At 41.6% G+C, this 278,111-nt stretch overlaps 2 protein-coding genes and 1 long non-coding RNA gene across 4 annotated transcripts; 2 read left to right on the top strand and 1 right to left on the bottom strand.

Annotated features, from left to right (window-relative positions):
• The first annotated feature begins 42,809 nt into the window (after positions 1-42,809).
• Positions 42,810-56,039, top strand: LOC149524680 (uncharacterized). Its single transcript, XR_016349172.1, has 3 exons — positions 42,810-43,280; positions 43,931-44,072; positions 55,479-56,039. It is a non-coding gene; the product is annotated as an uncharacterized LOC149524680 (long non-coding RNA).
• Positions 56,040-134,317: 78,278 nt separating this feature from the next.
• On the bottom strand, positions 134,318-253,168 carry AKAP7 (A-kinase anchoring protein 7). Of its 2 annotated transcripts, none has more exons than XM_075924177.2 (8): positions 252,786-253,167; positions 244,434-244,580; positions 243,912-244,051; positions 240,650-240,786; positions 235,642-235,802; positions 209,245-209,357; positions 198,065-198,209; positions 134,318-135,569 (listed from the first exon to the last, which is right to left on the bottom strand). In XM_075924177.2, the coding sequence occupies exons 1-8, from the start codon at positions 253,021-253,023 to the stop codon at positions 135,409-135,411; spliced, it is 1,242 nt and encodes a 413-aa protein (XP_075780292.2). In that variant the 5' UTR covers positions 253,024-253,167; the 3' UTR covers positions 134,318-135,408. The 2 variants fall into 2 exon arrangements, with proteins under 2 accessions (XP_075780292.2, XP_075780291.2); XM_075924176.2 differs by lacking the exon at positions 134,318-135,569 and adding an exon at positions 135,599-136,552 and having other exon boundaries at positions 252,786-253,168.
• MSH5 (mutS homolog 5) lies at positions 199,709-203,704 on the top strand. The gene is made up of 2 exons (XM_025182385.3): positions 199,709-199,840; positions 201,059-203,704. The coding sequence occupies exon 2, from the start codon at positions 201,082-201,084 to the stop codon at positions 203,518-203,520; it is 2,439 nt and encodes an 812-aa protein (XP_025038170.3). The 5' UTR covers positions 199,709-199,840; positions 201,059-201,081; the 3' UTR covers positions 203,521-203,704.
• Positions 253,169-278,111: the final 24,943 nt, after the last annotated feature.

Below are 278,111 nucleotides of genomic sequence, written 5' to 3'. Positions count from 1 at the left end.
ATTATTATTTATTTATTTATTTATTTTTATCATTAATTTATTTATATTACTGTTACACCTAATAGCCACAATCATGAACTAAAACACCTTTGTGCTAAGTACTGTACAAATACTGAATAAATAGACAGATAATATCTGCCTCCCTAGATAATTTACAATCCAAGAATAAAAGAAACAAAAGATGGATGTAAACAGATAGGAGGAGAGTAAAAAGAAACAATGAGACAGTATTGTCGGCAAGATAGGCACTGGTCTTGGCACAGCTGCATTCTAACTGTTGTCAGGATTTTCGTAGGCATCACACCAGAGTTGTAAGGAGAATTTGAAGGTGGATAAATTCAGGAGCTTTGAGGGTGATTACTGGCACCTCCTTCCACACACAATGAGGCAAAGGTATCTCATAATATAACGAACTATCCTATTACTAAGGGAAACCGATTCCCCTATTTTACTATGAGCATCTCTTTAAGATGGTGGTCCTTGCCTGTAAACAGGGAAAAGAAATCACCATAATCGAGAAAATCACAAGCCACTTCATTAGCAGGGTCCATTTTATTATAAAGTATTTTCTGAGAAGATGCTGAAAAGGCCATTTATGGTATAACAATTCCAGTAAAACATATATTAACTGGACAGGTTTGATAACATGCACTTTTTTTGTTGTATTTCTTTAGTTTTTTCTACTTTTCAATAAATTCTCATTCAGCATTTGTTTCCCAAGCTCCTGACCAAACAAATGTGTAGCATATACAGGCAGTCCCCGACTTACGCGGATCCGACTTATGTCGGATCCGCACTTACGAACAGGGCTTTCTCGCTCTGGAGCTCACAGGCAGCGGTCAGCCACCTCGAGCTCCGGGGCGAGAAAAGCTGCTCCCGGTGCCCCTGGTCTGCTGGGGACCGTCTCCAGCAAACCAGGGACACCGCGAGTGAACCCGCAGCAGCGGGGGGTCCCGCGCTTCTGAGGCTTTGCTCTGGCAAAGCCTCAGAAGCGCGGAGACCCCGCCACGGCTGCGGGTTTGCTCCAGGTGCCCCTGGTCTGCTGGGGACCGTCTCTAGCAAACCAGGGGCACCGGGAGCAAAGCGGTCCGGTGCCAGAGCAAAGCCTCAGAGGCCAGCTCCCCCCCCCCCCCCCCCGCTGCCGCTTTGCTCCCTGTGTCCCTGATCTGCTGGGGGGGGCGCAGCTAGTGTGCCCCCCCCAGCAGACCAGGCTTTTGTTGTGGACCCTGGGGCAGAGCAGCTGGGGCGCTGCCGGTTGGTCCCGCAGCGCCGCTCTGGGCACTACTGGACCAACCCGGCAGCACCCCAACTGCTCTGCCCCAGGCGTCCTGATTCAGCCGCTGCTGGTCAGTTTCAGCAGCGGCTGAATCAGGACTCCTGGGGCAGAGCAGCTGGGGTGCTGCTGGGTTGGTCCAGTAGCGCTGAGGAGCGGTGCTACTGGAGCAACCCAGCATCACCCCAGCTGCTCTGCCCCAAACGTCCCCAAGTCCACCGTTGCTGAAACTGACCAGCGCTGACTACAGGAAGCCCGAGGCACAGTTGCTCTTCCCCAAGCTTCCTGGAATCAGCTGCTGATCAGTTTCAGCAGCAGCTGACTTGGGGTTCTTAAGTTGAATCTGTATGTAAGTCAGAACTGGCGGTCAGTTTCAGCAGCGGCTGAATCTGGACGCCAGTTCCGACTTACATACAGATTCAACTTAAGAACAAACCTACAGTCCCTATCTTGTACGTAACCCGGGGACTGCCTGTATTCAACCTACAGGGAACTGCCTCTATTTAATTTTCATTTCCATAACTTCCTGTGAGATGCACTGTCTTGTGAACCTTGGCAATAGTGCATCCTCAATGATCAGTCAGTCCTTTCAATGGCTCATTCAAATTGTTCTGTTTCTTCTACAGATTGTGTCATTGCTTTTGTCTTCAAAATGTGCACTATGACTTTCCTTTTTAATTTTTTTTCTTTCGGTGTGTGAAATCATTGCCAACAAAAGATCAATAATGCTGGAAAGTGCACATAGAGCTGGAATAGTAGTAGGGCAAGCCTCTCCACAGGATCCTATCGATACATCCTCATCTAGGTGCTATCTACACTAGGAAATTTTAACTGTATTTAATATGTCCAAGCTCTTTTTAGTTACTGTACCTGGTAACCTTTTCTTCTTTACATGTTAAAATGCTACTACTGTACTTCAAAGTAGTCTAGCATAGATGGGGGCCTAGAATTTATAGAGCTATTCAAACTCCATGCTCATTCAAGGTGTGTTCCAAATCTCATTGAAGCCAATGCATGTCTTTCCACTGATTTCAGTGGGCTTTGGTTAGGGCCTCAATCTTTAGTAAGTTTGAGACTCCCAAAACATGCACCATTTGTGAGAATTTCTGTGTAGCTACCTGTCCACCAAACAGCCAGAATCTGAAGCAGAGACCACAACATAGACACCCTGTCTAAAATTTTGTAGTTGTCTTGTAAATAAATCAGCACATGTATGTATATTTTTAAGGTTAGGGAAATGAGTATGGGGTGTTTAGTTAACTTGACAGCTTGTCACAGGAGAGGAAAGAAAAAGAATGTAGGACAGTTGCTTGTATGAATTAAAAATTGAGGCTACATTTTGATTTATAGGCATCAAGTTTACAACTGCTTAAAATGTCAAGGAAGCTATTATGTTGGGAAAAGACAGGTCTTGTGAAATGGATGCAACTCTGTAATAACCCAATTTCTGTGCTGTATTGCCAAGAGGCAATGGTTCTTCCCTTAAGGGATTCGGAGGCAATAAGCACAACAATTGGGTGAAGGCTTAAAGATTTTACTAAGCAAATATTAGGGTAAAATACAATGCTTAATATTAGAGTAAAATATAATGAAGAAAATCTTAGAATAAAATACAATACTTATTAAGCCTAAGCAAACCTCAAAATAAAATGCAATGCTTACTAAAACCATACAATGCTTATTAAGCCTAAGCAAACCTGAGAATAAAATGCAATGCTTATTAAGAAAGTACTTATTAACAGGGCTTGATGAACGGCGGCGAAAACCGCTCGCCAGCCCCAGACTGCGCATGAGCACTCCGCAAATGAATGGGGCGAGTGGCTGACATCTCGCCCCGGGCAAGTATATTGTATTATTGGTCGAGCCCTCCTTATTAAGCCTAAGCAGATCTCAGAATAAAATGCAATGCCTACATCCCTTCTGCTGCCGGGAACCCCCTGAAGAAGGACAGTGGACGGACCCCAGTGGCGAATGTGTAGCACCTTCTGAAGCTTTGGTCTACGCCGAGGTTCCGATGTTAGGAATATCCCCAGCACTTATATCCTGTTGGATCTCCATTAATCACCCCTAACAGGATCGTTGATACTTTGCATATTTTCCCAGGATAAATAATTAGCATCATCAGGTGGGAAACATTCAGCAAAGATACTTATGTGATCTTCCCAAGCCCTCCTGCACTCCCATATTAGGTGTATGGCCTTGGGACCTATCCCAGAACTTGTTGAAAGTCAACAATGCATTCCTACACTGCACCATCTTGAGCAAACAGCTAACTCTTTGGCTACGTCTAGACTACATCCCTTTTTCGTAAAAGGGATGTAAATTAGACGTTTCGCAATTGCTAATGAAGATCCCTTATCCCTTATTTCATAGAGGGATAAGGGATCTTTCAGAAAAGGCTTTATTTTTCACAAGATCAGCGTCTAGACTGGCGCTTTTTTCCGACAAAGCTCCGTGCGTAAAAAAAGCGGCAGCCATTTTTATGCTAATGAAGCGGCGAGATTTAAATCCCCGCTTCATTAGCAATTTCGATACGTCTAATCTACATCCCTTTTACGAAAAAGGGATGTAGTCTAGCCGTAGCCTTTGAGAATAACAAAAGAATAAGAAGAAGCACAAATGGCTGCCTGGAGCATCCAGGCCTGTAAGAAAATGTAGGCACAAAAGGAACGATTGTGGTACACCACCTAATTTGCTCGACCTCACAATTGTCTTCCACATTTCCACTACATATGCTTCGTTGGCAAACTATTTCACTTGAGCAAGTGACAAGTTGACAGGCTTGTTTTTAAAAAACATTTTCAATTCACCTAATAAATTATAAACGGGATCTAGCAAGTGCATATTTCCTCTGATGTGACACAAATCCCAAAGAGATTTTCACTGGTGCTGTTAGTTTACATAAAAGGGATCACTGGCATTGGCTGTCTCTCTGTCTGCATTTATACAATCTGAAGGACAGCAATGTGGCAGCATAACAAAATATAGTGATTACATATCATAGGTTTGTAGAGGGGGATATTTATTAAAATAGAAACAAATAGAGGAAGGATGGTCCTGTGGTTAAGACTCCACTCCAGGACTTGGGAAACCAGGTTCAGTGCATGTGGGTAACCTTGGACAAGCCACTTAGTATCGATTTGTGCCTTAGTTAATCATCTGCAAATGTGGAATTGACAGCTCTGCTCTATATCATAGAGCTGCTGTGAGGTGCTGAGGTATGACAGGAATAGAAGCCATCCCAATGCTTTAGAAGGAAAAATCCTAAACCAATCTGTTAATGGGGATGGAGGGAATTGTTCTCCTTGGCCTCTGAGAATAGGACAAGAATCAATGGCCTTAACCTGCAGCAAGGGAGGCTGGACATTAGGAAGAACTGAAATACATTGCATAGGGAGGTTGTGGAATCTCCATCACTGGAGATATGCAAGAACAGGTTGGACAGACATCTGTCAAGGATGATCAGATGGTGCTTGGTCCTGCCGTGAGGGCAGGGGACTGGATTTGATCCCTCGAGGTCCCTTCCAGTTCTAGTATTCTGTGAGTCTATAATCCTTTCTGATTAATGCAGTATGGTTCATTACTGTCCCAGTTTTGCAATGTTATTCCCTTTCACACATCATGGATGCAGGCTATGTGCTACAATGAAAAAGAGGACATTAAGTTGGCAACTACTGTTTCACTGCAGTGTTCTTCCTCCTGGGCACTAAGATTATCATCTCTCCTTATCAGCATTTGTACCCTTCTACATTGCTGCCCTGACGTCTTCACTTCTGGTGCCTTCAACCCTGTCAGGAGATAGGGACTCTTCTTCAGAATAAGGAGCAGCAGGAACTCCATTCAGACAACCTGTGCCCTTTGCTCTTTGGCTGGCATCATTTTGTGAGAGAACATATTGTGCAACAGCATGCCATATTATAGACGGTACTAATAGGGTGTGTAGGCTTTCTAAGGCCCAGCACTAGAGCCCAAATTCCTGGAATAATTCCATTATTTGACCAGCCCTTCAGTGTGATACAACCAGCAGGTAGTTGTTTTACCCTTGTGAACCTAAGCTCAACTAAGCCCTTATCTATTTTATACTGGTACCAGGATAACTGAATCCATAGTGGAGTTTTGTTCTGGTATAACTATTTCTGTTTTAAAAAATTAAAATTGTGGGCAATCCAAGCTGACTGATATCTGCTTTTGGACAAGATACAGCTGAAGAATATAGCCAGCCAGTTTTTCTTCAGCAGTATGTCAAATAGTAACAGTAGCTCTTGCTACCTCATCTTCTATTTAATTTTTATAATAAAGAAGCAACTGTGATGGGGTGGCAGATGCACTTCCCACAAGAGGTAAGGGTGCTCAGTCTTTAGCTCCTGCTCCATCTAACGTGGTAAAGTTGGGCATAGGAAACACCTATGATTATTTTTCCTATCCTTTTTTATTCTGTGCCATTTCCAGATTCGATATTTTTTAGGATTAGATTTGTCTGTCTCTGGCAGCTCTTAGGTTGGTTAAGGCTAGCAGGTGACATACATGTGGCTACATCTACACTGGCAGCTTCTTGCACTAGAACTCTTTTGTGGAAGAGTTCTTGTGCAAAAACTCTTCCAGAAGAGAGCTTCTACACTGGCATGTGCTTTTGCGCAAGAGATATGCTTTTGTGCAAGAGCATCCATGCCAGTGTAGATGCTCTCTTGCACAAGAAAGCTCTGATGGCCATTTTAACCATAGGGCTTTCTTGCGCAAGAAATTCATTTTGCCTGTCTATACTGGCCTCTTGCGCAAGAACAGTTGCACAAAAGGGCTTATTCCTGAGCGGAGCATCAGAGTTCTGGCACAAGAAGCCTTGATTTCATACATTAGAACATCAGTTTACTTGCGCAAGAACACGTGGCAGGTGTAGACAGGCAGCAAGTTTTTGCGCAAGATCGCGCCAGTGTAGGCACAGCCACAGAGTAATCTAAATGTGTAATAGCGATGAAGTCACTTGCCTGGGTACTCTTGCTCTTCAAGTTGTCTCTGTAGTGAGTCTGAATACTGCTGACAAAATAAACAGGATCCTGCTGGTTACAAGCAGAATTTCTCTTTTGCGCAAGCAGTTTGGGTCTGTGACAAGGATTTTTTTTAAGCATCTAGTTTTCTCATGCCCTTCGTATTTAACCCAAAATACCCAAAGCTAGAGAATAGCAGTGCAGATTCTCAGGGCTTCTTTGTGCCTTAAAGACACAGCTGTGTGTTTAGGGGTTGAATTGCCCCCCAGAATTTTCTGGGCAGCATGGTGCACTGTTTGTTCCTTTGCCCACCTACCAGCCAGGGAATAAAAGCCTCAGGGAGATCATGCTTAGAGTTGGGGTGTGAATCCCCCACCCCCAAACAGCTGCCCAGGACATCTAAGAAAGCAGGGAAAGGAGTAACTGAGACTCAACAAGTAGTTACTGCTCCCTAGTGCTCTGGCACAGCTCTTACCCAGATTAGCATTGTAATGGCGTGCTATACTGCATTATACTCTTCAGCCACCACATAGGGATGTGTGAAACATATTTTATTTAAACTAACTTCAGCCATGCTGGGAGAATATGAAAAGAAAGTGAATACACCTGGTATGTGTGTGTCACTAAGGAATCTCTTTGATTAATCCCTATCTGGTACCAAAACATGACTTGCTAATGGCAGCCCTATAATCTACCATGTATGAGGTGTATCTGACAGTGGAACTCCAAAGGCACCTCTAACTTATGCCAGCTAGCTGTTTCCCAACTGACCAAACACCAGTTGATCTTATCTGGAGTGTTTGTTTCTCTGTCTTCCCCATGCTAGCTCCATGTCAGGCCAAATGGGTAGTTTTCTCCCTTTTTCACTTTTTTGCCACCTGAGCTGCCCAAAGGGAATGGAAAAGAGGAAAGTGTGTGCTGTTTATTGTCGCTTCTTGACCTGTTTGAAATATTCTCGGCCCTCAGGTTGAATACTATTGCCATAGAGGCTCCAAATAAGATCAAGCTGATTAGGGTTTTGTGGGGCTTGGGCCAGAGCAAGTGGGAACCCCTCCCCACTCCTTCTGCCTGCCTTTCCCTCTTTCCCCTGGCTCTCCAGTCATGGAGCAAGGATCAGGGCATGGGAGCTTTTCCTGCGCCTCGGCATGAGCACCAGAGGACTGGCATAGTGGGTGGGGGTTATAGCATGCCCAACCCTCCCTCCCCCCCAAAAAAAAAATGTGGTCAGGGCACCTGGACTTGGGCCCCATTGGCCCAGTAGCTAATCTGCAGCTGCACAGTGATGGGTGCTGTACATCAAGGAGCAAGAGTCAGCTCCTGCTCCTAAAACCCTCTAGTCTAAATAGACAGGATAAAGAATGGAAGAATGTTTTCAGGTTGAAGCCTAACAAAAATATGAAACTCTGACTCATTGGACTAAGTCTGATACTGAACCAAGGAAGCCATCCAGCCAAATATCTGACAGCAAGAATAATAACCTATTGTGTCTTTGGAGGTAACAAAGGTGGTATGTAGAATAGAAAAGGCAAACTAGAATCATAGATTCAACTGAACAGCAAAGTATTTTTATTCTTTTGAAAACTAACAGATGGCCTAGTTCTCTTGGTTCCTGAGCTTACTGCCTGACTGCATATGCATGCAAACTTCTTCAGGGAAGTATAAGATCTGAGGTTTTAAATTACACCATGCATTATTTGAAAGTGTGTGCATGTGTAATCTAATTACTGTAGTCTTGTAAATATAGGGCTTATTGCTGCAGCTATGTACTTTGAATAAATAGTCTCATTGACTTCATTGAGGAATTGAGCATTGATGTGTGAAGTTAAGCATGTGTGTGCAACTCAGCAAAATTGAAGCCATGGTACTTAACTAGTCAGTTAAAGTAAGTTTTAATCTACAGATATTAGGCAAATAGAGTTTTCCTTTTATCTCATTTCTCTCATACAAATGGGTAAAAGGGCAGTGACTGCAAAACTTTTCCTCTCATCATACAAGACAGCTGCACTCTTACTACAGATTTCTCCACTGTTTGCAAATTGTGGTCTCATGTCACTTGTCAGCAAAATAGGTGTTCATTAACAAAGATTGATCTGTGTTTTTCAGTCAGCAATTATTGAAGGATGATCCCCTCCTCCCTACTGACTGTCCCTAGAAAATATGAGTTCCGTTCTCTGGTTCTAATGCAGAAAAAAAAGTGAGGTTCATACAATTGTGATTGCCAAGCTATCACTTCCAACTGAGTAGCTGATTTTGGTGACACCCAGTGAAGAAAGCCAAGTTTGGGAGAAGGGCCTAGCGACTGAAGTGAAAGAGAATTATATGTTCTGGCTTTGGAGTGCTGAGAAAGCTCAGTTGTGAGAATGAAAATTTACACCTAGCTTTGCCTTTTCCCTCAAGCTCTCAAATTAAACAAACTACCGTTCAGCTGTGACTGCTTCCAACTCTGCCAAACATGATCATTAAACATGATTTATTTTGACCTTGTCCCTGCTAATTTCCCCCATTTATTTGTTGCACCTACCTGTTGTCTCTCTAGCTCAGGGGTGGGCAATAATTTTCATACGGGGGTCCATTAATGAATTTTTCTATATGGTCATGGGCTGGCTCTCCTCCCCCCAAGAAGGGGGAGGGCCTGGGATGAAGAGGTGGGGCTGAGGACTAACCTGCTCCCAGAGTTGCCTGGAACTGGAGGCTTTGAATTAAAAAACATAGCAAAGGGCTCCCAGCTCCACCACTACCACATTGCCTGGCAGCCACCCAGAGTTGCTGCAGCAATTTAAAAGGCTCGCTGCTCCAGCCCCTGCCAGGGTAGCACCGTGACGAGGAGCCATGAGCCATTTAAATAGGATTCTGCTACCTGGGCCACGGCCTGGAAATTCAGTAGCATGGGCAACAGGATATAAATAGAAAACAGCCAGATGCAATCTGTAGGCTGCATCCAGCCACCGGGCGGTATCTTGCCCAGCCCTGCTTGAGTATATATTAAGATTGTAAGATCATTGGCGTGGGGACTATTTTTTCTATTGTATGTACATACAGCACCTGACACATTGGGGCCTTGATCTCAATCTTTGGGGCATCTGGGTTGTACCACAATATAGATAACTGAATAATTCCAGTCCAATAAGCTCATCCATTTCTGAGTAACTATAACTTCATCAACAATATGCTTAGAAAACAGAGGTCCATCTCACCCAGTGGCCATGATCATCCTATACAGCTTCACTCCAAATGTCTAAGAGTACCACAGGATTATTACTGATATGATGCCACCAGGTTAATTGCAGGTGCCAGCATTATCACCACCACCGGTCCATGACCAAGCAGTAATCCCTCCTGACTTCAAGTCTGAAATTCAGAATATGATGTGCAGGGACTTTCTCACACTGTCTCAAAATAACACCCTCTAACTGCCACATTCACCACTCTCATGTAATTGTGATATTTCATACAAAGCATGCCATGTAAGATATCCTATGAAAAGTCACGATCTGCTGAAACCTATTGTTATGTCCAAATAGATGTAGGATTAAAATGGAGCAAGTTATGAGATTTTGTTTTATATTTGTTACTGAAAGATGTGGTAAGTTTGTTAGTGACATACAGAGGACCTAGGATGGTACTCTGCAACCATTAATCAACAGCAGAGTTGTAATCCATGGGTTTGCAATTTAGTGACAGTTGTCCAAGACTGCGCAATGAGAGTTTACTCCATCATTGTGGCTTAGCAAAATTCACTAGGATATATCAAGGGCAAGTGTCTCCCAGGCAATGTTTCAGCTAAACTGAGCGTTTGGGCAATCACCAAGGAGAGACTGAAATGCCACCCAACTGATTAGCAGAGCAACTACAGCCAGCCACATGTGTCTCTGTTGGTGATGCACATCCACACATGCCCTTGGTATACCGTATATTCCGGCGTACAAGACGACCTCTGATGTTAAAAAACATCCCCCAAAAATCGGGGGTCGTCTTGTACGCCGGATGCCCCGCCGCCGGAGCCCCTCCGCGGCTTTGAAAGCCTCGGGGGAAGCCGGCGGCGGGGCATCCCAGGCGCGCATGGGCTGCCCCCCCGCCGGAGCCCCTCCGCGGCTTTGAAAGCCTCGGGGGAAGCCGGCGGCGGGGCATCCCAGGCGCCTGGGATGCCCCCCCGCCGGAGCCCCTCCGCGGCTTTCAAAGCCGCGGAGGGGCTCCGGCGGGGGGGCAGCCCATGCGCGCCTGGGATGCCCCGCCGCCGGCTTCCCCCGAGGCTTTCAAAGCCGCGGAGGGGCTCCGGCGGGGGCGCAGCCCATGCGCGCCTGGGATGCCCCCCCGCCGGCTTCCCCCGAGGCTTTCAAAGCCGCGGAGGGGCTCCGGCGGGGGGGGGGGCAGCCCAGGCGCTCCTGGCGGCTTTGCTCCCGGTGCCTCTGGTCTGCTGGGGACCATCTCCAGCAGACCAGGGACACCGGGAGCAAAGGAGGCGGAGGGGCGCTGGGGTATAAGATGAAACCCTATCTTTTAATTAAAAAGATAGGGGGTCGTCTTATACACCCAGTCGCCCTATACGCCGGAAAATACGGTATATGTAATATATTTTAATCCACACCTGGATGGAAAAAAAATAGAAGGAACATTGGTTCCAGGTATAAAATAAGGAACAGTTGCAGCATGTCTTGGCCTTTCTCCTCTCCCATGGTGCAGGAAGCAACTGGAATGCTGAGCAGATGAAGGTCATTTGAGGAGATTGTTCCAGGCATAAAGGGAAACCTACGTGTTAAGAACTGTATCATCCAGTGAGGTGAGAATTGCTAATCTAAATACTGTCTAATGTAATAAGGTTTACGATTTAGATTATTCTTTTTCCCTTTTATTTTCTTTGGTAACTTTCTCTGATTTTTGTAATGCCACCATTTAATCTATTTTATATATATCCCTGCTTCTGTAACCTCCAGTCCAGCTTATCTGATGAAGTGGGTTTTACCCACAAAAGTTTATATCCTAATAAATCCATTAGTCTCTCAAGTACCACAGTACTCCTTGGGGTTCTTTTTTTCTCACACAGCTATCACTGAGACAATCCTCCAAAAGATGGCTAGCTGGCTGTGCTATTTGATGGCAATCAGATGCCTAGATAAAGTCATCCACTACTTCTATGGTTTGTACAAGTAGCACCGACATCTTGCATCAACTTCTTCAACAACACTTTGGATTTTTGTTCTTTTTCCCAAGGAACCATTAGCGCATGGGCAGCTGTCTCATGCTGGAAGCTCTTTATTGCATCTTTGAGATTGCTTGCATCCTGTTGTCCACATAGCCAATATTGTCCACATAGCTCAGGTTAGTAAATTAAGATGAACTAACAGTTATGCCAACATTTGAGGAGATAGATTCCAGTTGCCAGTCTGTTGTGTAATAGAACAGCATTGGGGCCCATGTTAAACCTATGGGTCCTCTAATGGACTTATGCCCCTGGGACATTATGTAGGTCTTGAATTAGCTTGGGAAGATTAGCTAATTCCTAAGTGTTCCAAAATTGCTTGTCAGTAAGCACTCTGCGGTAGTAGCTGTTCTCAAACCCCAGCCTGTTGGGGGAAGGGAGCCGATGTTTTTTCTATGTCCTCCATTTTTATTTTCTCTTTAAGATGGCTGACACTTTCCTGGTCTCTATCTCCTGTCAGAAAAGAGCAGGAAAACGAGGAGGTGGGAGAGAAAAAAGGGAGGAAAAATGGGTCACATGACTCTAATCTACCCAGTAACTAGAGTGTTCATAAGGGGTGTTCATCCTCCCCCAAAGGCTCTCTACATGTATGTCATTGGCACAACCCAGCAGTGCTGGAGTGACAGCCTATCTGTAGGCCCCTTCAGGCAGCTGGGGCAGGCTGTTTGACTTAACAGACCAACTGAGGCAGGAGCCTGGTTGCTGCTACCACGGAGACTGGTAGTCTCTCACCAGAGAAAGTGCACTGGAATATAATAGAACAAGTAGTGTGGTGCCTCAGAATTTGCAATAACCCAGAGATCTTGCACAATGTATCTTCAGACGCTGTTGCGTTTAGAGTTTTGCTCACTTTTATGCTGTGATGACTGTACAGCGACCAGGCTTGGCCCTATCATTCCTCTTTATGCTAAGAAACTCGAGAAATATATTTCAAAAGAGGGTTTCTTTCTGTCTCCGGGAAGTTATGACAACTGGGACACATAATCAAAGTACACACCCAACCATAATTATAATGCTTCTGTGAGACATTATTATGAATTAAGTTCCAAGTGAACTGGATTTTGTCTCATTCATAATTGTTGGACTGATGTAGGTCAGGGCATTTATAGTAAATAAATCTAGGTGTTTCCTCTATTTCAGAATACATGACTCAAGTAGCATGTGTTACAGCTGCAAAACCACCTACCTAATCTTATATAAATTCTCTTAAGAAATTATGAGGATTCATTATTTGAATGTGAGTGGAGAACATTACCCAAAGTCATCTCCTAGGTGGCTCTGAGATATTGAGCTTTTTAAAGCTTCACCTGCCCAGAGTTTTAGTTATGACAGTCCTTGATATGAAAGTACTGCACACGTCTTTTGCTTTGGTTTTAGCACAGCAACATAACAAAAAGTGCTGTGGTGCTGCTGGAGTAAGGGAAAGGGCTTTCATTTAAGGTATTAAGAACTCCTGCATGGTCAGCAGACCACAACCACAAGCATAGCAGGTGTGAGGCTTGTCTAGCCACTATTAACTCCCAAATAAATCTGAATGAGGAAATTTGGACAAATTGTATTTTACTAAGGTTAAGCTTGTGGTATGACTATATAACGCAAATACATTTTACCCTAACATTTTGCTTTTTTCCCAAAGGCTTCTGATAATCAGACCTTAATTTATTTCAGCTGGTTTGTTGTTTAAGCAATAAGGATTGATTATGCAGACCCATTATTCACAGCCCCATTATTTTTCAGATAAAAACAAACTTGCGTAAGAAGCTCTTTGGTTTTTTTCTGGACTACTCCACTCTGGCACTGCAGTAAGGTCTAGGATTTCTAGTACTTTACTATGGCATAAAAAAGTTAAAAAATGGTAAAAGAACAACAGAAGAAAGATCTTTGCAAGGGAAAATGGGCAGCCCATCATAAAGAAAAGTCAGATCCATGTAGGTGTTTTATCACTTTCTTTCTATAACTGGAGGCTAAAAAGAGGCAAAATATATTGAGTGTTGATAGTAGGGTTGCCAATCTCCACGATTGTCCTAGAATTAAAGGTTAATCTGTAATTAAAGATTATGCTATGTGATGAAACATCCAGGAACATGTCCAACCCAAAATAGCAACCATAGCTACTACTAGTGAAGTCCAGTCAGGGATGGCTATGTTGGAATCTCCTGGGAATGGCTCCAAAAGAGCCATTCAAGCAGTGAGGACCACTTCTAGAGGCATGCAGGACCCAGGACAATCCATTGTTTCAGGCCCTGCCCCTGCTTCTGTTCTACCCCTATTCCACCCCTTCCCTCAAGCCCTGCTCCTGCTTTGCCTTACCCCTTCCTGTCCACATTGCACCCCTTGCCCAAAGCCCCCTCAATCAAGTGATGTTAGCTGGGGGATTCCCAGGAGACCTGGTGTGGGGAAGCAGCAGCAGCAGCCTTCCCGCACTCATCACAGCAGCGGGAGCCAGAGTGACCCAGGAGCCTGCTCTGCTCTGCTGCCCATCTCCCAGCCCACTGTACTCCACTTCATCACAGCAACGGTAAGCGTAGTACCCTAGGGATGGATGGCAGAGTAGAGCAAGCTGCCAGGTCACTCTGTTTCCCACCAACATGATGAGTGTGGTGGGGCCCTTGTCAGGCCCCATGGGACGGTTGAGGTAGCCACCACAGGGGCCCCCAAAGTGTGAGGTCTGGGGCAGCCACCCTAAACCTACCTATGGACTGGACTGCTTTGCAAGCAGTGTTAAATTAACCCCAGAACTCCCTGATTTTAGAACTGGTTTACATGAACACTTCGGTCTTGGTAAACTGGGGTGTGAGACTACCCCAAACTAGCCTGCCTGCTGAACTGTTAAAGTACATCAGCTGGGTCCAGGCTGACAGTCTGTGGCAGGTTAGTGTGGAGTAGGTTCACACCCTAATTTGCTGCCCAGTGTTTATGTAGACAAGTCTTGAATCCTGGCTGGTAGAGGTCTAGGTCGTCCCCCACCTCCCAGAACTTGAATTCATAGATCCATCTGAGGGGGGCTGATTTTTGGAGATGAACAGGAAGGCTCAAAAGGTGAAGTTTCAGGTAAGAGTCTGAGCGTGGCTGTCAAGGCTGTTTCCCACTCCGATGCTCCAAGTGCAGAAGATGGGGGCCCACAAAGCTCAAAAAGAAAAAGAAAACCCTTTGCCTCTACAGACACTGGTTATAAAAAACTTCCCCCCAGAATCACAATACACAGATTTTGGGGAATCACTTCCACCACCAGGGGTGTGTCTAGACTACATGCCTCCTTCGACGGAGGCATGTAGATTAGCCAGATCGGAAGAGGGAAATGAAGCCGCGATTAAAATAATCGCGGCTTCATTTAAATTTAAATGGCTGCCCCGATCTGCCGATCAGCTGTTTGTCGGCAGATCGGGGGAGTCTGGACGCGATGCGCCGACAAAGAAGCCTTTCTTCATCGGCACAGGTAAACCTGGTTTCACGAGGCTTACCTGTGCCGATGAAGAAAGGCTTCTTTGTCGGCGCATCGCGTCCAGACTCCCCCGATCTGCCGACAAACAGCTGATCGGCAGATCGGGGCAGCCATTTAAATTTAAATGAAGCCGCGATTATTTTAATCGCGGCTTCATTTCCCTCTTCCGATCTGGCTAATCTACATGCCTCCGTCGAAGGAGGCATGTAGTCTAGACACACCCCAAGTGATTATCCCTAAATGAACAGGTGTGATACTTGAACCCACCTCCAGGGGTACCCCAGGCTCTTTTGCCCCAAAAAAGCTTGAAAAAAAGAGAAAAACAAGCTGCAGTCTCTAGTAGCTGACCTCTCAGTCTGAGGCATGGAGATATGCACACACAGACAGACCTTCCAGGACACAAGAATCAAATCATCACCTTAATTTATTACAAAACAAAAGATAAACTTGATAAAACGTATTTGGTTGCTAGATGTTACAGAGCAACTAAAGGTAAACAAATTAAAACACAGAGAAAAGACTCTGGGCACAATGCTAGTTGGTAAATGGGATGGGGAGGCATAGATTCACACAGAACAGTTCAAACCAAACCACAAAATGAAGAGAAAATACCCTGAAGCAACTAGATTCACTTTTTTCCTTTACTTACTTCCAATCTTTTCTTGGTTCAGTCATCTTCCATGCCCCAAATTCCTTGGAGGCATTGTAGTCCTGCCTGGGTTTAAATCATTCTGTCTCTCTCAACTCCTGTTTTTTCTCTCCCACACAAAGGAAGCAGGCAGGTAATCTATATCCAATTCAAATGTCAACATGCTATCTCAATTGATTTCTCTGGCATCCTGACCAATACCTTTGCTAGTCACCTGAGTTTAGCCGCTTACTCACTCCCCATGTTCATTACTGTGGCCTAAGTTGCACTCTATTGTATTTCAATTAAACACACCAGGGCTGTGTCTAGACTGGCAAGTTTTTCCGGAAAATCAGCCTCTTTTCCGGAAATACTTGCCAGCTGTCTACACTGGCCGCTTGAATTTACGGAAAAGCACTGGCGATCTCATGTAAGATCGTCAGTGCTTTTCCAGAAATACTATGCTGCTCCCATTCGGGCAAAAGTCTTTTTCCTAACGATTTTTGCCCAAAAGGGCCAGTGTAAACAGCACAGAAGTGTTTTCTGCAAAAAAGCCCTGATCGTGAAAATGACGATCGGGACTTTTTTGCGGAAACCCGCGTCTAGATTGGCCACCGACGCTTTTCCGCAAAAAGTGCTTTTGCGGAAAAGCATCCTGCCAATCTAGACGTGCTTTTCTGAAAATGCTTTTAATGGAAAACTTTTCCGTTAAAAGCATTTTCGGAAATTCATGCCAGTCTAGACATAGCCCAGTAGTCTAAAATACTCCATTATGAACAATGGAAGCATGTGCTAAATTCCAACACAAGTGGCAGCAAATGCCAAGCTGTCTACTCATCATACCCTTCTCTGAGTCATAGCCCTCACCAGACAATTTCTGGTAGAATACTTCCCAGTTCCTGCTGAAAATCAGGGCTGGAAAATGTAATAATATCAACAGCTTGAAAATTGAAGCTAGATCAATGCAGATTAGAAATAAGGTACAATTTTTAATAGTGAAAGTAATTAACCAATGGAATAATTTACCAAGGAGTATGGGGGAGGATTCTCCACCAAAGGCAATTTTTAAAATCAGGATTGAATGTTTTTGTACAATATCTGCTCTACAAATTATTTTTAGACAGTCCTGTGGTCTGTGTTTTAGAGGCAGTCAGGCTAGAAATTATTGCAGTAGTCCCTTCTAGCCTTGGGTTAGAGTTAGTCATTTTTCTATTATTTCATAACACACAATGTTACATCACTAAGCAAGGAGTTGGTAATGTATTTGTTTGGCAAATTCAAATCCCCATAGCAGTATTCTATACATAATGCATCTGCCATGTACATTTATCAGAGCAGAAAATATTAGAACTATTTTTAACTTTTCACATCTGTTAATTTGCTAGAAACACTTTTGTACACAATGTCATTGTTACATTTCCACTATTCAGCGAACTCCAATTTCCTTTCATTAAACTGTAACTTACTTTACACACACTAAAGCTGGGAGGGTGAGTTTAAAAGAGAAAAAAATTGGTGGGAAAAATACAAGAAATTGCAGTACTTGTCATTCTTGTGATAATGTAACAGGCCACAAGAAGGCGCCAAAATAGCAAAAATAGATTTTTTTTCACCCAAGGATGGAATAAATACAAAGCTTCTACTGTGATTCCAGCAGGGAAACATGAATTAAACTGGACCCAAATCCTGTTTAAAATGACCACATAAAATAGAATTATGCATTATTGCATGCTTGAATGATTTAGGCGATTAGCTGTTTGATTTTATTTATCCATAGCTCTCATTATATGTGAGCCCATCAGAAACACTGATCTGAGCTCACCCACAAGGAGGAGAAGTATTATCAGCTTCCATTTTATATGTGATGGTCCCTTCTGACCTAAAAGTCTGAGGAACCCAAAGCACAGAATGCTCCCATGGTCATAGACCAATTTTGTTGTATTATTGGGGATAGAACCTTGGTCTCGAGCTGCTTAGGCCTGTTCCTAAACCACAGGACTTTTCTACCCCAATACAGCTATAGCTTAACCAGTTCAAATTCCTCCTAAACTGGGTGTTGCTGAAAGGCCAGAGGGAATGAGTGTAGTCCAGAGTCCTGAGTGCAGAACTATCCTCACAACTGGCCCCTTCAGTGTCAGTCTCAGTAAAGAAGCCAAGCTATGGATGGATGTGACAAATGAGCTGTACTGTCTCCTATAAGTGGTTACACCAGAGCTAGATGATGCCTGTGGGCACTGAGAGGAAGCTTTGCAATCTTCTTGTTCCTAACTGCTGATAAAGGATATTCAGTGAAATTCTTCACAGTGGATGTGACTTTCACTCTGTAGATTTAAAGCTTCAGCCACAAAGGGACATATTATTACTAATGATCTGTACTACTCACAGGTATCACCTTTTTCTACCCTGACTCCAAAAGACGTCGGAGTCTTGTTTATGCTATTGTTACACGTTATTGTTTATGCTAATGCTTTTTGTCTCTTAAACATTTCTGAAGAGCCTTAACTGCAAGAAATGGTACACGACAAACATCCTTACCCGATAATTTAGTCTATGTAAATCTGTATCCTAGATTTGTATTCATTCCAGAATAAAGATCACGTTAAGCATTGCTTGTTTGCTTGGGGACTTTTTTGTTTTTGACTTTAAGTACCATTCTGAAACTCCATTGGCACGGACTTTTCTCTCACACTGGTTGTTACTCCACTGAAATCAGTAAGATGAAAATCAGGCTCTCACAGAACCATCAGGATGTGTATATGTGTTTGAAATCCTTATGTGAATAACAGAAGCTATAAAACCAACTCCCATCTTTATCCCCAAGCCCTACTCCTCTCCCAAATATGATCTCTGACTTTCTAGTTTTCCCATGATCCGCTGCCTTGACCAGTGAAAGATTCCAGTCTTCCTCTGGTAACAATCTTACAGCATTGTGGACATGCACAGAAGCGCTCTTTCCTTTATGCTAGATCCATTATAGTGTTTACTTGACTTCCCTACATGTTATCTCCTCTCTGCTTACTTCTAATTGAAGGCAGAAGCTGTGAACTGGCAGTTTGGGGAATGAGTTACAGCAGGAAGAGAAGCAAAGGGGAGAAAAGGATTCTCCATCTGAGGCTCTGAGGGCAGACTAGAGTCTGAATAGAGGGCAGACTCTGAGTCTGAATAGAGATGAGTTCAGACTAAAACCCCAGATACAAACACCTCTGAACCTCCAAATCCACACTTCACAGATGGATCAGCACATTCGGAATGGGCCAAAACAAAACCCAACTTGCCATCCCTCAATATTTGATGAGCCAAATCTTCCCCACTTCTTAGCAAGCTGCTTCCTATTAGATTCCTCATAGCTCTTAGGAAGTGGCTAATTTCAAAGATGATAAATACCTCTGATTCAGCCTGAGCCTTAAGAGTTAATATATGCAGCGATACCCATCTCTGACCACAGACTAAATATTTTCTTTAAAGAAGTTTGTTTTCAGAATATCAGCTTATTCTTTGCATGGGGTTTCTGTGCTTTCCCTTGAACAGAGCAAGGTCAACTTGTTTTTAAACTTTGATGGACAGGTTACTTTGCAGCATATTGTTCTCTGTGATGCAACTCCTTTCAATGAGAACTCTGTTTAGCTTTTGGCAAAGAGAGGCATGAAATCAGAATAATTGTCACCAATGGAGCTTAAAAGAATCTGGGTGTGAAACTGGTTTGGCTTCATCCCAGAACAAAGCTTGCACTGTATAAATAATGTCATTAAGCAGCTACCTCAATGAATTGATTAGTCTGGTTTACATTCAGCAGCAGTCAAGACACCAACAGCCAACTATGTGGCATTGTTTTTTATTGTAATAATATCCACACTGTATGTTTTGTCTTCAAGAAATGTGTAGATTTTACATAAACCATTATCACAACCTTGTTTTACAAAAGGGGAAATAATTACAGAGAGGCTAAGTCTACATTGCCACTTCCCTGTGCAGCAAATTTCTGGCTCATGGGTGTGAAAAAACATCCCTAAGCACAAGAAGTTACAGCACAGTAAAGTGCCAGTGTAAATGGGCTCCCAGCACTGTTAGCTACTCCCTTCATGGAAGTAGTTTATATAGAGTGCTGGGAGAATGCTCTCCCCGGGTATGTCCACACTGCCACCCTAGTTCGAACTAGGGTGGCTAATGTAGGCATTCGAAGTTGCAAATGAAGCCCGGGATTTAAATATCCCGGGCTTGCATCTTGCCGGGCGCCGCCATTTTTAAATCCCCTTTAATGCGGACTCCGTGCCCGCGGCTACATGCGGCACGGAGTAGGTAGTTTGAATTAGGCTCTCTAATGTAAGTGATGTCGCGGCTGTGCTTTAATTTTAGAAGTGTAGGCAACACCTAATGACATAAACAAGAATACAAAGGTAGATCATGTCTGAGGTAGGTTTGGGGCACAGGTTAAGAACTCAGGCAGCTTGGGGACTGGATGGTTCAGGGCACATACGGAGACTTTCAGTGGAAGGTTGCTCTTTTGTAGCCATCTCAATGTGGTAGTTGCCATTGTCCTCTGATTGACAGGCGATATTCAGTTAATTGGATGGACTCTTTCTTGTTTCACACAGATAAGCAATAACTTCACACACACACAAATCGCAATTAATTAATTGAACTATTTGATAGCAGTTTCAGCAAAGGCAGGTCATAGACTAAATGGAGGGTTTCTAACATGCTACTTAGATAAATATTTGGGGTCTAAATATTCTCTTTAAATATTGTATTAATTGTCTGAATAAGGAAGTAAGAAATATCTCTTCCAGTCCCTATAAACCGGGGCACTGGAAGAGTTTTTATAGGGGGGATGCCAAGAGCCATTGAGCCAAACTAGAAGCCCTGTGTATAATGGAAACTACTTCAGGCCAGGAGATTCTGCAGCACACCTCCCACCCCCCAGCCCACATCCTCTCCCCTTTCTCCCTGCATCCCAGTTCCAGCACTTATGCATATGAAAGTTTGGAAGAGAACTGCTTTTGGGTTCTTGTAAGTTTGTTTGTTTTGAAAGTTCTGGAGCAATCCAGAGATATAAGATTTACTCTCTTAAAGAGAGAATATTGTGTTATGTATAAAGGACATTTTAAAAGCATTGTGCTTCCAGGAGAACTCTTGTACTTCAAATAAGTGACTTTTTTTGTGTGTGGCAAGAATAAATAAACAAAGTCAACTATTTAAGCTAATCTTATATTCTATAATATATAGCTCCCTAACTCTGGCACCTGTCTTTTGTTTAAATCAGTAGCTCATTACAAATCTCCACTTTTCCAACATAAGGCTTTTCCTTTCATTTTTGCCCAGACCTTGCTTTGTGTCCTTTTCAGCTTTTAAACTTTTTTCTCTGCAGAGGTGTTTGTGATTCACAGGAAAAAAAAACAATTAAAATAACACAGGACTCTGGCAGACTGCAATGGAATGGAAAGAGCTACTTCATTAAATTACTTTTGTTCCAAAGGTTTTCACTACTGTTTTAAGAAAAAATAGCAAGGAGTCTTGTGGCACCTTAAAGACAAACAGATTTATTCAGGCAGAAGCGCTCACGGACAAAAACCCACTTTGTCAAACATGGGGTTTTGCCCACAAAAGCCTATGCCCAAATAAATCTGTTTGAATGCCTTTACACTGCACCATTATTTCGAGAGAGCGAGCATCTACACAGCAATTCCATTACTTCAAAATAATTTTGAAATATCGGACAGCTTATTCCGAAATCTGTAAACCTCATTTTACGAGGAAAAACGCCAATTCCGAAATAGCTATTTCGAAATAAGGCATGTGTAGTTGTTCCACTCCTGCTATTTTGAAATAGCCCCCCACCAGGGACATTCTAAGTTCCAGTATCTACTGGGGTTCTAAATCAAGATAACATGTCTACATTAGGGTTGCCTGCCTCGGACTAATTTTGAGGCTTCCCTGCACCATAGACGTGCTATTTCTAAATAAGCTATTTCGGAATACCTATTCCAGAATAGCTTATTTTGAAATAAGCATGCAGTGTAGGTGTATCCTTAGTCTTTAAGGTGCCACATGACTCCTCGTTATTTTTGTGGTTAGCGGAGTAACCCAGCTACCTCTCTGAAACTGTGTTAAGAGTCACTATGTGGCTCGGAGTTTTCATTTTGCCCTGGCACCAGCCATGACTGCAATGGGGCTGATTAACTAAACGTGAGAGCATCATTAGCAAGTGAGGTCATTAGCAACTACTGAAAAGTGCATTTATGAGAAGAAAAGAAGACACATTTTTTAAAAATCCACAAAAGCAAATGCTGTGAAGTTTGTTTGTCCAAAAATAGTTGTAGGGGTTTAGTTATTTACAATGAGAGCATATAAGAGCATGAAGCTTTATATGTTCAGGTTAGTTCAATGGAGAATGATGAGATTCACCCTGGAGAAAAAGCATCAACGAAAGTTTCAGCTAGAGAGGCAATTTCACTGTACGAATAGAAAAGATAACAACCAGGATGTGTAGTCTGCTAAATTAATCTTGTTAGATGTAATGTATATTTACACAGGATCCTGCAAACAAACTATCAATAAGAGGTAGATTAGGGCATTGGTTCTCAGCCAGGGGTACGTTCATCCTTGGAGGTACACTGGAGTCTTCCAGGGAGTACCTCAACTCATCTAGTTACTTGCCTAGTTTTACAGCAAGCACTAAAATTTCATACATACAGTAACTTGCTTATACTGCTCTATGTACTATTCACTGAAATGTATGTGCAAAATTTATATTCCACTTGATTTATTTTATAATTATATGGGTAACGTGAAAGAGTTAACAACTTTTCAGTAATACTGTGCTGTGACACTTGTATTTTTCATGTCTAATTTTGTAAACAAGTAGTTTAAGTAAGGTATAACCAGGGAGCAAGGGCGATGAGTGGGGAAGCATGCCCCCTCCAAATGCTGTGGACAGAAGGGGCAAGAGATGAACCAGCAGCTGGTGGGACTAGAGTCTGGGGAACTAGGACTGCTTGTGGCACATTGCTCAGGGGAGGGGGCAGGATTGCCCCCACTCTCACCAATGGGAAGTGGACCAACATGGCTGGGAGAATGGAGTGAGCTGGAGCTGCCTTGCTCCACTTCCCTATGCCTCATACCTGGCCATACCATGGAACCTATAGTCCCAGCCCAGAGTTTGTACTCCCCTCCTACACCTCAGCCCCTTGCCTTAGCCCAGTGCCCTCTCCTGCACCCTGAACTCCTCATTTCTTGCCCCACAACAGAGCCTGCACCCCAACCCTCTGAACCAGCACAGTGAAAATGATCAAGTGAGTAAAGGTGGGGAGAGCAAGCAACAGAGGAAGTGGGATAGAGCGAGCAGAGATGGATACCCAGAGGAGGGGTGGGGCAAAGGTGTACAGTTTTGTGCAAATAGAAAATTGGCAACCCTAATCCAAAATCCACTAAATTCAGTGGAAAGAGGTTCATTGACTTCAGTGGGATCTGGGTCACGTCCTTGGAAATACAGGGTACTTGCTGCAAGGGCCTGCTACTTCTGGCATTGTTCCTTTCTTATAGTGCCATGTATTTTAGCATTATAAATATTGTAATAAGTGCTAATCGGGGTGCTGGAATTTGGGATGTATTCTTCTGTTTCCACTGGGCTTTTTTTAGTAGAGGCATCCAAGTGAAATCAAACACATCTAATTTACAATAAACAAACCCAAACCCCTTAGATTTAAAAGTGGTTACACTTTACAAAAGTTAAACTAATTACAATGGCTGGCAATGAACAGCTGGGGAATCCAGCTAATTCTTCACTGGCATATAAGATAGCCCTTTACTATTCACTGTTTCAATCTTACACTGCTCATATTAAAGGTCCTCTACAGAGGAGAATGGTAGAAGTCAACCAGAGCTCTTCTTAGATTATTCTTCCAGCTCTCCTACAATGCTGATGATTTAAGGATCAAAACCACTCGTGAACAACCTGCACCCTATTAGGGTTCTGTGTGTGGCCCATGAGACGTTTTGTTTACCATTGCCCCAGCACAGGGTTGCCAGATTCCACTGGATTCCATCTGCATATTTTTTCCTACCAGTATTACTACAACAAGGGCACATGAAGTGAGGTGTCTTCTGATTGCACACAACACTGACTGTGAGAGCCACTTGCTCCCTCTGCATCTAATCAAAGCACTGCTAAGGATCAATCCATACACTCTGCAAATTCTAGGTATGCAAGTGCTGCTAGCAAAACTACCCTATCCTGGGAGACTGTTTTGGTTATGGCAATCTTGAAGCCCACTAAGGAGAAGGAGGGCCTCTCAAGATAAGAAAGAAAGAATGTTCACTAAGTTATACTATATCAAGAAACCTCAAAACTTCATAATATTTAATTGAGCAGAGAAGGCAATAATCTGTCTCGTAGTCTTTGAAATGTGTATAATTTGGGGTTAAACATATTTTAAATCATCCTTTAATAATTTAATTGTATATTTCTCCTTTATAGTAATTGATGTTTTCTAACACATTGTCATTAGGATTTTTTTTCTCTCCAGAAACAATAGTGATTGAAAAAGGAGGAAGAGAGAGAGAGATTGAACACAGAAACAGAGAACTGGCTTAAGCCTCTAAATAAGAAAACAATTCAAACTGATTATAGTGAAAATGTTGCAGGCTGCCTGACCAACATGAGCCTGGCAGCACAATGTCTCTGCATTTCAGTTCTGAGAACAGAAATCTTGTTGTTCCCTTTGCTCAGAAAAGATTAAATCAGAATTAAAATAATGATAAATTATGTTACCATGATTTTTATCAGCATCGATGATCAGTCATAGGATTATATTGCCCTGGTGACTGAACATGTGTGTCAGATCAAGGTAAAATGCATTATATACAACAGCTTAATTTGGTAAAGATTTTATTAAAACAATTTCTCATTCAGGAGCTCAGACATTCTTCACTGTGATAAACTACTTAGATTACAGCAACTATAAGAGTCATCCAAAGTCCCCTGAAATCTACACAAGTCTTTCCATTAACTTCGGCAGGTTTTGGATCCAGCTCATAGAGAAGATCTCAGAGGGAAGGGAATGCATTAGTTCTTCCACTGAGTAATTAGGACTGAAGGTGCGTAGATGCTTGAAGTATGCGTAAGAGTAATATAGATTTTAGCTTAAAAATCCAATTACCGTGTATTTCATGTGTGATACTGAGGATACATGCTCTCAGTCATTTAAATGTGGTTTGTTTAACATGGCTTCCTAATATGAACAGATTGATTTTCACTAACTGTTTTCCTGTGCTGTAAGAATGCAGAACCTCCCAATAATCTATCTACTCTCCGCTGACCTGAATGGAGGGGAACAAATCCCAGAAGAAAGAGTGAAGGGGAGGGGTAAGAGGCGCCTTTCTTTGGGCACGTCTACACAGCAACATTATTTCGAAATAACTAGTGTTGTTTTGAAATAACGTAGTCTGTGTCTACACGGCAGGCAGTTATTTTGAAAGAATGTCGAAATACTGTCAAGCTGGAGGACTTCTTACTCCGACTCCTGTAACCCTCATTGTACAAAGAGTAAGGGAAGTCGGAGGAAGAGTGCTCTAAGTCGAAATAAGTGCTGTGCTCCCTATTTCGAAATAAGTTATTTTGAAATAAGCTACGCAATTGACGTAGCTCAATTTGCATAGCTTATTTCGAGTTAAGCCCTGCTGTGTAGATACACCCTTTGGGGGCAGAGGTTGTTGTTAGAATCCCTATTGTTTTCATTGGGTATGACACTGTCCTGTCCTCACTTTAGCTACTAGGGTTGTAGGGAAAACTGTAGGTAGCAGCAGCTCTCATAGCCACCTCTCTCATCAGTGCAGTTCTGGAAAATGCTTCCCTCTAAGAGTTTGTTCCAGAAAGCCAATTCATACACTACAGAAAAATTCAGCTTTATGAGGCAAGTTACTGCTCAGCAGGCTGGAGTGTTGATTGTGCGGTACACTAGCGTGCCACACTCTAACTTGCCATGTCCACCTTGCTCCTGAGAACCTATGTCCATGTACACTGTGCAAGCGAGTGTGCCATCATAGCATCAGCATGATCACTTGGTATGCAGCAGGCCAGCATGGGGGTAGAAATACATCCTGGCTTTACAGGGTAAATACTAATTTCTGATTGCTGAGAGAGCTACTTTATCTTATTCCCATTTACTCTCCTCCCTGAGCAATTTCTGGCCAGGGAGAGATGCTCACCAGCATACAACCTAGTTCCAAAATGCACAGACAATTTGGTAACAAATATTTAGTTGTAAGATCTGAGAATTATGTTTGACATCTTTTAGTTAATGTTACATCTTATGCAGCATATTTTCATTACTCCAATTACATTCAACCAGGGAATAACTCTGACAATTGTTTATTTGGACAGCAACCATTCAGTGAAAGCAGTGCCATGAAGGGAAGCCTGGTAATTGGGCATGGGACTCTAGTCTGGACTGGGGACCTGGTTTCTGGTTTCCTTTTACAAGTGGCAGGCGCTGCTGCCCTCACACAAATCCAGTGAGTCTTTTGTGCTGAGGTAACTGGTTCAGACACTCACAGTTTACTGCAGTGGCAAACAGCCAGTGAGGTGGAAGTACTTAGATTCCATGGTGATCGATGCTAAATAAAAATCTAAGAGAGACAGTCCTGGAGTGTCCCACTTTTCAGCTTGTCAGGAGCTCTAAAATTCAAGCTGTCAGGCTTTGCATTGTTTTATGAGGCATCTGAGAAGAGTCTCTCAAAAGGAAGAGGAAGAAATAGTGCCCACTCTGGTCCATTTGTTCCTTTTCTTTACCTTTTTTCTTATTGTCTCATTCTTTCCATCTCCAGTCACTTTCTATTTAAGTGTCATAGAATCATCAATTTCAATAGAAAATAAAGGAAAATACTCCTCCCTTCTCCCCCATCCCCTCAAACCCTTGAAGTTGTACTTAAATCTTGTGTCCCTTTAACAACATTCCCTGGTCTCAAGTCTTCTCTCTACCCCCCACCCGCCGGTCCACAAATTCCTTCCTCCTAATTTTAGTGCTGTACTCTTATATCCCCCATTTTCTTCTTGCCCCTTGACAGTCAGATCAAGCTCCAACCTAAACAGTTTGCCTTGGATATTTTCCCATTATTTAGGAATAATTCTATAAGTACTAGATAAGCAATGTCACTCAGTTTCTCATGTGAGGGAAATCAGGTATTTTCATCTCCAGCATTTATAAGTTGATGTTTGGTAGTACTGAAAGGAGATTGTAACAGATTGTCAGGCCTATGGGTCTCATCCAACAAGCAGCAGAATACCTCCCCATAAGGTACTAAGGCACAGATTCCAGTGCTGACTCTGATGACAGACTATCACCTACTTAGTTACCAGGGTTAGGGTACGTCTACACTGCATGCTTATTTCAAAATAAGCTATTCCAGAATAGTTATTCCAAAATAGCTTATTTAAAAATAGCACGTCTATACTGCAGGAAAACCTCAAAATTAGTCCAGGGCAGGCTTCCCTAATGTAAACGTTGTATCTCAATATAGAGCACCAGGAGGCACTGGGGGGGGGGGATAACTTAGAATGACTTTGGTGAGGGGCTATTTCAAAATAGCAGCAATGGAGTGTCTACACACGCCTTATTTCAAAATAGAATATTTTGGAATAGGCATTATTCCCCATAGAACGAGGTTTACAGATTTTGGAATAAGCTGCCAGTTATTTCGAAATTATTTTGAAATAAAGGAATGGCTGTGTAGACACTCACATTGATATCTCGAAATAACGGTGCAGTGTAGATACACCTTAGATATTGCAATGATTAGCAAAGCTCTCACATTATTCTTGCATACTGCTTATATTTTCATAGATTCTAAGGCCAGAAGGGATTGTTGGGATTGAGTAGTCTAACCTCCTGTATAACAAAGGCCATAGAACTTCCCCCAAATAATTCCTAGAGCAAATCTTAAAAAAGAAAATTAAAAAGAAAAATGATCTTGATTTTAAAATTGCCAGTGATGGAGAAAACACCCTGACTCCTGGTAAATTATTACAATGGTTACATTCTCTGTTAAAAATGTATACCTAGTTTCCCATCTGAATTTGTCCAGATTCAAATTTCAACCATTGGATTATGTGATGCCCAATCCTGGTCTAGCAAATAAAGGTAATAACTCAGCAGCAGTTCACCAGGGTTAGCTCCTGGCAGGCCACCACCACTATATTTACCTCCATGGCTGCAAGTACCGGGGATCGCAGCTCCCATTGGCAGCAGATTGCCATTCCTGGACAATGGGAGCAACGGGAAGTGATGCAGTCTGGGACACTGCTTCCCACCACTCACAGTGGCTGGGAATGGCAATCCACAGCCAATGGGAGCTGTGATTGCCAATACCTGCAGCTGTGCAGGTAAATTTAGCAGTGGGGGTCCACCAGGAGCTAACGCAGGTGGTACAGATCAGGCCTGCAAGCTGGTACTTGCCCACCCCTGTGCTAGACTGCAGAGCCCAGTGTTACATATTTGTTCCCTTTCTTAGTACTTAGACTGTAACCAAGGCTTTGTCTACCCTTGCAGCATTAAAGTGCAATCCAGATCGCCCTGTATCAATAGCGTATTCTCTTTATTATTTCCCATTTCTTCAATGTTTATGTCACTTGGAACTTTATCAGTGATAATTTTGTTTTCTTCCAGGTCCTTGTCAGAAATCTTAAATAGCAGAGAGTCAAAGCCCAAAACCCTGAGGGACCGAAGTAGAAATTCAGGTGCTCAATGATGATTCCTCTGTCACCGTTACATTTTGAGACCTATCAGTTAGCCAGCTTTTAATCCATTTAATGTGTGCCCTGTTAGGTTTGTATCATTCTAGTTTTTTAATAAAATACAGTATGGCAACAAGACAAATGCCTCAGAGAAGTCTAAGTATATTATGTGTTGCCTTTATCAATGCAACTTGTAATCTCATAAAATAAAAATACATCAAGTTATTTTGTTGAGATCTATCTTCCATTAAGTTATGTGGATTTGTGTTTGTTATATTACACTCCTTTCATTCATTATTAATCAAATTCCATATCAGCTGCTCCATTATCTTGCTTGGGATCGATGGTAGACTAACAGATTGAGTGTCTGACTGTTCCTCCTACTGGTTTTTAATTGTTGCTCCAATATTAGCTCTCAGCTGTATTCTTCCACACTCTAATTTCTCCCCAAGTAATTGTAAAGATATTTCTACCCCATGCAAAGGATTTTTAGGCCCTGTGTTTCTTGAGTTAGTGTATCTGACTAGACATATCCATGATGGCATGGCTGCAGACATTAATCACACGTGTTTCTTTTTACCAACAGTAGTAATTTCTTGTCTGTCACTGATGATATTATAAACCACTGCTGGGTGGACTGGAGATCTGCGAGATGGCCTCATTTCCAAGAGGCGCAGGTGTTAACTCTGGGGCAGAAAAGGAAAACCAGCCCATGCTTCTCTGCAGGAAGCTTGTGGTCTCAGTATTACATAAGCAAACAGTAGAAATCAGATACATACACTATGCTGCTGTAAGAAAAAAAAATGACTGCAGTGTTCTTAGAAACCCATGGAGAGCCCTGCGGGGTTGACATTTGTACTAAAACTAATCAGAATGGACACACTCACCAAAAAGAACTGTAAAGAGCTCAAAAGGAGAGAGTCAATAGGTGGAAATGTCATACATTATTTCAAGTGTGCTAGCCCGTGCCATGTTATTTTCAGATTAAATAGATAGTTGAGCCACTTACAAGATATAAAACCACTCAACAGATGGAAAAGCAAAGAGAGTTTTCAAGGAACAGGTTGACTCAAGTGCTGAAGGATATATTAAAACCCTATTTAGCTGTGTCACATGTCCAGGTGAGCACCCCCTGTTAGCCTCATCCCAGATTGCCATGAGTGATCCTAGTTGTAAAATCCCATGTATGTTATGCCTGCAGATTCTGAACAAAATCCAAGTGCTGTTTATGACTTCTGGCCTTTGAGAACATTCTTGGGTTACAGATCTCCAATCTACACCCCCTCCTGAGAACTTAATCCACTGCCAGGTCCCAAAAACCAGGGCTGGCTTCCATCAGACTTCCATATATCCCTCAGACTTCCCCATAGCTTAAAAGATATCCTTCCCAGAATGCCACCCAACAGGTATGAGCTTTCTGGTTTAGCTATGATCCCCAGTCATGGACCAGGGCCCCATTGTGCTAGGGACTATACAAAAACAGAACAAAGGGTACGTCTAGACTACATGCCTCTGGCGACAGAGGTATGTAGATTAGGCTACCAAGCATAGGAAAATGAAGCGGCGATTTAAATAATCGCCGCTTCATTTAAATTTACATGGCTGCCGCGCTGAGCCGATCATTTGTCGACCTCCCAGGTATGCCTCATACCTCATACCTTAAATCGCCGCTTCATTTTCCTATGCCTGGTAGCCTAATCTACATGCCTTTGTCGCCAGAGGCATATAGTCTAGACGTACCCAAAAAGAGAGTCTCTACCCAAAATAGCTTATAATCTAAGTATAAGACAAGAGACAACAAATGGATACAGGCAGACAGAGGAGTACAAGAAAACAGAGAAACAATACTGGTCAGCATGATGGATTGTGATCAGCACACCAGCAGCTAAACTATTGTTAATTTTGTTGTAGGCCTCTCAGGAAAGAAATGTTTGAAAGAGGGTCCCGAAGGAGAACGTGACCAGGGGAGTCAAGTGAGCTTAGGGCCAAACTTCAAAGACTGGGGAGGAGCTACTCCTCAAAGTTGGTGGCTATTCCAATACTTAGATTTATCAAGCCAGCACAAAACAGCTTCTAGGACACCTTACTGGTTACCCAGAAGTAAACCATACAATTCCCTTAAAGCAACCCAGCATTAGGCCTCCACCCACACACCCAAATCAAATAAAATGCTATCCATCCCAAAGGATCAGATGCTTTACCTCCCAGGTAATTGACTGTTTCAGATCTTACCCCAAATACACGCTTATTGCCAATTCTTATTAACTAAACTAAAATGTATTTTTAAAAGGAAGAGAGAGTATTGATTAAAAGATCAGTGTGGCTACGTCTACACTGGCATGATTTTCCGGAAATGCTTTTAACGAAAAAGTTTTCCGTTAAAAGCATTTTCGGAAAAGCGTGTCTAGATTGGCAGGACGCTTTTCCGCAAAAGCACTTGTGGAAAAGCGTCCGCGGCCAATCTAGACGCGCTTTTCCTCAAAAAAGCCCCGATCGCCATTTTCGTGATCGGGGCTTTTTTGCGGAAAACAACTCTCTGCTGTCTACACTGGCCCTTTTGCGCAAAAGTTTTTCGGAAAAAGACTTTTGCCAGAACGGGAGCAGCATAGTATTTCCACAAAAGCACTGACAATCTTACATGAGATCGTCAGTGCTTTTGCGGAAATTCAAGCAGCCAGTGTAGACAGCTGGCAAGTTTTTCTGCAAAAGCAGATGATTTTCCAGAAAAACTTGCCAGTCTAGACACAGCCTGTATGTATAGACATAAGTACAGTTCTGAGATCAGAGTCATAGTGGAGATGGTGAGCTTTGTGGTTGTAAAGAGTTCTTACAGAACTAGTGCATAGATTATATAGTCCAATGTTCATATTTCAGGGTGGATTCAAGCAGTCTTGGAGATCTCAAATCTTATGACTTAAAACTTTCCCTAATGGAAAAAAATCAAGTAGAACTGAGATAAAAAATATCAGGTCCCAAGGGTCTTTATACAGTTTTCAAGCACCCTCTGGTCCATGGGTCCTGGGTGAAGGTAGGGTTCAGGGAGGCAATCTCCCAACCAGAATTCCCTCTAAGATTTTCCATCCAGGAACCTTAATTTTTTGCACAAGAAAGCCCGATGGCTAAAATGGCCATCGGAGCTTTTTTGTGCAAAAGTGCGTCTAGATCGGCACGGATGCTTTTGCGCAAAAGCATCTTTTGCGCAAAAGCATCCTTGCCAATTTAGACGCTCTTTTGCAGAAATACTTTTAATGGAAAAATGTATCCTGAGGCTACGTCTACACTGGCCCCTTTTCCGGAAGGGGCATGTTAATTTCAGCTATCGTAATAGGGAAATCCGCGGGGGATTTAAATATCCCCCGCGGCATTTAAATAAAAATTCAAAGTAGGAATAAGATCCTCCGGAAAAGGGCGCTTTTTCCGGAGGATCGGGGCCAGTGTAGACGCTCTTTTCCGGCTTTTCTAAAAGCTGGAAAAAAGCGGCAGACATTTTTATTTAAATGCCGCGGGGGATATTTAAATTCCCCGTGGATTTCCCTATTACGATAGCTGAAATTAACATGCCCCTTCCGGAAAAGGGGCCAGTGTAGACGTAGCCTGAGAGTTTGGTGTGTTATAGTAGGATTCCCTGTTGAGCTAGCAGTGGATCGTGCCACTGCTAACAGGCCCCCGGGCTGGGACCTGGTGGAGAGGGAGGGCCTTGGTACCTCTATCCCTCCTCAGATACACCCCCATATGAGGGAGCTTTGCCTATGATACATGGACATGGTGGCTGCTGGGTCCCCCATAGGGACTGTGTATTAACTCTGTGATTGCTGGGCCATGCTACCCTGAACATGGGGATTGCATACTGACTGAGACTGCTGGGCTGTGGTGTGTATAGAGTCTGTAGCTACTGGGCTGTGCTATCCTGAACACTGGGGGATTGCATATTAAATGCTCTGTGGCTACTAGGCTGTACCACCCTGCATGCAGATTGAAGTACATAAGGTGGCCTATCAGCCACAAATGCTAACTTGACTGGGACTCTGAGAACCTACAGTGGACTTTTGCTGACCTTTTTATCAGATGGACAAGTTGCCCCTCAACAATGCCCCCCTCACCATGGGGAAATGGGGTAGTCTGTGGTCCCAATCTTCCCAGCCCTGGTACATGGAGAGGATGGGCACTTGGAGGCAGCAACACTCCACCCCAACATGCATATAGTAGGTGTTCTGGTGCAGAGTCAGTGTGAGGCCAGGCTGGCAATTTGAGAAGGCAATGCCTTCCCCTGCCTATTATACCCACTGCCCCTGCTCTGGCCCATTCACTCCTGGGTGAAGAACAGGCAGTCATGGAGACTTCCAAATAGACCTATCTCCCAAGCATGAACAGTAACTCGCTGTACAGCTTAGCATAAGACAATTGTCATTCACAGGCGATTTGTGATTTACTTCAAAGAGATGACTACAGTACGGATAGGCACCATTTGATCACATTGTTAACCCCTAACAAAATACATGCCAACACACACAACCTCAATAGTTCTCTACCAGTACGTACACAAAGTTTGAATTAGGTTAACTTATTTTGTGGGAAACAGAGAATGAGTTCATTTTTGGAATGTGAAAGGCCTTGAAAATGAACACAAAAAGCTTATGTTTGATACAGTATGGAAGAGGGAGCCAATGGAGGAATGCACAGAAGAAAGACATGGTCAAAGGGCTAGAAAAGGAAATGATCTTTGCAACTGTGTTCTGACTGGATAGGCGTGGGGGCAAGACTGCATTTTTCGAGGCTAGTGGAAAGGGTATTGCAGTAATTGAGATGCAAGATGATGTTAATAAGAGTTTAAGCTGTGCAAATAGATGAGAGGCTATGTCTAAGCTGTGCAGATTCTCTCTCTGTAAATATCTAATAAATGGGTTGAGGACCTAGAGGCTGTGTCTAGACTACATGCCTCTGTCGTCAGAGGCATGTAGATTAGACACATAGGCAAAGTCAAATGAAGCCGCGATTTAAATGATCGCGGCTTCATTTAAATTTACATGGCTGCCGCGCTGAGCCGACAAACAGCTGATCAGCTGTTTGTCCGCTCAGCGCGCTAGTCTGGACGCTCCCCTGCCGACATCAAAGCCCTTTGTCGGCAGCTCCATTATTCCTCGTGGGATGAGGTTTACCGGGGCTGCCGACAAAGGGCTTTGATGTCGGCAGGGGAGCGTCCAGACTAGCGCGCTGAGCGGACAAACAGCTGATCAGCTGTTTGTCAGCTCAGCGCGGCAGCCATGTAAATTTAAATGAAGCCGCGATCATTTAAATCGCGGCTTCATTTGACTTTGCCTATGTGTCTAATCTACATGCCTCTGACGACAGAGGCATGTAGTCTACACACAGCCAAAGAGAGGGAAAATTCAAACTGCACACACAGGTGATGGTCCTGAGTGACCAGTAAGATGGTGGCTTGTACAGAGAGAGAGGAGGTAGCAGGAAATGTTTTGGAGATGAAATCATGAGCTCTGTTTTAGCTCTATTGAGCTTGAGCTGATTATTAGACATCCATTAGGAGATGTCAGAAAGACTAACAAAGCCTGTCTTTAGGAACTTGGCTCATTGCCTAGTCCCTTCAACTGGCATTTGATCAAAAGCCTACAGGAAACAGTGATAAATGATTTAAATTGAATTTCCCAGTTGTCCATGCACCAGATGGTAGCAAAGATTATAATTAGTAGCCCGATATTGGTTCATGCTCAGCATCTGAAATTAAGTTAAATTTTAGATTGGGAGAATAGAGACTAGAATGAAATAGTGACTCAGTTTTAGTAACTGTCACATTAACTACTGGGTGTACTGCTGTTTGTGTAATTTCCCAATACATAAGTGGAATTACCAAAATGGGATGAGTAGGGGAGAGTGTTTGGATCAGATATGGGGCCTTATCTATAAGTCACTATTTCAAATGGAGCTTTGTCACTTTCATTGGTGAGTGAAATTGATTCCTGTCTTTCAGATACCTATTAACAGCTTAGTGCATCAGCTGGTGTTCAGTCTAGTCCCAAATGGACATTTCCACAATCCTCAGAAGTTTAGGGTAGGAAGAGACTTCAGGAGATCATCTAGTCCAACCCCCTGCTCCAAGGGTATGTCTAGACTGCACCCCTCTGCCGGCAGAGGGATGCAGATTAGGCAAGTCGAAATTGCTAATGAAGCGGGAATTTAAATAGAGAGAATTTAAAACGAGGTATACAAGATCTATCAGAAAAGGCTTTCTTTAGCGAAAGATCTCCCTCTAGACTGCTGCCTTTCTCTGAAAAAGCTCCATGCCGGAAAAAAGCGGCGGTAATTTTTATGCTAATGAAGCATGGGATATTTAAATCCCCGCTTCATTAGGCAGGTTGAAATTGCTAATCTGCATCCCTCTGCTGGCAGAGGGGTGCAGTCTAGACATACCCCAAGGGGCATTTAAGTCCACAAAATAGATCAGGTATCACAAATTACTTTTACAAAACATCCCTGAAAGATAAAAGTTGAAGTAAAATCACTGCTATGGGACTTGCCTCTCCCTTTTCCAATGTATTATGGTTTTGTGGTGGTGTAGGGTTTTCTTTCCTTCTAAAGTATCAGGGATGTCCACGGCTGGGGATGAAACCCTGGAAGGCAATAGCCAAGCATCTGACAGAATGATTAGTGCCAACCCCTGGCCTATCTGATTCTTGCTCACAAATTCAAGGTCACGACACGGGGGTCAAGAAAGAATTCCCCTCCCTCGTCCCCAGATTAGATTGGTAATGACTTTGGGATTTGTTTTCTCACTTAACCAGTCCCTGGCAATTGCAGGGGTCTCGGGCACTGGCTCACCTTTGTATTCTCTGCTTGTGGCAAAGAAAAGAGCTTGGTCTTCTGAGAGCTATAATACTTTGGTTTAATTTTAGGTATTGGATTTGGTGGGCAGGTGCTGGGTAGCATTGGTGACCTGTGATATGCAGGTCAGATTAGATCTGGTGGTACATTCTAGCCTTAAGTTTCATGACTCTATGATCCAACCATTTCAGCAGAAATATGTCTTCATTTGACAACTACCCCCCGCTTCATTCTGGGACCTCTCTAAGACCTACTTCTTCCACAAAGGGCACAAACGATAGCCAATGGCGCCTTACTTCACTCTAATAGAAATTCCCACTTCTTACTCCTCCACCGTCTGCACTAGCTGTAGGCTTATTATGCTTTTTATTGGTGTTACTACTCTTTGTACCCGCACCATGCTGTCTTGTTATATCAAGATCTTATCTTAGTGGCAAACTCTTTCAAACAGTGCTTACGGGTGAAATTCTTGCCCTACTAATAACTATGGCAAAGCTCTCACTGACTTCATGAGCCCTGGACACCACTACTTGTCTCTTTACATGTATGATTAGGTCTACAATCATGAATTCATAAACTATTGTGATCATTAAATCAGACCTCCTGCATAACACAAACCATAGGACTTCCCTGAGTTCCTTGAACTAAAGTGAAAGGAGGTAGAATTACCTCTTTTTTGTATAGATTTGGGGGTGGGTGGGAGGGGAACCACTCAGACTTGCCTGACGTCACCCAGGAAGTCCATGGCAGATTCAGAAACTGAAGCAACTTCTAAGTTCCAGCCCTACGCATAAGCCACATGGTCATCCTGCCTCTCTAGAAGAATGACTGAGTGATCTTACTGAGCTAAAATATTGTGACCAAAGTATCCAAGTATCAGATATCTGCCATAATCTTAGGTGGTGCATGCAATTAATAAGGGAGGGAGGGCAGAGAAGGAAGGAGAAAATGAGTGGGAGGGGAAGATACGTTAAGAGCACATGGGTAAAGGAGGGAGAGAACACAGAGGAAAGTGATGACAGAAGTTATAGAGAAAGATCACAGGAGTGAGAGCTCTGACAAAATATACAGGAAATGAAGACAAGAAGGGACATAGTGGCAAAATAAACATCAATCGCTTGGCATGGTCTGTTAGAGAAAAAAGGTTGATTTCCCCCCTGCCAACCAAGAGTGAGGCATGGTGGACAGGGAAGAGAAGAGCAAACATGGTGGGGAGAAGGGGGCTTATTTGCTCATTTCAGGCAGAGTTAATTTTGCTTGCTCACTGGATGCTGCGAAGCCATTCCTGTTCAAGAGATGCTTTGTGCCTGGCTTGCAAAGATGCTTCAGAAGAGAAAACTTCTTGCCTTTTGAATGCAACAGACCACACTGGAGGCCAGTATTTTTAAAACATTTCCTAGCTAATGATGCCCTATATCCTTCTGCAAATGACTCCCCTTGAACACTGAAGCACAGCACAAAGAAGATTAAACGAGGAGGGGGATGACACAACTGTAGCTCTTCCTGGGTTGCCCGGTAGGAATTTGGCCCATGCCAAAAGTTGTCAATAATCACTGACCTGTGGCCTGGCAAGCACAACACCTAAGACTGCAGGTTTTGCTCTTGTTTTGTCCCTTTCAAAAAGGCTTTTTACTCTATGTCTCAACGTTTTTATTGTGGCTTGCACATGGTTCTTATAGACCCCTTTAATAGCAGATACTCTTCCCTCTTGGTCTTTAGAATGGTATCCGCTGTATAAGAATTGTTCTTACTAGGAGCCCAGCACAGTTTTAAAAAGTTGATGTGTAAAAACAGATATTTCTTCTCTGGGATGTTGGGGAAGGGACTGGTTTTATATTGTTTTCTATGTGGTAGTGGTTGGAAGTGGCAGAAAGGATTGCATCTTTTCCTTTATCACTCAGTGGTGAGACTGAGATGCTGAACAAGTGGCAAATCAAGCAGTTTCTCTAGCAACTGTAACCATGTAAAAACTCTGATATTCCTTCTCAGATGACTTTTTCCTCACTTGGACTAAGCTAAGTCAATTTTGTATAGCCAGAGGGAAAGAATGAGCCTTTTGTGTTGTGACAGAGTGAAAACATGAAATAACCTGAAGTACCATAAGGAGCTCCCTTTGCCTAACCCCCTCCCCCAATGCCAATTCATTGACTGATGGACAGCTCTGTTCATTGCTTAACAAACAGCATCACTTTGGCCAAAACTTGAGTTCCTCAAATTAGACCTCTAAATCAAAGTCTGGTTTCCACAGAGGTGCTGCATATAAAATCAAGGGGTTGTGGGTAATCAGGCCACTGAGATTTAAGTGCCTATTGCAAATGCTGGCCTTTATTGCCAACCCATTTTGTTTAACATAACTAGATCCAAACAAACTTCATTCACAGTAATAGGTTTCAATTAAACACTTCAGATTGCAACACCTTCAAATTCACCGGTAGATTCCAATTTACATTTTGCAGTCAGCCCCGTCTTTACAAAAATCCTGTCTGAATATTGGTGTTCATAATCTGGATGCATACACTGTGACTTTGAGCCCTCTAATTCTTCGATGGATAGACTTTTTCTCCATGCTCAGCACAATAATACCTGCAATTAGCAGTTTCTTTACCATCAACAAAGAACCCTAAGTTTAGCTTAAATAACAAGGTTATTTTTGGCAGTTGGTGCAAAATAGCTTGTGACTTGGAACACAAAATGAGCTATTAAATAGCATTTTATATAGGACTCACCCTAAGCCCCAACAGCGTTTATCAGTGTTGTATGAGATGTGTGTTTTAAATCCCACTATGACTTCCATGTGCTGTTACCTAGGTTTCTAAACATTACTTTATCCTGATGAAAATTACTCATCAGTACCACAGGGTGGTGGTTTTAGTAGTCAAAGAAATTAATCCCAAAAGAGGTCACACCTGTTGCTCTTCCTGCTTTTGCTGTTAAACTTTGGGGGAGGGGGTTGGTTTGTTTTTTTGTTTAAACTTTCTGAGAACTGGAGCACAGATCCATTCCTCCTTCCAAGCATCTGTGACCCACCAGGTGTATGGGATTAGTGTGGGATTTACTCACTCAGGACTATCCTCTCACTCAAGCTGGAGACTGCATCAAACTCTCAGTTGTTGAATGTCAGTTTTTGACTAAATATCGATGTCAACTTCACTCCTGAGATAATGAGGGAATTGAACAGGGGGCCTGCAGCTCTTGTTGCTCATTTGCATCTTAGATGAGCTCTCAAAGAAGGGGCTGCTGTGAAGGAGGTTATTAGAATATACTCCCACCCTCTGGCATACCCTTAGAGCGTGTATTGGTACTGCAACCTTTTGTGTCATCAGGTTTCTGAAAAAAGCTCATCATGAGTTCCTTACCACAATAGAGGTTTCCCAACATGCCTTTGTAAAGAGAGAAAAGAAGCTACAATTTGCTCACAAAGAACAGCTGCAGCTAAGCCGAGGTTTAAAAGCAAAACAGATGATGACACAATGGGGAAAGGTTCTAAAGCCAATGTATATGGTGTACCTATCAATTAGAGCTGAATATACAGAGGGGCTGTAATGTGTGGCTGCACATCTGGCCTAAATTGCCTTTTTCAAAAGGGCTGTAATGCTGCAGATCTTGCTCCCCTTCTTAAGATTTGGAATTTGAAGCTGATTTTCTTTATGCAGCAGGCAAATTGCTCACTTTACTAAGCTGTTGTTTGTAATCCGTTTTTAGAATACTGGCAGGTCAGTGCTGCCAAAGACGTGTCTGCCTCTCTTGTGCATACGCAGGTACGTTTGAAAATTTAAATCCGCACCATGGCAGCTCTTAGCAGGGGCAACCTCTCTCCTCTGCAGTCATGATTTAAAATGCTCTCCTAGCAAACAAGAAAAGGCACTCAGTCCTCCCATCCAGAGTTTGGTTATTTTAGCCAGTTGTCAGCACTTGTGACATCCACAACAGCACAGAAGTAAGTACTAATATTAATGCTGAAAAAGGACCTGAAAGAACAAAGTATGTAATTTATTTTAATTTCTTATCTTACCTCAGCGCCAATGGAGCAATAGGCTGGGACTAATCACTCTGCAGAGTCAATACAAAAGATTCCAAACAAGTGCATTGCAAAGATTTCACAAAAAGGCTTTTTACCTGGGAAGACCTAAAATCGGTTTTCAGGTTTTTCACATGTCTCCTATATAACTGAAATAAGGCAGAGAAGGGAGTCTTATTCCTCATGCTTATTCCAATGAGTGAAGCAGGAAAGACAGATTCCAAAATTTGGGCCTTTGCAAGTAACCTCTGTGGTCATTAAGGATCTGTCTACACAGCAACCTTTATTTTAAAATAGCATAGTACACCCCTACACTACAAGCCTTTATGCTGAAATGTGAAGCTGGAGGACTTCTTACTCCGACTCATGTAACCCTCATTTCTAAGGAGTAAGGGAAGTTCAATGAAGAATGGTCTTCCTGCTGTGTAGACCGTGCCAAAAGCCGAAATAAGCTCTTTTGACTTAAACTAAGCAATTGATGTAGCTGAAGTTGTGAGGCTTAATATGACTTTTGCCCTGCTGCATAGACGTACCCTAAGTCACCCACCTAGGGCTGATCCACTGAAGTTAATGGAAATAAGGACCTGAATGTTGGAGCTACTGATCACCTGTGATTCATCTGACTTCAATGGGTGCTTAAATTAAAGATTAGGCATTAATACCCAATATAAATATGGCTAGTGACTTGCCTGATACTACAGGCTGGGTTTGAGAAGGGTAGACAAATAGCATATCAAAGCTAGCATAATGTGAAAAATGAATTGTACAGGGCTTGGAGTAGGAAAATAATTGAATAGCTTGACATCCTTTTAGAGCAAGAGTTTTGGCTTTCAAAATAGTGGGAAGTTAATAATTTACATTGTAGGGCTCCATAGACCTTTCCCATCTGAGAGTTTAAGAGCTCAAATGTACATGTCAGACAGTGATCACCCACTGCATTTTTTCCTCCATTTTTTAAAAATTCATATATATAAAAAAAATGTCAGGGGAAAGGATGTTGGCAGTACTGCTTTAGTGACCTCATAAGATACAGTAGCAGATTTTTGTCAAGAGAAATGACAATGTGAATGTGCCATGTGCCCTAGTAATATAACTCAATTCATATAAAGAGGTCTAGTACATTTTCTCTTGTCTCTCTCACTTGAGACTATTTTTAGGAGCTAAGACAAGTGTTGCAAAGGAGGCGTTATGTGGTGTGATTTATAACAGACTTCAGTGTAGGTGGAAACTTAACTAATGCAGCTTCATATCAGAGGTAAATTGAACAAGTACATTTAAAAAAAAAAACCTTACAATTAACACAAAGGTAATGACCTAAACTAACCATGTAAAACTGTACAGCTGAGGCTGTTTCATTCCAAGACCATCCCTTTATGAACAAAGCAGACTTCTGCAACTACAGGAAAGGAGGTCAGACTGAATGGTTGCTTTCCTGGCTTGTTCACAATATACCTGGCTGAATATAAGCTTTGTAAGTTAATACCATCTTCTGGTTTTGGTTTGACATATTAACCTTTTTAGAACAGGTTATTAGTAGAGCTGTCAAATGATTACAAAATGGAATCTTGCGATTAATCGTGTGTGCGTCCCCCCCCCCCGAAATGCCGGGGCAGTGCTGCATGGAGCCCAGGATCAGCTGGAGTTTCTAGCTGACCCCGGGCTCCATGCAGCACTGCCCCTTGAAAGCACTGCAGCAGTGTTTCCAAAGGGCAGTGCATTAAGAGCTGGGGACACCAGCCCAGGAGGGGCACTTCAAAGGGGCTTTGCAATGTGGAGCCAGGAATCAGCTGGAGTCCTAGCTGATCACAGGCTCTTAATGTGCTGCCCCTTTTAAAGTGCCAAAATGGCAATTAACATATTAACACATTAATTGGAGGTATTAATGCAGGTCTAGTTATTAGTTATACATTCAAATTGACAGCCCTAGTTATTAGTATACATTCAAAGCTGCTCTATTTTAACCGGTGATTAGTAGCCATTACTGGTGATTAGTAGCCATTACAACTCAAAGAAAAAGGATTGGACATTTACATGGGTTATGAGCATCTGCAGTTACAAGGACTAAAATAGATCACTAGAATATTGTGGAGAGGAGATGAGCCCTCATGATTCAGGGTACAAGCTAACTTTTCACTACTGGGGGTGAGGAAACTGCTTTCTCAGTGACCAGATTATTCCACAACTGCTTGCTACAGGGCTTTTGTGTACCTTTCACTAGGATGTAGCTGACAGTGGCTACTGTTAAGGACATGGCACTGCCTAGACTAGATAGACCATTGTTCTGATTCAGTATGGCAATTCTTATATCTGATAAGCATATACCAGTACCATAGGTGTTGTTAGTAGACCATTTATTACATCTCTGCTAGTTATGAGATGGTCCCTAAATTAAATTTTCCACTGTGTTGCCTACTATTCCATAAATGGGGATTCCAATGCTTTGTACGGGAGACTTATTTCACAGGACAGGTAGATACCTATGAGCCAGACAGGTCCCACTCCAATTCTTGTTATAAATCCCCCTTTGCATGTAGCCATTTCACTTGTCACACAAGGGATTGATACCATGAATATCACCTTTTTCTGCACCAATCCCCACCATCACTTAGCTCATCTGAGAGCTTCTCTGAAGGATCTCTCTAACATGGCTAGTGTGCCATTGACTTCAGGGAACACCGAAGGACAGAGGCAGTAAGGCACTTTCCTCTGCCTGTCTCAGAATTTCCTGCAGAAATTTGGTTGGGAAGATGTGTTTAAGACTTGTATTATCTACTTTGCAGTCAAGGGGAAAGGAGGCCAGCTACCATCCTGGCTGTACTGCTCCTGTACTCATATGGAGAACAGGGGAATATGTTCCCTCTAAGATTTCGCTGCCAGACACAGTTTTTTCTTTAGAAAGGGATTTGGACTATTGCTAAGAAATGTCCCCCCTTTCACACTAGTTCATCTCTCATTGTCCCCTCTCACACTAAATTTAATCCCACTGCTCCAAGTCCTTTCCATTTGGCCTGTCCTAAACAATTCCTCCCTCTACTTGATATGAAGTCTGAGATTTATTCATATCTTTCACCCATTAACTACACTATACGTGTGAAATTTTGGCCCCACTGAAATCAGCAGCAAAATTTCCATTGATTTCAGTGTGGTAAGGATTTCACTTCACACAGTTAATTCTTTTAACATTTTCTCCTATGTCAGTCTCATCAGCCCCTTAGTCATCGTCAATTTTCAGACAGAACTACAGTAATGCTTGGTTTCTGCAACATGGCCCAGAACATATTGTTGTGGTCGACTCTATATGTGCCCTCCAAAATATGGGATAAAACTGAATGGCTCAATGTTGTAGCATTTTAGACTAAGCATTTCAGGGCAGGATTGGCTCTTTTCTACTGTTCCTGTGACTCACAAAACAAGGGCAGTCAATTACAATTGGGGGTTTTGGGTACTACCATAGCATAAATATTTGATGATAAGCATGACCTCATCTGTGCAATGACAGAACGGGCCTGATTCTGATCTTATTTATATTAGTCTTATGCTGTGAGATCAGAATCAAGCTCAGTAACTTAGAACAAGATTGCTTGAGAGAGAAAATATTCTGCTCACTATTTTTAACAGTGTTTATCCTTAATGATTTGCTTTTAAAAAGAGAAGCTGAAGACTTCCTAGTAAAACAAATACAAAAGCTAGCTCCTAAAACTGTCTTGTGTGAAACCATGGAAGATTTTTAAGGCAAAGAATGCTAAAAAGGGATAAAGAACTTTACAGAGACCTCCATTTTTACTTGTGGTTGTATCTCCTAGTTCTGTGCTTTTCTTACCTAATCGGATCCACTAGGCATGCTTGGGTCAGGTCTTTATCTGAATGAGCGGCCTTTGTAGAGAGACTGTGGGTGGAATAAGTTATGTTGGCAATACAGTGGATAGCACTTTGCCCTTAAAAGGAAGTTTGGGTACACTGCTGCTGTCAGTGCTTTTATTTCAGATAAGATTTACTTCTTCTTTTTTTAATTTGGACTATTAACCCTGATGTCCAGGACAAATTCCAACCTAGTCAATTACCTTCTGTGTAGTTCTCAGTGTGTTCAGTTATAAACGGGTTGATTTACACCGCACTAGACTTTGATTCAGACTCAAACCCACCAAACTTCGCTCCTCTTACGAAACAAAAATAATTCACGTAACTCCAAAGCTTGATACCTTTTTTCTTAATAGGGTCATGTCATGATATGACCTGTGGGTTGAATGTACTGGTCTCATACCCAAGAGGTGTCTCCCCTGATCTGTGTCCTTGTGACTGGATATACTATCTATCTGGATCCCTGAGGAGGGGGGGGGGGAGTTTGGAGTGAGGGAAAACTGGATTTACAGGTCACACATCCCCAAAGTAGGATCGATCTGCAGGGTCAGGAAGCATCAGGAGCTCCTTCCAGGAGTATAAAAGCGGAAGTCCAATCCAACAGCAAGGGGCTGCTGTATGTAGTAGAGTTTTGGGAGGCTGTTCTAGAGAAAGGTTTACTCCTAATTGTAACCAAATCTGTACTAGCCTAAGGGTAGTAAGGATTACTGTTCAGTTAATGCCTGTTCTGTGGCATGACCTTTTAAATCTGGAGATTTTTAAAGCATAATCAAATCTAGGAAGGCAGAGGTAGGTGTTGGGAGAGAGGCAATGAGTCAAAGAGGATAGTTAAGGCTTGGGGAAAATCCAGGGTGCTGTCAAAAGGCCTACGTTCAGGAGCCTGATAGTCTGGATGAGGCACGGATCCCCCTCTCTCCCACTTGACACAAGCTCTGGAAAGAAGTCTGTAAATACTGTCTCTCTTCCCTCAGAACATCACAGGAAGGGCTATTTCCTTTGAACTGCTCTCAGGCTGGAAGGAAAGGGAGAGAATTATGTAGCGCTGCTGAAAGGGTTGCTGAAAGAAGCAGCTGGGGAAGTTGAGAGCCTGGAAACCCAGCCCCAAGAAAAAAGGTCTGTGGAACCCCTAAACCTGAGAGGAGATAAACCCGAGCCCAATATAAAGCATCTCTGACCTCTAGCCTAAGAACTTTTCAGTTTTATTTGGACTTAATAAAGTAGAACCCCAATATGGAATTTTATCTTGTGCCTTTGGACTTTGTGGAGTTCTTAAGGGGCTGAGAGCATAGGGGAAACTGAGGTACAATCCAGCACACTCAGGCTTTCCCAACTGTGTGTGTTCTAAAGGACAGGCACACCCTTTGAAAATAGCAGAGGGGAGTGTATATTTTATTGTCGTTACTGCTAAACTACAAGCTATAGTTGAGGAATCAAGAAACCCAAGAAGTTTGTACCTATTCGTTGTTGACCTATAGGTGAGATTTTGACTTTCTCTGCTTTGAAGCAGCATTTCCCAGGGGATTGTGATTATATGCACCTGAACTATTCCTTGTTGTTTGCTTTACTTTCAAGGAGCAAGAAGATCAGAACAATCTGTTTTTATCCTGGCTTCAGGCCAACTTTACTTTGCTCTTCTCTAGAAAAGAAGAAGCCATTGTTTATAGCTTGGCCTGAGCTCTGTTATTGATATTTACCCTGAAGAGAGAGACAGAATTGACTTCTGAAAGGGGAGAGGAAGAGGTCTTGGGCAAGGCAGGATTTGAAAAATAACCAAGTCAAACTGTTGGTTTTTGTTCAGGGCCAATGAATAGGAACTCGATTGCAACCATGGACATAGTCTACCCCAGCCCTGCACCAGCAGCTAATAAAAAGCTGGCAGTAGAGCGAGTCAAAAGTGGAAAAACAATGTTGTGGAAAGTGCAGATGCTGTTCTGTTTTGCAGGGGCTGACATTTTTTTCATTTTTCTCAAGTTATTTTGGAATAAAAACTTGAATTTCTTTCCCCCGTTTTTGTACCCTCCTCCATCCCATCCCTTTTTTCTGGGGGAAAAGGGACACAGAGTACAATAAAATGAATAATGGCTAAGGAGTGTTATTCACTTTTGGGGTTGTAGGGTTTTTTACACTTTTCTCTTTGCTACGCTAACTTCACAACTTCCCCAACTTCAGAGACGTTAGATTGGCTTTTATAAAAAAAACAAACTAATCCTGTCACACTGTGGCTTTTTCCAAAGTGCTGAAAGGGGTAGTGAGGGTTTGATCAAATATGTGACCTCATTCACACCCTGTGCATTATTGCAAATTAATAACAACTCACTGGTCAATAGCATCATGGTGAAACGTACATAGCAACATTCTATGTAAAGTAATGAATTCCCCATGTATGATATTATCTCTACTGGGTTTGAACATGTGGTGAGTAGGCAGAAGTTGTTAAACAGCTGAATCCTAAGCAAAGGAAGGTGCATTTACCTCAAAATTTACACAAGTAGTAAACGTGGTTCTTGGGACAGGAAGGGTATATCTAGACAATGTTCTTTTTTCGAAAGGAGATATGCAAATTTGGTGCTAATTTGCATATCCTCTTCCAATCATTTTTTCGGAAGTGAAAACAGTTTAGACAGGGTGGTGTGTGTGGTGTGGTGTGTTTTGTTTTTTGGTTTTTTTTTAAAGATCCCTTCTTCCTTAAAAATGAGGTATACGGGGTTCTTTTGAAAAAAAACTCATCTAAGCTGCTTTCGCTTTCAAAAAACTGCTTTCAAAAAGTGATCAGAAGAAGATATTCAAATTAGCACTGAATTTGCGTATCTCCTTCCGAAAAAGGAACGTACCCAATGAGAAGGTACACTGTTTCATCAAAGAAAAGACAGATACCTCTAGCCAAGTGTCAACTGATGATTGCCAATCTACTTAAGTGGCCATGCTTTATCAGTAAATGGGGCTAGGACAGATCAATCTGCATTTTAATGGAACATGATACCACTTTCACCACAACTCCAAAGAGTAACTGGACTACAAAAGTGAGAGGGCAACAACGCCCCTGGTTATCTATCTTGCTCTCTCCTTCACCGAAGATGACAAAAGAACCTACTTTTTGACTTTGGTACGGATCCTGATAGGAAAAGGTGGTTAGCAATATTGCTGGGAACATGTAGTAAGGGTTTTCACTTAGACTTTGTTCAAGTTGTTAATTGTAGGTACTAAAAAGTGTTTATCTTTATATTCACTTCAAAATCTTAAAAGTAAAAAATGGTTACAAGAGAAATAAAGGTATATCTCAAAGTAGTTAAACTTGTGTTATCCTTTAATCAGCACTGAGCCATTACTACATTTAAAATGAACTGATTGGTAACTCCAGTTAAAGTAGTGAGCCCTTGACTTTTGACACTTCACAGGAGTAATGGACCCTTACTATCAGAACTGTCCAGGAAAGGACAGCTTTGGGGAAAATGTCAGGACTGGTAGTGTGGTAGTCAACCTGCAAGTAGTAATCAAGGTGGAACCAGAGTGGGACTAGTGTGGTGCTGACTGGCAACTGGGCTCAGAGTTACTGGACCAGGGCTGCAGCTATACACAGACACGCAGGCTGTGACCTGCGAGTTGCTAGTGAGCATCCTAGCTTGGGAGCTACAGCAGCCAAGCTCTGAGAGGCTTCCGGTAGCAGGACAGGAGTGTTACCACCCCTTACAGGTCTGAATCTCATTTTTTGTGACATTTTCTGTTTGTTAAAAGAAGTCACTTGTCAAAGTTTTGAATGCAGAAATTGTGACCTGCTCTAGATGGGTGCAATTAACATATAGCAAACTGTTACTGGCCTGGATGAAAAGGATTATTTAAATTCTTCCCTGGTTGTATAATGGAGCGCACACTTTCATTTCTGTGAATGAGGGCTGCTTAATGGATGTGTCTTGCGTAAGAGGTGGCTGCACTTTTGTAGTAAGGAAAGCAATGCTCAATTAGCAAAAAATTTTGGGATCCAGTTAGATGAAAGGCTACATGCATGTCAGATTATTTAGGAACATAATCTGAACACTGCATTCATAAAATTACAGGACAGAATATAATCAAGGAATAACAGGTTTCACTATTGCAAAGATAAGGGTGTAATAAATCCTGTATTCTGTAGCACAAAGTACACAATTAGTTGTACTGATGCCCATAGCTGCAATAGAATGCGCATAAAATATTAGGGTGGGCATGTTTCCCAGTCATTGACCTGGGACAAAGAACGCACCCCTTACCTCCCAATTCCTCAGCAACACCTTGAACTCTGGCACAACTCTTCTGTGACCTACACAATGTCAGCCAAAACCCGTAGAACACTTTGATTCTTACACATGTGATATTTGATCTTCTGTCACAAATCACACTGAAAGCCTAGCCTACATAGTATAGTTCCCTCCAGCCTGCTTTGCAAGTGACAAGCTATAAACGCTTATAAATATGCAAGTGATTACATGGCTCTAGAAATAAGGGTGATTGCACACCTTCCTTCCATGCTAGTGTTCCAGTAGTAGGTGAGGGAAAAGCAGGCTAAAAGATGCCATTTAATAATAATTCACTCTGTCATCTGAGGCCTTTAAACAGGTTTAAAATCAAAGCTGACGCTGTCATACCCCAGGGCTACGTCTAGACTAGCATGATTTTACGCAAATGCTTTTAACGGAAAAGTTTTTCCGTTAAAAGCATTTGCGGAAAAGAGCATCTAGATTGGCTCGGACGCTTTTCCGCAAAAGCACTTTTTGCGGAAAAGCGTCCTTGCCAATCTAGACGTGGTTTTGCGCAAGAAAGCCCGAATCGCCATTTTCGCCATCGGGGCTTTTTTGTGCATAACAGTTTTTAGCTGTCTACATTGGCCCTCTTGCGCAAAAACATTTCCAGAAAAGGGCTTTTGCCCGAACGGGAACGTTAAAGCATTTGCACAAGAAGCACTGATTTCGGACAATAGAACGTCAGTGCTTTTGTGCAAAATCAAGCTGCCAGTGTAAACAGCTGGCAAGTTTTTGCACAAAAGCGGCTGCTTTTGCAGAAAATCTTGCCAGTCTAGACGCAGCCCTGCAGTCTGATTGCATACATTTCAGAGCAATAGCAGCTTAGGGAGGGCAACTTCTAAATCTCTTTCAAAATCATGATACATGGTTTCCACTGCTACAGCATCAAAATCCAAGTCCCTTTATTCCTAGTGCCATTTGGAGCCAGGACTTTGGGGAGATGTAGCTACGCATGGCCATCTTTTCCCCACCCCAGACTGGCATCCACAGCATTTCCCATTTAAGCAGGCTCCAGGTTTCTTCCAGAAAGAGAAATGCAGCAGTAGCTGTCAGCAGCACAGGGGGAAGGGAAGACAAGTGGAGACTTTTCATGTCCCAGCCCTGCAAGGCAGACTCCTCCAGGGCAAATGTGGCCAGGAAAGACATCTCCACATTCCATATCACCAGGGGCAGCCTCAAGAGTCCCTGTGGTGTTGGCTATTCTAAACTCTATGCTGTTTTTTTGGGGGGTGGGGGAAGGGAGATAACTGACAGGGGAGGTAAAAAAAGGGTGACTGAGCACAGCCTAGGTGCTAGATCAGCTCATAGGGGAGGATGAGGATCAGAACTTCAATAGCGAGTCCAGAAACTTTGCCCGAAGCTATGGGAGCAGGCAGCATGGTGAGGATGGAAGTTAGGGGAGCAGACAGTATGGCAGAAAGATGAGTTAAGGCAGAAGCCAGGAGACCATATGTCTAGGGCCAGATGACTTGAGGGAAGGCGGGGCGGGGGGACAAAGGGTCACTTAGGAAGGTGGTTCCTCAAGTAAGGTCCTCTCATAGCAGAAACAACACCTGCACCTGCCAAATCCTCTCTAAAACAGCTTGGTGAGGATCAGATCCTCATTTTAAATAGAGCTAGAGCGAGGCTCATTATACATCAGGAAACCTGTCTCAGAGGGGTAACCATGTTAGTCTGTATCTGTAAAAACATCCATGCATCTGTCCAAGTGGTTTTGCCCATAAGCTCATCCTCAGATAAATCTGTTTGTCATTAAGGCTGCATCAACACTGCAGTGCTATTTCGGGATACCAGAGTGTCCTGAAATAACTATCCTGTGTCTTCACAGCAAGCCCATTATTTTGAAATATAACAGGCTCATCTGAGCAGGAAGTAGGGTAAAAAAACTGGGTTTATTTTGTTGGGGCAGGATAGTGTTTTTGCATAATGGCAGGTTAGGTATGATATTGATGGTCTTTAAAACAGTTACTAAAGCGGTTTAGGTTGCAGACAAGGGATGGATCAAAAACGAACAGTAAATGTGCAGATACGGCAGTGATGTGGCATGTAAGAGCTCAGGTATGTGGAGGTAGTTGGAGACTGCTTATCTAATAAATAAAACAAACTCACTCCACAGAACTGCCAGAGTTCAGAATCCTAGAAAGAGTTTGTCCTAGGTTTACTTCTGTACATGGATGATGGTTCAGAGGCAGGCTGGGGACAGTGGGCAATTTTTCCTGCCCAGTACAAAGATGATCATCAAGCAGAACTTATAGTCTATCATTACTATAAATATTCATCATTGTCATAATTCTTTACTGCCTTCACTTCACGTAAAATGGTTGTATCTTATCAAACAAAAATGCAGCATTTTTAAAATTTAAGTATCCCTTAAATAAATCCCTGCTTCTTTTGATGACAAGTTGGATTTAATTGAACAGGGTTTCTCAGAGCTCTGACAGATCTTTAATACGTGAAATATTATTTTCTGATCAAGGAAAAAGACACAGTATTCATTTTCTCCAGCACAAAGGACCTCACTGAGAGAAATCTAAGCATTGAAATATCTGGGCTTGTTAACGTAAGTCCTACGATGCAGACTTTAAAACATCAGTTCTTTGCTGAAAGATGTAAAATTATATTAAAATGTAACAGGCTCTTAGGTTTTTTCTTTCCATTGGTTGTAGGGTTTTTTTGTCGTGTTTTGCACAGCTTATGCTTACCCAGTGGCAATTTTTCCCCTTATAGATACAGGATTTGGATCCTTTCTATAGGAAAACTTGAACAACTCAATTTGATTTTTCTGATGCTGGGTTCAAGTCTCAGTGCAGACTTACTCTTCTAATAAAGAAAAAAAAAATTAGGCAGGGGTGGGCAATAAGGTGGTAGTGGTTCACCTGCAGATACGGGTGCTTGCAGCTCTCACTGGCTGCAGATCACCGTTCCTAGCCGATGGGAGCTGCGGAAAGCAGTGTGGATTGAGACACCACTTTCCACAGCTCCCCCTGGCTGGGAACATCAATCTGTGGCCAACAGGCACTGCGATTACCCATGTTTGTGGAGGCACAGGTGAATACACTGGCAGTGGCCTGCCAGGAGCTAACCCTGGCAAACTAGATCTGCCCACTGTGGAGTTAGAGCAATCAATGTGCAAGTCCTGGCATTAAAACCTTTCAAAAATCATCTTCCCTTTCTTTGCCTCATTGATCGCTGGATCAGTTTAGTTGATCCAAATTCAGATGCTGCAGGCCAGCTCATCAGACCAAAAGTGTAAGCAAATAAATATTTTCTCCTTACTTTTGACTTCACATTTCTGATATTTATTTATTCTATTGAAGTTTGAAACTTGTTGTAAGATTGTCTTCTACAATTATCCCTCACCAAGGGATGGCTCATAAATTTCACCATTCCAATAGTGGATTTGGAAATCCCTGTTTCATACATCTTTCTGAGTCAGTTCCTTCCTGTTTCCCCATCAGTGATGGCTGGTGTCCAAACTAAGGGGGAGGCTATAGTTAGCGAGCAGTTCTCCACCTCTGTATGTACATATGTGCACAATCTTATTTTCAAAGTGGAAAAACTGAGCCACCATAGTAGTGATCGTCATTTGGAAGCATTTTTAGTGAAGTGTAAGGGAGGGTACTGAGTAAATGGTAAGAAAAAGGGCCACTGTCTTCTACAGCCTCACTCCCTCACCCTCACTCTCACTCGTTCTTCATCTCTCCATTGCTCTATGCTTCCTCGGATCTGAAATCTCTTCCACCTGACAACCCTGAGTTGAGAATTGCTTTGCTCTCCCTTCCAGAAATGCACAGAAAATCCCCCATAGCTTACACCATTCCTCTTAGTCCAGCTCCGAAAAACTACCCCTTTCCATGCTGCAGAGCTGACAGGGAAGAATTTTGGGGGCAAGAAGCATGTGCAGGGAGTGCCAGGGCTAGTCTGTGCTATAGGGACTGTAGTGCTATAGTTAAGATGGCATAACACTGCAGTGTAGACCCAGTTTACAACCTCAAAAGGAGTTTTTTTCCATTAGGAAAACCCCCTCTCTGAGCTTTTCTCCAAGCCCTAAATTCTAATAACCCTCCAGTCCCGTATCCTCCCATCCATCCTGCTCAATTAATTATGCAGCCCCCAACACCCACATCAGCTTTGTCTAAGTTGACAGACACATTGTTCCATCAATGTGACTTTGTCTGTGCAGCGAGTTAGATAGGCATAACTATGGCACTTGGGTGTGGATTTTTCATTCCCTTGAACACCATAGCTATGTTGGCCTAAGTTTTAAGGTCAGGCTCTGGGTGTTTGCCACTTTGGGGCAGATGGGAATTGGTACCTCCCTTCAGAAGCCTGCATTCCTTCCACTCTGTCACCTTTTCAGGGCAAATTTAGCCCCCATTGAAGCTAGCCTTTCCATGAAGGCAAAATTTCCAGGCTTCACAAGTGGAGTGTGTGGTGTTTAATGCTACCCAAGGGAAAACCTGCCTTGGTTGACTGCCTTCTCTCATTCCCACCTTCTGGGGAAGAACAACCAATAAGGGCTGCTTCAGAAGATGGGCACAGCTCTCTCCCCTCTCCCTTCAGGAGTCCTAATAGTGTGTGGTGGAGGCGGGAGGGGAGGTAGAAGCAAAACAATCCAGCAGCCAGCTCTGATCCTTTCCTTCCTCCCCTTCTGTGAACAATGGAACAGTCTGCTCCATCTTCCCCTTCCTCCATTCAACCCCAGAGGGGAAAGGGGAGAAGAGAAAGCCATTGCAGCTGCCCCTCCAGGTCTGGGGAAGAGGAGGGAAGAGACCCCCAAAGCTGCAGGAGCAGCAGTGGTGCACTAGGGAGCAGGGGGCATATGTGTGGCTGGGAGTGGGCAGCCTAATTGCTGATAGGACAAGAAAGGCAAAGCTGATGTGGGTGTTGGGGGCTGCATAATTAATTGAGCAGGAGAGATGGGAAGATATGGGACTGAAGGGGTATTATTAATTAGAATTTAGGGCTTGGAGAAAAGCTGAACACTCACTATGAGGCAATATTTTATACATCGCATAGCATCTCAAAGTTAAATGCTTAAATACCTTGGAGGTCTGGGCTTACATCCCTCCCCCATCTTCTGATAAGTCGCAATAACGGACTATGAGCAATACTTGAAATATGGCTTGGTAGCTCTTTATATATTGACTTATATACTGTATGTGGCACCTATTTAAACATTCTAGGCTATCTACAGTAAATGCATACAGCATCTCCCCATGTTGCAGTTTGTTACAGCATAACTTTAAAATGGCAAGGCTGGTTAGTTTGCTTGAAAGTAATGCGGATATGTGACTTTGCAAACTTGCAATCCTCTGTTCAGCTAAAGCATGTTGGTAGGTATAAACCAAGTCCAGAATTTTGATTGACATGTTCCACTCTTAAGATTCTTATAATTTGGGATTACTTTTTATATGGCACCTCCAAAGAAGCAAAGCAGGTTGCCTTGACAACTTGTTACTGTGCATTTTTATCCTTGTTAAAGCATTTGCTTTCTGTTGCTAATTCCTCCACCTCCTGCCTCATTAGGTGAAATTTCCTAGTCTAGACAAGTCTTTTAGAGGAATGAGTTGTTTTATCCAGTTCAATTAAGTGCTGTTTAAAAACATGTTAGCAGGTAATGTAGACAGGCGTGTCACCCTAACCACATATTAGCTTATGATTGGCCATGGTACTCCATCTATTTCTAATGCACCCATTATAAAGACAATATAGAGGGTATCCTTCTCCTTCCACCTCCTGCCTCTGCCAGAACTACCTGAATCATCAGCAGAGAGGGAATTTGTTTGGGTTCTTTAGAAATGTTCTTGTACTTTACACAACTGAGAGAGTAGCTGAGCCATGCATTATATTTCTATATAAATATGGAACTTTATTCCTTCTGGAAAATAAGTCCAGAGAGGGCATTTTGCAGAGGGGTGTGATTAACAGGTGTCTTTTAGGCAATACTTAGTCCTAAATGTTTCTTTAAAATACATACAGGGATAGAAGTCTCAAAGGAATTGGAATTTCAGAAACATTCCATTGAGAGGAGGTGGGGCTGATAGAAGAGGAGCATCTGCCTTCCTGTTGAGCAATTAGTGGCATCCATTTCAAATTATGCCAGCAGAGAAATACTCATAACTGTGTCTAACGATACAGAGGCACAGGAAAACAGGGTTTTTTCAAGTTGGGTTTTTTCCAAAATGCCCTCTGGCTGACACTCAGCTTTCAGAATCTCACCTGGTGTCCTATATTAAACTGCCTGTAATTCAAAGAAGAAGAAATGCTACAAATGGCTATTATTGGGCGTTGAACAGCTAAAGCTGCTCTTTGGAGTTTCCAGAAATCCTGCCATCTGGCTAAATCCTGCAGTCCACCTACCCCCAAAAAATCCAACTGAAGTCAAAGATTTTCCTAAGGAAAGTGTAGTTCGTTTATAGTACATTAAAGCCTGTTAAACAAGCTTAACAAATGCAAAAAGTATGAAGGCACTGAAATAACTGTCATCCTCTATCTCACACAGGCAAAATTCTGATGGTCAGTGGGCATTTGAGTTGTGCAGGCCACATCTCCCCAGGAAATGAAGGTGTAACTATAGGAAGGGTAGACATACCCATGCTGGCTTGGCTTTACCAAGCATAGGTAAACAAGTGATAGCCAGGACTTCAGCACAGGCAAGCAACAAGCCTGCTGGGGACTCCTATTTGCCTGTGTTAAGCAAGTGCCACCACAGCTTCATTGTTCTCGTTACCCAGGCTAGCTAAAATAAAGCTCTTCATCTGTAGTGTGAACATAACCACCAGTCTGCAGCTGTGGACATACAGTATTAAAATGTGTCAGTGTATAATGGAGAACTTCGGGGGCAGGGCCAGTGGGGGAAGGACACACGGCAAAAACCGGAAAGGAGGCCTTTGGGCTATTGTTTGATACCATTAGTGAGCAAATAATGGTCAGCCATCTGTTAAGATACTTCATAACCCAAATGTCTAAAAAAACAAAGTCTAACATATATGTAGGAACAGATCTTCCAATGGGGAAGGGACAAAAGGGGCAGCTGCCCCAGAGCCCAGCAAGTTAAAAGGTACCAGAGTTCCTAGCTGCCACCACAGCTGCAGCACAGTTGGAGCCCTGCACCCTTTAAATCACCACAGGAGCCCCAAACATCACATCTCAGCCCCACACCTTCTGCAGACCCCTCCCACCTTGCCCAGGGCCCAGCAAAGTCTTTTCAGCTGTCCTGGGTAGGAAGGGAAAACAGAAATACAATAGACCTGAAGATGTACAGTGTGGCCAACTGTTGTCATATTTTTAAGTGCCAACTCCTGGAACTTCATCTTTGTGACAATCTCAACTTACACTTATAAATGAAAAATCTCTAGCCTTCACAGCTATGTAGAAAAAGCTTGAAAATGTGACAAGTGAATCTGAAAAGCTTTGTTTATTTTTATTTTCCCTCTGATTTTTGAGCCTATTACTTTTTAAAAATGCTAATATTTGTACGCCAATTTTGAAACACAGAATTATGAGCAACTTGACACAATGCTTTGTGGCAATAAGGAAACGTTTTAAATATTATATCAGCAACTTTTGGGTTCCTTCATACAGTGCCAGAGTTGTTAGGTAGTTTTCCAATTTTCTCTTTACATGGGTGATCCATGACACATCATGGTGCAGGAAATTTGGGCAAGTGTGCACTATGGGCCAGATCAAAGGGGCAGTGATTGGTCCAGTGGGGGGTCTATTTGTATCATAAAGATGTGGTAAATCATCTGCTGATCACTCCCCGTTAACTCGGTACAGCATCTCAACGAGAAGCACATGTTCTTCCCTCAACACACTGCTGCAAAGAGACTGTGGAAAGTAGTTCTAAGCACATTAATTTCAGCTACATTAGTTGCTTAGCTGAAGTTGCATAACTTAGCTTGATCTTCTTCTGTAGTTTAGACAAGCCCTCTGTATGCAGTACAATGAGTTTCAAAGCACTCTTCCACTGAAACAAGCCTGCACTAGACAGTATTTTTATTAAAGATGATGCATGAAATAATAGGTGAGACTTTCTCCTTCCTCTTCCTCTGGAATATTCTTTTGTAGCCATAGTGAGACATGGTGGTAGGGTGACATCTAAGCAGAGATCCCGGACGTTATTCTCTGCTGAGCCAGGGACCCTTTTGGGGGCATTAAATAGAAGGCAGGGGCAATTATCAGCTCCCTGAGTTTTCAGGGTCAGACTTTGAAAAGTTTTTTTTTTCTTTTTCTTTTCAAACAGTTGAGGGGATAGTTCAGTTTCCTGGCTGCTGTTCGTAAGATGTCTGGGGCTACATCTAGACTGCAGGCTTCTTTCAGAAGAAGCTTTTCCAGAAGAGGAGATTTGGAAGTTTTTTTCAGAAGATAGAGTCCATACTGCAAAAGCACATTGAAAAAGCAGACTGCTTTTTCAAAAGAAGTATCCACACTGAATGAATGCTCGATCTCAAATTTAAACTGATTACTATGGATGGAATGGCCACCAGGTAACCTGTACTACTTCCTCTTTCCTCTTCTGAAAATTCCCTCTTTCCCCATCCACACACACGTTTTGCAAAAGAGCTATTTTGGAAAAAGGCTTCTTCCTTGTACAAAGAGGATTACCAATACCGGAAAAACCCCTGTGTTCTTTCAATTTTCTTTTGAAAGCATGCAGTTGCAGTGTAGTTGCAATTGAAGGGTTTTTTTTGGTTTTTTTGGTTTTTTTTGAAAAAAGGCCATTTTCTGAAAAAATTCTAGTGTATACATATCCTGGGTGTCCCCAAGAGCATACCCATGCTCCGTTTCTCTCTCCCCTTCCCCCCCCCCCATACCTGCTGCATCTTCACTTTGTTTGACTGCTGCTATTATGAATAGACAGTCTCTTGGGCACACTAGGGCCTACACTTGCCATCCCTTAGAGGAGGACATGTATGATATTGTGATAGATGGGAAGTACAACTGGCCAGCAACAAAGGAATAAATGTTTTGTCAGATGCACACACTGATTACATGGAATGGGGTGGAGGACTTGAACTGCTCTCATTTCTAGGAGTTTTAGGTAATGTTTACTTAGGACAAATGTGGTTTTTGAGGACAGAAATATTTTCAAGTTGTCTGTTTCATCTGAAAAATTCCCAATCCCAAAAGGTCATGGTGCAGACTCTAATGGGACTACTCAGTACCTTTCTAAAGCTGCTGCCATTTTGTTTATCTGCATTGCAGGACACCTTTAATGAAATATTAAAGGTTGAGATTTAAACCCACAGAAGCCAGGGCATTTAGATCAAATTACTTCACTACTTTGTTCCTTTTCCTTTCATCTCTCCTTGCTTTCAATTTCTCTCCATCTCTGCTTTAGTCTGTATTCCTGTTTACCCCTTCCTCCCTCTACTTCCTGTGTCTCTACTCACTCATGAACACATTAGGACAGAATAATTCCTAACAACGGTCTGTCATTTTAGCCATGTGTAGCTGTTAAACTACAAGCAACTATATTTTTACACTTTTGTCCTGTAACTCATTCAGGACATAAGCATTTATCCAAGCAGAGAGAGGGTAAGTTTAGAAGATAGGATACACAAAGAACAAGTTAAAAGTCACTTAGGAAAGTTAGATGTCAGCAAGTCACCAGGTCCTGATGAAATGCATCCCAGGATACTCAAGGAGCTGATAGAGGAGGTATCTGAGCCTTTAGCTATGATCTTTGAAAAATCATGGCAGACAGGGGAGATTCCAGAAGACTAGAAAAGGGCAAATATTGTGCCCATCTATAAAAAGGGGAATAAGAACAACCCAGGAAACTATAGACCGGTCAGTTTAACGTCTGTCCCAGGGAAGATAATGGAGCAGGTAATTAAGGAAATCCTATGCAAACACTTGGAAGGTAATAAAGTGATAGGGAATAGCCAGCATGGGTTTATGAAGAACAAGTCATGCCAAACTAATCTGATAGCTTTCTTTGATAAGATAATGAGCCTTGTGGATAAGGGAGAAGCGGTGGATGTCATATACCTAGACTTTAGTAAGGCATTTGATACGGTCTCGCATGATATTCTTATTGATAAACTAGGCAAATATAACTTAGATAGGGCCACGATAAGGTGGGTGCATAATTGGCTGGATAACCGTAGTCAGAGAGTTGTTGTTAACGGTTCTAAATCCTGCTGGAAAGGGATAACAAGTGGAGTTCCTCAAGGGTCTGTTTTGGGACCCGTACTGTTCAATATCTTCATCAATGATGTAGATATTGGGATAGAGAGTACGCTTATTAAGTTTGCAGATGATACCAAACTGGGTGGGGTTGCGACTTCTTTGGAGGATAGGGACATAATTCAAAATTACCTTAGCAAGTTAGAGAAATGGTCAGAGGTAAACAGGATGAGGTTTAATAAAGAGAAATGCAAAGTGCTCCACTTAGGAAGGAACAATCAGTTCCATACATACAAGATGGGAAGCGACTGTCTAAAGGAGCATGGCGGAAAGGGATCTAGGGGTCATAGTGGACCACAAGTTGAATATGAGTCAACAGTGTGATGCTGTTGCAAAAAAAGCAAATATGATTCTAGGTTGTATCAACAGGTGTGTTGTAAGCAAAACTCGTGAAGTCATTCTGCCTCTCTACTCTGCACTAGTTAGGCCTCAGCTGGAGTACTGTGTCCAGTTCTGGGCGCCACATTTCAAGAAAGATGTGGAGAAATTGGAAAGGGTACAGAGAAGAGCGACAAGAATGATTAAAGGTCTAGAGAACATGACCTATGAAGCCAGGCTTCATGAACTGGGCTTGTTTAGTTTGGAAAAAAGAAGATTAAGGGGGGACATGATAGCGGTTTTCAAATATCTAAAAGGGTGTCACAAGGAGGAAGGAGAAAATTTGTTCCTCTTGGTTTCTGAGGACAGGACAAGGAGTAATGGGCTTAAAGTGCAGCAGGGGAGGTTTAGATTGGACATTAGGAAAAAATTCCTAACTGTCAGGGTGGTCAAATATTGGAATAAATTGCCAAGGGAGGTGGTGGAATCTCCCTCTCTGGAGATATTTAAGAACAGGTTAGATAGACATCTGTCAGGGATGGTGTAGGTGGAGCTTGGTCCTGCCTTGAGGGCGGGGGGCTGGACTCGATGACCTCTTGAGGTCCCTTCCAGTCCTATTATTCTATGATTCTATGATTCTATCCAACTGCATGTCCTATTACAACAGCAGGCAAAGACCCTAATGTATAAAAAACATGATCAGAAATAAGGGTGGGAGAGAGGAAGAAACTGAAGAACACATGGGGTTGAATGGGATGAACTTACAAACAAGCCAATCTTTTATATCAGAATGTCTTGACTTTGTGGGTTTCAATCACGACATCACAGATTTTCAGTTTTGAAGAATGTAGAAGTTGAATCAAACCTTGGAGCACTACGTGGAAATTTTAGAAAGTAGAACATATGCACAAGTAAGCTGATACCAGAGAATGCCTGTGGATCACCTCTCTTCTTTGGACTGATCCACTCCACCTAAAGGAGAGATTGATGAAACATCATTTCCTATCCGTTGGTCTTGCCTTCTTGCCAGAACTCTCGGTCCTCAGCTTCTCCAAGTGAATGAGAGGCATGGTGTGGAGGATGTCCATCTCTGATGCTGCTTTTTTTTTTTTTTTAACTGGATGCTTAACTTTGCAAAAAGGGAATTCCCTTTTTGCATGGAGCCTCTTCCTTTCAATGGGAGATTAAAGGGGAGGTGTCACTGCTGACAGCAGTGGAGATAGCAGCAGGAGCCAGGAGGCTTTACAGACATGGTTTTAGTTCTGTTGACTAAAATCCAAAAATAGTCACATCAATATTTCTTTTTTTTATCCACACTCTCCAAACTACAAGAGCACTATGCCTTTTTAGAACCTTCCTGTGTTACTGGTGCTATTTATGGATTTAAAGTCATATGCATTGATGTCAGGCAAAGTGGCATGCAGCAAAATGTCAAGAAAGCACTGATTAAAGCTGAATTCAACCTGGTGCCTGAGTCAGATCTGATGGCTCCGACTGTTCTTTCTTTCCTTGATGGCAGGGAGTCATTAGCTATTACAATGCCTTTATTGTTGACATGTAAAGAACTAAATGGTTGAGTTGGGAAAAATTTTTAGCTCAATCAGCACTGGAATAAATCACTTGCACCCATCAGTCTAAGGGTAAGTCTACACTGTGCAGCTTTTAACCACAGCCTATGAAGAGGGTTGACTTTGTTTGCAGCAGAGCATTCTTGCTGACAGAGCAAAACCTAGAAAACTTTGTTCATGGTGGACTGTAGTGAGTCACCTTGGCCTCCTACTGACTTGGAAGGGGAAATGCTCCCCAAGACCCCCTTGTGGGTAGTGCCAGAGAAACCCAGCTCTATAGAGAAAAACCTCCCTTCAGGAAGTTGAAGGCTGCTATCAAACTGCCCTCACTCTTCTTCAAACTAAATAAGCCCAGATCCCTCAGTCTCTCCTCATAGGTCATGTGCTCCAGCCCCCTAATCATTTTGGTTGCCCTCTGCTGGACCCTCTCCAATGTGCCCACATTCTTTCTATAATGGGGGAGCCCAGAACTGGACACAATACTCCAGATGTGGCCTCACCAGTGTCAAAGGGGAATAATCACTTCTCTAGATCTGCTGGAAATGTTCCTCCTAATGCACCCCAATATGCCATTAGCCTTCTTGGCTACAAGGGCACAATGACTCATATCCAGATTCTCATCCACTGTAATCCCCAGGTCCCTGTCTGCCGAACTGCTACTTAGCCAGTTGGTCTATCCCGTAACAATGCCTGGGATTCTTCTGTCCCAAGTGCAGGACTCTGCACTTGTCTTCGTTGAACCTTCTCAGATTCCTTTTAGTCCAATCCTCCCATTTGTCTAGGTCACTCTGGACCCTATCCCTACCCTCCAGCATATCTAACTCTCTACCTAGCTTTGTGTCCTCTGCAAACTTGCTGAGGGTGCAATCTATCCCCTCATCCCAGGTCATTAATAAAGATGTTGAACAAAACCGGCCCTAGAACCGATCCTTGGGGCACTCTGCTAGAAACCGACTGCCAGCCAGACATTGAGCTATTGATCACTACCTGTTGAGCCCAACAATCTAGCCAGGTTTCCAGCCACCTTAGTCCATTTATCCAATTTATACTTCCCCTAAATTGCTGGCAAGAATATTGTGGGAGACTGTATCAAAAGCTTTGCTAAAGTCAAGGTATATACACTAACTTCCCCTTGCCCACAGAGCCAGTTATTTATCATAGAAGCTAATCAGATTGGTCAGGCATGATTTGCCCTTGGTGAATCCATGTTGACTGTTCCTGATCACTTTCCCTTCTTCCAAGTGCCTCAAAATGGATTCCTTGAGGATCCCCCTCCATGATTTTTTTTCCCCCAGGGACTGAGGTAAGGCTGACTGGTCTGTAGTTCCCTGGATTGTCCTCCCTCTGCCCCCTCCCCCCACCTTTTTGGTTTTGTGGTTTTTTTTTTTAAGATTGGGCACTATACTTGCCTTTTTCCAATTGTCTGGGACCTCTCCCAATCTCCACGAGTCTGCAAAGATAATGGCCAAAGGCTCTGCAATAATATTTGCCAACTCCCTCAGTACCCTCGGATACATTAAATACGGACCTATGGATTTGTGTAGGTTTAGCTTTTCTAAATAGTTCTTAACCTGTTCTTTCTCCACTGAGGGCTGCCCACCTCCTTTTTATACTGCATTGCCTAGTGCAGTTGTCTTCACAGAGCAGGTCAACTCCCAGACTGAGGCAAAAAGCATTGCGTACTTCAGTTTTTCCCACATCTGTCACTAGGTTACCTCCCTCATTATCAGTAAGGGCCACACTCTCCCTAATCACCCTCTTATTGCTAACAAGCCTGTAGGAAACCTTTCTTGTTACCTTTACATCCCTTGCTAGCTGCAATTCCAATTGTTTTTGCCTTCCTGATAACTCTCCTGCATTCTTGAGCAACGTATTTATACTCCTCCCTAGTCATCTGTCCAAGTTTCCACTTCTTGTAAGCTTCACTAGGGAAATCCTTGGTGAGCTTAATCTGGTCGCCTACCATATTTGCTTTTCTTACTGCACATCAGGATGGCTTGTTCCTGTGACTTCAGTAAGGCTTCTTTAAAATACGTCCAGCTCTCCTGGACTCCTTTCCCCTTCATGTTAGCATACTAGGGGTTGACAGAGTTGAGTTAGCAGGTAACTTGAGTGGAGGACCGCTATTTATGGAGTCAGTTCAAGGAAGCTGTTCTGTGTATGCAGGATCATAAAGGAGGTTTTGAAACACTTAGTATGAGATGCTGATAAATGGACAGACTGGCATCACTGGTGGAAGAGAGGGACTGTGGAGGTACGTCTACACTGCAGGCTTTTTGCGCAAGAACTGTTTTGCACAAGAATTTCTGTGCAAGAATTTGTGCAGAAAGAGCACGTCCACACTGCACGTGTGCTTTTGTGCAAGAGCGTCCATGGCAGTGTGGACGCTCTCTTGCGCAAGAAAGCTCTGATGGCCATTTTAACCATAGGGGTTTCTTGCACAACAGAGGTTTCTTTTTGTGCAAGAAGCCCTCTTTTCCAACATTTTGCTGTAAATTTACTTGCGCAAGAACCCATGTGAAGTGTAGACACTCTGTAACTTTTTGCACAAGAATGGCCGTTCTTGCACAAAAAGCCTGCAGTGTAGACATAGCTTGGATGTGTGGGACAGGCAAAACAGGTCGGGAGAGACATGGTTGTCAATCATCTTGAAGATGATGAAAAGAAGCTTGGATAACTTGGGGTAGGATTTGGATGGGGTAATATAGCTAGAGACAGGCAAGGAGATGAACTTAGTAGCGCTGTGTTTTTTTGTGGCTTGATGGGGGGGGCTATTTGGATGACCGCGATAGAAAGGATGAGTTGACAATAATTTAAGATGAAGTCTGGAGGAGTGCTGGCTGTCTGGACAGGAAGAAATCAGTGGATCATGGAAACGTTATGTAAAAATGAATGTCAACTTTTGGAAGCACAGGAAAAGAAAGATAGGGGTCAAAGGTGAAACCCTGCCTTCTGGCTGGAGCAATGTGACAGAAACTGGGCTTGCATGTGGAAGGTGTATTTCACCTGTGTTAAATAACCAGTGATAAAATCCTAGTGCGGGTGGAAGGACTCATTGCTTTAAGATACATCAATTGCTTGAGAAACACTAACTCCTCTCCACTCCCCGGCTGTGTCCAGACTCAGGGGTTTTTTCGGGAAAAGTAGCCTTTTTCCGAAATAACTTCCCCTGCATCCAGACTCAACCCGCGTTCTTTCGAAATTAAATCGAAAGAACGCGGCTTTTCTTTCGATGGCGGTAAACCTCATTTCACGAGGAAGAACGCCTTCTTTCGAAAGTTCCTCTTTCGAAAGAAGGTGTTCTTCAATGTAAATAGGGCTTCTTCGAAAGAGAGCATCCAGACTCACTGGATGCTTTCTTTCGAAAAAGCAAGCCGCTTTTTCGAAAGTTCAACGTGCAGTCTAGACGCTCTCTTTCAAAAGAGCCTCTTTCGAAAGAGGCTTGCAGTCTAGACATAGCCCCCCAGAGGAAGCAGAGCATTTTGAAAGAGAGACAGTTGTGGTTTGCCCATGTTAATAGCAAGACACCCAGAAGGGAAATGGAAGATTGAATAGAGGAACATGGGTCAGGAGTGGAACCAGGTAGATTTGCAGGTCACGGGCACAAAGAAGGACGAGTCTCCACATGCTTAATTGAGGCTCCACTTCCACTCTATCCCTTACCTCTGTACTCAGATTGCCAGTTGGACAAGTATCTGCATCTTAATTTGTACTAACAGGAAATGGAGCAAAAACATCAATTCATTTTGTGGGCTTTTTTTTTTTTTTAACTTCAAGGTAAAAATTCTAGTCCTAGCTAACCTGACTTACACTAAATTGGTGACCTAGCACTAAAAAGCTATGTAGCCTATTGAAAACTCCCCTGAGCCATGCAGTCTTCTGACCATTTTTTGTTTTGATTTGGTTTTAATCAAAACAGACAGCGAAAGCTTTTTAATATTGGTTTTGGGGATTTGTTATAAAACATTCAAGCAGCACATGGATTATTTATTTAAAACATGGGGTTTTAAATCGCCATTAAAAAAATGCATCCACGTTCCAGTTTGACATTGGTGTTGCCTTTACTTAGTCAGCTGGGCAAGGTGGAAAACCTGGGACCAAGTCTTTAACTGATGTAACTGTATTTGTGAGTATTAAATTCATTTCTAGAGCTAAATGTCAGAATGAACAGAACTACTCTTTCCACATAGTCCCTTAGCTGTCTATGGAGGGCAAAATAGCTCTTGTTTCTCTTGATTGTTTCTATATTAAGGACCTTTCCCAGCCTCAAGGTATTTTGAATTATTCAGCACAACATATTCCTTTGCCTTATAGTGACAGATCCTCTCTGCATATATATTGGTGTAGACCTCCTGAGGTCAATAAAGCTATGCTGATTTACACCAGCTGCAACTCTATTCACCACTTTATTTTAAATGAAAATGAATCCTAGAATTCTGAACTGGAAGGGACCTTGAGATCATGAAGTCCAGTCCCCTGCCCTCATGGCGGGACCAAGCAATGGGATGGATGTCTAGATCATCCCTGATAGATACCAGTCTCACTTGCTCAGAAATATCTCCAGTGATGGAGTCTCTAAAAATGGCATCTTGCAATTTCATGAATGCCCCATGCTCTTTGAGGCAACTGACACAAACTGTATAAGCATCTCCATCCCCAGCAAAACTTGTCAGATGCATCATCCATCATCTGCCACTGTCAGTTACAGCAATTTTTTCAAGAAAGTTGAGTAACACTTGTATTCTTAGGCAAATGTAGGCTTTTAGCAGAATCAAAAACATGACATGCTGTAGCTACTATCTCTGCACAATTCTTCCCTTTCTGCCCATCAGTGGAAAGCAAAAACAAAACTAATAGTAAAAGGTGTGTGTTTGTTTTTTTAACTTACCTCACAGACAATCAGTGAATCAGTTTAGTAGTCTATGGGAAGCCCAACCTTCTCAACTCTAATCTGCGTCCTAAGCACACTGCAAATGCCCTAATCTGTCAAGAGCAGAGACAGAAGTGTGGAGAGCACCATACCCAACCCATAGAGACAGTGCCCTATGCCACTGCCTAGCAGCCTCTCCTGGCTATTGGAAAGCATGGCATCGATGTGGCTCCCATTGGAGTAGGGCCTGATGATTTCAATGTAGGGCATTTGCGGAATGAGCTGAAATCATATGTAGAGCTGTGGGAGCCATACAGCAATGCTCAGGTTTGGCCCACCTACCTGTCCACAGGGTTTGAAGGAATATGAAACACAGCCTGTTATCTTTGTATCCCATACTTTGGGAGCCACAGGGTTAGATGAATGCCTAAGGATGGCCTAGGTATACTTGGTCCTGCCACAGTGCAGGTAGATGGACTATGTAACCTGTCAAAGAGCAGCTGGTCACTGAATAGATTAAACCAGCTCCCTTGGACAGAATAAAGTGAACCCAATATAGGCAATTGAAGAGGGCTGGGCTGAACCTATAAACAGCTTCTGATGGGTATGGAATGAAACACACTGTGGTTTGTGGTGGAACTTCCCAGGCTGAAGTAGAGCCAGCTCCTATGGTGGGGTCCCTAAAATAAGGGAAGCAGCCAGAGCTACTGCTACAGGAAGGGAGCAGAGCTGACCGGAAAAGGGAAAATGCCAGAAGCAGGAATGCTAGAGACCAGTGAAAGGAGTGGCCCTGAGGCTAAAGAATGAGTTTTGACTATTTTCCTGGTTGCATTCTAACAGCCCCTGTGAAATTCTGGGTGTGGCAGTGCATGCTTTAGAGCAGGGGAGAAGATCTGTCTGTTGACATGATCTCACACCCCTACATTTCTATGGTTCTATGTCTTTTCATCTAAAATAACTGGCTTTCCACTTGAGAGTTGGCTTGTGAGTGTTTGTTCTCACTACATTCTTCTAATCTAAATGACAATAACTGTTTGCACCCTCCCCTAAATAAAAGGGTGTGCATCAGCAGACAACCCATGGAAGATGCCTATGTTGGATTTATTACTGTGGCCTCCAAGCAATGCTTCCTTTATGTAGCACTGAAGGGGAAGCCAAAAGTAAAGTTGCCCTTGAGGAATAACCTGCCAGCACTCCTGATTTTCTATCAACCTCGTTTGTACCTTCCCCACTGCTATCTCAGCTCCAGATCCCAGGTCTCCAACTCATCCTTTTGTGAACAAGCCTTGATGCAACTTGAATGTGGTTGTTTAATTTAGTCTATTTTTAATTCTCAATGTGTTTTTTATTCTACTAAGAGTAAATCAAGGGAAGTCCATGTTGGGCTAAAATATAGCTCCATTTAGAAAAAAACTTTGCGTTCCATACACTGAAGCTTGGTAGCTTATGCATATGCTTTGTAGTTCCAAAGTGCCGAGTTCAAATCCTGTTAGTCATATCTTAACTCTAAAAACCTATATTTGAACTGATAGAAAAATAATCATTGTGACACGCTATACCTCAGAATAACTTCCCCAAACCTCCACATTCCCCACTCAAATGATTTGGATATTTTGTGCAAAGAATGCCTGGTGAGATTTCAGTGGTCAGCAGACTAGGACTTTTCCGTAACTTCATACACGTTTCAACAGAGCAGTAATGAGATTTTGCAATATGTACGTTATTGGAACTTATTGTGAGACTGGGAAATGCCCTCAAGGATGATGCAGAAACTGCATTTGCATGCCAAGCTTCACACAGACACAACACATAAGAATTTGCAATTCCTATGAAAGAAAATTGCTTGAGCATGTGCACCATGGAGCTGAATGATCTGCCCCCCTCCTTCCCACTCCCATGCCACAGCGAAGAGCTATCCTGCAATTGGAGAAGAGCACCAAATTAGGAACAATGACAACACCTCTTCCCTTCCCATCACCCCACCTACACTGATGGCAGTAAGATTATTTGGAAGACATAGGAACAATCAATTTGGAAAATCTTTCCAATTAGCACAAATGTAGGGCACAGGTGGATCTAAACTATGTAATTTGAGTTATGTTCGTAGTGGAATGCAAAGCTACGTAGCTTTGATTTACTTATCATGAAGTCCATGCTGTGCTGGGTTGACACAAGAAAGTCTCCCATTGACTCCCTTTATTCTTTTTGTTCTGGTGAAGTACCGGAGTCAGTGGGAGAACGATTGGTGTTTGATTTACTGTGTTTATGAAAGATGTGATAAATCAACCCTCTGCCCTGTTGATCCAGCCTGTAGGGAAGACATGCCAATAGGTTTGAGGAGAAGAGAAACCTTAACTTCAAATTTGACTTAGCTTCATAAAGAAATAGGAATTAGACTGCTGTTATCTTATTTCTGTTTTGTAACCAACTCTGAGCTCCTGTGCCTATACCACTTGTATATCACTTTAATATGTACCTTTCTATAGTTAATATATTTTGTTTAATCTAAACCAGTGTGGTTTTTGGCGGAAGAATCTGGAGAATCTACTCGAGCTACAAAAATATTGTAGGTCCATTACCCTTTGACAAGAAGCAAAGTGGAGATCCCCAGAGACAATCTGAGTACAGTAGCGTTCTGATTATCCGACCTAAACGGGACCAACAGGTGGTCGGATTACCGAAGACGTCGGATGATAGGGACTCTACTGTAGCCGGCGCCACTTGGTCCCCATCCCTGACTAGCCCTGGCCCCTTCCCTTCCTGCAGCTCCTGGGCGCGGGCCAGGAGAATGGCCCCGCTTGCTGCCCCATCGCTCTCCTGAAGCCGCTGATGCCGTTCCTGCCAGTGCCGCTTCGTCCCCGGGAGCTGCAGGGTCGGATAAAGCGGAATGTTGGATTACTGAAGATCAGATAATCCAGACTCTACTGTATCCTGAAAAGACTTTTGGAAAGTTAGTAATTTATTGCATAACTGTCACCATTTTTTAATTACAAACTGACTTATCTTTGCATATCCTTTACTTGCTTTACCTGCCCAATAACTCTCATTTCCTTTTCTTAGTAAACAATCTAAAAATGCATTAGCTATTGAATTAGCTACCAATGTTGTCTTTTAGTGTGTGGTTCAGAGTACCAATTGATCTGGGGTAAGTGACTGGTCTCTTGGAGTGGGAGCAACCTGATGTGTTCTGATTTTGGTTTAAGTAACCACTTATCATTAAATCCTTTTTATCTGTGTGTAAGGCTGGAGTATCTAAGAAGATCATGTGACACTATGGTAAAACTGGTATAGTGATCCAGGAGTCAACACTTGGTACTAGGTTGGTTAAGTCTAATTATAGCACACACTACCAGTTTGGGGTGGCTGTCTTATGTTCTGTCAATCTATCCTGAGGTAGCATCGAAAGTTGTGAGCTATTCCAGACAGAATATACCTTTAAGTGTGTGTGGTTCCCCCATCCCTTCCTTCCTTTTTCTAGATGTACAACTTTTACATTTGGCCAAAGTGAAATGCATATTGCTTGTGTTGATGTTACCAAACAAAACAGAGTGCTCTGTATCAGTGATCCTCTTCATTTTTTACTACTCCCCCAATCTTTGGAATCTGAAAACTTCAGGAATAGTTGTGTTCTTTCTAGTCATTGAAATAAATGCTAAACAACATAGGGCTAAGAGCTGATTTCTGGAGGACCCCAGTAGAAATACACACTCAGTGAAGCTTTCCCATTTATAATTACGCTTTGAGATGTACCAGTTACCCAGTTTTCAATACATTTAATATGTGCTATATTGATTTTTGTATCATTTTAGTTTCTTAATCTGTCTCACTGTAGTCTAAAGCTACATCAACAGTACAAATGTAATTGATAAAGATAATCTTCTAATGTAAAGAAAGCTTACTATTTCCATAAATCCATGTTGACTAAGATTCCTTTAATTCTTTCTTAGTCAAGTGAGATACCAGCCATTCCATTATTTTGTCCACGTCTGAGGCTGGGCTGACAGATCCAAGTCATCCCATTTCTCTGACACTGTTTTAAAAGAATAGTAAGATATATTGTGACCTCCAAGGGAGTAGGAAGAGAGCCTGAGATGAGGTCTGAGCTAAAACATTAGGCAAGTTTTGCTGATATAGAGCAAAAGTCGGGCCGTGAACAAACGTCAGGCCCTGCCTGCTTGCAAGCTCACAAAATTTTGCAAGAACAAGGCTGATATTGCAGAACCATACATTCCGAAGATGTGCTCGGCCCAGAGCACTCAGGCAAACACTTCCTAGAAGAATGGTACCAGAGTATTCCAACATCAAAGATGGTACAAAAACCATCCCCAAGGATGATGGGAACACACTGATTCTTTGTAAAAGAAAAGGTGAGACTGACTCACTGACATTTTCAGAATGGAGAGGTGTAACTAGTGGTATTCCCCAAGGGTCAGTCCTAGGAGCAATCCTATTCAACTTATTCATAAATGATCTAGAGAAAGGGGTAAGCAGTGAGTTGGCAAAGTTTGCAGATGATACTAAACTGTTCAAGATAGTCAAGACCAAAGCAGACTGTAAAGAACGTCAAAAATGTCACCAAACTGAGTGATTGAGCAACAAAATGGCAAATTAAATTTAATGTGGATAAGTGTAAAGTAATGCACATTGGAAAAAATAACCTCGACTATACATACAATATGATGGGGGTTAATTTAGCTACAACTAATCGGGAAAGAGATCTTGGAGTTATCGTAGATAGTTCTCTGAAAACGTCCACGCAGTGTGCAGCGACAGTCAAAAAAGCAAATAGGATGCTAGGAATTATTTTTAAAAAGGGATAGAAAATAAGATGAAGAATATCTTACTACCCCTATATAAAACTATAGTGTGCCCACATCTTGAATACTGCATACAGATGTGGTCTCTTTACCTCAAAAAGATATTTTGACATTAGAAAAGGTTCAGAAAAGAGCAGCTAAAATGATTAGGGGTTTGGAACGGGTCCCATATGAGGAGAGGCTAAAGAGACTGGAACTTTTCAGTTTAGAACAGAGGAGACTGAGGGGGGATATGGTAAAGGTATATAAAATCATGAGTGGCGTGGCGAGGGTGAATAAAGAAAAGTTATTCACTTGTTCCCATAACATAAGGACTAGAGGACACCAAATGAAATTAATGGGTAGCAGGTTTAAAACTAATAAAAGAAGGTTCTTCACACAGTGCACAGTCAACCTGTGGAACTCCTTGCTAGAGGAGGCTATGACGGCTAGGGCTATAACAGAGTTTAAAAAAGATCTAAATAATTTCATGGAGGCTAGGTAAAAGGCTATTAGCCAGGGGGTAAGGAATGGTGCATCTAACTTCTGTTTTCAGAGGCTGGAGAAGGATGGCAGGAGACAAATTGCTTGATCATTGTCTTCAGTCCATCCCCTCTGGGGGACCTGGCACTGGTCACTGTCAGCAGACCAGTTACTGAGCTAGTTGGACCTTTGATCTGATCCAGTATGGCCGTTCTTATGACATTGATCAAACCAACATGTAGAAGATGGGTTATAACGAGCTACATCAGGAGTGAGTGTCAGAGGACTGTACATAACCTCTTTGTGTATCTGGGTATAAAGAGGTATCACTGAGTATCTCGATCCAACTGAGGAGGGCTGGAAGAAAAGTCCTGCCATTCACTGAGCTGTCCATTTTCACAGAACTAAATTGTTCCCCTCCCCCTCCAAAAAACTCCAAAGTTGTGTGAAATGCGGTGAATAAAATCTTAATCAACACATGTGCCACAATAAGTAGGCACCACACTTTTATGGAGTTTCAGGATTAATCAAAATCCTTTTTTTCTGAGAAAGTCAGGTCGGATTTTAAATTTACATGTCACTTTGTATTTTGAAGTACACCAACTATTTCCTTTTCAGCTAAGAGTTTGGTGAATAGTGATCCCTATACTGGAGCTGTCATGGCCATGGTATGGATCCAGGGTGGGCAATTATGGTGGTTCACCAGAGTTGGCCGCTGCTGGATTTACCTGTGCCTCTGCAAGTACCGGTACTTGCAGCTCCCATTGGCTGCAGATCACTGTTCCTGGCCAATGGGAGCTGCAGGAAGTGGGCACAGACCAGAATACCACTTCCACATCTCCCTTTGGCCAGGTACAGCAATCTGCAGCCAATGGGAGCAGCAATCACTCCTACTTGCAAGAGGCACAGATAAGTACAGCAGTGGTGGCAAACTGGATCTGTCCCACAGGCCAGTATTTGCCCACAGCTGGTATTTGTTTTAGTTCATATGGCTGCCTACTGTAGTAATGTTCTCCTCATAAACATTAGAAAAACAAGCTCAGCAGCAGCAATTGTACTATAGTATTTATTTAAAAGGTCAAATCTTTTCCTTTCAAGACACGAGTCCAGTCAAATGGTGAGTTTAGTATAACTCCCAACGTGTGCTTACACGCTAGAAGTTCAGGAGATTCTATTGTTGCTGCTTTGGCTGAGAAGTAACAGGTTGGCTTTGGTTTGTTTGATTTGTTTGACATACGGTGACACACAGATGTGGTATTTCCTTAGTTTAATTCATTAATCTATATATCCAGTTTCTTTCAACAGTGGTAGGAACATAACCTGCTAAGAGAGTTGCCTGCATAAGCTTTGGTCAAGGTTCCTCTTCCCTATCCCCAAAACAACTTTCTGCTTCTATTTCTCTCCAGGGACCTCTCAAACAAATGCAGACCTCTCTGCTGCCTGGCTGCATGACAGTTTTGCCCCAATTAATGGGGGTGACAGCTACCAAGGGACAGCATTATGCCCTCCCAACACCACTTTAAATGGCATGCCACGGCCCCTGATGCAAAGGAATGTAACACACCCATGTATTTTAATAAGTTTGGGATTGCCTTTGCTCCCAGGACCCTGACAGTGGGCTGTTAACCTCTTTTTTAGACCTGTATGTAAGACATGCTAGTGGTGAGCCATGGCATTTGGGTCTTGTCTGAAGTAGCATTGGAAATGGGGGGGTGTTTGACCTCTGGTTCCCATATTAAGGTGTGTTGCCTTTCACATGTGCTAACCTGGTCAAGCTGCAGCCTAGCTGAGGATTTAACTCAACCAGCTTAGCATGTGTTGACATCAGTGTGTCTTGTCTACACTTAACTGACTACATGCCTTCTCAACCCTAGTCTAGGAAGACGCTTGGATTACTTTCTAAACCTAGTTAAATTCTTGCGGCTGCAAGCTTCTGAGTGTGGTACTTCCTGTGAGGAGCTGACTTCAGTTGCCACTGAATCTATTGTGGGACTGAAGGGTACTCAGCATCTCCATACACCAGCAGCATAGCTGCCTAAAATGAAATATGTCAGTCAAAATACATCACAAAATGAAATCCCTGATCCTGCACTGCCCCAATACGGCTGTTTAACTAATGCTACAGATCTAATTGTGAAATTTATATTTGTGTGTTTTCATCAAATAGCCAGATGCTTTTTCTGTATTCTCCATTAAGGCTTTTCCTGGTTCTTCATGGAGTCTCAATATGCTATGCAGGGCTGGACCGAGCCATTCCGGCGCCCCTGGCAGACAGGTTATTTGCGCCGCAGGTTGGGAGAGGGTGCATGTGTGGCCCCGCCCCTGCCCGGCACATGAGGGAGGGCGCGTGGAGCTGGCAGCGGCAGGATGAATGTGCCCGGCTCAGCCCAGCCCGGCTACCGCCGCTGGCGCACAGATGTGCAGGGCCCCACGGCCATAGGGGAAAGGGCACTGCTGGGGTTAACGCAGCCCCCGCCCCGGCCAGCCGCTACAAGGTGGCTGCTGGGAGCTGCTGCAGCCCGCAATCTGGGAGCCGGGCGTGCGGCACCTGATGGCAGCAGTAAGGGGCGCTCTGCACCCCTTACAGCTGCCATCAGGCGCTCCCCATAGGTTGGTGCCCCGGGCAGCTGTTCGGCTAGCCCATGCCTTAATCCGGCCCTGGCTATAGGTCATGGATTTAAAAATAGCCTAATGCATTCCAGTGTAATCCCGATCCCATAACACTTTAAGGTGCTTGGAGCCAGCAACAGCAGCCACACAACAACTCAGTGTATCTCCACATTCTGCCAGTGTATAAACAGGTAGAAGATGCTCATGAGATTTGGTGGGTAGTTGTCCTGCCTACCAAAAGGCAGGGAAGCAACCTGATTAGGCGCTCAAACACACCGCTGGGAGGCCTCACTCCAGATAAAACAAAGTATGTTGGACAGTCTGTTCTGTCCTGTGGGGAGGATAGACTATTATAGGGCTTGGTGAGAGGAGAAAGGAGAGCTCTGAGATGTAGGGAGGATCTTGCAGTATTGGGGAGGTTTCCAAAGTCTGGGTAAGATTCGTATAAGCACCCTAATATTTGGATGCTTAGCAGAGCCAACATGAACTTCAAGCCTTACTTGTGCTCCAAGTATCAATTTCTCACACTTCCTGCCTTCTGCTCTTTCTCCCACCCTGACCTTTCTCTGTCATCAACCTTCCTTGTTTGCCCAACCCCCATGTTTCTTCTTGGTCTCTATCCCTTCTCCACTGTTCGTCTTCCCTCTTCTGGCTTGCTCCCTCCCACTTGCACAACCACAGGATAGCTTGAAAAAAGGTGAAGCAAATACAATGATTATTAATTGACTACAGGCTTGGCCACAGTTGTGTGTCCCTTCAGAGAGCCAGTACTTTCACTTCAGAGCAGCAATTCTAATTAAACATTCTTGTGAACAGTGTAAAAGAGCAAAGAGTCTTCTGGTGCCCCCATTGAAATCAAGGTGAGTTTTGTTATTGATTTCAGTGGGAGGAGGAGAAGGCCCAAAATGCTTTCTTTGTAAGCCAGAAAGAAATTGTGTCTTGCTTTGAAAGCATTAGTCCTTCTTGTAAAGATGTCAGAAAAGCACTTTATCTGTCTCATCTTGTTTCAGCCAGGGCATGGAAGCCATGAACGCCTGGGCTCTTGTGCTAACTCTGCCACTGAATCACCATGTGACTGTGAAAATCTTTGCTTTTCTGTGCCTCAGGTTATCCACATATGAAATTGGGCTCAAAGGAGCTTTGGGGATTTAATTAAATTGAAAAGGACTATATAGTATAAATTCTTCTATTAAGGAAAGCTGATTTTCATCCAAATTCTCTCTGCAATTATAACTGGAGCCAAAATTGATGGGAGAAACATAATTAGCAAAAATTGCAAAGAAATCCTCATCCACAGACTGCTTTGAAAGGACCTAACTTGTAAAAAATCACACATCATTCACTTCGGCATCTTTTTTCTAGGGCAGAAGAAAAATGCTATTTTTCTTAACAATGAGATTCATCATGGAACTAAAGCCCACAGAGCACGAATCTTAAATCCCATTGATGCAAAGGTGCAGAAAAGCCTGCAACTGCTTTAATGAAATGTTAATAAGACTGATATGCATTTACTTCTATAAGACACCAATAAGTCATGAGTCAATCAGTTTGGGTATGTTGGTGGAATATTCTAAAAAAAGACGAGTCCTATTAGTCAACAGGGAATATTATATATCTTAACCTATTACTTTGTATACCATAAAGTTTAAAACTTGGTTAATGTTATTGTTGGAAGCTTGTGAGTCATCCTGGCCCTATAAAAGTCCAATAGGAATAGAACTCCTCACTGTTTTTGTTCCTTGATTGGGAGTATTCTTTTTTAAAAAAAAACCCATTGATTTCAATAGGGCCAGGATTTCACCCCTTAACTTATACAATTAATGACATTAAGATTTTAAGTGGGAAACCTCCAGGTTGCATCAACGATGTTTCTCTGCATTTACTATAAAAGCACTCCAGACCAATAATCACCTCCTAAACAGCATCAAGCAATGAATTTTTCCTAAAACAAAATTATATGGCAAGCAATACGTACTGTGCCTATGGGATATGTCATCCCTGGCTTCTCTTTCTTGTGCTCCTCAAACAGAATAGAACATGAAGAGACTGGCTGAAAAGCAGGAAGTGAAATGGGTGGAGGGGATAGAGAAAACATGGTGTAGGGCATTCAGAATCGCCTCTAATGATGTGTACTGTTTATGTAGTTTGTGGCTGTAACAGAATATAGTCTGGATAATTCAGTTCCTCATGCTTGCTGAGATTTCTAAATCCTGCTGAATAGATAGTTTATTTTTGGACTGTATTCATTATCTACTTCAGCTGGAAGGTGTTAAGTCAGTTTTTCTAGATGGGAATCATGAGATGCTTCAGTGACTTCTATTATGAACAGGGAAATGCCAGGAAAAAAAACACTTAAAAAAAAAAAGTCTTCCAGCTGTGAGACTCATGTGGATGTTTTTTCATGGTCCATGGAGAAAATGAGATGCACAAATCAAGCACTGAGGTTTATCCGAGCTTTAATACTTTAGGAAGGGTCAATTATAATCAAGTAATGATGTCCTCTGAATTTGCATAAATCCATAGCTAGTCTCTTGTCAGACCCATCTCGCTGAGCTGTTTATACATTGCTTGGTTCAGCATTCTCAGCAAGTTTGTACCAGATCCCTGTTCAAAAATGTAAAATTACCTAATATAATTTATACCGTATTCAGAATAGGTTTGCAAGGCTTCTGCTAGTATGCTTCTGTACTAGCTATGGACTGGCTTCACTACTTCCTTCCTAGCAGGAGTGTGTTAACCTAAACACACTTTAATGTACTACCAGGAATGGCTGATAAGAATTTGTGATACTTTTTTACATACCTGGGATGCAGAACTTTCAGAGCAACTGGCCCCCAGATTTAGAATTCTCTGAATGCTGGAAGTGATCAGAATGGCCATTAAACTCAACATCTTCAAAATATAATGCAAGACTTACATCTTGAACCTAGCCTTCAAACAAAAAAACCACAACACTCCCATGTGCCTTACAAACTCTAGTTCCTGGCTGACAGCAGGAGGAAAAATAGATCCATAGATAGATCTATTAGATCATGTGCAAATATCCTAATGATGTGAGATTCTAAAATATGTTGGTGATAGGGACCATATATGAATCCAGAAAGACAATCAAAAGTTAGGTCTGTGACAACCCCAAATGGGATCAAGCTGACTTAATTGAGCATTTTGTTTCAGAAACGTCATAGAGCTTATTACCCTAACAATTCCAGACATCAGAAAACATGCGCCTCTAGTAGTTTAGACTCCACTGAAGTAGCCATAAGATCTATGTGCCAGCCAAACAGATGGGCATGAACATAGACATCCACAAGACTGCTTACTGTATATGCACTCATGAAGTATGTAAGATTTCCAGCTGGAAAGACAGTTGTCTCTGGGGAATATCAGAATGTCATTGCAAATCAAGCCCTGCATGAAATAAACATTCCGAATCCTAATTTACTCCCCAAGTCTCCAAATAATAATAATGTTTATCTTTTACCAAAGGGATGGGAAAAGTTGGAGAGTTTACAAATGTTTCTGGTTCTCAATATAAGGCTTCTGGAAATGTGTATATCACTAAGCATGAATTAGTTGTTACCCAGAGTGAAGATAGAGGCTCTGTAAACCAGCCAAGTAGAATATACTTAGGTCAGCTTACCACATGGAAGATCTGAGTTACACATACCACTGGTCTACACTAGGGTGATAAGTCTGAATTAGGATGCACTCCTTCAGCTACATTAATTGTAGCTTAAATTGAAGTATCTTAAGTCAAATTTTGGCACTGTCCATGCTGAAAGAAGCTGAAGAGTGCACACTCTACCTCTGACTTCCCTTACTCTTTGTAGAAGCAGTACTACTGGCATTGAATGGCACACTCTCTGTTTGAATTAGAGTGTCTTCCCTAGACAGTTTAATAATTGGTTGGAAAAAAGAAAATGTTCGAACTCGCTCTCATTGTCTAAAGGCATTTTTCTGAAGAGCTTTTCTTTTTGACAGGGTGGGAGCACTTATCCATTTGTTTTGTTAAATGTGAGACTTCAGAGCAGCATGATGCAATAGTTGGTACCTTGTTTGTGCAACTGTTGATCACCTTGAAGTATCCAGAATGAACTAAAAACATAGGAGGAAAAGAGATGCTAAAATAATACCACACCTGGTGGCATTTCACATAGCAAATGCAGTGGAGTTTCCAAAACACTATATGAGTCACTGAAGAGTAAAAGAGGCTCTGTCAAGTGAGGGTCTTTTGGGATTTTTATGCCCAAGACGTGCTTGCAAAAATGGGTTTGCCTACATTGTGACTAATATTGATAAATGCATCTTGCATGGCACTTTTCATTCAGGTATTTCAAAGTGTTTTATATACACTATTCCTCAACTAGTTCATACAATACCCCTGTAAGCTAAGTAAGTTTTACTATACCCATTTTAAAGATGGGTAAACTGAGGCACTAAAAGGGGTAATCAATGACCAGGTCCTGCATTCCATCCAAGGACTACTCTTGGTAGTGGCTCAGACCACTAGTCTAACTTCTAGATGATGTATCCGCCACGACACTGCTTGCTTGTGGTGTCATGAGATAGTATTTGAAAGGAGGGCAGCAGACCGGTTGTAATGTGTTCTAAAAATTATTTTTTAAAAATCTAAAGGCATGTTTGGAAAATGCAATGCACATGATGTGGTACAATTGTGTTAATCTCTTCCTTAACGTTGTAGTCACATTGTCTGGCTTCTTTGAATCATAGAATCATAGAATATTAGGACTGGAAGAGACCTCGAGAGGTCATCAAGTCCAGTCCTCTGCCCTCATGGCCGGACCCAGTACTGTCTAGCCCATCCTTGATAGACATTTATCTAACCTACTCTTAAATATCTCCGGAGATGGAGATTCCACAACCTCCCTAGGCAATTTATTCCAGTGTTTGACCAACCTGACAGTTAGGAACTTTTTCCTAATGTCCAAACTAAACCTCCCTTGCTGCAGTTTAACCCCATTGCTTTTTGTTCTATCATCAGAGGCCAGGAAGAACGAGTTTTCTCCCTCCTCCTTGTGACATCCTTTTAGATATCTGAAAACTGCTATCTTCTCTTTTCCAAACTAAACAAGCCCAACTGAAGTTATGGGGTATCAGAGTAGACAGCTTGTGTATAGTGGACACCAGAAATCTTTCTGCTCTTGTGTTCTGCTGTAGCATTTTAAAGGAATAGGAAGACCTCGGTGAAAACTTGTAATTTCCTCACTGAACTTCTTGTATTCCACACAAGGCCATTTCATTCCATGAGGAAGCCAGGAGGGAGCAGTCCTTGTTTTCAAAAGAAATGGATCCATATTCCTTTGCCTCCCCTGTGCACCAGCCCATATGCCTTTGTTTAAGGGAGCTTTCAGAGGGGTTAGGACTTCCAGAAAGGCAGTGCAGTTTGGCACTGCACCTTACTCCTATGAAAAGCTGTACCTGAATCTACCCTACAGTAAAATCACTGCATAATAATCTGCTTTTGTCAGGTCTTCAGCTACTACATTGTTTTAGCTCCCCTGAAGTCAAAGTCAATGACTTGTGCTAGCTCCCTAAACTGCAGTCACTCCTCTTCTGCAATAGTCTCTCCATTTCCTTGTCTTATTCGAGCCTCCCACAAAGAGATCAGAATCTCCCCTGGGAAACCAGCCTCACAGCATGAGACGCTGACACAGCAGGGCTTTGGGATGCTGCTGCTTTAAATTTCACAGTGCACCGAAACTTCCGCAGACATGGTATTAATAAAATATAATGAGCAATGTCAGTTAACAAGGAACCTGCTGGCAGCATGGAGCTCAAGCTGCTCACACCTGAAGAAATAAATAAAAGCTCTGTGTCTGCCCACACTTAGGTTACAGTCACTTTTTTTTGTATTACACATGATATCGCCTATAAAAATAACAATCTACAGAGTTCATTTCTTTTGTATGTGTCAGGAGTGGCTGATTTTTGAATGTACGTGGAGGATGCCAATCACAGCATTCAAACTAAGCATTGAAAAAGCTGCTGTGCTATTATTGTATTAATTCACATTGGCTCATTAGCTTTTTAATCTTGATCTCAGGTGGCTTTTTTGAATTGAGGGACTATTACAGCAGAGTAGGAGTCTTAGATCTATTGCCATTTTCTTCAATATTCAGTTGTTCTCCAGTCAAACAAGCTGCAATGTATTTATTACTGCAGTTGTCTATTACTTCCTTTTATGAACAGCACATACTGAGGTTCTAATGAGGAGCTGTTCCACCTAGTTGAGTCTCACTGACAGCCAACCTAACCATAACTGCAATAGGCAACTCAGATTTGTCAACACTAAACTCACCTCTTTTCCAGGGAATTTGTGACTGGGGAAATTTAGGGTACGTCTAGACTACAAGCCTCTTTTGAAAGAAGCTTTTTTTGAAAAAGCTCTTTTGAAAAAGCCTCTTTCAAGAGGGAGTGTCTAGACAGTCACAAGGATTTCAAGAAAGCGATCCACTTTTTCAAAAGAGAGCACCCAGGAAATCTGGATGCTCTCTTTCAAAGAAGCCCTGTTTGCGTTCAAGAGCGCCTTTTTTCGAAAGAGCTTTCGAAAAAAGGCGATCTTCCTGATAAAAGTAGGTTTACCGATTTCAAAAACTCTGCGTTCTTTTGATTTAATTTTGAAAGACTGCGGTGACAGTCTAGATGCAGGTGAAGTTTTTTCGAAAAAAGGCCACTTTTTTCGGACCCCCCCCCCCCCCCAAAAAACTTAATAGTCCTTTATTTTTTTTTTAAGGAGTACAGGATCTTTTGGAATAGGGCATTTCTGTTGAAAATGCCCTATCTAAACTGCCTTTTTTTCAAAAAGCCCTATTTGGGGAAAAAAGCAGTGGCTGCCATTAGGCAAATGAAGCGCGGGATATTTAAACCCGGCTTCATTTGCACTTTTGATATGTCTAATTTACATCCCTCTGCTGACAGAAGGGTGTAGTTTAGACGTAGCCATAGTGTCCAATAAGGAAAATAGTTGGATCATGTCAGGGGAAATGGAAACTTTTTGTGTAGGTTTCCCAAATGCTAGGAAAATATTCAATAATCCATTTGCACCAAGGTAATTTATTTAGAGTTCTGTTACATCCCTTGAATCTAGTGTAAACAGCACACCTGCTGGGTGTGGTGTACTGTCCCATCTAGTGGCACCAAGAACACTTAGAAAGAATCTGCTCTACAACTTTAGTTAAGAGCTAGCTGGCTTCTAGCTCATGCAGTAGGCTACAGAGGTTCCAGGTTTGGTACCTCCTGCCGGTGTTACACTAGCATAGAGAGGGTTTGTTCATCCACCTACATGATGAAGGGGCACAGGACCATGGCCAAAATAGAGGGAACCTGGCTAGACAGCCTCAATGCTCCAGCTAGTCTCAGCTACAGCAATAGTTACTTGCCATCCACTGCAGCCAATCCTGTCTGTAAGCAGGTGCAGAGAGAAGAGAGAGGCTAGAGACCAGTTAGTAAGGTGCATTGTCTCAAAAGTAATTTTCCTTATTTAAATTAGATAATATATTAGATATGTTTAGATAATATATAGGCAGGTCCAGTGTGGTCATTTGGACAATAAAGGACCATTCTCTTTGTAACCTAGCAACTTCTGATTTCAGTCCAGTCTTGTTTGTGTTATCTAGCTCCAGAGAGACTAGTTTTTATAGACCCAGATGATACAAATTTTAGCTTCAGCTAGTGAGTCACATCCACCTTTCTATGTTACCCAATGAATTTTATCTCTTCTAAATACCATAAAAACAACAATCCCCTTGAGCCTTCTCTGGCCAAGTACGCCAACATCATCCATCCATGAACAGAAGAATGCTGCTCCCGCAGACTGTTATACACATGCCTAACTTGACTTCAATGCAATTACCCATGTGAGTAAATGGAGCTATGCACGTGTGTAAAATTAAGCACATTTACTACTGTTTTCAGGATAAGAACCAAGCCAAAGCAGATGAAGTGAACAAAGGAGAACAGGCGGCACAGAGCAAACTCTCTACTACTGCAGTTTCTACTTAGTTTCAATGGGAGTCTTTCAGTACTGAATTGTAGCCACTGTGTGGGGCTGTGTGAGGCTATAAATTAAAATCACTGCCATGTGAGTCAAGATGGCAGATCACTCACACACACCCTTAGTAAGAAGGCATAACTATTCTTCTATATACTTTTAGATACTGAGAGGACCTAGAAAGCTGAGTCATTAGAGAGCACTTTGCAGTAAGAGAGCATCCACTTCTTACTTTCCACTAGAGAGATGTCCTACTTTGTCTTATATCTGGCTTCTCTCTCTAGTCTCTATAGTAGGTTTCAAAGAAGGCAGCTGATGAAGGTAGGATACTTATCTGGGTTAACCCTGATATGTCCATGCCTCATGAAGCTTTTTGTTCCTCATAAGCAGGCTGCCTTTTTTTATCCAGAAATCTGTGTAAGCATCATCTAGAAGGAGGACATGAGGTCTTTTGACTGAAGCTGAATGGAGTATTTCCTCACAACATAGATTCTGTGCTCAGAAGGGAATACGATTATCTAGTTTAACCGCGTGACCAGGGTTCACATTTTAGGCTAAGTGAATGTGAATTACCACTATAACAGGTAAGTAGAAAAAAGGCAGTGCTGTTTGAAAAATATATGCTCCAAGTGAATAAGGAGAGCTCTTCTGACTGAAACTAAGAGACAGACCATAACTGTTCTTTCAGATTTCTACCGTTGTCTCTGGCTAGCTTGCTACTTTAAAAATTGTGACTTGTTTTATGGAACAAGTTTTCCTCAGAAGCTACTCAGACCTATCTCTAGTTTAATGGGGAGTTTGCAGTACCGTGACGAGACTAGCTTTTACTGAATTCCTGACATGATATTTTTGTCTCCTTATCTGCCAGTTATGAAGTGGGTTGACTTTCTTGTCTTACTCTTCTGCAGCTTCTCCTTCCCTTTGAACATGAATTATTTTTAAATGGATATATTTGACCAGATAACTTAATGTTTCCAATTCCTATACTGGTCTTCAGAATATGATGTCCAGTTCTGGTATCAACAATTCAAGAAATATGTTGATATGTTGGAGAAGGTTCAGAGATGAGCCACAAGATTAAAGGATTAGAAATGAGGGGCAATCTAGGCTAGTGAGTGGCCTCCATGAGTGGCATGTCAGTGGGCCACAAGATTGTCATAACCAAGGCAGTCTCTTCGGATAGAGTAGTTTTGCTAAATGTGATTGCGTGCCTAGAATTTGTGGGGTGTGTAGATTGAACTGTAACTGCACTTTGGATGCAGAGGGAGCGCATGGCTTTCACAGTGTTGTGTGCACTCAGCACACACCTCACTTCGTGTGCCCTTGCTTTAAGTGTGTGTCACTATTGTAATACTGGTAGGAAAAAAGGACACCACTGAAAACCAGCAGAATCTGGCAGCCCTTTTGTACACGGACAATGGTAGGTAACGTGCCAGGTTGGCCACAGGCCACAATGGGCTGCATGCCACCCTCAAGCCACAGGTTGCCCACCACTGCCTTCTAGTGATAAGCTAAACATACTGAGTTTTTTGAGTCTCTAACAAAGAAAAGAGGTAACTTGATTACAGTCTTCAAGTATCTGCATGGGGAACAAATATTTGATTGTTCTTCAGTCTAGCAGAGAAAGATATAATATGATTCAATGGCTAAATATAGACCAATCCAGATTGGAAATAGGTAGGTGTAAATTGTCAGCTGTAAAGCTAATTAACCATTGGACCAATTTATCAAGGACCATGACGGATTCTCCATCACTGGTAATATTTAAAGCAAGACTTCATGAGCTAGGAATAAATTTGGGGAACTTCTCTAGTTGGCGTTATGCAGAGGGTCGGACTAGATGACACTGGAATCTGAGAGACTAGCCTATGTGGATCTGATTGCATGTGTGGAGCCTGAGCTTTTAAGCAAGTCCAGACAAGAGAAATTCCCTTAAATATGTCTGAACAGTACCCAGCACAACAGAGCCTGAATCCTGATTGGAGACACTTGATACTGTAGTAATTCAAGTAAGTAGCACTTTGCAAAGCGGTTTTTATGAACGTAAGTGGTGAAGACACACTTCATAAAACATTTTCAAAGATTTGTTTTGTACAGTCTGAGTTAAACATTTCCCATTTGACTTGTGCTAACGTTCGATAAGAGACAGCGTCTCTGACTTGCCTTCTGTATACATCTTGTATTTTCTTTTTTGTTGTTCTATTGCACTGTCACTATTTTCATAATTGAGTTATGAATCCTTCTCCTGTTTCCTGGGGAGTCATAGGATTTATTAAATGATGTGAGTTTCCTTTCAAATCAAGCAGGCTGAACACTGGCTATTCTATTTAATGGCACTTTCTACATAATAGGCACAATCAGATCCAGAAGTAACTTAACATTAGTGAAGGTACAGGAATGAATTCAGTCAATTGTGTAACATAACTTTCTAATAATGTTTCAGTGATGGGGCTCTCTTCTAGATGCTGGCATGGAACAGCATTAACACAATTAAATCAGCCCAGCTACATCATGCAGAGGTATGAGACATTCCCAATCCTGACAGAGATAGCTAAGCCAACCCAGTCCCTGATGTAGACCTCGCTATCCTCTGAGAGGTAGGCTAACTATGCCAATGGGAGAACCCCTCCCCTCACTGTGTAGATAAACCTCAGTTCTTCAGGGCTCCTAGCTCTGCTTATTCAGACTCCCATGATGAATTCTAGCACTTTGTTCAGCTTCACATCAGAGATCCCTGTCATATGGCTTGTGTGTGACTATGACTGCCATTAATATTGTGCATTATTTTTCAATCACTGTTGCTCTGTGTTGCAGAAAGGACTTGATGAACCAGGACACTGAAAAACTACCCTTCAGGGACCCAACGATTCAGTGCCCTATTCAGCATCAGTAACTGGTAGTCAGTGACTCTTCAGGCAAAGGTGCATTTTCATTGACTACACCATTGAATTAATCCCAGCAAACCTGAGCTTCATTCTAAAGCAGGGGTGTCCAAACTTTTTTCAACGAGGGCCAGATTTGATGAAGTGAACATGCGTAAGGGCCAACCATTTTGCCTGACATTCTTTGAACCATTAAAATTAAATGCAAATTAACTATTTTATGCAAAGTTTATTGCAAACGGCATACTTTTCATTTCGTCACATGGATGACAAATCTAAACAGGTGTTAAATCACTCTGCCTTTCATATCTGAAGGCCAGATGAAAAAAAAAATCCAGGAAGCTGAAATATATGTCAGGAACATTGTAAAGTACATTACATATTATTGGTAATAAAGGTTGTCTGTCAACTTTTAAGTTCAAAAAATATGAACAGGAACATAACACCAAGTATACATGTTGTGTCCAAATATATTTATAACTGATTTAGACCAACTGACATTAACTGAGATTTTACAATGTATTCATCTCAATACATATGGATTCGTTGGGGGCCATAAAAGATAGATATTGCCAAATTACCTGGGGGGCCGTATTAAACCGGAACACGGGCCGCAATTGGCCCGCGGGCCGGACTTTGGACATGCCTGTTCTAAAGCTATGACTCCACCTTTCCGCCCAGTATGTGTCATCTTAGGTGTGGTCCTAATTGGGTCACCATTTTGAAGCTTGTGAATATTGGCAGTAGCAGTTACTGGGAAAAGCAAACAAAAACAGGCAGATATAAAAACTACCTGAACTATAATCATGTTGTCAAAACCTAAAATACAAACAAAAAATTGTGAAAACAATAACCAAAGTTCCAGGAAACCCAGACAATGCTGCTCTATTTGAAAGGAGAGCACAAAGGAAATTGAGTGCATGCTCCTTTCTCAGTTATATTCTAATTCCCCTAGATGTAGCAGATGTCTAATTCCTATGCTGATACCACATATGTGTAATTCAATAATAGAACAAAACTAGTTAACACTGTGGCATTTCGTCTGCATCTTCTTGCTTGTATCAGTTTAGTCAGCCACTATATTAATACTTTAAACACAGGTTTCTGTAGTTAATTAACTTTTGGTTTTGATGTAATTCTATGAGTTCACCACATTGTATTTAGACTCAGACTTTAATGCCAGAAGGGACTGCTATCATGATCACCTTGTCTGACCTTCTGCACATTGCAGGCTGCAGAACCTCACTCATCCATCCCTGTAAGAGATGCCTAAATTCTGGCTGAGTCACTGAACTCTTCAAATCATGATTTAAGGACTGCAAGTTATACACAATCCATCATTTGCTCTTGTTTAAACCTGCAAATGTTCTGATTAAACAAATAACCTGCTCATTTTTTAAGCAAAACCTACACTGTTTTAGAAATTCAATCAGTGAAATTGGGTGTGTCTAGTTTAGAAACTCATTCTCTGTATTTCACAGGCATATGAGGGTGCCAATATTTTTATAAATATTACCGCAGAAAGAATAACAGCATCCACTAGTTGAAATATTTATTTTTAATTAAAATTATGTTGTCACCAGATTTTTTTTTTACTGCTCTGGCTATGGGCCTGAGCAAATGCCTTAATAAAATATTGGCTTTGTTTTTGTTAGTGTTCATGTACATTTGGCCAATCTGTTGCTAACGAAGTGCTTAGGTTTCCAATTAGACAACTAGATTATAAAAGAAAGGAACTCTGCATTGTTTTACAAGTGATGGAATTGCTAATCTTGGATTTTAAACAATCTAAAAAAAAGTAGGAAAAATAGCTCAGTCTAATAAAGTTTTAAACTCAAATTTCTCGAAGCAACTAGTGATTTTTCCTTTTTGAGCACCTCTTTTTTTTGGGTACTCAACTTGCCACATTAATTGGGACCGATTTTTGAGAAGGTGCTGAACATCGAACCTCTCATTTAGGTGTCTCAAGCTGACACCCAAACTGATTGGTCACTTCTGAAAACTTAGCCCATTTATTTAGCAACTGCCACTTCCATTACACATACAATGCTTTCCACTTATGTGTTTTCATGATTGGAGGGTTTTTTTAAATATATTTTCCCCTGGCTTTGTTTACTGATCAACTAAATTATACATTTGTCAGCAATTCTGCGAGGCATACCACTCATGTATAGTCATTCCCCTGTAGAAGGAGACTTAATAATTTCGAGTGTTTTGTCTTTGCATGAAGTGCCAAGCACACCTTTGGAACTAAAATAACAGGGTAGACATTTGTTCTATTATATACACAGTATATAATTCTGATTGTTGTAATTTCCTTTATTCCTGAAAATCCCCATTTCTAGCCTTTTTTAAGGCGGATTTGGAGCTGGGAAAGGGGAGGAAAGGAAGATACTAAAAATCTACAAATATCCAAATATTTGGCCCCATAGCTGAACCAAATCTCACAGATCACTGAACACTAGCTGAAAATACTGAACCATTTCAAAATGCAAACATTAAATGTCATTTCCATAAGCTCTGTGGGGGAGTTAAAAAAAACACCACCACAAGAGTCTGGTTCTAATGACATTTCAATACTTTTTCTGAAGCCAATGAAAGGAATAACATTACTGGTAATGGTGTGAGCAAGAGAAAAATCAGACCCCAGATGTCTGCAATGAATTAAGCTTTTAGACCATTTAATTTCAGCAACTTTGATCAAAAAAGCTGCTCTCAGCCACAGCTGAGCTTCATCTTCACAGTTACCAGATAGATGTAGTCTTCTCTGCACGTCAAAGGATGAGACATTACCTGCAATAATAACACATAACATTGTTCCCATGTTCCTTCTCCATATCCATATTTCATGTTATCTGTCACTTTTTATTGGAGAACTGCAATGGCAATAAGTCAATCCAGAAGAAACCAGGAAGAGGTCTACTCCTGCCCAGAGACAACAGGGGAGTTCACACTATAGAGAACTTTTTTTCCCCCAGGAATTGTTGTTGAGGTGGATCCACATGTTAATCCCATTTAACAAGATGCATGCTGCATAATGAGCAAGCTTTTTTTGCTTCTTCCCGCCCCTGTGTTGGGCAGCAGTCCTTACAAAATAGGAGTCAAAGGCATTTAGAAGATCAAATGCTGTATACAGCACCTTTTAAAGACTTGTGGTATAATAGTGCTTTGCACATCTCCATCTACTTGTATCCAAGGATTTCAAAGTGCTTTCTAACAAATGAAATGAATCAAACCAGGTGGCTTTGCTTCCATGAAAACTTTGTATTTCAGCTTTGCACAACCAGCTCTTAAAATGTATGGCCATTTGGAATGGATACAGCATTTTCCAAGCTTCCCTTGCACATCAGTATTTCTCAGACTAAAAGTGTTTTATTTTTTCTCTCTCTAAATAGGAGTAAGAATAAATCTACTAATAAACTCTTACAATGGGAATGGAAAAATCACGTCTGCTGTGCCAACATATTGCAACAGCTCAGTAACAGCTGCTTGTGGTCTGTCTGGTGTGGATAAATCCCTGTAATATTATATTTTGTATTAAGATCTTGTCCTTTTAGATATATCTTTAAGTGTTCTTATAGAATCTCTGTAACATTTCTCCTATAACTTTGTATTAAGATATATAGATCTTGTAAGAAAAAATGTCCTTTGAGCTCTCCCCTTTCCTTGATGGTCCTGTTGAAATGAATGAGGTGTGAATGAAGAATGAAAGGTGAGCACCTCCAGCAGCAGCTGCAAGGTTGGAGAAGGTCTGGGAGCCAGATCTAAGACAATACCTGCCAAGTGAGCTCATTAAGAAGACTGGACATACAGACACCTTGGGAGTCAAGCAGCAAGTGCCTGCCCTTGGAAGAACTCTCTTTGAAGGAGCATTAAGAAAGATGACTAATTGGCTGCATGAGAGGGATAAATAGGAGGCATCTTGCAGAGGGACCCCAGGTTTTCATCTTGTCAACATGGGAGCATCCATCCAGATCGGTAGAAGCCTGGCTCCACCCCTCCCCCATCTAGTTCACCTGGCCAGTGCAGTTATGGGGAGCAACTTTTGGTAACAACAAGATGGAGTGTGCTTTGTGTGTGTGTGTGTGTGTGTGTGTGTGTGTGTGTGTGTGTGTGTGTGTGTGTGTGTGTGTGATATGTCATATGCATATGATAAGTATTGATTGATCTATGTATGTTCAATAAATGTGGTGTGTTGATTTATCCCCCTGAAAAAGATCCCGGGTGCTTCTTTTAAGCACAACATTTTGGTGGAGAATTGCGAAAGGGGAAAGGTACCACGAGCATTTATTGAGTAATGGAAAGGTGTTGAGAAGTATGGAAAAGTGATCATAACCTCAAAAAGTATTAAAAAGTGATCGATCATTAAGGTGTGCACACCCCAGGTGGTAGTAGGATGGGTCTTTAGAGGAGGAGAAATAGCTTTCTCGCTCCGCCGGTCGTAGAGTGCCAGCATTAGAAAGAAGGGAGGAGAATTACATTTCTCACTCCAGGAAAAAGAGGTATTGGTATTGCTATTTTAGTCCCAATAGAAAGTTGGGTATACTAAGAGGTATTGGTAGGTATTGGTAGATAAGAGTAAAAAGTATAAGTATTGCTATTCTAGTCCCAATAGGAGGTTGGGTATACTAGAAAATGTTTAAACATAAGCAGTCTTTTAAGAAGGCTCCCAGAGAGGAGCCTGAGAAATTGGCATTTGTAAAAGATGTTAGTTACCCCTTTTTGAACAAATAATGCAAAAATTCAGACATAGCCCTTGGTCTGATCAAGTGTTAGCTGATGTCCATACAATTTCAGACCTAGAAGACAAATTGGCTAACTACTTATGGATATATAAACCCTCAACTCCAATGGAAAAGGAAGCAGCTGCAGTTTGGCTTCTATGGAAAACCTGTAATTAGGTGTTCCTCAAACTGACTGAATATAATAATGCAAATATGAAACTGCAAAATTTAAAAGCCTCTGCTGCATAAGTGGAGAGGTAGAAATGAATGTCCCTCAGTACCCAGACATAGCTAGATTCCCTTAAGGATGGGTACTGAGAGTTAAAGCAACTCTCAGATTTTTCAGGAATATGCTTAAGAAAAAGGACCAGAAGGTGTGGGGCTTAGTGAACAAGGCCACCCTCCTTGCTAAACTGGTAATGGGACAAAGCCTGAGTCTGTGGAAAGGAGCCACTTTCCATTTAGCAAGAAAAACTGGATCAGGCCCAGACAAACAAGCAAGAAAAAGGATTTATATTTGAACAATGCTAAATGTGAAAACAGATACAAAAGGGGGTCTGTATAGGCAAAGATTTAAAGATGCTATTAACAAACTGATCTCAAAGATAAGTAGTCTATAAGAATGCTTTCAAAAAAATGGTCATTGGAAACAACTCACCCTGAAAATTCTCCAGAATTACAGTAAAAATGCTTCTTGGTTATTCTCTATGCATAAACTTAACACAGCAGAAACTTGCTAACCTAGTCTGCTGTACAAGAAGAAAACTGAAGTACGCATCCTGAATTTGATGATTACACAGTGGGGTAATTCACCCAAAAGAAAGGGTAGAAACCACTGGAACCTGTTTTGCCTATAAAACAAAAATATGTAACTATAGGAGTAATTGTAAGCAAAGAGAGGAATGAAAACATAGTTGTAAAAGAGAAAGTATGAAAATAATGCCACCCCCAAATGGGTAGAAGTATGTTCTTTTTTTTATCTTTCAGAAAATCAGGACAAGCTGGTACCAGCTGAACACCTACAACACCATGGATGTATTGTTGCAACAAAAAGTTTGTTTTATGTTTTGTGTTTGACTAATGTCTGTCTGTCTGTCTAGCTAGTGTACTGTGTTAAAAATGATACTGCATTAAGCAGGAAGGTTTTAATAAGCATTATGCATTTTGACTGTATTTACAGAAACCAGTATCTCAAAAGGGTAGAGGCCAAGGAATTTGAATCTTGCTAATTGGAAAAAGTGTAAAGGTTTATTTAAAAGAAAAACTATGCATGAAACACAAGGTTTATCTATTGATAAAAAAAACTTGAAGGAATAAACATAAAGCACAAGGTTAAATTACTAAACAAAAAGGATAGATATGTGAAAACATTGGTCAAATAAAATCAGTGTTAATTGGAATGTTTAAATCAACTTTCAGCCTGTAAGGCCAGCTGAATGCACCTGGATGTTGCATACAATTGGAAGTTTAAGGCCATTGTAACCCTATCCCTGACTGTAAGGGGCAGTACACTGCCAGTATTTCCCCCTCTGACAATTATGCTATTGTTAGAAGGGAGTTTATGGGATCAATGCAGGAGGCATTTCTTTAAATTCCCTGTGCAGCAATGTATATGATGTAACTACATTTTACACATAAGGGTTGGTCACTCACTTGGACTTCCATCTTATTGCAAAATATTGTTTATTAAAAGTGTTGTTGGATAAAGAGAATATTTGCTGAATTACAACCACAAACTCAAATTGCTTCTCAGTATATTGCCATTAATCAGTTATATAAAGTGTGACCCACTCAAGAATTGTTCTTGAGGGGGTCAAAAGGGGGACAATGTGGATAAATCTCTGTAATATTATATTTTGTATTAAGATCTTGTCCTTTTAGATATATCTTTGAGTTCTTCTAGAATCTCTGTAACATTTCTCCTATAACTTTGTATTAAGATATATAGATCTTGTAAGAAAAAATGTCCTTTGAGCTCTCCCCTTTCCTTGATGGTCCTGTTGAAATGAATGAGGTGTGAATGGAGAATGAAAGGTGAGCACCTCCAGCAGCAGTTGCAAGGGTGGAGAAGGTCTGGGAGCCAGATCTAAGACAATACCTGCCAAGTGAGCTCATTAAGAAGACTGGACATACAGACACCTTGGGAGTTGAGCAGCAAGTGCCTGCCCTTGGAAGAACTCTCTTTGAAGCAGCATTAAGAAAGGCCAGGTGATGACTAATTGGCTGCATGAGAGAAATAAATAGGAGGCATCTTGCAGAGGGACCCCAGGTTTTCATCTTGTCAACATAGGAGCATTGATCCAGATTGGCAGAAGCCCGGCTCCACCCCTCCCACATCTAACTCACCTGGCCAGTGCAGTTAGGGGGAGCAACTTTTGGTAACAACAAGGTGGAGTGTGCTTGTGTGTGTGTGTGTGTGTGTGTGTGTGTGTGTGTGTGTGTGTGTGTGTGTGTGTGTGTGTGATGTGTCATATGCATGTGATAAGTATTGATTGATCTATGTATGTTCAATAAATGTGGCGTGTTGCCTTATCCCCCTGAAAAAGATCCTGGGTGCTTCTTTTAAGCACAACACTGGGAAGATGGGGAAGAAGGATAGTTCTTTACCATTTCAGGAATTGGTGACAAAAATATGGTTAAACAAGAAAATGATTGGAGACTAAATGCCAGCTCTTTATTTGGCTTATTTTTTATTTGCACCAATTTAACTCAATATTGTTACACCAGAGTAAGTGAGAACAGAATCAGGTCTTGAGATGACTTGTTTTGTCCCTATTTCCTCCCTAAATGGCAAATGAAATAGCATTTGGTATACACAGATGCCATTCAGCATTCTGGTCTCCCTGGTATTTTTGTTTCAAAGCATACGCAGAGACTATATGACAAGATCCAGCCTTTCAGTGTGTCTGTGGAAAGATGCAGTTTTCTAATCTTGACTTTCAAGCCCTTGGCAAACTAGCAATCAAAGGCAGCCATCATCTGTGTCAATAAAGGATTGCTGGGGATCTGAACACAGATGGCATCACAGATTTCCACTCTGGAGCCAATGCCTCCATTTTCTACTTTATCGCACAAAGCCAAGAGCTGCCAAGAAGTAACTGGCATGGCTGATCAAGAATTAGCTCTTTAATAAGGTCTGGTAGGTACTGAGAGACGTCATGGACTGGCCTTTTCTCTCCCTTTGTGCAGCTGTTGGGTGGCAGGCAGCTGCTTGTCAGTGACCTGCTGGCTTCTCAAATCAGTTATGGTGCTTCCACTTCAGGGAGCACTATTTCCTCTGAGTCAGGATGCACCCCAACATGATGGGAGCATTGCCCTGGCCAAAAATACTTTGTCTGAGGCTAGTTTGCCTCAGACACCATTAGCCATCTTGTCTGCTCTTGCATCCATCCTTCTTGCTGGGAGAAACTATGGCCATCCCTGCCCTGGCACGCTGGATTGCAAGTCTGATGCCCTACACCTTTCCCCGTATAGTGTGCATGTTCAGGGGGATGCACCATTTACTGGAATGATGTCTTGCAATGCATTGTATCTGGCAACCACTCCAGCAGCAAGGAACTCAGGACATGGGCAGACGTCTACCTGGAAAAGATTCAGAGTGAATGCAGAAATTGTTGCCTTTAGAGAAGGAAATGACCCAGCCCTAGGCACCAGACCGTTGTGATCAGCAGGGTACTGATGCCAACGATGTGAAGCCCTCCATTATTTCCTCCCTGCCAGGCAGCAGATAAACAGGAAAGTATTCAGAAGTTCCATAGAGCTGGAGCCAGCAGCTGTGTGTTCCAGTTATATCTTCTAACATCACTGAGATGGTTGTTTTGTGGGGACATGGAACTTTGCAACCCCAGTTCAGATTCCCCAGGTGACTTAGAAGGCAATGGAACAAAGTTGATGTTGGTGATAATCTTGATTTTAATAGGCTAGTAACCTGACATGAGCTAGCTGAAATTTGAAAATATGACTGACCAATTAGGCTTCAGCGGTTTCATTTTAATAGCTTTGGCATCAGGGGCTGGGGATGTGGTAGCTTGGTCCAATCCAAAGAGAGGCTTGATTTTTTTTTTTCCCCCTAAAAATTCAAGTGTCAATTGCATTTTAACTCAGTGTGTGTACCTAGTTGTTTTTAGCAAATATAGCCAACTTGCTGTTGACCTAGAACTATAGATACTAAACATACCGGCTACGGCTGCACTGAGTTTTGCTGCAAGAACCAATGCAAACGAAGCGTGGATTCGCATTTTTTCGTGCTTCATTTGCATAGTCTCTTTTGTTCCGTTTTTGCTCTAGGGGTTTCTACACAGAAACCCCTTTTTTCCACAAGATTCTTATGCCTGTCCCAGAGAGGCATTGGCTCTTGAGGCAAAACTCACCGTGTAGCCGTAGCCACAAAGCTTTTCATCATCCTTTCCCTAGGCATCGCCATTCCATTCCATCCTGTTTTATTCTATGTGGAGTCCTGCTGAGCTTCAGTTTTATGGTAAATTTGCATACACTTTGGAGACTCTGTAGTTCCCCCAAAGCATACTGTGCAGTTCATTATGGACAGACTCACTAGAAGGGAATCTTGTGTGAGTGTGTTTTAAATAGTTACCTCCAAATCAGGGTAGTCAGTCAGTTTTTTAATTTTTTTTCAGGGTGGACATTAGAAAAAACTTCCTAACTTCCAGGGTGGCTAAGCACTGGAATAAACTGCCTGGGGAGGTTGTGGAATTTCTATCATTAGAGATTTCTAAGAGCAGGTTTGACAAATATCTGTCAGGGATGGTTTAGACCAGCGTTTCCCAAACTGGGCCGCGGGAAAAATTACCAGGCCTCAGCGTGGCTGCCAGAGTATTCCGGGCTCCTGGACTGCCCGTGCAGGGCCGGGTCTCCCAAGCCCTCAGCCGGGTTGGGCGGATACAGCCGTATGTTTCAGGCTCCTGGCAGAGGCATAGTGAGTATTACTAGGTGAGCTCTTATTACTAGCTGCGGAGAGGAGGAGGGGGGTTGGATATGGGCCGCAGGGAAGCAGCGTCGGGGCAGTGGAGCTGCCCAGGGGAGCTAGGGAGGGGAACTGGCCGGCGGAAGCAGGGCTGGCCAGGGGGGACGGGAGCAGTGGGTCTGGCCAGGGGAGATCACGGAGGTGGGGGGAAGGATGGGTGGGAATGGGGAGAACCGACCAGCAGAAGCAGGGCTGGTGGGGGCAGCAGGGCTTGCCAGGGGAGATCGGGAGAGAATTGGCTGGCAAGGACAACGGGGCTGGAGGAGAAATCAGCCAGCGAGGAGCGGAACAGTTCAGGGAGCACACAGATCCCAAATAAAAATGTAAAAGCAGTGCCTTTTAAATATCCCCACTGCTGACAGTGAGGTTTAAAGGCACTACGATGTGTCAGAATGGAGAGAACCTGGTGCATTCATCATCCGGAATGAGAATATGGATACAAAATTCCAAAGATGGTGTCAGTTTTCTGAAAATAAACGAGCCCCCTTTCAATACACGATGTGGTGGTGCAGGGTTTTATTGGATTACGCTGGTTCTGCTGGCAGAGGCAGGGCTGGCGGGGGGGGGGGGAGACAGTGGAGCTGGCTGGGAAAGATGGGGCGGGTGGAGAGAATCGACTGGAGGGTTGGCGTGGGCAGCAGGGCTGGCCGGGGAAGATCAGGAGAAGCGGGGGGAAACCACCAGGCTGACAGAGGGTCAGGGAGAGTGGGGATGGCCGGGGGTGGGGAGAGAAGAGAATTGGCCAGCGGGGAGTGGGACTGATCTGGGCACAGGCAGATCCTGGAGTGCGGCCCGTCCCATGCATAGTCCGGGCGAAGCACGAAGGAGTCTGGCCTCCTAGATTCCATTTTACCATCCCCAAGTAGTTGTGAACTCCCTGGTTGGTGGACACATTCACGCAGCACGTGTTGACCAGCCAGGAAGTTGGCAAGTACAAACTGATATACATAATAAAAAAACATACCTAATTAGAAAATACCAGACACTTTCTATGTCTGGTATTTTCTCAATTTGTTTCCGGACAGAAATCTCAAATACCAGACTGTCTGGTACAAAACTAAACACCTGGCAACTCTACCCCTCCTTGCACCCTCACTCCTAGCCAGATACCCCACCCCCAATCTGCTCCTGCTCCCGCCTCCTGGAGTGCCCGTGCGATGCCAGGTCCCCCAAACCCTGGCCTGGGTTGGGTGGAGGATGCAGCGAGTGAAACAATGAAAATGTATTCTTTTTTTATGTGATTTTATATTTTGGGGCTGCAAAAAAAGTACTGAAAAAAAACAGGTTCCAACTAAAGTAAAAAGTTTGGGAAACCCTGGTCTAACCAGCTTTCTATCTATCTTACAGTCCATTTATCCAATCCATATTCCCTTCACTTGCTGGTAAGAATATTGTGGGTGGCCATATCAAAAGCTTTGCTAAAGGTGGCCCTGGGCGCTTTGGGAGGACCAAAACCAACATATTTGCATATTCATCATTTGCTTAATGAATATGCAAATATGCAAATGAATGTTACCAGTCGACCGAAAGCTCGTGACTGGATTTACTGGTCCCCATGTCAAAAAGTTTGGGAACCCCTGGTTTAGACGGTGCTTGGTCCTGCAATGAGGGCAGGGAATTGTACTTGATGACCTCTCAAGGTTCCTCCCAGTTCTAGTATTCTATCCATATTTTACACTCTCATCACTGCAGCCCACATGCTGCCTTAGAACCAAACCATTCAACAGACTAGTCAGAACTTCATAGGTCAATAAGTCAGTTGCTATGTTTATCTCCTCTCTGTCCTTTTTACTGTCCAGGTGGCTCTTACCAATTCATTTGTCTCCAGAGTTATACTTCTGTGGTTCTTTGTCAGACCAGTTGCTGAATCTATGCAGTCTTTTCAGTGCGTCCAATGTCTATAAAAGAGTGGTGCCAAATTTAACTTCAAATTCCACATCTTTGTGTGTGAGTAGAAGAGGTCTTCCTGGGACTCATATGAGATCATGAACAGAATGGATTTTGGGGATCCTAAAGGAAAACTTGTGTTTCTATTCTTAAAGAGATTTTAATGCTCTTTTCTTTTCGTATTGGATTGTATACACAGAAGACCACTTGGGACTATTCCCTACTGTGCTAATTATGCCACCGACTCCCACCACCTTGCTCTGTGGAGCTCCCCAGCTCTCTGTCATGCTGGGCCAGATTCTCTGGTCTCTCCCAGGCTGTCTACACTGCAATGATCTGTCGGAAAAAGGTACGCAAATTGCGTTCTGCAATGTGCATACCCTTTTCTGATAGGTTGTTTTTTTTTCAGAAGGGCCAAATTTCAGAGAAGTCTAGTCTACACGGGGCCGAATTTCAGAAAAGCCTCCTCTTTCAGAAGAGCCTTTCTTCCATGTGGGAGGAGGAAGATAGAACTTCCAAAAGACAAGGCACAGACCAAGCTCCCCTGAAAAGCAATGTCTACATTGCAAGCCCTTCAGCTCTGGGAGAATGCAGTGTTAGAGCACGGCACCCAGGAAACCAGCCCTCAAAAGGGATCAAAACCCCAAATAAATCAGAGTTTTACACAATGAAAGCTTATGAGGTTGTTCACCCTCTTTATCAATGAAAGAAAGATGTACCCTGGTCAACCCTCCCCCAGGTAATGATTATTTTCACTGGGCCTTACAGTAAAGAAAAGTGTTTTTCATTTAGTACAACCAGTACGATTTAATTGTTTGCAAGTGAAAACAGACAGATCAAAATAAGCTACTAAGCTGACATGAAAATAAAACACTTATTTAGTTCTAATTCATTTAACACTTCCCCCCCTCCTTCTTGCAAGCAGATTCTTACCCTAACCAGCTGTTCTTGTTCTAGGCATAATCTTCATGTCAAAGATATTTTTTACTTTGATCTGGGTCTTCCTCCCTCTTTCAGAGTGTTCCATGCCTACCCATGATAAGGGGCTGATAACTTCCCTTTGTTTAAATAGTCTTCTCCACAGGGCAGGAATCTTTTGTTTTACATTCCCCCTTCCATGGAAAACCTACCTGGATCAAAAAACTGAATCTCTGTACCAGGTGGTATGGTCACATGTGGTACAAGTCCAGTCACCTTGGACTTAAAGAACTGTTTACAAGTCATTCAGTTGATCACCCAGTCATTTAGGTTTCCAGAGCAATGGTAATGGCTCTCATTAGCACATTTAAATTATGTAGCCTCATGCTTCATATTTCTAACTTTACATACAAGAATGATACATGCACCAAAACAGGATATACAGAGCCAGCAGATTTTAACATTAACATGGAGTGTTTACTTGAGAGACTTTGTTTAAAGCATCTCCAAATTATGCAGATTTATGTTCAGAAGCCAAGATTCCTAAAGCAGGTGGAGGAACCACCACAGAGTTAACCAATCTAAAGTCATGTAACTGATCAACTGATCGTTAAGAATATGCGTCTGGGATCCACTTGTAAAGAAGAAGGCTATGGAGTCCTAGAGATGTGACAAATACATTTGATGTAGAATTATGTATGGAATATATCCCAAATAATTCTCCTTAGTCATTCCCAGAATGACCCTGTATGTAGCAGAACATAACTGGATAGAAGTTCATTAAATTTCAGTGGCCGGTGGCAAACAATTGTCACACACGCACCACAGCTGAAAATTCTACAGCCAGCTCTGCTTGTTTAAAACTGTCAGCTGTCCTTGTAGCCAGATAGCCCCCCCATCTCAAACAATCTTGCTTGCCCTCTGAGATGTCTGTATACAGGGCAGAGAAGGAACAATAAGAAGATCAGCATAGCCATCAAGCTTTGATCTGCTTTGATGCGAGACCAGGATATGCGAGTGTTCTCTGACTCTGAGTAACGATTAAGGAAATAAGCTAAGCTCGAGGCTGTAAGAAGTGCCCGGCTGGCACCTATGTTGATTCGAACACACACAGTCCCTGGGAGAGGAATTTCCCACTGAGAAAAGAATGTCCAGTACTTCCAATTTAATCATCTCAATTCTCTATTACAAGTGTAAATTAAGTTCACAACTCCCTTGTAAGAACTGTTCTCACAAAAGACAGACCAGCATCATTTGGCATTACAGATAAGAGAGAAAAAATACGTGACCCAACGGGTATATAAGATGGGTCCAGCACACACTCACTTTGAGTGTCAATCTACCATTTACCTGCTGGTCGGGTTAGGTGTTTGACCTCCCGAGGTCCACGGGGACGCCCACCTCGTATTTTCGTCTTTCTGAGGAATTGAGGGACTGATCCTGGCCTGACACGCTGGGACCGAGTGACGCAGAAAGGGGTAAAAATTGTACCTGTATGTGTCCTCTTGTTTTAGTGCATGCATAGAATAGAGCTCTTTAAAGATTAAGCTGTCATTTGGTACCATTATTTTCTATTTTCTATCTTTATTTTCTTTGTAACCATTTTTTAAAGATCTCTCTCTCTCTCTCTCTCTCTCTATATATATATATATATTTGCCAGCAGTTAAGAAATAGAACAATAGCCATTGCAACCATATGATTTATAAGCTTCCTCAATAAACCTGTAACTGTTTAAGCTTTAACCTGACTCCTTCAGTTGCTGTAAAAGAACCAAGCACAATTTAAAAGAACTTCAGCTGGTCATAAAGGGACAGTTATAAGAAGAGCTTGGGCGTTTGGATCTGTGTCATTCCCAGGTGACAGGGTCCACTGGGGCACTTCTCAGCCTTTCCTGGGCTGCCCGCTGTGAAGGAACCTCCCCCCCCCCCCCCCCCCCCGTGTTCTAGCAGCTAAAATCTGAAGTGTAATAAGCTCTTCCTACACACTGGGGCGTCTGTTAGCCTGTTTGGCTACCCTCTGCGACGGGACCTCGGTCCTAGCAGTAAAGTCACGGGCGTTAAACTCTCGGGGCTCCTTTCAGCCTTCTGGGCTGCCTGCTGCGACGAGACTTCGTGTCTTAGCAGCTAAAGACTTAGGAGACACACCCACACCCACTGCCCTGACCGTTGGCTGACAGTCCTAAGTAAACCCCTGTGGCTGCAAAGATGACAGCTGCAAGGAGAATTTTCTTCTTGAATTCCCCACCTGTGTCTCTAGGGCTGTGTCTACATTGGCACCCCTTTCTGGAAAAGGGATGCTAATGTAGACTTTGGAACAGGCAAATCCGTGGCGGGGGCCGGCACTTTTTTCCAGGTTGGGGATAAGCCGGAGAAAAGCGCCAGTCTAGACGTGATTCTCCGGAAAATAAACCCTTTTCCGGAGGATCTTTTATTCCTACTTTCAAGTAGGAATAAGAAATCCTCTGGAAAAGGCTTTATTTTCCAGAGAATCACGTCTAGACTGGCGCTTTTCTCCGGCTTTTCCCCAAGCTGGAAAAAAAGTGGCAGCCATGTTAATGCAAATGCCGTGGGGGATATTTAAATCCCCCGCAGATTTGCCTGTTCCAAAGTCTACATTAGCATCCCTTTTCCAGAAAGGGGTGCCAATGTAGACACAGCCCTAGTATGTGTCAGGATGGGGGAGGATTGTACAACCTAGCCCCTATAAATCACCTCCCACTACTCCATTTTACTCAGGGAATACTATATTTATCACAGACTGCTTTTGTGGGCACCCCTAATTAAAATAATGGCACTACTTCCTTGTATTTGCCTTTGAGATTGAGGTGGTCCATCTATTAATATTTTTTTCATATACAACCACTCAAGCATACACTTAATGCTCTGTGGCTAGAAGCTGAACTGACCTTTGATACTCTATTATTGTTATAGAGCAGTGTAAACTTACACAGCACTTTGCAATCATAAATACACAGTCTGTGTCCTAAAGAAGGTCATTACAATTCAAAACAGTGTGTGATGATAAAGTAGCTCATAAGGAAGACTTTGAATTGAGGCTGATAAAATGTTCAAGTGGTGCTAACAAAATTAGCAACAAGTACAGGAGATAGGCGGCTTTATTCATCTAGAAGTCACAAAAGTCACGCTAATGCTGCTATCTCAGTGTCGTTAAGATTAAAAACAAAAATCCAGTGTGTGAAATGGTGATACAGCTAATATTCCTGCACTGGAATAGTATTAACCCAAATATATGGTTTCTGCCGTCAGCACCTCCATTATAAAAATTGTTCCTGTACTCTTGTGCACAAGGGTGGTGGAATGGAAGGAGGCATATTCAGTGAGGCCTATTTTTAGAGTATAGCAACCTGACCTGGGACCTGGTCAGTTCTGCCAGCCCAAGTTCTTCTGTGTCAGGCTCTCTGCTTGTTAGGCCTCATGAACTCCCCTCACAGATGTGCTTTTCCCCACCCCCACCTCATTTCATGGGTATTTGAGGCCTTACTTGGATTGTGAGATGTTCTTCAAATAATTGCAGCTGAGTTACAGACAAGACATGAAAAATTGGGGGGGAGGAGGGAGTTATAATGGAACTTTATAAATAGTGGTAATTTTAGAAAAGACAGAATAGACCTATTTGTTTAAGAAAAAATTGCTGGAATGATAAACACTCATGTGTTGTGTTATACCTTCTAATTTTTTGATATGTAGACCTTTTGCTGCCACTAAATTACATTTATTTTAAAAAAGTGACTGGTACAATGTAAAATTCAGATACAAAATTTTAACACAATTGCTGTAGAAATAATGTCAGGTCACTTGTCTTTTACATTTCCCAGACACTAAAAGTTACTGCAGTATTTGCAGCTTACTGAAAATGTATGCAAAACTGTGGACTGTGTAAAGTAAGCTAATTAACAGCAAAATGGTAATGGCATGGGTGGTCAGTACAGCTAGGGCTGGGCGAGGAAGGCCCCCAGGTCCACCTTCAGCCCTGTCCCCTCTGCTGAAGTCCCACCCCCCGCCACAGGAGGAGGTGGTGGAAGAAGGTGGGGCAGTGCACCAAGTGCACGCCCCATGACCACCGCGACAGGAGGGGAAGAGAGGGAAGGAGGCAAGTGCACATGCCCCAACCTCCATACTCTCAAGCACCAGGGAGGGAGGAGGGCACATGGCCCGAGCCTCCCCAGCCTGGCGCACAGGGAGGGTGGGGGCTGGCAGCAGAGTATAGGCAGGACTAGGCCTAGCAGTTTGGGAAGGCAAAGCCTTCCTCCGCTTAGGCTACCGGACGCCCATGGGTAGTGGAAGCCTCACCTTGTGGGAGCTGCCATTTCCATAATGACACACATGAAGCAGGGATTTAAGTATGCTAGACTTTTGAGAAATCTTGACGCTCTGTGCAACCAGAGGAGCATATGGCTCTGAAAATGAAATTGATGGGCATGCACTATAAAATGTGTGTAACAGATGAATCTGACAGCAGATCTGCCAAGTCATGCCATTTTTAATCAAACTGGCAGAATAGTCACCTGCAATTTCATTTAACCATAGTTGCTACAGTCCCCCTTGGGGAAGCTGTTTAGTTGGCAGTGTTAATGTGAGGCAGCCTGGGGCATCTTTTATTTCTGTATTCAACTTTGGGAAGTACTACAGAATTCAAAGTTCTGTTTTTTTCACCATTAGGAACCAGATATCCATAAGGCCCAATAGCAATGTGGGATGGGAGAGGGCTCAATCAGCCTTCTCTTTCTACCCTTTCCATGTCCCGGTCAAGAACCAGGGGTAATCATTTCTGTATCTGCATTCAGGGAATATTGCAGAGATGTCTCCTTCCAGGCCTCTTCAAGGGCTCAAATACTAAGACTACAGGGAGCAGGTATGGTCAGAGTACTTCAACATTGCTCACTGGGTCATAGAGTTGGCCAGGTATACTAATGGGAAATAGAGTCTACACTGCCCCTTCTTGCGCAATGCCGTGATTATTTTCAGGAATAAGTGTAGCGGCATTGCGCAAGAGGATTTTCTTGCACAAGAAGGGTCCATGTAGACAGCTCCTTCTGGCGCAAGAGCCTCGTCTGCAAAAATGGTGGCTCATTAGGTATGCAAATGAGGCTCGGTGATATTCCACACTTAGCCTCATTTCCATATTTCTCATGCAAGAAGCCATGAGTGTAGACATAGCCCTAGTGTGGTTACTGAGCAGTGGAAGTGGTACCTAGACCACAGCAACAGTTAAGATCAAGAGACCTCTACAGTATGGGCTGGGAGCCAGCTGACTTTGAGCTCAGAGGGTAGAGGCTCCTATACAGTTCCAGAGGTCCCCAGTTCAAATCTGCCTGGTGGCGGTTAAAATGGGGCAAAGGGTAGTAGACCAGAATATGTTTAATGTTGTTGTCCGTGGAATAATCTAGGGTTAAAATTTGCTTTGGAATGCTGGAACTGTTCTTGCTTGTTTATTCCCTGTATTCTTTCCAGCACCGAGTTCTGAAAGCCCTGGGCTCAGGCCCCCTGTCATCAGCTGACTGGAGCCTGAATTCTGTTGTGTGCCAGGGTTATTTTTATCATTTCATCTCCCGGCAATGTACATTTCTGAGGAATATTCAACAAGAACATAGCTTGCAATTACCTACAAATTGCCACCAGACTGTTGTTGATTATAGTAAATAAGCACTGAAATGAGTGTGGAGGAGCAGCTTAAAACACCACAAAATAAGAGGTTCCTGTATGTATTTTACAGCCTGGTGCTAGCAGTATTTGTGCATAAAACTTAAAAAAAAAAAAAAAAAAAAAAAAAGCCATGGTAGTCACTTGGAATCAAAATCACCTTGTGCGTAGAAGCGTCTGAGGAAACTGAGAATACATGTAACACATATGCCTGTGTCCTATATTTAAAATATAATACTCAGTGAAAACTGTTGGTCAAAAGCACAGCAAACTGAGGCCAGTTAAATGGGAAGCACCTCACCTATAGGTATATAGAGCCTCAGCAGAGTTGACCTGGTTCGGACTCAGATGTTGCCCTTCAACACAAACCTCTCACCATGGTCTGGCTGGGGGCTGGGTTAAGCTGAAGACTGGGTTCCAGTTTTACTTTGTCTGGTCAACCATCTTCACTGCTGTGAGGTCACAGATTAAATCACTTGTGCTATGCTGAGAGTCAATCAAACAGTAAACCCAGTGCATGATGGAAACCATTTCAAGCGGTGGGGTGCATTAACACCCTCAGCACCTGTGTGCTAGTAGTCTTCTAGCACCTTTTCACAGCACCCCTCAGGAAACACTGTGACAGCTCTCATGGATGCAGAATGTCATCTTACCTGAAACATTTTGATTTTGATCAACTGGCCAAAATGTTTCTGTTTAAACATACCCATCCCACACACATTTCAGTTCAGGTTGGTCAACAGAAAATTTGAAAAAAAATCACATTTTCCATGGGGGGAAAAAAAGTTGATGGGAAATTCCTGATCAGTTCTTGATACCTTACTGAAGCCTAGATGCTCCTATGATCCCTAATATCCATTTTATTACCTAGATCCTTTAAGGCCTGCAAAAGATCTAGCTGATACTAGTAAGACTGACCCTTACATTTTCAGGATGAGATCTTCAGTTAGTGTAAATCAGTGTTTAATAATGACTTCAGTGGAGCTATGTACCGCTTGTACCAGTCAAAGATCTGGCTCTAGATTTCCCTCTTCTATCCTTTGTTTACAAGTCACCCAGTTTCTAGTCTTCAGCAAGATTCAATGAATGACACAAATTTTATCTATGCTTTTTTCAGCTGCATAGGCTGTTACAATAAGAAAATGAATTTGCACTCACATAGCACTTTTCCTCCAAAGCCTCAGGAGCCCTTTTTCAAATAGATGGTCATTAAAGCACTTTCCCTGACAGTATGTGGCAGGATTATCATCAGCTAATCCTAAAAGTATTCGATTGGCATAAGAAAACATGTTTGCATTGGTGTAAGTACAAATGTCTGTCATTTGAAGGAGAAGCAAAATTTTTTCTCCAAGACCAAAGGAGAGGGCATTGGGCATTGGGTTCTCCAGTGAGTTACTGTTTCATTGCTGAGTGCAGTGGAATCTATTTAATATTTCATTTTTAAATTAAAGCAAGTGACAGATGAGGAAGTGGATTAGCCTTTTGTCCAATATCTTACTAGTTATCAGCTGCTGAGCTGTTTCAAGTCCTCAAGCTTCTGTACTCACAAGGAATGGGAAGTGGCATAGATAAATTAGTAACTACATTTCAAAGTTCATTATTATAGTGTTATCTACCATATATTGAAATGAGATGGTAATATCTCATGGAAATATCTCAATGTTTCATTTGAAATGTTCATAACTTAAGCTATCAGAAAGTTGAATATTTAATTGATCACGCTGTTTTTTGGCAGGAAAGGCTTATTGCTTGAAGCCCACATTTTTATCAGAACGCACAGTATAATATTTGCTGCATTCCCCCAAAAAACTCAGAGCATTAGGCTCTCTGGGAGACAAGCACTAGAGAGATAAGTTTCTGGTGGAATATATACATCTCATTGGCTTTATTTATCTTGAACACACTTCCACCTGAAACTACACAGCAGCAGAAATAATGCAATTAAAGATAAGCCTTAGAGAATGGATTTGTTTTATTCAGGGTTCTTGCACTTGCAAAAGAAGTTGCAATGTTTTTTCTTCTTACCATTTGATTTAACAGGACAATAAATGGGCAGTGATTACATTCCATATATTTGTAGTGGGGCCAACAGCCACCGCAGGCCCTGGGGCAAGTTGGGGGTGAGGCTGGCTCTGTCCCCCAGAAGGAGCAAGCCTGAGGGCAGCCAGTCCTCTGCAGGATTGTGCTGGCTCTCCCTCTAGCCTTCAAAGTTGTGCAGAGTGGCACTCTGGTGCCACAGTGGCAGCAGCAGCCAAGAACTCTGGGCCCCTTTGAATTGCCAGCTCCTGGGGCAATTGCCTTTTGGGCCCCACCCCCATCGGTGGGCCTGTACATGTGCACGCTTCCACAGCTATATAGCAAAGTCACACTGCATCATGTTGCGCGCATAGCACAGGATGAAGGTGATCTCCAGAGCTGGATTGCTTCTCTGCCATGTGCATGTCATCATTTAGATGCTCTTCATAAAAAAGTTTATAACTGGCATGTGCATGTTTCCTGCAGGAAAGGTCATGGGGCAAGGACAGAGATGGTGTTGCTACATGACTGGGATAGGGAGGTTTTTTTTTGGGTTGGGGGCTGTTGAGAGGTTTGTGTTGAAGGGAGAAAGAAAGTAAGAAGCCCCTGACTGAGAAGGAAAAAGACACTTCTCACATTTCTCACACACACCAGAGCCTAGTGGGGACAAGGTGTGATGATGAGTTGGGGTTCCTCCGATCCTGCAGCCCCGTAGCAGCAAGACCAGACTCCACCAGCCAGTAGATTAGAGAGGGTTTACTGCATCTCCAGGATACAGCACAGCATAGATGTGATGTGTCTACAGGAGACTGGGCCAGGATGCCTCAGCCCCCCTTGAGATGGGGTCCCTGGGCCCCTAGATTCTAACCCCCTCCTTAGTCTGTTTCCTTCATGGTTCCAGCCCAAGACTGCCCCTTCCCCCGCACACTCACTTCCTTAGTTCCCTCACTGCCCTTAACCAGTCTGATTGGTTGGGTCTTTGTCTCCGTGACTGAGGTAGCCCACCTGCTGGGCAGTGCTCACAGACAGAGGCCAGTAGGGGTCGTCCATAGCCCACAGCATAGCAACCAGCAAGGAACTGACACTACATCACTACATGTGGATGGGTCAGTGGGAATCGCACATCACAGCGCAGGGGACACTGGGTTACAGAGCAGACAGCACCCCCACTACGTCACACCAGGCTAGTAGTTTTTGTATGCTCCAGCCATGTGGGTGGGTGGGAGAAGGCTGGAGCATCAGTGTGGGCTCCCCAGTGTGGGGGGCAGCCCTGAGCCTCATTGGCTGGATCCAGGTAAGCCAGCGGTCACAACTGGACCCCGGGCCTGAGGTTCCCCACTTCTGCTATATTGAAAAAGCTACCAGGGGGAAGCTGTTCTAGATTTGATCCTAACAAATAGGGAGGAACTAGTTGAGAATTTGAAAGTGGAAGGCAGCTTGGGTGAAAGTGATCATGAAATCATAGAGTTCACAATTCTAAGGAAGGGTAGAAGAGAGAACAGCAAAATAGAGACAATGGATTTCAGGAAGGCGGATTTTGGTAAGCTCAGAGAGCTGATAGGTAAGGTCCCATGGGAATCGAGACTGAGGGGAAAAACAACTGAGGAGAGTTGGCAGTTTTTCAAAGGGACATTGTTAAGGGCCCAAAAGCAAGCTATTCCGATTTGTCGGAAAGATAGAAAATATGGCAAAAGACCACCTTGGCTTAACCATGAGATCTTGCATGATCTAAAAATAAAAAAGGAGTCATATAAAAAATAGAAAGTAGGACAAATTACAAAGGATGAATATAGGCAAACAGCACAGGAATGCAGGGATAAGATTAGAAAGGCAAAGGCACAGAATGACCTCAAACTAGCTTCCGGAATAAAGGGAAACAAGAAGACTTTTTATAAATACATTAGAAGCAAGAGGAAGACCAAGGAGAGGGTAGGCCCACTGGTCAGTGAGGAGGGAGAAACAGTAACAGGAAATTTGGAAATGGCAGAGATGCTCAATGACTTCTTTGTTTCGATCTTCACCGAGAAGTCTGTAGGAATGCCTAACATAGTGAATGCTAGTGGGAAGGGGGTAGTTTTAGAAGGTAAAATAAAAAAAGAACAAGTTAAAAATCACCTAGAAAAGTTAGATGCCTGCAAGTCACCAGGGCCTGATGAAATGCATCCTAGAATACTCAAAGAGCTGATAGAGGAGGTATCTGAGCCTCTAGCTATCATCTTTGGAAAATCATAGGAGACAGGAGAGATTCCAGAGGACTGGAAAAGGGCAAATATAGTGTCCATCTATATGTAAGTAGGGGAATGGCCCCGCTATTGTGGGAAACTTTCCTGGCTTCTATACCACACCGGTGAAATGAACCATTGAAAGGCTCCCACTTCTTTTACCCCACGGCCTCCCTGATCCTGAGGGCTCCCCCTCCACTCTCCTGAGTAGCAGAGTCCTCGAAACCCCAACAAGGCTGGGTCCAGGTTTCCTGGGGCTTAATCCCCAACCTTGTAGACACTAGGGGCAGGAGTTAGGGTGTCCCCACTCCAAGGTGCTCTCTTAACACTGCATGCTTTCTTGGCCCAGTGATCATTTTATAAGGTTCAAAGCAAATACAATTTATTAAATATCAACTGATTAAAGAGAAAAGAATAAGAAGAAATGAGAATGGTTAAATGAAAACACACAGCCCTGCTCTGTAGCACAGGGACATCAAAACAGCAGTCTGCAGAGTGTAAGGACAGTCCACAGTCTCTTCCTTATAGGCCCCTTAGAGGCCCTGGATGTGCTGCAGGGGGGCTCCAGGCTGGACACGCTTGCTCTGGCAGTGACCACACAGCCTCAAGCTCTAAGTGGCCAGACCCCTCTCCCAGTCTGGCCTGCTGGGCCTCTTGGCTGGTGATATCTCTCTGCCCAGAGCCTCTCCCCGCACTTTGCTGGTCCCAGCTGCTCACCACACCCAGCTGCAGGGTGTTCTGCTTTGCCAGTCTCCAGCTCCTTGCGTTGCTTCTTTGTCCCTTTTGGCTCTTTGAGCACTGCCAGTCTGCTGCTCAACACAGGGTCTGCGCTCCTTGAGCTGTGTGTGCCTGGTTCTGTTGCTGCAGGACTGCTTCTCCACACAGCTTGCTCCTCTTAGCTGTCTCTCAGCTCTCTCCTTGCTCAGAGAGACCCAGAAAAATCCCAGCTCACAGGGAGGACGGGGCCTGGCCTCTCACTTTCCTCACTGGCCTGTCCAACCTGTCAATCAGGCCGAGCTGGAGTGTTGGCTGCTTTCCATTGTCTCTGGGGTCTGTCAGTCTCAGGGCCCTGATTTCTCATGGACCCTTCCCCTTTTGATACTGGGAGCTGGCGAACCAAAAACTCCCACGAGGGCAGGGGACTGGACTTGATGACCTCTCGAGGTCCCTTCCAGTCCTAGTATTCTATGATTCTATGAGATTGAAGGCATCTTTCATCACAGTGCTCTGTCCCTTCTCCTGTGCTTTTCTAAAGATCAAAACATTAAAAAAAAAAGTTTCTTGTCCACGTGATGTTGTTTGTCTCAGGATTTACTCAGATTCTACAGAATGCGAGCTTTCTTTTCCCGCTTCCCCTGTTTTAATAAAAGGTATTTTTCTTCACAGATGTAAGGGCTAGAGTGTTCCAGATGTGAACTAATACAGCACTGTGCTAGACATGCTGAAACAAGGGGAGGTGTGATCTTGCTGATTTACCTCAGCAGCTGTTAATGCTAATGACTGCTATTTAAAGAAGCACATTTTCAATTAACTTAGTGCATGGCTTTTAAAGTGTCGGCATCCTCTTTTCCCCATTGAGTGATGCTGAATGCAAAGGCAGTTTTGCTAATTGCAAGCTTATTTACTATGCAGAAGTCATATTCTACCCACTCTCTTCAGTTAGCACCAGATCCAGTCCTTTCTGCATCACTCCATTGATGTTAGTGGGAAGTCTGTTGTGGAAATGTATGTGGTCCTGGTGTAGCACGATGAACCTCTGGAGCTCAATGCATGACCCTCTAGTACATGAGCTAAAAGTCAAGGCTATAAGCTTGCTCATCAATCTCCAGTTGATCTAGCTGCCACTAGAGGAGGGACAGAGGGCCATTCCAAGCAGGCATGGGTTATGCCAGCTCTGACCCAAAAGCCCTTAACTAGGGATTCAAAATCCCATTTAATCAGCTAACTGGTTAAACAGGGGTAGGTGGTGGGCCGGGCCAGAGTGCAGTGAGTTCACACAAAACAGCCAGGCTACGTCTACACTTCAGGCTTCTTGCGCAAGAATTGTTTTGTACAAGAGTGTGTCCACACTGCCATGTGCTTTTGCGCAAGAGCGTCCATGGCAGTGTGGACGCTCTCTTGCACAAGAAGGCTCTGATGGCCATTTTAGCCATAAGGGTTTCTTGCTCAAGAAACCCCTGTTACCCTTCCACACTGCCTGCTTGTGCAAGAGCTCTTATGCAAGAGGGCTTATTCCTTGTGGGGCAAGGAAAAACTCTTGAGCAAGAAGCCCTCTGTTCCGACGCTTTACTGTAAATGTACTAGTGCAAGAATGCACGTGCAGTGTAGACACTCTGCAAGTTTTTGCGCAAGAACGGCCATTCTTGCGCAAGAAGCCTGCAGTGTAGACGTAGCCCCAGGGAGGAGAGAAGAGGCTGCAGTGGAGGAGGAATTCTCTTAACACGTTAGGGCAAGGGCTGTGATACTAAACTGGGACATGGGAGACCTTTGGTTTAAAACCTACTCTGCTTTGAAAAGGGATCTGTCACCTTTCAGGTCAATACCATGAACACTGGGCTATTCTGCTGTATTTCCTGTTGAAGTTGTTTGACTTTGATTAATTAACTAAATATTCATTAGAATATTTAGAGCTAGAATGACTGTATAGTCCAGTGGCTTGGTCACACAAGTGTCATCAGATCCCTTTTCAAATCCCTTCTCTTCATCAGGCAGAGAGAGAAGTTGAACCGAGGGTATCTTACATCCCAGGTGAGTACACTAACCACTAGGATAAAGGTCATAACGAAGTGTCTCATCTTTCCCTTCCTCCCCAACTCTTGTAGACTTATGTGATCTTGCTGAGGGTCCAACCCGATAGCTGCACACAGCAGCTCAGGAGGCCCCACATGTAAGTTGGGCAGCTGAGCAGAATTGCTAGCAGAGGTATCTCCCTGCAACCCAGACTTAGGTGTAAACACTCAGTGGGAGGGTGGGACTTAGGATACAACCTTCTGACTGATTAGGTAGATTTCCACTGAGCCTGCTGGTTTTGTAGATTGCATTCTAAGAGGTCTGCTCTTCCCATTCATTGGATTGAGAGCCTAGGTGCTTAATTCCCTCCTTTGCTGTGTTGTTCCCAGTGCAAGTGGTGGAGTCTCCATCTTTAGAGGATTTTAAGACCAGGCTTGACAAAGCCCTGGCTGGGATGATTTAGTTGGAACTGGTCTTGCTTTGGGTAGGGGGTTGTACTGGATGACCTCCTGAGTCTTTTCCAACCCTAATTTTCTATGATTCCTGTTATTTAATGGGTGCTTAAAAGGTAGTGACTGTAGTGCTAAGCATCCTGACACTCTTTTGTGGATCTGGGTTTCAGAGCTTGTTTTCACTGCAGTATCAATTTGAGGTATACCTCAAGGGTTGCCCATAGCTGAAGTGCAGTTCACACACGCACATCCCTAACTTCAGGTAAGTGGTGCTTCAGACTCTGAGCTAGCTACACATTGCCAAGGGCTGTGTACCCAGGTGTTAAAACAGGAGAGCTGATGATGCAAGAGCTAATAGTGAAATGGGGACACAGCTATAATGAGCTGCTACTCCAAGCCCTCTGTGCCGCTGATCCAATCACACTATGGAGCCTGATTGTGAAAAGTGCTCATCCTCATTTGAGCGAGGCTAACTCAAGAGGAGTTAACCGTGTAGCTAGCACTGCAGTAAAGACCAGCCCTCACACTGGGTATGCTACCAGGAATAGCTTTAGCTTACATGAGGAACTCTCTGCCTCCCAACCCCCTTGTAAAAGCAGGTTCTGCAGTCTGCTAGAAGGAGCCCTGTGTGTGCTGCACCTGTGTCTAATGAGAAGCGAGCAGATTGGGAGAAGCCAAGGAAAACACCTCTTCCATGAACTGTTCTGAGCTACAGTGAGGAAGGTTTTGTTTTCAACTCGATTCTTGCAATGGTAAGGATCCTGTCACAGTGAAATGTTTTAACTGATTTGTTTGTAACACAGTGAAGATGTTAGCAAAGCAGAAATAATCTGAACATTCTTTTGGCTAATTAGATCAGCCAGAATACTTTTCAGGTCCAACCCAATAGGTCTAATCATACTGTGGTGCTAGACAAATGAAACATCTGAAGTCTACTGTAAAAATAGCAGCCACATCCTCTTTGTCTACACTCCCACTGTCTAATAGCACCTGTTGGATGCTACTCTTAGTGCCTATTGCTGGATTTGTCCTGGCAGTCCTCATTGTTTTCCAAGAAAGTGGGATTGTGTTGCCTATGGGATATATTTGGCCATGGCACTATGTCTGTCTTCTGTTTCTGGTACTCTGTATGGCTTTCTGAGGCACATAATTACTTTCCTGGGAGACGAGCTACTCATAGTCTTGGTTCTAATAACAGGGCCCCTTCTGTCAAGTTCTGAGCACCTCTGGCCTCCTCTGCTTCTTTTGATTTCATTAGGAGTTGGGATCATTGCCTTGTGGAACTTTCCCAATAAACCACACCTTTTTCTATGTTTGTGATCAAAATTGTATTTGCAAAATTACAGTTGGAAATGTAAACGTGCAGCAGTCAGGAATTTAAAATGTATTGCGCCCATAATAACCGTAAACCCCTTCCTTTATGCACATCAACTGTTTTAATTTTGTATTGCAGCATATGTTAGATTTACATCATAACTTAAATGGTGGGCAGGAAATGTTGAAATTCTCAGATCTGTAAGGTGCTGAAGAAATCCTGAAGATACTCTTTTTTTTTTTTTAAAGTACTTATGAAAATGTTTCACACTGCTGTAGAAACGTATTGTACTTGCAGTATTTCATTATGTTCCTTTAAGCAGTTGTTGGATCAATGGAGTTGCTATGTTTTCAGAGATCTGAATGTTACAGGTATTATGTATTGAAATGTTAATGAAGATGTTAAAAGCCTTCAGAATTGTTGTTTATAGTTTCTCTCTTTCAAGGAGAGAGATAATCAAGAAAAATACTATTATGGAGCCAAGGAAATGTCCTAAATTAGACTACGTCTAGACTGCAGGCTTCTTTCAGAAGCTTTTCCAGAAGAGATCTTCCGAAAAAAATTCTTCCGAAAGAGAGAGTCCACGCTGCCAAAGCTCATTGAAAAAGTGATCTGCTTTTTCAAAAGATAGCGTCCATGCTGAATGGATGCTATCTTGCATTTAAGCCGTGATTACTATGGACGGAGTGGCCACCAGAGCACTTGTGCTTTTTCCTCTTTCCTCTTCTTTTGAAAAAACTTCCTCTTCCCCATCCACACATACCTTTTTCCAAAAGAGCTCTTTTAGAAAAAGGCTTCTTCCTCATAGAAAGAGGTTTACCAGTGTTGGGAAAAACCCCTCTGTTCTTTTGATTTTTTTTTTTTGAAAGAACGCGATTGCAGTGTTGACGTAAGTGAAGTTTTTTCAGAAAAAGAACCATTTTTCTGGGGTGGGGAAGACTCCGTAGTGTAGACATAGCATAAGTAAATTCTTGTTTACAATAATTGTGTCTGCAGCCAAATATATTTCAGAGCTACTGTTACAAGTCTCAGAGTTTTCCCCCCTTTCTTTTCCTGTTATAGATTGTGAGGATCTCTCTCCCCCTTTTCTTTCCACTCTCCTCATCCAAGGAAGTGGGTTTTCCCCATAAAAGCAAGTGAATGCCTCCAGCCTCAGATATCCAACTAAGAGACTATACCAGAGTTGAGACACTACTCTGTTTTGGGTTATAAACAGTATGTGTTATAAAAGGTATAGTAATTCTTTTTAATCACCTCATCCTACTTAGGTTGTCCTTTTTCAGTTAGGATACCGCTTTTCTACCCATCCTTTCTTTGTTATTGTTCTGTACTAAGTCTTTCCCTTTTCATCTTTAACAGGGTCTTTAGTATTGGTGAAGCTTGCTGTTAGCTATTTTATTGTCTTATACAGGGCTGCAAGGTCACCTCTCCGGATAGCATCTTCAGCATCTCGACATTTTCTATCAATATGTCCTTTTATCTCCCCTAGTGCTCCTTTTCCCTCATTGCCTAGGGCTCTTTATTTTAGTTCCCACTTGTTTATCTCTTCACACGTTAGCATTCATGATTGTTTGCTTTACCGTTCTCATTTCCATTGCTGCCCAAATAGCATCAGTATAATCTATTCTTCCCTTTTTAGATTTTATTAGAACTGTTTCATTTTCTAGATAGTAGGCACTGATATTTCCCCACAGAGTCTCAATGTCTATTTCTATTTGTTTTTCAGTTCAAGCTGAAGTGTTTCTTGTGTTCATGTCTGGACTTCTTTTTAATCTTCTTCATCCTCTGTAACTTGAGTTCAATTTAGTGATGGAAAGGTTAAGATGACATCTGCTCCCCTGTACTCATGTACATCTGCCAATGAGCTGCAAAACTTCCCTGAAACACTACAAAAGAACCAGATATATATTTTTGTATCATCTGGGGAGTTCTCTGTCACTTTATGGGTTTCTTTGAGGAAATTTTATTCACACAGCAAATTTCTACTGATCATTTACAATTTGGTTCATGTCCAAACTCCTGCTTCATTTGCCCATAATTTTATCCAACCTATCATTGTTACTTCCTACTTTTGTGTTTAAATTACTCGTCGTCACCAAATCCTGTTTTGATATCCTGGTTAATACAGCCAGTAACAAATCATAAAAAACTATATTTTTCCTCATCTGGCTTTTCACTGGTTGGTGCATAGCATAGTCTGAAAGCGAGCTCTAATAATTCTTTCACTGACTGATTCCAGCTCAGTCAATGCCTGCTCTGCTTCATTTAACAATACAACTGCCATGCCAGATTCACATCCACCATCCACATTCCTAGAGTCGGTGGTGGCCTGATCCATTTCTCTAAAGTCTAGTTTGTTCACATCTGTCCATCTGCACTCAGTGGTTCCAAAGAAGATCAAGAAGCCATGTATCCATTTCTTTAACTACTCAAACAAGTTTAGTAGCTTTATAGATTGTTCTGATATTGTTGATTGATCTGGCTTTGCGCAAGGGATTTTTCAGGACATGGGCTTTCTTTTCAGGTCCAACCAATGCCTATCCTATCCTTCTTATGAAGGTGATCTCTTGTTCAAGCCCACAGCCTAACAATATGGCCTCTGGTGTGGGTGGGTGTGCTTGCATGTTTTTTGTCTGGTGAGGTTGCCAAACCCATGTACAACCTGTGGTCCATGGCTCTTCATTGCATCATTCAGAGCTGTCCCGATATTGACACTTCTCCATTTGCCATTCAGTTAGTACACTTGATAGCTTGGGATGCCCTCACAAAATAGAATAATACAGGTTTTCAATGGTTCCATATTCTGTCCTGAGTAGGAAGCCCACCCCACCCCATCACCTTCGACTGCGGAGTAGGGCTGGAACACAGGAGCCATTGGGGTCAACAAAATGAATGGCCCAGAGTGCTCACTGTGTATTTGCAAATCTTGAGTGTTGATGCCTTCTGAAACAGTCTCCTTAGGTGGTTCCCCTGGTCCCTCTGCTCAGGGCTCTGTGTAAATCACATATGCTAGCTATAATTTGTTTGGCTAAGATATCATATTCTTTTTACTTGGGGTTTTCCATCCATTTACCCACCATGGCTAAATAAGCATTGCTCTACAGGTTCACTGCGCCCATCTTCCTGTAGATACAACTAATTCTCACTCCACTGGGACCTGGGGAGGGGAACCACTGATTGTGTTACAAACACAGAGCCAGACTTCCTGGATCATTTAATCTTTTTCATTTAATGCGGATTTTTCTTCTCTGCTGCTCACGAAACACGAGCTATACTTTCCATGGCAACTACCACATCATTAGACACAGATACCATCCCACGCAACAGTGTTTACTATAAGTAAGAATGGTTTTGTTTTGTGTGTGTTTTTTAAATCCTTTCTGGGCCAAGAGCTAGCTTGCGGGTTCTCACCAATGAATACTCTTCTCACCATGCCATGTTTGTCCTTCAACCCCACAGACAGAATTCCTGGAAGCAAGGGTAAGGTCCCAGAGAACTGGAGAAGGGCAAAGATGAATGGTACCTCTCTTTAGAAAGGGAACATTGGGGAATAATAGACCAATTATCTTAACTTTGATACGTGGGAAGGTACTGGAGGAAATTATTATACAAGAAATTTGTAAGCACATTAACAGATAGCAGGGTTAGAGGAATAGGCAGCATGAATTTGTCACAACCAGCCTAATTTCCTTCTTTGACAGTGTTACTAGCTTAGTAGATGGGTGGGGGGTGGGGGAGCAATACACATGAAATATCCTGTGGTGGTTTTTTTTTTTTTTTTTTTTTTTTTTTTGGTAAGCAAATTCAGGAAATGTGGTCTGTGTGGATGCCTACAATTGGTTGAAAGACCATACTCAAAGAATGGTCAGTCAATGGCTTGCTGTCAAACTAGGTATACCCTGCCAATCAGTTACCACAGAAGTGTCTCCTGAGTCTGGTACTTAATGATTTAGATAATGGAATTGGACTGGAAACTACTCTTTTGAATGGAAACATAGCCCTTTCCACCTGTGACCAGTGTTCCCTGTAAGCTGTGCATTGGGCAGCCACCCAGGAGAATTCAGGTGCTGCCCAGCTGCTTAGCAAAGTGCCTACAGCCGGCAGCATGGGGTTTTTTTGGTGGTGCATATCCGTACATGTCTCAGTGCACATAACACAATTTATTCTGCACATAGATGGAAAAAATTAGAGGAAACCTTGTTTGCGACCAAGTGTAAGGTACCATGGCACTCTTTTGTGAGTTAGATGTTAATCCAGGTACTATGGCCAAATTCTAGTACTACCTTTTGCTTGCCTACCATTTCAGGCACATAGTATTCACTTTCTAAACCAAATGTAAACTGTTAATAAATTGCTGTGTTCAATCTCCGAGATAGTGTCTATTGCAGATATGACCAGCATTGTCACACCAGTGCCCTTACACCATACAAAGGTGTCAACATTTAGTATTTATAAAGTGTTGTTTTGAGATTTCTCTAGCATTTTTTAAGCACAAGTGTCTTCACTTGAACCTCTGAACGTGGGGTGTCCCTAATCCAGGAATACCCTTGGTAGGCAGGAGGAAGCAGCTCTGTGTGCTACCGCTCCCCTCTAGCTGGAGGAGCCATCAGTGCACCCAGGAGCCATAAGTGCCCCCTGGGTGTGGGATGCACCAGATAAGCACCCCACACCCGGCTTCCTCACACCCTGGTGCCCTCTTTGGCTCAGTAAAGTCTTTAATCTGGCATACCCTTTTCCGCAGGGTTGTTGGTTCCCAGGCTCAAGCCTATTATAAACAGTATTCACACACATCTTCTGGACGTGAGTGCTTCTATAATGCATCTAAAATAATGGGTTTGCATTATAAGAAATTAGCAGCTCATAAGGTCACAGAGGGTGAAAAATGAGTCATGAATGTATTCACAGTGAACAACATCATAAACTCTGCTGAGCCATGCAAACACAGAGCTTTGTTTGCTTGAGGATTGAGTACGCTAATGGCTCTCTGGAGTAGCTGTAACAAATGCTGGTTGCTGTTGGCAGCCTGAGCGTAGCAGTATGCCCTCAGAACTGGAATCTTCCACCCTCCTTCACCTCTAGTTTTCTATGACACGTGTACATGGTGGTTTCCCCCGTGCAGTGGCAGATTAGCCACTGGCCAACAGAGCCTGTGTCTGGGGGCCTTTGGAAAAATAGGTACCTCGATGCCCTGACCTGCTCTACCCACTGGTCTGGTGCTCCTGCCAGTGAGCGGGATTGGGACATGGGGGTTGGGCCCACTCTGCACACCTGACACTTCCACTGGGGAGCAGGGGAAACCCACCCATTCCAACCCTGCCCCTCAACAGGAGCGCTGGGTGGGCAGGGGAAGGCCTTGCACCCCAATTCCATTCCCAGGCAGAAGTGGCGGGATCCTGTAGGAGGAAGGAGTGAGGAGGACCCCCCACCCCTTGCTTTGGCCCAGAGCCCCACAAGCTCCTAATGTCTAGCTGAAGGACTTCTTACTCTGAGTCCTGTAAATCTCATTTTACAAGGAGTAAGGGGAATCTAAGGAAGAGTGTAGACAGCGCCAAAAGTTAAGCTATTTCAACTTAAGCTTTGCGATTGACATAGCTGAAGTTGAGAAGGCTCTGAACTCTGCTGACACCGCTGTCATTCTCCTTTCTGTACAGTCTCTCTCTTGCAACTTGCAGTTGCACTGCCAGAATGGCATGCATCACTGTGTTCTCAATTCATTGAGCTCCTTGCCCGTCTTCTTCCCAACACACATGAAGTGGTGCAGGAACATGATGGAGGAAGCCTCTCTCACTTTGTGTAAATAAGAATGCAGTGTAATTAAATCAGGCTGTAGCCCTTATACGTTGGTACTGAGGCAAGCACGCACACTAATAGATCTTCAGTTATGTGAACATGCACTGAATATTCTTGAAATTGGTCATGTTGCATTTTGTCTGCATGGGGTCGTCTGATGAAGGTATCTAGGACAACCACTATGGGTCACATAGGCTGTGTCCAGACTCAGGGGTTTTTTCGGGAAAAGTAGCCTTTTCCCGAAAAAACTTCCCCTGCGTCCAGACTCAAGCCGTGTTCTTTCGAAATAATTTCGAAAGAACGCGGCTTTTCTTTCGATGGCGGTAAACCTCGTTTCACGAGGAAGAACGCCTTCTTTTGAAAGTTCCTCTTTCGAAAGAAGGCGTTCTTCAATGTAAATAGGGCTTCCTCGAAAGAGAGCATCCAGACTCGCTGGGTGCTCTCTTTCAAAAAAGCGGATTGCTCTTTCGAAAGATCCGCCTGCAGTCTAGACGCAATCTTTCGAAAGAGGCTCTTTCGAAAGAAGCCTGCAGTCTAGACATAGCCATAGTGACTGCAGGATCTAAGGAGTTCCCTTGTCCATCATTAACCTTATGTTATTGCATAGAATAACAAAATGCATGTCTGCACTCTCCTAAAATGGCTTCAGGGTACTGCATTAAGTAGCTCAAGGGTTCCCAATTTGTTGTATGGTATCGGGCACCTCTTAGTACTGAGATTCTTCTAGATGTCTTCCCTCACATCAAACAAATCAAAAGGAAAACAGGATTTATTTTAATTCATTTTTAATCAATCCCCTGTAGTACCCTGAAGCCTTAACAACACTGAAAATAATGTTAGTGGTTTTAGAGTTTCATCTTCCAAGCTGTGAGGAGTGTACAAAACACAGTATCAATGTTGAGAAGTAAATTAGATTTTTCAGAATTTTTTTAGTCTTAATTTTCTAAGGCTGTGCTAATTCTCTTGGTGCACCAGTATGATTTCAATTTTTACTAGCTCTTAAAAGAATATTCACATTGCAGGGAAAACACAGGAGGAACATAGTAGATCCTAAAGGCATGTAATTGTCTAATGCTGGTTTCAGAGTTCTAGCCACAGAAGCTCTGCTTCTGTGCTCACAGATAGGAAAGAAGAAGAAAACTGAGCTTCTATCTGAGAAGCATATTATCGTCCCCAAACCTGCTGACGGGGGTGGGGCAGCATTTCCGAGGGGCCTAAGGCTCCCGGCTGCTTCTACCAGTGCCACGGCAGTGGCCAGAGTGTAGGGCCCTTTCAGTCACTATTGAGGAGCCATGCGGCACACTCTGAGCAGTTCTGAGGGGTGGAGGGCCAGGGTGACGTGCTCTGGGCAATGCTGAGGGCTGGCTGCCCTAACCCCATCCCTTCTGCCAGAGGCCCTGTCCTTTCCAGAGGCAGGGAATCAGCCCCTTTCCCCACCTTGCCCAGGGACCTGGCCATTCTGTTAGCTCCCTGAGCATCCCAATTCTGCAAATACTTACGATCCAAATTCGTGGGACTACTTGCAGTGTATAAAGTTAATCGTGTGCATCAGGCTTTGTAGGAGCAAGGCCTATCAAATCTCCTAGACTTACTTGAGCCTGGAAACTTCACACGTAATGGACATAAAAAAATAGGTAGATGAAAGGATGAAACTGTGATCCTGTGTGATTTATTATACCCCAGGTCAAAGGTGCAATAACTGCAAAAGAGTGTAGGTGTATTTTTGTTGGGAGATTAGGCACGGCAGTTCCTCTATTAAACTACCAATAGCAGCATTTGTTTTGAATGGAATCTGATTCAGAAGACAGACAGACCAAAGATTTGGAAGGGAATGCACAATAAATGTGAAAAACTCACCAACTCCAGACAATGCACTATGGGAAAACAGAAGGCATGGGAGGGTCCCACCCAAACATGCCTTTGCATGGGTGCGTTCCAAATCAATATGCTCTGTTCGTCAGGCCAGAGAGAAGGGATTTCTCCCAGGAGCAGGCAAGAGCTCTAAAAAAGCAAAGCATGTATCTATTTAGGGAACCGTACTAAATGTACTCCGAGTTAGAGCTGTGAATTTACAATAAAAACTAAAGCCAACTGAAAAACAATCAAATTATGTCACTATATACTGTATGGTAATGATCTTGTGTTCCACTGTGTCTGCAGGCTGGAATTAGAACAGCTGGGTTATAGATCATTATTACCAATAGGTAAGTGAATCTTGCTTAGCTCAGTTAACATGTCTGCTTTTGAAGCAGGTGATCTTAATTCTGTCCATCTGAAAGTCCAGAAGGCCAAGGAATGCTTACCCATGAAGCCTTTATTACCATATCTGGCAGATTTTAGAGCATATTGCATTAATGAATGTCCTGCTGAGATAAATTGGTGCTAATGCCATTTAATGGGTGGTGAAAATGAGGCAGAGAGGCTAAGTGATTTGCTCAGAGTGATGGAGTTAAAGTGCCAGGTAGAACTCCATTTTTGATTCTCAGTACTATGTTCAACAAAGTACTTTAAACAAGAACATTTTTCTTTAAATAGCACTCAGGAGAAATGACATCAGCTAACACGAATGCTCCAGAGCCACACTTTCGTAAAACAGGATCTGGTAAAAGGAAATGCATTTTTCCTGAAAAGTAGGGAGAAAAAGGAAAATAAGTCAATAAAGAATGAAATAAACTATTAAATAGCTACCCTCCAATATTATAAATTAGACCAGAGCCTGATTCTTTACATTTCAAATTAGATTTGTCCGGTTCGGAGACAGGAAGTATACAGACTAGAAACACAGGTTTGTTTCTAAAAGGTTAGGAGCTCTTAAAATACATAAAGCTTCCTGACCGGATGAACCTATGTAGATTTTTTTTCTTTCTTTTTATTTTGTTTTTTGTTTTGTCTCTGAGCAGCCACTTCAGCAAACTGACAATGTCAGGGTGAACAGGTTTGGAAGGAACACAAATCCTCTACCTCTGACTTTCTTGCAAAACTAACTGAAGCTAAAACACAGTTCTAGGAATTTTGAGAAACTCTTATTGATTTTAATTTCCATTGTTTTTTCACTTTTGTCGTCTTCTGCACTTCTGAAATCCTGGTGGGTTTGGAAGTGGAGGATTTCTGTGTGGAGCTGCTTATAGTATTTTCAACCCCAAAAGAAGCAGGAAGCACTGGAAATCATGTTAAAACTTCTCAGAGTTCAAGCCCAGTTTTGCAAGCCCAAGAGGTTATAACACATAATTTTCAGATTAACAATTGTACCATTGGTTCTTTTTCCTACACAAACTGACCAGTGTTATTCCTCATTAGTGGCAGTTGTAATGTCTGTACTTATGATACTAGTAAGGAGCCTCTTGTTTTGTGTGTCCTACACTTTTATATCTTAAGCACCCTCCCCGTGTTCAAATTTCAGGCATGTTTGGTCTTGGAACTCAGCACAGACTGTTGGAAGAGAGATGCACTGCATGACTTCACATTTCTTTTCTTCATATTGTGTGTAAAACCAAATGTTAGCTGCCCAGGGTAAGGTAGGTTTCTGTTGATACACAGGCAAACTGAAATCAAGGAGCTATCGTAATTTACATGGTTGAAGTTCTGCTCTGCAGTGCTGGGACTTTGAATTTTGAAGTGAAAGGCCGCCCTGGGTTTGTAGACCTGCCACTCTTGCCTCAAGACCCAGTGTTGAGCAGGATATTTGTATTATAGGTCTGATTTGAAATCACCATTGAAATCAATGGGAGCTTTGCCATTGACAATAATGAGTGCAGTACCAATCCCTATGGATGAATTCCATCCCTTGCATATTAAGTTTACAAAACCCTGCATCATTCCTTGTGAGGGTATTAGTAACTTACAGAGGATGTAAAGCCTCCCAAGAGATAATCAGTCTAATATTAATGAAGCTCAATGTTTTTTCTGAATTAGCAATAATAATATCACATTTAAGTTTGAGATCTTTGCAACTAACACATCAAGCTTAAACAGGAATGATCTTATTTGTTGCCTGAAAAATGGAACAGAAGCCTAGATGGTACAAAATGATCTAGACAGATAGGAAATCAAAAGCAGCTTTTCTTTGGAAAAATTGCATATGACAGAATACTAACTTTTCACAATACTGCACTTCTGTAAATGTATGGAATTTCTTTCCTTTTGCTTCAGTCATACCTCTTACTTTTTGGCTTTCATTTCTCATCCCTTTCAAACTGTATACATCAAAAATGATAAAGCCTCCGAAATCAAAATCTCTCTACAACTCAGGGAACCTGTCTATGTAGATCTAAAGAATTCTGGTGCTTTTATGAAATTGTTGTATCATCGAATGTCTCAGTATGTGATGAGCCAACCATGGCTTAACAGGGTCCTTGACCGGTATCGCACCTCTTCCCTCCTACTACCCATTTTGGGTTTGGAAGAAGCTGCAGAGCAGATAAAGGAAGTTCTTCACCTTAATGACTAGCCTCAGGCTGAACAGTGAGTATGACCAGGAGGGTGCGTGAGCCTTGAGGACTTGTTTTACCCAGCTGAGCCACAGGAAAGAGTGGAAAATTGCCACACAAACAAAGCAGCCAGGTAGTAGTGCTTATTTTTAAAGATTCAGAAGGACTCAAACAAAGGAAGCTTGGGTGGGACAGAGCATGTGTTCTCATAGCACAGAGATTATTTTTAACTGTAGACCAGCCAAAGGAGGAGAAAGAGAGATTCCATGATTTGCAGAACAATCCACAATGCAAAGAGTGGGGATGCTGGACTCCATAAAGGACTGTGTCTTAGGACCAAAAAATATTCAAAAAGCTAGAGGCAACAGAGACAGGGAAATAAGTATAGGTGTGCTGTTATTCTGTCTATATCTGACTGTTTCTTGCAGTGTCTAAAGAGCGATTGTTTTTGGAACCTTTTCCAAAATCTGAGATATGTGCTTTAACTCTCACATGTTCCTGATAAACTGTAACCAAGAGAACCCATTGGGTGGGAGCTCTAGGAAAGGATGTGTTTAAGCTACTTGGGAACCTGTGAGGGTCAGTCCTGCTCTTGTGAATGAAAGGCAGCTGAACAGGAATTCCCATGTCTGGGATGGGGTAACAGAAAGAGAGCCGGCACCCAGGAATTGTACCAGAGAGGCCAAGGAAAGAGACAGTTCTTCTGCCTACTCATTCAGACAACCAAAGGCATAGATGGTTTAGAGCGATGGGGCCTAAGCACAGTAGTCTGGTGAGCATCCAGCAAAGGAAGCTTTATCAGGGCTGTACCACAGAGCTTTGGGAGAACTTCAGTCTTCACTTTCCCACAATGATACGTTATCCAAAGGAACAGAGAATCTCATTCTCACTGTATTTTGCAGGGACTTAAGGCCTAACTTAGAATAAATGGGACAGAGTTCACAATGGCTTATACAGGCAGTCCCCGAGTTACACGGATCCGACTTACATCGGATCCACAGTTACGAACGGGGCCGTCTCCCTGGTCTCCAGCAGACCAGGGAGAGGAAGCAAAGCGGCGAAGCACGCGGGCAGCGGACAGCCCAGACGCGTCTGGGCTGCCCGCGTGTTCCGCTGCTTTGCTCCCCGTCCCCCTGGTCTGCAGACCAGGGGGACGGGGAGCAAAGCTGAGCAAAGCCGCAGAGCCCGAGGGCAGCAGGACAGCCATGGCACGTCTGGGCACTGTCCCGCTGCCCCCGTGCTCCGCGGCTTTGCTCTGGACGCCTGTGGTACATCAGCTGGGGCACTGCCAGTTGGTCCCATAGCGCCGCTCTGGGTGCTACTGGACCAACCCAGCAGCACCCCAGCTGCTCTGCCCCAGGCGTCCCCAAGTCAGCCGCTGCTGAAACTGACCAGTGGCTGACTACAGGAAGCCCCTGCCCCGGGCTTCCTGGAATCAGCCGCTGATCAGTTTCAGCAGCAGCTGACTTGGGGATGCCTAGGGTTCTTAAGTTGAATCTGTATGTAAGTCGGAACTGGCGTCCAGATTCAGCCGCTGCTGAAACTGATCAGTTTCAACAGCGGCTGAATCTGGACACCAGTTCTGACTTACATACAGATTCAACTTAAGAACAAACCTACAGTCCCTATCTTGTACGTAACCCGGGGACTGCCTGTACCACAAACTCAAAATATACCTTCACAGTAACTGAGGTTGTGTGTCTGTAAGTTGTCACAATGCAAATTCACCTCTGCAAATTCACTGTCTTTAAATATAATTTGACAAATCCTCTCTTGACGCATGGTGAGATGCCAATCCTACAATGTGGCATTGCTTATCTCTGAAACCTCTGACAGAAATACATAGCAAAAATCCCTTTGGCATCTGTGACAGCATGCCCAGCAGCCTTTCAAAGCAGCAGCATCACATGGAGCCTGGGGTTAGTGGGGGAGTCCCCAGTTGACCCCAGGCTCCACAGGCGCTTTCACCTTTGAAGAGTAGCAACAGCCATAAGGCACCCTAATGACAATTTAACATATCTAGTCCAAGGAGGAGATTTTGCTATTGCTGCTCTGATACTAAGGTGCTGAGCAACAATACAGTATCTTTAACTTACCATTCTCACTGAAGTTAGATACTGTATCTGGTTCTAGCTGAAGCTGGTACACAGTTCCTGCAGTTACTCATATGAAATCATAAGTATTTTATCTCTGTCACTGACTTCCCATTCCTCCAAGCATTGCCAATTTTTCAAAATGATTTGCTTCCAAAGATTTAATGGCAATGAAACACAGGGAAAAACATATCATTTAATCTTTACAGCTTCTCCTACCCATAGAAGAAATACCACTGCGCATTTGATCTGGTTAACTGGGTTTTATGGAAACAGGCAGGATGCTCCTTTACAGATCTGGATGTTTCAGAAGTGTTCTTACAGCTGTTCAGAAGCTTTCCTTTGGGCACAGAGATAAGCACAGTACCTCTTAATTGCATGGTAATTACTGGAAATGCCGAAAGACATTGTTATTAAAAAAATCCACCAACTGTTTGCTTTCACATCTGGGTAGCATGGAAACTGGCAATATAAGAAGAGAAGCCATATTTACTATGCAAAATGGGAATTTTTCCACATCAGGATGATTAAGTTGATGACAGCAGGAGGTGAGTGCCTTGCACTGAAGTGTGTAATGTTCATCACAGTATTTTCTGCATGAAAAGGAAAAAGAAGGCAACTAAATTGGTTGCTTCACTCTTAAAGGTCTGATCCAGTGGAATGATGCCCATTGATTTCAGTGGGCACTGGATCAGGACTTAGATTCTCTCACCACTGCTTGCACTACCACTCCCCCCTCCCAGCCATTGAATGAAAATGGTAGTGCACTTTCTTGGTGAGCCTTAGTTTCTGCCAATGCCTGAAATCTATGAGGCAGGGCTAATGCAATGAGAAATTAACTTAACACCTTCCGCTCTTCCCACATTTCATTTCATTTCATAGGCTCGTCAGTGACACCTCTCACATAGATTTTATATACAACTTTGCTTCATTGACATCATGAGCTTGGCATTTTTTAAACCAATCTCCTTTTAACATTATATATTCCAAAGCATCTAGTTCTGTTCCATTCAGGAGAAAAAGCAGAGAGGTGAAAAGGTATTTGGTTTTTTTTTTGTACAAAGTTTGTTAAAGTTTCCAAAACTTCTGAAAGCTGAGCCTCCTTCAGGAAAAAGAAATCAGCCAAGTCACTGTAACTCAGCCATGTGTTGGAGCAGTAGTTTTCAGTGTGTGGTTCACAGATCCCTCAAGGTTCACAAATAATGTCTGATTTCCAAAGGTATCCACATCTCCATTCAAAAATGTTTAGGGGTTCACAAGTTAAAAAAAGGTTGAAAACCACTGTGTTAGAGGTCTTACCATGTTAATGTAGACCTCTTTTGTGCCCACTCTGCTAGCCCTCCATTGAGAAATGCTGGTGAAGATACTCATAATGTGATGTCTCCTTACCTTTTTACTTACTTTGAGGAGCAAGGTACTTCGATACTTAAAGTTAACACTGGCTTGTAACCTACCAGTTGTTGAAATCAGAGTGAAGACATTCACATTACAGAACTATTGTCTGGCTCTCTGCAAATCCAGTCAGACATTGCTGCATTGGTCATACTTAGGCCTTATTTTGAAGATCATCTTCACAACTGGTAACAGCTAAAGACTTTCTTTTTTAATTGAAAGTGGAGACCCTGAAGAGATCTGTGTGTGCTCCATATGCCAGGTTTGAGAAACCCAGAAGGAATCGCTTTTCAACTCTGATCCAAATATGTCTGAAGACTAGACTTGTCTCTGGGGCTAGCAGTCTGTGCAAAACTAGTTCTCCACGAGGCTTGGAGTCCTCCTAATGGTATAGCTGGCCAGATCTGTAAATGTAACACACTTGGGCTTGAAAACTGGGTTTGATTTAGCACAAGGAGACGTTTTTTTTTTTGTTTTTTTAACCATGTGCACCGTTATTCGTAACCTGCTACACGGATGTACAATAGAACCACAGAGCTACAAACACCTTAGGAGTGGAGGTTTTCATTAACTTTGAAACATGTAAAACTCTGAACAAAACATTATAGTTTTTTCAAAAGTTTACAAATGAACATAGACTTTGAAACTACTATGCAGAAGCAAAATGCTACTTCTAACCCCCTTAATTTAAATGAAACAAGTACAGAAATTTCCTTTACCTTGTCAATTTTTTTTAAAAAATCCTTTTAAAAGTTATATTATGTTTAACATAGCATTGCACTTTAATTTTTTCTGTGGCTGCCCAATTGCATACATCCGCTTCCAAACAAGGTGTGTAGTTTACCAGGCAGTTCAGAATTCTGGTGTTCTACAGTGTCAGAAAAGCATTCTGCAGCATTACATATTCCAAACATCTGGAGGAATTAAATGCCATGGTGCTCCTCAAATACATATTCAGAGACAATAAAGAAACTAGAGAAGGAAAACCCCCATTTGGTGGCTCAGTCCTCTCCCAGTCAGTATAGGATTTTACCATAGAACATTATTTTCTATGTTGACAGTACATGAATAATTCCACAGTTCCTGTGCTTCCTCTTTCTTAGATCAAGTGCAAATTCTTAATTCTGAACTCTGCCAAAGAAGCAGGATGGAGTAGGGAATAATTCCTTCTACTATGGTGAAAGATATTTTGCTGGAGCGTAGAATCATAGAACACTAGAACTGGAAGAGACCCCGAGATATTATCAAGTCCAGTTCCCTGCCCTCATGGCAGGACCAGGCACCATCTAGATCTCCCTGATAGATGTCTAGGCAATTAATTCCACTATTTAACCACCCTAACAGGAAGCTTTTCCTAATATCCAAACTTAAACCCTCCCTGCTGCAATTTAATCCCATTGCATACAGATCCCTCTGGAGTTGAAATGAAAACATGAGTTGTGCTTCTTATCACCTCCAGTAGGTAGTACTGAATTTATGCAATCTGTAATTAGATTGCCACTTGGTGGGTCAGTGCTTTCCCAGTAAATAATAGAACAGCAGCATTTCAAAGCCTATGGGCTAAAACACAGCTTAAAGCCAGCTTCTCTCATAGACATCTGAATTTAAAGCGTAAGTAGCTGAGTGTTTTTTAAAATAAAAATGTAGATCCTGTTTCTGAAAAATTAAGTTTTTGAGTTTTGCCCATCCCTCCAGTTCTGAAATATTAACATGGCTGCACTGTATTCATCTTATCTACCTATTTGAAAGGAACACAAACCAAGTTATTTTGTTGTAGTTTGTTCTAATTCCTGCATAATGCAGTATCAGAGTTGAGCATGTCTTTCATATACACGTTGCTATATCCTTGTTTATGACACTACTCATGTTCTTTTGAAATTAGAATGAAAAATTTAAGTGCTTTACTTACATTTGCTATTGAACCTCCAGGGCTATTTTGACACAATAGCAGAATAAGAATGTTTCCTTTAAAACGGTCTCTCCTGAAATGATAAAGAAATCTAGAGGTTTTGCTCAGCTCACTGTGCAGGATGATCTAGTCTGACTACAATGCCTTTGCCGCAAAAGGATGGGAATGTGGGGGAGAGAAGGTGACTCTATCCTAGGGTGTAGGCAACTTTTTTTTTTTTTTGGGGACTCTTGGTAATTAATAGCATAGCTGTTGAGTATCACGTTAATCAATAATATTACACCAAGACTAAAATGGTCTCCTTCTAATAAAATGAAATAAACAAGTTTGTCTTCTAAACTTAGGATTTCTTTATTCATGCAATCCTTACATTTTTGTTGGGGCTTTAGCTCCCAGTTGTCCATGTTCTGTTTTTTGTGGCTGCCTGATCCAGCAGATAGCGGGAGACTGTTTTGGCTCAACTTAGAGCATCCTTATGGTTCTTATAGGCCCACAAGGAAAAACCTATCTCCCCATAGGGCTGTTTCAGCTGCCAGGATTTTCAGAGGGCAGTAGTGGTAGTAGCTAATGTATAACTGTGATACTATTAACAGTTTAAGGAGAAAGATGTGTTTAGTGGGTGTAGCAGAGGAATGGAGTCAGGAAACTTAGGGTGAAATCCCATTTCCAATGAAATCGATGGCAAACTTTTATTAATTTTAGTGGTGCCTGAATTTTACCATTAATTTTTCCTGATGCCACCACTGATTTGTTGGGTGATTTTTCTGACCTCCCCTCAGTGCATCATCTTATTTGTGAATAGTGGAAAAAACCCAGATCCACCTAGCATGGCTGTCACAATGCTACTTGTCGTGGTTTCTTGGTACTTCACTGTTAGCAAAATGGCTTAAAACTAAGATCTTCCTGCTCCAAAAGTCCTGGCTGCTGCCACTTGAGCTAGAGGTGCAGTTCTGTGGTACAGCTGAGCTGTTCTGATCACATCCAGCAATAAAATTGAACTACCCAATGTACTGCAACACTTCATCCACATTTGTTAAGACACTTTGAGATCTTTGGGCAAAAATTACAACTAACTATGAAGGGTTGTTATACACTGTTTATCCTCATACACTGACCTTTCCCTCTCTGGGGCTGCTCTTTAGGTCTGGGTTAGTACCAAATAAAAATATATACAGATGACAAAATCATCCCATAAACATTTTGCAGGACTTCTGCTTTCCCCGATATGTTGGGTCATGTTTAAAATTACTATTCCCACTTTGGTAATCAAAGTGGAACACCTGGGATAAGTTTAGTTTCAGATAATTTGTTTATTAAAAATCTTTCCGTTTGTTACATGTTGTACAGATGGTCACTTGGGGTGCGTCTACACTGCACTGTAACTTAAAATAAGATATGCTGTTTGGGCTACGCAAATTGCGTATCGTATTTCGATGCTATTTCAAAATAGCTTATTCGTCATTTGGCACGGTTTACATAGCGCCAAATTTCGAAATAAAGCGCAGTTCCAATATATCTTTACTCCTCATAGAATGAGGTTTACAGGAGCATCGGAATAGAGAGCCTGAAATAACATGAAGACGCTGGATAGCTATTTCGGGATACTGAAGTATCCTGATATAGCATTGCAGCGTAGACATAGCATTGGTGTATTGCTTTTGCCTTGTCTGCATGACTGAAATTTTTTAACAGGCAAATAGTGAAAAATTAAACATCAGATAAATTCCCAATGCTAATCAAATGTTAAGGCACTTGAACACTTTTAATAGCAACAGTCAGATGAATATTCATTAATAACGATTTGCCTCTATGAATAGCAGCAACTATAATCTGCGTAATTTATTTGCTAATATATTCACAAATCTATCTTTTCATTATCTGACTAGCTTTACCCCCCAGAGACTCAAGAAAAGATTTTTTTTTTTTTCAAAAGCACTTATCACTGACCTACCTCTACCTCCCATTGGCTTCATTGAGTGCAGAGTTAAGATAATGCTGCTTTCAACCCCGCCCACTTCCCAGATGCATTTTACTTCACAAGAGACATGAATTTAGTTCAGTGGAACAGTGATGAAATGTTCAGGTTTTTTTTTTAAAACTGTGGGAGATGATCTTAAAGCAGCCCAAATAAATATATCAGGTTAATTTTCTTCCATTTGATGTTTGAATCCCAGCCTAAAGAGGATTACCTCATAAATATTTATGGAAACAAAAATTAGCTTCGCTCTGTTTAACCCAATGACGGTTAAGTGTAAATCATAATACTATATAATCTTTTACAGAAAGCAAGTGAATAGCTTTCTTAACACATTCAAGATTCTACCTGTACTTCCGTTCTCTTGCTACTTAAATGGGAGGGAAATGGGCTTCGAGGACTGATGATTGTGAGAGGTCCTTTGTTTTGGAACATATTTCCCACACCTTTGAACCACCAGGGCCAAGTTACGATCTCTTGTTTTGATTTTTACCAAAGCAGTTGAGGAGGAGGAGAATGAGAAGAGCTGATGTAGAGATCTTTATGGGAAGCCCTTTTGTGTTAGGTCAGTGTTTTGGGTTACGTGCCCAAAGTACAAGATGGGCACCCATGGGTATAGATTACAAATTTGAAGAACTGTATTCTGTATAGTCCCTAACATGATGAGGCCCCAATCTAATCTGTGGTCTCTAGATGGAAAGCAAAAGGTGTGGATCTTTGGCCTGTTTTATGCAAGTCAGACTTCATTACCGTAATGGTTTCTTCTGGCTTTAAAATCTATGAATCTACAATGCAAATAGTTTTATTTCCATTATTGTTTGAATCTGTCCTGACCTAGCCAAAGATTGATTCTCCACGCCTCTGTCTTTGCCTTCTCCTTTAGTAACTCTCTCATGGGACAGTTAGTAAATGAAATAATTTGTGCACTGACTAATCTTTTTTTTTTTTCCTTTGGTTTGAGAAATGTCTTTCCTTTATAAAGCCTTAAAGAGTTAGTAACACAGGCAATAATGCCTTCCCCCTCCCTTCTCTCCATTTCAGTTTGATCAGTTTGATCAGTTTGGAAGTTTCTGTGCTTTTGGGGATGCTAGGGTGCAGTGCCATGGAATACATATTCAGGGTTGTGCTCTGTTGGCTTGCCTAGCATTTTTACTTTGAATCTAATCTTGATTTATTTGTTTTCACTCATTTATGCAAGAATGAAAGCTAGATGGGCACAAGTATTAATACAGTACAACGTGGTTTGTGGTTGCTGGTTCTAAACCAGACTCTGCAAGGCAACTTCTATAAAATACAACTAAATCTGCTTTCAAAAATATGGCAAGTGGGAAAGAAGAATCATGCAATAAAGAGATGAAGGAAGACCTCACAGGGTAATTACATGGAGTGGCCCTCTGTTTTCATCTCACATTTCATTAATGTAATTTATGATCAATCATTGCTATAGGAAGAGTCACAGATTTCCATCTCTGTGCCTTTGTCTAGAATAGAAAAATGAGGTATTCTGAAATGTTAGCCTATGTCTACAGTAAGTAATGTTATAAAACCATATTACTTAATACACATTAGCTACCATGTTTTCTAAACATTTGTTTCCCACATCCTAGATAGGGAAATGACTCTCCTGTATGACTCTCCAATATTATTAGGTAATAATAATCTATCCGTGCATAAGTTAAGCGATACATGCTTGATAGTAAATGACCAGCTCTCTTAGTACTAATCTAAGATAGACTTCTTTGGTGTTCTTGGGCCTGTTGCCTTTCTGTGCTTAGGACCAGAAGCCAGGTACACTGCTCCAAGCACACCAATCCCTTATCACTCAACAAGTCCAGCTAAGTTTTGGGCCGCTTTATTTCCACCATGGGCAGCCTATGGCCAACAGACTTCTTAAAACAAAGGGTTTTCATTTAGCAGTTGGAACAAAGTGTAACACATTTAATCTTACACTTCACTGCCAGCTCAGATAGCAAGCCTCCCCTTTGATGTTACAGGAATGGAATCAGCCTACATTCTCCCAATCATCCAGATCCCCCTGCCTCAGAGTCTATCCTGTCTACACAGCAACTAGACACCCTAGCGGGCTCACGTCAGCTGATTCAGGCTTGTGTGGGGCTGTTTCTTTTCTGTGTAGATGCAGGCTTAGGCTGGAGCCTGGGGTCTGAGACCCTCAATCTAGTTCTCTCAGTTTAGCATGTCTGGTTCACACTGGTTTTGTTGCTCTCCAACAGGCTAGAACTGGGACACTCCGCACCTAATGTGGAGCACCCCCAGTGATGCTTCTCGAAGAAGAACCACAGTTGTCTCTTAAAGGCCATTAAGAGGCGATTAGATATCCCCCCTCTCTCTCTCTCTTTTTTTTTTTTTTTTTTTTTTTTTGGTATCCATAAATGTTAAGAGTCCTGATTTATCTTTGTTAGGATGACTGAGTGGAGCACAGTCCAGTTGGACTACTCTCAAATTTGGTCAGGTCTGTAGGACAGATTTTTTGCCACATAACTATCACAGTCAGGTGCTGTGTGACCAATATAGCCATGCTGGCCAAAGGCCCTAATGAAGACTTAGTTATACTGGCAAAACACTGCTTGTACTTGTTTAGCTTGTTTCACTCAGGAGAACTGGAATAATCTCTTTCGGCAGGTCTTTCCTTTTCCAAACTGCACCAATACGAGTAATGCTTTTGCCAGTAGAGTGCCAGTCACTAAATTAAGTTGTACATAACTATCAGTTTTGAAATAGGCTCTTTCTCTGAGATTTGTTTCCCTTCCTGCACAGTGTTACATTTTGTGTTACTCCACTGTTGGTATTATACATTGTGAATCATGACATTGTTCAGACTGAATGAATAAAGATATTGGCTGGCTCACACACTACCTTCCACATCCTAATGACTTAACCAACCAACCAAACAATGGGCACTTACAGAGGTGCAAATTGTTCTGCTCAGCCTCTTGTAACTTGAACAATCTAATCCACTGGTTTTCTTTTCTCCCCTCCATCATCCACTCGCCCCCCCTCCCGCACCACTTCCCTTATTTATCCTTCGATCTGGACTTTTAATACTCCAGTCATCTGAAGAAGTGGGTTGTAACCACGAAAGCTCATGATACCACTCATGTGTTTTGTTAGTCTAGCAGCACCTTAAAGACTATTTGTTGTTGTTTAAGTTTTTCCAGTTAAAGACTAACTCAGCTACCCCTCTGAAGCTATTGTTCAGGCTGAATTGCTATATTTTCTTATGTGCAGCCAAAGATTTTTTCTACCTTCTCCATTTCAATTGCTAGACGCTTATCTCAACTGAACTTCTGTACCAGTGTGGTATATTGGGAAGAAGCTTTAAGTATGACTCTGTAGTTTCTTCTGTAAAGCATCTGATTGAGCTTATAGATTCATTTGTAGGTCTTTTTCTCCTGCCTTAGCTGCTTTTTTTCCCTACATTTATTTCCTTTGTTCTTTTACTTCGGTGTTTTTGTTAGAGTGACATTTCATAACAACACAATCACTTAGCTTTTCAGCTTAAATTTGATTTGAAAATGTGTGACTAGCAGACCAGTGCTTCTGATACAAACATGCTATTAGACTGCTTAGATGTGTGTCATGCTATTATTTTCTTCTCTGTTTCTTAATCCAATTTAAAAGTGTCTTGGTGGTTTTCCAACAGTCAGTAGTCATTCAATCCAACATCTAATATACACAGTACATCTTCCCCTAAACACTTATTCAGCTACTCTGGTCTCAGTTTCCTTGCCACAATTACTCACACTTGGTACCATTGCTGTCCTTCACTTATCCCACCCCATCCAACCCTTGTCTCCATTTACATTCTTTAAATTGCAGTTCAAAATCTATCTTGTCTCTTTGATACTCTCTGAAAACCATTTTCTGCTGCTCTGTAGGGAGGAAGTTATGTAAACTATTGTGCAGATATGAGCCTGATTATGAACTAGTATATTGCTTTTAATTTATATATATTACTAATCCACGCTATGGTAATTGGGGGTGAGGGACAGCATACATTTCTCTTTCTCTGTGGTTTTACTTCACGTTACAATTTTGCTTGAACTTTATAAGGACTGAAAAAAGCATAGCTATCCTCATCCAGAAAATGGAACTCATGTGCAATCTCTCTCTCTTGCTGTAATTTTTTTTTCTCTAATTGCTGCAATACTCCTTTAGCTGTTACTTAGGAATGGCATGGTAGGTGCATCACTCTTTGTTTTCCAATGAATTGTTCTAATTGTTACTTGCATATGAAAATGTTTTATTTCTCGGTCTAGCAGTCTCTTGGGTCTGGTTTTCATTCAATACAAATATTCCTGTCAAAGACATAAGGAGAATATAAATGAGGAAATGAATACAAATGAAGAACTTTGCTGTTTGGAAATTGTATTGATCAAAAGGATGATGAGGTAAACAACATTTCTACATTAATGAATTATCACTCCCAGAGCTTGATGTTTCACCTTTTCCTGCAAGAATCATATGACTTCTTGTTGCTTTTACCACACTGTGAGTAATTTTTGCAAAAAGCATTACAGTTACTCAAATAAAATGATCCAGGCAGTTTCTATTGAGCATCATCTTCTAGGACTAGGCAGTTGTTTTAAGGCACATTAAAATCTTGACCGACTAAAGAACTGCTTTGTCATTCAGTGGAATTACAGAGAGGCATAAAATACAATTCAAATACAAAATCACATAATTGAAATGAACTTGCCTGTTACCTTTATTTAGAACAATTTTCACATACCCAAAACACACCTTACCTTACCTGGCTGCCAATTAATCACATATCTTAACTGGTTAGTTTGTTGACTCTAGGACGGTGCATATAGCCTTCCTATCCCTCCATGAATTCTTGTATGACACTGCTTGGGGAGAAAGATCAGAGCCTTCTCTGTCCAGTTACCTTATCGTTTTTGAGAGGCCAGTGACCACTTGCCTTCTCCATCAAGAGAGCTCTCTAGAGAACTACACCAGGCTAATGCTTCACATATATCAGGGCTAAATCAAAAGGATATTTCATTAACAGTTGTATAAAAAAGAGAGAGTTAATAATAGAGAGGTTTTTTTAAAAAAATTGCACAAATACAATAAAAACCCAGTTTAGAAACAGGAAGAAACCCCCAAATTTGATAGTCCCTAAGTGCCTTTGTTTACCAGTCCACAGGCTCCCACCAGCCTTCACTGAAGTCCTTGGAAGGCTTTCTGGAGAAGAAGGGTTGGACCAGCAGAGAGCATATTTCATTGACTCATCCAGTGGTTCCAGATCTAATGTTAGCTTTTAGATTTATATTTAATTGCATTCATACACTGTTTCATTTTGGGGTGGAGAATAGAAACTGATTTAAAATAACTTTTAAATTTTTTTTTCCTATTCAAAAAATAAAACAATTTGAAATTGGGAACCAAAACATTCCAAACTTACAATAATCATACTATTAAAATTATTTATAATTAATTAATTTTTAAGCAATTCATCTTGGCTGTTCAAGTTTTAAAGCAAGTCGAACCACTGAACTAGTGTAAATTACTGGCTGAGCACTTGGAACTGGAGTTTTGTTGAAATGCTAAAGTAGTCTTTGAAAGCAGTAGCATCTTTGACAGGTGGCTAGAATGTTTGCTTCATTTTCATTTATTCAACTTTTAATTTAAATTACTTGTTAATTCAAAGTTGAGAAAACAACACTAGTTACCATGGCTAATTAGTAGAAACGTTGATATCAAACTGCTCAGGAAGAGAAAAAAGAAGATAACAAAATGGTAGACTTTTTTTCCCCTTAAGATCTGTTCAGAAATAGTACATCTCCTTTGTTTATACATCTGTCTGGTTGATTATTCTTGTCTAACTTTCTCTAAATTTTTTTATCTAGTGATGTATAGCATACTGTTAATAAATCAGCACATGTGCTCATAAGTAACTCCCATTTTTTCCCTATCTTTTGTTAGCCTAAGGGATAACCAACCATAAACTAGGCTTATAAAGCAGGTCTTGCTGGGTGTGCCAGATCCTGAACTGCTTCCTCTGTCAACACTAGATTTCAGTGAGGTTAAGATTTAGGCTTATAATAAAACTGTACTTCTTACTAATCCATGAAGTATGCAAAGAAACTTCAAAAAGGTTCATCTTCAGGGCTGTTCAGCATCTTGACCTTTAATTTCTGACCTGGGGAATCCTAGAAATGCTATTTTGAAATGTACTGGAAGGCATCTTCTTCACTATATACACCAGTGGTTCCCAAACTTTTCACTATCACGCCCACTTTTTGATTTTTGAGAAACCCTCATGCCCCGCCTCCCAAAAACATAGCAGCAAAACTTGGGGTGCTATTGACTGGGTGTGTGTGGCAGGGTCGCCTCATGCCCCCCCCCTGGAATTTCTTCACGGCCCCCAGTTTGGGAACCCATGATATACACCAATGTTCCTCAAAGTGGTCTGTGGATCCACTCTGAGAGAGTTGCTAATGGGCCGCTCCTATTTGTTTATTTACTGGTGCTGCAGTCATGGAGCCTTGCAGCTCCCCTTGGCTGCGATTCGTCATTTGCAGCCAGAGGGAACCGTGGGAAGCAGGATGGCTGGCCTGTTTGCAGCTTTCTCAGTGTGGGCCCACAGATCACTTTGAGAAGCACTGCTATCTACTGAATCAGAAATATCCAAGAGTTAATATCCAGATGAAATATCCTTGCTTTGCCATAAGTCACAATTATATAATGAGGTGTGATTTGCTGGGGGTTGGAGGGGGGAGAGGGGAATGAAGAAGTTGTACCCATATGTTTTAATTACCGGTACCTGTTTTAGAGTTACCTTAAAAGTACTTCTTCATTTTATTTAAATCTGTTTGAGAGGAATGAGGACACAATGCAAAGAGAAAATCTTTTTTATTAGAAAGATGGACTTAAATGCAAAAGATGCATTTTTTTAATATGCTCTTTTATCGCTAGAGGAAAAAAATAGCTGATCCATGAGATAAAATACCAATATTTCATGGTTGATGAATAAAATCTTAATATTTAGACTGCAGTTCTACCAGCAAAAATCTGATATTGATTACAGAATGCATGATTAAGTAGGTGGTTTTAAAGTTGTGGGTAGTTTTCAAATAATGCTTAAGTGCAAATGCTGGGTCCCAATCATGCATTGTTGTTGGATTTTGTGTGTGCACTTCTTCTACTGAATTCAGCAGATGTGTGGAGTGCACCCAGAACACAGGTTCAGACCCCTTTTCACATAGCAAAGGGTAAAGAGATGGAGGAAATAACAGAAATAAAACCAAGAAGCATCTTGTTCCTACAGAAATGACAAGGCAAATATTCTGAACAAAGATTATTTGAACAATTCATCCTTCATTGAGGATGAAATCCTAGCTCCAGTGAAATCAGTGGAAATTCTTCCACTGACCTCAGTGGAGCCAGGATTTTACCTTGAGAGATTAAAACATTCTTGCTTGCATGTAAACAATAGCAGAAACAATATTTCAGCATCTGTACATGTGTACTCAGTTGTTGATTAACAAACATGAAACAGTGACTACCCAAAATACCAGCATATACATAAAAGACACATCATTAAAAATGTCATCTTCAGCTATATATTTTAAAATCACATTGAAAGTTTAGAATGGCCACAGTGTTTGATCATACCCTTTAGAAATGAAGGCATTTCTATGGCAGAATCATGACACAGACCTGCCTCCTTAACTTTTTCCTTCCTTCCTTCCAAAAATTGATCTAGAGAGCTACTGTAACTCCTCAATAAACAGTCTGTTCTTTGCTGTTTAACACAATACCACATGCTATATTGGCTTTAATTTATATTGTCTGTATTAAAAGAGATGGAAAATTTGCAAAATCAGTATTTTTCATCACAAAACAACGTTGAGATTTTTTTTACCATAGCTATTTATGATCACATAGCCGGAGAGCTGGAGTCGACGTGATTTTTTTCCAATTTCTACTGTTGTTGTTTATGTCTGTCTTCAAACAGTTCCCTGTTAATTTTCATCCGGGTCTCAGGGTTTGATAAGAGCTCTTTTATCTTATTCAGTTTGGATAACAGAGCCTGTGATTCTCTGTGCAAGGCTTTCTTTATTAAGTCTGATTCATGGCTCTTCCCTAGAGAAAAAGGATACAATACATTTTGCATATAACTAATGTAATTTCTAAATATTAAAGCATGGCATTAATGTATCAAACTGCACATGTGTTTTCTTTAAGTACTTAGAATATTGTCCATGTTTATTGTGTATAAAAAGGTAGTGTTTTGTCAAAAAATATAATTTATGTGAACAAACTTTACTGAAAAGTGAACAATACTTTATAGTGTCACATTCGAGAGAACTCCCTATGATATTACCTACTGTGTAATAGTATCTGGTGATAAACATCTATAGTGGTAACTTTTTTAGCTTAGCATTGCCTGCTCTTAGCTTTGCAGCAGAATGTGGTGTGCTCTGCTGCAGATCAAGTGTGCAGTTGTAGGCTCCGCCAACTACATTGTTTGGCAAAGTTTTCCCTTATGGCAGGGCCTTGTTTCATGGCCATTCCTTTCAGTGCAAAAGGCATATGCAAGGGATTCAGTTCCTCTTCAAAAACAACAAAGAGATGCTCTGTAGTTAAGAGTCTGTGAAAATTCGAGCTTTTTTAATTTCACAATCTTGTCGATTTCCCCTCTCCCCCCCATCATCTTTCCCAGCATTCAGTAGTTTTTCAGCAATGCAAATACTTTTTTTATGAAACTGTTTGTTATGTGTTCTGAATTGAGGGCCACCTTTCTGATAAGAGACACTCATGACGCATACTGCAAGTCAGCCAGCACATCTTGAACATGGAGCTGGGACATATTTTGATGGTTGTTCTTGGTTGATTTGTGCTTCCTTAGCATTCTCATAGTGATCACTTTCTGATATCACTATCATTTTCATTCTTATTTTCACTAGCTGCTTCCTCAGTTTTCACTGGGCTTCCATCAGCCTGTCTGTTTTTGTTTTGAGTTTCTTCTAGATACTGCTGTACAGCCTTGAGGACTGCGTTCTCCACCAGCCTTTTGCTGAGGTTCACCAATTCTGCATCATCTGGCTCTGCCCCATTCTTTTCACCTATGTGCCATAACAGACAAGAGAGGTAACTAATTGCTGTGGAAAGATAGCACACATCATGTATCGTGATATAGTACCTGAAACATAAGTCTACATATTCAGATATCAGCTGGATTTTAATCTGATTTATTCTTGTATTTGTAGAAATAATTACCCATTTTACAAGACCTGGGCCAAATATGATGTATTACGCCACACTCAAATCTACCAAATTGCAAATATTCTACTTCTACTCTTAAATTGTAATATACTCTTCTAAACCAATGGCAAATATAAAAGCTTCTCAGTCAGAAGGCTTGTAGTAATATTAGCTGCTTAAATCTTTTCTATTAGCAAACACATTTTAAATTAAAATATTTAAAACAGTCACAGTTAATTTACAATTTACTGATGCTCTGGTGTCTAGTTATGCTACATTTGTGTTATCCTTTTATTTTTAAAATACATAGCCTTCCAGCTGTTTGTAGTTCATCCCAAGAGATCCTCACTGGTAAAAGGAAGGATCTGATTTTCAAAAAAGTCCTTGTAATGGTGTGGACTATGCCCAATACTCTCTGCTGGAGGCTGCAGGCCTTTCTGCACCCCAACTCAGGGAGAGGAGCAGAAGAGGTCCTCCAAGCAGGATAGACTGGCTGCAGCAGCAGGAGCCAATCAGGGCCCAGCAGGCTGATATAAAAGAAGCAGCTGGGACAAAGCCTGGCCGTTCTTCACTGGAGCTGAACCCAGCCAGGTCTAGGCTCTGACTGAGAGGACAGTAGCACCTCGGATAGTTCCGTGTGTAAGCTAAACTTTAGATCTGGTTCAGAACCAGGACAGAGACAGAAGACTAGCCACAACTGGCTACCAAACTTTGCAGAACCCAGGACTGGGTGTGTGGAGAGCTAGACCTCAAAGCCCAGAGTGAGGGAGAGTTGGATGGAGCAGCGTCTTGGGAAAGTAGCCCAGGGAGCAAGGTAGCCAAAGACACTAGAGACGCTTAGCAAACAACTGCTACTTACAGGGTCTGTAGGCCGGGACCCAGAGGAGTGGGCAGGCCTGGATCTCTTCCCCCCCCCCCCAACTTCCAGCAGCCGTAGCAAGGGGGCTAAAGACATCTGGCCCCAGGCAATGGACCTCACACCCTTTGGAGACCTCTCCGCTCCTGGAGAATATCTGGGTCAAAAATTGCAGACATGCTCTCAGCCGCAAAGGGGTACTCACAGGAGTATGAACTGTTTAAAGTCCCTATTGCAACTGGGTAGAAAACTTCAATTGAAATGCAAAAAGAGCATGCCCCACTCTTTTTGCTTGACGCCATTACTCTTTCCCCAAGACCATGCCCCTTCAGCAACCTCTTTCTCCCTCTTCCCCACCCCCCCCCCAGCCAAACTCCACCCAACCCCAGCTCTCAATCCTGATCCTTCCTGTCCACCAAGAGGGCTGGGGCTGTCACGCCGCAGTCCCAGTCCTCCTCGGTGGCTAGGCAGTTTTGGGAAGGCAATGCCTTTCCTTGCCTACATTACCCACTGCCCATGAAAAAGAGAGAAAATATTTTGTACTTCTCCCTTGTGTTTTTTTTTTAACCATTTGTAGACCTTAACAATGTAAATTCAGTAGTCTGTTCACTGATACCTTCCTATAAAAATGAGAGACAAGGTGGATGAGGTAATATCTTTTAATGGACTAACTTCAGTTGGTGAAAGACAAGCTTTTGAGCTACACAGAACTCTTCTTCCAGTCTGAGGAAGATATTTAGAGTGTCACAGCTAAATATGAGGTGTTTAGTATAAATAGTTAATATTTCAAGGGACCATTCAAGACAAAGTGACCATTCAAGACAAAGTGGGTCAGATCAAAGGTCCATCTAGCCTAGTATCCTGTCTGCCGACAGTGGCCAGCACCAGGTGCCCCAGAGAGGGTGGACCGAAGACAATGATCAAGCGATTTGTCTCCTGCCATCCCTCTCCAGCCTCTGACAAACAGAGGCCAAGGACACCATTTTATCCCCTGGCTAATAGCCTTTTATGGACCTAACCTCCATGAAATTATCTAGCTTCTCTTTAAAATCTATTATAGTCCTAGCCTTCACAGCCTCCTCTGGCAAGGAGTTCCACAGGTTGACTACACGCTGTGTGAAGAAGAACTTTCTTTTATTAGTTTTAAACCTGCTACCCATTAATTTCATTTGGTGTCCTCTAATTCTTCTATTTAGGGAACTAACAAATAACTTTTCTTTATCGGCCCTCTCTAAATCACTCATTATTTGATATACCTCTATCATATCCGCCCTCAGCCTCCTCTTTTCTAAACTGAAAAGTCCGTCACTTTAACCTCTCCTCATATGGGACCCGTTCCAAACCCCTAATCATTTTAGTTGCCCTTTTCTGAACCCTTTCCAAGGCCAAAATATATTTTTTGAGGTGAGGAGACCACATCTGTACACAGTAGTCAAGATGTGGGTGTACCATAGTTTTATACAGGGGCAGTAAGATATACTGGGTCTTATTTTCTATCCTTTTCTTAATAATGGTCTGTTCAAAACCCTCCAGTCATTGTGGTGCATGTAGCTAGGGAAAGATTAATGGGTTATAGATTTTTTTTTTTTGTAATAAACCATCACAAAGTGATTATTCTAGATCTGATTTGTTAGTCATTCTCAAAGGAAATTGGCACAATAATTTCAAAAGAGGAGCCCGGGAATGTAAATTCATAATTTTACCAGACACTACAAATAATAGATTGAATAGACACTGGATTTATGGCTTACTGTAACCCTCAGAGTTGCTCCCCAGTTCCTTCCATCTCGTGACTGGGGGGGAAGAACTTCACCTTGAATAGTCTCTTAAAATATGCATTAACTACTTATGCTAAACAACCTGTTCCACTTTGTACACAGCTGACACACTTTGAGGCCTACATTGCAGAATCAAGTTCGTATCCATGTAAACCCTGCATTACTTACATCATTTGTTAGCTGCACAAGGAGCTCACATCTGGAGCCCCAGGATGCTAAATTAAATTTGTGGAAGCACTCGTGGAGGATATGGACTGCCAACCGAAGAATTGTGTGGATGTGAAACACCATTTTAATTAATATAGTGGCTGTACATCAACTTAAGACAATTTTGTAGTGTAGACATGACCTGAGCAAATTTCACAGATCTGAAGAAGAGCTCTGTGTAAGCTTGAAAACTTCTCTCTTACCAACAAAAGTTGCTTTTCTAATATCCTGGGACCAACACAGCTCCCACAACACTGCATATAAAACTAAGTACAGGTTGAATCTCTCTAGTCTGCTATGTACATTGGACAAACATCTCAGACACTTCGCCAAAGGATTAATGCCCACAAAACAGATATCAGACAAGATCACAAAGAGAAAACAGTTTCTTGCCATTTTAACCAGAAAGGACACTCTCTCAATGACTTAACCACCTGCATTCCGCTACAAAGACCTTTTACATCTGCACTTGAAAGGGAATCCTCTGAACTGTCATTCATGTTAAAATTCGACACTTTCCAAAAGGACTCAACAAACATTTGAACTATCTCACCCATCCAAGATAGTTTCCCCAATTATCACCTCTAATACCATTAACTCACAAACATCCCACTCTCCCTACCTCTAATATCAATTCACAGACACTTACCTACCTTCCTTCCCCCCCCCCCCCCCCCGCATCCCCCTTCTGTTCTGCAATGTGATTTGTCCTTTTCATATTTGTTCATTTTTTTTTAATTGTATCCTTTGGCATATATGGTTGTGACTACTTTCTTCCACTATTTGATCTGAGGAAGTGGGTCTGGCCCACAAAAGCTCATCATCTAATAAACCATCTTGTTAGTCTTTAAAGTGCTACATTGTCCTGCATTTTGCTTCAGCTACCCCAGACTAACACGGCTACATCTCTATCACTATTCTAGTCTGGCACTTTCTGGTTTGGCAACATCTGTGGTCCGGCATGATTTTAGTTAGATGGCCACATCCTTCATAAATGGACAAGTTTCCCACAGTCCCATAAAGTCTGTTTATAGCCATCAGTCCCAAGAGTTTCAGACTTGAGAGGTTCAACCTGTAGTCATAGGACAGGAAAAACAATAGCAAACCCCATGGATACAACAATACTGCATACAACAAGGAAGACAGACATGATATACTGTGACTGCTGTTCAGCTTTTAGGGCCTGATTTTCACTGATTACTTATTTGCACCCAAAACTGTACAACTTTTGATTTTTTTTTAAGTAAATGTGATGTGCACATGTGTTTAGGGACTTTATTTTTAATGACCCCCTCATGGCACATTCTGTGCCAAGTAGATAACATTTTGTGGCATACATCTGAGAGAGAGATTACTGTGGTTTTTCAGCATAAAATCCTTTATTATTAAAAACCTAGAATTATTAGTTTCCTGTATCTGCAAATTTATTTAAGTCTGATGGCAGATATTGACTGACTACAGACATAAAAGAATAGTATTTTACCTTGTGGGTAATAAAATCTTGATGAAAATACAAGATAGTAGAAAGCAGTCTGAGTTTCATTAAAAACATCATTTGAATGCATTCACAGAGTACAAGGAAACAGATTAGGTAATTGTAGTTTTCAGAGGAAGTTTCATGATACCTATTTGGAAACAGTATTGTGGGATTGGAGAGCTATGGTTTTGATCTTAAGTGCAGAGAACCTGCAACTCTTAATGAAGTCAGTGGAAGTGGAAGCGCTCAGCAGTTCTGAGGATATGGCCCTACACCACTGTTGATAAACAGAAAATAATTGATCAGGCCTAGAAGCCTATTGATGCCATTATAAGGAAATCATTAAACCTATTAAGAAATGTCATGTTTTTGCTTGTACCACAGCACATGCTTTTTAAACAACAGACAGAATTCCCTTGTCAAATTATTTCCTGAATGATTTCATAAATTCAGTTTGTGTTTATATATAAAAACATGTATTACCGTATACAAAAATATCATAAATATTTTTCAAGAATTTCTTCAAATACAAACAAGAAAAAAAATTGTCTAGATTATACGTAGAGTTCTACTTGTTCTGTGACATGTTTGCTACTTTGCAATATCCTAGCACCCACCTCCTAAATTCTGTTCTACCCCAGAGGAGATCTACTTGGAACCTGAGTTTGTGTAGATCTCTGCACAAGTGAATTCGGTGTAAATTTGCCTTGAAGCAGTACTATGGGCTGGAATATGAGGAGGGGCTTCTAGGTACATATGGAGCTATTTTCATCAGTGTTGTAAATTTTTACATTCCTACAGTTCCTAACTTACACCAATGTGAGTGCCCGGAGGATGTTACAAGTTAATAAGTAGCACAGGTTGTCTTGCTCTCGTCCAATTGCTACTCCAGACCCCATTCTTCCATGATATCAGCAAGAAATGGCCAAATAGAGGAAAGATTTAAAGGTATTGGGTATTATTAATGTGCATGTTTTGACTTCATCCCTTTTCTTCCATCCCATAGACATTCTTACATTACAGTTCTTACATTTGTAAGCACTCTGGGTCAGGACAAGCCATTGTATGCCTACATTTTGAATACTGCATACAGATGTGGTCACCTCATCTCATAAAAGATATACTGGCATTAGAAAAGGTTCAGAGAAGGGCGGCAACAATGATTAGGGGGTTTGGAACAAGTCCCATATGAAGAGAGATTAAAAAGACTTGGAGTTTTCAGCTTAGAAAAGAGGAGACTAAGGAGGAACATGAGAGAGGTCTATAAAATCATGATCGGTGTGGAAAAAGTGAATAAGGAAAAGTCATTCCCATGTTTCCATAATATAAAAACTAGGGGTAGCAGGTTTAAAACAAACAAAAGAAAGTTTTTCTTCAGGCAGCACATAATCAACCTGTGGAACTCCTTGCAAGAGGATGTTGTGAAGACTAGGACACTAGCAGGATTCAAAAAGAGCTAGATAAATTCATGGAGGTTAGGTCCATCAATGTCTATAAGCCAGGATAGGTAGGAATGGTGTCCTTAGCCTCTGTGTGTCTAGAAATGGATGACAGGAGAGGGATCACATGATGATTGCCTGTTGTGTTCCCTCCCTCTGGGGCATCTGGCATAGGCCGCTGTCAGCAGACAGGCTCCTGGGCTAGATGGACCTTTAGTCTCACCCAGTATGGCTGTTCCTATGCTTTCTGGGTGAATAGTGCCCGGTATATTGTGGGCGCAACCAGCATACACGTAAGTAAGTCCTTGTTGTACTACAGCTGCAGGGTGAGGTACAGTGTAAATGGGGCTCTCAGAAATGCAAAGAAACGGGTTACATCTGTGATCTGAATGTCAGGTTATGCTGTGCCACTCCAATGGTAATTGGTTGCACCGGGATGTGTTCTTGCCACTGCCACTAACTGCATATTTTGAGAAAACAATTTCTACATTTTTCTCCGATGTGTTCAGAATTAATAATGAATAAATGCCTCATTTTGCTCATCCTAGAAGTCTCCAATTTTCCAGAAGATTATACCAAATTGACATGGTGTGTGTGTGTTTCTCAGCTTATTCATGCTGAGCAGAGCTCATATTAATGCTTGAAATTTCAGTAGGCAAAAGACTGAACAGCTGTCCTAAGACGCCTGTAACATTTTAAAATGAAATGTATCCTCCTCCAGAGTGTTGGTGTTTACTATGGATGTGAACCAAACTCCCCAGAGCAGGATCCAAATTTGGATCTGAGTGCACATCTTGTACCTCTCTTTAAATGGGCCAGATCTAAGTGCTAAACCAGGACTCCCTTAAATAAGAGAGAGGTGAGATCTGAATGTGGATTTTGAAATGCCATGTATAGAGATGTTAAGACGTGGAGACTTGGTGTCTCATGTTCCAGAGATTGAGTGGGACACAGACTTCAGACCCGGAGCCTTGATTTGAATCTACCCCCAGATTAGTTAACTAATCCATTTCTAGGCACATGCCGAGAATATTATGGTGTTGTAAGAACTGCCGTTACCTGTACAGCCATCCTATTCAAAGCAAACTTTGTTACTTCTTGCATCCAAAATAAGCAGTATTACACTTCAGGAAGACCACTGAAGTGCCAGAATCTCCTGACATGGGTATGCTGTTTCTGGCATTTCGTTCAGCTCAGGAAAATCTTTAATTATGGCCCCAATAATACCCACCTGGGGGCAAACAGAAACGGATTTGTGGGATTATGAATGGGAAAATAAAAAATCAGTTGGAAGGCCTGTATTATGACAGCAAAGTTTTATTTTTTAGTGAGCACCGAGGGGAGTATTGTGCTGCTAAAACCATATCTCATATCTTCATTAATCAGTTACCCAGTACAGTTTTTAAAAAATGTATATTTAAAAATATGAAACCCCACAGTCAATCAAAAGTTTTTAAAACCTTTATCAAATTCCTGTGAAATGCTTGATTTAATTTTTCTGCTTGCCTTTGCCTTTCTACTGACTTCCCAGGTATTGATGCATAAATGTCAGTGTCTGTTTGTGCTATCCTCTCTCTCTTGCCTGTTTAATCAGTGATCTGCAGTACACTCTTAGACATCACAATGACTCAAGATAGGCCACATACTGAAAAAAAAGAAAATAAAGCCAACATAAAAAGGCACTGCTTGTATACAACATGGTGTGGGGGCAATATTTATAAACCTCAGTAAGTACTGCATGAAACTCCCCTTCTAGCTGTAGCCTCCAAACTACTGTTTTGTATGGCCATACAGATTTATTATGTTCACAGACACAATGGCCATGTCCCCTTTTTGAGTGACTATCTGCCAGTATAGTCTCAGCAGAGACCTACCTGCTGCATATGTGTTAGCTACAACATGCAGGTAAATGTGGAATCCCCCATCTAGCCATTCTATTACTTTGTTCCCAAAGTGCAGCAGAAATGCAGAGTTTAGCTACAATAGACCTTTATGTGCCAACAGAATATAGGACCTGACCCAACATCCACTGAAGCCTACAGGAGTCTTCCCATATCCGGCAGCAGGACTTGTGTTAGGTCCATAGACCTGCAAATATAATTGTGACATTCTATAGACTGACTGTGGTATGGCTGAATGAATTAGTGAAAGTGAAGAAATTGTAATGAAGCGTCACCATACATGTACATACATTCGCAAATGCGCACACCTGGTAAGCGGCAAATAAATACAGACAGCTCTGAATTAAATGTTCCCTTGTTACTTAGGGGGAGGAACAGCAGCAAAACCTGTCTTGAGCAGTCACTTAATGAGCTGACCAAACCTGGTTGCTAGGCAAGGAGATTTTGCTGTGAAAGATGGAGCAGAATTACGCTATTGTGATAATTATGTATTAGTTTCTATTATGTACACAATGTGCTAGGCACTGGAAGAAAGGAAAGCATGGTTTGTCTCCTAAAAGTGTTTGGTATGAATTTGGTATGTTCTCTTCAAACAGGGGAGTGCCAGTCCTGTACAAGTCTCACTATGCCTATGAATAGTGAAGCATAAACTGTTTTGCTAAACCATTCCATTGAATAGGACAGGTGATATATGACGCCCTAGTCCTTAGTATGACTGAGGGATTCTTTTGATGTAGCTGGGTCTCTCTATTAAATGTCTTCTCTCATTCCCTGTTAAATGAGATCTGTCTATGAATCAGGATAGTTCTCCTTAAAAAGTGGCTTGATATGCAACCCACTGTCTAAAGTGGGGCTGAATACAAGGAAACAAATACAATAAAAATTCTGCCTAGAAGAGACAATTATTATGCTATGGGCTGATTGATGGAAGATGACCATAGAGGCCAGTGACTTCCTCCCTATATTTATGCGCAACACTTACAGGAACAGTCCCATATCTGCTTAAGCTTGTGTACTGTGTGTAACTGAGTGGATTACTAGACAAATTGACCCTGTAGCATGGATCCAAGCCGCTTTTCCTGACTCAGTCTCCACAGCTCAGCTGTTGGAGTGGGAAGTGGGAGGGGAGCGCCCTTCTTTCTAGCATCCATGAGGAGAATGAAAGTGAAGTGCCTACTTCTCTATCAGAGGCTGCAGTAGGGAGCAGGCATGAGTCCATACAGATGGGAAGCTGGCTTTTAAGCTGTTTCTGTGTATGCTAGCTTTGCGGAGCTGCCTGCTCTCTCACTTGCACTGGGTCTTGGACAGGGGGTGGGGGGACGCAGGAGCATTGGCTCCATTCATCCTCCCCTCCCCCCCGCACTACTGCCTCTACCAGAGGTAGCAGCATGGGGGAGGGGAGGGTAGGGCAGGGGAAGCTGATGTGGAGTAGCCTCTGTGCGAGGTGGGCCGGGCTTGCTGCAGACAGAGGCTGCTCTCCGAATGCTAGCACAGCCTCTGTCCACAGAGAGCTTGGGCCCCACAGCTGACAGAGGCTGCTGCTACAGCAGCATGGGGCAGCAGGCGGGAGCCAGTCTGCTCCGGGAGCTTTAAACCAGCTCTCCTCTGATAGACGGCAGCAGCATGAAGTGGCAGGGTCCTCCCCAGGAGTGGGGCCGGGAGGCTGCTGGCTGCTGGCACCACCTTTGAGGACTATCGAACAGCTGTGTAACCACTAAAATGTGATGCGGTTACATGACTATTCAATTACATGTTATCTAACATCCCTACTTGCAATCCTACCACACAATACAAGTGACTTGAGTTTTGCTTGACTAAGGTGGCCACTTTAATAAGCTTCATTGTTCTTAATAGTGTCTCTTGAACTCAGAATCTGACCTCGCTAGATGTATCCATATAAAAAATATTTCACTCTTTCCCCAGGGTGTGCAGTTTTTAATATATTTGTAAATTATGGGGAGAGAGCTAACTTTTCATTGATAGTCTGCTAGGATTTTAAAGTGAAGATAAAATTCAGTACCTCCACAAAATAATTTATAGAAAGAAATATAATTGCTACCGAATAGCATGCCCACAAAAGACTGCCCAAAAGCAAATTGATTATGAAAAATAAACACAAAAATCATAGTCTGCAAAATATTTTCAGTGTCTTAACTGTCTTTGATTAAACTGAGGCCCTGCACCTATTGGAACATAAACATTAGTCAGTTCAACACAACATAATGTAAAGAGAGAGCATTTTATTAAATTTGAGGAAAGGAAAAATATGACCATTGTTTTCTAAAACTAATTTTAATGCAACAGTGTCCTTCACAGGAGCCACAGTCTAGTACAATGAAAGAAGAAACTCAAGGGCACAACAGATATGTTCTTGTTTTTCATGTATTTCTAGCATGAAATGATGCCTAGGGCATCAGTTCATGAATAAATATTTAATAAATAAAATTATTAGTCTCCAGTAGACCAGTATTTCTGAAAACGGTCAACGGAATCACTCTCAAACACATAAGCGTGGGCCAGGCCACCACTTCCTGCGGCTTCTCTTGGCTGTAAAGGAGCCAATGAGAACCGCGAGGTTCCGTGGTCACGGTGCCGGTAAATAAACAAACCAGGGTGGCCAGTTAATGTGTTTGTGAGAGTGATTCCACGGAACACTTTCAGAAACACTGCAGTGGACGACTGATTTATTATTAGAAATCAGAAGTTCTTGAGGTTTGATCTTATCAGTGGTCCTTACTGTTCATATTATTCCTAGCTCACTCATAATTCTCAAATCATTTCCCATCCAAATATAATCAAGATTTTTTTCTCTGTAAAATACACCTCACCAAGCTTATAAAGCTACATCCATTCTAGTACATTCATTTTATTGAAAAGAACTATACTTTAGTTTATAATTGGATTCCTCTTGACTAACCTGTCATCTCTCTGACTAACATCTCTTCTTGCTTCTCTTATTCCTGCAACCACTCCTTCAGAGTTCCTCTTGGTGGCACCTCCTTCTATCAGCATCTCCCAAGGCTGCTGTCCTCCTTTTTAGTATCAGAGGGGTAGCAGTTCATCTTCAAGTTTGACACAATCAACTCAGGATTAAACAAAGACTGTGAATGGCTTGCTAACTACAAAAGCAGCTTCTCCTCTGTTGGTATTCACACCTCCAGATCAGCTACTAGAAGTGGGCCTCATCCTCCCTGATTAGATTCACCTCGTTATCTCTAGCCTGATTCTGGCTTGCATATTTATACCTGCCTCTGGAAATTTCAACTACATGCATCTGATGAAGTGGGTCTTTGCCCACGAAAGCTTATGCTCCAACACTTCGATTAGTCTATAAGGTGCCACAGGACTCCTTGCTGTTTCTCCTTTTTAGTCTTTTTCTTTCTATGCCCATGGATCCTCCATTTCATTTATTCCTTTGGGTTCAGCTATCACTTTTACAGAAGTGTTTCAACGCTAACTTTGCATCCTCTGGCCAGTTCCTGATCATTGCCTCTCCCTGAGATCTCCTCTTGAATGTACTACCATCCACTCAAATCAATGAGCCAAATTCGTTCCTAGTGTTACTCCAATGAAGTCAATCCACAGGGAGGAATTCAGCTGCTATGTCAAAAGCTGACCACCCTTCATGACCATCTCTGCGCTACCCACCATCCCCAAACTCACAATCCTACTGATTTGACTTCTCTCTTTCCTTCTCCACACACCCATGAATGCATTTATATACTCTCATTTCTTTATCACCAATATCTCCAAAAACTATCCCTTCCTCTTTAGTGTCCTGGCAGTTTTGTTACTGCAGTGTGTAGACTTTTAAAATCCAAACTGACTTTATTTTGAAGACACATTTTCAAATCTAGAGTAGATTCCCAGGTTAGTGGAGTTTGGCACCAACTGATCATCTGACCCCTCACTTCTAACAGTATCTGTCTTGTTCTCTCTGATTTTTTTAGTATATTTTTTTCTTGGCCAGTAGGTCAGGAGTTACGGAATAGTGCCTTGATCCTGTCTCATTGAAACCAGTGGGAGTTTTACTAGTAACTGTAATGGGAGCAGGATTAAACCCTAAAGCATTAGAGCTACGTCTACACTGGCCCCTTCTTCGGAAGAGGCATGCTAATTTCTAAATTTGGAATAGGGAAATCCGCGGGGGATTTAAATATCCCCCGCGGGATTTAAATAAACATGGCCGCCGCGTTTTTTCCGGCTTCAGGTAGGAATAAGAGATCCTCCGGAAAAGGGCTTTATTCCGGAGGATCACACCAGTCTGGATGCTCTTTTCCGGCTTTTCCCCAAGCCGGAAAAAAAGCGGCGGCCATGTTTATTTAAATCCCCCGCGGATTTCCCTATTCCAAAGTTAGAAATTAGCATGCCTCTGCCGAAGAAGGGGCCAGTGTAGACACAGCCTAGCAGATTTTCTCTTCTACTCTACCTAAGTGACAATGTAATTTATCGCAAAATTTCCTTTGACTTCAAAAAAATTTTCATGTAGAAAAATATTCCCCTACTTCTCTGTTGGATGGGAGAAGAGAAAAATGAAAACATTCATTACAGAACAGAGATGGGGACCCTATGCTGTGCTTTTCTTAAGGCAAGTAAGCTCACACATTGTTCTGAGATGCCCGCATTTGGTAAATGTCTAATTCTGTAATGTTTTCTTTTCAGTCTTAAATGTGAGTTGCATCTGCCTAAGGACTGAAGTAATGGGAATATGTAAAATTGGAAACTTTGGGTGAAATGATAGGCAGCATTTTGAAAGTCCATATTTTATTTATTTACATGGAGCACATCAAAGAATGAGGGTTTGTGCACACACCGAGACTGTCTATATCTCAAAAAGGTCACATTTTAAAACAGAAGACAGTCATTTCCATTGGTAAATTGAGCCATAATCCAATCTCTCTCCTTAATAGAAGGTTTTCCCTTAAATTCATCTTAAATATTCCTTTTCTCTCATTGCATTACTCATAGCTATACTGTCTTATGCTATACCATCCTAAATAAGTATTTCTAATCTCTTGTATCCATGCTTAGATGGTTATCATGTCCCATCTTAGTCACTGTTTGACTGCTATTTAGCCCTTTTAATCTTTGTCCTTTTTAATTAATCTTTCCAGCCATCTTCTCACTGCCATAGTGATTGTTTAAAATTGTTTAAGCCCTATTTTCAAAACCCAATAATTTCCAATGAAACTTAGATGTCTAAGTCACTTAGGTGCTTTAGAAAATGTAATTTCCTTTTCTGAACTTATTCTGTGTTATCATTGTGTCATACTGCCTACAACTGAATGCAGTATTCCAGGTGGAATTTTGTGAGGGCTGTATCTAAAGGAGATATCTCCTACTTGCTCTATCTTAATATCCTCTGTATATACAAGAGCCCTTTCATTGTTTTACCTCATTGCAAATTTATATTTTACTTTTGTTCCTTTTATGCCATCATGTTTCTTCCTATTACTACTTCTAGTTCATCTATTAATTTTTCAACAGGGGAAACGTCTATACTTTGTAGATAAAATCAATATTCCATCCACTTAGTTTTGTGCATGTTACAATTAACATGAGAGGGGATAGAAAATGACATGAAGGCAAAGTCAGATCAACAGAAAAAATGTAAGGTTCTAATAGTTACTCTGAGTTCCAGCTACTGGAAATACCAAATTACGATGAAATTGTGGTTTTCATTTCTTATTAAATTTTTATACTATGAAAGGACTTCCTGAAATCCTTTAGGTCTTTCATTACTGGAGTTCTGGTTATATTCACAGAATAACTACCCTGAGCACACTGACTGCAATGGAGTTTGCTTAAGTGGAATTGTACCAATGGAGAATCTGGCCCCAAAGGTCTCTCATGAGCATGGCACCAAATGACAATGGAAATCCTGTCTGAATATAGAGAATACTAAGTACTAGCCCCAGAAGCCTAAGGAAGTACAATTTACTTAGCACTGGAAAATAGAATGTAAGACTCCTTCAGAGTTGCCATTTGAAGTGACATCTATGAGTGACTCTTGTTGATTAATTTATCTCCACTACGATATGTGCATACCTTTTTGAGACAGAGTAGTTTTATGCAAGCATGCTTTCATAGCTGTGGGTAATGTGATTATTTTAAATAAAAAATTTTTTAAATTTGGATATACATAGGTTTTTTTCATTCATTCATAAGAGTCAGAGGAAAAATCACGAATACAGACGATGGGCATCCCAGCTAAACAATGCAATGGGTGGGGGGTGGGGTGGGAAGAGAAAAAGGTATGTTAAAAAAAAAAAAAAAAAAAAAGGTTAACTCTCTAGCTTGCTTGTCTTTCAAGCATCAGAAATGGGACTACAGTTTGGGCATCTGTGGCGCCTTATGCCATGTCTACACTAGGAAATTATTTCAAAATTAGTAAATTTGACTTAACTACTGGTTTAACAAATTCGAACTAACATGTCCACACTAAAGGGAAGTCTCGAAATTAGTCCAGGTCAGGCTCCATTATTGTGGATGTGCTACCTCGGACTTAAGAGCCCCAGGAAGCACTGGGGAGTAATTATTTCAAAATAGCTGCACAAGACCATCCATACTAATGCTATTTCAAAATAACTATTTTGGAATTAGCATTTCTCCTAATGAAAAGCAGGAGTACAGATTTCTAATTCCGTGGCACAATATTTTGAAATAACAGGCTTGGTAGAATGCATGTTCCATTTATAAATTTGACCTTGAGAGGAATGTTATTTTGAAATAAAGTCCTAGTATAGATCAGGACTTAGAGACTAACCAAAATATATAGAATCATGAGCTTTTGTGGGCAAAACACACTCGCTGGTTGATACTTGGCACTTGATCACACTGGCGATCATGTCAAAAAGCTATTTTGGTCTTTTATTTTACATATTCTGTCACTCATCCATATTCCATTTTCCTATCATTTCTTAAAATATTGTGGACTTTTTATTGGCAAAGAATTTGGAAAGTAACAATTTTACTTAATGTGATCGGGTGAAGGGTCATCTCTGAGGAGAGAGAACAATTTTAGAAGGTAAGATAAGTCTGATGTAATCTGAAGAACTGAAGTGTACAGAACTTAACGGAAACTGAAATGTATTGACTGAGTCTCACTGAAATAGATCCATTTCCCTCACAGACTTTCTTCCACAGTCTGTCAGAGACAAAGCTAGAAACTAAATGAAAAGTGCCTCAATGGTCTGAGAGAGAAGCATCTTGCTGTTATATCAGAATGAAAAATATGGTTCTAGGACTTGAGATTTCCATTATTAAATGGATAGGGACCAGGAAATATTGGACTAGAGCATTCACTGGGAATATAATAGTATTCTAATGCCACCAGAGATCATTAAAACGATTTGATTATACCTGAGACAATGAATAAGAAAAGTCATATTATAATTTTTCTTTATTCAACAGTGTATTATTGGAGTTCAGCAAGCAGCATTTATTTAAAATAACAGCCACCCCGTGTGGTCTTGCTATTGTTACAATGCTAACATGACCACTGTTGTAGCTGAATTATGTTAATAAATATATTGGTAGCTTTAAAAGAGGAAAGATTTCAGGTCTACATGCAATGCATATGGGGTAAACAAAATCATACTAAATATGAAATGCTTGTGCATTTGTTTAAATTAGTCTAAAATCCAAAATATCATCCCCTTTCTAAATGGTCACAGCTCTATACATAAGTTACTGAAATTATTCTTTGGTTTTATATTCCCAAAAATTCTTCATGCATCTTCATAATTGTCTTCCCTCCCCTCACATTACAACAATTGGGGCAGACCTGAGAAAGTATGAGAGGATATGTGATCTCAGAAAACCAACAATTACAGGAGGAAAACAGAATGATTGTCTATCTTTGTCTCCTCTCAGATACACTCTCCTCTTGTTTCAAAAACCTATGCTGGATGGCAGTTGCCAGAGCAGTAGGTGTCAGAATGCAAATCTGACTCAAACAAACCCAGTCTTTTCTCCCCATGCCTACTTGGAAGATTCCATCTTCTTTGCAAAGAGGATGCCACACTAGCTTGGCAAACACTGGCCTCCCATCTGAACTAATATCACTGCAGCTCTTTATAAAAGTATTGCTACTAACAGGGTAGTTGATATTCTCATCCAGTCTCCCTGCAGCCTTGCCAATTGACTGACCAGATGCTCTGTTAGTGTAAGTCAGCACAGTTCCATTGACTTCAATAGAGCCATTACAATTTATGGCAGTTGAGGGTCTGGCCTGATAATTCCATCAATTATCTCACCATAAATGTTACCTAACCAGTTTTACTTGTGAATTAGTAAGAATTAAATGTGGGTAGCCTGCTCTAACTGAAATATTCCAACAGAAGCTGCTTTTCCTACATCAGTCACTTCTCCAGAGAATTAATGCTCACAAATTGGACATCAGACATCTCCACACAGAGAAACCTGTTAGCTGACATTTCAATAAAACTGGCCATTCCCTTAAAGACCTGACAACCTGCGTCTCACTTCAAAGAGACTTTAACATCAGATTACAGAGGAAGACTTCAGAATTTTTATTTATGCTAAAATTTGACACATTGCAAATGGGCCTTAATTTAGATTATAATTTCCTTACACATTACAAAAACAGCTTCCCTACCTTTTGATATTCATAGTAACTCCAGATTAGCCACTTAATTGACTCATAATAAATTTCGTCGTCCCTTGTCCCTTCCTCGTCCCCACCTTCTATTCCATGTAGCTGATTTGTTTAGTTGTATCCCCCCTCTGTTATATAATGATCATGCCATTTCACTTTCAGAATATGATCTGAAGAAGTGGGTCTGCCCCACAAAAGCTCATTACCTAATAAACTATCTTGTTAGTCTTTAAAGTGCTACCTGACTGCTTTTTTTGTTTTACCAAGATCAGACTAACACGTCTACCTCTCTATTTTCAATATCATTGTTACTAAATTTGACAGTACATCCATAAAACATGTTGGAGCTCTCTGAGAACATATCACTAGTAGAAAAGTACCATTTTTATAGTATGGAAGTAAATGTGTGGATAAAAAAAATCATGATACTATTAATAGATATCGCAAGGAATCAATAATTAATGTTTAGATTATATTCCCAATTAAAAGAGATCTATAGTTACCAAAGATTTTGTTAAATAAAAAAGCTACTATCCATTATATGTCCAAAACAATGTTAGTTTAAAATTCAAATATTGTATTGAGCATTTGCTGTATACTTTACAGATTTACAAAACCAAACTAGTTGCAGCTACAGTTAACCTACTTTGGGAGGTTTGCTAGAGCAAAAATAAAGGACTGAAAGAACTGGCACTATATCAGGCAACATTTACCACATGGTGGCTTGTGCCCCAGTGCTTTTTTCATGTTTTATTTTCCAAATATCATCAATCACAAGTTAAATGCTCTCTTAAGCTCCACTGTACCTCTGTAACTGCTGGCCTACAGAAACACCCAGGGCTGCTTGAACTCCTGCTGTAGCAGGCTTTGCTCCCATTCTGAGGTAGTATATCCCTCTTGGAATCAGCCTTGTAATTCTGAAATAATCATTAGGCAGCTGCCCAAGTTTTTCTTCTTCTTTGAATTTCCCAAAGGTCCTATGTATTACAATCCCAATGTTATTTTGGATCTGCAATTTTGGATAAGGAAACAATTAGGGATGTAAGAGTTTAACTGGCTAACCAATAAGATGATGTTTATCGGTTATCCTTAATGGTTAAACTCTGCATGGTGCTGCCAGCAACCCTGCGAGGCCGGGAGTCCTGGCAGGCAGGAGCTCTGCAGGGCAGGGAGCCTGGCAGTAAACCATGTAACTGATAGTATTTTTATTGGTTTATACACTTCATACTTTTATTCACTTTTTACATCCCTAGAAATGATTTGTGATAATTTATAATTCATGTATGAACAATTTAAGAAAGCACCATCCTGTTCTGACTGAAGTCAAGAAGAGTTTTGTCACTGGCTTTAATAGGAACAAAGGCAGATCCAGTAAAGACAAGCAATGAACAAACCTGTACAATAAGTTATTTTTCTTTCTGAATCTGTCCTTTCACTGAAATGGCTCTTTGAGTGAAACCTAGTAAAATCAATGAAAAAAACCCCTCAACTAATAAAACTCTAGGAAACCTTTAAACCTAAACTGGTTTCTAATGCATCAATTGTATAAAATGGATTGACTGCCCTTGTGACTGTACTAAAAAGTAATCTGGCAGTGTGTTTCAAATAGCACAAATGTGCCCATCAGTGTCAACAGTGGTGATTTTTGTGTTGTGGAGATGAGTCCATTGGGAACAAGAATGGAACTGCTAATTCATGTCCTATAGGCCACCCATTAGCCATCTGTTATACATGAAACCATTTTTAACTTGCTCTCTCCCTTTGGTGGATTAAGGACATCACTAAGTTGTCCACTGCAGCTTTAACAATATGACTAGAATGCTGAAGAATCTTCTGTATGCCAAACTGCTATATGGATTTACACCAATTTTAAAATAGAAACCTATAATCAGGCTACACAGCGCCTTTCCTAGCAGAAGTAAGGCATGCATGCTTTCTAATTGTTTTACTGCAAGGGTCAGAAGAAGATGTGCAGATTTACAGATACAGGCAGTCCCCGAGTTATGCGGATCCGACTTCCGCAGTTACGAACGGGGATTTTCTCGCCCCGGAGGACTGGAGCAGCGGGACGCCTGGTCCCATTGCACGCCTCCTCCGGGGCGAGAAAAGCTGCTCCCTGTCTCCCTGGTCTGCTGGGGAGCCAGCAGACCAGGGAGACGGGGAGCAAAGCGGCAGAGGACCCGGGTCGGACCCGCGGCGCTGATCTGGAAGCGCCACGGTTCGACCCGGGTCCTCCGCCGCTTTGCTCCGCGTCTCCCTGGTCTGCTGGGGGGGGACGCAGCTAGTGCCCCCCCAGCAGACCAGGGATATGTGGAGCAAAGCCCGGGGCCTGTGGTAGAGCAGGTGGGGCGCTGCCGGTTGGTCCCGCAGCACCGCTCCTTGGCGCTACTGGACCAACCTGGCAGCACCCCAGCTGCCAGTTTCATCAGCGGCTGAATCAGGACGCCTGGGGCAGAGCAGCTGGGGTGCTGCTGGGTTGGTCCAGTAGCGCCGAGGAGCGGCCGCGCTACTGGACCAACCCAACAGCACCCGAGCTGCTCTGCCCCAGGCGTCCCCAAGTCAGCCGAGGCTGAAACTGACCAGCAGCTGACTACAGGAAGCCCGAGGCAGAGTTGCTCTGCCCCGGGCTTCCTGGAATCAGCTGCTGATCAGTTTCAGCAGCAGCTGACTTGGGGACACCTGGGGTTCTTAAGTTGAATCTGTATGTAAGTCGGAACTGGTGTTCAGAGTCAGCCGCTGTTCAACTTAAGAACGTAAGAACCTACAGTCCCTATCTTGTACGTAACCCGGGGACTGCCTGTACTAGGATGATTCTCATGAGATTTATGCATGATAAATGTATTAGTGTCTTGGAATATAGCCGACAATGAAAACTGTATCACTTTAGTTTATGGCAATAAATAAGCAATAAGAGTAACTGTATTGATCATTGGGCTAACTGAATAAATAGAGTGGTTACAGGAATAATTAAATAGTCATTGTAATGCTATTTCAATCCACTATGTAAGTATGTTGAACTGAGACCTTCTGAGTGCATTTAGCTTTCATAGAAATCAGGGGATCAAATTCACTAGAGCTGGTGCAGAAAAGTAAAAATTACCTCCTTCCACTCTGGTAAGAACTTCTTCATTGCAAGGGGATTCTCTCTAAAGAAGGGTGCATAGTGTTTCTATTGCTGCTCTCACTTAGGCTATGTCTACACCGCCTCTTTTTTGCGGAAGAGGCAATGCAAATGAAGCACTCACATTAGCATTTTCTCGCACTTCATTTGCATAAGTTCTTCCGATGCTTTTTGCACAAGAGGTTTTTGTGCAAAAACTAGCAGTGTATAGATGGATCCATTTTGTGCAAGAAAACCCTTTTGCGCAAGATCCTTATGTCTCAAAAAAGGAGGTATATAGATCTTGCGTAAAAGGATTTTTTTGCGCAAAATGGATCCATCTACACTGCTAGTTTTTGCACAAAAACCTCTTGTGCAAAAAGCATTGGAAAAGATTATGCAAATGAAGTGAGAGAAAATGCTGATGTGAGCACTTCATTTGCATTGCCTCTTTCAAAAAAAAAAAGTAGTGTAAACATAGCCTTAATGTTCCCACAGAGCAGGGAAGCTTTACAGTCCACACAAGTAGAGACTGATGAGCAGATGCATTGACTTGGCCATCTGAGACAATGTTACCCAGTCCTTGAGTGATACTGCCGATGCATGGAAGGCTGCAGTCACTTGCCATCATAAAGTTTCCCACTCCCACCTGAGGAGCTCTCCACAAGATTTTAGCTGGTGCAGGACACTATAAACTGTGTGTGAATGTGGCTTGTTTTACCCCATTGCAAATGTATATTTACTTTTATTCCTGCTATGCCATCATGTTTCTCTCCAATACTACTTCAAGTTCATCTCTTAATTTTTCAACAGAGGAAACGTCTGTACTTTGTAGATAAAATCCATAGTCCATCCTCTTGGCTTTGTGAATGTTACAATTGACACGAGAGGGGATAGTAAATGGCTTATAGGCAATGCTAGCTCAGCAGAAAAATTCAAAAATTTGAGATTTGAATATTTATTCTAGGTTCTAGCTACTGGATATTCCAAATTACAATGAAATTCTGGTTTTCTCTTCCTTTTAAATTGTATTAAAAAATTAAATTTTTATATTATGAAAGGAGACTTCCTGAAATCCATTAGGTCTTTTTGTACTGGAGTTCTGGTTATATTTACAGAATGTCTACACTGAGCACATTGAATGCAATGGAGTTTGACTTCAATGGAATTGTACCAAGGGAGAATCTGGCTCCAAGGGTCTCTCCCATGAGCATGGTACCAAATGACTTAGTACTAGCCCCAGAAGCCTACGGAACTACAGTTTACAAGAAACCCCAGAGTCACGACTACCTGAGTTGCAACCCCCCGAACTTACAACTATTTTTTAAAGTACGGAAGGGGCCGAAACCCCCCGATTTACATCCTCAGCTCACATTTACAACAGTGCATGGCACCTATCATCAATAAGGGTTCAAGTTATGATGTCCCTGACTTGCAACGCTTCCCCGGGAACCAATCGTGTCACAAGTCGGGGGTCGCCTGTACTTCTCAGCCCTGGAAAACAGTATTTAAGACTTCTTCACAGTTGCCATATGATGTGACATCTATAGGTGACGCTTCTTGATTAATTTATTTCTACTATGATATGTACATACCCAAACTTCCCCTTTGGGACAGAGTAGTTTTATGCAAGCATGTTTTTATAGTTGTGGGTAATGTGAAGTTAATTTAAATAAGATTTGTTTAGAATTTAGATATACATGGGGTATATATTCAACTTGCCCAGTATTGCTATAGGTTGTACTTAATTTTACAGCTAAAACATCCTGCCTGTGGCATGGAGAGGTGCCTAATATTTGCAATCTCTGAATCGGCTGGCACATACAGTAAACTGTTGCATACTGATGTTATTTTGCATTGCTATCCTATTTGCATTTAAAACCAATATTCATATAGCCCAAATTTAAAAAGTGTTCAAGTAATGTCTGAACCAAAACCTATAACGTGATTCAAAGTCCTTCATAACAAAACCATGTTGTGATTAAGTGAAAATCTATTTTAAATGCAAACGTTTCATATACACTGTCCAAGCTGTATGGATAATTCTGACTGCATTTTTTTTGAAATGTCAGTACTAGTTTTACCCTAGCCAAATCTCAGGGCTTCTGCTTCATCTTTGCAGAAAGATGTCTCATTCATTTTCATCACAATAAATTGCACATTTCTACTTCTCATCCAACAGGAGCTTTAGCCTCTCCCTTTTTTTTAAAACCAAGCTGAGAGCCTCACATAATCACCTTTGTCTAGAAGTTGGGCTTCAAATTCCAAACCAAATAATGCAAGATTGAAAATAAAATTGTCAGAATTGGCAACACTGCATCTCATAGGGACTATCCTGGGACACCTTGGCTATGTCTACACTCGCAGCTTCTTGCGCCAGAAATATGCAAATAAGGCTAAGCGTGAAATATCACCGAGCCTCATTTGCATACCTAATGAGCCTCCATTTTTGCAGAAGAGGCTCTTGCACCAGAAGCAGCTGTCTACACTGCCCCTTCTTGCGCAACAAAAACCCTCTTGCGCAATGCCGTTACGCTGCTTACTTTTCAGGAAGAACGGCACTGCGCAAGAGGGTTTTTGTTGTGCAAGAAGGGGCAGTGTAGACAGCTGCTTCTGGCGCAAGAGCCTCTTTTGCAAAAATTAATATGGAATTCAGGAGGTAAGAAGAGAGCTATTGGCTCCTCAGTTCAGACAACAAGCCTTTAGAAAGTTATGTGGGTTTACCCCCATGATGCTTTTGGCCCTTTGTGTCTACAGCAATTGATTCTAATGCTAGAACAGAAAATAAGACCAGGAAATAGGAAAGCACGTTCAACACTGGCAGGAGCAAATTAAAAAAGCAGCCTTATTGCAAAAGCCTTCCTTATCAGATTAAGAAAATTGTGTCCAATATCTTGGCTACAGTACTGCTTTATAAAGCTACTTAGGGATGTTATATAGCATGTAATTGAATAGTTGTGTAATAGCATCAAATTTTAGTAGTTATGCAACTATTCAATAGACCCTGGGGGCGGGCCCAGTAGCTAATGATATAGAGGAAGCAGCAGCCCCTGTCCATGGGTGAGCCTGAGTTCCCAAGTTCCCCGCAGACAGAGGCTGCACTGGCATCCATGGAATAGCCTCCCCTGCCTCACCCCACCCTGCCCTGTCCTGCTGCCTCTGATAGAGGTAGCAACACAGGGAGGGGGGGGGAAGGGCGGATATGGGGGGAGGTGTTGTAGGCAGGAACCAGTGTTCGGGGGACCTTAAAAGTCGGCTCCCCCTGAGCACCAGCTCCTGCCTGCTCCTCGCCTCACTCTGTGGAGGCAGCATGCCTGAAAAGCCGGTTTAACAGCGGTCTCCCCATGTATATGGGCTTCCACCTGCCACCCTCACCCTCCATGCTGCTGCTTCTCTATTAGAAGTCGCAGCATGAGGGTAGGGTTGCCCAATGATTTCAACAAAAATACCAGGCACACTTGACATTACATCACAATCTACATTACATCTTATTTAGAAAATACCAGACATTTATATTTTCTCAAGTTGCTTCCTGAACAGAAAGCTCAAATACTGGATGTCCGGTTCAAAACTGGACACCTGGCAACCCTTCGTGGGGGTAGGGTGGGGACATGGCAGCTCCATAGGATCTGGTGCTTGTGGGAGCCAGCTTAAAAGCCGGGCTCCTCATAGGCACCGTCTCCCACCTCCCTCCACCCTTGCTGCCTCTAATAAAGGGGGAGAGGGGTGTGTATAGTCAACAGGATTAAGTGAAAACCTAGGCTTATCGGTTAACCGTGTGGTCATCTACACATTGACATTTCTAGCTAAAGTATAACTTCTGTTCAGAATATATATGTTAAAGGCTGCTTCTGTAATAAAGTGCTTTGTGTATTCTGTAATGGGATATACACTACCCCTTTCATAAGTCTACTGAAACACAGTAAGACAAATTTTGCACCTATTGCAATCCTATGATTTCAGTGAGATTAAAAAGATATAATAAAAGGCAGAGAATTTGACTCTGTTTTTCTTTTTAAATTTTCCAGTACTTTCCATCTCATTACATTTATTTAGAAAAATATATTTCATACCTCACCATTTAAATAAACTGTAAAATAATTATTCTCACTCATCAACACAACTTTTCTTTCAACTTCAGCAGAGCTCTAGGCATCTCCAGCACATACATAGAATAGTATACCATATGATTTTACAATATACATCCTGAAAGGGAGAAGCACTGCTCCCTACTCTGTTGGTGTGGAAGGTGCTCTGCTAATAGAATCAGTGAGGGTCTGCTACACACAAGGGCAGGATTTGGGGAAGACCTACATGAAACTGGAGGAGTGACATAGGCCAGAATGATCTGCTACTACATAGCTTCTCTGGCCCTTCCCCTGCAGAGATGAGTCACTACAGCCAGGGAGTTTACTGCAGCCTTAGGCTATAATAATAGCCTTTACTGAGTGCCTCTGTTCTGTGGCAAAGAAGAGAGAGGCAGAATTTTTCTCTCCTCCCCTCTGCAAAATTCCTGAACACTGAGCTTAGTTGCACAAGGTAGATTCTGGGGAAAAGATGTTTCCTTACGTGTGGCAAGGAAACTTGTTCATTCAGAACCCACATCCATTCTGAATTAAGTTTTGTTGTGGCAGTGCCATAGCACTCACTATGTATGATGGGATGTAACCGAGCATAGAATTTGGCCCAACGTATAACAGACCTAGAATTACATCTTTTTCTGAGAGGGTTTGGAAAGAGAAACATTAGCATTCAAGCAGACAAGAGCTGGCACTGGATAAAATAAGCAGGTGGTCATGCACATTTCCTCGCAAATCCTTAATAATGTCTTATCTTTGACAGGCCCTCATCCCAATCCTTTTTCAGTCCACATACTCTCCTGAGCACTGATTTCCAGAAGTGTTAAATTTTGAGTGGCTTTGTCATATGGATTAGGCACTTGTTAATGGGAAAGTCATTCAGAACTGACCCAAAGTGATAAATACCTCAGTGAGCTACCTATAATCCTATTAGTGATGCCCAATTATTCACAGTATTCAAGTTCAGGCACTTCAGTTGAAGGAATCTTGTAATCAAGCAGTAATTTTTTTCCCCACTGTAGTTTGGTGTGGAGGTTACCCAAAATAGCCCCCTGCTCAGGGTACAGTGCAGCAGGTCCTACCTGGCCTGGCCTGACTGGAGCAGCTCCTGCCCATGGCACACTGGCTGGCCCACCACAGAAGGCTGTGGGTGCGTGGGAGGCTATTCCAGTGGACCCAGTCCATGGTGCAGTGAGGCAGGTCAGTTAACTGGTTAAACATATAGTTTAACTGATTAACATTTTCAACAGGATTTTACATTGCTAGTGTGGAGTTATAGTTCGGTATTTACCACAAATCCTGGTCTCTATCTGAAATGCCCTGTGTTTCTATACTGTATAGAACCATTACACAAGTCTTTGTTTGCTGTCTAGGGTAGTTTACTGGCAATTCAGAGCCCTGTTTGATTTTCCCCTACACAATTCCTTGAAGAGGCCATCATCATGCTGGAACACACAGAAGTATGAAAATGGATGTGAAAGCTATTTTCCTTATGCCATTTCCCTCCTGAGCTTTAAACCTTATGTTTGACTGTGGCATAGCTCTGCTGAACACTCTAAGCGGCACTTCTGGTCAATCGGTCGGAGGAAGATCTTCGTAGACCTTAATGGAGTAATGGGACAATTTCCAGCGGGAAGCACAAGCAAGTCCATTCTTTTTCTTTCTCACTCTTTGAAAGAGAGAGCAGTGGCCTAAGGTAAAAGCTTGTAGATGAAGTCCTCCCCTTAAGCTCCAACCAAATCTTCCACCTTCAATAAATCCTTCAACTGACTTCCCCTCTCCTAAAACTTTTGAGTCCCTCACCTTGACCTTCACAAATCTGCAAAACTCAGACTCGATGTTGCTGCTTCTCATCTTCTCCAAAATTATACTCTGTTTTCAATATCCGATCTAACTTTCCCTGTGTCTCCTCCTCCCATTCGCAGGGCTCGTCTATATGGCAAGTAAGCAGGGTGCCATGAATTAACTCAATGTTTCAACAAGCCTTCTCTTCTGTGCTAACCTCCACTACTTTGTTCCTTTCTTATCAAGCACCTCCTCTTAAAGCCAACTTTCCTTTGCCAATCAAATCTCGTGGTGTGTGTGTGTGTGTGTGTGTGTGTGTGTGTGTGTGTGTGTGTAAAATATATATATATTCGTGTGTGTGTGTCTGTTACACTACAAGCTGTTTGAGGCTGTATTTTGCTAAATGGTATTTCAACTATTATTCACAGCACTATATAATAAGAATAGTACCTGGAGGAAAAAGCCAGAAGAAGGATGGAAAGGGAGTAAAGTAGAGGAATATGTGGGGTGAGAGGTGGCTGGGGATGGATGAATCCATTGTTTTTTTCTGTCTTAGTGAAGAATTTCTACTTGTTGCTTGGCTCCATCTATGTTGTAAATCAGTGATGAGCTGTTTATTGGATGTTGGGATTTATTAGCTTTTAACTTTTTCAGATGAAGGACTCACGTAGAGAATACAGAAAAAGTTTTAAAACAGACCTAAAATCTACCTTGCTGGATTTTTCACACAGAGTTTACAGTATTATAATTTTCCTTCTTTTTAAAATACAAAAACAAAGTACTTCAAAGTAGCCACCTTGTATTCTTGTGTGGTCAGTTTGAATGATAGCTGAGTCTATTGCATTATTGGTGTGGAGTTCTGTTTTCTAACTGAGGGAGGCTTTCATTTTTATCTGTGCCTAGACAGCTTCCTCATGAACAAGGATCAGGAAATATAAACCAGATGCAGAAAATCGGATTCTCTAGCCCACAGTTCATGAATTATGTGGATCTAGCTAAAACTGAATTCAGAAACAAATCGACAGATATTTGGCTGGATTTTCTGACATAAGGCTGGAAATGTTTCACTGAGTAGTAAGTCAAAAGTAAATATTTCACTGTGCAACCACACTTAAGGAAAACATTACATTCATCAGAAATTTTAAAACCCCAGCATTCCAAACAAATTAGATAATTTGATTAAGTGCACAGGATGATGAGAAACTCAAATACAATTATATTTCTATGATTCAACTTATATTTACTGGAGTAAAAACAGAAATGGAAATATGCCTGACTGCCATTCTAAACACACCGAATGATTCTGCTTGCAGAGATGCAGTACAAATATTCCATCACTTGGTCATTTTAAAATCCCATATCTGAATGACACCATAAAGGACAAAAGAACTAGTGATCCCTTCTATCATCCTTCAACCACTTTATCAAAAAAATCTTTCCTGGAACCTATCACTAATGAGTGTTACCTTAAATGTGTTAGCTTTCAATATCAAAATACTTTGTCTCTTACTGTTTATCTCGTAAGTTTGTAAAATGTTGTTGTAAAGCACAGTTTATTATATTAACCTTGAGTTTATTTGTTAACAGCTGCCAGAATGATGACAGAGAAAAATCAGACATGAGGGTTTTTTTCCCTACTTGTTACCAAAAAGCAACTTAGTGTAAATATATATTTATTAGTTAGCTTCCACCTACCCCTCCCCAGCCTCTGCAAGTGGTTTCTTTTATTTAAAAAAATCATGAGAGAATTCTGTTTGTCTAGCTGTGCACTCAATCTAAAATAGCAGCACACTACAGTCTCAAGCATACAGTATTGCACAAAACACTTACTGATTTTTTCCTCATTTCTTGAGAAGGGAAAGCAGCAGAGCTGGCCCATGGCACCTACTGCTGTATTTTCTTCGTCCTCTGTGTGTGCACCCCAAACAGAAACTATAGGTCAGTGTACAGTCTGTACACAAACTGATTATTCTGCTCAGAGGGAGACAGGGGAGGAGAAAAGAGAGCAAGAGAAAAGGGAAGGGAGCTGGAAGCTATGGTGAATGAAAAGGCTCCACCTCCTTATCCTGGTGCCTCATGTAATTGCTTTAGGACTAACAGTGAAGAGTGGGGGAGAGAAGTTAATTTTGCTATATGCTCTTGTAACTAGGATGCACCTTATAAACACATGCTGCACGCATTTAATACTTTTTCATATGTGTTTTCAGAGAAGTGAAAAAGGAAATGTTGCTATTTAAAATATAGGTATTGTGGCTACTTCATGCATAACTGCACCCTCTCCTTTATCCCCAAACGTTGTGCTGGGGGGAGGGGGAGAAATTAACTGACTTGGTGTTTTGTCCCCCTGGAACCAGAAATAAGGATCACAAAGGTTAGAGCAGGGCTGCGCAAGATGCTGTCTGCAGGAAGGATCGAGCCCACCTAATACTTTAATCTGGTCCATGGCAGCTCCTGGCTCTGTTGCTAATGCATTGCTTGGGAGCCGCTGGGGAGGCGCGAGCCCTTTCAACTTCTTCTATTTAAAGGGCTTGCAGCTCCCGCCGCTACCACATTGCCTCGTAGCCGCCTGGCACCACAAGCGGGGAACCTTTTAAATAGCAGCAGTTGAAAGGACTCCAGGTTTGTGGCTGCTTGGCAGCTGCTAGGCAACCTCCTTCTAACTCTGGGAGTGCTAGCCCCCAGCACTGTTGCATCCACTCCAGGTTCCGCCCCTTCCATTGGCTGAAACACTGGGCGCAGGAGCCTCAGGCCAAGCAAAGCTCAGGACAGGCTAGTTTCCAACCCCCTCCCTTCTGCCCAAGACCCTGCCCCTTCCAGGGTAGCCCACAACCACGTCTGAAATTTGTGAAGTGCCCCCCACCCCCCAAAAAAGTTACTGCCCACCTCTGAATCAGAGAGATGCCTTTTCTCCCCATGGCCATATCCACTGTAAGAGATTATTTTGAATGTAGTAAGTTTGGCTTCTGGGCACCCGATTTTACAAATTTGAAGTTCCGTGTCCTCAGTCTAAGGAAGAATCAAATGGAGTCCCAGGCAGGTTCTGTTATTGTGGATGCGCTACCTCAGACTCAAAGTCCCCAGGAAGCACTCTGGGGAACTGCAGGAGGCCCCCTGGAGGCCAATTAGTTTGAATTAGATGCACCAGAGCATCCACATTAACGTTATTTCAGACTTACAAGTTCGGGAATAGCGTTATTCCTCGTGAAAAGCAGGACTACAGAGTTCGAATTCTGCAGCCCCTTATTTTGGAATAACAGGGTTGGTAGTGTGGACACATCACTTCCAATTTGTACTTGGGGGGCTAATTTCAGAGTGAGCTCCTAGTGTAGAACAGTCCCATTAGCTCATAGCGCTCAAGAGGCGGCATTTGATATTAATCACTGCATGTAATTCAGTGGGAATTTGACTCTGACTTCAATGGAATCAGGATCACACTCCCTGCTAAAAAAGTGAGATTTAATTTATTTTGTGAATATGGTATACATTAAATGGTATACAGATATTAGAAAAGTAAGTCAATTTTAGAACTTCGCTATTGCCATATGAGATTTTGTAAGTGTAACAAAGAAGCATTTTGTGGATAACAGCAATTTGATTAGTAACAGACATTCTCGGCACAGTTTATTTTTTAGGGATCCATACCAGGAGGCTACTATTCAAGGAATTAAGTTTTTTCCCGTTTTAAAAAAAATACACAAATGCCATAAAATTAAACCTCCTATAAAATCTGAAGTGAAGCCATATAGCCTAAATTGGGGTTTCATATAATTATTTATATTGTCTATAGAGAAAATTAACTTATTTGTGCTGAACAATTATGTGTTTAAAGCAAGTTTTATGTCTCATATGCACTGATCAAGATGAAAACTAAATTGTCTTTGAGATAAGTACATTTCCAAGACCAAGAATTATGACAGGTCCATTTTGCATGTTTATTACTTTCCCAATAAATTAATCATCATCTGATCCTATATAAATACCTTTCTTCCAGTATCCCCACAAAAGAAAGTGGAGAGATCCATGAGGTTTTAAAATAGTTTTAGCTGGCATTAAGTAAGGATGTTAAGAACTAGTCGACTATCTGATAATCGACTAATTGATTCCCCCCGCCTTGCTGCCTCTATAAGATAAGATAGTCCCTGCTGGGGACTCTTGTACATTTCAAAGCAGGCACCCGCATGCAGCCTGGAGTCATCGGGACTTCCCGCTGGCCCCGGGTAGTATGCAGAATTTCGCACTCCTCCCAGTGGGGGCTCTTGTACATTTCAAAGGAAGAATGAGGAAGTGTCTATCAACTAATCAAGTAATCAATGGAAATTCCATCAACTACTTGACTAGTCAGTTAACCGCAATTTAACATCCTTAGTATTAAGTTGTGTTAATAGAGATTTATCTTAGTTAAAAATGTCTTATTTAAGCAGATGTTGTCAGTCTAATCACAAGAAAAGGAAAAACACATGACATATATTCTACAGAATGAGCGAATTAAACATGAATACTGATACACATAAGAGACATAAGAATGGCCATACTGGGTCAGACCAAAGGTCCATCTAGCCAGTATCATGTTTGCCGACAGTTCACAATTACAGGGCAAAAGTGAAACCAGTCATCAAAGCAAGAGACACATTAATGATAAATGTACCAGTTTCATTCATCTTCTACAAGGCCAAAGAAACCCACATGCAATACTTGATGCACAAGGGAAAACAAATATTCCTAATCAAGAAAACTGAATAAGAGGAGTAATTCTGAAATAACATAAACAATTTAAATATATTCAGTTGTGTTTTGCAACTGCCTATTGAAAAACAATGGGACAAATTATACCCTGATACCTGGATACAACTGATGGAATGCACCTATGTAAATATATAACTGGGCACAAAACAGGGCCCAGTGTCTTAATTCTTCAGGAAAGCAGATGCATATAACTGCATGTTAAGCAGGAATGAAGTCTGGTTGGACAAAGCAATACCATACAGACAAGTATCCTCCTGTTAGGACAAGACATGTAACCTCAGGTTTTTTTTACCCGTCTATTTCTGAACTTTCTTCACAGTTTGTATATATATGGTCCAAATATCCACTTGAATAAACTTTGGAAAGCCACAGGTGATGATGGCCCTCTCTGTTAATATCCACTGATGTTTTAGGCCCTGAGCCAGCAAAGCAATTAAATGTGTTTAAGCATGAAACTAGACCCATTGACTAAAATTGGGATACTCACTTGTCTAAACTTAAGTTCATGCTTAAGTGCTTTACTGGATCAGACTTTAGTTTACTTTGTTTTAAGATTTCTTGAAATTTGGTTAAAATATGCAAAGGCATTTGGATAAAAGTCATAGCTAACAGGCAAGGCTTTCACCAGTTAGTCTATTTATAAAATAAATGCATAAGTACACTAATTCTTACCACAAAGGTTCAAATGGCAGCCTAAATGTGATGATCAAAGAATGATTAATAATAATGATCCCCAAGGCATACATTAGCAAGTATCTTGGGGAGAGTTTTCCAAAAATTGGAATCATTCCTTAGGACCGAGTATCGTAAATTAAATTTCCTGTAACTGAATTGACAAAATTTGGGGAAGAGGTAGACATTGATTGATCTGTCATCTTCTGTGTGAGAGTTCAGAACAAAAGCAGTAATACTAGACTCCTTCAAGTACAAATCTCAGTTCTGAATCATGGAGAGTCTCTCTTTCTATGAGCTGAAAGAGGTTAGGAGATTATTAAAAGCACTCATTTCTAAGAAGAAAGAAGCTTCTAATGTTCCATAATAGAGTCTAGCTTATCCAAAGAGCTTCAGCTCTACCTGATTACTAATGGTGTTTGTTTTTACTTCCCTACTCTCTTATATAACTATCTGCTTTTTATGCAAAGTAAAAAAATATCAGCCCCCAGGATCTATAATGTAATCAGGTCTCCAAGCCCATAAGGAAGGTTCGAATCAAATGGTAGGTGTGTTGGGAAAGCATACTAATTTAGGATGTTGCCAAGAATTCTTAATTTTTGTTTAAATGAAGAAATGTTGGAAGTCTTTCCAACTGCAGTTCATCAACCGGACAACTCTGAAACACACAGGCTGTGATGGTGGCAGGGGGTTGTTTGTTTTTTACACCTGGTCTAAAGTACTAGAATAATACACCATGTGGTTAACGCTGCAAGAATTAATGACTTTCACTCCATCTTCCTCCATTATTCAAAAACACACCGAAATGAACACTCTGGGAAATATTACAAAACTGAATTCTTTTGGTGAAAAGATGCAGTACAAAACTACAAATTGAACATTTTGATTTTCTTATTCTCCAGTGTCTTAAATTCATATAAAAGTTCACAGTAAGGGAAAATTACCATTCAGCTTAACTCAGCAATACAAATGTATACTGTCTTTTAACTATACCATTTTTCAAAGAGAACCTGATTCTTGCCACATTAAATTACATATGTACAGTAAACTCTCACCACAGATATTTTTATATTGCAAAGCTGCCTCCTAGAGAAATAATCCTGCCGTTTTCCAATATCAATCACTTTTTTTTAAAGTGTTCCATTCACTATAGCATAGCTCTTCAGCAGTACTTTGAATAACTTGGGAAGTCTGCATGCTGCTTGGGTAGTATATGAACAAAACCACTACCCACTGAAGTCAGTGAAGGACCTCCATTGACTTCACTGGGTGGTTGGACTGGACATTTTGATTATAATGTCATTGTTCACATTAATTATGTATTAGGTTGTGTTTTGGTTGTTTTCTCTACATAAAGCAATTAAGAAGTGCTCAATTAGAGGGTTTTGTAACAAAATGATAAGACACACAAAGGGGCTGATGAGGAAGGAAAAACTCTAAATTGGAAAATAACCAAGGAATTGCAATGGAGAGAGTTTTTTTTTCTTTCCCACAGTGACTAAAATATATTTTAAAAACTAAATATTTTATGCTGACAAATTAAAGGCCATATCTGGAGTACAGTAAGATGTAATTCAGGATAATACTAATAGTGCTGTTTTTTCATTCTAAAAATTTTCAGATTGTCAACATAAATTAGTGATTAAGACCCCAAGTTGCAGAAGCTTCCCAATGAATATTTGAGAACTACATGCAAAATTGTAAGACAGTATCAAACCAAGACAGCATCAAACCAAACCAAAATATATCTAGAATACAACTGTGGCTCCACATTTTGTTGCAGCACAGTAATCCACAAGGCCCTTTAGTAAAAAGATTTGACACAAGTCACTTGGTTAAAAAAAGTGATAAATTCACAGCAAAATAAATGTTTGTTTAAGGATGGACAAAATATCTAACTTTCAATCCACTCAAACACAGGGCTCAAAATTCAGACTGCAGTAAAACATGATAGGCCCACAAATATTACTGTTTGTCTCTTGTTCATAGTCAGGAGATCATTCTTCAGCGCTACCAGAACCAACTCTGCACCATGTCTCACTCTGAATCTTATTTGTGAGGGGTCTAGAGGACTGTCAGGTTAAGAAAGGGGTACTCAAAGGTTGTTTCCCCTAAATTTCCAATGATTTTCCCAAGGAATTGGAGGGTAAAGACTGCTAGTAAGGACTCATCCTAGATTACTTAGAATTAACCTGACTGATACCCATTTTGGATGGATTTAAATAGAGAGGGTTTTCTCTCTCTTTGTGTAATCAGCTTGGAGAACTGCAAAGTAAAATCATGGAGTTTGATTTATAAATAGTTTAAAAATAAACTGAAAAAATGTGTTGGAACCTTGTTCACTTGCCTTCATTTTTCAAAAAACTCCATCATCATGATGCTATAAAAGAAGCTTTAAAAAAAAAAAGCTTTCAAAGAAAATCCTTCTCTCCCCTCTCCATTTATTCTAAATATTGAGATAAGGTTTCTTACCTGCAACCGGAGTTCTTCACTATGGCACTGCATATTCACATTTATGGATAATATGCCACCTTGTGGTGTTTTACAGTAAAACTCCTTCTAGTAGCATCAGCTGGAGCATTCTGCGCCTTGTCTCCTCACCCAGCCACAGGATGCACTACGGGCAAGACTATGAAGGTACCTCAGTACCTCGATTTCTTCTACCACAAAGTCAGAGAGACAAGGCAATAATGACTCTGATGGATATAGAGAGGCAAGTGAGATGTGTAACTATGCAGAGCCATTGCAAAGCACTCTGAGGTACAGGTAAGTATTCTTAATTTCTTCAAGTAGCTCTGCATATTTCCACTTATGAGAGATTATGTGGAGGTGAGCATAGAATACTGGTTGCATGCATATTGAAGCACTATAATCACGAACTCCCTAGAAGCCAAGTCGAGACGATGGTGTTTAATGAAGGTGTGCACCGAAGTCCAGGTTGTAGCCTTGCAAATTTAATCCACAGGTACCTGCCTCAGGCTTGTGAATGAAGCTGCTTCAGTGGAATGTGATTGAATCAGCATGTACAGAAACTTTTGCTAGTGTGTAGCATTCAGCAATATGTTTAATCCACTGTGAAATAGTCTGTGAAGAGACTATACAGGCAGTCCCCGGGTTACATGGATCCGACTTACATCGGATCCCTACTTACAAACGGGGTGAGGCAACCCCGCACTAGCTGCTTCCCCCGCAGCAGACCAGGGAGATGCGGAGCGGCTTTTCTCAGCAGACACCTCAGCTTGAGAATAAAGGACTAAGGGAAGTGAGGTGTGGGAGAATAAAACTGAGCTCTGGAGAAAAGTTTGGCTAGAGTTTCCCCTACAATATGTACCAGTTCCGACTTGCATACAAATTCAACTTAAGAACAAACCTACAGTCCCTATCTTGTACGTAACCCGGGGACTGCCTGTATACTCTTTGCTTCTTGGCATAAGATACAAACAATCTAGGTAATATACAAAAACTTTTAATTCTTTCCAGGTGAGAGGAGAGGGCCATTCAAATATCTAAACTATTGGAGTTTTCAGGGATCCTCAGGTTTTCCAACCCTGGCAAATGAATGTTCTTATTAACATGGAAATTGGACATGACTATAGATAAAAATTTGGCACAGATCATTTCTACAATCTCTGGAACCCATTGGTCATGTGTAATTTTGCTTCCATTCATTGATGTGGTAGATGTGCTGTGATGTCTCCAAAGAAAGGGTATTTTGGTCCTGATTTGCTGGATCTGGTCTTCCTATCCTCCAGTCAAAACTGAGAATTGTTGTTTCATGATGAAGCACTGATCAGGCAGCAACTTGTCTAGGTTTTGGCCTAAACTTAAAAGGACTCTTCTTCAAGTAACTCTAAGAGGTGCAGGCTTCTGGAACAATTGGTGTTTTTCATTCAAAGGAAAACAGATGAAAGCTCAGGAGAGTGGATAGTTCTGGTATCAGAAAGTGGGGGCATGGAGGGCATCCTTTTAATAGAGATCCTTCATATCCAGAGATCGTGGCAGAAGAGGCCCTGAGTGAATGTTTGGCCATCCTCAATATTTGACTGTCCCTCCATTAAGATGGTATTTGCCAGTTTTCTTCTGTCATCCAGCAGGTCCTGTACAAATATCATTTTTTTTCCCATGAATGGAACTGGTAATGGGCCATGACTGCATGATAATTCACTACCATAATACGGAGGTACAATTAAAATAAACACATTTCTCCCCATTGAATCAATTCTTTCCCCATCTACAGTGCACCTGGATTGCACTGTAGACTTTATCTAGCCCTGTTACTGGCTGCAGCCAGCACCAAACAAATTAGGTCCAGGGTGGTTATGGAATAAGGAGAACCCTTAAGATGGTATCTGATACTACTTGTCAGCTTTCTTACAAACAGGTTGATAAGATGCAGGGATGGTCCAAACGGATTTAGCAGGTTGCAGCAAGCAATCCAAAATTGGTAGGGATAGTCTACTCCTTTCAGTAGCACTAAAGATACCAAACACTGCGTGACAAGTCTCTCCTTTATAAGCACTGTAGAAATAGTGGACACCAAATTATTCCCCAAACTGTGGAACTGCATAGTGCACTTGGAAAGGGAGGAGGCCAAAGCCACCCACACATAAATAAGTGGGGCTCATAATGCATTTTGGAATGCTCCTGTTCAAAAGGAGGAGCTACCTCTGAAAAGTTGACAGATACAAAGCAGCCAGATCCATGGATCTCTGGACTGTCAGATCTTTAATAGATGAACCATTACCTCTCTATTCATTTGGAAGGCAACTGAAAAGGTGGTCCCCAATAAGACCACAGACTGCAGGATTGTCAGTGTCCCCAGCAACCAAGGTCTAGGAATGAGCCTTCAAGAGGCAGACCGCAGGGTAGTATAAAGCAAGCATTCTTGCTGTGTCTTCCTCCTGGTAAGGGTCTGGATCAGAGAGAGAGCATACCAGGGACTATAGCAGATCCAAATGGAATCCTTTGGCCTCTTCTGCTTAACAGTGACACATACCTCCTTTGGGAAACTCTTCCACTTAGAACTGCTCAATCAATCAGAGCCATAAGGTGAGCCTGGGCTGTTACTGTGACAGAGCTCTCCAGAACTGAGGATGCAGTCAGAAACAGCCCAGAAACCAATGAGAGATCTGATGACATGGACAACCTTAGAGCTGACCTTCTCCCCAAATCTATCACCTTTTGCTCTTGAAACTTGGGATGGAATGGATCTCCATTTTGGAACCATGGCTTTCCTGCCAGAATCAGACAGATCTGACAGTTCTGCACAGAAACTCTACTGATAATGGCATCCATGTTGTCTCTGTTCCTCTTCTTCTTTGTTGTTCTGTTGGCAAAAACTGAAGGAGCCGACAGCCCAGACTCTGGTATCAAAATCAATTCTATCTTCCTGGATCCAGAAACAGGAGTTGGAACCAACCCTGATTCTATAGCTGCGGTGGTATCATTGGATTCTGATAACTGGGAGACATGAGGTACAGCACCAGTTAGAATGGTCAAATTGTCTCTTGTCCCTTTTTTCAGAACTGGGGCAGTCAGATCTGTCCACATGGCCCTTAGTTCAGATATCTGTAGCCTTGGAGGTTTTATTCAGGGAGCTTCAAGAACCGAATCTGACTATAACGGGGTTGTTGATCGTTGGAACCCTTCAATCTCTTAGCATTGGTAGGAACAGAGACTGGCCTCTTAGCTTTTCAGTTCTGAAACCTGATGTGCTCTGGAAGGTCTAGCCTCAAGGACTTTGTTGAGCAGGAGGAGCTGCAAATGAGTCTCCATATCCCTGGGAACTCTGAGAATAAGAATGAATTCTCAGAAGGCTAAAGTCCTTCCCCATGGCATTTGAGGTACCACATGAGATTGTTCAAAAGTTTCAGAGGGGTAGCTATTAGTTTGTAATAGAAAAAAAATTAAAAACAACTAATAGTGCTGCAGCACCTTAGAAACTAACAAAAATGTAGATGGTATCTTGAGCTTTCATGGGAACAACCCAGTTCTTCAGATGAATGATATTTAAGGGGTCCAAGGTCCAAATAAATAACAGAGAAAGAGAGGAGATGGGGAAGGAAAGGGAAGGAGAAAAATGGGAATAAAATAGTCAATTACAGTTTCTGTGCTAAATGAAGCTGATAGAGAGGGTTCTAAGTACTCTTAAGTACCTGGTGTTTGGCCTTTTATGTCATTAGGACGTGGAATGTTGTGGGTAATCATGTTAAGGTCTTTGTTTACAATCAAACTTGTAAATGAAATTAAGCTCTGCCACTTCCTTTTTAAGCTGGCTTTTGAAATTGGCTTGTAATAATATGGAAACGTTAAGATCCATTAATGAGTGCCTGGGCAAGTTAAAATGTTCTCCAACAGATTCCTATGTGTTACCTTTTTGAATATCTGATTTGTGTCCACTATTCCTTGTTTTTCAAGAGACTGTTGGATGCCAGGAGGACAAGACAAGCAGACAGCATTCTTGAAACCCTTTTGTTTCTTCAGTTTTCCCCCATAACCCATAACTGTGAAACTATGTTAATTACTAATTAACTAAATGATGCTATTGCTAAGTAAAAAGAGACTAGTAATAGAAATGTAGCCGTGTTAGTCTGGTGTAGCTGAAGCAAAATGCAGGACTATGTAGCACTTTAAAGACTAACAAGATGGTTTATTAGATGATGAGCTTTCGTGGGCCAGACCCACTTCCTCAGATCAAATAGTGGAAGAAAATAGTCACAACCATATATACCAAAGGATACAATTAAAAAAAATGAACACATATGAAAAGGACAAATCACATTTCAGAACAGAAGGGGGATGCGGGGGGCGGGGGGGAGGAAGGAAGGTAAGTATCTGTGAGTTAATGATATTAGAGGTGGGGAAAGTTAGATGTCTGTGAGCTAATGGTATTAGAGGTGATAATTGGGGAAGCTATCCTGGTAATGGGTAAGATAGTTGGGGGTCTTTGTTCAATCCCCCCCCCCCCCGGAGAGTGTCGAGTTTTAACATGAATGACAGTTCAGAGGATTCCCTTTCAAGTGAAGATGTATATCCTTTGGTATGTATGGTTGGGACTATTTTCTTCCACTATTTGATCTGAGGAAGTGGGTCTGGCGCACGAAAGCTCATCATCTAATAAACCATCTTGTTAGTCTTTAAAGTGCTACATAGTCCTGCATTTTGCTAAAAAGAGACTCTAACTCCTTAGAGCCAAGAACAATTCACATCATCTAGGCACAAAACAGGAAGGGCAGAGGTAGTGAGGGCTTTCCATCTCTTTTTTAGTCTTGTTCAGTACATCATGATGCTGAGAACAATGAGTGCTCTAGTTGATATTGTTAAAAGAGGTATTACCATAAGCACACCACAGTACAGCAGGTAGGAATATGCAGAGCCTCTTGACAAAGACAGTTGTTTTTCTATTTTGTAGATAACCAGATAAACAGAAGAAAGTGAGATTCCATGTCAAGATTATTTTCATAATCTTTGTTGCTTGTAATGGTTATCTGTAACGGGTTATATTTAACTCATGTTCAAAATATGCTTTCTCTGTATCTTTTGAGGTTGTTATTAAAATGAGGTTTCTCCCATTTTGCCCAGTTGATGATGATAATGTTTCTGTTCTTTCTGCACTGTTTTCATTTTGGTGTACGGTAAACATGCCTTTTAAGAAATGGGACTACATGGCCCTCAGGAAAAAGAAATGAGAGGTTTTCCTGTGGTATTTCTTCCATCTCCTTGTCCCACACCAAAGGATGCCAATTTCTCTAAATTGTAAATAAAATGTGACACAATAAATTGGACAGAAACTCAATCTATCCAATGTACATAACTACTGCATAAACCACATAACATCAACACCACAAAATTGTCAGGAGGCACAGCTGAGTGTTGTTCAGAGGACACAAAGCAATATTCTCATCTAAGAAAAAAATAACTGTAATAGAAGTTTCTACTAAAACAAACTAGACTGAGAAGCTTTAAAAAAGCCAGGTTATGGATAGTTTCTATTATGATTTTTTTTCTTTCTGTAGCCACTCATCTCTATGTCCACTCGCAAGATCAAGGCAGTATTTGAGAAGTGGTTACAATTTAGTGTAAACTAAAAACTCTCCCAATTGTCAATGACCCACCCCCCACCCTGGACAGTTCTGGAGAAGCTTTTATTAGTGAGATTAGTCTGGCAACAGTTTGAGTTATGGTAAAACCAGGTTTCTTATGATCCAGTGCAAGTATTGTGCTAGTCTCCCTTTTTCCTTGGGAGGCTGGGAAATAATTTTCCCTCACTACTAGATTGACAGGGTAGCTACTGTCACCTTTCCCACAGTAGGGTGGACAAGTGAGATTAGAATAACATGAAGCAATTTAGTAATTTAAAGAGTATAGCAGATATCCAGTGCAAGTGCCTGTTATGAAAGGGACATTGCTATCAGATAAAATGGATTAAAATGGGATTTAGAGGAATATATTCCATAAGGAAATTGGGGAAGGGTGGTTTGGGGCTCCTAATGCAGGTGAAGCATTGGAACTAGCTTCCTCCTTTTCCAGCCTCTTTAACCCTGATACGAGGGGAAGGCAGTGGGACCTAAGGTTGCCAGGTGACCGGTTTTGAACCGGACAGTCCAGTATTTGAGCTTTCAGTTCGGGAAACAAATTGAGAAAATCTAAATGAGAAAATAGAAGTGTCCGGTATTTTCTAAATAAGATGTAATGTAGATTGTGATGTAATGTCAAGCGTGTCCGGTATTTTTGTTGAAACTATCTGGCAACATTAGTGGGACCCTAGCATCAGGCTGGCTTGGACTGGATTGGGAAAGGGAAGCCCTCTCAAATACATGGACAAAATTAAGGAAATGATGACAGCCTGCACTGTACAATTTAGTGCAACCAGATATTTTAAGTGAATAAAATTGTGGCATAACTGAATCACATCCATTGCCTCATCTTTCTTTTGGCATGGCCTGACAATATCCTGTTTCCTTCAGGTCATCAGTCTCTTAAAAAAACATTAGGCCACATTTTCAAAAGTGACTAGTGATTCTGGGTCTATTGTTTATAGGGTGCCCAAACTGAGAGTTGATACATGAGTTGATTTCCATAGTTGATGAGAATCTGCTGTGCCCATTGACTTTTGTGTGTCCTCTGTACTTATAAAAATGTTCTAAAGCAGTGGTTCCCAACTTGTGGTCCCCTAGGGGTCTGCGAGGGCACTGCAGAGGGTCCACTGAAAGTTTTTAAAAGTAAGGATTGGGCCCAATCCTTACTTTTCCTTTTCTTCTCTCCCTCCTCTCCATGGAATACAAGGGGAGCAGGGAAGCAGCCAAGCGCCGGGTTGCGGCTTGCTTTTAATCCCGTTCTCCGGAAGCTAAGGTAGCATGGGGAAAGTGCATGCATGCCTCTGAAGCCTGGCTGGCGTGTAAGAGGCATGCATGGAATGCAAGCAACTTTCCCCTCACTCCCTTAGCATCCACGGAACAGGATCAAAAGCAAGCCATGACCCGGAGCACAGGGGGACAGCAGCCAAGGAGACCTGAGAAGCTCTGTGCCCTGCAGTCTGCACGCCCCTAAGCCCACCCTGAAACTGACAAGCCGCAACTGTGCTCTAGAATCGGCTTATAAATGGATCAGTCACTTTTTATCATTGTTTTCTCTTTTTGAATACGTCACCTCACTCTAACTGTTCAAAAGTTATTAGAGTGGCAGGAAGGATTTAGTTGGGCTAGTAAAAATGGATCTTTGGGGGGAGGGTCTATGAAATTGTAATAGATTGAAAAGGGGTCCATATGCTCAAAAAGGTTGGGAAACACTGTTCTAAAGTGTTACAGTTGGGCAACCAAAAATGGAAACATCTAAAATTAATGGCCATTTCTGAAAACTGTGGTCTGGAATCTTAAAATGTTGTTGGAAAGATCCTCAGCTTGCACAAATCCTTTTCCTCCTCCAGACATCAGATGAGTAGCACATTTGATTGCTGCTTTCTCACTGCTCCTGCCACCTCTTCTAATTAGCCAATAAACGGCAGAGGGAGGAGCAGCCCTGTACTTGCTCCCCACCCACCTCTTTATCTTGAAACAGACAGTCATGGAGTTCTGTGTTTTGTCTGTATGCAGATTCAGGAAGATACCTTGCATCAATTAGTGTAAGATCACAGCCACAGCCAAGCGGCTTAGAAACCTTTTTTCCTAAATGAAAAATTAAATTAAACAGAATATGGTAGGGAGCGGGAGGGGAAGGAGAGGTTCCAATTTCCCACATCCATATACACCACCTCTGGCCCTACATCTGCCAATGGGGGCTGCTCTTTTATAGGCTTATGAAATACAATCAGAGTAAAACTAAGGGTTTTGTGGCGAGAAAAAAATTGCTTTTTTCTCATGCAGTAATTTACTTTGATGGGGTTTTTTTGTTTGCTTGACAGCTGGTACCTATGAAGGTTGCCATGTTTACTTGCAAAAGAGACTCCTGTTCATTTATTTACAATATAATTATTTGTTTACCATCTGATAGCCAAACAATGCATCTGGGGACTTGGAGACAACTGCCTCTTAAGTATAACATTACTAATATTTTCAGACACCAATCATAATTTCTCTCTAAATAAGAATCTGAAATATATTCAGAAAGCCTGAGTGAAAACATGATTCACAAAGACAATATTACTTTTAATAGATGGGATTTCACTATTAATTATTTTTGCAAGCATAAGTCAGTAAATGTGTGTGCTATTTTTAACAATGAGAAGTAAGCAGCTTCACAGCAGCCTCTCCTATTCTACTCCCTTCCCTCCCCCCCGTGCTGCCTCTAATGGAGGCAGTGGGGGGAGAGGGCACCATAGAGATGGTGCTGTGGGGGAACCGGCTCTTGTTTGCCCCTCCCCTTGCTGTCTCTCATACAGAGGCAGCAAGGGGAGGAGCGAGTAGTTAAGTACTCCGCTCGAGTACCTGATAAGCTTATGCTTATCAGGTAGTCGACTACAGGAGGCCCCCGACTTGTGACATGATTGATTCCTGGGGAAGCATTGCAAGTTGGGGTCATCATAACTCAAACCCTTATTTACAATAGGCACCGTGCGTCGTCGTAAATGTGGGCCGAGGATATAAGTCGGGGAGTTTCGGCTCCTTTCGCACTTACAACCATTTTTCTAAGTGCGGGGGGTTGGAACTCGGGTGGTCGCAAGTCAGGGGCCTCCTGTTCTCGCTTACATCCCTAGTCCAAATGCCTCATAATAATTAGTGAATTTATTTTTGCTACATCCTTGTTAGGTAAAGAATTATTATTCCCTTTTTACAAATGTACAAGTGAGGCACAGCAACAGAAGATTTGTACAAGAAAATCTGTAACAGAACAAAATTTGCCTCAAGTCTGCACTCTAGAATGCCTCAGTCTTATGTATTAACCACAAGATTATCCTTCTTCATTTTTACACACCTAAAAACAATTACTGTTGTCAATATTATCTGATTATGCAGGTCGTGTTATTCAGGAAGGTGTCAGTTTTGTCCAAAACGTGTACAGTGCTGGGCTCAGATACTTAATAGCTATTTTTGGAAATTGCATCACTTCTCAGTTTTGATTCCTAAGCAATAAACAATACTGTTGATGCCTCAGGGTTATTTCCTCTTTAATATGACAGGTGTTACCTACTCTGTGTAGAACTATAGCTTACCTGAGATGCACAGAGGTAACTTAAAGCAACTGAACTACAGTTGTTGCACCATTTCAAGCTGATATTTTGAAAGTAATTTTCTGTAGACAGAGAATGTGGCAAAGCTGTTAAAGTGAAAATCTTCTTAAGAACGTTAGCTAAATCAAACTTATTTCAGAAGCAACTTTATCCTGGTACTTTGTAACAAGGCAGATGAATTAAGAATAAGTAATGGCAAAAGGAACTATTTCAGGGTCTAAATCATGCACGTTGTAGCATATTTTAACAGCTTAGAAACAGATTGTTTCTTCGCTGCAAGTAAAAAGCTTTTCCTTACTTTCTGTTATCAAGTCCTTTTCTTTCTATTTTTAATTAAAACTGTATTTAAAAGTTGAAATGAAATTCTCACAAGCAAGCATAAGGCATCATAAATGATTAATATATCTTTGTAGAACAGAGCCCAACATAGTGAGTCATTTGAATTTATCACTTGCACCTGCCCCCATTAACACAGGATCTACTATTACATGCTAAACACACTTCCAAAGGACTGGAAGTTAGCCAACAGACTCTTTAATTTTAACAAATAAGTATTATATTGCCTCAGTTGTTTCACTGATTCAATACTACTAAGAGATGAGCCAAATTAATCTGTCATAAGAACAGGATAGGCAGTAAGATTTATTTCCTTGACTACTCTGTATAACCTTTCCTGAGACCAAAACCGAAAGAGCTCTTTCTGCATGTAAAATAAGAAAGAATCAGAAATGCTGACTAGCTTTTATTTTTAACTGCTGAAAAGCCCAATGTTTTGAGAATATGTAATCCAAGAAATCAGAAATATAAATATAATCACCCCAAAACCTTCTGTTTTGCTTTTCATTGCTGATTTATTAAAATACTATCACAAAAACACTAACTTTGTAAACATTATTTCTAATAGAAAAATACTGTGTCTTTAAAAGCATGTTAAAGTTTACCGTTATTCACATAATAAATAAAATATCAAGTGCCTTTGCCCCAGGCTCACTTTCAGCCACTGTATAATGCTCAAGTGCTGTAGCCTGATAAGTGCTAGATTTATTCACAGGGAATTTTTTCCCTAGTTGTTTCAGATATAGTGCCAAATCTTGTTCACCATACTCAGATAAATCACACTAACTTCAGTGGGACTACGTACATGGGTGAAATCCTACTTAATTCATCCATGATGTCTATCAGAAATCAGTTTGATTCCTCTTTCTAATACACAAGTGATCTAACTTTTTTCAACTGCTGTAATTATGGAAATACATTTTCTATAATCATGCCCTTTGCAACTGAAAACAAACAACACAAGCACTAGCCTGCCCAAATTTTCTCAGACACTTTCTCTAGACCGCATCTGTGCCTTTCCCGTTAACCTCCTATTTCAATGCCTATTAAAACAGAGTTCTGCTAGTTTTGCTACTTTCCAGTTTGATTGTTTTTACTCTTTGTCACGGGAATTTTAAAAGGGAATTGGAGTCATATAAATCTAAAGCTAGGTCTACACTAAACCTCAAAGGTCAGCTTAAGATACCTTAAACTGAGCTTGGTGCTGTCCGCACTACGGGAGACCAACAGGAGCAAACACTCCTGTCAGCTTCCCTTATTCCAAACAAGCGAAGATGTGCCCTGTGTGTATAACCTGTCTGACAGTCCCAGTCATTAGCATAAGATACCAATGAATGAAAAAGAAATACATTTTCAAATGAATTCAGGGGAAAGAGTTCTTTTTAGGGAATCATCATCAAGAAGCACAGACTATAATTAATAAAAACAATACCTATATCAAGAGGAAGCTAGAAGTAAAATATAAAGAGAAAAGCAAAACTGGTATCTTAAAATTCCTCCATTACAACTTCTTGTAAAAAGTATATTATCCACTACAAAGAGAACAAAATTGAAAATTTATATCTGAGGTTTCCAGACATGTTTGAATATTGTGAACAAAGCAATCTGACAGTTCTGAATACCTGACTAGCAGGATTTCTAACCAAAAAACAAGAACAACAACAAAAACATTATCAGAGCCTGACACCTTCCCTACAAAACGTCCTTACATCTAGCTTCTTTCAGAAGCATTCTCATTTGTGAGCTGTATATTTGAGAATTAGTAATGTGAGGGAAGTGCAGATAGGAATTTATTTTTTAAGTATCAATATCTGTTCTAATTACACTGTAACCCACTGACAACATTTGTCACTATAAAAATGGAACTGAAAAGCCTATGTCTCAGTGCACTTATTTTGTACCAAACAGGCATCTAAGTCAAATAGACTGGACAGTTCCGCTTATCTTTCTATTCACTCTTCTTTCCCCCTCTCCCATCCCCTCAAGAATACAATGCTATTTTTACAAGCCAGAAAATAAGGAAGTGTGATTTCTGAAATTCCCTCAGAGCAAGAAGAGGGTACAGAAAGCTGCTAAATGAAAAATGATGATTACTTTCTCCTCTCAATGTATTGAACAAAATGTGTATTATTTGCAATATGTTATCCTGACTAAACAGGATATTAAAAGAAGAAAAAAACCTCTCTCTAGTTCTGGATGATATTTATCTATATCAGATTTCTGCTTAAACCTCTAAATTGGGACCATATTTCCCTCTAGAGAAGGGAAAGAGGATTTTATTTTTGAATTATAATAAATATTGCTCTGGAGAGACCTGCTGGGCATGATCAGAATGATTATTCTAAATCTTTTTTGTATCTGTTCTTATTTCTAATGCTTCTGGGGGCAGCCAAGTTAGTCTGTACAGGAAAAAACAACAAATGGGCTGGTAGCACTTTATAGACTAATAAAACATGTAGATGGTATCATGAGCTTTTGTGGGCATCTGAAGAAATGGGCTATGCCCACAAAAGCTCATGATACCATCTACATGTTTTGTTAGTCTATAAAGTGCTACCAGACCATTTGTTATTATTTATAATGTTATTATTCTATACTAATCTGTAAATTAAGACCTGTGCTTTTATTCCACTCATGGATGCCCAGAGTGAACTTTTCATTTGTATACCCTGTGCTGTGAAAGTACTACCTGGGATCATTTAATATCAGTACAAAACAAAAAGTACTTGGAAAAATAAATACAACGGGTGATGATAAAAAAGTGACTATTTAATAGAAAAATATTTTTGTGAATTGAGACAACTTTCTATCCTGTCTAGGGAAAATAACATTTTAACGAGGAATCAATATATACTATTAATTGGAGGGAGAGTGGGGGGCACATTTGAGGCTGTTGTCAGCTGAAGGCCTACACTGGCAGAAGCAGGCATAAAGCATGTAAAGGCTCCTGCAGCAGAAAGTCTGGGGAGGATGCCAACTGTAGAGCTGTCCAAAAAAAAAACAAAAAAAAAAAACACCTCTTTCTGTGACAAATTTCACATGGAAGAAAAAAAGAAAATGTAATCCTGATGTGGAAGGAAACACTAGAAATGCATTTTTTTTTCCACAGAGAGGGATTCAAAGAAAAATTCTATTTTGCAAGTACCTAAATGGAAATTGACAAGAGTCTAGCTGCAGGAGAGGTAGGGCCTGGTCCTCTGGCTCTTTGCTGCTCTGTCCCTCAGCACTAGATGTCAGGGAGAAAGAGAGCCCAGTGCTCTGCTCTTCTGTTGCCTGAGCTACCCCTCCCAGAAAGCTTTTTTTAGTTTCGCTGCCAAAAAGTGCAAATGCCAAGAGCCTTCCAGGCAGGCAGTTAGGAAGATGTCATTTTGATTTTTCTGTGACAGAAAAGCCACATTATTCTGCAAAAAAGAAATGTTCATATGAAAAATGTTTGTTTTGTGAACAGGGGATTTTTATTCAGAAAATAGCTGCAATAAAAATGTTTTTCAACTACCTCTTGTTGGCTGGGGAGGACATCTTTAACAAGTGAGTCCAGGATTTCACAGGAATCCCACCCTCCAAGTCTGCTCAAGAATGCATTGATTCAGTGCATTCCTGTTGTGCCCTGCTCCTCCTTCTGGGCTAGCACTGCCCACTTTGGGGGCTGCACTGGTCAATGACAGGTCCTCAGCATGCTAAGAGTTACAGTGTAAAGAGCTGCACAATGGAAGCCATTCGCAGTGTAGCACAACAATATTTGTACAAAACCCAAGAGCTATGCTAGGTAATCTTGAATGTTATCTACAAGTACATTATCATGTAGTAACTATTTACATACATAGACAGAGCCCTTTCAATAGAGCAGAGCAGTGTTTGCCAGTACAACTCCTCCCCCAGGTGGCCTTTTCAGCTGTTGCAGCTGGCCTAACCCAGAACTAAATCAAGCCTCCATTATATCCCATTTTCTTGGCACAAACATGTGGATCCAAGATGTCCAATGTTAAAGAATATCTCTTAAAAGATTCAACCTGAAAGCTGTTAAGACCTAGAATGAAAATTGTTTATTTCATAGTGCTGATAGACCATAACAGGTCATTCTATCTGCTCTGCAGGTGCACTAAGTCCACCTTATTATAAATACTTATCAAATTTTTCTTAAAAAAACTGGTGCACATGGCACAAAGCTGATCCTCTCCAACTCTCTGTAGTGTCCATTATAAAAAGGCTAGTTACATTAAAAGCAGGAAGATAAAGATGAAGTCATAAGTGAAAGAAAGCCACACTCATGATATACAGAAGAATTCCTAAGTACCAGCACTACCTTAGTTAATTTTTATGTTAAAAAACCAGCATTCAATGTGTAGGGATCTGATTAGGTGTGGAGCTTTAATCTTTTCAAAATATTTGTGGTGAGGCAATGCCTGCACTGCTGCTACACTCTCCCTCTGTCAGGACATTATCTCCTGTGCTCTCCCAAGTAAAACTCCATTTTAACAAACCCACCACTGACTGCATAATATTTGAAGCTGCATATGGGACTATTGTTTCCATTACTAAGGAAAGCTGAGACTACAAATCTATAATGAAGTGCATCCACAACAATTTAGGTTATGAATTATGAATCATGATCAACCAGGTGTATATACATTTTAGAGGAGAAAAGAAGAATAAGAAGCTGTCATTAAAGTCTGCATAAAAGATCCTAAAACAAAATGAGTTGATGTAAAAAATTGTTTAAGATAATAACTAATCCAGTTTTAGAGCTGCAATTGGGGTATTTTGGGTTTAGCATCTAAGAAGCTTGGGAAATAGACCATGAACGGTCATTACAATGTGCAGCAAACTGAACGCATCAGCAAAAAAGAAGTAACTACAGAATTTTACATGCTTCTAAAAGAAGGGAATAAATGGGCAAAGTCAATAACTACACTTGCCATTTAAAATAAAATAACAAGGTGGTCACTTTTGTGTGTTTGTAAAGGCAGGGTGTTGGTGGTTCACGTAATTTTTGTATGCTTCTTAATATTAGGTTAAGTAACTTAATCAACTACTTTTGGGAGGGATTTTTAGGATTTGTGTCTGCTGCTTATTCCTTTATGCCTCTATACCCTTCCCTTTCCCCAAAGATGAGGTATTCTAACCTGAAAAAGATGGCAGTATTCAATACAACCAGCTATCATAAGGTATTAAATTAAAACTAATTTTGCTTAATATCTAAGTTATAGCAATTAATTTGTTGTCTTTCATGGAGGTTCTAGCACTCCCAAATAAAGTGATGGAAATTTTTAATATGGAAGTCAAATACAGTAGTTTGTGTTTAAAATATCGCTAGCTAAGAAGGAGGAGTTGGCCTGTAGGAAAAGTTTAGTATACTGTATAACCTATTCATTAGTGAGCTCTGATGCCTGAGGTGGCTGAGTTCAAACAATTTAAACAAAGAATTGTATGCAATTTACTCTGTGGAGAAATGGTGAACATATAACTGAATGCTACTATGCCATTTACACTGCTAGCTGAAGTAATTTAAAAGTAAAAATGCTTTTATGTAGTTTTGAATCAGCAACACTACTCTTGTTATACGCAACAGGCTACAAAGATAATTAATGGATACCCAGAATTTTATTATTTATATCTACTATTTAGGACAACAAGAACCTGTGGCAAAGATTTTCAGACTTAGCAGTCAGACATCACTTGACTTGCATAGGATCTGTGAAAAACTTAAAGAACGACTGGTCTAGCAGCACCTTATAATAAAACATGTAGATGGTATCACAACCTTTCGTGGGTACAACCCACTTCTTTAGGTCATATGCTCCAGCCTCTTAATCATTCTGGTTGCCCTTCACTGGACCCTCTCCAATGTGTCCACATCCTTTTTGTGGGGGGGGTGCCCAGAACTGGACACAATACTCCAGAATTGCCTCACCAGAGCCAAATAAAGGGGAATAATATCTCTGGATCTGCTGGCAATGCTCCTCTTAATGCACCCTCTGCCATCTGTCACTACTGAGAACAGCCTTTCTCCATCCTCTTTGGAACCTCCCTTCCATGTTAACAAGAAGAAGGCTATTATGCCATTAGCCATATGCCATTAATATGCCATTAGCCTTCTTGGCTACAAGGGCACACTGTTGACTCATATCCAGCTTCTCATCCACTGTAATCCCCAGGTCCTTTTCTGCAGAACTACTACTTAGCCATTCAGTCCCCAGCCCATAACAATGCTTGGGATTCTTCCATCCCAAGTGCAGGACTCTGCACTTGTCCTTGTTGAACTTCATCAGATTTCTTGTGGCCCAATCCTCCAATTTGTCTAAGTCACTCTGGCCCCTATCTCTGCCCTCAAGCGTATCTACCTCTCCCCCTAGCTTAGTGTCATCTGCAAAGCTGCTGAGGGTGCAATCCATCCCCTCATCCAGGTCATTAATAAAGATATTGAACAAAACCGGTCCTAGAACCAAACCTTGGAGCACTCTGCTAGAAACCAACCACCATCCAGACATCGAACCGTTGATCACTACCCACTGGGCCCAGCCTTCTAGCCAGCTTTCTATCCATCTTACCATCCATTTATCCAATCCACATTCCTTTAACTTGCTGGCAAGAATATTGTGGGAGACAGTATCAAAAGCCTTGCTAAAGTCAAAGTATATCACATCCACTGACTTTCCCATGTCCACAGAGCCAGTTACCTCATCATAGAAGCTGATCAGATTGGTCAGGCATGACTTGCCCTATATGAATCCATGCTGACTTTTCCTGATCATTTTTCTCTCTTCCAAGTGCCTCAAAATGGATTCCTTAAGGATCCCTTCCATGATTTTTCCAGGAACCGAGGAAAGACTGACCAGCCTATAGTTCCTTGGATCGTCCTTCTTCCCTTTTTTAAAGATGGGCACTACATTTGTCTTTTTCCAATCATCCAGGATCTCTCCCGATCTCCACGACTTTTCAAAGATAATGGCCAAAGGCTCCTCAATGACATTTGCCAGCTCCCTCAGTACCCTCGGCTGCATTAAGTCTGAACCCATGGATTTGTGTACATTTAGCTTTTCTAAATAGTTCCTAACCTGTTCTTTACCCACCAAGGGCTGCCCATCTTCATCCCATCTTGTGTCACTTAGCGAATTAGTCCAGGAGCCAACCTTGTCCGTGAATACAGAGGCAAAGAAAGCATTGAGAGCTTCAGCTTTCCCCACATCATCTGTCAATAGTTACCTTCTTCATCCAGTAGGGGCCCCACACCCTCTCTGACCACCTTCTTCTTCTTAACATGCCTGTAGAAACCTATGAGAAGAGGCTGAGGGAGTTGGGTCTGTTTAGTTTGCAGAAGCGAAGAGTGAGGGGGGATTTGATAGCAGCTTTCAACTTCCTGAAGTGAGGTTCCAAAGAGGATGGAGAAAGGCTGTTCACAGTAGTGACAGATGGCAGAACAAGGAGCAATGGTCTCAGGTTGTGGTGGGAGAGGTCCAGGTTGGATATTAGGAAAAACTATTTCACTAGGAGAGTGGTGAAGCACTGGAATGGGTTACTTAGGGAAGTAGTGGAGTCTCTATCCCTAGAGGTGTTTAAGTCTCGGTATGACAAAGCCCTGGCTGGGTTGATTTAGTTGGGATTGGTCCTGCGTAGAGCAGGGGCTGTACTTGATGACCTTCTGAGGTCTCTTCCAGCTCTATGGTTCTATGATTCATATTGGATCTATGGCTTTTTAGTATTTCTACAAATCAAGCCACTTATTTTATATGGATTTAGAAGGCTAACTTTAGGAACCCAGGTTTGAAATTTTTGGTCTGTGTATCTTTAGTGTCAAGCTTATAAAATACATTTTGCATGCTCACTGGTAACTTCCATATTCTGCATAACTCAAACCTTTCTTATTCATGATCCATAATTTTCATGTTTCTGTAACTGTACTGTAAAGAGGAGTGCGTCTATAATTTCATCTGCAAAGACATGAAATCCTAATTCTGGTTCAGAAGTCATGAAGCTGATGCAAAAACTACTGGATCAGATTCTTTGATCTGTACTTTTGTTATACAGAAGGTCAGACTGCATGATGATCATTATCCCTTATGATCTTAGAATCTATAAATTATGAACAAATCTGTAAACAAGGAGCAGGGAACACTCCCGTAGTCACATAACAAAGGACTTAGCTAAGGAGGACCCTGTTGGTCCAACAATATTCCACATAATCTTACTTTCAGATGCGTTGTTATATACATTTGTTTCCATAAGAAACAGCAGTGTGCTGCACAGCTACTTTCTGGTGAGACATAACAATAACATAATATTAGCACTCTGTTTAAAAATATAACATCACCACTGCACAATACACTAGACGTTTATCTGGTTTGAAAACAAAGGGGTTTTTAAATAAATCTTTAGTGATTTGTACTATTCCAAATATGTATTTTCCATTCACCAAAGTCTGAAAAAAGAAAACTCTGTAAATTGTCTCCTGCTCCTATTGATTGCTGGATATTGTTGCCTAAAGATAACATATAAGCCACGGCAAAGCACTTTTATGCAGTGATCATATTATTCCTGCAGTAGTGACCTATGCAGCTGTGTCTTATTTTAGAATGCCTCAAAGGAATTAGACAGTCAGCAAAGCAGCATCTCTCTGTGTAATCATGCAGCACGTTGTATAAGCTCTTGAGATTTGCACTAACAGTTAAAAAAAATTCTGACACTTCAACAGAAAAATAGTATAGCTTTCTTTTCTCTCATTGCCCTTTGAACTACTGAAAACATTTATCAGGGGAATATCTGAGTGGTATGACATTGTAGGAGAATTACTCTAGGGTGACCCAAACACAGTTTCCCTCAGGGACTAAGAACTTATATTAACTTGAATTCATAAGTAACAGAGTTACCTTCCAAAAATAAAACATGAATTGATTTTATTAATATTTCTATTCATCATTAAAATAAAAAAACTAATTTACTTTTCAATACTGCTGTGGTTTTTATTTGCCTATTTTACTTAGCTTGAAATGCCCAGTGAAAATGAATATTTAATTTTAATAAATAAAATGTAGCAATGTTAGGTCTTTGAAATCGAAAGCTTGTTAGAGTACAAAAAGAAAACATTTTAAAAGCAGAAAGCTATATTGGATTGAAAACAGTTATTGAACAGCACTAAGTATTATTTTTAGTACTTCTGTGTTGTCGAAAATCCAACGGTCTGCTTAGCTCCCTAGAATCTAAGACCCGAAGGAATAACTGTGATCATCTAGTTTGACTTTCTATATAAGATAAACCATAGAACTTCCTCAAAATAATTCCTAGAGCAGACCTTTTAAAAAAATAACCACTCTTAATTTACAAACTGTCAGTGACGGAGACTCTACCCCGATACTCCTCGGTAAACAGTTTCACTAGTTAAGTAATCTCATGGTTAAAACTCATTCCTTATTTCTTGTGTGTTAGCTTAGTGAAGACAGCAGGGCTGTGTCTACATTGGCACCCCTGTCCGGAAAAGGGATGCTAATGTAGGCTTCGGAATTGCAAATTCCTCGGGGGATTTAAATATCCCCCGCGGTAATTGCATTTACATGGCTGCCGCTTTTTTCCGGCTTGGGGATAAGCCAGAGAAAAGCGCCAGTCTAGACGTGATTCTCTGGAAAATAAGCCCTTTTCCGGAGGATTTCTTATTCCTACTTTCAAGGAATCCCCCGCGGAATTTGCAATATTCCCCCGCGGAATATTTAAATCCCCTGCGGAATTTGAAATTCTGAAGTCTACATTAGCATCCCTTTTCCGGAAAGGGGTGCCAATGTAGACACAGCCCAGGTGTTAGCACATTGGTCTTGTCTTATAGATGGTTCTTGTGTAGATAAGAACAGAGTTTTTCAGCACAGTGCATATATACTATTCTGGAAGCTGAGAACAAATTTACCACAAGGTGTGTGAACTGCTGTATACAAGTGTAAAGAAATACTTCCTACTGGGGCTTGACCCAGGGAATTTTGTATCCATAACCAGTATCTCTACTATTTTAATATAATTTAGCACTAGAAGACTTACCTGACATTGCTCGGGTCCTTCAGGAAAGGGGGCTAAGGGTTTGGGGAGAGCAGGAGTTAGGGCAGGGGCTTGGGGATATGAGGGACTCAGAGAAGGAGTCTGAGGGTGTGGAAGGTGCAGGCAATCAGTGTTGGGGTGAGGATGGGCTCAGGGTAGACACTGTGGGATTCAGGAGTCAGGACAGGAAGTGGAGGAGTTTAGAGCAGCGGATGAGGGCACAGGAGTCTGGGTAGGGGGTTGTGAGGTGTGGAGGGCTCATGGGTTAGGGTGGGGGCACCTACTGAATTCTCCCCAGGCTGGCACAGAACGAAGGGTGGGAGGCCACTGAAGCCGCCCACTGGCTTCTTCCCAGGGTCCACCCATGACTGCACCCCGCGGGGCCTGCCATGTTTCTTTTTAAATTAATATTCATCGTTTCAAGTGATGAGTCATTAAAGGGAAGGTATGCTCAGAGGTGGCCTAGGGTGGTGGAGCTATGGGACCAGCCCATGGCTGCTCCCCAGGGAAGGCCAGGGTGGTGGGGCCTGTGCTCCTTGCCAGCAGCTGCTCCCTGGCCTGGGACACTTGCTGCCCCCCTGTGGTCATTCATGAGTATAACTGTCCCTGGGGGCAGCAAGGGGGGCAACTGCCCTGGGGCCTAGTGATTCAAAGGGGCCCAAAGCTCCCAGTAGCCGCTGCGGCTATATATACACCTTCCAGTAATGGTTGTGATGTGTGTGACTCTAGCATTTGAGCAGTGTTATGGTATTGTTTGTCTGAGATGTAAACTGTCATATTCTTTTATAATTACTATTCATAGTCTCAAATGATGAAGCATTAAAGGGAGGGCATTCTGTTATTTACAGTATAAAGCAAGTGTAATGTTTGGGGATTATTCAGTCTGAGCCCCTTTTACAGGCTGGGGCTGGAAGGAGCTTTAGTTTTAACTGTACACTTCCAGGTTTGTGCCAGTTAGCCTGGACATTTCGGGCTTACTTTTGCATTATGCTGGGTTTTGCTTCTGGACTAAAACACACTGGGACTGGAAGGCGGCCCAGGCCTCCTGGCGCCATTGCAGGTCCGCCTCCATGTGCCGAGTGATGGCGTTGAAGGAGTTGGTCCCAGTGGCGGAGCTGCTGCCTCGGTAGTTGGGCAGCTGGGGGTGCTGCTGCTGCCGGACTGGAGGGTCCCCGGCTTATGCTTGGTCCCGCTGCAGGGAACAGAAGAAAGGATGGGTCAGTCAGGCAGACTGGCCACTGTCCCGACACCTCATGCCCTCCACCCCACCCCTGAGCCCAGGTGACACCACAGTAGTGTGGCTTGAGCCCACTCGGTTGCCCTCCTGCCCCCTGTGTTGTATGTTTGCAAAGAGGACCGCCCCTGGAGTAGGGTTTTCCTCCATGTATTGTAACCACCGGTCTGTGTCCTGGCTCCGTGGAGGGTGGGAGGGCGCTTGTGTTGCATTAACCTGTGGAACTCCCTGCTGGTGAAGGCTCTGAGGCTTTGGGCTAATCACTGGTGTTTGACAGGGAGCAAGATGACTCCCCACACAGTGCCTGGGAGCACATCTGGCAGACGTGGTCCGGACTTAGATCCCCATGGCGTGGGATGTCTCCTGGACGGAACCAGGAGAGTGACTGGGGAGTGTCCCATCCTTGCAGCAAAACTCAGGCGGCCCTAGGGGCGGCCCGAGCGCTTCCCCCCCCTTCTCCCTCCCACACGTAGCCCAGGGACATGTGTGGCCGCAGTGGGGACTTCCCTCAGGGGGCCAGCCAAGGCACCGGGAGCAGGCGAGGGGCTCAGTGGGGGTCACGCTCACAGGGCTGTGACGCTGCGGTTTACCCAGGAGCAGCTGGCTGTGCCTCACAGCCAGGCATGGGACAATGTGCCGTTCTGCGTGCTGCACCCTTGCAGAGGTGCGGGCTCTGGCCTGAGTCCCTGGGGCCCTGGCTGATTCCAGCTGGCATCGACCCTCCCCCCTGGTCCCGCTGGATGTCTGTGAGCAGCACGGTCCCAGGCGTGCCCTGCAGCTGCCTGCCGTGGCCACATGCTGCTCGGTCACCAGGCTGCATGTGGTTGCACGTGCTGCTTACTGCCTAATGCTACACAGCGTGCAGCTCACGTGGCCTGGGTGACATGATCTCCCCAAACCCCCTCCAGGCGCCTGGCTCCCCCATTCCCTCCCCCGCTCTTGTGAGTGCAAAGTGTAACACTCACCGATGGATCTTTCCCTGGCCTCCGGGGCTTGCGGTGCTGGCTGGCCCAGGATGGTGTGGAGCCGGTCATAGTGGGGCAGGTGTCTGCTCCTGCCCCCTGGCTCTTGCTGGCCCGCACGTAGCCCAGGCGCAGCTCCTTGACTTTAGCCCAGACTTGCTCGAGGGTCCGGGCTGGATGTCCCTGCTGGGTGAGCGCCTGGGCCACGCGGGCGAAGATGTCTGCATTCCGGCACTGGGAGCAGGTGTTATGGAGGGCCGCCTCCTCCTGCCAGAGGTCGAGCAGGCTGTCCAGCTCCCGCAATGACCAGGATGGGGCCCTTCTTTTTCTGGCCCTGGGGACCTCCTGCGCTGGGGGTGCGGGTGGCTGATCCCCACCTGGAGCTGCCATCCTGCTGCGGGGTGGCTGCTGAGGACGGCAGGGGCCACATAGCAGACCTCAACCCAGAGGTCCGAGGAAGGGTCCTGCCTGGTAACCTCAGCAGCCTGCATCTGCTTTAAGAGGGATCAGATTACCAGGAAGTCCGGGAAGCTGATCCTGGCTACGGAGTCTGAGAGCGCCCATAGGACTTTTTTCTGTTTAGCCTGCTTTTGCACAAAACGTCTTAGCTGCCTGTCTACACTGGCCAGTTGCGCATAAGGGCTTTTGCCCAAGCGGGAGTGTCAAAGTATTTGTGCAAGAAGCACTGTTTCTTACATTAGAACGTCAGTGCTTTTGCTCAAATTCAAGCGGCCAGTGTAGACAGCTGGCAAGTTTTTGCTTTTGCGTAAAATCTTGCCAGTCTAGATGCAGTGTGTGTTTATGTATTTTTCAATTGATTAAGATTGAAGAGATTTAGAAGATACACAAAATTAAGCCAACCTAAGTACGAAAAGATTTATACTGTACTCCCTGGGGTTGCCAGATGGTTTCAACAAAAATACCAGACACACTTGACACTACATCACAATCTACATTACATCTTATTTAGAAAATACCAGACATTCATATTTTCTCATTTATATTTTCTCAATTTGTTTCCTGAACAGAAAGCTCAAATACTGGACTGTCCGGTTCAAAACTGGACACCTGACAACCCTAGTACTCCCTAAGGTAGTCACTGTGCTGGGCTTTTTGTTTTGTTTCCAAGAATTACTCTATTCCTCATTTTGTGGATGAGGATTCAGCATGTTGCTGTCACTATGCCCAATCTTCACCAACTATCTCTCTCTTTTGGGTTTTCTGCACCCATTCAGAGAGACTTGCCAGTGCTGCTGCAGTCATGCTCTGTTAAGCATGGCGGCTGTTTCTCTCTAATTCATTGTTCCAGCTTGTGCATCTACTACCTGCTGTGCACATATTTGCAGCTCAGCAGGTGAGCATCTCACCTCTGCACCTTTCAGGGCCAATCCATTACACTTCCATATTCTTTCTGTGTGTAAGTATGTTTTTAAAATGGGAAGGTGATAGGCATTTCAGCTTGTAATAGCAGTAGTAATAATAAAGCTGTGTAATTCTTTGTCACTCATATATTATGACTTCTCTTTTAGTATTAAGTCTGTTCTCTTTTTAGATGTCCCCACATCCTGTATGTATCCTGACAGAAAGTAAATACAGTATCAAGCAGTAAAGCAGTATGTTCCAAAGACATGAAAACACAATTCAAACAAATGTCCAAGGGAGATATACTGGGCTGTAATGAACTAGAATCACATGGTGCACTTTGTTTGACCTTTATCCTTACATAAAAATTCTATTTACCACTTTCATTATGTTTCCATCATGTGTATGGTACTGCTTTCGCTCCCTCTACGATTAATTTAACACCTGAATATTCTTGTAACCAAACACTTCAGAGAAAAAACTGTTCAAACTACATATTTTAAATAATCAGTTATGTTTTTCTCTTTGAGGCTACATCTAGACTGCAAGCTTCTTTCGGAAGAAGCTTTTCCGGAAGAGATCTTCTGGAAAAATCTTTTTTTGAAAGAGAAACACAGCAAAAGCACAATGAAAAAGCAACCTGCTTTTTTGAAAGACAGCATCAATATTGATTGGACCACTGATTTTCTTGTGATGGTATGCACCTTTTTTTGGGAGCACTCGCCACACAGCCCCCAGCTGGCCCTGGGATGCGGCAATTAAAGGGGCCACAACCACATTTCGACCGCCCTCACTTTTTTTTTCTTGTTCGACAAGATTCCCCTGGCGTTGGGTTATTTTCTCTCTCTCTTTCTCTCTTTCTCTCCGCAACCCTAGTACCGGCTTTTTTTTTTTTTTTTTTTTTTTTTTTTTTTTTAAACAAAAAAACAAGCACTGGATTGGATGCTACCTCGCATTTCAGTTGTGATTACTGTGGACAGAGTGGCCACCAGGGCACCTCGGCCTTTTCCTGGAGGCCTCTTCTTTCAAAAAAACACTCTCTTCCGCATTCACACATGCCTTTTTCCGAAAAAGCTTTTTCAGAAAAATGCTTCTTCCTCATAGAAAGAAGTTTACCACTGTCAGAAAAAACCCTCCATTATTTTGACTTTCTGTCGAAAGAACGCAATAGCAGTGTGGCTGTAAGTGTAGTTTTTCCAGAAAAACTTTGCAGTTTAGACATACCCTGAGGCTCAACATTTAGTTTTCTAGCCTCTTTCTCTAACACTCTGCCCCCACCTTGTAAAGGATCAAAATATTAACTTGTGTTAAACCTTGGTGTTGGGAGGATAAATGCATTAGAGACAGTCAGCTTCTTTTGGATTTACTGATGAAAAATGCTATACAAGAGAGAGGTATTATTATTACAGAATTTCAGAAGAATACTACCCTTTCACATAGGATGTTGTGAAGCCCAGTGTTTGTGAAGTGCTGAGATACTATGGCTATGAGTATCTCTATAAATTAATTACAAGGAAAATAATTTAGTTTTATCTCAAAAAGAAGATGACTTGGTTCCTGGTCATGAAAATGACATTCTCTACAAAGTCCTTAACCATGGTTGAATCAAACCCAACAGTGCAAACATACTGTTCTTGCTATTATAACAGCTGACTGATTGCTTTTTAAACAATTCTAATGACATGAATATTTTAAATAAATCTGAATAACTGAATATTTTACATTATGTATTCAAAGTATCAGAGGGGTAGCTGTGTTAATCTGAATCTGCAAAAGTGATGAGGAGTTCTGTGGCACCTTATAGACTAACAGATTTATCGGAAAATAAGCTTTCGTGGGCAAAGACCCACTTCATCAGATGGATCTGGAATTTCCACTACTTAATATCACATGCATCTGATGAAGTGGGTCTTTGCCCACGAAAGCTTACGCTCCAATAAATCTGTTAGTCTATAAGTTACCACAGGACTCCTTGTCACTTATGTATTCCAAGGTATCTATGAATATAGCTAGTATAGTAAGTCCATCAGCCAACGACAAGTGTAACAACAACACGTAGACTTAAACAAATGCTTAGAACAACAGCTGTCAAATAATTTTATACTTGTTGCAGAACAGCTTTTATTTATTAACCAAATTACTATGCCTGAGAGACATATTCTAGAATACTCTGCCACTTGTAAATAATGCAGCCATCTCACACTCATGCCAATGAAAGCCTTCATACCGCATTATATATACTTTCAATAGATTATGCATGTATCTATAATTTATGTATGCATGCATATAAAAAAGTAAATAAAATATCATTCATAAATCCTCTGAAGTATTTTTGGCTTCTTTTCACAATGCTGTCACCAGTAATTTAATGTTAGTATCCCAATCTGTTCTTTCTCTATTCCGGTCTGTTTTTCATTTGCTGTGTGCGATATCCTCCAGTATAGTGTGAAAAAAGTCATTTTCCTTATTTTCTGAGAACAGACAGAACTCTTAAGTGCAAAACAAAAATTGCCTATCATAGGCGTGCGCAGCACATTTCATTAGGGTGTGCACCCAGGGAATTTTTTTTTAAAGGTGAACATTTATTGAATACGCAATCATAAAGGATATGCTGCAAGCAAATGTGGGCTTTCTATACATTTCTACGTTTGGCGCTTATTGCATAATACAACAATCCATACTTTAAAACTAAAAGAGCACATCATGCAATTAAATTAAAATGCAAAGCTACTTTTTTTTTGGAGACATTAGGGTGTGCCTGCACTCGCCTATGCCTAGTATCACTGGCAACTGGTACTTAGCACTGTATAGATATTGACTAATAAATTCCCATAACACTCCTGTGAGACAGGTGACTAAGCATTACTAGCCTGAATTGATCAGATGGGGAAACTGAAATAGAAAGACGAAGTGACTTGTGCAAGACCACAAAGCAAATCACTGACTATACCAGACATTTTGGACTACATGATTCAGCAGTGTGTTTATTCCTTCAGGAATCAAAGATTTCTAATACCAGCACTTGTGTAAAGATGGTCAAAACAATTGATTCAAAGGAGCTAGCAGGAGCTGTGCATGCATACATTTGATCCACGCTGCAGTTTTAGTTTTGGCGTGGTGTTAGAAATGCAAGTAGCAAGCTCTTTGAGGTTGCTAGAAGAATAGTTTGTAACTGCTAAATATTTTATTGTATATTCAGTAAAATATCCACCAGAAAATTAAAAGAAATTAGTACAATGAGTATTTTTGTCAATGCTTTCAGCTGATAAAACTTTTAAAAAGTCTGACTCTTTTATCAACATCTCCTTGACTTGAAAGATAAAGTCAGATGAGGACATGCTTAAATGAGAAGAGATTTCTCTTAGCTTATGTTCATCCTAGAACCATTGAAAGATAAGGTGAAAGAGACATGGAAACGACTTCTAGTTCATCCCCCTGCACTAAGCCAGGATCAAATATACCTAGAATATCATCACTTGAAATGTTTTGTGTAATATGAGGATGTGTTTAGAAACAGACAATAGAGGTTTTCTGCTTTGATATTTCAAAGACTTAAGGAAGAAAGACTCAAGAGTTTTAACAGAACAGGAGATTCCAAAGGGAAGATGTTGCCATTCAATTATTAGTGATGGAATTAGTGATCTTGAAAGATTTTCACATCACTATGTGAATTTTCCTTTCCTTTTATAGAAATGTTCATTCTTTAAGGGTGAAAATTTTCATAAATATTTCTAGTATTCTTAATGTGGAAGGGTCTCCATGTGAGGTTTTTCCTGTTTGAGTGGCTTCTGAGTAGTTCCATGTTACTTTAAAAACTGTTTGAGTAGGAATTTGTTGGGGGGGGAGGAGGTATGTTGCAAGATAGGAGAAGCAAAACAAAATTCAGTTTCTGTGATGAGCATCTTAATTTTGGAGTCTTTTTCCATAGTGTTTCGTATTCCCAGTGCCTGCTTGTTTGTTTGCTTTTGTTTTAAAGAATCTTATGTAATAGCAGGTATCCCCCGATACCTTAATGTAGGTCATGGTGTGTTCCAATAAACATAACAATTTTCTTTGTGAGATGGAACACTTTGCTCTCTGCCATCTTGCCAAAAGAAGCATAAGAAAAGCTCTTCATTATTAATGTGTATATTTTGGTTCTGTTTTGAAGGAAAAATTTTTCACATTTATAAACTATAAAAGAACTATAGTAACATTCAGCATAAACTTTGAGGTATGATACAATTTGAGGCTATTTTTCTTACCCTTCCCTAATAAATTTTGTCAAATGGTAATTATCTCAATGGCTCAACCTTCTGCAATGCATGTATACAGATTATCTAACTCCAGCTATACTAGTTCAGTTAACGTGCCCTCTGAACTGATATATGGCCACTACCCCCTTCTTGCTTTAAATATATCCACCACTTCTATGATGCTGATAGATGCTGATAGTAGTCAATTCATGACACCAAAAAAAAAAAGCAAATAACATGTATAAAAAAGTACATGTTCCTCTTTACGCACTCTACAAGTGTCATTGATCTCCTTAATTTGTAAGTTCTATGGGAGCAAGAACTATCTCTTCATATGTATTTCTACAGCATCTATCATATTGGAGTCCTGATCCTAATTGGGACCCCTGGGCATTATTCAATTTTTTTTTAATCTATGCCCACTGCTTCCAACCCATGTTTGTATCTGGCTGCTCTTAACAAAGTTGAATATTTGGAGCAGACCAAGCTCCATGTGAATAGAGTATCATCAGAAGTGGGCACCAAAGCATAGAAGAAGAATCCATTGTGAAAACTAGCATCCTGCAACCTCTCCATGTGCAGAATTAATATGGAAATCAATTGAAGTTTCATTCCTGTAGGGCTTGCAGGCCTTAAGGCAGGAATGGGAGGGAAAGTCAAAAGTACACAGAAGCATGAAGCTCCAGTGCTGAGGAACATGTAGTGGTTGGGAGCAATAGTTCTGATCTGTAGCAATAACTAGCGTAACTGCCAAAATGTTATAATAGTTCATTCAGATTTGGCACCATCTAATATATCTCTGCAAGTTTTGCCAAACCTACATTCCTAGCACTAACAGCTTATAAAACTCTTCAATTTCAAACAAAATCCATAAAATTAAGAATTAAACAAAATAGTATTGTACTTACCAACCGTGATAGAAGACTCACAGTGGTAATAGCCATTGGGTTGCTTTTTTTTCAACATGGAGCAAAGATCTAGGCGGTACAGGGTTTCATCTCCAAAACAGTGACTTTTAAAATTCTCATATAGTTTTGGGTCAATTCTTTTCACCTTTAAATATCAAAATCAAATTACATTATTCATTTCACTAGAAGACCAGATTTTCATATTTATTTTCCATATTTCTGTTTGGAATAAATGGTTTTTAGGATGTATTTAGAAATGTAAATAAACAAACATTACACTCTAATGTTCCTGATCTTTTGTCTGACTGAGCTGTGAAGAGGAAAAAGTGGCATCACACCACCTTTATTACACTCGTCCCTGATCCTGTGCTGGTTATAGTAGTTTTAGAGCAGTCCTAATGTCCAATGGCTCATAACAGCCCCCAATAGGCCATTACATAACCAGGGATTATTGGCTCAATTCTACTCTCAGGACATTTCCCACTACTGGGAAAATCCCTAATGGCTGTTTAGGAAAGCTTTCCTTGTTCCTTTGGCTCACCTGAGCAGGGTGGTGTCTACACAGTCAAACTAGGCTTGTTGTCCTGTGTGTTAACATTTCTAAACTTTTGTATACTTTTTACATTTAAGCTTACCATTAGAATAAATTTGTCAGGCTTATGAATACAACAGGGCTCTTTCAGTGCATGATTGAAAGGGGGCATTATGTGTCTATGCCTTTGCACAGAGGTGTTACAAAAGGGGGAGGTGATGTTATAGGGTATAGCTGACAAAAAGTAGTGGTTGGTGTTGGACTGTAACAAGGTAGTGTGTGGGGGACAGGAGTGCCAAGTGATACATTTGGCAGCCCTGTGGTACCTGCTGATGTCTCAGATGGATTTTCCCATATGCAGCTAAGATGCATTTGCCTGCAGTTGTGCCTTCCAACTGCATGGGGACGCTGTGGCACCTGCTAAGCTTCCTCTCTTGTTGCTTCCTCTTCTGGCTTACTCAGGCAGGAAGAGGTAGTAGTGGTTGCCAGAGGCAACATTACCACTGAAGGTGGGCTGCTTAATATTGGCTCAAAAGTCCCTTATTCTTTGGTTAGCTACATTAGGCTCCACCAATCAGAAACCCATAGCAAACACTCCTCCCCCCCCATATATAGCCCAGAATTGCCCGTCAGTTACCCTCTGACCCACTTATCCCAGCCCCAACTGACAAATTTAGTGCAGCTCCACATCTACCTTTACTGTTCGGATTGGGGTGTTTTGACCATAAAGTGAAGTTTATTGTAATATGCAAATTATGTGCAAATTATTTGCAAATAGGCATAGTTAAAAAAAAGCCATAGAAGAGCAACACAAAACTTGGCACTTCTGGTGGGGGTAGGGTTGAGGAAAGGCACTCGTCTTTGGGTGGGTGGGAGGTAGTTACAGAGCTGTGCTTGTATGCTGAAGGCATTTAAAGGCAGTGTCTTTTTATTGAGGTGGGGGGGTATGGAACAGTGGTCAGTGAAGGAATTGTGGAGTAGTCTTTATCTCTGGCACCTCAGCCTCCCTTTTGGGGTCCTTGGCTGCACCTGCCAGCCAACCAGCACCCTCTTTGCCCTCAGCAACTTGCTTTCCTTGAGAGGCCCAGAGGGAAGAGGAGACAGAATAGCTGAGGCAAAAGAACACTAAGCCACCAGGCAAGGACAGAGAAAGCCACCAGCCTCGCTGCACTGAACACAGGCCCGTGCTGCCACAAGGTACTGAGTGAGCAGGCCCGGACTGCCGGACGCTGCTGCTCTCTGAGGTATGTGGGGGCTGGAGGAGACCTACAGATCACGGCGCTGAATTTATCAGGGGTGGGAGAAGCGAGCCATGGAGCTTACAATATGGTATCTGATGCGTGGTGGGAGAAAGGCAGCGTTATCGGGTGGGCCTTCAGTGGACAGTGTGGAGGGAGATAAGTAGGGCCCAGGGGCATCGTATGCTAGAGGCAGGGGGAGGAAGAATGGGCAGAGATACAAATTACAGCTCAGTATCTGTGGGAGGGCCCAGCCCTGACGAGAAGCTGCACTGAGGAAGTACTGAGCAGCTGGTAGGAGAAGGAAAGAGAGGTCGGTTAAGGAGATAAACTCCCAGCCTACAAAGAACTGCCTGGCCTATGTGTGAGGTGGGTAGATACGAAGAGAACTGAGACCTGGGAGAAGGGCCATGTTATGGGGTGGGGGCAGAGAGGGTAACTTATAGACCTTCACTCTGTGCGGGAGTGCTCCTCTGCATGTGCGTGGGATGACCATGATCACCTGGGCTGGTGTGTTGTGAGTTTATATGGAGGGTGGGTTTACAGAATGTGTGTAATTAGCAGTTGTGAGGTGACAGTGTGCCAATGTGCCCAGAAAGGTGTGTCTGCAGAGGTGCTGGAATAATTTTGATAGTGGGGGTGCTGAGTGCCACTGAGCCAAACTATAAACACTGTGTATAATGGAAACCACTTCAACCCCTGTATCCTTAGTCCTAGCACCTGTGTGTGTGTCTATGTATATAGAATGGGCATTTCCATGAGCACTCATGTATGTCCATTCACCCAGGTGTCTGAGCAAGCAGATAGGTGCTGACTCTTACTAGCCTTAAATTTCTACAGGGTAGTGTCCGCACCCCAATGCAGTCACAACAGGAAACAAGATCCATTCCTCATTATTATTCATACTAACTAGGAATACTTAGGACCTATTAGAGCCAATCTCTCAGCCCAACCACCCAACTCATTTCTTGGTTCAACCCATCTCCCTGCTCATTGCCCTTTGAAGGGAGAGGATTTTCATGTAGCAGGAGTAGGGGTAGAGAGGAATGATGCAAGCAGCAGAAGGCTGTTGGAAAAGTGGCAGGTGGCCCAGAGAGGGAGAGGAGTGAAGCAGATCAGATGGTGGCTGGGAGGTGGATAAAATGGACATGTGATCAGAATCAGTTGTTATTGGGGAAGGGATTTCTGAAATGTACCAACAAAAATGTCCATTTTCACCAGTAGCACTGCTCTTGGAAGTGGCCAGAATGAGCATGACTGCCTCTCTGAACACCCATTGTGTCCCGCTACCACTGCTTGGGCCTGAACAAGAGGAAGAGCAGGAGCAACCTCAGATATACATGTGTGTGTTGTGGTATGCAGGGCAGCTAGGGATCACTTACTATGACACCGGAGACTGCTCAGTCTACTTCATGCCTGACATGCCTGATAACGAAGACCTCAAGCTGCTGCAAAAAGTAATTGATGAAGTCCTCCCCCAATGCATAGTGACTAGTGCCAAGCAGGATCATAACATCGCCAAATTCCTGACCAATATGGGTACTGCTACTGGCAATGTGGAAAAGCCAGAAATTGTCCTCTTTCCCAATATGGACTTTGGCCTGGAAGTAAGCAAACAGCGAATCCTATCTAGGCAATTTCCTTTTATTCCCTCTCATATGACTGCAACAGAAAAAATCCTCTATTTGTCTTCCATCATTCCCTTCGAGAGCCCACTCATGGTACGAGCACTAGGTGGCTTGTTGAAGTTTCTTGACAAGAGGCGGATCGGAGTTGAACTGGAAGATAGCACCATTGGGGTTCCAATCTTGGCCTTTAAAAAGTTTGTGCTCATGGATATTGTGAATATGGACCAAGATACTTACTGTGTCCTACAGATATTTAAAAGTGAGGTACATCCTTCTGTGTACAAGCTGGCCACTGGGCTGAAAGAAGGACTCAGTTTATTTGGGATTTTGAACTGCTGCAGGTGCAAGTGGGGAGAGAAACTAATGAGGTTGTGGCTCATGCGACCCACCCGGAACCTTACAGAGCTGAACAAACGGCTGGATGTTATCCAGTTCTTCTTGCTGGCTCAGAACCATGAAACAGTCCTGACTCTTCAAGACTGCCTCAAGAATATAAAAAATGTACCTCAGATTCTGAAAAGAATGACTCTTTCACATACAAAGGTCAGTGACTGGCAGGCACTTTATAAAACAGTGTATAATGCGGTGTGCCTCAGAGACACATGCCGTTCTCTGCCTAGCAGCATCGAACTCTTCCAGACCATCTCACAAGTCTTCACCGATGATCTGTATTATATTGCCAGTCTCATCAGCAAAGTGGTAGATTTTGAAGGCAGCATCTCAGAAAACCGTTTCACTGTCAGACCCAATGTGGATCCCACCATTGATGAAAAAAAACGAAAGCTGATGGGTCTCTCAGACTTCCTTACAGAAGTGGCCCGGAAGGAACTGGAGATGCTGGACAATCAGATTCCTTCCTGTTGTGTCATCTACATTCCCTTGATTGGCTTCCTACTTTCCATTCCGCGGCTGCCCACCATGGTGGACAAGAATGACTTTGAGATCGAAGGCCTGGATTTCATGTTCTTGTCAGAAGATAAACTGCATTACAGAAGTGCTAGGACTAAGGAACTAGACAGCATTCTAGGTGACCTGCACTGTGAGATCAGAGACCAGGAAGCACTTATCATGCACCAGATGCAGACAAAGATCTTGGAGAAGTCTGCAGTACTTAACAATGTGATTGAGTACACAGCACACCTAGATGTTCTTCTAGCTCTGGCCGTGATGGCTCGAGAGAATAGCTATAGCCGTCCATGCTTTACCCACCGCCATGGCATCCATATCAAGGATGGCAGGCATCCACTCATGGAGCTATGCGCAAAGACTTTTGTGCCCAATCCTGTGGACAGTGGTGAGGCTAGTGGGCGGATAAAGATCCTTACAGGGCCCAACTCATCTGGGAAAAGTGTATACTTAAAAATGGTGGGACTCATAACATTCATGGCCCTCATTGGTAGCTATGTCCCTGCTGCACAGGCTGAGATTGGGGCTGTTGACGGGATTTACACAAGGATTCACAGCAGGGAATCTGTATCTCTGGGACTCTCCACTTTCATGATTGATCTCAACCAGGTTGCCAAAGCAGTGAACAATGCCACTGAGAGGTCCTTGGTACTTATTGATGAATTTGGCAAAGGGACCAACACAGTGGATGGCCTCTCCCTTCTGGCTGCTGTGCTGAGGCACTGGCTTAACCAGGGAATCCAGTGTCCACAAGTCTTTCTCTCCACGAATTTTCACAGCTTGGTGCAGCTGAAGCTCCTTCCTGACACTCCTCTTGTGCAGTACCTGACAATGGAGACTCACCAAGATGGAAATGAGTTAGTATTCTTCTATCAGCTCAAAGAGGGGGTATCCACCGTTAGTCATGCTGCCAATATTGCTGCATTGGCTGGGATGCCACCCAAAGTAATTGCACGAGGAGTGGAGGTATCAGAGCTTATCCGAAATGGAAAACCCATTAGACGTATTGATCATCCATCCAAAGAGAGCCAGCTGGAGAAATGCAAGTCTCTGGTGGAAAAGTTCCTTTGCTTAGACCTTGATGACCCCCAGATAGACTTAGAGAAGTTCATGAGTCAGGAAGTGCTGCCCTCTGCAGCCTCCATTCTGTAACAGTTTAACCCTAGAAACATGGTATATTTGTTAAAAGTCTCTCTGGCTGTCAAACTAAAAACATTTTTGTAGGAGGGAACTTAAAAGCTCCTTATACTTTGATATTAACAAAGAATAATATCCCTTCCTTGGTGCATTTTCTTCAACCACAAATATGAAATGCTATCCAAGATATAGTTGAAAAATCCCTGGACAAGGAAAATATGTTCTCTGGGGGAGATGGAAATAGCATCAGCCATGAAAAATAATTTCTCTGACCAATGCTCCCACCCCATAATTAATTTTTAATACATATTTATTGTAAAAGTTATGTTTCCTTTTTCCTGTTTCAGATAGGTGTGTCTCCCTACCTGTTTGAGATTTGATGTTTTTTATCTAATAGTAGTAGAGCATCAGGGCTGGAAGTCAGGGACCTTGGTTTCTCTTTCCCATGTGACCGTGGGATAAAATCTTAACCTCTTTCTATCTGCGTACATAAAATGAGTACATACTAATTTAATTGCTTCAGAGCACATTTTAAGGCTTGAAGGTTTGTAAAGTGCTTTATGGCAATAGATGAAAGGTGCTATAGAAGTACAACACAGTCATTGTGTACAAGATCATAGTTTGGGACCAAACCATGACACATCCTTCCTGAGATAGTAGCACTGTGCGGGTAAAGTGCTCAGTCCCTAATGCAAGAGAATGTGTTGCATCACACTCTAGTGACTCGTCTAGTCACTTCTGGACCACTATCAAGAGGTTGCACAGAAATATGTGTCCTGTTCTCTTAAGCCAGAAAAAAATTGGCATTATGCAAGGCATTAAGAATAAAGATAATAGAGGGGGAAAATGGAGTGATGTCATGGGCTGTAAGAAACTTATTACAACACCACTGATCTTGTCCAGGAAAGTGGCACTCACTATGGCGATTGGTGAAATGGTGGTTTAATAACCTTATAATACATTACTCCTGGGGAACCCCACATTCAAATTCAGCTTATTGTTGGTCACAAGTAGGAGTTTGTGATTTGATCCTTCTTGTTATTGATTGTTTGTCCACATGACATAATAAAGCAATCACGTAATTTATCTTGGACAGTCTCTGCTCAGGAAAAGCTAGTAGCTATCATAAACAGAATGTTGCAGGGCAAAAACAGCATACATTGGCAGAATCATTTAGCACTTTGCTTTGATGAAACAAGAACTGCTCTCTCCCTTTTAGGTTCTATATTATAAGAATACAGACTTATTATTTTGACTTCACTTATTCTGGAAACATACAGAAAGCAAGGGAATTGTAGACTATATTGATAATGTTAGGGAGAGATTAATATTTTAAATTCTCTACAATTTTACATGAAAATTTGAGGAAGGGGAAATTGATGAAACAGAAATTTGCTTTCGTTGCAGTGCAGTGTTTTTTTCCTTTAATGTTTTATATAATTTGCTATCAGTCTACAACATATACAACTACAGCTTAAAAAGAAGAAAATGTACACGGGTGACAAATTAACACAACTGATATAAAACAATGACAGGGATAAATTACAGTAACAAACAGTTACTATTGTTTCCAATGGAATTACAATATGCTCTCTTCAAAACAGTGTGCAGCAACTGTGCAATTAACTTGTCATCAGTGCAGTTAAAGCAAGCATTTACCTTTGGACCTAATTAACTGCTACACTGCAACCTGTACAGTCATTTGGATTAGTATTAATATTATTTAAATACTTCCAATCTGATTGCATTCACTTTCAAATAGTGTCAATGACTATGCAAGCTGTTGAGCAACAGTGAATCGCGCCTTATGCTTTTACTTTTAAAATAGTCTTGCCTTGGGGAGTTTTCATTCTTCTCCAAAATTGTCACATTGAATCTAAAGGGTTAAATTTGATAAACTGACTTCCACTTCCATTAAGTTGTTATGAACTATGTTCTTTCTCTCACCTTAGAAACTGGTGGGGGGATTCCAAAGAGATTTTCTCTCATCTGATTAACTCCAGGTAAATGTAGCAGCTGTTTTTATGCTTAATTAGCTTCTATTCCATTAAACAAAAAGAAATCTGACCTTTTACTTTTTTTGCTGCTTTAATTGTCTGAAGAGTAATCTCTAGAAGAGACTTAACCTATATAGAATTACAGAACTTTCATTTTGGACTCAGTATTTTTCATTATTTTACTACCTTTGAAAAGTAAAAGCTTTTCAAAATTTTTGTTCCTCAAGAATTTCATTCTCTTCTCTTGGAACTATAGAATAGCCAGAGAAAGGGACCATTTTATCAGTTTTCCCAAAATGTAATGTTTAATGAATTTGGTGAGATCATTAGTGTTGGGGTAACTGTTTTTTTTAAGTCAGAAAACCCTAAAATTACAATGACTTCTCTCCTGAATGTTTATAACTACTGAACTGGTACTTTATATTTTAAAATTATTTTTATCTACCAGTTGTTACTTAACAATGCTATATATAAGCTCTATCATAACCTTTATCCATTTTTCACTGTTACTTGTAATGCTATATGCTAATAGGAAATATACATAAAATTGTTTAAACAATAAGAAACAAAGAATGATAGTAAATGCTGCTGCTTACAATGGAGAGAACTTTGAGCAGGAAACATCCCAATTAAAAGTGTTTCCCATTATTCAATATCAGTCTCCTATGGTATTTTTCTATGGTATATCACTTAATATCTAAGCCACTAGTATATTTATTATTTAGTGTTCTGGAAAAGTAATGTGCATTAGGATGACAGTAATTTTATTCTGTTATTAATAGCTATGGAGATCAACACATTAGTGTACTGAACAGCATTATGAAACCTGAAATGTAATGTAGATAAATGTAAAATAATTCATATGACCCAAATGACCTCTGACGTTAAAATAAATAACAAAATTAGACATAATTGAGTAAGCATTGAAGATCTCTCTGCAGTGGTACAACTTTTACAGCGTTAAGTGCTATGCCAGCCAGAACTTATGTCCTGAAATCGTTAGTTCCTTCCTAGATTTCATAGATTGTATTTATGTTCTTCAAGTACGGTGGCATATCGATAAAGTTGTATATTTTTAAAACTTTACAATGAAAGATTTTACTCAATTAAACTATTTAATTTTCTGCTTAAGCATTTTTATACCTGTTGGGAGTACTCCCAAAGTTGTTTGTGAACATTTCCCACCAATATACTTTATCAAAATAAAACACTTTAGCTTGTTGTGTTTAAATTTTAAATGTCAAAAGCTCCTTTTTCTTCTCATACAAAATTTTGACAAATATGTGAGATCCAGGAATAATTTCACTTATGAATGTCAAATAAAAGGTTGGTAGATTCACCTAGCATGCTACATAGGGGCAGAAAAAATAGTTGTGTGGAAATTTAACAATAGGAAAAGGAGAGCAATAAGAAACTTGGATAGAGTAGTTATTGTGGGTCATCTTTTTGTGTGGTGTGATCATTTTTATGTTTTTTCTCTTTCTTACCATTACTGCAATGTACCTTTATTGATGCACTATTAATAATAATAATGATTCTTAGCTCATATGTTAAACAAGCTAGTATGGAGTTTTGTGTGAGTAAAGCTAGTAATATTAACCTTAAGAGAGTAATTAAGAGGACGTGTCATATCTCTTTCCTTGTTCTTCTGGAATTCAGCATAGTATATGCAGTAAAAAGAGAGGTCACAATTTGCATTCTTTGCATAATCCAGCTATGAATTATGATCTTTGTTTCAAAACTGGTCTTTTCTGCCATCCACTGTCAACAGGAAACAATCCAAACAAATCATTGTTTCATCTGCACACATGCAGCATAATTTTTTTTCAGAACATTATCTGTATCCTGATGTACATGCTATCGTTAAAAACTGGGTATCCATAAGCACTAACTCCTGCCTGCCCCCAGTGTATAAACATGTAACCACTAAAAATTTCAGCAGTTACACATTTACACAAACACACGGTTATTAAAACTAGTTCCTAGTTAAAACTTCCACTTCTTTCATGTGGTAAACAGGTGATGGAAGAAGAAAGAAAAACAACCTTTTTATCTTATAGGTAAAACTTGAGTCTTAAGCCATGATATAGTAAAGTATTTAAGGATGTCCTTAAGTCTTTTGATGAATCAGGACCTCAGTAGATGGACCATGCAAACAAACTATTGGTCTAACATGGAAAGTTGTAGCTGAAGAATTTCATACCTTTATATTAGTGATAGAAATGTAGCCTTTATATTGTTCCACATACATATTACTATAATTGGATTGCTTGGAAATGCCTTTATTTATGATAGAGCATCTTTTGTTGAAGTTAACACCCTGATGACACAATAATGCTTAACATATCCTCCACCCCACATGAACTGTAACTGACTTTCCAAATGGACTACTCATACAATTCAGTGTCCTGCCATTATAAATTAAACTTCACACAGACAGTAATTATTGTACTAGGTTTAGAAGACAAAAAAATCCTGACTTATCAAGACCACCTCAAAAGATGGGACAAATACAGCTAAGATTTGTACACTGTATCAGCAAATAACAGTGATTAAATTTTGGAATTAGAAAAGTTATTTCAAATACATGTTTCTAAGCACATTTACTACAAACTATAAAATCAATTTAGCTACACCATTCATATTGTTTCTGTCTATATCGCAGTAAAGCAATTGCTTTTCCAGCTAACCAAAGACAAAAAAAGTAACATTTAATTCAGTATAACTGAATGTGTTCTAAAAACTCAGTTCAAGCAAAGCAAATATTTATTACTTAACACTTACAAAATATCCCAGATGAAACCCTGGCTCAACTGAAGCCAGTACAGATTCTGTCATTGACTTCAATGAGCCCAGGATCTCACATCAGCTTTATTGCAATGGCTCCTCCCCCCCCCCCCCTTTGTTTTTCTTTTTCTTTTTTCCAGTAAGCTTCAGAGAAAATTAACTCGGTGGGTGAGTGGGTGGGTGGAAGGGGAAAGAAGTTTGTTCAAAAGTACAAAAAAGAATATGTCAGAAAGTCCAGAACTAGCTGGATTTCACATAATTTGCAATGAACAAATGAATATCTCATTTACACTTTCAAAAGTTGAGATTAAGAGCAGATATTTTGAAGCATTGTCCTCTGCATCAATTCTTTATCTGAAAATATAGAGTTAAAATATCTTGCCATTATGGCCGATCATCAATTGCTGTTCCTTGGTTCATGCAGAAAGTTGTTTGCCTTTTTTGTTTTCCCAAGAGAATGGAAAGTGGAATGCCTGTACTGGGAGAGGATAATGCAGTTGCAAGAAAAACAGGAGGACCTCCCGTTAAGCCTCCCTTAAAAGACAGCCTGAAAGATGATATGATCTGTCAGCTCATATTCTTTTAAATGCACTTCATTCCACGGTCAGCAACTTTTCATGCTGAACAATAAATTTCCATACAATTCAAACCTCTTTATTTAAGGTATGCTGGATCAATACTCTAGACAATAACAGTAATCTTTAGATTCTTTTGCAAGAAAAAATAGACAATTGTTATCAAGAATAGTCTTTTGAAATACAATTCAGGACAAAAGGTTATACTTTTTTCATAAAAGACTAATCATTTAAAATCTTACCAGTCCACCTGGTTACAAAGAAGTCAAACCTGGACTGCACTAGAATATGGCTCAAGTAAACCTGATGTACTTTCCCTGCCTTTTCTGAAATAAACATTTTAGATGGCTGCTGTTATGTTGCATGAAATGTAAGCTTACCTGCTTACGTAGCTTTGGTGATTTTGACAGCTTCATGAAGGTCAAGTGAGGTTTTAAAGCTCTGTTTTCTCCTGCCAAGAGTCCCTTTTTCTGAAATATCTTTTTCATTGTCTCTGGAAAAGGAAAAATGCAGAGGCACTAAGATACCAAATACTGTGTATTCTTAAAAATGTGCTTTCAATTGTAATATGAGTCACATCCATCCCACATGAAAAGTGAAGATAATCAATAAGGGAAAGACAACTTTCTGATTCCTTTCAAAGTTGCATGTTACATCTGAACAGATCAATCTGATAGTTGCAGCTGATCTGGGACACATTGCTTTATTTAAAAAGAAATCATTGGCAGTCTAAACCAATCAATATCCAGTCTAAAATCTGTTCTTCCTACCATAATTGTACCTTTACATTTACATTGTTCCAGAACCACAATGGTTGAAAATGGTTTTCTGGACTTCACTAAACACAGGAAACCAATTCTGAGTCAAATTCTATGGTCCTAATTTGAATGAAATTCCAATTTCTGGTCAAGAGAGTTTTGCTTAATAATCACCAAATGTAGCCTAAGTGTAGATTGAGAATAGATCAAATGTGATGTATATCTTCACTGCCTCATAATTAATTAAAAATAAACAAAAAGGAAACATCTGCCAGTTGCCTTTCTTATGCCTATGTAAAGTGGAAAGTTCAACTGACTGGGAAGACTAAAACTTTTTGCTTGTGGCAATTTTCCTACAAAGGAGGTCAGGCCTTTTACATTGATTTCTCTTACTTCTTCGGAATCCACCTACTTAGAACAATATATACGTATTCAACTCACTGGAAGTCAATTCATCACAACTAAAATTGACACTAATGAAATCTATCATAGTGATCTTGTACCCTATTAGATCAGATACTATCTTTAGCCCATTTGAATACTACATGGAGTGGATGGAACTGTGTGTACTAGGGCATATCTACACTAGTGCACTCATTAAAGTTAATATGAATCAACTAAATATATAATGTCAATGTGCATTAGCTAAAGCATGCTAATCTCCCATGTGGATGTTCTCACTTAGTATTAGAGTGGTCTTATTTTGCTGCAACTTAATCCTCCTCATAATTTTTTTTTAAATACTCTCTGAAATTGTACCTTAGAAAATTAAAACTAAAAGTTGTTTCCCAGATAATGTTTTTATAAATAAACTAAACAGGTTAAAGTTTTGTATTTTTACAAGTTTCTCTGGGGTAGCCGCGTTAATCTGTATCTCCAAAAACAATGAGGAGTCGTGTGGCACCTTAAAGACTAACATATTTATTTGGGTATAAGCTTTTGTGGGTAAAAATCACTTCATCAGCTGCATTGGAGTGGAAATTACAGAAGCAGGAATATATACATGTACTAGTATATCAAAAGAAGAGAGTTACTTATTAAGTGTAGGACCAGTGTTAGTGAGGCTAATTCAGTCAGGGTGGACTCACTCCCAGCAGTTGATGGGGAGGCATGAATACCAAGAGAGTGAAAATTGCCTTTATATTAAGATAACCGTCTTAAATTCTTATTCAGTCCTAATTTGAACATATTGAATTTGCATAAGAATTGCAGCTCTGCTGTTTCTTTTTGTAGGTTGGCTACTTTTAAATGCAGTATTGAGTGTCCAGGGATGTTGAAGTGTTCTCCTACTGGTTTTTGTGTGTTACCTTTTTTGATGTCTGATTCGTGTCTATTTATCCATTGGCATAGAGACTATCCGGTTAGGTCAATATACATGGCAGAAGGGCATTACCGGCACATAATAGCACATATCACGTTAGTTGATGTGCAGGTGAATGAGCCCCTGATGATGTGGCTTATGTGATTAGGTCCCATAATGATGTAGAAATGTGCTTTTATATATACTCATTGACTTCCCACTTTTAGTTGATTTTCGTTAACTTTTCTGGGCGTTTATGTTCAGCATTTGTGTCTGTAGACAAGTCCTTAAGAGTTCTTAATAGGACGACTCGCAGTATATAAAGTTAAGCATGTGCTTAAACTTTCATAGAATCAAGTTGTAATGGGGCACTGTTAAATTTTAATTTAAATCCCTGTTTACAGTATGTTGTAAAGAAAATCCTCTGGATTTGAAAAGACGTAACCTACATTATCTTTCATATCCTATAACTGAGTATTTCCCCCAAGGACACTGAAAAAATTCACAACTAGAACTAAAAACTAGCCTATTTATAATATTAATTAGGAAACAAATTTTATTTAAGTTTCTAAGATATAATTACATAGTGTATTTTAAACTTAAATGATGAAAAATATATTTTCCCTACCATATTTTTTTCAGTTTATTAAAAGAAGATCTACCTGTAAGTAGTTGTCATTTGGCCATATGTTTAAAATATAGGTCCTGATCTTGCAATTATGCATGTGTTGTGATATGCCTATGAGTAGATTAATTTGAGTTCAACAAGACTATTCAAGTACTAAGTTATGCACATGTTTCAGTGTTTGTTGTACAGGGCCCATATGTAATAACAAATCTTTACCAAAATGGTGATACAAATGTAGCCGTGTTAGTCTGGTGTAGCTGAAACAAAATACAGGACTATGTAGCACTTTAAAGACTAACAAGATGGTTTATTAGATGATGAGCTTTCGTGGGCCAGACCCACTTCCTCAGATCAAATAGTGGAAGAAAATAGTCACAACCATATATACCAAAGGATACAATTAAAAAAAAAAGAACACATATGAAAAGGACAAATCAAATTTCAGAACAGAAGGGGGATGCGGGAGGGGGGAAGGTAAATGTCTGTGAGCTAATGGTATTAGAGGTGATAATTGGGGAAGCTATCTTTGTAATGGGTAAGATATCTTTGTTGAGACCCACGCATAGAGTGTCGAATTTTAGCATGAATGACAGTTCAGAGGATTCCCTTCCCCCGCATCCCCCTTCTGTTCTGAAATTTGATTTGTCCTTTTCATATGTGTTCTTTTTTTTTAATTGTATCCTTTGGTATATATGGTTGTGACTATTTTCTTCCACTATTTGATCTGAGGAAGTGGGTCTGGCCCACGAAAGCTCATCATCTAATAAACCATCTTGTTAGTCTTTAAAGTGCTACATAGTCCTGTCTTTACCAAAATGTTTTTTTTTATTGCATTGTTTGTTTTAGGGTTACCTTTGAGTGGTTTCAGCCTTTTAAACCAAAAAATAAACCAGAGTAATTACATTTCTTTAAAGAATATGTAGGGGTCAATCCTATAATTATTTCTGTTGCCATCAAGGGTTCTTGTAGCAGAACTAATAAGAGGGAGGATTGTTGGAGGAGTGGGTGCACCTCCTACATTGTGTGGAGCAGAATTTTAGGGTGGTTCCCAGCACATTAAGGCACTAAGGATAGGAAGGGCACGGTAGACTAGAAGATTCACTCTTATGTAGGTCCTCCCATATCTGCAGAGGGGAAACATCAGGGTTCGGTGACCTATCCTATTGTATACTCAAGGCTGTAACAGTGATTGAAGAGTGGCTCTGTAGAGCGGATTCCCAATCTATGGAAGTGAATCACTCTCTATTCTCTCATGAGTTTCCATCTTGGCTATTCCGGCGGTAAAACAGGGTTGAAGATTTTCCCCAGAGAGTAACATTTTATAACAGAAAAGAGAGAACATGTGAACATTCTAAATCTGGGTATGGTTTTATTTACTTTCAAGACTAATGCCTCCCCCCACCCCACAAATCTTTCGAGACTGGATTCTGTTCCCATTGAAGTCAACGGCAAAACTCCCATTGACTTTAATGGGAGCAGGATCCAGATCTATTTTTGTAGCAGCCAAAAGTAACTAACAAACTCCAGAAGTTCTGTTGGCATCAGAGGAAATATTTATAAAAAAAGAGAGAAAAAAAAATTCTTGTCCTTTTTTTGACCAACTTTAAACTCACAGATCCCAACTACGTGTGATACAGAAGTTAGGTCAGATGAAAGGAAAATAAAACTAAAATTTCATCCACTCATTTTCAACAGTGCTTATCCTAATCGTGAATATATAGATGCATTCAATAGCATATTTTTAATGTTTCATAGTGTAAATTAATGCTCCTAGGTTCTATTTCCAGCGCTGCCACCAACCAGCTGTGTGACCTTGGGCAAGTCACTGCTTCTTTCTGTGCTTTACTCTCTGCTCCTATCCATTGTCTGGTCTATTTTGATTGTAAGCTCCTAAAGCATTTTGAGATTTACTGATGAAAGTACTATATAAGAATTGGGTATTGTATTTTTATGGTATAACATTTTTTTCTCTTCTCTTTCTCTCTGTTCTATCTGTGAATCACTTGTGTCTCACTTGAGGCTGGCCCACTCCTCTGGAATGAATTTAATCCTGAAAAAGGGAAACTAATAGCCGAGATGTGTCCATTAGTTTAAAATATACTCCAAAAATGTACATTTGTTTTCAATCCTTAGTCCTTTTGTCTAATTGAATTTATGTAAGGAAGACTGCAATATTTTTCCTGTATTTAGAGAAGCAAGGTTTAGAAACATGGCTATGTGTCAAAAGTTTTTCCATTAAAGTACCAATTTAACATACTGAAGTTACAAGCAGACTGAATTTTGGCCCTTTAAAACATAAAAACAACTCAGTTTAAACTATTTTTCTTATTAATACAGCAACTGGAGATTAATACGTCAGCACCAACATTAGCATTTCTAGCTGTTCAGCTAATGTTACAATACTGTAAATGGGATGTACCATTTACTTATGGTAGCAGGTGCATTCTAATGAGATGGACATATTCAGTGTGAGATTTGTTTGCATGTGTGAGATCCATAGGCATGTCACTGTTTGCTCTGTTTAAAGTGCCAGATATTTATGAATATGTTTTACCTATTTCTACATTTGAAACAATGTTTTATATGTCCTTGTGGGACATGCATTTGAGGAATTATGCTCTGTGGTCCTGCCATGGATTATATATAGCTGTCCAGGCAAATGTCAGTGATCATCAGATTAGCACATCAGAAACTGACTATTAAAAATAAGTGTTTGATGCTACTTCTGATTTAGATATATATGTTCAAAACCATGCAGTTGGTAACTTTATTCATGGGATTCCAAGCATCCTCAGATTTTTCTTTGTTGTTGATAGGTGAAACAATCTGCTGAACAAAGAAGTGATATTACATTTATTTTTTAAAACAACCGCATTGCTGTGTAGCAAATCCATGTTATAGTCATCATGGAGATTGGAGTATTTGATTTGTATTATTTTGTGTACTTATCAGCCTCACAACAAAGAAGGATTATTCTTATAAAGACAAACAACTCTGAACAAGCCTTTGATGCTTTGTCTCAAGCCAGTGCACTGCTTTGTTTTGTCTGTCTGCTTAAGGCCGTGTTCTGCCACCTATACTTAAGCCCTATAGGTCCCAATGCAATCAAGATTTGCATAAGTGGCCCTATGCACCCATATTGGGACCAACTGGCACAGTACAGCCCTGTGCAAGTACAGGAGTCCACGTACACATCTGATTGCAGTCCTATTGATTTTAATAGCAGTATTCATGGACTACAGTGCTACTCAATGTGAGTATAGGTGGGAAAAGTGGCATCTTAGATTGTAAGTACCATTAGGGCAGCCATGGTTCATGTCTCTTGTTGTCTACCAGCTGTGACCAACCTTCTAGTATAGCTCTGTTACAAGGTCTCTGACTTTATAGAAGATGTTTTGCAAAACACACTCATGTTTTTATTTTAAAAACAAGGTGCTGTGCCTGATGATAAAAGTGTATTGTTTTAGTATTGTTTAGTAATTTCAGGTTTCCAAGGAATTAAGTATATGTGTCTGCCTGTACCATCCCCACATACTGCCCACTGCAGGAGATGTTCCAAAGTGTCAGAGGAAGGAGAAGCTGTGTGCCCCAGTGATTCCCAACTGCTGCATCTAATACCGCTGATGCAGGGCTCCATGCATTATAATTTAAAATGAAGATGAGAATACACAAGTGAAAGGATAATGTGATTATGAGAGCACATGAGAGGCTAATACATGAGTCCTGAATACAACAAAAAACGTACTCGGTTTTTAAAGTAATTTTTAAAATGTTATTAGGCTGTTGGCTATAGACCTCCTTGAAGTGGGTTTTAAGAAGGCATAACAGTGTAGGGAGAGGGAGGCATGCCAGATGGGATCAAAAAGGAAGTTCCAATTGTAGGAGTCTGCCTGAAATCAGTTATGGAGGCATGGAAGAGGACATGTAAGAATAGTTATTCCGAAATAGCTTATTTTGAAATAGCACATCTACACTACAGGGAAGCCTCAAAATTAGTCCAATGCAGGCTTCCCTAATGTATACGTGGTATCTCAATTTAGAGCCCCATGAGGCACTGGGGAGGAATAATTTAGAATGAGCCTGGCGAGGGGCTATTTCAAAATAGCAGCAACGGAGCATCCACACGTGCCTTATTTCAAAATAGCTATTTTGGAATAGGCGTTATTTCTCGTAGAATGAGTTTTACAGCTTTTGGAATAAGCCGTCCGTTATTTTGAAATTATTTTGAAATAATGGAATGGCTGTGTAGACGTTCACATTGTTATTTCGAAATAACACTAGTTATCTTGAAATAACGGTACAGGGTAGATACATCCTCAGAGGGGAATCCAGGTTGAAAGCTGATGATGAGCAAAGAGCGTAAAATGACACAACAGCCCAAAGTTGGGAAGAGAATTTGTGGAGGGACTTGAATAAGAAGTATTGCATTTTATTTGGGAGAGAGTATAAAGCCAGGGGCAGGATCACTAATTGTACAATCCCCTATGTTCAGTACTAAGTGAGTATGTTGCATTTCAATTCATAAATCAATATTGCCTTTCCCTAGTCTAATAAGATTCAAGCTTGCCTTTATTAGTCTTACAGTGACTTTGCTGTGTCAAAAGCATAATCCCCAAAACTCAAGGTTATTTTTGCCCTCTTTTTAAATTACTTTCTAGCACTCATTACTGAACAATCTTTTGTGCTATTCGACATTCTCTTAAGTATCACTTTATTTTCTTAATGTTAGCTTTGCCCCATGTCACTTCGATCACTTACATTAGATACTGCTGCATCCATTACATAATTTTTTTCTATATCATATTTCATCCTTAATTATGGGAAAGTTGCTCAAAATAATTACATGTGTAAGAACTCAAAAATGGAGCAGCTAAATCAACAGTGATACATACAGTATAAACTGTATTTAAGCATAGACTGTGAAAGACAATTAGATCTGTGCATTTTCCTCTACTGTTCTGTTATCTTGGAAACTGGTTCATGATCTAGATTCAATTTTTTAAAAGGCAAAGCTAGACATGGTAATTTCTCTTTATAAATGACATGAGATTCTGTAAGAATTTGTGTATTTTACAGTTATAAAATGAAAAGAAATTATAGGTGGTTGAACATGTCAATGCAATCTGATTTTTTACATTACTTCAAAGTGAACCGACGTCTTAAAATATGTAATTCATAAACCTTGTATCTTTTGACAGCTTTTCAACATATTTTGCCAGGTATCACTTAGTGGAAGTGTTGGTTGGCAAGGAGTTGTTAAGCTGCTACAGGAAAGATACATGAAAAGCTGTAAGGGCCTATTCCTGCACCCCTTACTCAGGCACAACTCCCATTGACTTCATGAGGGGGCAATTTGCTTCCGCTGATTATCTGCCCTTAGTTTTTCCCTGAGTAAGGAATTGAACCAAACCTGACATTTGTGAAAATTGCATTAAGAAGCCACATTCACATTTCTGACCTCAGCAGGCTGCATAGTGTGTAAGGCAGTACAGCACCAGGCTCTGATTTTGAGTAGTGTGAAGAGATTTTTTCACTATTTTATGTGAAATAAAATGAATTTAATTGCCAAGAGGCAATTTGGTTTAGTAAGTAGGATATGGGAAACTGGAATTCTAACGCCAGCTGTCACTGACCTGCTGTGAGCAAGTCAGTTCTCTCTCTGCCTCTATTTTCTCTCCTGCCCTGTGTCTATGTTGTCTGTTTATACTGTAAGCTCTTCAGACCAGGGATTGTTGCTTACTGTTTGCATGAACAGCAACTGGCAGAAAGGGACCTGAAACTCGCTGTGGGCTTCTGGCTGCTATAAATACTAATAATATAAATAATGACAATTATGGTACCTAAGAAGCCTAAGAGAATGATTTTAGTTGCTAATATTTCTGTTTGTATATCACAACTACGTACATAAATTATAGCACATTGTGCTGGGTAAACCTTTTGCAATCAAATTCATGATCTCAAAAGTATGATCACAGTGTCAAGTTGCTATCAGGGCCACCCTATTCACTGTGAGGCTGAAGGAAGCGATCTGATCTAAGGATGACTCTTGCTGTCCTTCATATAGACTGTGGGTCCTGAACAGCCCAGCAACCCAACTGGGCTTGAATTCATGCCACCTAACGGGCAGTGTCTTCTGCAGAGAGTAAGAAGGTGGCCCCTAGTGTTTTCTTTCTCCATTGAAGGAACATCATATTTTCTCTACGCACATTCAGCACCTCCCTAGTGTAGGAGTGTCTTTACGTGCCCACAGGTGTACAGAGGTCAAGAATCAATTTCCTTCTAGGTTTTTCCATTGTAATTTGCTTCAGTAGTGTTGGGTTTTGACTACAGGGTATTTCAATCCCAGATACCGGTGGTCCAAGTTGTGTCCTGTTCAGGTCTACATCCTTAGTCAGGGAAAAACTAAAGGCAGATAATCAGCTGAAACAAGCTGCCCCCTCATAAAGTCCTGAGTATATAAACAGATGTTATTGTTCATAAAGCAAGGCCTAGAAAGAAGTTGCACCTAGTAACCTCTCTGTATGTGTATGGAATCTGTTGGCATTTGTGAGATACGGCTTTACTGTTTACAACTCAGGGGGTATACTGTCCTGTAGGTTACCAATGCACATTGGCGTTCAGTAGTGCTTGTACCGCCACAGGTTGTTGGGATCAGGGCACTTTTCTATAAAAAGCACAGACAACAAGTGTACTTAAGACTATGGGAACAAATCTGGGTATACCTGGTGAAGTGCCTCACAATCTTAAGCACACCTGGTGAGTGTCCCATATGCACCACTGTGATTTCATTCAGTCTAACTCCATACACTTCCTAGTCTTCCACATCAAATTTAAGGTCTTATCTTCCCCTGCAAGATCCTAACACATACTAGCTTGCACATATTTCTTATTAATTTCTTTCCATTTCCCTCCTGCAGTGTTTGCTCTGCCAAGCCACACTACCAACCTTCTGCTCATCCATGCAGCCCCTTACTCCTGACTACATGACCAGACAGCCCAATATTATCAAGACCATTCCAATATGGCTTTATCTTGTATATACAACTATACTAACTACCCACGAAAATAAGTCCTGTTTTTTCCCACTTGCTAACTTGTCACTCTACTCCAGATACTCTTGACCTAGTCCACCGGATCTTAAACTTTCCTACTTAAAGTCTCTACTTAAAAGATATTTCCTCTAAAAGGACAGTCCTCCCACAAGTATCAATCTATATGTATGAAAATCATTATAAACCATTTTCCTTCCCCAAAAAATCATGTGATTAATAACTCAAACTGAATATCCCCATTCAGATACATTTATTTTGTTGCTTCCCACCTGGCCCCTCTTTCTGCACAAGTTCTTTTTGCATTTGTGTATAGTCTATGAATACTGTAAGTTTTCTGCAGCAAAGACTGCATATTGGTACGTTTCTGTGAATTAAGTAGAGTTCACTAGTGCAGTACATTTAATAGACTTTCACTGCTGGAGGCACAAGTTCAAATATTGAGTAAGCAAAATGTAAAAACTTGTTTGTACTGTGCTAGATGGTAGGGACCATTTTTGATACTGACAAAAGCCATGAAACAATTTAGCATTCTTGTCAGCCTCTACCAATAAAGGAGGACTGAAATGAACGGGGCTGCTGTTTAGAACAAAGATTAAAAAGTGGCTGTGTGGGGGAAACTGCATAGCACTAGAAAGCACTAGCTAGTGCAATCAATCTTCAATTGAATGAGCACATAAGAAATGTGAACAACAGCAGATATCTTGCCTCTTGCAACCGTCTCAACAAAAATGGGAGTTTGCCACTTACTATTTTCACCAATGATACAATATGCATGTGTTTGCTTCTGTATGTAATTATATATTTCAAATCTTATTACCAGCACACTGCCATTTATTTTCAATCTTAAATGAGTTTCATTTACTTGCTATGGATAAGTCAAGTTCTTGGACTGAATAGCTTAGATTAACATTTTGCTACCAGCTGTATAATGACCCTTAAGTAATAGAAAAATAGACCAAAAGCAGAGAAAATCAAATAAATCACAAAAGCACACTTTCAATACATTACATATAATTGGAAATAGGGCTGATTTTTGTTTGTTCTGTATAAAATTGGTTGCATCTCTGTTAAAATCACAATAGCTTTTAAGCTAGCATATTCTATAAAAAAATACAGCAACTAAATGATTTATTAGACATCTGCTTTTGTCAGTTGTATCAAAGTAGGCTGTATGTATGTCTGTGTGATCTTTTTATAGTGTATTTCCTTCCATTACAGTCATTAATATATTAGAACAATTCTTCAGTCACATCAAAACTTATTGACATAAAAAGGACCACAATGAAATGAAATAAATATTTAACATAAAACTCTTTGAGGTCTCTCAACTTCTCCACATTTATCTGATACTAGGTACTAGCTGCAAAAATGTAAAGTTTAATTGCTTAAACACTGAATTTAAAATCAGTTCAAATTTACATAGATGCTCTTTTTGTATAAATGAACTACAAATTAAATAAGTAAAATTTAAGATCAAAAGATTTTTTTCCATATTTTAAATACAATGTTTTATTAAAACAATTGTAATTTATAACCCTATACCTATTGTAAGGTTCTTTGGCTTGTGTCATACAAGAGATCACTAGATGATGAGCATAACAATCCTTTCTGTCCCCAATGCCTGTGAATCTCTGAAATCAGAGGCTATGTCTACACTCGCGGCTTCTTGAGCAAGAACGGCCGTTCTTGCGCAAGAATCTGCAGAGCGTCCACACTGCCCACCTGCTCTTGTGCAAGGAAATTTACAGTATGGCATGGTAAGAGAGGGATTATTGCGCAAGAGCTACACTCTTTTTTAACAGGTGTAAGCCCTCTTGCACAGGAGCTCTTGCCCAAAAGGGCAGTGTGGACACTCGGCAGGGGTTTCTTGCGCAAGAAAGTCCTATGGCTAAAATGGCCATCAGAGCTTTCTTGCACAAGAGAGCATCCACACTGCCATGGGCGTTCTTGCACAAAAGCACAGCTCGCACATGGCAGTGTGGATGTTTTCTTGCACAAGACTTCTTGCACAAGAACCCTTGCGCAAGATGTTCTTGCGCAAGAAGCTGCCAGTGTAGACATAGCCCAAATGTTTTAGTAATAAGAACCTGAAAGTCAAATTGAGGAACAAATGGAACTCACTTGATTGTCACTGTTCAATTAAAAAATAGAGCAAAAATATTGTCTACAAAACATGAGGGAGGATATCAGAATCTGTTCCTTAAGACCGTGGTAGTAAAAGATAATTGAAACTGAGTGGTGTTCTTAAACTACAACAATTTATTGTGATATTTTTGCAAACTACCATCATTAACATTTTAAATAATTAAAACTATACCATATTACCTTGAGCAGTAATTTAATAAATATATTATATTAGTCCTAGGTACGATATGAAAGTAAGGAATTGAAGCCTGAACAAGCATAACTTTGTTCAACAGCATCAGACCATGATGTGGACAGTGACGGCTGGTAATTAGAGCAGGCCTTGACAGTCACCATAGGGTCAGCATAGTAGACTGGCATTCTGTCGGGGGGGACGGGGAGGATGTCTACTGGTTGCAGCCCACCTGTGCTCATCAGGCTGTCCAGAGACTGGGAAGGTGCATTTGCATGGCCTTATTTCTAAAGTCCTCTAATTCCATGGATATTTGCTTTATATCCACGGATATCTGCATCCACAGATGTCAGTGCTGATATCCGCGGCTCATTTTTGCGGATACAAATTTAGTGTTTGCACAGGGTTTTATTTATTCCTGACAAATAGCAGGTGTATGAAGAGCCCTTGCTAGTAAGGGAACACTATCGTTACGCTCTATAGCCATTATCTGGTCGTAAGTGCAGATGGTTGTAAGTGGAAGTGGCCGTAAGTCGGGGAGCGGCTGTACTCTGAATTGTTTCCCAGAAAAAGCAAACATCAGAACTGTATTCACTCTGTGCTTCCACTCAGGCTCACCACCCTTACATAACATACAAAGGATTGACATGGTATGTGTCTGGCTTTCAGAGAGATCCGCAATGAAAGGAAATCCAACTTGTTGTTGTTGTTGTTGTTAAGTTAAACACACGGTAGAACAGTTTGCTTTTTTGTGAACATTCTTCACTTTTGGAAACACTAGGATTAACTAAAAATCCCTGCTTTGTTCATGGAATATAGGCTCCCTCTGGTGGTCAGAACACTACCTATAAGCTAATAATTAGAACCTGAGTCTCATCCAAAGTCTGTGAAGTTTATAGGTAGGTATGTTTACTGTTTCAGTGATATTCAGTTAAAATGCCATTGATGATTTAACATGATAAAAATTCATAACTTTGCACCAAACAGTATATTTAACATTTTGCTAAAACATGGAATCATAGAATACAAGAACTGGAAGGGACCATGAGAGGTCATCCACTCCAGTCCCCTGCACTCACAGCAGGACCAAGCAGCATATAGATGGTCCCTGGCAGATGTCTGTCTAATCTGCTCTTTAAAATCTCCAATGATGGAGATTCCACTACCTTCCTAGGCAATTTATTATAGTGCTGACAGGAAGTTTTTCCTAATGTCCAATCTAAACCTCCCTTTCTGCAATTTAAGCCCATAGCTTCTTGTCCTATCATCAGAGGTTAAGGAGAATGATTTGTATTCATCCTCCTTGTAACAAACTTTTAAGTATTTGAAAGTTATCATCATGTCCCATCTCAGTCTTCTCTTTTCTAGACTAAACAAACCCAGTTTTTTCAGTCTTCCCTCAGAGGTCATAATTTGTAGACCATCAATCATTACTGATGCTCTTCTCTAGACCTTCTTCAGTTTCTCTACATGTTTCCTGAAATATGGTTCCCAGAACTGGATACAATACTCCAGTTGAGGCCTAATCAGCATAGAGAAGAACAGGAGAATTACTTCTCATGTCTTGCTTACAATGCTCCTGGCAATGTATCCCAGAATTATCTTTGTTTGTTTGGTGGGGGTGGGGTTTTTTTTTTTGGTTTTTTTTTTTTTTTTTTTTTTGCAACAGTGTCACATTGTAGATTCATATTTAGCTTGTGGTCCACTATGACCCCTAGATCCCTTTCTGTAGTACTCCTTCCTAGATAGTCACTTCCACTTCTTCTTCGAGTGGTCCCCATGGGTGCTCCACTCTTGGGTGTCAGGTCCCGTCCCGGCGCTGCGAAACCAGGATGGGACCCGACATCAAGAGTGGAGCACCCACGGGGACACATCTCGAAGAACCATCGTTACTTCACCGGGTGAGTAACTTCTTTTTCCCATTTTGTATGCGTGAAACTGATTGTTCCTTTTAAGTGGAGTATTTGGCATTTTCCCTTATTGAATGTGCCTATTTACTTCTGACCATTTCTCCAGTTTGTCCAGATTGTTTTTAATTATAATACTATCATTCCAAAGTACTTGCAACCCTCCCTGGCTCTTGTAGAAGAAAAAAGAACATGAAGTAACATTACAGATTCTGCCAACAATGTAACACATCCTTTTAATCAATTCATTTAGAATTCCTATAATAACCAAAAGACTGATTCTGGTCTCATTTACACCGGTTTTTTTTTAAACACTTGCTGGACTCACTCCTGATTTATGATTGTAAAAGTGAGATGAGACAGACACTGAATCTTCATAAATCAAAGTCTATTTTCCTTGAATACAATGGTTTACAGTAGTGTATCTGTTCTAACCAATCTTGAGCGTTTCACTTCCATTAATACACTACAAGTAACACCTTTTATAAGCACCTGGTCAGTCCGAATGGAGACTGCAAACATTCACCCCATTATACACAGTCCCCAAATGCTGATTAGGGCAAATCAAAAATAAATTATCAATAGCTACTTTGTGTTTAGTTCAGGAGTTCTAAAATTATACAGAAAAAAAACTCAGAAAGAATGAAATTATTTCTTAACTTTCTGTGTGGATCCTCATAAGGATGTTAAGGACTGGTCAACTATCTGATAAGCAAATGCCTCTAATCTCTGGCTCAGCTGTGCGGACTCTGCTCCTTAGAAATGCTGCCGTGGCGTTTCAAAGCAGCAGCGCCGCATGTAGCCTGGGGTCAGCTGTTGACTCAGCTGATCCCGGGCTCCACACGGTATTTCCGCAGAACCCGGGATCAGCTGTGGAGTCCCCAGCTGACCCCGGGTTCTGGGGCAATGCAGTGTGGAATTCGTGGTCAGCTGGGGAGTCACCAGCTGATCCCAGGTTCCCCGAAATGCCACGCAGAGCCTGGGATCAGCTGGGGAGTTCCCAGCTGACCCCAGGCTCCTCATGGCATTTCAAAACAGCAGTGCAGCATGACCCCAGGCTCCATGAGGGTGCTTCTGCTTTAAAATGCACAAGAGCCCCACCTGGGGACTTCTCGCTGGCCCAGGGCTGCACGCAGTTCTGCTTTTCTCCTTTGAAATGTAAAAGAGCCCCAGTGGGAGGAATGCAGAAGTGCCTATCGACAAGTTGAGTAGTCAATGGAAATTCCATCGACTACTCAACTAGTAAATTAACCAGTATGTAACATCCTAAGTTCCTGATAGATAATTCTATGGTGCTATATGTGTTCTAATTGTTTGTTGTGGGATAATTAAAAAATCAACCAACCCAAACAGAAAATCCATATTATGTCTGCTTTTGCCTGAATTTTTGCCTCGAGGTCACTTGATTTAGAAGCTTGCTGCCAGACATATGCTCACTGTTATAATGCTGTAGCAAATTCAAATGCTGTTACTATATAACATTCACAGAATTGAATGGGGTCTGGCTGGTGACTACTTTAATAATTTCCTATAATTTAGCACTAATGATAAATTGACAATGCCAAAAACTCAACTTACAATGCAGCAAATTTTTTTAGACTCAAAGTAGTAAAGTCATATTCCCATAATCTTAACTAAGTAACCCTAAAAACAAACAGAGTATTCTGGCAATCCTGTCAAGGAATTCTGTCCTCAATATATATAGTTGGTGCGCACAGAATTAAGTCATAGGGTTATAAAAGAGTGCTTCTCTTGGGGTCCAGGAGGTGGGCAGGCATTAGCCAGCCCACATTCTAAAGGACCCTCCCCCAGACTATAAGGAGGATCCAAAGATCCCTGGACACCAAATGATTCCGGAGCACAAAGAAAAAGAAAACAGGGGTGTGTGAGGGTCGAAGGGCTAAAACGAGGGAGCTGGATGGGTACACGGTCAGAGAACCCCAGACAGCGTCCACTACTCCTCGAAGGTCGAGAGAGAGCCAGTGGCTGCCACTCAGTAGAATTCTGCCCAGATTCATGAACAGATACAGGAGCGGAAATAGATACAAAAGAGTGCTAGAAGGAAAGTGTGTGCGCCTTAGACTAAATAGGTCTCTGTTCCCTGGGTAAACTGGTGGGAGAGGCTGGCCCAGAACCAGCATGAACTTTCCAGAAGCAGTCTGGACAATCAGGCAGCTGGAACACTTGGAGTTAATTAGGAGTCTTCCAAATCAAAGGGAGTCAGGCTAACTCAACCACCTGGGGCTAATCAAGACCCAATTGAGACTGGTTTTAAAAGGGCTCCTCTTCTGTTAGTTAGGTGGCACACGAGGAGGAAGAAAAGAAGGAGCCAAAGTGCTACGAGTGAGAGGAGTTTGGGTGAGAACTGGAAGCTGCAAGGCAGAAAGAGTGTGTTGGAGAATCAGGTACCAGAGGAAAGGTACTGGGAGGGATTGTTTGGGGAAGTGGCCCAGGGAAGTAGTCTCCAGACAGGGAGTAGAGTAGAACAAATCCCATCTGTTGACACTGCCTTAGGGTCCCTGTGCCAGAACCCGGAGTAGTGGATGGGCCTTGGTTTCCCCCCCAACCCTCACCACACCACTACAAAGTCTGTCCCTGGATAGGGAGACCAAGACTACAGAAGGGTTTCACCCCTATACTATGGACTAACCTGTGATGAGTATGGCTCAGTAGGCTGTCAACCCTGCCTCTAGTAAAAAGAAAGAGGCCATGTTATGGGACAGAGCGACCCTCTGAGGCTGAACACTATCCACCAGAAGTGCAGGACCCACAGGCACAGCCAGAGATTTGCTACATATGTTACATGCTGATAAAATACTTGGCACAAATCAAGACACTAAAATAAAGGAAGATACCACCTGCAATATCTTACACTATTTTTTGTAGTCTACTATCATATGTTTGGACTATTTAGACATATAACCTGCTGAGTGTTAGTATATTAAATGCACTGTAGGAATTTCACTTAATGGCACATTTGTGCTAATAGATTTCTTAACATTTGATAAATTTATTGTTTCTGGCAGTACCCAAAATGTGCTAGATTAGGTACAAACACCATTGTGTGCCAAGAGAAATCTTAATTACAGAAAGCATAAAATAATAGATAGGGTTTACAGGCATTTTCTACTTGCTTCTAAATAACTGCTGTTATAAGCAGCAACAAACACCTAAAAACAACACTAAAACCATTTGGGCTGTCTGTTACATGTGATACTCAGAGCAACAGTAATCTGAAGTAATATTTTCAGCAACAGACAATAATAATACAGAAAAAAAACAGTATTCATTTCACACATTCACTGTAAGTGTGCAGTCAGGGGAATGCATATAATCTCAACTGATGTTCCCTGCCAGTAATATCAGACAACCAGCAATTTCATGTGTAAGTCCTGTATCAGGACCCTTCAAATGGTGTGGAATAATGGAAAATATCAAAGAAAATGCTACCAGTCAGGCTACAGACAGAGGTATATCAACAACCACATTTGTAGAGGTTACTGTTCTATCACCATGTGCACAATCAATTTGTAAGTTACCAATATTGACCATATTTCAGATAAGTCATGGGGAAAGGAAGGAGCTGTGATTTCAAGATCCATGAGAAATGTAACTACAGATTTAGTACAGGCAAATCACAAAGAAAATATGAATTGAAACTTGTCAATTCTAGAAAGCCTGCCATGAGTCTCACAATAAAATTCTGGCCCCATTGAAACCAAATGGGAATTTGGTCGTTGGCTTCTATAGGCCAGGATTACACACGCTGTCTCTAAACCAGAATTCTGAGCTTTGGGTGAAAAGAATTTTTAACATTAAACTAAAAGCACAAAAATTCTGATCACAAAATAATTCAATCTTGGACAAATAAAACATGCTCAAAATCAACTCCAAACTGATTATATTTCTGCATCTCAAAAAATATGCAGTACACAGCAGAGTTACATTATGACAGTGTGCTATGTTGGCACTCGGGCTCTGATTCCAATATAATCTCAAGACACCATCTTTTCAAGCGATTGTTTTATTTGCAACTCACCTTCGCTCAGTGCTTTTGGATTAAAGGTTAACAGACTCAGTAATAAAACAAATAATAAAACAAAACCAAATCAATAACTGGTGGTCCTGAGTAGGAACACAGGGAAAGAACAAGAAAATAGGAAATACCAAAAAGAGAAAAACTGGAAGATGAAGTTTCAAAAGTAGGGATCCAAAAAAAATCTCAGATCCAATGGAGATAAGCTTTCTGGGCTAATATGTTTTACTGGAGAGAAAACAAATAGGCAAGTGTATTACCACAATGAGCAGGAAAAAGAAGAGATACCTTACCAGTGACACTAATGGACTCTCATAAAGGCACCATGTTCTTGCGCTTTATTGGAAAGGTAAGGGAAAATTCAACACAGCCACAAAAGAGCTCCACTAGCAGTTCTGTCTACTTGACATGATATGGTATAAGAAAGTAAGAGGACGTATTGGAGGACTTCATAAAATAGAAAGCTTCCAGCTACAAAAAAAAAAAAGGAAGCTATTTATCTTCTTGTAACAGAAGATCTTCAGAGTTTGTGGTCCCTATTTGTATTCTACCATGGATACACATGCACCGGAAACCGGAAAATTCTTGAATGTAGCATCTGTTGGTACATGCCAGTGTCCCTACTTTCTTTGAGTACCACATCAAGAGTGTAAGTTCAGGGCAGACCAAATGCCTCTCCAATTCCTTTTCTATCATGAATCTAGTCAAGATCCAAAGTGGTGTGGAAGAAAGACAGTAGTGGAATAAGATAGGGGATCATACATCTCAAAAAACTCCAGTTACAAAGTCAATGTCTTCTCTTTTCTCTTCTAATGCTGTTCCCTGTGTGTATTTCACTGTGGGTGACTGACAAGCAGTATTCAGAGTAGGACGGTACAAGAACGCAGATGGTAGAGCTGCTTGTAGAAGTATCTCAAATGATGCATCAGTGATGGAGCCCTAGACCAAGGCATATCTTCTGAATGTGTGGATGGAGCACCCTGCAAATATTACATGGGGTATCTATTGATGTGATGCTGTTGAGACTGCTTATGCCCTTGTAGAGAAAGCCCATACAACAGGTGGAGGAGGAAGATCTGTCAACTGATGACAAAATAAGATACGGCTAGAGTTTCACTGACAAAATACTATACAGCTTGTTCTCACACTCACTCTGCTATGGCAAACAGTTCTTCCTAGGCAGTGAGTTCCCATTTTACATGTATGCAAAGTATTAGTTTTTCTTAAATGATGTACATTGTATTTGTCTTTATTGACTTTCATCCTATTTATAAGACCAATTCTCCAGTTTGTCCAGGTCATTTTTAATTTTATTCCTATCCTCCAAAGCACTCGCAACACGTCACAATTTGGTATCATCTGAAAACTTATAAGTATACTCTCTATGGCTGCGTCTAGACTAGCAAGTTTTTCTGCAAAAGCACTTGCTTTGGCGGAAAAACTTGCCAGCTGTCTACACTGGCTCCTTGAATTTGCGCAAGAACATTGATGATCTAATGTAAGATTGTCAGTGTTCTTGCGCAAATACTATGATGCTCTCGCTCAGGGATAAGCCCTCTTGCGCAAATGCTTCTGTGCAAGAGGGACAGTGTAGACAGGTAAAAACTGTTTTGCACAAAAAAGCCCCAATGGCAAAAATGGCAATCGGGGCTTTCTTGCGCAAAACCGCATCTAGATTGGCACGGACGCTTTTCTGCAAAAAGTGCTTTTGCGCAAAAGCATCCGTGCCAATCTATACGTTCTTTTCCGCAAATGCTTTTAACGGAAAAACTTTGCTGTTAAAAGCATTTGTGGAAAATCATGCCAGTCTAGATGCAGCCTATGTGATTCTGTAAACCACAGATGAAAGTACTGAACAGAACCACTCCTAGAACTGATCGCTGTGGGACCCTACTTGATATGCCCTTCCAGCTTGATTATGAAACACTGATAACTATTCTTTGGGAATCTGAGAGAGACTTTGATTCCCCAAATCTGAAGCCAGTACGTTTTAAATGTCAGATGCCTGACAGATAAAGGTTTCAAAATACTCTATCACAGTCAGATAAGACAGACCATTTCAATTGTTCTGTCATTTTCTTCAGGTGTCCAGTTCCCCAAATGGTTTCATAATTAATCCTAAGTTAATGTAAATATTACTGCAGCAATCTGGATTTTGAGATATAGGCCCAAGGCACAGGAATAATCTAAGTAGGCTGCAAGTGTAACCACTGAAAAGATGAGGAATGAGCTCCCTAAATTCTCCTATATACATAGCAGTTTTCAAAGCACTTTACAAAATATATCATTATCCCCATTTTACATATGGGGAAACTGAGGCACTGAGCAGTGACTTACCCAAGAAGTCCCAGCTTATTTCCTTTCCCCTCATACAAGATGTAGAAGTTTTAATGATACATTGATCCAACCATGTGTTTGTTCACTGTGAATAACTGTCTTACTGAAGATGAAGGGTCCAAGTCTGATCTTATTTTATTACAGTCTCAGAATCTGAACAACTAGTCTAAAATAATTTAGAAAATGACTTACGTAGTCTCACTTTCTTATACTTTTACAGATGGTGGAATTTCAATATCCCAGCTACTTTAGCCAGATATTATTTTGAGGCTCTGAATCATTTACTCTGAAGTTTTCAACCTGAGACTTATTTAGATCTGTAGCATATCTAGTTTTTTTTTAATGGAGAAATTATACCTTCCAACATTCCATTAAATCTCCCTAACCGAATAAGACAACTACCGTATATTCCGGCGTACAAGACGACCTCTGATGTTAAAAAACATCCCCCAAAAATCGGGGGTCGTCTTGTACGCCGGGTATACATCCCAGGCGCGCCTGGGATGCCCCGCCGCCGGAGCCCCTCCGCGGCTTTGAAAGCCTCGGGGGAAGCCGGCGGCGGGGCATCCCAGGCGCACCTGGGCTGCCCCCCCGCCGGAGCCCCTCCGCAGCTTTGAAAGCCTCGGGGGAAGCTGGCGGCGGGGCATCCCAGGCGCGCCTGGGCTGCCCCCCTGCCGGAGCCCCTCCACAGCTTTGAAAGCCTCGGGGGAAGCCGGTGGCAGGGCATCCCAGGCGCGCCTGGGCTACTCCCCCGCCGGCTTCCCCCAAGGCTTTCAAAGGCGCGCCTGGGATGCCCCGCCGCTGGCTTCCCCCGAGGCTTTAAAAGCTGCTGCGGCTTTGCTCCCGGTGCCTCTGGACTGCTGGGGACCATCTCCAGCAGACCAGGGACACCGGGAGCAAAGGAGGCGGAGGGGTGCTGGGGTATAAGATGAAACCGTATCTTTTAATTAAAAAAATAGGGGGTCGTCTTATACGCCCAGTCGCCCTATACACCAGAAAATACGGTAGATATTTACTCTTGCTCAAATGTACGATGTCCATCCAGTCTTGGAGAAAGCAAACAATATTATTATTAAGGCTGTCAATTGATGTGTGTTAACGCCTGCGATTAATGTGGGGCAAGATTAACATGTTAATTTTTTTAACGCCTTAATCACAGGCTTTAATCACAAGCTCTGGTGCTTCAAAGAGGCAGTGCAAGGTGGAGCCCAGGATTAGCTAGGCAGTCCAGCTGATCCTAGGCTCCTAATGCGCTGCCTCTTTGAAGCACCGGGGCAGCACTTAAAAGGGGCAGCGCTGCACAGAGCCTGGAGTCAGCTGCGGACTCCAGCTGACCCCAGACTTCTGCGGTGTTACCTCTTGGAAACGCTGGGGCGACGTTTCCAAGGGGCAGCAAGGCACGGAGCCAGAGTCAACTGGGGACTCCAGCTGATCCTGGGATTCCTCAGCACTGCCCCTTTGAAACGCTGCCGCAGCGTTTCAAAGTGACAGCGCATGCGATTAATCGCAATTAATTTTTTAAATCACTTAACAGCTTTAATTATTATATTTTAAGTTAATACAAATCACACAAGTCAGTCAAAAAGAAAAAAACCCAAACACCGAATTGTTAGATCACAAACAGCCACTATTCACTCTCTTACACAGGAGATAGGAAAAATGGGCAATCAGTTTATGAATGATCACACTATGGCTTTTTAAAACTGTCTCTGTATACTATACAATCATTTTGTAAAAGTCCAATGAGATTTTTGGGAGATGATAGTGAGGCAGTAGACTTACCACAGGATTAAATGGCCATAACATATTTAATTAAAATAAGAATGCTAGTATCCACTGAAATCATTTTGGATTTGAAAGTACTATTCCATTTCCTGCAGGCTGCATTTTAGAAATACCTCTAATTCAGCAGCTGCATAAGACAAAAAAACTTTGCCCAACAGCTTTGTAATTTATTGTAGAATGCTGAAGGGGCTGAATTACGCCCTTGCCTTTGCTTGCCTGTCATTCGGATTTTTGTAAGGTGCAGGCTAACTCTAAAAACAAAAGGTCTTTGGGGAAACTGAACTGATACATGAGATACTGGAGAAAGCATGGGAAAACAATACAACTTTATTAATATATGCTGTTAGGATATACCAGAGATAATATGTCATCTGTGGTCTCTGCTACTGTGAAAAATGCCCTATATAGGGTTTTACCATATTAAAGAATGGTGTGACCTCACATTCCTCAGAACACAAAGACTCATTCATTGGTACCGAAAATCTCTTCAAGGGAACCTTTCCAAGAAATAGTTGAAATTGCTGGCATAGCTTAAAAGGACAATGACAAACTAGAGACATTTCTTGTGCTCTGAGGTATTTTTATTAAATACTTATAAACAACGTAGTTTAACTCTAGATTTTAGAGACATGCGATTATATGTCTTCTCTCTTTTGTACTGACCCAGGCTCTATCTTCTGCTTTTCTGGGGAGCAGAACTGGAATCTTAGTTGATATTTACACTTATTTTAAATACATACTCCTATTTACTGAGCTTCAAGAACTGCATATAGTACAGGTTTGATATAACATACCAAAGCCAGTAGCTCTATGAACAAGTAGATAGTGGGTACAGAGTTGAGTTCTACACTGAAAGCATGGATTCAACTTTTCTGTGATTTATTAAGAATACATATCCTCCCCATATTTACAGAGTACAGAGGGAGTTTTTTGAGATTTTACAAGTAAATAGTTTCATTTGTTTGAAACAAAATTAATTTGAGAATGTATTCTTTTAAGAAATTTAGCACATGGTATGAAACTTCCCCGTCCCCCAAATGATCTCAATAATAAATACTTCAATTTTTTCAAATAGCTAAAATTAATTACATCTCATGCACAAATTACATTTGAAAAAATTAGGTTATAATGAAGCTAAGTGATTAACATTTGCTATAGCTAATTGCTATGATTATATATATGGGTCTAGATAGACCGCTTACACTCTCAAAGGAGGCCATTTTAACACTGGAGAAAACTCAGCTCTTCCTCTGCAGCTTATTTGCATGCATTAATTCTGTTAATTGAAGTGAGCCAGTGATGTGACAGAAACTGGACTCATGTGACAAAAGTTCTCCGTAGCAGATCTCTTGGCCCCATCTACTGCTGCAGATTGCTTGGTCACAGGTGATTCTGGGCATGTGGTGCTCAGAAAGCTGCCTTTGCTACAATATGCTCTGAGGTGGCAATGCAGCAGAAGTCCTTATAGAACTGGTCTCCTCTTCATGTAGTGCCATTCTCTCTAATGAGGTCAGTTTCCCCCAAAACAGTCCTCTCTCCAGTGCCCCCTACTGAGGCCTATAGACACTTCTGCTTCCTCCTTCTTCCCCAAGCCTCCACTCTCTTCTCGTGACCTCTCAAAGGTTTATAGTACATATCAGTAATTTAGGATATAATACATTACTGTAATTCTCCTCAAAAACACACTGCAAACCCAGAAAATACAGCAAGGTTAAACTTTTTAAAAAAATATCAAACATGTTAAGATATGGAAATATAAGAAAGGTGCCCAAAAATCCTTAACTCCGCCATTTTAGGAAATGATAAAAATTCAAAAAATCTAATGTTTAAAGTAACCTGAGATCATAAAAACTAAAATGCCGTAATAGCAACTGTATGGTATCACTGAACTTCAATGTGTTCACCAATGGTGGTGATTTGTAGCCAGAGTAGTTTTATGTATTTTTGCTTTGAATAAACACTTCTGTGCTTATTTTTCTATGATAGATAGATAGATCTTTTAAAATGTGTATAAATATTTCAATTAAATAATTTGGAAAGAGAATGCATAGTTACAGCTTGAGTACAGATTTTTCCATAATCAGACATAATTTAGCAGACCATGTTAATAACTTAGGGTATGTCTACACTGCTACCCTAGTTCAAACTAGGGTGGCTAATGTAGGCATTTGAAGTTGCAAATGAAGCCCGGGATTTAAATATCCCGGGCCTCATTTGCATCTTGCCGGGCGCTGTCATTTTTAAATCCCTGTTAGTGCGGACTCCGTGCCCACGGCTACACGTGGCACGGAGTACGTAGTTCGAATTAGGCTCTCTTAATTTGAACTACCGTTACTCCGCGTGGCAGTGTAGACATACCCTTATCCTAAGGTTCATTACAGATAGGCTAAAAAATGGAATAGGCAACAAAATAAGTATATTTATTTTTATTTCTCTCAGGCCTTTGTGTTATAAAATACATTGGGATAAGATTTAGAAAAAGAAAAATTGTAGTTCTCTCTCCCCTCCAATCCTTTGAATTTCATAATGAACACAAAAGTGACATGAAAACCAGAAAACCATTCTGCTGCTAATAACACAATAAAACTGCTGACACCCATACCTGACACATCTTCCAAATTATTTAAACTTATCTTTTATATTAAAAAATATGTGACCATAAAACTTTGCAGAAGGAACGCAAACACTTATGTTTACCATGGCTATTTTTATTTAAACTCAAATCCTGAGCAAAGCACTTGGTCTGAGAAGCCAGACTAGGCACTGAGCAGATAAATGGAGGGCTGAGGGGAGAATCCTCACTCCACAACCTGAAGCATGGCTCCAAAGATCTTCCATAGAGGCTAACCTCAGCCCAAAGGCTGACGCAGCTAAGTGGGACTGTGACAGGGTGTAGGTGACCGGATCAATGGACTGCATGGGACCAAGCAGCCCTACCAGCCTTGCAGGGAATGCTAGGCTTGGAAGGAAATGTAAAAGGGAGAAGCTCAACTCAGCTGGTGTCAGACCTAGGAAAGCAAGCCCATAAGATGGAGGGCTGAGTTTCCACAGCCAGACCGTGGCAATGACCAAAAGCTGTGTGAGTTCAGGGAGTGGTCCGGAAGACCAACACAGTGATAAGGACTTTCACACACTGTTCACACTGTGAGGCAGATTCTCAGGTTACACACCTCTCTCCTGGTCTGCCCACATCCCACTAGCTGGGGAAGTTTCACATCCATGAGGAAGAGTCTGCATTGGTGTTCCATTTGTTTTTATTGTTTGTTAGAGTCTGAGGCCAGGTCTCCACTGGATCATAGCTTCATGAATAGTGTAGCTGGAGTCAATGTACTTTAGGTAGAATTTTCACAGCATCCTCGCTACAGGAGATACTCTCTCATGGACTTCTCCTACTCCTTGAGACCCAATGAAGTACCAGAGTCAACAGAGGTGCTATCAGATATCAATTGAGAGGGTCTTTACTAGACCTGCTAAATCAAACTCCAGGAGATCAATCTCCACAACTTTGATCTCCTGGTAAGTGGAGTCAAGCCCTGAGAGTTGGGGTGGAACACAACTTCAACATGAGTCAAAAATGGGATGGTGCTGAAAAACAAAGCAGTATATAAACAGAGGCACAACATGCAAATCACTGGAGATGATGATAATGCTCTACTCAGCTCCTGTTAGGCCTCAGTTGGACTACTGTGTCCAATTTTGGTCACTTATGTATAGAAAGGAGATAAAGAAATTGGAAAGGATCCAAAAGTAAGTGACAAAAATGACCAAAGAGATGGAGTGCAAGCCATATGAGCAAGGCTGAAGGAATTGGGCATGTTTAGTTTGGAAAAAGGGGGGCCATGATAGCAGTCTTCAAATTTTGAAAGGCTGCCATACAATAATGAAGAAAAGTTGTCCTCTCCTGCCACAGACAGCAGGACAAGAGACAGTGGGTTCAAACTACAATACTGCAGATTTACGTTCATTCTCGGGAAAAACTTCCTAGACGTAAGAACAATAGGACAATGGAATAGACTGCCTAGAAAAGTCATGGAAGTTCCTTCACTGGAGGTTTTCAGAAGGAGGCTGGAAAGCCCATCTGTCCTAGATGGTTTAGACACAAAAAATCCTGCATTTTGGAAGGGAGTTAGACTAGGTGACCTTTGTGATCCCTTCTGATCTTATGGTTCTGTGACTTAGGATGCAAGAGGAAGTACTGCTGCCTTTTCAGCCTTCTCAGGATGCTGCATGAGGTTTCAGGCATGGGCTTGGGAAGCGAGCTGAATCAAAGGATAAACCTCAGAGGTACACTGTCAACACCCCAACTAATGAAACTGTTGTAAGGAAGTTAGCACTGACTCAATCAATGCTAACTTTCCAGTCTTTCTCCTCTGTGAGGTTGAAAACTTAATTTAGGAGAGTGCTTCTAGGGCAGATAGTAAGCATTGATTTTGGAATATACAATGCAAAGATGGGTCATGAACCACTGCAGAGGCAGAGAGCCTCAATGGAGAACAAAATCCATGAATTTTGAGGTCTGGCTTACAGCTTTCCCAACAGAAGAATGTATAAATTCCACTCGCAATTTACTGCCCATTTAATGGACAACATAATCCTATATTAATAAGATCTTAGAAGAGCATTCTGAGCTCTTTGTAATGATATTAATAAGTCTTACCGGCTATCTCCATAAGCGTGGCTATATGATCACTCGATGCAAAATCCACAAACACAACTTCATTTTTAAAATGATCAATTCCTTGAAATGATAAATCCAAATGTTTTCCTTGTAGGAGTTCTTCTACTGCAGCTTTGCTTTCTAAAAAAGCACCAACTGCTCTGTGAAAACGGGAAGAAAAATCTCTATTTGTTATAGTAATAATTTAATTTATCTTACATCTTCTATCCAGGGATCTCAGAATGTTATTAATTAAGCCTTACAACACCTATATGTTACCTTACACCAATGCTATAGGTATTATTCACTGCATTTTATAGAAAGGGAAACTGAGAGACTTGCCCAGTGTCACAGAGCGCACATTTATTAATGCAATGTATCCACTACTTATTGTTCATACATCTTCCCTGCTAAACACCCTATCAGAAGTAGGCTGTTGAGAAAATACTTATTTTTCAGGAACATATGGTTGCCCTTAGCCATACTCTCCAGAAACACGAGTGCTAGAGATGTAACCTTCTGCCCAATATTATTAACAGAGCTATTTAGTCCAGGATGGGCACCAGGGAGAAGGAATCTCAGTTGTTAAAAAGGGTTCTGTCTCTAGGAATCAAACAGAGGACTTTCTGACCCCGTCTGGAAGAGTAAGCTAAAAACCCAGCATAGCTCAAACTGTAGAAGAGGTTGATCGAGAGGCAATGTCAGATTTCTTTCCAGGTGATGGTACTGAAAACATCACTGACCATGGCCACATGTTGGGCTAGCCTAGCATCAATGCAGTGCAGATCTTAGGGAAGCATGATAGGACCAATGAGGCATTTGATTGCTACACACAGTCAAAAACATTCTACAAGTAAATGTTGAGGAAACAACAAAGATATTGGAGAGCTGGTGAAAGTATGTGTGTGTCATAACCAGTTTCTGAAACTCAACATATAACTAGTTGTGTAAGGATGCATATTGCGTTGCTTTTCCTCCCACTGATTCCAACGGGACTAGGGATGTCAAGTATCAGTTAACTAATCGAGTAGTCGATGAAATTTCTATCGATTACTTGATTAGTCAGTAAGAGAGGGTACACACCCACCGCAGTTCTGCATTTTAAATGTAGTAAGAGCAAAGTACAGAGCTGCAGCAGGGTTAGTTCCCAGGGGCAGCATGAACCAGGACTGAACAGTCCTGACTCAAGCCGGCCCCAGGACTGCTGCAGCTCTGCCTCCCTTTCTTCCCACCCCCACAGTGTAGAGATGGTGCTGGGGGGAACCGGCTTTTAAGCCATCTCCCTCCTAGCATTGGCTCCTGTTTCCCTACCCTTGCTGCCTCTGATATAGAGGCAGTTGGGGAAAGGGGAAAGCAATTAGTCGATTACTCACTCAATTAGTCACTTACATCCCTAAATGGGGTCAGGATCTGGCATAAGTGTGCACCTACAGAATTTAAAATGGGGTGGGGAAACTTTTTTGGGTCAGGGGCCACTGACACACAGAAAAATCAGTCAGGGGCTGCACATAAGTGAAAAGCAAAGTGAGAAGCCCCTTACTGAGAAGGAGAAAGACTCCCCACATTCCCTTTGCACACCAGACTTAAGGGGGCCCAGGCTAGTAGATTTTGTGTGCTTCATCCCTAGGGGTAGGTAGCAAGGGGGTCTGGAGCTCCAGCATGGGCTCCCCAATGCTGAGCCTCAAGGGCCAGATCCAGGCAAGCCAGGGGACGCATCCAACCCCTGGGCCTGAGGTTTAAAATTTTCAAATGCACGTTTAGTACTCAGCCAATATTAACTCCTATGGCCAGATCCAAGCATTGGGCACATCTTTAAGGAAATCTCATTAATACTGGCTCCTTCTGTCTCTGTTCTAGCCATATAGCTCTGCTTCTTGCCTTAAATTAACTGAGCCTGTGACAATTATCATCAGTCAACAGGAGAGTTTCAATTTGAAAATCAGACCTAAAATCCAGAAAATTATTTCCCTACTATTGGTGAAAGTAATAATTAAAATAGTAACTTAACGATTGAAGGCATTTTTTTTTTTGGTTTGCTTATGTTGTGTACTGTCAGTTTCATTGTTTTCTTTTGTGATTCATTTGTCAGTTTTTCCATTTTTGTGTCTCTTTCAGAAAGCAACAGAGATGATTTTTTTAAATTAGAAAATGTAAAACCACCGAATATTATTTAACTCATTTTTTAAAATACAGGTAGTCCCCAGGTTACGTACAAGATAGGGACTGTAGGTTTGTTGGTTGAATTTGTATGTAAGTCGGAACTGGTACATATTGTAGGGGAAACTCTAGCCAAACATTTCTCCAGAGCTCAGTTTTATTCTCCCACACTTCACTTCCCTCAGTCCTTTATTCTCAAGCTGAGGTGTCTGCTGAGAAAAGCCGCTCCGCGTCTCCCTGGTCTGCTGGGGAGGAGGGCTAGCTTCGCGTCTCCCTGGTCTGCTGGGGGGAAGCAGCTAGTGTGGGGTTGCCTCACCCCGTTTGTAAGTAGGGATCCGATGCAAGTCGGATCCATGTAACAAGGGGACTGCCTGTAGTCTGTTTCTTAAATAGATAATGTCTTCCTGCCATGGGGGCGGGGGACTGGGCTCGATGACCTCTCGAGGTCCCTTCCACTCCTAGTAGTCTATGATTCTATGATTCTTTTTAATTCCTGTACATCACATCTAATAAGAATTGCTTACTGTGTATAGGCAGCTGTGCATTTGCATACATTATAAATTTATTCTTTAAAATGAGTATTTTTCAACTATGCATTGCTCATTGAAGTACTACAGAATGATGATGCTAAATGTGAAATTTCAAAGGACAGTTTTGTGATATCTCACAAAAAAATGGGGATTGGTGTCACTTGCCATTTTGCTATTGGGAGTATGGGTATTTTTGTTCTCTCTTTCAACAGCTGTTTTGCTCAAACTTCCCAGAAATATTCAGTGTACTGGCCAAATTCCAACTTCGATACTTAACATTCTGATTCCCTAATTTGTCCTGAAATTTCAACTGAACATGGCATTCTACTTCACCTCCTATCCTAAATTACTGCATAAAGTTACTGTGTTCTGTTAAACAGATGCTGCATTTCACTCCAGTGGTGTTTCATTGCTGCTTGAAAGGATCCTTTGTAATAGTTTGCATAGCACAGCAATAAGTCTACAAAGCACTTTGGGCGCCTTTGGGATAGGAATCATTATTACTTTCCTTACTTTATCTTGTTGATGAGAGGAAATAAGTAGCATGTACATATCAGAATAAATGTATGCTTTAGTTGAGAAGCAAGATCTGTTAGCATTTTAATAATCATTTTCATTAGACAGTTGCATGTACGTGACATAACTACACTTATCTTGAAAAGACCTTCAGATTCATGGTAGTAAAGAGAAAGCAACGAGTACATTTTTAGAGTCATGACAGCAATAAAACATAAAACCTCAGTGATAGAAGTTGTACTGTGTGTGGCATTCCTAACTTACTGCAGTGACATATTCTCTTAACTATTGTCAATAAAATATTAGTTTATTTCACCAATAGGATGTAGACTTTATAGTCACTAGATGGCAGCAATTACCTGCAAAATAAATATATTATTAGGCTATATCTATAGTGTACACCACTGATAGCACTGTGCAGGGAACACGTAGCTACACTCCGCAATAAAAAGCAGGCTGTGTCCAGAACCGGTGTGAAGCTATATATATCAGTGAAAGGCCCTGACAGTGAGGAGACAGCAAGAAAAAGTTCTAGCAGCTCCCCCACATCAGAGCTTTTTATCCACACAGCTGGAGTTTTTTACTGTTGTAGAGAGAGCCTCTGGAAATACCCTGTAGCAGAGAGAGGCTCCAGCAGGGGTGATCCTTTCCCCACTGCCTCTCCCCTGCCAAAACATTCCTCTGTTGCTGGAGTGTTTCCCTGTGGTAAGGAAAAACTCCAGCAATTCCCAACAGTAGGACAGACTCCAGTAGTGGGACATTATGCTGCTAAAAAGTACTAGTGTGGTAGGAGGCGGCACTGCTTAGATATGTAAAAAAGGTATGTAAGGTATATACCTTGAGGGTTCAGGCATGTCTTTACTCACCTATAACATCTCTCACTGTCTGTGTTGCTATTTATACCCACACATGCAGTGTATGTACTCCATACACCAGGGTAGGGCAAGATGCAGCCTGGGGGCCAGATCCGACTAACACCTAACACTTTGATCTGACTCATAGACTGCATCTGGCTGCTTTCTATATATATCCTGCTTGCTTGTGCCATCGAATTTCCAAGCAGTGGCTCAGGCAGCAGGTCCTATTTCAATGGCTCATGGCTCGCAATTGAGGTGCTACCCCAACAGGGGCCAGAGCCGTAAGCCCTTTAAATAGCTGCAGCAACCCTTGGCAGCTGCCAGGCAACACAACAGCAGCGGAGCCGTGAGCCTTTTGCTCTGTTTTTAATTCAAAGCCTCTGGCCACAGACAACTCTAGGGAAGAGACAAGTTTTCCACCGTGCGCCCTTCCTCCTCAAGCCCCACCCTTCTGGGGGTAGAACCAATCCGTGACCACGTACCATTTACATACCAATATTCATTAAGTGGCTCCCCATCAAAAATTATTGCCCACCCCGACCTAGAAGAAAAACAAAAAGCAGTTGTGAGCCAGCACAGAAAACTACTACCTCTGCTGTCTCAAAACACAAAGGGAAATGAAAAACCAGGACTGAAGAGGAGTGGCAGAACTGGTCGTGTATGGATACCTCTACCTGAATAAAGAATTGTAACATAGTGAGAGAACTGAAACACTTTCATGTCTCTCAGGGTTCACTGCAAACTTTAGCTTGAACTCAGAATTAAACTGCTACGAATGCGCCAGATTATGTTATTGTGAACAAGTAGAGATATATGATCAGTCTCAGGAAATTTAGCATTAATGTTACCCTTTATACATGGACATAAAAATGGGTCTTCCTCCCTTAACCCCCATAAAACAAAAGAAACAGATCTTTAATGTACATAATTTAACAGCAACATACTTACATGCCAACTTCTTCTTCACTTGATAAATGCATTATTAACAGGGTGACATGTAAAGAACCATGATGAACCATTGCTTGGGAAAGCCTGTGATCCTTTTGTACTAATGTGTCTTGGACAGCCTGAATACCTGTTGTAATCTAAAAACCAGAAACACAAAAACAAAACTAGTCATTTTATTTCGTTATCCCACAATACAAGCAAGCAAGAAAACAAACTCACTAAAATCAGATACAGGTATTGACATAAGAACTGTTGAACAGACACAAGTTTCAACATCTTCTTGATAGAGTTTTGTTACTCTGCCTGAATAAACTCAAAATGGGTAGGAATTAATGGAGTTATTAGAGTATGGCTGGACATCCCAGAATCATGGCTCAATATTAACTTGTCCTCAGCTGAAGCCTGATAATTCCCCAAATAGTTTACGGCGGTGACTCTCAACCTTTCTAAACTATTGTACCATCATGTATCATCTCCCTTAAAAACTACTTGCTTATAAAATCAGATGTAAAAATACAGCATATTATTATTGAAAAATTACTTACTTTCTCATTTTACCATATAATTATAAAATAAATCAAATGGAATATAAACTTACTTACACTTCAGTGTATAATATATACAGCAGTATAAACAGTCATTGTATGAATTTTTAGTTCGTGCTGACTTTGCTAGTGTTTTTTATATAGCCATTGTAAAACTAAGCATATATTTACATTTTTGTACCCCCTAAAAGACCTCTTCCAAACCACTTGGAGTACATGTGCCCTGACTCAGAACCACTGGTTTAAGTTGCTGCACTCTTCCCCAGTGTTTTGCTGTCAACATCCCAAATTAGAGGCTTCTGCCAAGATTTTGTATGTATCGCATAGATGAGAATTAAGTAAATAATGTATTGGACCATTTGAGTTACAACTCCTGATTTATTTGACGAGAAAACTAGAACTGACCCATTCTTCAAATACATTTTCAGGAGTTTCTTTATACAGAATATTGTTACCTGCTGTTATTAAAATATTGTCAATCTACCTGTTTAAAAAGAAGAGTTAGCTTAATTTTGTCATTCTATCAGTAATTACACAAAGAAATGCTTGCATGCTAAATTTTTCCAACAGTCTTTATTTCACATGAAAGTATAATAATCACGGTTATTAGAAAAAATAGCTACAAAGCAAAATAATAATTTCAGTGCAAGTCAAATCAAATATAGCTGATGTAAAATCATCTTGAGTATTTGGTAAAATGAGTAATTTCCTGAACGAAACTAGGTGAATTATAAACAGAATATCATCTATCAAACACTACAGCCAAGCCAGCCTTAGTGCAAATCACCTAAAAGAACCAATTTAGAAGACCTCAAAATCGTTTTGAAATCTATAAATTAAAGTTGTACAAAATGGATGTGTGCTGCGTGCATGTGTATATATATATACATACATACAAACGCATGCACACACACCAAATTTTCATAAGAACAGTCTTCTTTTGAATTAAAAAGGGAAAAATCCTTACCATGTAAATCTTTGCCTCTCGCTTTATATTAAAACCCTTATTGATGCTGAAAACCCTCTCACAATAAAAATGAGAGTTGTGAGCATTCAGCAACATTCATGCTCAGAGCCTTACACAAGCTCTGCCACATAAGAGTCTTGTCTTTATGTGCCATGAACCTTCTATGACAGCATATAAATCAGTAATAAATTACAACAGAAGTGGAGTGACAGCAAGGAAAGAGGAGAAAAATAGCATGCCTGGTAAGGTCCAAAACTCCTGAAGTTCTGTGGTCAGCTCCTATTTAACTCCTTTTGTAACTAAACTGATTCTTTGAGTCAGAGACTGTGTTTAAAGGTTCCTAAAATATATGTGTGCAGTCCCTACTCCAGAAGGTCAGTTACCACAACACAGTGTCTCGTGGATGGCAAAAAGCACTAAAGGACCCCCTTTGGGGGAGAAATAGAATCAATCAGTATTTCTTAGGTTCCAGTCCTTCAAGCACTTATAAATCCATGCATGTAACTCACATGCGCAGTCCAAATCAATGGGAATATTCAGGATCATGTGCAGAATTGGGGTCACTGGATTGTAGCCAGAGTTTGTCTGAGGTATACTGTGCCCCACTTTATTTTTAACTGAAACCAATCAGCATTAAAAAGTGCTCTCTCTCTTGCTTACTTACTCACACCTCATTTGACAAGATACTATTCTACTCAAAGCACATCAGACTTTAATATTCCATCTAACCTAGAGTACATTGTAAATTATTTTAAAAGCAAATTTCAGGGTAAAATAATTGTTATAATAGCTGTGGTCCGCCGATTATATTGACATATTGATTCTGATCCTGCACTTGGCTCTACTGATTTTAGTGAGACTGTGCATGGGCGCAGAGGTTTATGCAATCAGTTGTAGAATGAGAAATATAATCAAGCATTGCTACTAGAACTGAAATATTAGAGAGATAATAATAGGTATATGTAAAACCACATGATATACCTATAAATGCTTCTTTTTAGACAATAAGGACGTAACAAGTTTACAAGTTTTGGATTGAATTGTTTTGTTCACCATGAATTATACAGCAAATTAGATAAAGTCCATGTTTTAAAGAAAAACAGTCTAAATGAAACTAGTCGACTTCATAAAATGAGTGAAGGTGGTTTCATGTACTATACACCTACCCTCAGTCCTCTTACAATTTTGTGGATTTACAATCACACTTTTCACAGCAGACTTAGGACCCCATTGCCACCCTTACTTCTGTATTGCTGCTGCCACCTAGGGCTGATCTCTCTAATTGAGGGATTTGGGGTGGGGCAGCAAGGAGAGGAGAGCCTGAGCTAGGTCTACCTCCCAATGAATCAGGGTTGCCAACTCTCCCAGACCAGATGCCATTGCCACAAATGGCACCCAGTCAGGAGAATTGATTACTCTATGATGAGTGAATGGGAGGAGAGGTGAAGGACTAGATAGGGAGAGAGCTCAAGTCCAGGTGGCAGGGTCCAGGTGTCTCCTTCACCTCTGCCTCAGGGGTATGCATGGTACATCTATATAAGCCCTAGTCACAGATGTTAGGGGCAAACAGCCAGAGTGCTTAAAAAAATACAGCTCACACCTCCCTTGACGCATTTCTGTGCCTTCAATGGGAGGCCCATCTCATAGTTTGAGAACTGCTGCTTTATAGGCTAAATATTGCTTGCCTTACTCATTCATTTTGAAGGAATATTTCCCTTAGAAAAAGAGAAAAAGAGAAAAAGAATGTCACCTTTGGGTTTGTAATTGGAATAGAAATGAAATAGTTTGGACGATCTTGCTTTTTCTTCTTTGTTTGACTGTCTTCTTCAGTCTTCCTTCCAGTAGTTTTCTTTGTCTTCTTTTTTAAATATATTTCAAATGTACTAGTGACTGGGGGAGAAGGAAGACAAAACTGTTTAAGATTAAGAAAAAATATACACAATATGAAATACAACACCCCTTGAGCCATTTAAAGGTACTATATATCATTGAAAGGCCCTGATTTTTACTATGTTTTCAAATATAAAATACATATACAGAATTAGGAGTTGTAAGTAGAAGAGTCTTCTTTTAGACAATGGGACAGAAATTTTCTAAATGTTTAAGTATTTGCAGAATTGAGCTTAATAAGAATGTAACTATATGGCCAACTCTGCAAATTAGTTCACATGGTTTTGTTTAAGTGGTGAGATCTGCCTGCATTGGCCAACTAGCAGAGAAGGGTCTAAATGTTTGATCTACATACGTTTACACAAATTTGTAGTATACTTACTGCCAAATTCATCTCTACTATCTGCATTGGCAAATGGCATTTCTGCCATCAAACAATCCATGGAGTCTGGAGGAGTTTTTAACCCTTTTCTTCTTTTTGTTCTTTTCTTTTGAACAATTTTTTGTCCCTGCACATTTTCCAACCAATCTGGAATACATTTAAAATAACACAGTTAGTCTTAAAATTCAAATTTGAGGCAATACATGTAGTATAAATGTTCCTCTCTACTCTATCAGTCAAATTACTCTCTCCCATTTCATGCATTTTTTTCCTGCTTCAACTAAATGTGCTTAATCACATTTGGACCTCAATCCTGATCTTACGTTACAAAGAAGTAAAGGTGTGTATAAGTGCATTTATAGCCATGTACGCTGGCTCCATTTAATCTTGTTCAGTCCTAAGGAAAGGTCTGGCAACATCCATGGTGAGTCCTGGACCAGAAAGGTTCAACCTGTAGTAACAACTTAAAGTTTGTTCTTTTCACACTCACAGAAAGCAGTTGTGTTTTGTATTTCAGAATATTTGTGTGTTCCAGCATGGGGTAGCTTCCGGAACCAATGTGAGCCGGGAGTGAGCTGAGCTGCCTGCCCACCGGTTGGTTCCTAATATACTTTAAAAGCAGAGCTGCGCAGGAGTAGGTCCTGGACCTAGTGCGAGCTGGGTCTGAGCCAGGCTAAGTGCCTGCCCTGCTCCTAAAACACTTTAAATGCAGAGCCACAGAGGGGGTAGCTACCGGACCGGGTACAAGCCTAGACCGAGTGCTATCCCTTATCTTTTAATCAAGTAGTTGACAAAATGTTTGTCAACTGCATGATTAATGAATTACATGCTTCTTAATATCCCTAATACCCGCTGAATTGGTTGGATTCTTACTTGTGACCTAAAGGGACAAAAAGACTCTGAACATAGATAATGATGTCATGAGACATCTAATCCTCTTGATAAGGGTTAATGTTACATCTTCAACAAGTGTTAAGTTTCTCTTCTAGAAAGATAAGATTTTTTAAAATCAAATTCTTACTTTTTTGGACCTTACATTGTCATGGTGTTAGCAAACTCTTATTTGATCAAGAATTTTAAAATTGTTGTTCTTAAAGTGCCAACTTCTGCAGTCACGTGATTATATGAGGATCCTGGCTTTAATTTTTAAACAAGCAATTTTCTAGCCTTCATTGTTAAAGAGATGGCTGAGAAATACCTGGATCAAATTTCCAGGGTTATCCTAAAGACTCATACCAAAAGGCGAATACAAAGAACTTTCAATATGTATTACTTTTTTTAAAAAAGTTATTATTTTAGCCTCTTTCAAGATTTGAGGGGTCAGACTAATTTTTAATACAACTAGCCAGCAATTTCCCCTCCTTACACACACAGCAAGCATTTCCCACACAATGCTCTATTTTCTTCAAAAAATGCCATAGGTGTCCCTATCTTGTTCTTAAAGTGAAAGCAGCCGTTAAACAAAGTGACTAAAAATACAATAAAACAAATATCCAACTCCACCTTAGTGTGACCTATTAATTTGTTCTAAGGTCTGTGCACTAAACTTTCCTATATAGGCCATAAATCAGAACTGAACCCATAGCCCTAAGGCAGGCAACATGGACTTCAACCATTATAACTATAGGAATACTTGAAACGTGCAGTTATCCTCTGTGAGGAGCAGCGGAGAGAAAATGTAATGCGGTGTCTGTACGCACTGGCCCTTTAAGGGTTAAAACCCAGCCCTTGAGGTGTATAAATAAGGGCTCCTGGCGGGGCAGAGACTGACTCATTCTTGCTCCAGCTGTGCAGTAGAAGGGACCTAGCTGCCAGAGCAGCTAGAGGCTTCCTGACGTACAGCAAAGCTGGGGAAGCTCTGGCCAGGCAAGATCCCAGGCTCTGGGGCCTGAAGCAAGGCCTGAAGGCGCTAGGGCTCCAGATAGCCAGGACAGGCAAAGGCCGTAGGTCCATGCCCCCTTGCCAATGATGAATGGCCATTTCAGACTGAAGTTTGTCCCTCTGGCAGGGGATAGATGAAAGTTGGTAGTGGGTCACTGAGACAAGGTAGGCATAGGGGGTTGTGGAGAGGACCTGAGTGTGGAGACACTGCAGTACCCAGAGGGGAGGATGCCATAGTCCAGGAGGGACGTGGGTCCTAACACAAGTTGGTGGAGCCATTAACAGGTAACAGCAGGCGAGACACTGGCCAGAAGGAGGCACTCCAGCACGAGGCACTGTGGCAATTAGTCCTGCCATATTAGAGAACAATTTTAAAATCATTAGATTACATAACTGTGAATTAGAAGCTGAAGGTTGAGCACGAGGATTCTATCCCTGGCTCTATGAGTAGGGGTTAGGATATTGATTAAAGACAGCATAAAAACGCCTCGTTTGAGTAACCTGCATGACTAAACCTGGCATCACTGATTCTAAAAGCCTGAGATTGGGTTAAAGAACAATGTATATAAGCAGGGAGGGAGCAGCGGACAAATCAACCTCTCTAGTCTAGTTGCTAAAGAAGGATAAAGATCCACACTGCTTGGCATGGGTACTGGGCATACATAATAAACAAACATAATTTGGCCCACTACACCTGAAAGGCAGCATAGGTCGATGAAACTTAGGACTGTTGTATCAACATTGCTCACGGTGCCTTCTCTACAATCTTTTGTCTATAAAATGGGTAAATAATTGCCTCACTTTAGAGATCAGACACCTGGGTTAATAAAACTTGGGAAGTGCACAGAAGTATTAAGAACAGTCAGTAGAAGTCCTAGAATTAGAATCCCTAGGCTATGTCTACACTGTCCCCATTTTGCGCAAAAAATATGCAAATGAGGCAAAGCATGGAATATTGCCATGCCTCATTTGCATCATTAATTAGGCTGTGTTTTGGCACAAGAGGCTTTTGCACAAAAAAATGCGGAAGAAAAGCTCTTGCGCAGGAGGGGGGGTTTGTGCAAAAAGGAGCCATCTACACAGCTTCTTTTTGCGCAAAAGCCTCTTGCACAAAAGCGGCTGCTAATTAATTATGAAAATGAAACAGGGCGATATTCCACACCACGCTTCATTTGCATAAGCTTTTCCAGAAGAAGGCTACAGTGAAGCCATAGCCCTAGTGTCTTAGCTTGCACCTTTCCCTACTAAACACTCTGTGTGGAAAGAGTCTCTTTCTGAAATGTGAGTCATTTTATTACTTGTGCAGAAGCACATAACAGACTTTGAAAATGCATGAAATACATAAGCTAAGTTAACAGACCATTCAAATATAATTAATGAGCAACAGGAAAATTTAAAATTTCCTATTACTTGTCAATCACTAAAGTGTTTGAAATTAAGAATTTTGAAAGCTGTACATAGGGAGCCAGTATAAATCACAATTCACTTGTCTCCACTTAAAAGTATTGCTTTTCATTTAAGAATTATAAGTTCAGTTTCCAAACATCTTTTGTGAAGTACAGGTGGTCAGACATCAAGCCAACAGGATAATGAAAAGGTCAGCCTAATCAGGGATTTGTAATAATTTTTTTTTCCAGACTTACTAATTATGCAACATAAATTTATCCACAGGTCATGTGTACCTATGTTTGCTTCAGACTTTCATTTTATTCTAGCATTATGCATATCTAATTATATCTTCTAAAACATGTAAAACTGAAACCGCCTTTTCCATCTTTCAATAACTGTGCACAAAAGCAAGCATCCTACAGAATTCTCCTGGGAAAACCCCATATTACAATGGTGTTAGTGTACTGGAAAATAAATGTATGTCAGAATTGCAGTTTAGCAAAGGACACCTCATTACCACAGACAAGCACATTTTCAAAATTCCACTGGTAACTAATGCAGATATTCCAAATCTAACCCTAGAGGGAAATTTGGCAATGAACATCCAGATTATGTTCTTGTGGCATGCAAAACAAGCACTGATTTAACAAATATAATGTAACAAATCTGATCTGGGTTATTAGGATACTATACACTGTTTCTTAGATATCTCATCCCTAGTGCTAGGGAAGATAAGACACTTGATTAAGTATTAATTGGTTTCAGCATAGGGGAGGAGGGGAAAATCACAAGGTAAACTGTGATCTGAGTACTTATACTGTCAAGTTATTGAACTGGATGTTAAATGACTAATGAAAAAAGTCCTGAAGAAGAGTTCTGTGTAAGTTCAAAAGCTTGTCTCTCTCACCAACGTACACTGGTCCAATAAAAGATTCTCTCACTCACCTTATTTCTCTTTAAAAAACAAAAAGACCTTCGGGAGCTTGCCTGCTGGCCTAATGAACATGAAGAAGAGAAAGAAAACTTTTTCTCTGAGCCTTGTTTGAACAATATTTTATTTAATATTTAACATAGCCTGTGATAGGATTCAGAAGCTAATCAAGATGGGGCTCTCTTGCAGGAGGTGTACAAACCTATAGAAAATGATAAACCCTGCCTCAAGAAGATTACAATCTAAAGGGCAAAAAATAACCAGTAAAGGAAACAAACAAGCAGATGAAGCTGTCTAAGAGGGACTTGGGTTAACAAAAATAACAGGATATAAATAATACTTAAAACAGTTGTGACCAATAACTGTATTTAATTTGAAATATATTTAAACTAAAGGATTTCCTTTAAGAACTCTCTGGGAGCCTGATGTATATTTATTAGTTCTACAAACTGGGTGGGCATTTGCAGTAGGAATAAGAGATCCTCCGGAAAAGGGCTTTTTTCCGGAGGATCGGGGTCAGTGTAGACGCTCTTTTCCGGCTTTTCTAAAAGCCGGAAAAAAGCGGCGGACATTTTTATTTAAATGCCGCGGGGGATATTTAAATCCCCCGCAGATTTCCCTATTACGACCTGTAAAATTAGCATGCCCCTTTCGGAAAAGGGGCCAGTGTAGACGTAGCCCTACTGAGGAAATATCAGGTCAAATGGTAGTCAACTGATGGATCATGCTTAGTTAAGGATATGGTGAAACTGATAACTATTACAATACAATTCTCTCATTCTACTACTTAAGTGAAGTCTGATTACAATAGACCAGAAGTTAGGGACACAAGTGAAACTACCTTCATGAGCACAAATCACCTTTTTCATAATTTATTTGTGACTCAGCATGTTTCATCCAAACTTTCTAATATAAAAATGAGAGAATCTTTTAGTGGAACAAAGAAGCACATCTGAATTTAAAATGGGCAAGTTAAGCTTTCTTATTCCTCCAATCACCTAAAATGCACTATGGCTAACAAAAGGAATATGAGGAGGCAGGGACAGCATATATTTGAATATATCTTACTGCATTTCTGTTCCACTCCTTTTCAAAGCAACACCAGCCCTGATAGTCCAGAGGGTTGAGCACCCTTCTGAGAGAAAGGGAGAGAACAAAGTTCAAGTTCCTACTCAACTTCAGGCTAAAGGGGGAATAGAACAGGGGTCTCTCACATCCTGGATGAGTGCTCTAAACACTTGGACAAAGTGGGGATGGGAACTGTAACACTTCCTTCCCTGGGGTTTTGTGCAGGGCCTGATCTAGTTGGTGTTCTAAAAGCAGCTTACCCAACTGAGCATTAAGCTAAGACAGGCAGAGAAACAACTAGCTTGAGGATTCTGCTTGGGCTTAGGCATGAACAGGGTGCTGGACATCAGGTCTGTGGCATTTATATGCATGCTCATTGGCAGATTTTTAGCTGCATTTTGAAATTTTATCAATAAACATTTCAGGACCTAAGGACTTTAGGTGTCCAGTGTGTGGTGGCAGCTAAGCAAGGATTTTGAGGATTTAAATGTTTTTGTAGATCTAGCCCATAGTGTTTAAATTTGCCCCCTTTCTGCAGAAAAGGATGAAGATATATGTTAATGTTTAAACTCTATGTATAGTTTTTACAATTAGATACAATTGTATCTATCTATGGCAGGCCTGGGCAAAATACAGTCCGCGGGCTGGTTCCAGCCACTGGATCTGGCCTGTGGACACTGCAGGGAGCCCCAGGCAGGCTCCCCGCATGCCTTCCCCACCTGCACGCCACTCAGGAAAGCAGCTACGGAGCCATTTCTCTTTAAAACTGTGAGCTTGGAGAGGAGGGGGGGAGGCTTCATGTGCTGCCCTTGCCCCATCACAATTCCATTAGCTGGTTTCTGGGAGCTGCCTGTTTGAATAACAGGCATCACAAGAAGCACATGGGCCACCTCTGCCCCTGGGCTCATAGTTATTCACACAAGCACATGTCCCTGAAGCCTGGGTGGGGGTAGGGCAGGCTCACTGCCTTCCTGAGAAATGTGCTGGGCTGCTGGCTGGGAGTCACTCAAGTAAGTCTCCGAGCCAGAGCCTGCCTCTGGCACCCAACCCTCCCTTCCCCAACCTTCTGCCCTCCACTCCTTCCCCCCCTATTCCACATACCTAAGCCCTCTGTCTTCCTCCTGCATCCATATATGCAAAAGCGCTCAGTGGTCAAAAATCTGCTGCCCCTTATTTGTCCACTCAGCCACTTCTCTGAATTAAAGTTACTTTAAATCATCTAATGAATAGCTGTACAGTCCAGTGCCCCAGATCATAACTGCCTCCCTCATCCAAACTCCCTCCCAGACCCCACTCTCCCTCCTGCACCCCAGTCTCTTCACCAAGCTCCCTTCTGCACTTAACCTCCATCTCAGACCCCACACCTCCTCCATTAATATCATGTAAGAGTGCGACCCTTGACCATTTTCCAAAATCTTGGAGTGGCCCCAATAAAAAAATTATTGCCCACCTCTGGTCTATGGTTATTGTTTATGCATTATTAACATTACAGTCAAACTGTGAAAGCTATGAATATTTTCCCTTGGCCATAAGCTAGGCAAAGGGGCTGCACTGTTGTCCTGCAAAGAGTTTACAACACTATTTTTGTAGTGTAGATAACAAAAATGTGTAGGTGTAACCACTGGGGCTGGAGCAACTCCCCTGCCTGTAATTGGCAAGGGACTGGCTCCGGCTGCCGTAGACTAGGCTGCTCCCATAGGGACACCAGAGCATCCCTTGCCTGTGCAGTGCCCTGTCCTCTTGCAGGCAAGAGTTGCTCTGGCCTGACTAGAGCAGCCCTTGCCTGTGGCAGGAACAAAGAAGGCATTCCAGCCCCTCCCTGCTCACCCCCTCTTTAATTGGTTAACAGGTTAAACAATGTTTAATCTGTTAGCCAATTAAACAGGATTTTACATCCCTAATAGATAGGATATAGCTGTGTATAACTGGTAAAGATCATCTTCCATCCTCTCAGTTGCCTGCTGGAAAAAATATACCAATGTTTATTGTCCCACATTCATGCTGCCATTATGTGCAAATGTCATCTTTGCTAAAATACTACAGGTGGGGATTTTCTTACACTGATCTGACAGCCTGGTTGCCTGAGTTAGTAAATGTTGATGCATCTAAAAGATCATACAGCGTTAAAAGCTGGCATGTGGACACAACTCTGCCTGTTGTATTCAGTTAGATGAGTCGTGCATTCACTATAACAATAAGGCTGTACTTATCTATGTAGCCTTAAGGCTTGTCTACACTTAGTGGGAGATTGATGCTACTTTGATCCTACAGGGTTGATCTAGCTGCTATACTGAAGACCCTCTAAATAGACTACTGGTCACTTTCTTGTGAACGCTTCTATAAGGGAAGTTGAAGGGACACTTTTTCTCCCCATCAACCTCCCACGGTGAACTTGACCTAAGTAGGTCTACTCCAGTTATGGTATTCACACGGATTGACTTAAATAAATTAGATCAACTTTGCTCCATACTGTACGCCTGCTCTTTAATTTCTTTCTATCCTCATAGACAGGAAGGGGAGATGATGTTGCTCTACATGTCGCTCTTTCTCCCTCCTGTTTTACAGGAAGTAAGATGGTGTTGTGTTTACTAGTAGAACTCATGTGGGCTCATTCATTACTCTGCCCTAGCTCTTCCGAATGACACCACCTCCCTTAAATCTCTTGTCAGTTCACCAACCGCAAAGAAAAGGCTAAAACTGTCTTTGGCTACTGTCTATTTACAATGTGAGCTCCCAAGAGCAGAGATTGTCACTACGGCGCCGACCATGGGGGCGGTGACTCTATCACGAGGACAGCACGGACAAAAGGACTTGGCTGCGCATTGACGCCGCCCTTCCCTCCGAGCGACGTGGGAAAGGGGCTCTCGTGCGGCGCAAACACACAGGCCGGGTTAAGCGGGGCTGGTTCCCCAGGCGGGCCTGGCCCGGGAAGGGGGAGCCGGGAGCGCGGCTGGGCAGGCAGGCGGCCGCTTAACGCCAGCCTGGGCCTGGGCTCAGCAGAGCTGGCCGCGAAACACGGGCCGGGACTGGGGCGGGGCAGAGCCTGGCTGCGCACGGGACCCACCCCCCGGCCGCCTGCTCACCATGCTCCAGGGACTCGCCAGCTCCGGGGGGAAGGTCCCCGCCGGCTGCCCCCGGCCCCTGCGCCGCCTCCCCGCCCTGCGCCATGGAGCGGCCCGGGCCCAGCCCCCCGGCGGCCGCCGCCGCTGCCCGCCGCTCCCCCCAGCCGGGTGGCGGCGCCCTTTGTCGCGGGGCGGGGTCGGCGGCCGCTCCCCACAGCCGGGCGGGATGGAGCCGGAGGCTCGACAGCAGCCTCCGCATGACCGGAGGACGGGGGCGAAATTCGTGCCCAGCTACGGGACGGGACAGGGGCCAAACTGGGCCACCGCGCCCCGTGGGGAGCGAAGGGGCGACACCCGCGGCAGAGAGGCTGGAATGAGGCTCCCGGGGACTACAACTCCCAGCGGGCCGTGCTGTTCACGCCGAGAATGCCGCCCCCGCGCCTTGCACGCCGGGATCGGAGCCCTTGTTTGGCGGCGTGCGTGTGTCCGTGGGAGGGGCCGAGCACCGCGTTGTGCCTCAATAGGAATGGGGAGGGGGCTGGGAGATCGAGCGGAAGGAACCAACCAGCAGGATCAAGCCGGGGGGGGGGGGAGCTCCATGCGCTTAGCCTCAAGCCCCTCAGCACCAGGCACGTGGGCAGAGTCTGAGCATCGCCCGTGCCACGTGACCGTGCGGAGGCTGCTGCTGGGGGAGGCTGATGCCCGGGACTGAGGCTCGTGCACAGCCCACTCCCCCCCCCCCCCGCATTTTGAGCTAAGTGGCAGGGGCCCTGCCCGGAGGAGGGCGGAGATGTGCTCTGTGGCGGGGAGCCTGCCCTGCAGTCACCCGTCCTGTCCCGCGGGGCTGGTTCAAAGTCCTGCTCCAGCTAATGAGCCCGCCCCCGCTACGGGCGCTTGGCCTGGCCACGTCTGCATTAGTAAAGACACTGTTGGCTTGCGGGCTTCCAAGGAACGGGGCTTTTCCTCTAAAGTTTCTCTGTGTAGGCTGTGTCAGTAACAAACTCCTGGCCTCATGCAAATAAGAAATTTTCTCCGGGGGGGGGGGGGGGGGTTAGCAGTGTTTGTATCTGCAAAAGTAGTGATGAGTCCTGTGGCACATTAAAGATTAACAGATTTAGTTGACTATTAGCTTTCATGGGTCAAAACCACTTGTTCAGGTACATGGCATGGAAATTGCTCCCTCTCTCTGATTTCCACTCATGCATCTGACCAAGTGGTTTTGATCTACAAACGCTTATGCTCAAATAAATTTTCTTAAGGTGCCCCAAGACTCCTTGATGTTTATGAACATTTTTGTTTGTACATTGGGCAGTTTGGAGTTTCCGCTAAACAAAATGTATTTGAAGCATAAATGTACTACCTGGAGGATCAAATGGACATTTAATGGGTTTCATAACAGTTGTAGAGGCATGCATTACATATGTAGGAGAAGTAAAACTGAATTTAACAGCTACCCTTGAATTATGTTTGGAGTTCAAACAAACCCAGGCACAAAAATACAAGGAAAGGAGCTGAGCTAAGGTATCTGGAAACAAAAAGTACATTAGGTGGAGTTAATTACAGTTCATATAACACTCCCTCAGAAGAGATGGGACCTGGTTAAGGTGGTAGGCATCCTTCTGAAGAATATGAAACAATTACTAAGATAACCAGCAGGGTTTTATAAATGCTTCTAGCCTTCAGCTCCAAGTTAAGGTATATCTACACTGAAAAATAAATTGTTGAGGCAGCATGTCTCAGAGGCCAGTTCCACTGACAGGGACTTCCTGGGGTTCTGCAAGAAGGCTAAAAATTGTAATGTTGAGGTTTCCACTTGGGCTGATGCTGAGTTTCAGAGCTTGGGCTCCAGCTCCAATAGGAACAGTTACACTGTTATTTTTAGCCTTGTAGTTCTAGCCTTGTAATTCCCAGTCAATTGACCCAGGCTCTGAAATAAGGATTTAATTAGCAGTTAATTGACTAGTCAAGTAGTCAATAGAATTTCCATCAACTACTTGACTAGTGATAGGCACTTCCACATTCCTCCTTTGAAATGTACAAGAGCCCCTGTTGGGGCTCTTGTACATTTCAAAGGAGGAATACAGAACTCCATGTGCAGTCTGGGGGCCAGCGGGAAGTCCCTCTGACTCCAAGTTGCACAGGGTGCCAGCTTTGAAATGCACAAGAGTCCTCCGCCGACTCCGGGCTCCATGCTGTGCTGCCGCTTTGAAATGCCATGTGGAACCGGGGTCATCTGGACTCCCCAACTGATCACAGGCTCCAGCATAGCATTTCCGCAGAACCTGGGGTCAGCTTGGGATTCCACAGCTGATCCCGGGTTCTGTGGAAATGTCATGCTGGAGCCTGGGATCAGCTGGGACTCTGGGCTCCTCATGCGCAGCACCACACATCTGAGCCAGGGATCAGCTGTGTGGCAGCTGCCTCTTTGAACGCTGTCTCCGCATTTCAAAGCGGCAGTGCTGCACAGCTGGCAAATATAACTTAGATAGGGCCACGATAAGGTGGGTGCATAATTGGCTGGATAACCGTAGTCAGAGAGTTGTTGTTAACGGTTCTAAATCCTGCTGGAAAGGGATAACAAGTGGAGTTCCTCAAGGGTCTGTTTTGGGACCCGTACTGTTCAATATCTTCATCAATGATGTAGATATTGGGATAGAGAGTACGCTTATTAAGTTTGCAGATGATACCAAACTGGGTGGGGTTGCGACTTCTTTGGAGGATAGGGACATAATTCAAAATGACCTTAGCAAGTTAGAGAAATGGTCAGAGGTAAACAGGATGAGGTTTAATAAAGAGAAATGCAAAGTGCTCCACTTAGGAAGGAACAATCAGTTCCATACATACAAGATGGGAAGCGACTGTCTAGGAAGGAGCATGGCGGAAAGGGATCTAGGGGTCATAGTGGACCACAAGTTGAATATGAGTCAACAGTGTGATGCTGTTGCAAAAAAAGCAAATATGATTCTAGGTTGTATCAACAGGTGTGTTGTAAGCAAAACTCGTGAAGTCATTCTGCCGCTCTACTCTGCACTAGTTAGGCCTCAGCTGGAGTACTGTGTCCAGTTCTGGGCGCCACATTTCAAGAAAGATGTGGAGAAATTGGAAAGGGTACAGAGAAGAGGGACAAGAATGATTAAAGGTTTAGAGAACATGACCTATGAAGCCAGGCTTCATGAACTGGGCTTGTTTAGTTTGGAAAAAAGAAGATTAAGGGGGGACATGATAGCGGTTTTCAAATATCTAAAAGGGTGTCACAAGGAGGAAGGAGAAAATTTGTTCCTCTTGGTTTCTGAGGACAGGACAAGGAGTAATGGGCTTAAAGTGCAGCAGGGGAGGTTTAGATTGGACATTAGGAAAAAATTCCTAACTGTCAGAGTGGTCAAATATTGGAATAAATTGCCAAGGGAGGTGGTGGAATCTCCCTCTCTGGAGATATTTAAGAACAGGTTAGATAGACATCTGTCAGGGATGGTGTAGGTGGAGCTTGGTCCTGCCTTGAGGGCGGGGGGCTGGACTCGATGACCTCTTGAGGTCCCTTCCAGTCCTATTATTCTATGATTCTATGATTCTATGATCCTGGGCTCTGCTGTGTGGAGCTGCCACTTTCAAGTACCCCTCTTTTTCTCCCCCTTTGCTGCCTCTCTCAGACAGAGGCGGTGAGGGGGAATAGATTAGTTGACTAGTCAACTACTCTTTAACATGCCTACTCTGAAATTTGATGTTGAGGGAGGTGTATTTATTTTTGTAATATAGATATACTCTTTATGGAACTTTCATTACCATTTTAAGTGTAGGCTGAAGCAAACCTTTTGTTATCATTTTGTTAGCATTTGTTGGGTGACCCCAAGCTGGGAACAGTAACAAGCACTTCAGAGAACAGGATTAGAATTCATGACATTTACAAATTGGTCTGAATTCATCAAGATGAAATTCAGTAAAGACAAGGGCAAACTACTTCAATTTGGAAGGAAAAATTCAAATGCACAACCACAAAATGGGGAATACATTATTGTTAGATGGCAATATTGCTGAAAATCTACTAGAAGTTACAGTGGGTCACAAATTGAGTTTTCATGAATATGAAGCAGTTGAAAATAAAGTTGATATTATTCTGGGATAAATTAACAGAAGACGGAGGAGGTAATTGTCCCACTCTGCCAAGCACTGTTGAGGCCTCAGTGTGAGTACTCTGTCCAATTTTGTGCACCACAATTTAGGAAGGTTGTGTACAAATGAGAGAGAATCCAGAAGAAAGCAACCAAAGTGACAAAATTTTTAGAAAACCTGACCTATGAGACAAGGTTAAAAAACTCAGGATGATTAGTCTTGAGAAAAGAGGACTGAAAAGAAGCCTGAAAGTCTTCAAATATGTTAAGAGCTGTTACAAAGAGGGCCATGATCCATTGTTCTTGCTGCCCACTGAAGGTGGGATAAATAGATTTAATCTGCAGCAAAGGAGATTTATGTTAGGTATTAGGGGAAAAATGTTAAGGCTATGAGTTTGTCATCGAGATGGTGGAAGTCACAGAGTCTGTGACTTACTGAGGTGGTGGAAGTCATGGAGTCAGTGACTTACAGAGATTTCTGTTATTGAATCTGTAGCACCTGAGACCATTGTGAGCATCAGGGCCCTGTGAGTTCCCAGCCGCTGTGAGAGGCAGGAGCCCTTTAGTACCCAGCTCCTCACAGCTCTCAGCTTCTGTGGGCAAAGGAGGCCCTGGGAGCTCAGCTCTTGGCCGCTGGTGGCCACTGAACCATGGGCGGGGGGGCTTCTGTGAATGGTTCTTTATTGTCCATGACCTGTCTGTGACTTTTACTAAAAATGAGTAGTAAAATCTTAGCCTTAACTATGAGGCTACTTAAGCTTTTGAAATAGGTTTCCAAAGGAGGTTATGGAATCCCCATCAGTTGAGGATTTTAAAAAGAGTTTGTACAAACACTTGTCAAGCAGAGTTCCCTCCGATATTTCCCATCCATGCGCAGAATAAATTTTATGTGCATCAAGACATATGCAAATGTGCACCACCAATAGAAACAAAAAACCTAGCTGGAGGCTCTCTGCCACTCAGCTGGGCAGTATTTGAATTTCTCCTAAGTGGCCACACAAGCACACAGCTTACAGGGAACACTTGTCTGGGATAGTCTGAGTTTACTTAGCTTCTGAGGGGTAGCCGAGCTAGTCTGTAATTGGAAAAACTTAAAAAACAACAAATAGTCTAGGAGCACCTTAAAGACTAACAAAACATGTAGTTGGTATCATGGTAGGCAAAACCTACTTCTTCAGATTAGTCCTACATTTGCAGAGGGACTAGACGAGATGACTTCTCAAGGTTCTTTCCTGTGGCCGCGGGGCCCTGCACGGCCAGACTCGGCCCGCCCCGGGCGGACCCAGGCTGTGCGCCACTGGTGGTAGCTGGGCTGGCCCTGGACAGGCATGTGCGTCTTGCTGCCACCAGCTCCATGCTCTCTCCCCCATGCCCCAGGAGGGGGCGGGACCGCGCATGCGCCCTCCCCCAACCCAGGGCGCAATTAAACTGTCTGCCCAGGGCACCGGAATAGCTCGGTCTGGCCCTGTCAGGGGGTGCCAGAGCCCTCCCAAAAGTGGGGTGTCAGGGGTCCTCCACCCCTAAGGCCCAACCCCATCAACCTGACCAAGCTGCATGTCGAAGTGTTCCCCCCACTGCTGCCTGGAGTGTGGTTGGAGCTTTCTCAGAGTTTTCACCCTCCTGCATGCCTTTCAGAGTCCCTCAACCAGGATAGGTGGAGGGTCCGTGCTGCAGCTGCTTGCAGCTGCCCACCCAACTCTTACTGTGACCAGGCTGTGTCTCAGACATACTCCTAGTCAAGCCAGTGCCAGATCAGGGAGAGATGCTCAGGTAGTTGTGGGGAGTCAACATGGAGTGGTGGACCTTCTACGTGCCCTTTATCTAGGCGGGGAGCCCATGCTGGCCTGGATGAAGGGTAAGGTCTGAGGGGCGAAGAGGTAGGAAGTGGGGTTCACTTTGAGAAAAGTGGAGGAGTCAGCTTCCCTTTCAAAAAGTGGGAGTGCCCTGCCCCTCTGGATCTGATGCCACTGATTATGATAGTCTAAGCTGATCTACTATGTAACACAGGCTATAGAATTTTCCCAAAATAATTCCCATGGCAGATCTTTTAGAAAAATATCCAATCTTCTTTTTAAAATTGCCAGGAATGGAGACTCCACCACAACCATTGGTAAGTTGTTTCTATGATTGTGTCACTCACTGTTAAAATGTATGCCTTATTTCCTGACTAAATCAGCTTATTTTCAACCTCTAGCAATTTAATTTTGTCATTTTAACATTATTGCATGGAAGTATTTGCTGGGGGGGACAGGGAGGAGAAGAATTCAGTACTTTCATGATCTGTTCATCAAAGAGAGAGAGAGCCAACTTACAGTAAGAGTACAGAACAGGGGAAAACTAATAGAAAATTGGTGTACCAATTTAGAGAGACATGACGGAAAATCCAGTGTAGCTAATGAGGCAAATAAGAAGTTAGAAGTCTTTCTGGGTTTGATGAGAAAAATGCCAACTCTAAATAAAGCTAAGATTTCATCATGAGTAATTTTAGTCAAAGTCATGGGCAATAAACAAAAATGTACAGCCCTGTAGCTTGTCCATGACTTGTACATGTTGTACTTCCCTGGTCCAGCACCCTTGGGACCTGGCCCATCCCAAACCAAAAAACTCACTGACTAGAGAAAGTTAATGCTCCTCTACTGCCACCAACTGTGGGGCTCTGCTTTGGCAGCAGCAGAGGGATTGGCATTGAACAAGCAGGGACTGAAGATGGGGTGCTCAGGGAAAGAGACTGGGTGGCTGCAGAAGCCTGTGGAAGCACACCAGCCCCTATGGCAGCTGGGCTGTGCTCCTTGCCCCGCTGCTGGTACTATTTGAAACGTAAGGGGTGCGGTGGGCATCAGCCCACCCACTTCTAAAAGCCCCTCCCCAAGCCTTGCAGGAGGGACAACTGGACCTAGGGATCAACTGATTCCAGGGGACAAAGAATGAAAAACAGGCTCAAGGGGTGTGAGTTAAATAGGGATTCCCCATCACTGGAGAATGTGGGCATCAATCCCACTGCCTCTCACATGCAAAGCGATTGCTCTGCCACTTGAGCTTGGCTGCACTTCTGACTCTTAGCTGTGGGTGTCTGCACCCTGCCTCTTTCCCTGAGCATCCCCGTTCCTCTCCTTTTCTCCTTCCTTGATCTTAAGCATAGTAAATGAGCTACTTGTGGCACTCCAGAAGCTCTGAGAGAGTGGGGGAGGGGTTGCGAAGCAGGGGGCCTGGCTTTTCCCCGTGAGTGCTCTAGTCTGAGAGCACACCAGGGATGCTAGACCAGATGGTGCTGGACTATGGAAGTCCAGACCATAGAGGTCAAACCTGTAATATAAATACCCCTGACTAAATCTTGGGAGGATTCCTGGGGGTACAGGTGCTGCTCTGGAAGGTGGGGCTTTGGAGCAGCTGCTGGTCCTGGGATAGACTTCTGGTACACCTACTGGTGCTCTGGGTGGGCCAAGGGCATCCCAGTGTTAGGATTGAAACTCTGGTAAGGGCATCCCAGGACTGCTGCTGCTAGAGGGGAGTGGCCTGGGACTGCCATTGCTCAGAGAAGGGGGGCTACCCAAGACCACCACCTTTTCTGGGGGAGGCTGGCCTAGTTGCAGGAGAGGCTACTGTTGCAGGAGAGCCAGTGTGGCTGGCTCCAGGGCCACCTGAGCTGCTCCAGTGCTGCCTGAGGTACTCCGGCTGCCCAACAGTCTGTCACACCAGTCAGCTGCAGTAGTCGCCTCAGTGACAGACTCACAGCCAGGCTAATGATGGATAGGGAGGAAGGGGTGATGCATATAAATAATTTGAGGAGAGATTGCTGTACCACAAAGCAGCAGATGGGAAGATTTGTAAGCTTACCTTTTTTCCAGCAATGGCAGTTGCAAGTGCCATAACAAATTTTATTGTCAGTTGATAAATGTTTTAACTAATAATTTTTCTTATGTAACTTGCTTCCATACCAGGATACATATAAGAAAAATAATGTCAGAGTTAAAGATGTGCTTAAAAAAATGCATTTCTTTGTATTAGAGAAGAATAAGTTTGTTTATTATGTGGACAATGTAAATTCTAGATTTCATATTAAGAACATAAAGGCAAGAAATTACTTTGGTTTTGTATATGATGGATAGTTATATAAATTGTTCTTAGCTAACAATCTTATCTAGTTTTTTAAAATGAAGGGCGTTGTTTTGTGTGGGAAATTGTACTTCTAATCAGGTCTTTTTCAGATGTGTAATCTCTTTAGAGACATTTTAATTTGTTTGACAACCTTTACACACATAATGTACAGTACTGTGTTTGCTTATGGCACCAGATGTGTAATTTGTGCTTCCAAAATACAGGATTTGGACACCACTACAGGATCTCGCAGTGTTCTGCAAACTTGAATACAAAGCAGGAAACTACTTTAAATGATATAGAGAACTACATTTTTGTCTTTCTTGCTCTTGCCAAAGAAAACTTGTCTGTAAGCAAAAGGATTCACTTTCCTGGGAACACTGACAAATCCAGTCTGAAAAGCCAGAGTGTCATTGAACAGTTAAGTGTGGTAGGAAACTCTGATATGTTTTGGGACATGACACATCCTATACTGAAGGAAAAATGTGTGCCTCATTTTTTTTTATAAAGGGTCTTTTGGGATCAAAGGGTGGGGAATTTGGATCTGATGGCTCCAAATTGTTGTGCAGTTAAATCTACTTTTATTCTCAGAATGTTAAGATAAACAGAAGACTGGGAAGTGTCTTACGTAAGAGAGAGAATCCATATGTGGATTTAACTGTTAAAAAACTATTTTAAACTTGGTGACTAGATGTGGCAGTCATGTAGCTATTTTCTTTCCATCTGAGGGGGCCAGATCCTGTATTCTTGGTACAAAAAAACACTTTAAGTGACTTCACTGACAGTCCTAAGCAAGCAAGGAATGCAGCAAAGAGCCCAAAACTCAATTATTCTAGATTGGGATGAGGAAAATATATAGTTACTGACTATTCAGACATTTGTTAGTCTAAACTAATTGACAAAAATCTGGCTTCTTTAGAACCTCAGCCACTCAACTTCACTTTTTCCAGTCTGCTGTGCTTGCTTCTCCTCCGTTCCTACTGTGGCCTGAGTTCTTCTCTCTCCTTGCCCTGCAGAAAACCTGGTTATTAAACTAACACAGTATTATTATTTTAGTTGCATTACTATTAATATGTTCCTACCATCACTCTTCTCATTCTACGTGTGTCATGATATGCATTTTCTTTCATCTGTGCATGTTTTGCAAGATGAATAGGAATTGTGTCTTTTGTGTGTTTTGGTACAGCACATAGCACAAAGGGATAATAGAATAGAAAGAATAGAAATAGAAAGGATAACAAAACGTAGGTTCCCACTTTCCAGGGTATAAAAAGCACTATACAATCTGGCCTTAGGTTGAGATCAGCATTATTCACCCCACTGGCATTCACGTAGTGTTGTTTTTTTTTTTATGCACAGCAGCTGTGCCTTATTGCTTGGTGAGTGTTATCAGCATCTGTTCTTTAGACATTTAATCCTCACTGGTCTGATTCTGATCTTGCAGGAGATTGTTTGTTCTCTACCAGTGCCATCTGCAAGAATCTTGTTACCCTTTAGCTCTAACAACTGGTTTTTTTGCTTTGGCACAGTCTGGGAGACGCTTGCTAAGTTATAAACTGGTTGGCACCTGGATAGGTAGTAAATCTACCACATACTTCATGGCTGAAAACACTGTTATCAAAACCTATTTCTTAAATGTTATATTCCTCTGACCCAGCTGGGAGAAACTGAGGTGCATGACCTTTTTAATCCCAACATAGCCCAAGATAGTTTATATTACATTCAGATGACTTGAATGTGTGGCTAGATGCTGTGCTTTCTCAGGACTTTGCCGGTGAGGTGCTCTCACTTCCATATTTAAGTAGAAAATTGTTCCGCAGAGAGAATGGCCTATTTGATTATTCAGAAAGAATCACTGGCAATTAAGTGGTCCACAGAGTCTTTCGGGTACAACCTGTTTTGCAATTTTGCATCTATCCTGCTCCCTTACATAGGTTGAATATGTTGATGCACTCCAATCATATATGTCCAGAGTACAACATTGGTGAAGGAAAGGTCATGCCAATTCTGATTTTTTCCCCTTTCCCTAAGGGAAGTTGGAGATACGAACACACTGAACCAGAAATCCATTATCATCTTGAGGGGTGTGGTAAATGCTGTTTAACTCTAAGCAGGAGAAAGCTAATGTGCTCCTCTGAGCTCAGCCACTACCAAATAGGCATAACTATAGAGCCTGGTACTGCTGGCAGAAGCAAACTTCAAAGGGAGAAGCTTGTCACAGGACGAGGAAGCAACCTGGAGGAAAGTGGTTGTGTCTCAAAAGTAGCTGACTGGCTATAGAGTAACTGAGGAAGACAGATGCCAAGCCACTGACAGGGCAAACCAGAACTTTATGGGGAAACTCATACATGGGATGCCAATGCTTAACGGAAAACCCAGAAACATTGGAATAAAGGTCCCAGCAGGAAAGAAAATCCAAATCTAGCAAAGAAAAATATAACATGATCCAATGGCTAGAAGTTGAAACTAAACAAATTAATATGGGAAATAACTCTAACCCTATCAGGTTCAAACTGTTGGGACAGGAAAGCAACAAGGGACAATGTTAACCTCTGCGTATGCAACAGTGTTATAAAGAAATGCCCTGTGAAATTTCATCTGAAACTGTTCTTAGACAGGAGCCTGTTCATTCACAAATATATTTCAATAATGTACAACAAAAGCATAATGCAACCCAGAGGAAAATGTGATTTCAAAGTAACCAACCCCCAACATAATACAGTAGCAATTGAAGTTTGTGATGTTGGATGGTAAACACTACAGACTTTAAGGCTACATCTACATTGCAGTGCTATTTCGGGATACTGGAGGTATGCCAGAGGTATCCCGAAATAACTATTCCGCATCTTTTGAATGCGCCTGTTATTTCAAAATATAACAGGATCACTATTAGGGATGTAATTAATTAATCGACTAGTCAACTATCTGATAAGCATAGTCGACTAGTCGCTTCTCTCCCCTCTTGCTACCTTTATCAGAAAGAGGCAGCAAGGGGGGGAATAAAAGGGAGTGCTGGGGGCAGCTGGCTTAAAAGCTGATTCCCCCAGCTGCAGCATCGTGGGAGTGGGGTGGAGCACAGCAGCAACATTCCACCTTTGAAATGTACAAGAGTCCTCATTGGGGATCTTGCACATTTCACAGTGGTAGCGCCACATGGAGTCTAGGGCCAGCCCCCAGGCTCCATGTGGCATTTCAGTCTTTGGAATGCACAATAGCCCCTGCTGGGGCTCGTGTACATTTGAAAGGAGAAATACTGTGTGGCACTTCCACTTTTGAAAAGTAGCAACAGCCAGGTGGTCTTTTGCTAGATTTCAAAGTGAGAGCACCCATATCAACTAATTGAATAGTCGATGGAAATTCCATCAACTATTCGATTAGTTGATAATTTAATTTTTAACATCCCTACTTGCTATTCTGACATCCCTGTAAACCTCATTCAATGAGGAGTTATAGCGATTGATTTCAAAATAAATGCTGTGTAGACAGCACCAAATTTCGAAATAAGCTATTCAAAATTGACTCGAAATAAGCTATGCAATTTGCTTAACTCAAATTGTTTAGCTTATTTCGAGCAACAGGGGCAGTGTAGATACACTGTAACAGGGGAATATAGTCATATCAACCAAAGAAATGACCAGAATCCAGCATCAGAATTTTATATCTGTGGTGCAAGAAGCAAAAAGAGAATCCCACGAACAATAGATCCAATTTTGAGAGCAGTGTGATGTTTTTATTGATGAAGGGTGCATGAAAGGAAAGTTTTGACTGGAAGCAGAACCTCCAGTGGAACCAACAAGGAGTGGTGGTGGAGTGGTATGAAATGATTTCTTCCATGCACCAATGGTCACAAAGTAATAGTGCAATTACACCACAAACCATTAGAGACAGTCATGGCAAAATCCTTTCTTTATGCATCAAAAAGCTTGCAATACATATTGATGCATTTCTTGTGCTACCAGAGATCAGATATTGTCCAAGACAATTATCTTGATGTTAGCTGAAACACTGGGGGTATGTATACACAGTATCAGAAAGTCTGGAGAAGGGGTTCAGAACATTGAATTTATTATCAGACTACACTGTCTCCCAGTCTCAGCAGTGAAATTGATGCAAATTAAAGAGGTTATGGAAAAGGGCATTCAACTACAGTGTCAGCTTTAAATATGAGAATTTTTTGAGTGGCAGAGACTATAAGTTCAAATGTTGACAGAAAAAGCCACAATCTTTTAAAAAAATATGAAGTCTGAATCACTGGTACAGATTGGGCTTGACATACCATCCCACTCCTACAAGACCTATAGGGAAAAGGTCCACATAACTCAAAATATAACACCAGATGTAAGAATTTCTGCAAATGCATTTTTTCTGATTTTTTTATGTTAAGACTATTTGAAGAAAGTACTGTTTCTTCCAATCATATTTTTCTATTATTGATTTCTGTACAACTTGTCTCATCCATTTTAGTTAGCAATGTAGGTTGTCACTAATGTTATACTCATGAAATATAATTCAATATGACATTTAAGTTGATGGGATGCCGTATATTATTGCCTTTTGATTTTTAAAAATAAAAACTTTGAAAAAAATATTTTAATTCCCAAAGCATGAGATGCCTTTACATTTTTTATACATGCCCTACTATTTGTAAATATATTTGTTTAATTTTGTAATTCACAGCCTGAATTTTACAATTAGCTAATATATTGAAAAAGAAAATATATATTTCCCCCTCAAGTTACTGACTCCAGTAATAAAATGAAGTGGCATTTCTTAGTCAAAGGGTAAGTGTTCAATGTGATTATGAAGGACACAGATTTATCTGTGTGATTCTCCTTCTGCTGGCAAAGAGCATCTTACTGAATAATCACTTGTGTGCCTACTAAAATGCTGAAAGGAGACGGCATATATGGAATACCAGGACAGTTTCTGCCAGGAACACAGTCCCATTGGGATCAGGAGGAAACACTTGCTGTTATGTATTCCTTCATTCAGCCATGTACTGTAAGTGTCCTGCTGTAAAACAACTGTTTAGTGAAAATGTATTAACCTGTTGTAGCTTCTTAACACTTCCTGGCTATGTTGAAAATGCTTAGTTTCAAACCAGAAGACAAATTACAAAATATGTTGCTTTTAAAACTGCCTCACATTGTTATTTATTCAGAACTCAGATTGGTATTTATGTGCATGGTACTTAGCCTGCATACTATGCATAAAGCTAATCTTGCATTCCTTGTTCAGGCAACTGGGATTTTTTTCTTGAATAAGAACTGCAGGATCCGATCCTGTGCAGTGTGTACCAGTAATGCACATAGGGTTATTAGGAGCTGATGTGACTAGTTGATGTGACATAGATGCTTGCAGGTTTTGTCCCTTTCAGTTCAGTGCCCTTCTAGCTTACTTTTTTTTTATTATTATTATTTTTTAAAGCATGTGCACATTAATTTTCTGATCACTTTCTGGTTACTAAAAATCACTTTTTAATAGGGTCAATATTTTAAATTCCTGTGTTTTAATATTCATCTGAGATGTCAGAAAATGTCAGCTTTATAGACAATGGACCTGTTCTGTACTCATTTACACCAGTAAACACCTTTAAAGTCAGAATTTTTAAAATATTTTAAAGGTGTATAGAATGTGAATTAAATTTAGACAGGCATAATTTCATGCAGACTTTGTCCCTATGTATTTCAGAATAATTCCTGACAACTAAATCAATAATAAAATATTCAGTTTATTGCCATGCGCTGCAGAGATCCTCTCCATGTTCACAACCAGGACTTTGGAACAGAAGAAAAATGACTGCCCCCTGAAACTCTCGCTGGTTTTTCAGGATGCGCCAGTGCAAGATAAACCAGGACTTTGGGAGTTCAGTTAGTGCTGTGTAGATGCTCAAAGTGAAATCCTGGCCTCATTTAGGTCAATGGATGTTTTTCCATTGATTTCAATGGGGATAGGATTTCACATTCTGTCTCCAATGAAGTCAATGGCAAAATTCCTATTGACCTAAATTATACCAGGATTTCAACCTTTGTAAGATGTCCTATAGAAAAAATCAGGTGAGTGTGAATTGCTTCTTTTGCTTTGTGAAGTAAAAAAGAAGCCCTGAAAACAAGAAGATTGTTGTGGGGTTTTTGGTTTTTGTTTTTTTTTTTATTTTGTTTTTAGAAATTTCACTTGTCTATCCAAGAAGACTCTGGATGACTGTAGAACTACTAGGATAATTGCATCACAGATACCAAGAAACTGAAACCTGATAAATTGAGATGAGAAGTTTATTTGCTTGGTTTTTTGTTTGTGGTTAACACACTGAATGCTACTCTCCTACACATTGTTGAAAGGAAAAGACGTCTTTGTGTCTGAGATCTCACTATGTTCTTTGACAAAACTAGAGAAAATAAGGTTTACTTTTGTGACTTTTAAAGGTAAAATACAAGCAAGAAAAAATGTGAAGAGAATGTTAAACATCCTAAAGGTACAAAGTGGGGTTTTTTGCCCTTTATTGGTCACTTTCAAGGACCCTGGGCCATAACACCTACCAACGAATGTAACTGTATACAATGTCTTCTGCAAGTGTAGGAAGTAAAATTAATCAACGTTGGATTTTCCTCTTTCCTTGCACATCTGTAGAACAGCCTAAAGCAAGGTTTGCAAAAAGAAATCTAGGTGCTCATGATTAGTATTTCCCCACGTTTAGTTTCTTCTGCATGGATTTTCTTTTATCTTGCAGACTTTTGAATCTACCCTGATTTCCTCATCTGACACAGCATTTACATTGGACACAGAGAAAACAGGATAGGCTTTCACTTTTGTCTGCCAGGACAAGCTTGCATTCTGTGCTTCAGTGGCTCTTTATTCTGTGCAATGTTCCTGGAGTGATGAAGCATATCTTTTGTTCTTCCTTATAAAGGGATATTTTTACATGCAAGTATATACAGTACACAGGGTTTGAAGAGTTTTTACATGTTGCAGTACAGACCCTTAACGTTTACATTTGGACAGCTCTCTGATTTAAATTTATCTAAAATGTTTTACTTCAAAAAGCTTTAGAATAGGGATGAATCAAAGTGCAGAAATCCACTAGATACGTCAACTAACTGGTGAGGTAAAAACTTGAACTAGTCTTTTAAACAGATGGCTCTTTAGTTTTCTCTCCTGTGTATATGCAGGCTGTCTATATGTGCTAAGCTGTATTATCTTGGTGTACGTATGTATGGGTTAATAAACTCTCAAGTAATTAAAATGAAGAGGAACAGAAATTTGCCTTTGTAATCAGAAGGTATATTGTTAAATATGTATCTTGATTTAAACTTGATACTCACTTTTGGAATATGTAACAGGAGTTTGTCTAAAATATAGCAGAATGTATAATTCATTGGATTTCTTTAATATTGTTTCTATATCAGACAGCCAGATGGTGTAGAGTGATAATGCTCTCCACTAATCACTTAGAAAGTCCATAGCATAGTGCTTTGAGATTTAGCCACACAGTTACTGTCATCACTATTGGGTTGAGAAACAGCAAGTAATATATCAACCAACAGAATAGTTTTGAATATGTCAACATTGAACAAATTATGTAAACGGGGGGAAATTTCATTTAATACCAGTGAAAAAACTTTTGTTCCAAGGGAAAAAATATTTTTAATACTGCATCAATTAACAGATCATAAAAGAGTATTATTATATTCAGTCATATATTTGGTTATAAAGACTTTGGTAGCTCTTTTGTAAATTTCATAAATAAGAGTGAGATATGCATGGCTAAATAACAGTACAAAGAACAGAAAGACCTCAAAAACAGAATAACCATCTGAATGTCTTCTATTCGTAGTGATTGATTTTTAATTCTGATCTTTTATTCTATTTCGAGGTTTTTCCTACTTAAAAGAATAAATGGACATGTTTTCCTATGGGAATATCTATTTCTAGTTATTTTTATTTTTTATGCTTACACTTGGCACATTTTGGTTTCTTTTGAAGACAATGCATTACAAATCTACCTGACATTTTACAAGTCAGACATGCCTGTCCTTAATTTCATCAGGTTGGAGATTTTTCATATGTTTCTTTTCAGTTGTTGTTAATTTTTTTTTGTTTTTGGGTAGAAAACATATTCCTCATCATATTTATTTTTTAATTTTTAAGACTGTATATTTACTTACTGTGCAGTCTTTATAATATCCTTTCCCTGTAACACTCCAGGCAGACAAATGGAAGATCCTGGGGACAGACTAATACAACACTAATCGGCCCTCAGATATAATAAGTAAGCAGACTAAACAAGTCCTACATGAGTGCTGCTTTGTTTTACCTTAGTAATGTACATTTAAAAGATAGCAGAGGTTGTTATTTCAACAGAGAAATGAACACAATATTTGTCAGTAACTCTTTTTTTAATTCTGTACTATACTGTATGAAAAACCATAAATATGATAAACCTGAAAGACACACAAGCTGTATCCAAAAACTGAGCTCTTCTATCAACATAATGTTCAAACACTGCAACTCTATTTCGGGATACTGGAGTCTCTGGAAATAGCTATTCCGCATCTTCGCTGTAAGCCTGTTATTTCGGGCTCACCTTGCTGATGTCCCTGAAAACCTCATTCTACGAGGAGTAAGGGATGTTTCAGAATAGCACTTTATTTTGAAATTTGGCGCTGTGTAGACAGCGCCAAATGTTGAAACAAGCTATTTTGAAATAGCATTGAAATAAGATACACAGTTTGGCGTATCTTTTTTAGTTATGGTGCAATGTAGAAGTACCCTTCCTTATTTCTGAGATTATAGAGAGGAGTGTCATTGTGGTAAAATAGCAAGAAGAATACAGCTAGTGGAATTTAATTTGTCCATTTAGTACCCAGTCCTTTCACGTGTGCTGAGCATTGTAGCTCCCATGGATTTCATTTTAGTTGGAGTTGTAGATGCTCGGCTTTTCTGAAAACCAGTTCCTTAAAATTTTAGGGCAACAAAGAGCTGATTTAGTGTGACTTATTGAGTCTGCCTTTTTAATTCTATATGTATTTGTAATTAATTACACTGAATAGAATTAAATTAATCCTTTGACTACTGCTATAATTTATTTGGCTTCTGCTTTTAATTAGATTTTTCTCCTGTCCTGAACCAGTTACTCTATAGTAGTATCTAGCTTTCTAGTTTTATTGTTTGTGTCGCTATGTAATGCAGTGTTTTGTGATGCTGCTGTGTCAGTTGGAAGCCTGATTCTGAGCATCGGTGATTTAACGGAGTTACTCCTAATTTACACTAGTATATGAAATATCAGTCAACTCATATTTATAAAATTGACACTGCCTCTTGAACTACTATTACAAATACACAATTGTTAAACATGCCTGGTTTTTTAAAGGTCATTAGGCCAAATGTTTTCCTTAAAAAAAACACAAGGAAGACACTAGACAACATAAACATGTTGTGGGAAAGACCAGATGTATGCAGTTGGAACACAAAGACTGCTTGCTTGAGGGAGGTTTGAATTACTGAGCTCAAATAGTCAACTTGTCAAAGATACTAACTGTTCAGTTTAAATCGCAAGTGTTCTGAGAATACTGTGCAAAATGTTTCATCGTTAATTCTGTTTAAAAGCGCTGGATTCTGCAGAACTGGCCTCAGTCATCCACAATTATTCACAACATCCAGATTTGATTATTGGAACTCATGTTCCCAGAAATTAAACTGCACACACGGGTAAAAGCTCCAAATAGTACAAAACACAGCTGCCCACTTGCATAGCAACACAGGTCATCATGTCCTAATGCAAAACCCACTGAACTCAATGGAAAAGATTCGCATTCATTTAAGTGGATGTTGGATCTGGCGGCTGTATAATTGCATTACTCCAGTGCTCAGCTCTCTACACTGGCATCTTCTTGAATACAGAGTACAATTCAAGGTCTCTGTCTTGGTAATCAAAGTCTCTGGGGTTGGCCCTAGCTACTTAAGGGTCTGTCTACACTACAGAGGAAGATCAAAGCTGCTGCTGTTGATCTTCCACTGTTCAAATTAACAATCCAGTGAAGACTGCTAATTGAAGTAAGAGGGACATGCTGATCAATGCTGGTAAACTTGCTTTCACAAGGAGTAAGGGAAGTCGAAGGCAGAGCGTTCATCCTTTGACTTCCTGCAGTGTAGACAGCACCAAAAGCCGAATTAAGTTATTTTGACTTCAGCTAACCCACTAACATAACTGAAGTTGCGTATCTTAATTCAACTTTGTCCTGTAGCGTACACTACCCTTAGAGAGTGCCTCTTTCTCTGGCTCCCTCTATACTGCAATGCTATTTTGGGATACCGGAATATCCCGAAATAGCTATCCCTCATCTTCACGGCAAGCCCATTATTTTGAAATATAATGTGCTCGCTATTCCGACGTCCCTGTAAACCTCATTCCACGAGAAGTAAGGAACACTTTGGAATAGTGGGTTATTTCGAAATTTGGCGCTGTGTAGAGAGCACCAAATTACAAAACAAGCTGTTTCAAAATAAGGGTGAAATAAGATATGCAATTTGTGTAGCTCAAAGTGCGTATCTTATTTCAAGCTACGGTGCAGTGTAGAAGTCCCTCTGTGACCACAGCAATTGTGTTCCACTAGAACCATGAAACTGCTGATGTGTGCTTGCCTTACAAGTGGGGGAGAGAACTTAGTCTACAAGAGAGAATGATCATGTACCCAACTAAATTCAAGACCCCAATTTACAAATGTACTTGGGCATTGGGCCTAACACTTGCCACTTACTAGAATTGTCAGCACGAAGTTTTGCATCCAGACTCCCTGTACAGTGCCTGTGGGGAGGAGGAGCAAAGGCAAGGATTCATAGAAGTTAGCATGCTGAGTGTGGAACTGCCTAAGCTAGCAGGGAGTGGAATTCAGAGGAAAGGGGCAGGGTTTAAGCCCTGAATGTGTTGAAGAACCTAAACACCCATTGATCTGAGCTTTGAGTACTAGACTGATGGATTAGAGATAAATACTCCCATCTGCTCGGCATTATCAACAGAAGTCCTCTTCTGGAGTTCAATGTAAGGATGTTAACTAGCAGTTAATTGAGTAGTCGAGTAGTCAATGGAATTTCCATCAACTACTAGAATAGTTGCTAGGCACTTCCATGTGCAGCCTGGGGCTAGAAGGAAGTCCCGATGATTCCGGGCTGCACACAGGTTGCAGCTTTGAAATGCAGCTGGGGCTCTTGTGCATTTCAAAGTGGCAGCACAACATGGAGCCCAGGGTCAGTGGGAGACTCAGAGTCCCCCACTGACCCCGGGCTCCATGCTGCGCTGATGCTGTGAAATGCCACGCAGAGTCCCCAGCTGGTTCTGGGCTTCAGTCCGGCATTTCTAGGTTCTGCGGAAATGCCGCGCTGGAGCCCTGGATCAGCGTGGGAGTCCCAGCTGACCCCGTGCTGCATGCATGTGGCGCTGCCACTTTGAAACGCCAAGATGGCTTTCAAAGGAGCAGCGCTGCACAGCTGATCCCGGACTCAGCTGTGTGGAGCTGCTGCTTTCAAGTATCCCCTCTTCCCCCCTCTTTGCTGCCTCTACTTGATTGAGGCATTTGCTTATCAAGGCATTTGCTTATCGGATAGTCGACTAGTCTTTAACATTCCTAGTTCAATGCCAAGTTAGCCCTTTCTTAAGAGAATGATGGACCATCCTCTTCATAGCCAGTAGCTATAGCTATGACTTAATCATGTGTATTTTTAGCAAAAGTCAAAGCCCATACCTGTCCATTACTTTTACTAAAAATATCTCTCGCAAAATCTTGGTTGCTGGGATGGGATTGAGGGGTGCTCCTGTAGACACTGCTGTTCTAGAGGGGTAGCTCTGAGGGGTGCTACTGCTCCTATGGAGGGGCACTCTGGGGCCCTGCTGCCGCTGAGGAGGGTGGCCTGGGGCCCCACCAATGCTGCTGCTGGGGAAGGAGTAGTTCAGGGTCCCCCTGCTGCTGCTTTGGTCACACCAGCAACTCAGGTGGTCTTGAGATCAGCCACACCAGCCACAGCAGAAGTCACAGAGGTCCCAGAAATTCAAAGAATCTGTGACATCCATGATCTTCATGAAAGACTCGCAGCTTTACCAGTAGTTTAGTGCACTCGATTTGGGTGGGAGGGTACCCAGATTCAAATCCCAGCTCTGCCTGATTTGGAGCAAGGAACTGACCTTTAAGTTCTTACATGTTTGTTGTCCTGACCATTGGGCTAGTATGTAGACCAGTGGTTAGTGAACTCACCTCCCTATTCCAATAAACATTTGTTCAAAGTGAAACAGCTCCAGTAGGAGAAATTAGGGATATTAAATATTGGTTAATTGAATAGTTGATTAACCTTGTGAATTCTTATTGGATATTCGGCTGCTCTGTAGTCCCCGGAGGTGGGGCCGGCAGTCATTGTATTCTGGCCCCACTCACAAAGAGCCCCCTTCCACGCCGCGCTGCTTCCGCTGTATCAGAGGCAGCAGCACAAGGTGGCAGACGGGGGCTGGTCTGCAAGGGTAGCCAGTTTAAAAAATAGCTCCCCTTGCGAACTGACTGCCTGTTGCCCCATGCTGCTGCCTCTTATACAGAGGCAGCAGCGTGGGGTGGCTGCAGCCCCCATCGGGGAAGAGAAGGAGGTCTGGGTCTGAGCTCCTGCACACGGTGTGAGCTGGAATTGAGTCAGTCTGCCTGCCCGCCTAGTTCCTAATACATTTTTTAATGTAGAGCCCCAGCAGGGTAGGTCCCGGACCCAACCATGAGCCAGGACTGAGCCGGACTGCTGGCCAGCCTGCTGAAAAATGTACTGGCAGTGGGGGGTGGGGAAATGCATGTAGTCTATAGGATTAACCTAGGGTTGCCAGATGGTTTCAACAATAGTACCGGATACACTTGACATCACATCACAATCTACATTACCTCTTGTTTCGAAAATTCTGGACATTTATATTTTCTCAATTTGTTTCCCAAACAGAAAGCTCAAATACTGGACTGTCCAGTTCAAAACCGGACACTTGGCAACCCTATAACCTATAAGCTTTTTCTTATTGGTTAATTGGTTGATCAATTACACTATTCCAGCCCTATGAGAGATAGCTAGAGATCTTGCATGGGAGAGCTGGGCACAAGTTATCGCTCCAAATCAGGAGAGTGGGGAAATGACCTACAGGTGTTACATGCAGAAGGGGAGAGAGGTGCCCTAACTACTAGGCTATTCATAGAATCATAGAACACTAGAACTGGTGACTCGAGAGGTCATCGAGTCAAGTCCCCTGCCTTCATGGAAGGAACCAGTACCATCTACACCATCCCAAATAGATGTCTATCTAACCTGCTCTTAAATATTTCCAGAGATGGAGATTTCACAACCTCCCTATGCAACTTATTCCAGTGTTTAACCACCCTGACAGTAGGAAGTTTTTCCTAATGTCCAACCTAAACCTCCCTTGCTGCAGTTTAAGCCCATTGCTTCTTGTTCTATCCTCAGCGGCCCGGGAAAACAATTTTTCTCCCTCCTCTTTGTAAACCCTTTTAGATACCTGAAAACCGCTATCATGTCCCCTCTCAGTCTTCTCCTCTCCAAACTAAACAAGCCCAGTTCTTTCAGTCTTCCTTCTTAGGTCATGTTCTCTAGACATTTAATCATTCCTGTTGCTCTTCTCTGGACCTTCTCCAATTTCTCCACATCTTTCTTGAAATGTGGTGCCCAGAACTGAACACAATACTCCAACTGAGGCCTAATCAGCGCAGAGTAGAGTGGGAGAACGATTGGATATTCTGTAATCACATGGGCTACGTCTACACTGGCCCCTTTTCCGAAAGGGGCATGCTAATTTTACAGGTCGTAATAGGGAAATCCGCGGGGGATTTAAATATCCTCCGCGGCATTTAAATAAAAATGTCCGCCGCTTTTTTCCGGCTTTTAGAAAAGCCGGAAAAGAGCATATACACTTCAAAGAGCGTCTACACTTCAAAGTAGGAATAAGAGATCCTCCGGAAAAGGGCTTTTTTTTCCGGAGGATCGGGGCCAGTGTAGACGCTCTTTTCCGGCTTTTCTAAAAGCCGGAAAAAAACGGCGGACATTTTTATTTAAATGCCGCGGGGGATATTTAAATCCCCCGCGGATTTCCCTATTACGACCTGTAAAATTAGCATGCCCCTTTAGGAAAAGGGGCCAGTGTAGACGTAGCCATGCTGTCTCTAGCATAGGGGTGGGCAAAAGGGCCTTTGTGCGCTGGTTCCGGGCTGGATCCGGCCCACGGAGGCCCTACTGCTCCCCTGCCCCCAGGCCAATTAGTGCCTGGGGGCGGGGAGCACCCAAAGCCTTCCCCACCCTGTGAACAGTGCGTAGCGATTCAAAGCACCACATGCTGCTTGCAGGGCAGAGAAGGCTTTGTGTGCTACTCCGCCCCAGGCCTCAATCAGGGTCTGGGGGCAGGGAAGCTGCGTGAAGCTTCCTTCACCCTTCCCTGGCCCTACGAGGAGCCCACGGTGCTTCAAAGTGCCATGTGCTCCTGGCAGGACGGGAGGAAGCTTCGCGTGCTCCCCTACCCCCAGGCCAATTAAGGAAGCTTCCCACGCTCCCCCACCTCCAGGCCTTGGTTGGCCTGGGGGTAGGGGAGAGTGCCAAGCCTCTTCCAGGGCATGGGTGCCTAGTGGGAAGGGGGGCAAAGGGGTTCCCCCAGCTCACCCCTTCCCATTTAGGCCCCACCCCTTCCAGGGTGGGCCGGGGCTACTTCAAAAATTTTTGAAGTGGCTCCCGGGTAAAAATTATTGCCCACCCCTGTTCTAGCAGGTACTATGCTGCCTAGCCTCCTATCAGTGACCTGCATCCAGCCTTCCTTCTGTGGGGACTGTCTGGTTTTAGGCACGCTCAGAACATACCTACAGAATGAGGGCCATGTTCCCCCGCCTTCTTTGAGAACATTGGGGTTTTGACTTATGAGCAGTTCATTAGCAGGTTAGTGGCATCAGTGCTTAGGATACTTTGTGAATACTATCTAGTGGAAACTTAGGCATCTCTGGGGTTAGGCAAGGAGTGTGGGAACAGGGGAGATTGCAGGTTAGAAAGATAATTGGAGAGATTTAGTGTTGGTGAAATGTAAAATTATATAAAATACCTGCTCACTATGCTGTGGAGATAAGTGCCATATAAATACTGTGTATATAGACATTCATTACATTGGAATAGCAATGATTTGTCAGCACTTAAACAGATTTTTGACCTGTACATTTGAGGGCATCCACATTGTAATTAGTTCACTGTCAGATATGTTCTTTTTCCCCCCTATATTTTATCTGCATCAAAATCTCCCCCTTTTTCTGGCATCTGGGTTGCTGTTTCAGCTATTAAAATTCACCTCATTATTTTATGATGAATTCTTTCCTCTAAAATGTTTCACAATAATGTGTATGAAGAATATTGTGCAAAACTAAACTGTACTGCAATAGGTTTTTAATAGTAGGTCTCATAATTGAGAAGTTGTTTCAACACAGTAGCCCTGGTTTTTGTCTGACTTATTCCTGTTTTTCCCCAGTGTTATCTTATTAACTTAAATTTATTTATACTTGTCCCTTTGGTGAGAGAAAAGAATTTAGTCCAACATTTCCATATATGTTTGTTTTTATCTATGCCACAAAACTCTGTACACATGTAGGTGAAGACACAACTGTCTAAATTTAGGTACCAAGGTAGACATCTAAATAGCTAGTTTGTTTTTTTCAAAACTGCTGGCACCCAAAGTTTGCCTATGTATAAAGAGGGATTATTTTAGTCTTATGGAAACCAAATAGTTATGTATTGGATTCATATGTGCTCACCTTTTTTAAACAGGCATAGATCCAGAGAAAAATATTAACTTGTCTAAGGGTGATATCATTATATTTTTAGCTCCTTTAAAAAGGTGGGACTGTATTACAATACTTGAATCTGGAGATGTAACATTATTATTTCTAAGATAGCAACAGTATGCCAGACACTTTCCAAACGTAAATAGGCACAATTCCTGTCCTGAGGCAGTCTCAATTATGCACGCCCTTGGTTACTCAAGGTCAATAGTTTATGCTGTTCTTTCTACAGTCTGCTGATCTTTCTTTACTTACACTCAATCAGTGTTCTAAGAAAAATTCAACAACAAAGTACTGATTATTGTACTCTGATGGTGGCTGATTTGTGGTTCTATTGAATTCAATGTGAAAACTCTCATTCACTTTGCAATGTCCCTAAATAAGTTCCATACTGCCTCTGCAATACACATCTTCCATTCCATTTCTTTCTGAATATGCCCATCTATTCCAGCCTTTGCATGGCACTCAGACATAATATTGGCAATGATAAAGAGACAGAGAAATGGCTGAGACAGTTAAGGATCAAAGCAGGCTGGTATTACCCAGTAGCAACACTTCTTGTTAGAACCTCAGCTGCCAGGCTCCAAATGTGTTCTCCAAATGTGAACAGAGCAGCTAAATTAAACAAACAAGACTTGAGATGTTTGCATTTTAAATATTTTAAAAGTGACATTAAAGAGACATCAGAGAATAGTGGTACTAGCATTACCAATAGCATGAAAAATATTGGACAAAGGAATCTGTCCCTTCTATTGAATGGATGAAGATAGGAATAAAATTATTCCATTAGAACATAATACTTATCCAGGAATACTTCCTTCCATTATCCCGTAATACTTCCTTACTTAGGAAGATATGGGACCCACTTCGAGCTTTAATTTGATAGATTTTCATTTGCTAATGTGTTATGCATAATAAGGCTTATTATATTGCAGTTCTTTGTAGGATTCCCTTTTTTATTCAAATACATTAAGCATGAATATTTTATATTTATTTTGTAAGATAAGTTTAAGAAAATTAACTAACTGAATGCACACAAATAAAAGAGGATGAGGCATGATGTGTAGGAGGCTGAGAGATGCTAGATCACCAGACCATCTTTCCCTGCAGTATAGGGCACAGATCACTTATGATTTGAACTAGAGTGAATGGTGGATTATCTGTAAATTGAAGTCTTAATATCAAGATTTGAGAATTTTAGCAACTCAGCCAGAGGTTTTGTGGCTTGCAATGTGCAAGAGGTCATAATGGTCCCTTCTGACACTGGAAGCTGTGAGTCTAAGAAGTTTCAAAATCTCTTCTTTAATAGTCAGAAT

Source organism: Pelodiscus sinensis, chromosome 3 (assembly GCF_052426305.1).
Source record: "Pelodiscus sinensis isolate ZL-2025 chromosome 3, ASM5242630v1, whole genome shotgun sequence".
In the NCBI taxonomy this organism is placed as follows: domain Eukaryota; kingdom Metazoa; phylum Chordata; order Testudines; family Trionychidae; genus Pelodiscus; species Pelodiscus sinensis.
Note: the sequence above shows the minus strand (reverse complement) of the source record. Positions and strands in the feature narration are given on the sequence as shown.

What these genes read in the sequence shown, in the direction of transcription:
- MSH5 (XM_025182385.3), top strand. Translation starts at nt 201,082, where the DNA reads ATGAGCATGACTGCCTCTCTGAACACCCATTGTGTCCCGCTACCACTG.
- AKAP7 (XM_075924176.2), bottom strand. Translation starts at nt 253,023, where the DNA reads ATGCGGAGGCTGCTGTCGAGCCTCCGGCTCCATCCCGCCCGGCTGTGG. An exon ending in CACGCTTATGGAGATAGCCG is followed by an intron (nt 209,358 to 235,641) that starts GTAAGACTTATT and finishes TTCCTTTTCCAG; the next exon opens with AGACAATGAAAAAGATATTT. An exon ending in TGAGTCTTCTATCACGGTTG is followed by an intron (nt 136,553 to 198,064) that starts GTAAGTACAATA and finishes TATGGCACATAG; the next exon opens with GTGAAAAGAATGGGGCAGAG.